This window comes from Crinia signifera, chromosome 6, assembly GCF_055691185.1.
Source record: "Crinia signifera chromosome 6, ASM5569118v1, whole genome shotgun sequence".
NCBI lineage: Eukaryota > Metazoa > Chordata > Amphibia > Anura > Myobatrachidae > Crinia > Crinia signifera.
Window position 1 is genome coordinate 212,293,395 of NC_139222.1, and position 288,358 is coordinate 212,581,752.

Genomic DNA, 288,358 nt, shown 5'->3' on the forward strand with positions numbered 1-288,358 from the left:
TGCGCTTGTTGGGATGTTGTTGGGATGGGGAGTTTTTTGTTGATCGTTGTTTACCGATGGGGTGCTCCTTGTCGTGTGCTTATTTTGAGGCCTTTAGTTCCTTTTTGGAGTGGGTGGTTAAGGATGTCTCTGGGTGCAGTTCAGTTATTCATTACCTAGATGATTTTTTATGTATTGGTCCCGGGGGGACCGGTGTATGTGATTTATTGTTGAGGAATGTTGAAAGGGTGTCGGCAGACTTTGGGGTCCCGCTTGCGCCGGGAAAGACGGAGGGCCCTGCGACTGTGATCAGTTTTTTGGGTATTGTCATTGATACTGAGAATATGGAGTGTCGCTTGCCTGAAGAAAAGTTACTGGGTTTGAAGGCCGAGGTAGGGAGGGCGTTGCTGTTGAAGAAAATCAGATTGAGGGAATTACAGTCCTTGCTGGGTAAGTTGAATTTTGCGTGTCGCATTATGCCGATGGGCCGCATTTTCAGCAGGAGGCTGGCAGCAGCGACAGCAGGGGTGGTTCTTCCTCATCATTTTGTCAGATTAGGTAGTGAGTTGAAAGGGGACTTGCGGGTGTGGGCATCTTTTCTGGAAACCTTTAATGGCAGGGCGTTGTGGATGTCAGACACGTGCGTGGCTACAGAGCTAGACCTTTTCACAGACGCCGCTGGGAGTGGCGGTTTTGGGGCTTATTGCCAGGGACATTGGTGTGTGGGCCGGTGGCCGGAGTCTTGGGTGCAGAGAGGCTTGGTTAAAAATTTAGCATTGTTGGAATTGTTTCCTATTTTGGTTGCAGTTGTTGTTTGGGGTGAGCTGTTCCGCGATAGGAAGATTTGTTTTTACTGCGATAATTTGGGGGTGGTCATGGCTATTAATCAATTGTCGGCATCTTCACCTCTGGTGGTTACTATTTTGCAGCAGTTGGTATTGGAATGTCTGGCTTTGAATTTGTGGGTTGTGGCTAGGCACGTTCCCGGTGTCGCTAACGGCATTGCGGATTCTTTATCTCGTTCACAGTGGGAACGATTCCGGGAGTTGGCGCCAGAGGCGGACAGGGAGGGGACCGGGTTCCCGAGTCGGCTCTGGGCTCTGCTGGACGGGTAGTCGATCAGCTCATCAGGGAATCCTTGGCCCCAAATACATGGTCGGCATACAACCAGGAATGGCGGAGCTGGTTAGAATGGCGTGAGGTAGTAGGTTTGAAAGAGGATGATGACGAGTTGGCTGTCTTGCTATACATAGGCCATTGTAAGGAGATTGGTTGGTCAGTGGCTAAGATCACGCGCTGTATGGCGGGCTTAGCTTTTGGGTTTCGTGCAGGTGGGAGGCCTGATGTCACAAAGAATTTCCTGATTGCGCAGGCTTTAAAAGGCTGGAGAAAAGGACATGTAGTACAGGATCAGAGAAGGCCGGTGTCCTTCCAGTTGTTGCAGAATATGGGCAGGAAGTTGGGTGAGGTCTGTAGTTCCAATTTCGAGGAAAGGTTGTTCGGGGTAGCCTTTTCGCTTGCCTTCTTCGGGGCACTGCGGATTGGTGAACTCGTGAGTCCAAGCATCTCCAGGCCGGGAGGTTTGTTAGGGGAGGATGTGGATTTATACTCGGATAGGGTGGAGCTAGTGGTGAGGAGGTCTAAGACGGATCAATTAGGGAGGGGGAAGAAGGTAGTTCTCTTCTCAGTACCGGGCTCAGATATGTGCCCGGTAGCACGGCTGAGTATATTTAAGGAAGTCAGAGTGGGCAGAGAAAGGGATCCTTTGCTGATGCATGCGAATGGGTCCTTTTTATCACGGTTCCAGTTCACAAGCATGTTTAGAGCAGTCCTGCGGACGTTGGGCCTCAAGGGGGAGGAATACGCGGGTCACTCTTTCCGCATCGGGGCCGCAACTGAGGCTGCTAGGATGGGTTTTGGAGATGAGCTGATTAAGCGCATTGGGCGATGGGAATCGTCTCGTTTTCGTTCATATGTTCGTTTAGGGGATTGTTGAGGCTGATTGTGTTCTTTCTAATTTTAGGGCATCCCCCGTGCCTGATTTGGATTTTAGGACATTCATATGTCTTTTGGGGAGCTTTGCGGGCTGATGTCAGACCGAACGGCCGCCAGCTAGGTTTGGATAGAGAGGAGGCAGTGGTTCGATGGCTGGGGAAGCGCGGTATGGTATGGAGTGGAATGTTACAGGAATTTCACCGTTTTGTTCGGCTCGATAGGGCTCCCGACATATTAGTGTTGCACGTGGGGGGGAATGACCTTGGGAGCAGACCATTTAGGGAGTTGATACGGGATATCAAGTTTGATCTCCTACGTTTATGGGCAATGTTTCCAGAGGTGATCACAGTTTGGTCGGATATTGTGCCGCGCCGTTATTGGAGGGATGCAAGGTCGGCTGACAAGATCAATAAGGCACGGATAAAAGTCAACAGGGCAATTGGGCGTTTTATGGCTAGAAACGGCGCGGTGGTGGTGAGGCACAGGGAACTTGAGTCTGGTGCCGGTGCTTTTTGGAGAGGAGACGGTGTGCATTTGAACGCTGTAGGGATCGATGTTTGGTCCTTGGGACTACAGGAAGGGATAGAAACAGCGTTCCGGATGTGGGGGGGTCGCCCGGGGTCAAGGGCTTAACCCCGTGCTTGGTGGCGGAGGGGGGTCCTCGAGGTTGGTGGCATTGAGGCTTAATTATGCGGCGGGGAGGGCCCCATGAGGGGGCTGGACTCCCCTGGGTGAGGCTAATTAATGAGCACTGGGTGTTGACAATTGGTGCCCTCGAGCCAATCGCTATCGGCTGGGGGTAACAGCTCCTGGAAGTGCTTAGAGGTGTGGATTGATTTATTGAGGGCCTCGGGGACCACCTTCCGTGGGGAATGTTTTTGATTATTGTTAATTTTGTATTGTTTCAATAAAGATGGCTGCTGTGGCCAATTTTATCCAACAAGAGAGTTATGTCATTTGTGGGGGGATAATTGGGCACAGCGATTAGACAATACCCTGTCATGTAGGAGCCGGACTGGAGGCAAAGCCTGGGGGTAGGCTCCCCTGACAGGGTTTGTAGGGAGCTGACTAGCTGGACAGTCATAGAAGGGGTGTCTAAGGAGAGGGTCATAGGGGGAGGGGCTTAACGGGGTGTAGTAAGGGTATATAAGCAGAGTGCAGGTAGGAAATAGGGGTCACTGGGAGATTTTTCTGAACAGCTCCCACCCACCCTCCCTAATTTTATAATTTTTAGGAAGAATTATTGATAGGTTGTCTTTTGTCACAGTGGCCTGTGCGGAGTGGGGTCCTCGAGGTTGGTGGCATTGAGGCTTAATTATGCGGCGGGGAGGGCCCCATGAGGGGGCTGGACTCCCCTGGGTGAGGCTAATTAATGAGCACTGGGTGTTGACAATTGGTGCCCTCGAGCCAATCGCTATCGGCTGGGGGTAACAGCTCCTGGAAGTGCTTAGAGGTGTGGATTGATTTATTGAGGGCCTCGGGGACCACCTTCCGTGGGGAATGTTTTTGATTATTGTTAATTTTGTATTGTTTCAATAAAGATGGCTGCTGTGGCCAATTTTATCCAACAAGAGAGTTATGTCATTTGTGGGGGGATAATTGGGCACAGCGATTAGACAATACCCTGTCATGTTATGTGTTTGTCCAGGGCAGGAGGTCATTGTTCCCAATGCTGAAAAGCAGCTGGGTGATAAGCCAGTAATATAATTCTACATTAGGTGCTTTGAAGTGTACCCTGACTGTGAAATCTGTGGAAAACCCTACAAATCTGTAACCTTGTTTGCTGCGCTGTTAACCTGCTAAGAAATAAAGACCCAGTCTTTATCTATATCCAGTGTATGTGATTCCTTTATCACATTTGGTGCCCAACTTGGTGCTCACAATGCTGGATATTACAAAATTGCAGAGAGCCTACAGTATGTGGAAATAGGTGCACTGGACCAGGCTATTGGACCAGGCTATTGGATGTTAGACTGCATGGTGCAGCAGAGGGCCATTCAGGCTAATCCCCAGACTTTTGAGGGGTTGGCAGTGGTGACTGAGAAGCACTTGACCCTGGGGAAATTAAGAAAAGCCAGGGCAGGATTTGTGCCAGTACTAAGGCCCAAACCCAGGCTCCAGTGGTTATGCCAAAGGCCCCGCCTCCCAATGTGTGCTTTGAATGTAGCGTACCTGGTCATGTATAGCGGGACTGCCCAAGACAGGGAGAGCCGATGGATTGCAGCACAGGGAAAGAGGCTCTGCCTGGTAATATATCCCAAGCAGTCCACCCTGTCGTGGTACAGCTGTAAAGGCAGGAAATCTTGGCACTTGTGGACTCTGCCATTGAGCTTATCATTATCTCTGACAATGTTGTTCCTCTAGGAGTTGATGAGATACTGCCTCCTGTCAGGGAGTTGTGTATCCACGGCGATGTTGAGGTGTGCCTATGTGTGTTACTTACCCTTGATGATAGCAATATGGTATAGATGGGGCCGCTCTCATCTGAGCAGCTCCCATTGCCACTACTACTGGCACACGCCACCCTGCGCTGTCCACCAGAATGGGGCACCTAAAGCAGAGACAGGCAGGGAAGATGCTCCCTGCCGCCTTGCTGATGGTAACGTGTGAGCATGTGAGACGCTGGTGCATCCCCATCAGATGGAGCTCCTGTTTGCCAGCCTGTGCCAGCTCAGGACATCTGGCGATCCTGCAGGCTGCCTGACATGGCGCTCCATCTGTACATATAGCATACAGCAACAATTGTGTTGTTTTTTTTATTTGGAATTATTTTAGTTGCCTCAGACATGTTTTGATACGCTCGTATGTAAACTTTCACTGTGGATTTGTATAGAAAGACAGAAGGACAGACACATTTTCACTTTTATATATTAGAAGATAAAAGTCCACAGTGCGAACGTCTGTACTCTTGCACATCCACTAGCATGTGACCGCATGGGCGAAAAATCATTTAATAGTCACCGACTATCGAATGATTTTTTTCTCATTCACAAATGAAAGTCAATCTAGACTGACGAACATAGGGGCGGGCGTTGAAGTCATGTGACGTCATCCTCCCAGCATGAGCAGGCATTTACCCGCATTTGCTGCCCTGCACTAGCCCACTGTCCGATCCCTTCCCTCACCTGCCCGTGCGAACACCCAGTGAGTGTGATTCTCACCGAAGGCAGGGGTCTGCACATTCGTATATTTGCACAAGCGCGTGCACAGACTCCCACCATCGGAAACAGGGCCCTGATCGAGTAAACCTGAAGCATGCCCCTAGTTTGAAGTTACTAATTATTATTTTTTTTGCATTGTTCCCGCACCAAAATCCTCCCCCATGGCTTTAACCATGCAGGGATTTGTAAAGTATAATATCTGACTTCTAACTATCTTGTCCATTTATGCTACAAGAAGGTTCTGGTCAGCTTGAACTGGAGCCTGAGTTTTGCTGGAGAACTTCAAAACTAATTAAATATTTAATAGTATGAAACAGAAATAACCAGTTCCTGTCTGTATTATTTAGTGGCCATGTAATTACAGAGTAGGTGAATACTGTAAATGATGTGTTACTTGATATTAAGCTCACACAACTAATGTGGATTTTTTACCTCAACTCTGTATTTTAGGCAAAAACATATAAAACTGCAAGTGCTTTTTTATTTTAATATCCACCAACAAATGAGAAGAAGTGGAAAGTCACCGTGTCCTGTTATAACATTTTTGGGAGAAATAGATATATCATACTTGTTTCCTAGCACGACGCCAGCGATAAAATTGTATCCATCGGGTCCTAAAAAATAGCGTTGATCGCATCGCATGCAACCAAATCGCATGCGATGCGATCGACGCGATTTTTACATTGGAACCAACGTAAAATGGTCCCTGAGACCCGATTTTACATTGGCCCCAATGTTAAATGCCCTCCAGACCCCAATTTCCATTGTATCCCCACCCTGATGGGTCAAATGCCCCCCCATTGTTAACGCGATTAATGCCAACCCGAAGCGTGGCGAGCGCAGCGAGCCCGTGAGGGGCGGCAGTACGCATCCTCCGACCTTTTCATACCCCCATTATCCACGTCGGTGTGAAGTTGATTTGAGCCCGAAGCGTGGCGAGCGGACGCGCATTACTTCACAGGTATTACGCGTCCCCTCGCGGGGCTCGCTGCGCTCGCCGCGCTTTGGGCTCGGTGGCTCGCTGCGCTCGCCACACTATATGAATTCAAGTGGATAGTGGGGGTATGAAAAGGTAGGAGGATGCACACCGCCGCCTCTCGCGGGCTCGCTGCGCTCGCCACGCTTCAGGTTGGCGTTCATCGTGGGGTGGCGTTAAGAATGGGGGGGGGGGCATTTTACATACAAATTACCCATCAGGGTGGGTATATAATAGAAAATCGGGTCCATTGGGCCATTTAACATTGTTCCCTATGTAAAATCGGGTCCATCCCATCGGTCGCATTGTATGCCATTATAATGGCATACAATGGACCCGATTTTACATAGGAATTTCACATTGAATACAATGCAATGTTAAATCGCGTTGGTCGCATCGCATACCTTAAGTTAAGGCATGCGATGGACGCAATTTACTTAAGGTATGCGATGACCCAATGACGGGTGCCGTGCTAGGAAACAAGTACCGATATATCTGCTATGGTCCCACGATAAAGAAAAATTTCAGGATCATTCAATTAACAACTGGCCTGGCATGGTCACATTGTTTGCAAACACAACAGGCATATTATCTGATCTGGACACAAACAATTCGACCAGTCAGATGCAGGGTGTCTGGCTGCCGGAAGTTAATCTACTGTCAGCCACCACTCACAGAGCGACCTCCAAGCCCCTCTGCTTGCCTGCACCCTCCCCCAATGTCTACCAACTCTGATGATCACTACTGATAGGCAGGGCCTGCAACAGAAATCTTGGGGCCCTATAGACTGATACAGATGACGCAGCTCTGAAAGGAGCTGCTTCCTCTCAAAGGAGCTGCTTCTAGCGATAGTATTGCCAATCGCCACTGCGCGCCATCTCACTGGAGTGGGCACATGCGCACGAGACGCACCTGTGACACATTCTGTCAGAGCCCCCCACTGCCCTCTGCTGGCTCCCCGCAGCTCCCTTGTAGCACCCACTCACCCTGCTCATCTCCCTGAAGCAGAGATAGGCAGGGAAGCCGCATCCCGCCGCCGTGCTGATGGCAACACACAAGCCGGTGAGATGCTCACGCATCCCTGTCAGATGAAGCTCCTGTCCGCCAGCCTGCGCCAGCTCAGGACGTCTGTCGATCCTGCAGGCTGGTTGATATGCACACATCTGTATCTCTGAAAGCCGCCCTCCCCATCAAGCACAGCGGCACAGATAAGGACGGTGGGAGTAGTGGTAACAAAACTTATTTTGCATTCTGTGGCTGAGGGCAATGTTTCCAAGTGAGGTTCGGTGGAAGGCAGGAACCTCCTCTCTGCTTGCAGGGGCAGGAGCTGACCAGGCCAAAGTCTGTGTGCACCTCTATCATTTAATGCCCAGCCTATGACAAACTCCGGTGGCTGTTGAAATGATTTAGTCTCCATTAGAATGGCCGAGGACCCCGGTCACCATGGCTGCTGACACGTGAAGTGAGGAAGAGCCAGGAAATAACCATCTGGGGAATAGGATGGAGTGGATACTACTGCTGCCAGTGGCCCGAATAACTAAAATAATATACCAGTCCAGGGGTCAGATGTCACACTGCTCAGCCCGGAAATGGATACAGTCACCTATTAGGTTAAACAGCGGTGGTCGGACATCTGAGAGGCAAGGGTGCATCTGAATGATTGCGCTATGGGTGGCTGCAAGGAAGGGAATCTGAGTGGCAGTGTTCCCGGGGATGAGTGGTGGCAGATTCGGCATCTATGTGATGGAGGGCAAGCGGCTGAGTGGTGGGGGACCAGGCGGAGTGGAGGAGGGTGGCTGACCTTAGGGTCCCTCAGATTGTAGGGTCCCGGGTCAGCTGTTCCATTTGACCTCCGCTGATGATAGGTCAGAGAGGCAGCAGGACCTCACCCAGTACAATAACAAAATATGCTGAAATTTGCACCCTAGGACTGCAGCACAGTATCCACCGTGGGTTCCCACACCCTACAATACTTCCAAAAATACAAATTGGTGAAGACTATGGCCTAGTCCCTGGTAGTGATGAAAGAGGTTGTTACGTCCTTCTCTTCGTTTGGTCTGTAGTAATTGGAACCTTATTTCTCAGTCGTGGAGCAGGGAGAGATAAGCCAGACGGATTTGTATAGTAAAATCCATACACAGTACCCAAAACACTGTGCTACTGACCTGTCTCCTCTGCCCTATTTGCACATAAGGGTATCTTTTTAGGAACCAGGCTCAATCCCTCTTTCCCAGTGGAATCAGGCTTACCTTTGGGCTGTGCCCTATATGCATATATAGGTATCTTTGGGTCCTCACTCTTAGATCTCACGGCCTCAGACAAATTAGATACTCCAGACGGTCCACAGGTACAAAAGTTTATTCACAACAGTGTACATCCAGATAAAAAAAAACATCCAAATACAAGATAAAAAGTAAAAAAAAAATCAGATACCCGGAAGTAACAACACGCTTGCAGGACAGCGTGGGGGTAACGTAGAGTGAACTCTATCTATCGCCCGGAGTGGACTTTTCAGAGAGCGGGAGACCGCACAGATGCTCATTATTTATTGTGTACATGTATATAATTATGTGTGCCGTTTTGGCCTATGTACTTTTATAATGACTGCATCATATGGTTATGAACTTTTTGGGATTTTTTGTTAAAGACTCATGGTTTTAAATATGTTATGAAATTTGTGCCGGATTTGATTCCAGGTCTTGTTTTAGCAATGTCTTCATAATAGGTTCATTTTTCAGGGTATTTAAACCCTGTTAGGTTCAGGTTCCTCCATACCTTGAAAAAGGGCCTTTTTAGGGCCCGAAACGCGTTGGTGAGGACAAAACTATTTTTTTCCAGGGTCCTTGTGCCAGTCTCCATCAGGAACGGCAAACACACCGGCAGTCTCTGTTTACCCGGGTGAGCTGAGGTGTTGTTAAGGTACCATCCCTGTTTGATAATTTTTTTTTTTACTTTTTATCTTGTATTTGGATGTTTTTTATCTGGATGTAAACCGTTGTGAATAAACTTTTGTACCTGTGGACCGTCTGAAGTATCTAATTTGTCTGAGGCCGTGAGATCTAAGAGTGAGGACCCAAAGATACCTATATATGCATATAGGGCACAGCCCAAAGGTAAGCCTGATTCCACTGGGAAAGAGGGATTGAGCCTGGTTCCTAAAAAGATACCCTTATGTGCAAATAGGGCAGAGGAGACTGGTCAGTAGCACAGTGTTTTGGGTACTGTGTATGGATTTTACTATACAAATCCGTCTGGCTTATCTCTCCCTGCTCCACGGCTGAGAAATAAGGTTCCAATTGCGACAGACCAAATGAAGAGAAGGAGGTAACAACCTCTTTCATCACTACCAGGGACTGCGCAATAGTCTTCACTAATTTGTATTTTAGGACCCCACCCAGTGTCTGCACAGAGGAGCCGCAGCCCAATAATTGTAAAGTAAAGTTTTTTCCCCCAGTGTGTACTTGGCAGCTACTAAGATGAGCATCCACTGGGGAAATTAAAGTTGTGATGGTTTCTGATGTTCCAATGGCGATGTTATGGTTTGAAAAATGTACATTTTACAATTTTTTTTATATTTTTTAAATAAAATTATTTTGGAAAGTTTAAATATGTATTCTTCAAAATAATGCACTCATAAAAAGCCACAACGATTTCTAAACGTTTTTGGAGAGACAAAATTGCTAGTTAATTGGTTAATAAAAAAAATGTTTTTTGTTTAAATATACAGTAAGTAGTGTGTGTCGGTGTATTTATTTTTAGTGATAAGATAGTTATGTAAGTTGTACAGTAGATATTGTTGGTTAGATGCCGTATTTTATTTTAATATTATTATTACTGTGCTCAGTAAATTATATTCTACCTTTACCTGTTTCTGTATAAAAATATTAAAAGATCAGCACAATAAGAACAAAAGGGGTGTACCAGCGCTGGCTGTATATAGTACAAAGTAAAAGGTGAACGGTTTCTTCTATAAAATAAAAAATGTGGGTACTTGTTTAGTTTCACGGCGGCAGCGCGAGGACACTCTAGCTAGGAATCTTGGCAGCTTGCCAGACTGACTTAAGCTACGCTTCTAGTATAGCGCCTGTTTGAATTCTGGCAGCTTTCCAGCTGCTTACTTGTTTAGTTTCAGGGCGGCAGTGCATGCCGCTCTAGCTATGAATCTTGTCAGCTCGCCAGCTGCCTTATTTCTGTAATGTAACTTTATCAGCGTCCTACGCTGACTCCTCCAAGGCAGGCCAGCACTGCTACTCCTAAGCTTCTGTGAAGCCTAGACACACATTATCTTCAGGTAAAGGGGACAGCCATGGGAACCAGGTTAGGATGGGGATTTTCACACCAAATTTGTCAATAATTTAAATCACAATGGGTATAATTTATCCTTTACTCACAATTTTGACACCAGCACCAGTGTTCCCTCTAAGCTGTGCGCGTGTGCGCGCGCACACAACTCGCCGAGCCCGCGCACAGACATTACAACTGAGCGCACAAAGGTTAAAATCTTGTTTTAGTGTGCCACGAGTTTAATAAGGTTGAAAATCACTGCTATAGTCTATATGTGTGGTGTGTGAAGTCTGTAAACATTCAAATTGCTTTATTAACTCAACAGAACTCGAAACCTAGGCCTGTATACGTTATGTGACGCACAAAAATGTACATTTCCTTCCAAAGTTGCACAGCCAATATCTTTTTCTGCACAAAGCCTTCGTAAAATTAGAGGGAACATTGACCAGCACTATTTACTTCCTGAATGTAACCCTAAAATTTTATAATGATCATATGATCTCTCAAAATGACAATAAACCAGTAAACTCCATCTGCATCAACCAACAGACATTTACTACATAAGCCATAGATCTTAAAGAATTGTTTAAAAAGAGAGGCTATCCAGAAACTCTATTAGACAAAGCATTTAGGGAAGTTAAAGATATCGATAGAGAGACTCTTTTATCCCAAATAAAAAAGCACACACTGCCATAAGAGATTCAGATATTCCAACAGATATAACTTTTATTTGTAGATACATTAATTGTGCTGACTCAATCAAAAAAAGTGCGGCAAAGGGGTTTATGTACTGTAACTCCAAATATATATTTGTTAAAATGTGGGTGCAATATTCGCTTCATGGAACATTGTCGCAATATATTAACCCCTTCCCGACATTTGACGTACATGTACGTCATGGTCGGGAAGTACTTCCCGACATTTGACGTACATGTACGTCATGACTTCTAACTGTCACTGCGTCTAGAGACGCAGTGACAGTTAGGTGATGTCTGCTGTCCCTGACAGCAGACATCCCCCCTCGCCGCCCAGGGGGGGCAGGGGTGCCCCCCCCGGTCGGCGATCGCTGTGATTGGCTGTTCAAATCTGAACAGCCATTCACAGCGTTTCCTGTGTTACCGGCGACTAAGCCGCTCGGTAACACAGGGATCGGTGGTGATCGGTGCTGTCAAGTACAGCACCGATCACCACCGATGTGCAGCCCCCCCCTCGAACCCGCCGGGCACTCACCTGGCAGCAGCAGCAGCACCCCCGGCTCCCCCGGAGCGTCTGGAGCGCACGCAGCGCTGCCCTCCTCCCCCCTCCCCCCCGCAGCAGCAGCAGCAGCATCAAGCTGCAGAAAAAGTAAAAAATTAAAAAATTAAATATATGAACTGAAAAAATATATTTATATATATATATATATATATATATATACACACACATATATATATATATATATATATATATATATATATATATGTGTGTGTGTATATATGTGTATATATATATATATATATACACACATATATATATATATATATATATGTGTGTGTGTGTGTGTGTGTGTATATACCGCACCGATTACCACCGATCGCCAGCCCCCCCCCTCCCACCCGGCAGCCCCCCTCCCTCCCACCCACCCGGCTGCCGCAGCGCCAGCACCCCTCCCACCGCCCCCGCCAGCCGCAGCGCCAGCCCCACTCCCAAAGCTGGTGACTAAAATGGGGTCACTTGTGGGGGGGTTCCACTGTATTGGTGCTTCGGGGGTCTTGCTAATGCGACATAGCACCCACCATTCATTCCACCACCAAAAATCACTCCTTCCCTTCTGAGTCCTGCCATGCACCCAACTGGTATTTTTTGGTCACACGTGAGGCATTGCCGTACTCGGGAGAAATTGGGGCACAGATTTTGGGGTGCTTTGTCTCCTTCATTCCTTGTGAAAATAAAAAATTTTGAGCCAGAACTGCATTTTTCTGTAAAAAATTACAGGAGTGATTTTTGGATTTTGCAGCACAGATTCTGGTTGAATGACCCCCGAAACACCCATACAGTGGAACCCCCCACAAGTGACCCCATTTTGCAAACTACACCCTTCAGGGAATTCATCTAGGGGTATAGTGTACATTTCAAACCCCCCGGGGTTTCACCAATTTTGATACAACTGAGCTGTGAAAATGAAAAATTAATTTTTTTCATTTTCACTGCCCAGTTGTACCACAATTGGTGAAACCCCTGGGGGTTTGAAATGTACACTATACCCCTAGATGAATTCCCTGAAGGGTGTAGTTTGCAAAATGGGGTCACTTGTGGGGGGGTACCTAACTTTTAGCATCTTATGGTGCCTAGAAACCTACATTGTGCCTAAAAAATAATCTCATAAAAAGGAGGCTCCAAAATCAATTAGGTGCTCCTTCTATTATGAAGCCTGTGGTTTGGTCACCGTGCACACTAGGGCCACATATAGGATATTTATGAAAACCAAAGAATTGGGGGAATCAATTTTTAGTCACATTTCTCTAGTAAAATCTACTGTGTTCCTTAGAAAAATGTATTAAAATTGCAAATCTGCAAAAAAAATGAAATTTTGAAATTTCACCTACACTTTCTTTTAATTCCTGTGAAACACCTAAAGGGTTAACAAACTTCCAAAATGCTGTTTTGAATACTGTGAGGGGTGCAGTTTTTGAAATGGCATCATTTATGGGGGTGTCTCACATACAAGTCACTCAAAGTCACATCATAACTGACCTGGTCCCTAAAAATTTTCTTGAAAATTTGAGAATTTGCTATTCATATTTGAAGCCTCCTAGTGTCCAAAAAAATGAAAAGGAGGTTGAAATAATGATTGCAACATAAAGTAGACATATGGTCTTTGTTAGTTATTAACTATTTTGAGTGGTATGTTTATTTATCTCACAAGCAGAAAATGTGACATTTTGCAAATTGCAAAATTTTCCATTTTTTCACGACATTTTGGTATTTTTCACAAAAAAACACAGACTGTATCGACCCAAATTTACCACTAACTTGAAGTACAATGTGTCACGAGAAAACAATCTCAAAATCACTGGGATAAGTAAAAGCAAAAAAAAGTTATCCCCACTTAAGTGAAACATGTCAGATTTGAAAAAAATGGCTCTGTCAGGAACGCAAAAACTGGCTCTGTCAGGAAGGGGTTAAACAAAAAAAACTACATACAAGAGAAGTTTATTGGATGCTAAAATTCAATTCACTACATCCAGATGGTTTAAACTCAGTCCATCTACTGTAATTCAATTAAATAAAAGTTTGTGAGTGGTGGTTCGGAACTAGAAGACTGTGGTATTGCCCAGCTTGTGCACTGTGACTATCGGGCTGTGGATGCAGAGCATCACCTCCCACTGTTCCCTGCCACCAACCACCCAAACGAGACAAATATATACATGCAAAAAAAACTATCATATACTATATTTTATATATATATATATATATATATATATATATATATATATATATATAGCGAAAAAGGTGTGCAGCACTCCAACCACGATCTTGAAGAAAATCAGCTTTATTGAACAACGTTTCAATACCACATCGATATTGTCATCAGGTTAACATACATAAAATAATACACACCTTATATACCCAGTGCAAGTGGCGTCCAAAGGGGTGTGTACCAGCCAAGCACGCCAACAACTTCAGGTAAGACAGGTCAGCACGCACAACAGACACACCTCCCCTGGAGGCGCAACAACATGACATCACCCATCCCCATAGTAACCCTGTCATGACAAAATTGAAAAGACAAGCGTATATGGTGCCGTAAGTTTTACAAATGATACAAAGTAATACAAAAAATTTACATTAAGTAATACATAAAAAACGGAAGACAGCACAATGGTGCTGATGTAAACATCACACTCAAATAAACAATCAGAAAATAAATCATTTGTATTAAGTAACTTATGGAAGTGCTACCGTGAAAATGTGTCATATGTACAATACCCATGAAATCAATACAGGAAAAATCATTGAAAAAAATAAAAAGTCAATATTGAATATAGAATACAAGAATAAATAACTATTAATCCATGCAAGATACTACTAAGCGGTACCAATCAGGTCAATTGATGAGGATGGCTATGCCTGACTGTTCATTAAGCCCATAAGGGGTCAATGTCCCCAGCCGGGCAATCCATCGGGCTTCACACTTCAGGAGCATGACTTTTCTATTGCCACCCCTAATAGGTACGGGAATATGGTCTATCATGCGATAACGGATTGATGTCAGCCCATGTCTAGCCAGCAGGAAGTGCCGAGCGACCGGCTGGTCACTCCGACCGGTAGCTAAGGCCCCCCTGATGGCCGATCTATGGGCCGCCATACGATCTTTAAAAGGCCTTTCAGTTTTGCCAATGTACGATTTGCCACAAGGGCAAATAATTTGGTAAACCGTGTAACATGTATTACAGGATAGAGTGTGACGAATCGACATAACCTTCCCTGTGCGGGGATGATTAAAAGTCGAGCCTGGCAACATGAATTTACAAGAAGTGCAAGCGCACCGAACACAGCCTAACTTTCTAGTTGGAGGAAGATTGGTAAGGGGTGCAGCATTAGATTTCACCAACAAATTTCCCAGGTTACTGGATCGTCTAAAGCTAGGCAGTAATTTCGTCTTAGAGAGACCCAAGTCAGTATCAGACTGTATGATCGGCCAAGTTTTCTGCGCAATTTTAGTGACAACAGGACTAAACTGAGTGTAGGTAGTTACCCATGGTAGTATGTCCGGTCTATTAGTGTCAGGGGAAACTTTTGTCAGCAAAGAAGATCGATCTAGGGCAATCACATTATTTTTGGTGTTCAATAATTCCACAAGTGGATAGCCCCTAGCAACAAATCTTTCAATCATACAATCAATCTGCTGGTTGGCCACAATCGGATCAGAGACAATTCTTTTAACACGCAGAAATTGTGAGTGTGGTAGGCTACGAATAGTGGACCTGGGATGACAACTGGTATATTCTAATAAATTTTTACGATCCGTGTCTTTTTTATATAGATCAGTATGAATCAACCCATCCTTTATCATAATCCTGACGTCCAAGAAATTGATGCTACTTTTGTCATGAACAAACGTAAATTTGATGGGATCGGGTCCCGCGTTATGTGTGGTTATGTAGTCACACAGAACTTCTGGGGGGCCTTTCCAAAAAATTAGGAGATCGTCTATATAGCGACTGTAATAAACGATATTATTAGCAATCGCTGGGTTGTCGAAAAAGAGATGTTGCTCATACTCAAACATAAATATGTTTGCGTATGAGGGAGCGACCGCCGCCCCCATCGCAACACCAACCCTTTGCAAAAAATACTGATTGTTGTACAGAAAAAAATTTTTTTCTAGAACAAAGCGCATCAATTCAAGGACGAAAGGGATATCAGGTCCCTTATAATGAATGTTGTTAGAAAGAAATTGTCTAAGAAAACTCAACCCCAATCCATGGGGAATAGAGGTATAGAGTGCGGAGACATCGACGGTGAACATCGTAATGTCACCATCGATGGGTCCAAACTCCATAAGCCGTCTAAGCAGAGTGTTAGTGTCAAGCAAATATCTGGCATGATTGCGGATACAAGGTTGGAATAAATAGTCAAGATATACCGACACCGGTTGCATCAACGACCCCCGTGCAGCCACAATGGGTCTGCCGGGGGGGTTGACAAGGCATTTATGCACCTTCGGTAAACAGTAAAACAATGGTACAATGGGAAAACTGGGTATCAAGGCATTAGACCATGGATCCTCAAACTGCGGCCCTCCAGATGTTGTGAAACTACAAATCCCAGCATGCCTTGCCACAGTTTTGCTATAAGGGAGTGTTAAAACTGTGTCAAGGCATGCTGGGATTTGTAGTTTCACAACATCTGGAGGGCCGCAGTTTGAGGACCCATGCATTAGACAATTCAAGGCATTAGTCAACCCCCCCGGCACACCCATTGTGGCTGCACGGGGGTCGTTGATGCAAACGGTGTCGGTATATCTTGACTATTTATTCCAACCTTGTATCCGCAATCATGCCAGATATTTGCTTGACACTAACACTCTGCTTAGACGGCTTATGGAGTTTGGACCCATCGATGGTGACATTACGATGTTCACCGTCGATGTTTCCGCACTCTATACCTCTATTCCCCATGGATTGGGGTTGAGTTTTCTTAGACAATTTCTTTCTAACAACATTCATTATAAGGGACCTGATATCCCTTTCGTCCTTGAATTGATGCGCTTTGTTCTAGAAAAAAAATTTTTTCTGTACAACAATCAGTATTTTTTGCAAAGGGTTGGTGTTGCGATGGGGGCGGCGGTCGCTCCCTCATACGCAAACATATTTATGTTTGAGTATGAGCAACATCTCTTTTTCGACAACCCAGCGATTGTTAATAATATTGTTTATTACAGTCGCTATATAGACGATCTCCTAATTTTTTGGAAAGGCCCCCCAGAAGTTCTGTGTGACTACATAACCACACATAACGCGGGACCCGATCCCATCAAATTTACGTTTGTTCATGACAAAAGTAGCATCAATTTCTTGGACGTCAGGATTATGATAAAGGATGGGTTGATTCATACTGATCTATATAAAAAAGACACGGATCGTAATAATTTATTAGAATATACCAGTTGTCATCCCAGGTCCACTATTCGTAGCCTACCACACTCACAATTTCTGCGTGTTAAAAGAATTGTCTCTGATCCGATTGTGGCCAACCAGCAGATTGATTGTATGATTGAAAGATTTGTTGCTAGGGGCTATCCACTTGTGGAATTATTGAACACCAAAAATAATGTGATTGCCCTAGATCAATCTTCTTTGCTGACAAAAGTTCCCCCTGACACTAATAGACCGGACATACTACCATGGGTAACTACCTACACTCAGTTTAGTCCTGTTGTCACTAAAATTGCGCAGAAAACTTGGCCGATCATACAGTCTGATACTGACTTGGGTCTCTCTAAGACGAAATTACTGCCTAGCTTTAGACGATCCAGTAACCTGGGAAATTTGTTGGTGAAATCTAATGCTGCACCCCTTACCAATCTTCCTCCAACTAGAAAGTTAGGCTGTGTTCGGTGCGCTTGCACTTCTTGTAAATTCATGTTGCCAGGCTCGACTTTTAATCATCCCCGCACAGGGAAGGTTATGTCGATTCGTCACACTCTATCCTGTAATACATGTTACACGGTTTACCAAATTATTTGCCCTTGTGGCAAATCGTACATTGGCAAAACTGAAAGGCCTTTTAAAGATCGTATGGCGGCCCATAGATCGGCCATCAGGGGGGCCTTAGCTACCGGTCGGAGTGACCAGCCGGTCGCTCGGCACTTCCTGCTGGCTAGACATGGGCTGACATCAATCCGTTATCGCATGATAGACCATATTCCCGTACCTATTAGGGGTGGCAATAGAAAAGTCATGCTCCTGAAGTGTGAAGCCCGATGGATTGCCCGGCTGGGGACATTGACCCCTTATGGGCTTAATGAACTGTCAGGCATAGCCATCCTCATCAATTGACCTGATTGGTACCGCTTAGTAGTATCTTGCATGGATTAATAGTTATTTATTCTTGTATTCTATATTCAATATTGACTTTTTATTTTTTTCAATGATTTTTCCTGTATTGATTTCATGGGTATTGTACATATGACACATTTTCACGGTAGCACTTCCATAAGTTACTTAATACAAATGATTTATTTTCTGATTGTTTATTTGAGTGTGATGTTTACATCAGCACCATTGTGCTGTCTTCCGTTTTTTATGTATTACTTTTTTTTAATTCAGTCTTTCTTTATTTCAAAATTTTTTAAAATTTACATACAAACATCACAGTAAGTTCATATATATCGATCATATGTCGCATAGTTCACTAGCAAAATAACAGGAGAAAGGAGAAGACGAAACCAAAAGGGGCATAATACACGAAAAAACAGATATTACAAAAATTCATCTTAAGAATTTGGTTCTTACAAAAGATAAAAATCGAATCTCATTTACCTCTTATCCTGATACTTCATAATTTGCATGTTTTACTCTTTGTTCTACTTCCCCCTCCTCGCAGTTTACACACTAATTCATCCATTCTTCCCGCCCCTGTAAATTTTTTGTATTACTTTGTATCATTTGTAAAACTTACGGCACCATATACGCTTGTCTTTTCAATTTTGTCATGACAGGGTTACTATGGGGATGGGTGATGTCATGTTGTTGCGCCTCCAGGGGAGGTGTGTCTGTTGTGCGTGCTGACCTGTCTTACCTGACGTTGTTGGCGCGCTTGGCTGGTACACACCCCTTTGGACGCCACTTGCACTGGGTATATAAGGTGTGTATTATTTTATGTATGTTAACCTGATGACAATATCGATGTGGTATTGAAACGTTGTTCAATAAAGCTGATTTTCTTCAAGATCGTGGTTGGAGTGCTGCACACCTTTTTCGCTATATATTGCTTCTGCAAAGTGAAGGCACCCACGCTATACTGCTGCACGGAGGCAGTGCCTGGCTATTTGGATTTATATATATATATATATATATATATATATATATATATATATATATATATATATACATATAGAGAGAGAGAAAGAGAGAGAGAGAGAGAGAGAGAGAGAGAGAGAGATTATATATATATATATATATATATACATACTGTATACACACATACACATTCATTTATTTATAAGTTTACTACTGTATATACGAGTCTTATATTATTAGGGATGTGCACCAGACACTTTTCGGGTTTTGGGTTCTGATTACCTTGAGGTTTTAGGTTCTAAAGGGTTTTGGCAAAACACCTCCTAAGTGTTTTGTGTTTGGATTTTTGGGGTTTTGGGTTCTGATTTTTTGTTAAAAAAGCATAAAAACTGCTAAAATCGCTGAATTTTTCCCCCCACTCATTTCCAGTCTATTCTGAACACCTTACACCTCACAATATTGTTTTTAGGGCAAAAGGTTGCACCGAGGTAGCTGGATAACTATGCTAAGCCACACAAGTGTGCGGAACAAACACGTGGCTCATGTAAGAGTGGCACTGCAGCGGCAGACAGTATGGAATTATTTTTTACAGTCACACGCAGCACAGGTATTACTTTTTAATTAAATTAAATATAGCTGCCTAGTATGTAGTTGTACTACTAGGTAGGTACACTTAGGCAGTAACACTGCCAGTGACAACAGTGGACTGAGTAAATAATACTGGCAACCTCTAATCACAGTATTCAGTGCAGGCAGCACCAGTGGACTATAGATAATTCAATTAATTAAGTATTAATAATATAGCAGCCTAGTAGGTAGAGAAAATAAACTACTAGGTAGGTAGGCAGTAGCACTGCCAGTGGTCAACACAAAAGGCAGTTACACACCACCAGTAGCTTTATGCAGTGCACCAGCAGAATTTATAAGAATTAATTTTATTATTAGGTACTGCTTGGCAGTGGCACTCAGTGGCACACATCAGTGCACCAGAAGCATGGAATTATTTTTTACAGTCCCACGCAGCACAAGTATTATTTTTTGATTAAATTATATATAGCAGCCTAGTATCTACTAGGTAGGTACACTAGGTAGGCAGTAGCACTGCCAGTGGCAACAGTGGACTGAGTAACTAAATAATAATGGCAGATTCAGTGCAGGCACCACCAGTGGACTATATATATAATATAATTAATTATTCATATAATATATAATATTACAGCACAGCACCAGAGGTAGGCCCCAGCACAGAGGAGACAGTAGTACTACAAGTACACAATTAGACTGTCCTCCTTGCTAGGGAGAGCCCACCCTAAGCAGAGAGGAGAACAGAGTACACAGCAACACTGAGGGAGACAGCCCCAACGAATAAAATAATTACAGCACAGCACACCAGAGGTAGACTGCACAGAGGAGACAGTAGTACTACAAGTACAAAGTTAGACTACACAGCAGCACTGAGAGACAGCACCAGCGAATAAAAAATATTGCGTTCAAGGTCAAGCTCAAGTTTAAGCCCCAGCAGCAGCACCAACACATCCTCTCCCAACCCACTACAAGACTGGAGTGAAGATGGCGGGCGCAGCAGCCGCTATTTAAAGCCTCGCGAAATCCGGCGCCGGGAGATGACGTTCTGACCATGCGGAGGGACCCAAGTCAGGCGTGAATCTCCGAGCGCTGCTCGGATCCGGGCTCGGAATGATGATGTCCGTGGGGGCTTGGATCTCTGGAATCCGAGTCTGCACATCTCTACATATTATGGTGTCATCTCATATTTTTTTGGCAACTAAATATTTCAACCCCTTTCCCTCTATGGAAGACCTTTGAAAAAGCCACAGAAAGTGGCGAAACGCGTCAGGTGTTTGCCTTCTCACCTACAGGATTGGACCACCAACCACCTACAAAACGCTTTCCATTGCCTCTTTGCTTTTGGGGACCTCCACAGCACCCACAATAACAGTGTGGGACCTACTACGGATATAAATACTCCAGGTGAGATTGTGTCTCCTCCAAACCAACCCTTCCAGGTCCGCAGCCAATCTCCAATTGACATCAGGAGTCCGGGGTACCAGCTGACACCCTTCTCCAGGTGAGCTAAAACCAATACTAGCCCCTGTCGAGGTCTGGGTCTCCCCTCTCCCCCCCCCCCCACAATAAGAAATACCTTTAGTTACTATAAGTGTGGAGCACATCCATCAAAGTGACATTGGACCCATGTGTCACATATAGGAGGACTTCTTCTACCTGGGCCTCAATTAGTCTTCACTTAATCCTCCAGCGGCACCAATTAGGATACCGTACCAATAGAGAGGACCAGCGAACTTTCTCATCTTCACGTCATCCCCCAATATTGAATCAAATTATTGTTTATTCATTGTAACACAGAGCTGCTTCTTTGTTGCTTTACCCTTTCCCTCTATACCTATGTATATTGCCACTCTATTGTTTATTAATTTATGACTAATTAGTTTTTGTATTTACTGCCAATGCTATTTTCAATGATAACCCCCATCAATCATCATATATACTCCCCTTTTACGTTTGTTTTATGCCACCACTCTGCTGTATATTTATACTCAGGATGTAGGAGTTGACCCAAATAACACACTCCCACAGTACACATTTTTTTTTTGTAAACAATGCCAGGTTACTATGGCTACGTGGGCTGAATTGTGCTATGCTGTGTTCAGCCTGCATCATGTGATGAATGTCTGCCACATGCTTCAATGGCGAACCGACGATTGGTCCAGAAGACCGGAGCAGACTGCCATTGACCCCGCTTCTCCTCCTGATGAAGCTGGGGGACTGACTCCAGGGAAATTTACCACTGAAAACCCCACATCTTAAAAAGACTCTTAGTTAGACCTTACCACCTTCAAAAATTTGTACCATCACCATCTGGAGGCTGTTACGAGACGATCACCGAACTGCAGGTTCATCTAGGTTCACCTTCCATTTGCCCTTGTGAAGACTTATTACTTGATTCCACCACCTCCAATGGGACTATGACGGCTACCTGGTAAATTACTATGTTACTTATTTGGCATTGGAGAAAATCCTAATATACCACCTTATCTTTCAAATATACACTGCTCAAAAAAATAAAGGGAACACCAACATAACACATCCTAGATCTGAGTGAATGAAATATTCTTATTGAATACTTTGTTCTTTACATAGTTGAATGTGCTGACAACAAAATCACACAAAAATTATCAATGAAAATCAAATTTATTAACCCATGGAGGTCTGGATTTGGAGTCACACTAAAAATTAAGTGGAAAACACACTACAGGCTGATCCAACTTTGATGTAATGTGCTTTAAACCAGTCAAAATGAGGCTCAGTAGTGTGTGTGGCCTCCACGTGCCTGTATGACCTGCCTACAACGCCTGGGCATGCTCCTAATGAGGTGGCGGATGGTCTCTTGAGGGATCTCTTCCCAGACCTGGACTAAAGCATCTGCCAACTCCTGGACAGTCTGTGGTGCAACGTGGCATTGGTGGATGGAGCAAGACTTGATGTGCTCAATTGGATTCAGGTCTGGGGAATGTGCAGGCCAGTCCATAGCATCAATGCATTTGTCTTGCAGGAACTGCTGACACACTCCAGCCACATGAGGTCTAGCAATGTCTTGCATTAGGAGGATCCCAGGGCCAACCACACCAGCAAATGGTCTATCAAGCAGTAGCGCACACAGGGCGGGTTTCTGAGTACCAGAAACCCCCCCCCAGGAATCTAAGGGCCGTAGACTAAAAGCTGAGGGTCCCCTCTTTCCAAGAGTACAATAATTTAAAAAAATCGGCCCTGGGGAACCTGAGATATTTGACTTCAAACCAGTGGACCCCATCCAAGCCTGTTAATTGCTCTTCCCAGTCAGATATTTCAGATTCTGTCTGACTTAGAGTTTTTCTGAGGGTATATTCCAAAAGCTGGGGCTCTCCCCCTTTGATTGACACTAGTAGCTTGTCTCTACTGTGTCCAGAACCAGAGATATCACCCTTCCAGCAGCTGGTTACTGCTCCAGCTCCACACACCTGGTATGTAGTTTTATATTCTCATTGGCGGATTGCTATGCATCCTGAACTCTGATTCCTTAGTCCCACCTCATCTCCCACCATCTGTGCAGTAAAGGGGTAATTAGTGGAGATTACTGACCCAGGCCCTACATGCTGAGTGGTTGATATAATACCCCCTACCACCTGCGGGACATCAAAGCTTCCGCTCATAGCACCCCCCACCCCTACCGCTGTAGGATAGGTAGGGGCCCCAATACATTGCTATGCCCAGGGGTCTACACTGCTGTTATGTATATATATATATATATATATATATACTGTATATATATATATATATATATATATGTATATGATTATTATTTATATACATTTGGTCTATCTATAATACTTTAACTGCCCGCATATACTGGGTCACCTAAGTGTCATCTCCGTGCTTTGCTCCGCCCCTCTCTGGAAACCCCCTTCTCAAAATCCTGCATTTGCCCCTGTCAAGGGATCTAAGGATCTCATCTCGGTACCTAATGGCAGTCAGGCTACCTCCAGCGAGCACATGGAGGGCTGTGTGGCCCCCCAAAGAAATGCCACCCCAAACCATTACTGACCCACTGCCATACCAGTCATGCTGGAGGATGTTGGAGGCATCAGAACGTTCTCCTTGGTGTCTCCAGACTCTGTCACGTCTGTCATGTGCTCAGTGTGAACCTGCTTTCATCTGTGAAGAGTACAGGGCACCAGTGGCGAATTTGCCAATCTTGGTGATCTCTTGCAAATGTCAAACGTCCTGCACGGTGTTGGACTGTAAGCACAACTCCCACCTATAGCCATCGTGCCCTCATACCACCCTCATGGAGTCTATTTCTGACCATTTGAACAGACACATGCACATCTGTGGCCTGCTGGAGGTCATTTTGCAGGGCTCTGGCAGTGCTTCTCCTGTTCCTCCTTGCACAAAGGCGGAGGTAGCGGTCCTGCTGCTGGGTTGTTGCCCTCCTATGGCCTATGGCCCACGTCTCCTGATGAACTGACCTGTCTCCTGGTAGCGCCTCCATGCTCTGGCCACTAAGCTGACAGACACAGCAAACCTTCTTCCCACAGTTCGCATTGATGTGCCATCCTGGATGAGTTGCACTACCTGAGCCACTTGTGTGGGTTGTAGACTCCGTCTCATGCTACCACTAGAGTGAAAGCACCACCGGCTTTCAAACCAAAAAATCAGCCAAAAAGCATAGGATAAGTGGTCTGTGGTCACCACCTGCAGAACAACTCCTTTATTGGGGCATCTTGCTAATTGCCAATAATTTCTACCTGTTGTCTATTCCATTTGCACAACAGCATGCAAAATTGATTGTCAATCAGTGTTGCTTCCTAAGTGGACAGTTTGATTTCACAGAAGTGTGATTGACTTGGAGTTACATTGTGTTGTTTAAGTGTTCCCTTTATTTTTTTGAGCAGTGTATATCCAGTGGTTATGTATTTTATATCCAATTCTAACAATTAATTTATATATATATATATATATATATATATATATATATATTTATATGATTTTATTCTATATGGAATTCCATGTTTCAAATGTATATTGTTTTATTATTGATTTTTTCTGTATAAATTTTAGATTTCAGAAGGAACGTTCACATTTTACTTTGTACTATATCCAGCTGGCACTGGGACATCACTTTGGTTTTTTTATAGCATGCACATTTGGGGTTGACAAACCCAGTTCCAACTGCCAGGTAGTAGCGCACCTCTCACAACCACTTGTTTTTTTTTTCTAGTACAATAAGAAACAAGCTTGCTTTTTCTTTATATACTGTACCATCTGTACAGAGAGTAGATGAGTTTGCCGTATTACCATTGAACCCAATGAACCTGTTCAACACATTATTCATTACTTAGCTTGAATGACTTAAGTACACACAAGATAGCACAGTGATTTCAACCTTTTTTACCTTGCGGTACACTAAATAAGATTTTAAAATTGCTAAGGCACACCAAGGTCCCCACAGGAAAAAAACAAACCTATTGGCCCCCATTTAAAAACAATCACACTGGTCTCCACAGGTACAGTAGCAAAAATAAAATACATTAGCCCTTTACATGAAAAGACCAGTAAAAAGCAGTTGAACTGGTGGTGGCTGTAAACTGGTTTGGGCATCTCTAGATATGGGGGCACACTTGAGAACAGCTCAAAGCACACTAGTGTGCCACAGCACAGTGGTTGAACAACACTGCTCTAGCATATAGCTTTGAACTTTATCAGCAGCTACTTACTGTATGGTATATGAGTCTAGAATATTTTAATTTCTCTTTTGATTTTATTGAGATAAATCTATGTTTGGAGTAGTTATGCATTAACAAGGTCAATTAGCTTACCTATGCCCTTGTTGTTCATGAATTAACCAAACTACAAATGGGCGTATGCTATCTAGTCACTGCGACCAATTACTGAATGACTACATCTGTTCTATCCTGGTTCATCACTTTGTGAGTGACCAGTTATTTGTCAATTGAGCAAAAGAATAAAGATGGCACAACCGTTCTGTTAATCAATAAAAGAACAGTCCACAAAGTACAGTACATCAATGAAAAGAAAAGGAAAATCTGAACTATAACATGTAAATGTTTGTACAAATAATTTTTTTCCCTATTTTTTATTATAATTCAATGCTATACTGTAACTCTAAAATATAAATGAAAATATTAGTGATCTGTAGATCGGGTATGGATCATTAGGTCACCAGCATTTTGGTGAACAGTCATTAGATCAACACCATTAGGTCGACATGCAAGAAGGTCGACATGAGTCTAGGTCGACATGTGTTAGGTCAACAGGGTCATTAGGTCGACATTTGTTAGGTCGTTAGGGTCATTAGGTCGACAGGGTCCTTAGGTTGACAGTCAAAAGGTCGACATGGGTTTTTTCACATTTTATTGTCCCGAATGTCAACACAGTTGACATGGACACTGAAACATAGCACCGTGTCCCCTCGCATGGCCAGCTGAGCTCGCCATGCTTTGGGCACGGTGCCTCGCTATGCTCGCCACACTAATTATTTTCCCAACACACCCTATTGGATGGTAGGGGCAAAAAATTGTGGAAAACCTTGTGTCAACCTTTTGACTGTTGACCTAACCCATGTCGATGTAATGACCCTGTTGACCTAAGCCATGTTGGCCTAGACTCAAGTTGACCTTCCTGCATGTCGACATAAATGCATGTTGACCTAATGGTGTCGACCTAATGACTGTCGACCAACATGCTGGTGACCCAATGACTGTTTCCATGTAGATCAATGCTCCTATCAGTAACAACCTACTGTGATTGCAGGTTTATATAAGTCATGTATATATCATCAGCTACAACACAGTTGTACCATAGACCGCAATACGAACAGATACAAGTACTGAACACAGGAAATGTAACAATGCATTTTAGATATACTAATATTACTGCCTTTGGCTGGGATTATTTTGTTGCTTGCAGGTAGAGTTCATTATAATCCCAATTTTATGAGTTTGAGCGGAAACCAAATATCATTTGGGCACTCAGAAACCTTAATTGCTAAATCCCCATCATCCTCTTGTTTCCTTGCCAGTTGCTATTAGTAGCTAAGAAGATAAATCTGTCATATTACTAAGACCTTTCCCAAAGAGTTTACATGTAAGATCTCAGAACCCCATTAGCTGATAACACTTCTTTCCTAATCTCTTCTTCAGTTACGGTTTGTGTTTTATTTTAAGTAATATGGAACCAGCAATTAAACTCAGGGTTTGATTATTGTTCTTACATAGTGATCGCTGGAGTCTTTAAAACAAGTGACAGCCTAGGTGTTTCTAATCTTTACGTTTCTTACAAGAGCAATTTATTTTGCAACCGCTCATCAATCACATATGACTAGATTCTATACATTCTACATTTGAAGTGTTTGGAATAATTTTCTTGGACTATAAATTGGTGATGCTTTCAAATGGAAAGCAATCATTTTACATTTTACTATTGAATTATCAAGAATAAGCACTCATTATATAAACTAAGCACTAATTGGATTGACTAAACCTTCATAAGATATCTTAAGAGCTCATTAGATGGACTAAGCACTCGTTAAATAGACCAAGTTCTCATAGATGAGCACTTATTCTATATAATGAGCGTTTAGTCTATCTAATGAGAGTTTAGTCTATATAACGAGTGCTTAGTCCATCTAATAAGCTCTTAAAATATATAACGAGTGCTTAGTCTATATAATGAGCGCTTAGTCTATCTAATGAGCACTTATTCTATATAATAAGCACTCATTATATAGACTAAGCACTCACCATATAGAATAAGTGCTCATTATATAGTCTAATTGTTTATTAGATAAGCTAAGTGCTCATTATACCCACCAAGTGGACATAAAATAGACTAAGCACTTTTTAGACAGTCTAAGCATTTTTTAGATTGAATAAGCACTTATTATATAGACTAAGCACTTATCATATAGAATAAGTGCTCATTATATAGTCTAAGTGCACATTAGATAAGTGAAGTACTCATTATACCCACTAAGCGGCATAAAATAGACTAAGCGCTCATTGGACAGTCTAAGCATTCTTTAGATAGAATAAGCACTCATTATGTACACTAAGTGCTCATTATATAGACTTTTGCGCTTATTATATAGACTAAACGCTCTTTAGATAGACTAAGGGTGAAATTTAATAGGATGAGAGACTCAGAAAGTAAGATATTTGGTTAGAAATCTCCAGGTTTTTTAAAGCGGCAATCATTTACACTGCAAAATCAAACTGATTTTGCAGTGTAAATGATTGCTGCTTTAATAAACTGGATAAATCTTACCAAATCTCTCACTTTCTGAGTCTCTCATCCTATTAAATTTCACCCAAAGTGCTCATTTGATATACTAAGCAAAACAGGGAAATCTTATTAATTAGCAATTGTAATTACACACTATATGAACTAAATTGCACCCTATATGAACTAAATTGGATTTTTAAACACAAACTTAAAGCCACAACTTTTATGTGTGACTCTCTGGTGTGTGTTTGAGTACATACTGTAGATAGGCCAATGACATTTGAATAATTTTAGTCTTCTGTTTAGCAAAACCTAATGCCCTTTCAAATATGGTCTTAAAAGTATCATGTGCTGCATTCTTGCCCAAATAATGAAGTCTATAAATGGCTTAATGCAGGCAGGGCTCCAAACTCTTGGGCAGCCCAAACCTCAGGTCATGTGGTTGAGTATATTTAGCTAGGAATTCCAAGTGTTCTGATCTATCTAAAGAACATTCTGAGGACCTTAGGATCAGATAAATGTTTATTAAACTCGGACCTTAGAAAAGCCTCTGTCACCCCCTCCTAGTAAGTTGGTATTTCATTTGACCACAGGCCAAAGGCATGGAATTACTTAGACAAGAGGAAAGAGGTGGGTGAGGGAAGATCAGTGCCAGCGTGACGGCTCTGTGGTTATAATAAAACCCATACGATTTATAAACCTTATTCCTAAAATCATGTACTGTTTTATGTATTATGTTAAGGCCACCTCAGCAATAAATATGTAATGTTTATAAATATTAGTACATGATCAATACTGACATGTAACAAATTATTTCATCTACTGCTCTTTATTTCTCTCCATCAACCTAAATGGAAGCAAATTTAATTGTAATAGCAGTTATTCTAAAAAAAAAATATGGAGTAAGAGCTGTAATTTATGGGCTGTACAATATGATATATACAGAATCTGTATCTTTACAGAGTATTAAAAAAAAAAAACTCCCAGAATAAAAAAAGGGGTTAAATAAAAGGCTTGGATAATGCTATTAAACATTTTTGAATATAACCTCAAAGTGCATGGAATACAGTTTATTTTCATTTTTTTTTTAAATATGATTTTGGCCAGATCAGTGATTCCCAACCCCGGCCCTTAAGTACCCCCAACAGTTCATGTTTTCATGATACACAGTGCATCAGCTGGGTGACTTGGAAAACCTGAACTGTTAGGGGTATTTGATGCTGGGCAGAACATTGTTTACAGGAACATTTTGAAGGATATCCTTACACAGGGCCGGACTGGGACCAGAAATCGGCCATGGCATTTTGGGGTTTATTCTAGTTCATTCTTTCTGACAAAATCCTTCTTAGATGGACAAAACCATGTGCACTGCAGGGGAGCAGCTGTAACATGTGCAGAGAGAATTAGATTTGGGTGAGTTATTTTGTTTCTGTGCAGGGAAAATACTGACTGCATGATTTTACACTTCAATATAGATCTCACTTTGAAGAAAAACCCCACCCAAATCTAATTCTCTCTGCACAAGTTACATCTGCCCCACCCGCAGTGCACATGGTTTTGTCCATCTAAGAAGGATTTTGTCAGAAAGAATGGACTAGAATAACCCCCTTTGAGCCCACAGGCCCACCCGTAGTAGGCGGGACCATTGCGCAGCGAAGCCATGCAGAGAAAAGGGGGTGTGGTCTCATGGAAAGGAGGCATGGCATCAAAAAAAGGAGGCATTACACATTATGGAAAACACCATAATGCCCATTACAGAATATGACACAATCTGGACCCCACAGGCTGCTCCTCCTGAATAACAACAGGCTGCTCCCCCTGTATTATAATAATAACTGGACCCTACAGGCTAATCCCCACACCTTGAAAAAGAACCACCTAAGGTTCGAAACGCGTCGGTGGACTTCCCTTGCACCTTTTTACCTTGTTGTGGGGACCATATTACTGGAGGAGCGGAAAGGATTCCGGACAGAACGTGGACAAGGAGAAGGGGCCCTGGTAACCTTGTTCACATTTCACCATCACTTTGATCTGTCCAGCCCTGACCGGCCACTCACAGTATAGTAGCCCCATTCCATTATTTTATTGTTGTATTTCACCAATAAAGGATACCTGTTTTTACATAAGAGGATCCAGAATTTTTTTCATCATTACTCCATTCCGGATATAGGATCCGTGCCATTGAAAGAAACCGTTCTATGCGCAGTGAAAACCATCAATACGTGAGTACATGGTTTAGGGGATACCCCCGACATATATCATCTGAATATACAGTGTGACCTGGATGTAAAGATCTTGATTCGGCGAATACACTTACTGATTGGTGTAAGTGCATTTAGAAGGGGTGACCCCCCGACAGAATTAAATTGGATCTTATTATATTATTAATCCCATTTTTTTGAATTTCATCAAACATAGTTCAAACGGGATTACACGAGGGGCATTGCCTTGTTGTTTTTTTCTTGTCATTTCATATTTCTAAACAAGAATATACGCCTTTGAAAAACACCCATCTGGAGAACTTGAGAATTACAGGGAAGTACCAGCCTCTGTACTTTATATTTTTATCCTATCCATCACTTTGCCTAGCGCCCATATTCATATTTCAAAAATATCTTTTCACACATCTGTACACTTTGGGGAAACTAGGTGATCCCCCTTTTTTGAAAAGAATACAGGCAGCTTAGAGCGCAGTACTGACCGTCCCACACAAACCCAAAACTAATCCTATGTATAATAATAATAAGAAGAATAAGAATAACAAAAATAATAATAACAAGACCCACAGGATTCTCTCCTTGTATAACAGTACCCAACATTTTAAAACAATTACAAGTGGAGCTACTTTTTTCACTTGATTATTGAGGAAACCTGCAAAACATGCACTGTGCCCTAGTTGCATGTGACCACACCCCCTCATGACACATGACCACAACCATTTTTGGTGCCCGCTATCAGTACCACCAAGAAAAAAGTTTCTCTATTCACCACTGCATTAGCATAAGTTATGTAGTAAACCAGGCTTCCATGGCATCATGCAAAATTAGCCCCATCGGGGGAAATTTACTAAGGGTAATACGCCTGAAATAGGTGATTCATAGGCAGTTGTATGGAAATACATCTGCCTACATGTATTTTGGGCATTTACCCAAAATACGCCTATCCGTATACCTATTCTGTATTCCGTATACCGTACTCCAATTCACCTTCATTGGGGGGTCCCCACTCCCTCAGGGTCCCTGCCCAGCCTGACCAGCCACGGGGTGACTGCTTCGGCCGGGGGAACTAATATAAATAGATTTCTGCAGCTATGCCATTACCCTGCTACGAACTCACAAATACGGCATATTAGTAAATCTGCCCTATTTACGAATTGAATTTTCCCAAAAAATACGGCCATTTTTCCAGGTCTTAGTAAATTTCCACCACTGTGTGCAAGTAGACTAGATTTACCATTGTGCAGTTTGGAGGCTGAAAACTCAGAGCTCGTGCAGTGTGTTTTGGGCGTAAACCTGCTGTACCACACGCAGATTATGCACACACATGATAGCGCTAGAAATATCATTTTTAACTAAATTTTAGTATCAGGCCAATTCTAGGACCAGACCTCTAGGCAGAGATATTGTTGCTGAGAATGTGTTCATCAATAAAGGAAAAGACATAGGCAAGCTACCTCTGAGGTTCTGCACAACAATATAGACATGTTATAGATAAACTATAACTTTTATTATTTAAATGTTAAAATATTTGGCCATATGTAATGAAAAGCGAGTCCGGTGGCCATGTGGGAAGCTTTTTTTTAAGGGGCAATCATTTGCAAGGTATGGTTTTGCCCTGTAACTGATATCATGCACAACCGCACTTCATTACATCCTGCCCTTTGTGTCATAATGGTACACAATGGTAAATGCCGACCTGCATATTTACATACAAATCTTGGTTTGCTTATACACACACACACACCTACATATTACTATAATTTGTGTTACTGTTGGTTGGCGATTCATCAGCATATTATTGATTCTGTTTTTGGTGGGATTACCCAGTTGAGCAAAATATGTTGAAAGACCTGTGTACATACCCATCTGTACCTGTGTTACAAGTCTTGGTGTCAGTTTTCCACATTCTTATATGTAGAGATGTGCGGCGGCCACTTTTTCGGGTTTTGGTTTTGGATCTGGATCTCCCTTCGTGTTTTGGATCTGGATTGGTTTTGGCAAAACCACCCTTGTGGGTTTTGGTTTTGGTTTTGGATCTGGATTTTTATGAAAAAATGCTAAAAATGGCTAAAATAACAGAATTTGGGCCTGTTTTTGCCCCTAAAGTATTATTGACCTCAATAACACTAGTTTCCACTCATTTCTAGTCAATTTTGATCACTTCACAGCTTACAAAATTGTTTTAATTTACTGTAGTTGGGCCAAAAGGGTATACCGAGGTAGCTGGATGACTAAGCTAAGCGGCAGCAGTGGGCATCACATACATGTGGACCTTACACTTCCAACCTGGCACATCTTATAAGCAGAGCAGCACTGCAGGGGCAGACAGGGTGGCAGTTTAATAAACTATCCCAAAAAAAGAGAAATGCTCCAAAGAGCAAAAAATACAAAGAGGTATTGGCCTTGTCATGACTGGTGGTAGCAGCTTCAGCACTTCTATCAGGTTGATGATCTCCCACTATTTCCTCCTCCATTATGATCCAAAAATGTGTTTTTATTTTATTTATTACTTTTATTTATTTTTCTTACGTTACACTGGACACAGCCTGTCACACTGGACACAGCCCCTTGGACACTGGACACTGCCCCTGGACACAGCCCCTGGACACTGCCCCTGGACACTGGACACAACCCGTCACCCTGGACACAGCCCCTGGACAATGGACACAGCCTCTGGACACAGCTCCTGTACACTGGACACAGCCGTCACACTGGACACAGCCCCTGGACAATGGACACAGACTCTGGACACAGCTCCTGTACACTGGACACAACCCCTGTACACTGGACACAGCCCCTGTACACTGTACACAGCCCCTGTACACTGGACACAAACCCTGTACACTGGATACAAACCCTGTACACTGGACACAAACCCTGTACACTGGACACAGACCCTGTCACACTGTACACAGGTCCTGTCACACTGGACACAAGCCCTGTCACACTGGACACAGTTTCTGTACACAGCCCCTGTAAACTGGACACAGCCCCTGTACACTGGACACAGACCCTGTCACACTGGACACAAGCCCTGTCACACTGAACACAGCCCCTGTACAGCCCCTTGTACACTGGCCACTGCAGCTCCTGTACACTGGACTTGTGTACAGCAGCCCCTGCAGACCCTAATCGAGTGAGCAGCAGCAAAATAATATATTATTATTATAGCACAGCACAGAGCACAACCACCCTCTTCCCTCTCCTATGCTAGAGTAAAGATGGCGGGTGCGCGTGCGTCTTATATAGAATCCAGATCCCGCGAGAATCCGACAGCGTGATGATGACGTTTTGCCTCGTTTTCAGTCCGGAATTTAGGCAGGAACTCCCGAGCCGGCTCGGATCCAGACTCGGATCGCGATATTCGGATCTGTCGGATCCCGGAGATCCGGACCCGCTCATCTCTACTTATATGCAATGTCTGACTTTTTAATTAAACTACTAAATGTAATAGACAGATTACCTCTCTCATGTGCCATTAACTTTCTGCAACTCATCAGTAATCTGTGGGGGATATTTGTAATTGTTTATCTTAATGACATTCACATATTTCCACCCTCTATCTTGAAATCTTATAGATATGGTCAATATGTGTGAGAGAATTAATTCTGTAGTTGGAGAGATGTGATTTTTTTTTTAATAAACTTTTCTTTTATTAAAGCATGTTCAGAAAATACAATGATAATGTAATTTCTCTGTACATAATACAATATGTGAGTTTTCCAATCAGCATTATATATATATTGTAGTAATTTGTTTTGTTACAAACATCCAATATAGAACAGTAAATAAAGAATAAAGTTATACACCAGGATTCACACCAAAATATAGCCTCCAACCCTAACCAAATGGTGCACATCAAAGACAACTACTGTATGTGTCCGTAATTCATGTATAGCAAGCGGTACTGGGGCGTCCTGCATATACACGCATTTGAGATGTGAATTTTAAGTTTAAGAATTTTCTTTCCTTTGATACTTATCTCCTGAAAACATATATTCTGTCCTGGTTCAGGGATCACTGTATGACGTGGACCCTTCCTTCAAATATTCAAGACATTCAAAAATAGTTATGGTTTGCTTATTTTTATATACAGTACAGTTTATTACTGTACATTATTTTCTCTGATTGTAGTTTCCGTTCCTAATTTTACCTAACAAAAGGTGGCAAATCCTGCTGTATGGTCTGTGAAATTCCTTTATAGTGTTCCTATAATTTCTCCCCCAGATAGGAGTACAGTAGCTCTGACTCATGTTGAGAGAGAGATTACAAGTATTCGGACATGCCTATAAGGACACACAGTACCTTCTTTTAGTTGCTAAATAGCTGTTTCAAGCAATCTTGTCTGAAGCTCATGGAAATAGTCTCTTGGGTCATTCTCAGGACCATCTTAGCATATAGCTACACTGTCCCACAATTCTAGAGTATTTGACCGAGTGGGTGGTGGTCACAGAATCAGAGAAACAATGCTCTATGATCATTCTCTTTTGGCCTCCTAGCACGCAAGCAGACATTGGGCCTTATTCTGGTTGGAGCGTCCGGGCCGTACGCGTACGTCCCGGGGTTTTTCACGATCTGCGCATGTGCAGATACGCTAATGCGCCGGCGCGAACACTCCACAACGCTTACGGCCGGTGTCTCAACGTGCGAAAAAACCTGTACGCGAGTGTACGGGTAATGGGGCGGCATAGGGGCGTGTTGATGGGAGCGGCCGAAATAATGAGGGAAAATGGGCGTAAATATGGGCGTACACGGGGGTGTGCACCAAAAATGAGCGGTGCTACTACCGCACGATCGACTAAGGCACCGTTCATTTCGGACACCAAACAGGCGGCCGACAACCGCCAGCTCAAACCACCCCTACAGATACCGCATGCCAGCGTGCGCCTGAGTTGGCTAATTAACGCTGATTACTACTCAAACACATACACCTGAATGTAATAAGCAATGCTGCAGTCTATTAAGTCCAAACCATGATTTCACTGCCTGCAAGCCACACATACACAGCACGCAAACACATTGCAAGCTTATGTTTCTATACTTCTCCACATTTAAAGGTTTGTTTAATTTAAGGTAAGAATCTTTTTATACGCTAAGGTAGGTATTTGCTAAACAGTTAGACACATTCACTACGTGCTTTCATAGACTTTACGCAGTAGCACACTCAATCTACACAAGTCGACATGTGTCAACGTGTTCACTCTAATACTAACATAGGTTTTGTATTTAGGATACAATAACATAAACCACATCTAACACCTACAAAGGATGTTTCAGCAATGTTTTAAGCCCATGCCCACTATTTTGCACACAATCTTCTATTGAGTTAATAGAAAACAATAATTGAATAACAAATAGATTAATTAATCAATTGTCAGATTAGTAGTTGAGAGGCAAGATTTGCAGGTCCATATATGTGAAGGGTATGCCAGCGTACACGGACGTACGCTCACTCTCACGAGCGGTGACATAAGCTGAGTTTTCCATTGAAAACAATAGGGACCCGTCCGTGCAAACTGGCGTACGCTCAGATCTCCGCAAGAAGTCGGTGGGGAGACGGAGGAAAGACGGCCGTAAACGGCGCCGTACGCTCAGTTGTACGCCTGTTGTCGGAGTGCAAGGGCTGAGCCGTCCGCGTATGTTGCCGTACGCTCATTTGTACGCCACTCCCCTTCTACGGTATTTCTGGCCGTACGTAAGCGGCTGATTTGTGGGTGGACTTAACCCTAACGGCCGCGTACGGCTAGCGTGCGGTAATGGCGAACGTACGCACGTTTGGCCGCTCCGACCAGAATAAGGCCCATTGAATGGCTATCAGCATGCTGGAGCTATCCACAAATCAGAGTTCTGACAGAAGGTCACTTTCAGAAGATCACTTTAAGGAAGGAATTAATAACCGTTTCTTATATAGCACACACATATTCTGCAGTGCTTTACAGAGAATATTTGAACATTCACATCAATCCCTGCCCCAGTGGAGCTTACAATCTATATTTCCTACCACATGTATAGGCACACACAAACATTCTAGGGTTAATTTTTTGTTGGGAGCCAATTAACCTACCAGTATATTTTTGGATTGTGGGAGGAAACCGGAGTACCCGGAGGAAACCCACGCAAGTATGGGGAGAATATACAAACTCCGCACAGTTAAGGTGCCCATACACATGCAGATTTATCTGCAGATCTGTCTGGTTGGAACAAAAACATGGTTATGGATAAGAGCAAATGACAGTTGACCATTTGCTTGGAAATGCTGGAAAACTGACAAACTGTCACTCATCCATTACCATGTTTTTGTTCCAACCAGCCAGATCTGAAGATAAATCTTACTAGCACCTTAAGGGCCATGGTGGAAATCAAACCCATGACCTCAGTGCTGTGAGGCAGTAATGCTAACCATTACACCATCCGTAGTGCCCCAAAGGAATGTAGAAAGATGGCACAATACCACAGGAGTGACATGTTCTGATTTTTTATGTATTGGTTTTTGCATTAATGGTTGTGTAGGGACCACATTGCATTGCTTTGCTGGGAGCATACAATGCTGCTAAGACAGCCCTAGTCATTCTCATATACATAAGAGTACTATACTATACTATGTTATCAGTCAGATGTGGCAAAAATAGCAATTATACAACGCTTCATCTAGACAAGGCCTGGTCAACCTGTGGCTCTCCAGCTCTTGTGAAACTATAAGCCTCAGCATGCCCTTCCACAGTTTGGCTATAAGGGAATGCCAAAACTGTGGCAAGACATGCTGGGATGTGTAATTTCACAGCAGCTGGAGAGCCACAGTTTAGTCTGATCTACTGATAACCATCTACCCTTCTTAGCAATACCAAGTAGGACATATGTATCATATGATTCTATTGTCTAATTACTTTATCTCTAAAAGTATTAGTACTATTTGGGAATAGTAGTTACGTCTAATAAGAGAAGTTAATTTTGCTCCTTAGCGGACTGCCTTTTGAAAAAAAAGTGTACATTTTGGCCAATACATAAATAGGTTGCAAGTGTTTCCATAAAATATTCTGAAAGTTAATTTCTCAGTTATCTGATGTATTGTAGGTGAACCGTATTAAGGGGAAGGCAAATGGGAGTTCTGGTGCACCAGCTTAGTACCTATATCATGTATTTACTTTAGTTACACTGTATGATTCACAATGGGGCAGATGTATTAAGCCTGGTGAAGAGATAAACTGGAGATAAAGTGGAAGGAGATAACGCACCAGCCAATCAGCTGTGTTTGAAATATGACAGTTGGAAGTTGATTGGCTGGTGTGTTATCTCCTTCCACTTTATCTCCACTTTATCTCCAGTTTATCTCTTCGCCAGGCTTAAACATCTGCCCCATTATGAGAAATGTATTCAGCTGCTGCAAAGTCACTTTTGTGCACCACAGAGAGTATTGTGAGCAATAGGAATGTTCCGGGACTTCCGCTGTACGATAGAGAGTATCCTTACCAACTGTGCTACAGTTTGGTATGGGAATTGTACAATATAGGAGCGTAAGATGCTGCAGAGAGTAGTTAAAACGGCCGAGAGGATTGTAGGGAACACACTTCCATCAGTGGAAGCTATCCAGCGAAACGCTGTATGCCCCGTGCACATGGGTGTGGTATAAATCCCCGACGGTTGGGATTCTGACAGTCATTAGTCAGACGTCGGAATCCCGAATGCACAGCGGAGGCGAGCTGCGCTCGCCACCTATTTTATTCTCCCTCTATGGGGGTCGTGGACCCCCATGAGGGAGCAGTCGGGATTCCGACGTCGGAGTAATGACTGTCGGAATCCCGACTGTCAGGGAGCCATCCGGCACCCGTGCACATAATATTGTAAGGGATCTGACACATCCAGCGCAGGGTAAATTTACACTTTTACGGCAAGCATTTTAGATGTTTAAGAAACAGGACTAGCAGATTGAGGAATATTTTTTTTCCTTCAGCTGTTTTAGCATTAAATACTGGTCAGTGATTATTGTAACAGTTTTTTTTTATGTATTGTAATAGTTTTTATGTATTGTAATGAAGTGTTTGTTGATGTATACTGGATTACGGACAGATGTTAAAACTTAATTTTGTTGTCCTGTCATGGGGCAATGACAATAAATGAATCTGAATCTGAAGTCTTGAAAAATAAGTAACAGTGAGCATGCTCTTTTTGATAGGGGTTGCTATTGGAGACAACATACAATGCTTCTGCTTAAAAGCCTTTTAAAATGATGGCTTAGTCCCTATCAGCTCCTACTTCCAGTATCTGTCTTCATAGCTCCCCCTGTCCGTACCCAAGTGTGAAACATATAATTTTGGTTTCATTTTCTGTTAAGGATTAATATGGTCCATTGAGTGGCCTCTAGTGGTCACCAGAACTTCACCTCAAAAAGTTGAGAATTAAGATATATATATATATATATATATATATATATATAGCAGTTGTGTAGCCCGGCACTCATGCCAACAGGAGAGGTGGCGATGTTAACTTGCCCGGGTGCCCGCACAGAGAAACATGGGAATCTCAGATATAACCAATGAAGTAGAACGTCACTCCGGGGCTTGCAGATAACAAAAGTTTTAATTCAGCGTTATGTCAACGCGTTTCGGGTATAACCCGTCGTCAGGACATTAACAAGTGAAATGAAAACAGTGCATTAAGTACATACCAGCATGTGGGTGTTCCCCCTCCGTCCGGCGGTCCTCCATTCCGGTCATCGCTCTAACTTCCGGATTGTAGCCCGGAAGTGACGCTACTCCGGCGGTGGAACGCATACCAGCGGCCGGGGGGACACTGTAATACAAACAAATCAAACTTTAAGCACCAATAAAGTTTGATTTGTTTGTATTACAGTGTCCCCCCGGCCGCTGGTATGCGTTCCACCGCCGGAGTAGCGTCACTTCCGGGCTACAATCCGGAAGTTAGAGCGATGACCGGAATGGAGGACCGCCGGACGGAGGGGGAACACCCACATGCTGGTATGTACTTAATGCACTGTTTTCATTTCACTTGTTAATGTCCTGACGACGGGTTATACCCGAAACGCGTTGACATAACGCTGAATTAAAACTTTTGTTATCTGCAAGCCCCGGAGTGACGTTCTACTTCATTGGTTATATATATATATATATATATATATATATATATATATATACAGACATTGGAGGGGCTCTGCACACACTAAATTAACTGATAATAAATAGTGGAGATTTGGTTCATGAATTGATCAATGCATTTAAGCCTGCAGCCCCCGTCAAGGGACCCCACTGTTCTGCAGGTCCTACCACTATCGCTGAAAATGGCTACAATTTACACTTTATTGTAGCCATTTTCAGCGATAGTGGTAGGACCTGCAGAACAGTGGGGTCCCTTGACGGGGGCTGCAGGCTTAAATGCATTGATCAATTCATGAACCAAATCTCCACTATTTATTATCAGTTAATTTAGTGTGTGCAGAGCCCCTCCAATGTCTGTTTAAACAATGTGGTCACAAGCCATAGGGCACCCCAAAACTAGGAAAGGTGAGTGCCGATGTTAAGTGTATATATTATATATATATATATATATATATATATATATATATATATATATATATATATAGTGATTTTCTGAAATCTGGCCTCTGAGTTGCTGATGCAGTATTATTATAAAAGAAACTAGACACTTCTTTAAAAATGAAAGAGCATTTTCACTTCCAATAAGATTATTTTGGTGATATAGTCGGGGCTGGATGGTAGATTGCTTCAACAGGACATTCCGCTCATTTTATGGAGAATTAAATGCTGAAGGGGTCCCCTCCATTGCAGAAAAATAAGGTCCCAGGAGAGAGATTAAGCGCATTTTTTTAGTACATTTCTTAATGTGGTAATGTTCTTTAGTATAACATAGTATGTTATAGTGTATATTTAAACTGTAATTAATACTGTATGGCATTGTAATTAATACTGTATGGCAAGCTACATTTTTCTACTGCATAAATATGTTTTTAATTCTACACTTTGTAGACTAAAAATTGAATTGTCTGATAGTGACATTTCATTAATTCTCTGGACAATTGCTTATGTTAGTCACTCAATTAGACACTAATTAACACCATCAGCAGATGGAAAGAACCACTTGGGGGCATTCAGGGTTAGAATCCTAACCTTCCACTGTGACAGGAGGTTACAGTTTGATAACAAGCAACAGCGTGACTCCTGGTCCAGCAGGCATCTAGCAGCTGGAACAGAGGTGATCAAAGGAGAGGAAACTGCTGATTAAAAGTGTGCTTTTTGCCAGACCCTTCCTATGTCAGAACAAGGGAGGGTATATACAGTATTTATGGGTCAAGGCGCAATGAAAAACGATAACAAGGCATCAGATTTAAGTGAATCCTAGAGGGTGCTTACTTGGTAAAAGGTTAAAAACATCAGTTGGTTGACATTTATTAATAGATAGATAGATAGATAGATAGATAGATAGATAGATAGATAGATAGATAGATAGATAGATAGATAGATAGATGTTAGTTATTCTGCTTGATTCGCTCAGATGTGAATTTGCATACTTGCAAGTCAACCAAACCCCGCCCTGCGAATGGTTGGCTGCCGACTTGCTCACAGGGCATGCGAATGGATGATACACAGTAACATCCATTTGCAGGCCAAGGGGGAATGCCCACATCTTTTGTGGGCATTTACGCATATGTAAGGTTGCTCAGAGCAACCTTACATATGCATGCATGTTCAGAGGGAAGTGGGCGGGCAGCTGACATCCGGTAATGTCAGCTGCCCACCCCCCGCCTGCATACCTACATTAGCATGAGAACTCACAGCATTCTCATGGGAACGCTATTGGGGCTGTCTGGCGCCCCCCGCCCCTCTCCGCCCCCCCGCCCGCTTTCCTGGGTGTGTGCATCTGGCTAACAGTATGTTCGCAATAAGTGCACGCACCCTGCGTATGCAAATGCACAGAAATGCACATGCTCACAGCACGGCCATCTGTCCCCGTGCGAACACAGGGCGGCAGTAAACAGACCTGAATTAGGTCCTAACTGTATAGTACTAATCATTAAACATTGATTTATGTCTTAATTTCATCATATGAATAAAGAGACAGAGGATGGAACTTTATCAAGTAATATAAGCAAATACATTGTGATACATACCAACCCTATTTGACTATATACTGCCATTTTTTTCAACAGTATGAAGGTATACCTGCCACTATAGCTCTTCCAATATACAGTTGTCTTGGCAACACAAAGGCTTACAGTTTTATGACTTGGTAGTCCAAATGTGTGGCCACCAACCTGCACATGTGCAAGCAGCAGGGATCAGATTCTTGTCTGTTGCACAATATCTGGAAATATACACTTTGTAATGCTTTCTCCATGTGGTCCTCCAGCTGCTTTCTCCATTGGTCCTCCAGCTGCTGTAGAAATACACATATCAGCATGGCTTGCCTCAGTTTTTCTATTTGGCCATGAAAAAAAATGATGAAAGGCATGCTGGGATTTGTAGTTATTGCCCACCCCTACTCTAAAGGTCCCCACACACAATTTGGTTCGATTTCACCTGAATCCGATGGATTGGGATGAAAAATTTTCAAAATCAGATGTGTTTGATACACGCATCTCCGTAATGTTTTCTACATTTTGACTAAAGATGACCCCGATGTTTTCTGTCTACATAACCAGTAGACTAATTGGAATGGTATGGGTCCTATTATCATATAGAGCCTACATCCATAACCATTGTTTATTGTAATGATATTACACTATTGTGTTTTTTTATTTCTTCTCTTTTGGGTATCATTCTATGTGGAAAATTGTATGAATTGAATACATAGCTCATTAGAGCCCAGAGACATACTGGTGTTCCTTTTGGGTTTGGATCTGTATTTATTTTCAAAAACTTGATAAAAAAGGCTAACATCCCATAATCCCATAAATTCATAGCTTTTATTGTTCCTACAGCGCTATTTATCACCAAAAAAAAAATTCAAGTTATTTCCTCTCAATTTGACCATCTCACAGCTAAAAATATTGTTTTGATCCAATTTAGGCTAAAAGATTGCACTGAGCTAGTTGGCTCAATAATTGAAAGTAAGGTGAGGACTAGCAGCAAAAAACATTCAAAGAAAAGGTTTGTTCCTTATTTTCTGTGAGGTAGAGCCTAATACAGGAAAGTAGGTAAATATTGACTATAGAGGTGCGCAATTAAACCTAAGTGCAGCCACACTTAAATACACCCAGTAGAAACACCAATTACTACTGAAGATACACGAATAGATAGAAAAAGGTGAATTCAAACGGTAGCGCTCATAGGTAACAATGTGATAAGGTGGATAAAACCTTACATAAGGGGATAACAAACCCCAATTTGACCAATTGTTGATAAGGTCACAATCCTGTGTATTCAAAAGCTTCTTTTTTCTCCCCTAATTAAACAAGCAGGGGACACACAATAGAATACACCATAGTGCAGGTCAATAACATTTAATACAAGCGTGCTTGTATATGGACTCGTGGACCCTGAAAGGCTGACCTGGAGAGTGTGACCCCCGGCTGTGGCTTCTTATTCCGGACTAAGGAACCCAGAAGGGAGCTCTTGGATACCACCACCTGCCTGCTGTTTGCCATATGGGACACCTGTCTAATGCTGTTTTAAAAGTCACTTTATTGTAAGTGCAATATTTGTATTAAAACCTTTTAAATGTTATTGACCTGCACTATGGTGTATTCTATTGTGTCTCCCCTGCTTGTTTAATTAGGGAGAAAAAAGAAGCTGTTGAATACACAGGATGGTGACCTTATCAACAATTGATCAATTGGGGTTTGTTATCCCCACATGTAAGGTAGAGCCTAATGGAAAAAAAATAAAAATAAAATAGTCACCAGTGCCCTGAAAAAATGCAGCCCATAATGAAAATAATGCAAGATGGAATTGCCTTGATAAAACAAGTTACCAATGAGCTTAAGGTAGGTTAGCTAACAGTTCTACACTGGCAAGTTGTCATCAGCATTATCATACTCCTACTCATTAGTTTGTACACATGGAGCCTTGTTCATTCAGCCTGACAACACACCGTGTCTGCTCACCTCAACGCGCCATTTGCAGAGACGGGGACGCATGAGCATCTCACACGCTCATGCGTCCCATTGCCGCAAATGGGGCATGAAAGTGTTTCACACGCACGCATGTCCCATTCTCTGCAGATGGCACACCGAGGCAGGCAGACACGATGGGCTGAATGAAAACGGCTCCATCTGTACATCATCCTCGCACAATTAATTTATCCCTGCTGGAATCCACCATTATAGAAGTTTCTGTACTTTCATATAATAGTCTGTAATGGTCTTCCTCTTGGAATTTCCCGTTCATTTTGATGAACATCATCTTTTCCACTTTTTGAGCAAGTAGCCTCCTATGCCAATTACTGACAAGGCTCAGCTGTGCTAAAAACTCTTTCTGAGCACTCACTGGAAGGCTGGCAACTCAAGAATTGTAAAGCGAGTTTCTACAGGGAACTTTTTCATTCCATTGCTCAAAGGGACTTTGTGACAAGCCTATTTGTACGCTGTCATTTAAATAATCCTCATCCATTATTTGGATGTTGACCGTATCAGATGGATTTAAGGTAGAGGTGTCATTAATACTGGCAAGTTCTTTTAGACCCGACCAGATATCAAAATGTTTTGCTGACTCCTTTGCATCATCACCAAGTTTTTCCTGCAGTAGTTGTCTGAGAAACTGAAGGAGGAGGTATACCACTGGAGCTAACTTGCTCACCAGGAGCTCTTTGCATTTGTAAAGATCTGGTTCTGTTGGAAAGAAAGACTTGAAGTACGACTTAAAACTACAGTAGGATAAACATTTGCCAAGATGTAGTGATTCCTATTTCAAGATGCTGACAACCCTTACTGACTAATCAAATAAAGTATATACTGTACTTATCAGAACTCCTTTGTGTTATCTCCCCCTTCAATTTCTTGAGCTGCTTTTATTAAAAGTCTAATTAGTGGAATCCTCTGACTCAAACTAGCATTGTCTGAACTCACTTCTATGCAGAACCTATTGTCCACTGTGCTGGATTAAGGTACATTCCCCCTCCTCTCCCAATGCCATATCTTATTGTGTAACTTTGGATGGCTTTTGCAATTTCTCCATCTAATGAAGCATGTAGAGGGTGGAATTCCACTATCACCTCTTGCTTCAGTTGGTGGTAGGAGAGACTGAACTGTTCTTAGAGGCACTGGAGCCTTATTTTTTAAATCTATATGCCAAAAATGTCCTGACATTTTTCATGCCACATACATTTCTCCTGCACTCCCCAGTCATTTATTTGAAGAAAAAAAATTGCCAAATTGATTGTGTGAGCAAAACATGAGATGTGTTGGAATTCACCCAGCTACTGTATATTGGTTTTACAATATTTGTGGCATTGTCAGAAATCACAATTCTTTCCAAGCAGGGTAAGCCTTTTCCTATGACATCTCTTAGTTTTCCAAGAAGTTGCCTCCTCAAACTGACTTAAAAGCCTTCACTTAACCCTGTCCTGTTTACATCTCTGAGCTCATCTTCCTTTGTAATCCCAGGCACTCACTCGACAAATGTCTGCAACTCTTCCCTACTGTACTAAATACTTCTTCCTATTACCATTAGTGGAACTCACACTTTCTACCTATCAGACTCTCGACCTCTGTACAAAACTTCAAATGGACTCTTAAGACCTACTTATTTATCAACACCTTCTAGCTTTCATCGTAACCCATTTCTCCATGCTGCTTGATTACTGCCACTCCCCCTATATCATCCCTGTCAGGGTCCTCTTCCCTCAAGTATTTTTCCTTCACTTCCTTTTCCGTCACTTATACCATCATCTTCTCCCCCTTTGTCTTTATAAACCTTGTCTATGTCCCGCAACGTTTTGTATTGAGAGTCACTTTTTACTTGTTTTGGTCACACTGTTTAACTTGATGGGGGGAATGCAATTAGCCCTGATAATTTACTGGGTGTTAAAAAATTTACTGGGTGTTGGTAGCCTTGAGATTTAATGCCCAGGGCTATTTAATTAGAGACCCTTTTTTTCTTGTCTGGTAAATTACATGTGAATGGCCATAAACCCATAGAAAATGGCCTCCAGTATGTGTTAACCTGGTCGCGGTTCCCCAAAAATATGCTATTTATTGGGGAGGGGGGGGGGGGTTGTCTGCTCAGGTTGCTTTTGTAACTCATTGAATAGCCCCCCTAAGTGCTTTGTAAGTACCTCTGGACCCATTTTGGCACCATATGAATGAAACCCACAGCAACCCTCTGCTGTATGCTCCCTGCGCTGTGCCACTCTCACTCAGCAGGTCCCGAAGCACAGGTATACCCCTGTACAGCGGGGCATCCCGGCAGGGGTGGATCAAGGAGCCTGATTCGTGGAGGAGAAAGGGGAAGTGATGAAGAAGGCCGGAGGGAGGAAGGGAAGGCAGCGTGGAGAGCGAGGAGCAGGGATGGGAGACGTTCAGCGTCCTGCCCCGGTAAAAGAGAGGAGGAGGATCAGCACGCGCTGTGTTAAGAGCCAAGAGGAGTGTGTGAGCCGCGCCAGAGACGGAGAGTGATAGCTCCGGTCCGGCCTCCAGTGGCGCCGACAGCAGCGCCTTCTTACAGCGCCGCATGACCCGGCAGAGTGGCAGCAGCAGTTCCCCAGCAGCGGCACCCGGCCTCAGTACCTGGCAGTGTCCGGGTGACCGCAGGTGTGTAAAGAGCTCCTACCCCACAGTGCCTACAGCTGCCAGAGAGAGGAGTGGCAGACACCAGCTAGAGGCAAGGAGACAGCAAGCCGAGTTCCAAGTTTCCCCCAAGGACACGTGAGTTGGCCAGTGTGGCCTGGATTTGCCATACTCATCAGAGCACTGACAGCTCCGGGGGATGGGGGGAGGGGTGAGCGCACTGACAGCTCCGGGGGGAAGGGGGAGCCCCGGACTGGAAATCAGTCCCGGGCCCAAAAATTCCTAGTGGCAGCCCTAAGCACATACATGGCATCATTGTGGAGGTACAGAATGATGTGAGGAGTCTAAAATAACAGACAAAGCAACAGATATTTCTTGAATCACTGACTGAGATTAGAAAAGTCATCAGCCTGATGGTCAGCAACATGCAGTCACGACCCCATGCTGAGAAGGTCAGGGCCCACTTTGAGGTCAGGACCCACAGTTTGAGAACCGCTGCAATATGTGATATACTTTTGCTATTGTGTTAACCATTATGCAACATAAGCATAGATGATAAAGCTGACAATATTCTCAGCTTAAATTCAACATCTTTAGATACAAGATGTGGTTTGTGTGGCTAATGAAACAGAAAAATGACTGGAATTAAAGTTGTAATGCGATGAACCCAAATGTGAGAAAATAGGCTCAGCACAGGGATAAAAAATATGCCTTAGCAGCAAAGGGGTTAATAATAAATTAATATAAGTTTATATTTTAATTGGTGTTTTCAGCTTTCTTAGTGCCCAAGCGCTTGTATAGCAAAGGGTTAACACTTACCATTGCTGACATCATAACGCTAGACATAGGGCCTAGGGATTAAATATATAAAAAAAGAAGAAATAACAAAACAAAGAAAAGTGGTACTGACGTGAGGAAATTTCTCGGTGGTTTCGGCTGTTCCAGATGCAGGAATCGGCCAAGATGAAATTTAAGATGATGTTGACTGCTCGGTTTATAAATGACATATTGCAGCAGGTCTGAAGTATTTGTTTGGTTAAGCTTACGGTAACTTGCTAAATTTTTTTTCTAAAAATTATGATGTACCTCCCTACATTTAACAACCATTCATGATGCATGATTTTTGGCAACAGTTAACCCATTCTGTGCTAGCAGAACAAGCTCTGCTATGTTATTTTAGCATCTGCAAATCACATGGTTATTAAACAACAGTGCAATCTAATAACAATGTGCCATTTTCAATTTGTGAAACGACAGTATACCCATTAACAGTATATGCTAAAATGCCTGTCAATTGCAATCATATCATAAATATATTTGTTTTCATTTTCTCTCTTTTTATTTATTATAGTGCCTGACGGTTTTTACAGCAGCTGCATCTTCTTACCCCCCTGCTGTATGAAAAAAGTAAGCATCTGGGAGGTGTCTTCAATAAATAGAAGTCTCCTACACACTTGTGTGATCCGCTGATGCTTCCAAGGACACAGCATCGAAACACTTGCATGCACATTGGCCCTCTGTGTAACCCCAAGTTTAGACAGGACGGCCAGGATTTTCATGTTCGTGTGGCCAAGAAATCGACTTCAGAAGAAGAAGACTGTGGTCTTAGCACACCTACAGGTCCTGGTTTTGTAGTAGTGTCTCCATTGCTGCCTCCTCACTGCCTTCAAATGGCTTAAGAACAGTGGCGGAACTCCCGGAGGCAATGGAGTCATCTGCAGCCGGGCGCCCGGCTTAAAGGGGGCACAGGCTCCGTTGCCTCCGATGTTCCGATGCCAGGGATGCCTTATTGGGTGCCGCTGCTGCAGTTATCTTATGAAGCGGTCAGGCGCCGGGTGCGAGTGCCCCCCCTCTGGGTGCAAGTGCCCCTCCCCCTTGTGCGCAATGGCGCATCACCGCTCATCATCCTCCCTGAGTGTCACCTTTGGACTTCCTGCTGGCTGCTTACTTCTTTGCGGAAGTCCCCTGACATCCGGTGGCGCCTGTGAGCAAGCCAGCTGCCAGTCTCAATGACTGACGAAGAGCTGGGAGCCGGACACTGAAGTGATGGGAGCTGCTGCCGGGCGATGGGAGAGTGACAGACAGTCACTGAAGATAGAAGCAGGGTGGTAGACGCTGCAACAGCCCTGAGGGTGAGAGATAATTCAGTAAGAGCCTGCCCAACACACTGCAGTAACAATATCCTGTTGGAAAAGAATATATATATATATATATATATATATACCCCTCTCTCTCTCTCTCTCTCTCTCTCTCTATATATATATATATATATATATATATATATATATAGATATCTCCTTTTATCCAGACACGTGGTGGGATCAAGGAAAAGGGCCACAAATCATATATATATATATATATATATATATATATATATATATATATATATATATATATATATATATATATATATATATATATTAGGGTTGGGGGGGGGGGGGCACAAGCATTCATCTTGCCTCCGGGCACCTGAGACGAACTTACGCCACTGCTTAAGAAGCATTGCATGCAACAATGCAGGACCCATTCTGCTGAGGCATAGAACAGGTTCTGAGCATACGCAGTTCCCCAACCATTTTGTATTTATGTGCTAGCCTGAATCAGGCACTTTGGGGTCTATCCACAGCTTTGGATGGAGATAAAATGGACAGAGATAAAGTATCAGCCAATCAGCTCCTAACTACTAACAGGCTGTGTTTGAAAAATTACAGTTAGGGGCTAGTTGGCTGGTTACCTCAATCCTAGTTATCTCCGTACATGGCCTAGTAAATAGACTCCCTAGTCTTTATTTGTCTTTGTTATTTGTCTTTGTTCCGCAGTACAGTATATTGGAAGCAGTGGCGTAACTCCCAGAGGCAATGGAGACTTTTGCCGCCGGGCGTTAGCCATCAGGGGGGGCACAGAGAGCAGGGAGTAGTAATAAACCCCAGCCGCCGCAGCAAGAATCCCCGGACACCCCACGCCGCTCTGAAAGGGACGCCTGTGCCATGCCGACGCACACTTATATGAGCCTGCTGTGGAAGGATGCTGAACGCTGCTTAGACACACTGACATGAGTTGGTGCTGCAGCGCAAGCTTTCCGAAGCAGCACCAGCTCATGTCAGTGTGTGACAGTGGCGTCACTAGGGGGGGTTCGGCGCGCATCCGGGTGTCACCCTCCACTGGGGAGACACCAATAGAGCCGCAATCGCGGCTGCCAACCAACACAGATCGGATCTCTATAATGTATCCGATCCGCGCGGCTGCCCTCCCTACCCTCCCTACCCTGCCCGCCTGCTGCAGAGACTAGCTCTCTCTGCAGCAGGCACCTGACATGAGCTGTCAGTGTGCAGACGTCCAATGATATGTGACACTGCAGCCTGCGGCACCCTGATTGGCTGGTGCACAGGCTGCACGGAGGGAGGAAGGAGGCAGTAAGGATCCCACTCTGTCACAGCTGCCAAATTTACAGTAAGACTGGCTGACTTTTATTTAAGTAGCAATATATATATATATATATATATATATATATATATATATGTGTATATATGCCATCCTCAATTAGATGGCACATATGATAGCCATAAATGCTGTGTATGGTTGGTTTGGTTGTGAGGGGGGGGGGGCTGTTTGGGGGCACCACTATCCAATCCGCCTCCGGGCGCCTCATATGAATTTACACCACTGATTGGAAGTGTCATATACTGTAGGCAAATTAAAACACAATGATCAATGGAAATACTATCTTTAAATATTAAATAACAGTATACTAATTAAACTTGTCACATGTATGAATAATAAAATTGTAATATATGTATCAGTGTCATCACCAGCCAGAACCGGGTGGTGCAGCCCACACCAGTGACACCACACTTTTGTTACCTTCAAAAGGGCTGGCATTAAAGTGCTAGCTCTTCTGCAGTGGCAGGAGCTTGGTGCTGCAGAATGATACTCTCCTGCAACATTCAGCACCTGTCACAGATAGTGAACTGGTAATACAGACAGCCCCATCTCTATGGGCAGCAAGAATCTCCAGCGATGCTTGACATACTGTCCCGCAAGCCCACGCTCCATTTTAATTAGGTCACAACCCCTTTTCTTGCAGCCACACCTCTGTCTTGCCAGGGGGTAATAATATAGAGTGACACCTCTGATACTTATTAAGTGAAAATTGTTTTATATGCCGTGACATAATGTAATGGGGGCTGTTATCTGAAATGTTCTATTTCTGCGTAAAAATTGAAAAAGTTGCCTAATGTAATAGCATCCAATTTCCCAAGTCAGATTCTTTCAGCTCCGAATAAGCGATGCTGCTAAAAAGTCGGATCCAGATATTTTTTCAATGTTAAAAATACAACCCGACACATGTAATGCTTGGAGAGGCTGTCGGACACAACAGCTTTGTATACCAAATAATGTTACTCAGCTTGGCTGGGAAACACTATAGCAGAACATTTACGAACCAGAGCCACTTGCAAATCGCAACACCTCCCAACCCACCCACCCACACACACACAAACACACACACACACACACCAAAGATAGTGCAAGGAGATTGGTGGTCAGTGACTGTCCACTGCAGCAGTGAGCAGTGCTGGAGGTGAAGCAAGCACATGGCAGCTGCCAGGGCCTCCATTATACAACTCGGTTTGTTAGCCCACCAGGGACCTGCAAGCCTAAACACCTGCCTTTGCTGCATACTGTAGCAGTACATCCGCTACTGGACATTCCTCATTGTTTCTTTTATTATTATAATAATGATAATAATAAAAAGTGCTATGATATACCAGTGTGTAAGCCACATAAATGAGAGTTGCGTTTGTGGAATAGATATATATATATATATATATATATATATATATATATATATATATGTGAAGGTATTCCTGACTTTATCTGGTGCTACGGACCCTTTAGCAATGTAAAATTGATTATATGTTTCGAATGTTATAATTTTTTTTGTACAGCCATATGGGTATCAATATCCCACACAGAATCCCAATGGTCAGAATGCTGACAGCATATACCGACATTCATAATCTGCACGTCATCTTGTGAGTAGCTTAATCCTAGTCCTACTGATAACCCACACCTCCTGCACCCTAGCCATCTCCCCGCGCAGTCTAACACAGTCTAACACTAACTCTCCCCCTAGTGTGCCGAACCCTAACTGTAGAACTAAACCTTTCCCCAGTGCTTACCATTGGAATTCTGACCGTCTGGATCCTGAGCACCAGGATATTAACTACATCCCATGTGTCCTGACTCCTTACACATCATTGCTGCAGTCACACCAAACAGCCCGACTCAGCACGCCAGGTCTCGTGAGACCCTTTCAGCATCTATAGTCTTTTTTTATGAAAATGCTTCTTGTTCGCAACACAATGTATCTAGCCCACAAAAGAAGTCTCTGAATTTGTATATGAAGCGCTACAATGCAGGGGCCGCAGTTTTTCTTTTCCTTACCAAGTTCCATTGTGCTTCATACACATACTCAGTAGTACACGGATGTGCTGCATACTAAAGTAATCAGTGCAGTCCATTATGCATCCTTCTTGCAACACGTCACTAAAATTAGTTTTTCTGCAAAAAAAAGACGCTTAATGCCAGCAGGGTAGCATGAGACCTGATAGCTCATCTCCCCAAGCATCGTGATCTCAAGCTGCATTGCATGTTATGGCTAGATGTATGAAGACGCATCCGTAAGGAACATTTTCTGGCTGCATCCAGTTTTCTAGCCTATTGACTAGGACTGTATGGATGCACTAAGCTTCAAAAGAGATAAAATGAAGAGTGATAAACAGCCAGCCAATCAGCTCCTGCCTGCTATGTCTCAGGCTGTGTTTAAAAAAATTCAAACAGGAGCTGATTGGCTGGCTGTTTATCACTCTCCATTTTATCACTTTTAAAGCTTAGTGCATCTGGCCTTAGGACTGTATGGATGCAGTTAAAGTCATGGATCCTAATGTGCTGGCAGGGTTTGTTGGAGCATTGGAGTTGGCTGATACCCTGATCGCATAATCAACTGACACTTTTTATTAATTTATATGCTATTATTTATATAGCACCAGCATATTATGTTACCCTTCACAATTGTACAATTAACTTCCTTTTAGCTATGGGCTACATTACTACTGCCAAACAGTAGCAATCACAGTGGAGGCAGGAACTTTTCCAGTTCCCAGCACCCCCCATGCCAACTTTGCTTATATCCAACCATGAGAACGTCCAGAAAATATCTTCATCAAAACTGGGAGTATACAAAGTGTGATAAGTCAATATTGCTCACTAGAACCTGAGCCTGTACACTGCTGAGACTGCACTACACCAGCAGCTAAGCTCCCTACTCCCCTGGCTGTGGGAAGGTAAGTGAAAATTGTTATTTAACTATACCATCCCAGCGTATGTCGGGAGGCTTCCACCTAACCCAATAGCTGTTGCTAGGTGGCAAGCCTCCCGACGAACAAATATTGTTCGTTACAGGCAGCTTATGGGTTCCAGCAAGTCTGCCCCATGATGCCAGCACTTGAAGAACTGCAAATGCCAGCATGCCTGGACAGTAGGGACTCGCTTTCACCTGTAGTTTGCCTTTTAATGAAATATTAAATAAAATATTAAATGAAATATTAAATAAAAATATTAAAATAAAGGCAAAACACTTAGGAGGTTATTCAGGTTCATTTGCAAAGGCAAATCCTCTCTCTGATGGACAAAACCATATGTACTGCAGGTGGGGCAGATGTAACATGTGCAGAGAGAGTTAGATTTGAGCGGGATTTGTACTTCAAACTGATATCTATATGGCAGTGTAAAAATAAAGCAGCCAGTATTTACCCTGCTCAGAAACAATTTAACACCCAAATCTAACTCTCTCTTTGCACATGTTACATCTGCCCCACCTGCATTGATATGGTTTCATCCATTAGAGTGTGAATTTGTTTTTGCAAATGGACCAGAATAATTCGCCTTAGTGATTAAATAATTTTTTAATCAGCACCTTCACCTTGGGGGGCCAGCATCGTATACGCTCTTTTGTGTAGCTCCTCCGCCATCAGACAACGGGTCTTTGTGAGGATGCAGCTTGTCACAAATGGATTGCTGTGACCATGTTGAACTTTAAAAATGGCACTGTGGCACCAATTTTATAACAGGAAACACAACCACAGTTTACTCGCTGTTAAACTCTGCACTAATGGCTGTCCAGGATCCACACCCACCACCATGTACACAAGGTTACGCAGCATTGGAGGAAGGTGACCTAATCCAGATCCAAACCTGTCCTAATCTAGAACTACCACCACTCTGAGAGTGTGCAGAACTGCTGGGACAAGAGAGCAGCAGCATACACACTGTGCAATTGGTCAATTGGTCTGCGGTCAGGTCTACTAGATTTCAAACATGTTTTAAAACAATGAGACTCGACAGATAACCAGGATTGGGTAAATGGGTTGGTCATTGGAGGGTAAACACTTGTCTAATGTACTGTAAGACAAATCAGGAGTCAGGAGTGGACAATTGTGTACCCACCTTTCGGGGATTCTAAAGGGACTGGAGTTGGGAAACACTGCTTTACTGTATGGGTGTTTTTAACATACATTTTTTTAACCACAATGGCTTGGATGATTCTCTTAAAAGAATCTGTGTTTGCAGGCACAATTCTACATTATGGGGGTGACTGATCTAGAAAAATGATCAGATTATTATTCTTTGGAGGTTCAATTGACAACTGTCACATAGGGAGTTTTGTTTTGACTTCATTTGTATCAACACCACTAGAAGCTATGAAAGGTTGATCTCGATGGCCCTGTGTATTTTTTCTACTTTACTAACTACATAACTATGTAAATGACGTTGTTTACATTGTAGTTACTGGTAATTCACCTTCGCTTAGTTTGTTTACTTTAGAGTGTTTTGCTTTCTCCATAGACGTGCAGGGAGGGTCTGGCTTGTACGGTTTCCAAAATCATTTGCTCACTGTAACAACATATTTTTACATCATTTGACACCACACCGTCAGAAAAACATGGCATTGAACAGAAGTCAGTGTAAAGTGACAGGTTGTATCTGCAGAATATATTCTGTATGTCACCTGTGCTCCGCCCATGTCAGAACACTCAGACAGGGTGTCCATGAGAAGGCCTAGCCATGTTTATTTGTGAAGATTAACAGCCTCTCCAAGCATCACTAATGTAACCTTCTTATCTAAAAATGCTAGATAGATTAATATACAAGGCTAATTCCGAGATGCCAAACTTCTTTTCTCACCTCAGCTGTCTGATGATAAGCTTGGGTGTAGTGTTAAGCAGGCATGTTATCAATGATGTTATCCTCCTGTTTCTATGTTTTTAATAAGCTTTATTTCAGTGCTCATTTTTACTCCTTATGGACAACTACCAACTAATATAGAACTTGGTTATTCCGCTTAGGCCCGATGAGAGTTTAATGCCACCATTGAGTAATTCAGGAATGGGTAACATGTCCAGGAGGCCAACTACTGCTTAGAGCATCAATGTTAGGAGTTTTATACTGCTACAGTAATGTTGTGATTGTTTGTTTGTGCATTGCTTCTGTGTTCTGTTTATATATATATATATATATATATATATATATATATATATATATATATATATATATATATAGACTTGTAGAATGAAGCGGCACTCCAATCGATATAGCAGTGAAAAAAAGCTCTTTTATTGGCAACGTTTCAATACGGGTATATTATCTTCAGGCTCAAAAATACAAGTGAAGCAAACAACATTTATAGCGTGCAGGTGTCTCATGCGTCAGTGGGTTGGTCCAATGAACCACCCACTCACGCACCAACGTGTCAGTATGGCCAGCCCATCGGACACAGATCAATCATAGTCTACTCCCAGGAGAGGCCCCCTTATCCAACATACATAGAAGAAACAAAGTAACATTTTTAGAAAAGGCATAATAGGCTATTGAATATAGCGCCAATACGTAACAAATTAAGAGGGTCATGTGGGACCCAATGTGTCAAATAAATACAAAAAAGACAATTAACAGTGTACATAATATCTATAAAAAATCTATAAAAAACCGTGCATAATGTATATGCTGAAGCTGACCATACCGCTAGTACAATGTTACAAAGCAGATTATTTCGGTGTAACAAGCCACCCATGAATTGAAACATACTCACAACAGGACACCAATACCTGAATATTCATTTAGACCCCGCGGGGAGATAGTACCCAGTTTGGCTATCCAGCGAGCTTCACATTTCAAAAGCAATAGCCCCCTGTTGCCCCCTCTGGGGGACAGGGGAATGTGGTCAATCATCCTATATTTCAAGGATGATAAACTATGGTTAGATTCCAAGAAATGCCGCGCGACCGGCTGGTCACTCTTTTTCTTAAGGAGTGCATTTCTAATGGATGACCTGTGGCCATACTGACACGTTGGTGCGTGAGTGGGTGGTTCATTGGACCAACCCACTGACGCATGAGACACCTGCACGCTATAAATGTTGTTTGCATCACTTGTATTTTTGAGCCTGAAGATAATACACCCGTATTGAAACGTTGCCAATAAAAGAGCTTTTTTTCACTGCTATATCGATTGGAGTGCCGCTTCATTCTACAAGTCTATATTTCTCCTGTTGAAGGCACACAACGCAGCACTATGTTTCTAGGAGGAGTGTCCAGCCCCGCAGAAAGTCTATATATATATATATATATATATATATATATATATATATATATAGGAACTGGAGAAGAACCGTCACTCAGGGCTAATCTTAGCTGCAGAAGTCTGTGGCTTGCTCCGTTGCCATGAGCCAGGAGGCTGCACCAGGTACAGCCAGCAATGTAGAGAAATGGAAAGACAAAGGCACTCGGAGACTTCTTAGGTGAAGCAAAATGGACCAATTTAATCCATACAGTGCAAAGCCTGTCTACGTTTCGGGGGTCAAGCCCCCGTCGTCAGGACAATAAGGCTGGTATATAACCAGCCTTATTGTCCTGACGACGGGGGCTTGACCCCCGAAACGTAGACAGGCTTTGCACTGTATGGATTAAATTGGTCCATTTTGCTTCACCTAAGAAGTCTCCGAGTGCCTTTGTCTTTCCATTTATATATATAAAATATATATATATATATATTTGTAGAGGGCGGGCTGGCACTCCAGCAATGGGGGGCAAATACCTGGGTGCCTTCTGGAAACAAATTGTAGACGAACAAGAAACAGGCAGCGGCACTCCAAGGATTTTTCAAGCAGTGTATTTCAAAAGGTCAGGAACCAAGGTTTCGGGGTATCGAATCACCCCTTTGTCAAGGTACAAGTGAAGACAATGGTACATGGCAAAGTGCTTACCTTATATAGCACACAGTGTTAGTGATTAGCCATTCACCGCGTCTGTAGCCCGTACACGGGCGCCGGGAGTCCGGAAGTGGATAAGCCGGAAGTGACCCTGTGCGTCATCAAGGCAGGTTCCCGGTGTATGGAGCACAGGACGGAACGCAAGCCGAGTTGTAACCAAGGTGACCGTGCTCAACATCCTGTCTCTGAAAAACTCTCCGGCAGCCCGTGTAACTGGCTGAGATCGCGGTGACCTGGTGACAGATACATAACAAAAAATGTATACAGATATCGGAAGAGCAAGGATAAAACATATAAATACAATAAGTGTCACATGAATATCTAAAATATTAGAATATAAACGGTGTGTACTTAGATGGGTAAAGTGCATGCAATAAGAAGCGGGCCGGCACCCAGAGAAAAAATGGGAAGCAGACGGTCGCTAATGAATGTGAATAAATAGCAGTAAAACGGAAACAAGAGAAAATTACCCATGTTAGATACAGCATAGTGTTATAAAGTTAGTGAGTGACATGCATAACAACGGGGGAGCGGGGTAGGATGAGGTGAAGACAGTGGGCATGGAGATCCCTACTAAGCACCCGCATACTGTTACCGATGCGTTGGGTGTCTATCTGGGGATACATCTGTCAAAGGTCTGTGCAGTGTCAAAACGCTGTAAGATAAAGCAACCCTGTGGGTGGTGCACAGAGAGATACTGGACATATTGGCAGGCAATAAATAGGAAAATGTGTAAAGGGATAGAAAGAGATAAAGCGGAGGGAAGAAAAAGCACACAATGGGACGTGGCTATACGTTACTGTCAGTGGCTGTCTTATGGACACTTTCAGAACATGGTCATCCAGATGATGGTTTGCTGCAATCTGGGTCAGTCTAGACTCTATAGGGTCACCAATAAGGTCACTCAGCACCATAGAAAATTTAAAGGGATAGAAAGAGATGAAGCGGAGAGAAGAAAAAGCACACAATGGGGCGTAATCGCCCTTTCGACCTTGTCAAGGACGCCTGCTGTGATTATCACTGCAGAATCATCATGGCACTCCGTCACAGTAACTATGTGAATCAAGGAGCTAGGGTGTGCCCATCTATGTGAGTAGACGTAAGGTTTGGTCTGTGATATAGGAAATGCAAAGGGATAGAAAGAGATTTAAGCGGAGGAAACAAAAAGCACACAAGATCCCTATGAGGGTATCTATATTACTGGTCAAGGTAAAGCGGTCAACGATGTCAAGAGACTTCGTTAGCTATTGTGGGGGAAGATCTGGCCCACCCATGTCAACTGGAGATGAAAGCTATTAGAATAAACCGTAGTTAGTTAGGGATGATAGAGACTATATTTTTCCCATATAGTCTCTATCATCCCTAACTAACTATGGTTTATTCTAATAGCTTCCATCTCCAGTTGACATGGGTGGGCCAGATCTTCCCCCACAATAGCTAACGAAGTCTCTTGACATCGTTGACCGCTTTACCTTGACCAGTAATATAGATACCCTCATAGGGATCTTGTGTGCTTTTTGTTTCCTCCGCTTAAATCTCTTTCTATCCCTTTGCATTTCCTATATCACAGACCAGACCTTACGTCTACTCACATAGATGGGCACACCCTAGCTCCTTGATTCACATAGTTACTGTGACGGAGTGCCATGATGATCCTGCAGTGATAATCACAGCAGGCGTCCTTGACAAGGTCGAAAGGGCGATTACGCCCCATTGTGTGCTTTTTCTTCTCTCCGCTTCATCTCTTTCTATCCCTTTAAATTTTCTATGGTGCTGAGTGACCTTATTGGTGACCCTATAGAGTCTAGACTGACCCAGATTGCAGCAAACCATCATCTGGATGACCCTGTTCTGAAAGTGTCCATAAGACAGCCACTGACAGTAACGTATAACCACGTCCCATTGTGTGCTTTTTCTTCCCTCCGCTTTATCTCTTTCTATCCCTTTACACATTTTCCTATTTATTACCTGCCAATATGTCCAGTATCTCTCTGTGCACCACCCACAGGGTTGCTTTATCTTACAGCGTTTTGACACTGCACAGACCTTTGACAGATGTATCCCCAGATAGACACCCAACGCATCGGTAACAGTATGCGGGTGCTTAGTAGGGATCTCCATGCCCACTGTCTTCACCTCGTCCTACCCCGCTCCCCCGTTGTTATGCATGTCACTCACTAACTTTATAACACTATGCTGTATCTAACATGGGTAATTTTCTCTTGTTTCCGTTTTACTGCTATTTATTCACATTCATTAGCGACCGTCTGCTTCCCATTTTTTCTCTGGGTGCCGGCCCGCTTCTTATTGCATGCACTTTACCCATCTAAGTACACACCGTTTATATTCTAATATTTTAGATATTCATGTGACACTTATTGTATTTATATGTTTTATCCTTGCTCTTCCGATATCTGTATACATTTTTTGTTATGTATCTGTCACCAGGTCACCGCGATCTCAGCCAGTTACACGGGCTGCCGGAGAGTTTTTCAGAGACAGGATGTTGAGCACGGTCACCTTGGTTACAACTCGGCTTGCGTTCCGTCCTGTGCTCCATACACCGGGAACCTGCCTTGATGACGCACAGGGTCACTTCCGGCTTATCCACTTCCGGACTCCCGGCGCCCGTGTACGGGCTACAGACGCGGTGAATGGCTAATCACTAACACTGTGTGCTATATAAGGTAAGCACTTTGCCATGTACCATTGTCTTCACTTGTACCTTGACAAAGGGGTGATTCGATACCCCGAAACGTTGGTTCCTGACCTTTTGAAATACACTGCTTGAAAAATCCTTGGAGTGCCGCTGCCTGTTTCTTGTTCGTATATATATATATATATATATATATATATATATATATATATATATATATATATATTACGTCTCCGAAACATAGCAACCTGGTGGCAGCGAGTGAAACTGCAGGTGGAACGTAATAGGATCAGAAAATCAGAAAGAGAGATTTGGTTAGAAATATACAGGTATTTTAAAGCGGCAATCATTTACACTGCAAAATCAAAATTGGTTTTATATATATATATATATATATATATATATGTTCAAAATAGAATAGAGGAGCGCTCTATAGTGTAAAACAGTTTTAATAGGTACATAAAAAGCACAGGGCAACAGTACCAGATGGAACTCGTACCAGACAAATAGCAGCAGTGGGCTGGTTACCACATGATTCAATAATAGAAATACCCAGGCATGAGCACCAACCGCCGTCCGGAGCACTGATGTACGTCCACGATCACCCGCTGGAAACAGCGTGCCGGGAAGACAAGCAGGGACAGACGCCGGAGGGACCAGCCAGGAACAGCAGCGGGTAGCGTCACCAGGTCACGCGCTAACGCTTTTCGTATAACACTTCGTCAGAGGGCGTATAGATAGATAGATAGATAGATAGATAGATAGATAGATAGATAGATAGATAGATAGATAGAGAGAGTGTTGCTTTCAGCCCGGCACTCTGTCAGCGGATACAGTGGACGTGGGTGCCTCCTGGCAGTTTTAGATATACTCAGCTATAAATCAAACAGCGGCACTCCACGATTTGTAACAAAAGTATAGTTTATGTGCCCAACATTTCGGGGAGTGGATACCCCTTTATCAAGGTGTACAGTGACTATACACCTTAATAAAGGGGTATCCACTCCCCGAATCAACTCATAAAAAGAACCACATATTAGTCCTAAGCTTAATTAGACTGGCTGACTGGGTGTTTTTAAGATAAAGGTCTATAGATTGTAAGCTTGCAGCAGGGCCCTCCTACCTCCAAGTCTGTATGTTGTTACCCAGTTTGTTTTATCACTGTCTACTATTGTAAAGCGCAACGGAATCTGCTGCGCTATATAAGAACCTGTAAATAAATAAATAAATAAATAAAGGAATATTGCTGTCATCAGGGGGAAACTTATCTATTATCACCTCTTGGCTTCTTAGCTGACATTGGTCCATCTCTAGAACTTAACTACAAATTCTTGAAGTACTAATGTCGCATCCTTCATGTCTCAACTGCATTGGAGATCTATGAATACTCTGGTTTGTGTTACACACTTTACTGACCACCACATATTTAATGATCAATTTATACACGCAGCAATCATACTGTTAAGCTTCAGACAGCCAGACAAGCCAGCACAAAATGGTTTACACTTACTGTACTTGTTCTGTTTTTATGTAAGAATTTTTTTATAATTGACTGTATGTTATATTTTATTGCATGATGTGTTATGAGATGCCTTACAAATAAACAATGATTATAAAGCTATTATAGAACATTGAAGGATTTTGCACTGTGTATTTCAAGGACGTAACGACGTAACCACACTGTACAGTACTTCAGTGAGATACAGAATGGACATCCCACAGTTCACAATGTAATTAAGTTCCACTGACCTGAGCGCCCAAAAGATGATAGGGAGTCTAATCACATATGGTGGATTGAGATATGGAAGTGGGGGAAAGGTAATGTGGTTGAATCTGCATTGCACGGAAGTCGCAGCTTCAGCGTACTGCATATGTACCAAAGATCGTCCTCTGCACATGTGCTGGGACAGGTATGTTTACATAGATGGATATTGCTATTGCATACAGATTGGTCCATTCCTTGATGGGCATTTGTGGGTGGTAACTGATTGGTGATCATACAATGAACGGGAACTCTTCCTTCTCGTGGGAATGACATAAGAGTGTCTTGGAAGCATCAGCCGTCTTCCATGCTCATTCGCAGCAAATGAACGGGTAGCACTGTGAAGTGGGACCTTTGTCCCCTCATCAGCTGATGAAATCCCTCCAAGAAGCCCAGCTCTGGGTAATCAGTACCAGGCTACACCCCACGTGGCGCTCTTGTCCAGGTAGGGTGGTATTTGTAAATCTTATTCTGGCAGCCAGTTTACTGAAATTTCACAGGCTTTATACAAATTAGCAGCAGCCTGTGTTTCATTGTTCCTTATCATTCAGGTGGAAATATGAGCAGAATAGGAATGTTATCTTACCTTTCACCTAAAGTTTGCAATTAAAGTGACTTCAGTAATTTTGGCTGAATTCAGTCCTGATCGCTCCTCTGCAAAGTTACAGATGACTGCAAGTGGTTAGTCCTGCCCCGGACAGAAAGAAAACCTGCCCTGTCTACATTTGTGAGTGAATTACAAAAATATCTCTATTCGGTATCCTGTTGCAAATTCACATGCATTTCCCGAACCATCAAATGATTTTTCCGGTCTCTACAAATGTAAGTCTGAAGGTGCCCATACACGCACCGATACCGGCGGTGCGATCTGTGCTTTGAGGTACGCGCTCCAGCGGCATCTCATCGCACAGTACAAAAAGTATGTGCTGCACATACTTTTTGTACTTGCTTTTCATCGCATCGCATTGCATGCACAAGACATGCAATGCTATTTTAGCCCAGAACGCACGCCGGGATCGGTGCTTGTATGGGCACCTTGACCCTTCCACAACTCGGCGACTGAGACAGGCTGATCAAAGCCGGCACTCATGTCACACACCCTCCCATAAAACACCTGGGCACACCTGCACCACCCCCAAATGCCAACTTCCTGTCAGTCAAATTGCAAGGGGATGGATTGCGATTAGATAAATTCACTATTTCTTTTGCTATTTTAGCTCCCACAAGCACATTATGGGGAAATTAACTAAGATGGTAGTTCTATTTCAGATGGGATGTTGCTATAGGCAACCAATCAGATTTGATCTATTATCTTCTAGAAGGTGCTTAATAAAAGAAGAACTGATTGGTTGCCCATAGCAACATCCCGTCTGAAATAGAACTCCTATCTTAGCAAATTTACCCCTATGATCCATACGCAGTTATTCAAAAATGGGTCATTCTGTAAATTCACACATCAGCGGTTAACTCAGAATAACCCCCTACGCCTACTGTATACTCTGTTTTGAACACTTCCAGCCATTTCGACATAAACTCATTGAAAAAAACTGTGTAATGTTTTTTCTGTTTTTTTTTTAAATGAAAGTACAGTAAATACTCCATCACCCTTCATTCAGCAGGGCAAGACCTGTCACATATTTCAGTTTAAAGCATGCTTTGGATATTTGAATCCATATGAATTTTCCCTCCCCAATTATTTTGATATTTAAAGTTTAATCAAACTAATTATGCATTTACAGACAGATGTGCTTCCTTTCCAACCACATGCCCTAGCTGTCCACTGTCTCTGTGGGATATACACAAAATGTGGGATATACACAAAGTTAAAGTATCAGACTTATTGCTGCAAGCACGTATTATATTGCCTATGAAGAGGAAATGAGGTGACTAAAGACTCTCTGGTGGATCTGACTATCATTATTAACATTTTAGAAAGTTCATCATTAAAATAGAAGATACTTTTATTTCAAATAATTCACCAGTTTCTATTCATCAAACATTCAGCTGCGACCTGCAGGAAATGTTCCACGGGCCAACAACAGCATCAGGTTAATCCATAGAAATATACTTCCAATGATAAATAGATAATCACAATCTCCTTAGGTGTGCTCGCAAGAGTCTGCTGTATTCTACTGTAGATATAGATAAACAAGTGATATATATATATATATATATATATATATATATATATATAGTGTATATATATATATATATACACAGATGGAGCAGCTCTCATTAGAGCTGCTCCTGGCGATAGAATCGTCATCTGCCGCCATTCACCATCTGACAGAAGGGGGCGCACCCTGTTCTGTCAGAGCCCGCCACCCTCCCCGCTGCTCCCTCGTCGCCACCCGCAGCCCCCACTAACATTGCCATCTCCCTGAAGTGGAGACAGGCAGGGAATCTGCTCCCCGCCACCGTGCTGATGGGGATGCACGGTTGTGTGAGATGCTCACGCGTCCCCGTCAGATATATATATATATATATATATACAACTCACGATTTGCTGGCACTCGCTAGTCACAGATCAATGAAACTGGGTGCACTTTAAATGATCCATGCAAACCTTCCAATAGAAAAGACACTCCAGACGTTTTTCAAGTATACATAATTTTATCAAGCGTGGATATCCACGCTTGATAAAATTATGTATACTTGAAAAACGTCTGGAGTGCCTTTTCTATTGGAAGGTTTATATATATATATATATATATATATATATATATATATATATATATATATATATATATATACAAGAAAAAAAGGACGCACTCTCCAGAATATATAAATGCAATAAAAAGCTGTGTATTTCAATGTTACTCAACGTTTCCGTCCTCTGGGGGACCTTCGTCAGGAGATGGGCATCTATAACAACAATCCAACACAGGGCACAGCTATGACCACACAGCAGGTTCCAGCGTAGGATGAGGACTTTGTTCTGAATGACACCCCGGGAGTTGTTTGATTGCTGGATGGAGTGCGATCCTATTTCTACATTATATATATATATATATATATATATATATATATATATATATATATATATATATATAGGAGTAGGCAAAGAAGCAGACAGCGGCACTCTGGGAATTTTCAAAAACGTATATTAGTGCAAAAATAGCATACCAACGTTTCGGGGCATAAGGTACCCCTTTGTCAAGGTTACTGCACTGTTCACCTTGACAAAGGGGTACCTTATGACCCGAAACATTGGTATGCTATTTTTGCACTAAAATACGTTTTTGAAAATTCCCAGAGTGCCGCTATCTGCTTCTTTGCCTACTCCTGCACAACTGTTCCGGAAGGCACCTGGGTCCCTGACCAGCTGGGGGAGTGCCAGGTCAACGCACACCTTGCTATATATATATCTATGGTACTCTTTACCTAGAACGGCGCCCGCGATCAGAATCGCGGGCGTCGGGGGTAAAAAATCGCGGGCATCGCGGGCATCGCGGGTAAATCGCGGGTACATCAAAATCGTGTACCCGCGATCACCGCGATTTTCCCATAGGGAACAATGTTAAAAAGCCTAATTGATCGCGATTTTAATGTTAAATGCCTCAATGCCCGCGATTTTCCCATAGGAATCAATGTTAAATGGGCTACAGAGCCCAAATAGACCCAATTAACCCTTAAATGTCACCCCAATTTTTTTCCGCCACCCCACGATCCACGCCAACCCGAAGCGTGGCGAGCGCAGCGAGCCCGCGAGGGGCGGCGGTACGCGTCCTCCGACCTTTTCATGCCCTACTATCCACGTCGGCGTGGAGTTGAGAATAGAATAGTGTGGCGAGCGCAGCGAGCCACCGAGCCCGAAGCGTGGCGAGCGCAGCGAGCCCCGCGAGGGGACGCGGATACCTTCACAGGTAAACGCGTCCCTTCGCGGGCTTCACAGGTGTCGGCGTCGCCACGGACACCTGTGAAGTCCGCGAGGGGACGCGTATAACTGTGAAGGTATCCGCGTCCCCTCGCGGGGCGCGCTGCGCTCGCCACGCTTCGGGCTCGGTGGCTCGCTGCGCTCGCCACACTATTCTATTCTCAACTCCACGCCGACGTGGATAGTAGGGCATGAAAAGGTCGGAGGACGCGTACCGCCGCCCCTCGCGGGCTCGCTGCGCTCGCCACGCTTCGGGTTGGCGTGGATCGTGGGGTGGCGTCAAAAAATTGGGGTGACATTTAAGGGTTAATTGAGCCTATTTGGGCTCTGTAGCCCATTTAACATTGATTCCTATGGGAAAATCGCGGGCATTGAGGCATTGAATGCAAAATCGCGGTCAATCTGGCTTTTTAACATTGTTCCCTATGGGAAAATCGCGGTGATCGCGGGCATCGCGTCGCGGCCGTTTATGTACTGCCCGCGATCCCGCGATCACCCCGATGGGCGCCGTTCTAGGTAAAGAGTACCATATCTATATTAACTATATATATATATATATATATATATAGATATAGATATATATATAGATATAGATATATATATATATATATATATATATATATATATATATATATATATATATATAATTACAATTCCCAGCATAAGCTGAAAGCCAGATTCTAGGAGAACGCTGGTAGTTTCACAGCAATGACAAGAATTATATCTTTTGGTTTGCTCTGAGCAGATGCAGGTGGCCAATGTGAAGGTGCAGAAGATGGCACCATCAGGACCCACCCTATATTGCCCATATCACTGTTAAAGGGGCAGGTTACGTGAGCATGATGCACAGACTGTCTGGCAGCATGAATGGAGACAGAACTGAGTCAGACTGAGACACAGAGCAGAATCACCATTCAGCCTCCAACACATATACCGGACAAAAGTAACGGACTCTGCTGGTATTCAGAAGCGCACAGCGTCTAGATTGCATTCAGACGGCTGCGGCGCCATGGTAACCCTGGACGCTGGACATTACGCTACATTGCCAGTAACAGGAAGCCGGCAGTCGCGGAGAGGATTATGGGACTCGTAGTTTTCTGATGTCTAGGAATCCGACCGCGCTGCCGGAACTTCAATAGGATTGGCTAGCAGCCTTTTAAAAGTCAGGTGCAGCGGGCAGAATCTACACCTTGATAAAGTCCCCAGGCGGGGAGGAAACGCGTCGGTGGTGTAAGCCCGCACTTTGAACACCCAGTTTGGGCAGCAGCAGAAAGGGAGGTTTCCAGAGACCTTTGGTGAGCAGGACGGCGCCACAGTGGAGAGAAGGAGAGCCGGTATCCTAAAACTCCAGGGAATTATTTCAACATGCCCATTTGAACTGTGCGTCTACAGTTCCCATTTATCTGGTAATTACCCCCTTTTACATGCTGGCAAACGGAGGATTCATTTTATTGTTGATTTGTTACAATTTATTCTAAATTGTTTCTATTGTCTGTATTGTCTCTTATGTATTAAATTTTTTACATGTGGTACTACACCATGAGAGATTTTGTTTATATCCCTTGTATGTGGAATATATGCTGAAGGATCTTTCGGCAGAGGAATACGCTACTAAGCGCCGGATAAGTCTGTAACCTTATTTGTGTTTTTGGTGACTTTGGTGAAGGTTTTGGGAGAGCCTTTTTTTTGAGGTTACGGATTAGTCTGGCTGCTTCTTGCGCACGTTGTCCTACCTGTACATCACACACAGTCTACGTGAGCTGACCTGCTCACCTTGGAGTACACGAGGGCTAGCAAGTATAAGCGGAACAGAATAAGGAAATACATGTTCGGACTCCCTTGGTGATCTAACACTGAGGGCCAAATGTAATAGGGTGAGAGTTTCAGAAAGTGAGAGATTTTGGGAGAGTTTTCCCATTTTTTTTAAAGCAGCAATCAATTTTATGGCAAAATCAACCTGGTTTTGCCATGTAATTGATTGCTGCTTTAAAAAACATGGGAAAACTCTCCCAAAATCTCTCACTTTCTGAAACTCTCACCCTATTACATTTGGCCCTGAGCGTTATGCCAATGTGCATACTGAATATAAATATAATATACTGTATACAGTATAGCAACATATACATATTTAGGCAGTTCCAATTTTGTAGAACTGACTAAAATAGATTGGGATTTAAATAATCCAGAATATTGAAAGCCATTAATGTTGGAAACCCAAGTAAATTGTTACCCAAACACTTCAAATGTTTTGGGTTCATACAAGGTCTAGAGACATTTACATGTATATCTGTCAATGCTAGAAATGTCTCCTATTTGTGCTGCAATTTTTTCTTTCTGCTGTTTTCTTTTAACTGGGAGATTACAGTATTTTTGGTACTATCCCAGAGCATAGTTTTATGAGGTTAACCAACTATGTGAAATCATGCACATCATCTATTGTTTAAGCTGCAAACATTTCAGTATGTCTCGTGAAGATAATCCCAGCAAGAACGTCAGGCAGATGGACCTGCAGTTACCAAATGACTGCTCACTGGGTGATGTATGTACTGGCAAACATTGATTCCTGGAGGGCTACCAAGTCCAGAACTGTACAGAACCGTAGTTTCAGAAATTATAAGCTATGGCTGCATAACAGTGGTGAATCAGTGCATGTGCAATGTGGTACAACACTACAATACCAGGGTAGCCAGAAGGAAAAGCGTAAGATAGTGACTCATTCAAATCTCTTGTGACCTTGTGGTTTTAATATCTTTGTGAATTATTGCTAGTTAGTATGAAACCGTATTCCTTAATGAAAGACATGGGAGGAGGACTCATGTTTATAAACTTTGGCATTTACTGCTACTGAGAGGCATTGTTTTAACCATTTCAGATTGAGCATAGTTTATCGCAGGGAGTAATGCACCTCATCTAAATATCAAGTGGAGAATCGTGCAAATTTTGAGACAAATACAGTATTTGATTAGTGGTAGTGTATAAGTGGTATAAGTGCAGTACTTAACAGCATAAATAGTCCTGGCATGGATTGTGATTGGATAAAATCCAGCCCAGGTATTCCGTTTGGTCATCTAAGAAACAGCAAGCATGATTGAACAGGGCTCCTGCAGGTGAACTAGTCACCCAGGTGATAGGACAGGGGGTGGCTACTGTTAGGGGTCCATGATCTCTGTGGTCTCTGGTGAGTTAACACCCTCTGTCTGCAAAGATCTGCTGTGAACTGTTTTGTGACCTGTGTCTTGCTGGTAATGATGTTCAGCTAGGACCTCCCTGTCTGTGTAAAAAGAAACCTTTTATTTGGAACATTTACCAGTTATATATGATCCTTTTCACAACGATTAGAGAAATGCAAAAGCTGATAAAAAAAATAAATAAAAAGATAAAATATTGTAATTTAGGGAAACCTTTTTTGGAAACACTACCATACTGTATGAATATAGATGTGGTCACGCTGGAAAAAATACAAGCAATATATGCAGATCTTTTTAACTACTGCATATCTTTATATTCATTATAGCAAATTATACTACAAACTAGTAAACCTGCTCGAAGCAAAAGCTTTTACATTTTACACGCTGCCAACAGATGGCAGTGTTTCGAAGACACACAGACACTAGACATATATATAGATAACTTGGAACTTCATTTGCTGGAATGCACAAGAACTCAATTCCAGTACTTATTTTGACTCAATGAGATAAATGTATTAAGCCGAGTTCCAATTCTTTGCCCATTTGATCCCAGCATTTAAAGCAGAAATAATATTAAAGGAAGTGATTTGCATTCAAAAAGTAAGATAACACTGACTGCGCATGTGGAGGATCTGGTGCGCACTCACATGGAAATAGCTGCTACGCGGTGAAATGGTCGTGTCCAGGCAGTATGTTGTCGGAGGTACAGTACATTTGAACCCATAGAACTATTCCATCACATGGCAGTGTCATGAGAGCGAGGCGGACGTGTATACCAGACTTCCTGCGCTTTTATAACATTTAGACAAAAACTTGACGTCTGTTTCAAACATACTGGAATAGCAGTGGGTGGGATAGCATCCCACATAAAGATGCACAGATCTTCAGCAAATATGGGCACATTGTCCTTTCAGCATAAGGAAGTACAGTAAGTAGCCTGCAGCGGCGCCCATGCAGAAAAGCAACCTCATGTGCACCCAACTTCAGGTCCTAAGTAAGCTGAGAGGTTAAGGTAACAAATTCTGTTCCTGGGCATGAGAACAGTTTTTGTAAAACAGTATCATTACAATGTGTGTATATCGTCGGCCCCTAATATATTGAAAACACATACCTTGCAGCCAATCACAATTTGACAAAAATTTCCTAAATAATTTAATCTTAATTTAAATACACCCACTTACAGTATATCTAATATTAATTGTGTGGTAATCGATGCCGTACAGCATATCGATTTTTAGCTGGTTAGTTTGACATCTCTATACAGATATACATTGTTAGAACGTTGCATGTCTTTATATCTACATATGTTACATTAAGTACTTATATTGCAAATAAAATAATAACTGTTATTCTTATTTTTCCATCTACTGTTCCGTACTTGGACAATTTAAACATTAAGCACTCGGTATAATCTACATTTCTTTGTGTATTGATATTAGGAAGGATTACTGGAAAAATAGAGCAGAGTCTCTAAATGCTTAAATAAAATGTAGGATAATTTGCTCTTTGTTCATGGAAGAGGCGGTGAAAGGAAGCTTGTTCTGAGTAGCCTAGGGACTAGGATTCTGGCTCCACTAGTCTAGCATTGTACGTAAACTGGTGGTTTGCAGCTTCCACAGGTAGCATTGACATTGCGAGAAGCAGAGTCAGATTAAGGGTTCTGGCCACCATAAGCTGATAATTATGTAGCAACCACCCTCCCATTCACCACCAATGTTTAGACAGAGTTTCCATTCCATGCCACCAGAGTCTGCATGATCATCATGAAAGGGGTGTGGCAATCAGTTTTACAGTGCTAGATCTCTCTCCGTGTTAGAGACTGCTAAATACTATACTGTAGAGAGCATCTTAGTAACTACCATATAATGCAATGTAGGATAAAATGGGGGAGGGTTCGAGTACTTCTCCAAACTTTAGTCTCAAGATGCGGTTTCTTTTACAAAAAAAAGAAGAAAAACTTTTACACTTACAGATCAGACACTATTAGGGGGAAATTTACTAAAGGAAATTTGTAAAAAAGTAGGTGTATTTGTATCCAGAAATACACTTATTTTTGACATTTACTATCCCGAAAATACGACAATTCGTAGTCATATTGATGTGCTATCAATACGAATACGAATTGCCTTATTTTCGGGATAGTAAATGTCAAAAATAAGTGTATTTCTGGATACAAATACACCTATTTTTTACAAATTTCCTTTAGTAAATTTCCCCCTATATCAACACACTCCCGCTTACTACTATGTCACCTACGGGCCCGATACTGAGATTTTTAACCAATTTCGTATATACTGTAGTACACGTTTTTTGTATCTAGAATTATTACATTCCTCTAATGATAAAATTTGGAAGGGGCTCATGACAGCTTGGAACTGAGATATACCCAGGATAGACCTTCAGGAGCAGATTATTAAATACTATGACAAGACAGTTATTTACAGAGCATATATTTCACAGGCACTAAATCGGGAATTTCATCCGGAAGGACAGTTTAGAAGTTGGAAGTGTTCTAGAAGTTTACCTACATTTATACATTATTTATAAGTATATGGAAAAATTAAGAAATTCTTTATTTTATAAACTTTTTCTATCCAAATGACATTTGAATTTCTTATATTTCTATTTGCAAACTTTCAGCCCTGGATGACATTAGTCTTCGAGAACAACATAATGTCAGTTCTTAGGGTAATCATCACTATAGCTAAGAAGATAATACTTAAATATTGGAGAATGAAAACATCCCCATCAATCAATGAGTTTCCAAATTTGCTTCTTAAGATACTTCTATAAAACGCAATGGGGGAAATTTACCCTTAGATGTGTATTCTACTTCACATGGGATGTTGCTATGGGCAACCAATCAGATCCTGTCTACTATCTTCTAGAGTGTGCTAAATAAATAAGAAGTAGATTCTGATTGGTTGCCCATAGCAACATCCCATGTGAAGTATAATACACATCTTAGTAAATTTCCCCCAATGTACTTTACCTAATCTAGAAAAAAGGGTCAAAAATTGGTGTTCTAGATGATCTTACTCAATCTCAAATCTTTGCGTTATTTATAAAAGAGTGGTGGGAATATAGAACATTATGAGCTTTATCTTAACCAATGAGTCCAACTGAAATACTAGGGATGAGTATAAAATTGTACCTTATTTTATTTTTGTGAAAAGACCTCTATTTGCATTAAGACTGCAATTAATCCTTACTCCCCCCTTTCCTTTCCTTTCCCTGCCCTTTTTTGTTGTTCCATTACCCTCCACTCCAAGTTATTATGTATGTTTTTGTTTATAATGTGTAGCACCCCAGAAAGAAATACTGGGACTGTTTTTTTGGAAGCAATGTACAGAAATGTGTATGATTATCAGTTGTTTTGTTATGGAAAACATCCATGTGCTTTATTTATTCTGCTGCCTCATTTCAGGGACACTCTGGGTACTGCAGACGTTAACCTAACTGTATAGCATGCACTTCCTAGTGCACTGATTGGCTCAGGAAGCTGGCTACACATGCACAGGATGAGGTAAGGAGTCTGTAGAAAGTGAAAGTAAAGAGAGGACAGAGTCAGCCAGCATATGCAGAGAGCATGTTTGCTGAGTGATAGCTGTTGGAGCATTACAAGGAGCAAGGGCACTGACCTCTCATGGAGATAGCCAGCTAAACTGCAGAGAAAGACTTTGGGAAGCCCTGGAGATTATCTGATCCCTCCATAGCCACAGTGAGTGAAGCTATAAGCAGGGGCGGATTTAGGGATGAGGGCGCCCCTAGGCACAACAATAATGTTTACCTAGTAGGACAGTTTATAGGGGCAGTATCTGCATGTCCTATCCATTTACACTCTATTTAAGATGGAATATAGTATAGTACAGTGGATATTTTGCAGTTATTGGTACATTTTGGGCTGACAGTACTATTACAGGCATCCAAGTGCCACCCCCAAACATGTGCCGCCCCTAGGCCGGTGCCTCACGTGCCTAATGGGAAATTCGGCTCTGGCTATAAGGTAGTGCTGAGAGGTGATGAGCACCCTGGCTGCTGTGAGTAATTAACCAGTGATGACCAGGCATTTGTTTGTGATACAGACCCAGCAAGTAAAGACATTCCCAGTCAAGTAGCTGAATCAGAACTTATGTGTGACTGTTCTGTATTTGTCACCCAGCCTTTGCAAGTTTCAGCTATTGCTGTTTGTGTTATAGTACTAAAAAGTTTAGTCCTGATACTGCAAAAGACATGTCCGTGCATAGACTGTTGGTTTAACATTTGGACACTGTGCCATCCGGATAATGTACTGAAAACGGCAAGATACTAAAGGTTGCATCTGCAGCATTTATTTGACTTTGATTCTGTAGTTTGAGAATGCTGGAAGAGACTTTATAAACTGTATATATACATACCTCCCAACTTCTGTGCTGATGAAATAGGGACACTCGCCGCGCGAGCGCCCGAAAAGGGGGCGTGGCGTATGCAAATGAGGGTGCAGCTTATGCTAATTAGCGGCACCCTCATTTTCATACGAGAATAGACGCTGTGCGCATGCGCACAGCGTCTATTCTGTTAGATTGGGGGGTCTCCCAACTGCCACCCCCCGCAGCGGGATCCGAAAATCATGACTGTCCCACTATAATCGTGACAGTTGGGAGGTATGTATATATACTTGAGATTGTGGCTGCAAAAGCAAGGATTCAGAGCCTTAATGACAAAGAGACTGTTTAACTGTCCAAGGGCTTCTTTAAAGAGACACACAGACTAATGCAGACCTCAGCACCTGTATTCTAAGTAAATGGTGTCAATTGCTATTATTTCTTGAAGAAGCTGAAATTGTAATAAAACCCCCTTTATTTCACTATCGCCTGTTTAATTCCTGCCTCTCTGTGAAGAATTCTGAGTTGCCACTGAAGATGTTTCCGCAAGGTAAATCTCTGTAACCTCAGACCTGAGTGTTACAAATGTAACCCCTTTTTACGCCTTAGTGTTACCTAGTTGGAGTATGATGTCTGATATACACAGTGCCTCCACCCGAACCGTTGAACCCACCCGTAACATGTGGTGCAGTGTACTGTAGGCTTGGGAATATCCCAGCTTTTCAGTTAAAAAGAAAACCGAGGGCTGTTTTAAGCAGGAGGTGTCATACACCACCGAAGGTACCTGAGCTGCTGGCACTTTAAGTACCAAGTTGTTAGGATCTGACTTTGTAGGGAATAGCCAATCAGGGTGTAGGGTGGAGCTGTCTATGCTTAAGGCAGAAGGAAGTCAGGGTGAACTTCCTCTATGATCCAGCTTTCCAAGGAGAAGAGTAGTGCTGTATCATAGCTCCCTGTCCATCCTTCATCTTGTTTTTCTCTATTCACCTCTTTCTTATCTCTCATTCGTTTCTCTCCTGATTTCATTGCTTACACAGTGCCCCTCTCTTGTAGTAGTCCTGACTGCCCACGGCCTAAGCCATGCTGCACCCCAGCCGATTTGCCCGCCCCCCTCCACGTTACCACGATGCTGCGGAGGCCTCCCCTGCTGCTGCACCGCCATCCCCTGGTCCTGCGACCCGCGGGCGGGGTGGTAGGTGGTCGGCGGCGGGGCGTACTATGGCAGCGGTCGCTGCCGCGGCAGCCGCTGATGACGCGGTACTGTGCGTTGCGGCGCCGCAGCTGGGTACAGCGCGGCCTCATCCGTCGGGTCGCGGGGGGAGAGGGGGACAGGGGATGGCCAGCGGGGTGGCCCGCAGGGGGCGTGGGGGTCGAGGGGCCCCCAGAACTAGGCCCAGGGTCCGCTCAGGGGATTTGAGGCAGGGCACTGGCAGCACGGGGCGGGGCGTCCATCTGGGATACCTGTACTGGCTAGGAGGGCGCAGCAGGTGCCTCTGGGTCCTGTAGTGGCGCCGCTGGTGGCTGACACTGTGAGTTCTCCCCCACTGCCTGCTCCTGCTGCGCTGGGCATGTCCCCTTTGCGCAGGGCAAGGGTGCAGTGGCTGAGCAGAGCCAGGCGTCTGTCCCAGCACGTGCGCAGGGCCTCTGTGCCTGTGGCATCTCCCCCGGCAACGGTAACACCTGTGGTGCCTTCCCTTACAGTGTCGACAGACCAGGGGTCTACAGCGTTTGCTGTGCAGCACTTAGTGTCCATGCTCAACCCCTTGATAGGACAGGCCCCCGGACAAGGGCCTGGAGCGAGCCCTGTGGCTACATCTCCCGAGGCCTCAGCGCTGAGCCCGTCGGTGGTATCAGCTCACGTCCTGGCAGCCTTAGGCCTGGCACCCCAGGTAGACAGGCCTGCAGTGTCGGCTGTGCAGCCCCCTCAGTCGGCCGGGGCAGTGGTTGCTCCTCCCCTCCCTGTCTCCACAGCCGCTGTTACCGTGGCTCCACGGGAAGAAGTGGCTGGTCCCTCGGGAGTTGTCGCTGTGCCGGCTGCGGCAGCAGCTTCAGGTGAGTCGGCAACTGTGCGCAAGAGGCGTAGGCGCTCTGGCCCATCTACCTCTTACGATTCAGAGATAGTCACGTCTGCCGAGGAGGGGGGACACAGATCTAGACGCAGATCTCCCGGTCCTCTAGTGGGAGCTCAGGGTCCCCCTTGTATCCTAAGGGCGATGTAGTGCACTGTGAGAATACAGCAGTGCTGAGGGGCCTTAGGCGCAGCGTGAGGGACAGGATTAATGAAGGAAAATACGTGATTTTTTTCACCATGACGGCGCAGGCAAAGAAGGACTACCGGGAGGCAAAGCATCGGGGTGGCATTGGGGAAGAGGCCTTTTGCACGTACCAGAGATGGCAGATGGGCTTATTTATGTTTGCGGCGTGCTACTTGGAGACTAGGCCTCAAGAGCACATGAACATGGTGCGCTACATACATATGATGCATGCCATGTTCGTGAACGAAGGGGGTACCTCATGGCGGACCTATGACGAGGAATTCCGACGGAAGCAGTCGGATTCTGACATCATGAAGTTCGGATGTAAGGATGTGGAGATCTGGATGGGTTTGAAGCGGTCGGCCTCTCTAGTATCTTCTACAGCCACGGCAGTGCCGGCAGCCCCGGCGGTGCCTGCGGCCCCGGCTACCCCTCACAGGGCTGCTTCGTCCTTTCGAGGGGTGCCGGGGGGGCAGCGGCGGGGAGGTGTTTTGCTTTTAACGGGGCGGGTTGCCCAGCAGGGAACCGTTGCAGATTTAAACACCTCTGCTCTAAGTGCTGGGGTCCCCACGCAGTTAAAGATTTCCCAAAACCTAAATCAGGTGGACAGGCTTCCAGGCAGGCTCCCGGGGGCCCTCCTCAGTAGGGCTCCCTCACCAGTTCAAGGGGAGCGTATGGCCAGCTGGCTTTGCAAATATCCCCTTAAGGATGCGGCGGCATTTCTCGGCAGTGGCTTTGATAGCGGCTTTTGCCTCCCTGTAGTGGGGGAGGTGACGTCCGGCTTCCCTAGGAATTTTAAGTCTGCCGTGGAAATGCCGCTCGTCGTTTTGGAGAAGGTGTTAAAAGAGGTGGCCTTGGGTAGGATGGTGGGTCCCTTTCCCCCCACTCCAATCCCGGGCTTGGTCCTCTCCCCGGTTGGTGTGGTCCCCAAGAAGGAGGCTGGAAAATTTCGCCTCATTCAACACTTGTCTCATCCCCTGGGTCAGTCCGTGAATGATGCGATTCCTGAGGAATTATGTCATGTACGGTACCAATCCTTTGAAGAAGCGCTGGCGATAGTGCGGGGGTTCGGGGCGAGGGCATTATTAGCAAAAGTCGACATAGAGTCGGCCTTCTGACTCCTCCCCCTGCATCCTGAGTCTTTCCGCTTTATGGGATTTAAGCTTCCCTCTGGGTTCTATGTCGACAGATGTCTCCCCATGGGCTGCTCAGTGTCATGCGCGTTCTTCGAATGCTTCAGCAGTTTCTTGCATTGGTGCGTCACGCAGAGCTCCGGCGAATTGGGGGTCGCCCATTATTTGGATGACTTCTTGTGCATGGGCCCTGCAGGGTCACCGAGATGCGGGGCTCTGCTTGATAGAATGCAGGAACTGTTTAACCATTTTGGGGTCCCGATAGCAGTGGACAAGACGGAGGGGCCGGTTTCGTGCCTATCCTTCTTGGGCATCGAGATTGACACGGTTGCTGGTTGCTGCCGCTTGCCCACTGATAAGCTTGCACGGCTACAGGGGGCAATCGACCAAGCACTGGCCTCTGGCAAGTTGCGCGTGCATCAACTGCAGTCCCTAATGGGTCTGTTCCATTTCGCCTGCAGGGTCATACCGATGGGGAGGGTATTCTGCAGAAAGCTTGAACGCTCTTTAGCGGGCCATTGTTCTTTGTCCGTTTAAATGCAGAATTGAAGCGTGACCTGCGGGTTTGGGAGGAATTTTTGCGGCAGTTTAATGGGGTCCTGATATGGCCTTCGCCCCCTCAGAACAGCGAGGAAATACAGCTATTCACTGACGCTGTGGGGGGAGTGGGTTTTGGGGCCTACCTACATGGATCCTGGTGCGCCTCCACCTGGCCCGTCGATTGGGTGAGGGAGGGGCTCACCAGGAACATGCTGCTGCTGGAGCTTTTCCCGATAGTGGTGGCCATGGAGCTCTGGGGCGATAGATTGAGGGATGCATGCATCACTTTCTGGTGTGACAACCTGGGAGTGGTGCAGGCCATTAATAAGCAAAGCGCGTCATCAATGCCGGTGGTGCGTTTGCTTGCTCGCTTAGTGCTCCGCTGTCTGCAGGTTAATGTACATTTTGTGGCTTGCCATGTGCCGGGTGTTGACAGATGCTTTGTCCAGAGGCGAATGGGCAAAGTTTCGATCCCTGGCACCTGGTGCGGACCTGGTGGGTGAACCTTGTCCTAATTATGTTTGGCAGGTCATCAGGCCGGCATGGAGGAACTAGCCATGCGGGCCATTGCTCCTAGGACTTTAAGATGCTATCAGGCCGGCTGGCTTGAATGGGAGCAATTCAGACTGTCCGCTCCTCAGGCAGGTAAGACTTCTCGTGAGGTCATGTTAGCCTTTGTGTGGAGTTTATACTCTGGAGGCCACTCAGTGGCAACTGTCAGATGTTTGTTAGCTGGGGTGTCATTCTTCTAATCGCTGTATGGGAGGTCGGACCCTGCAAAATCTTTTATTGTGGCTCGAGCCTTGAGGGGCTGGCGGCGAGCCGTACCTGTGGCTCCAGATAGTCGGCGGCCGATTGATATCTCCCTTTTGTCCCCTCTTTTGGGGTCTCTACGGGACATATGCCACTTGGACTTTGAAGTCAAGCTATTTCGCTTGGCTTATGCCATGGCTTTCCATGGAGCCTTCAGGGTCGGTGAGCTGGTGGCTCCCTCAAGGTCTCGACCTCCTCCACTTCTGAGGGAGGACATGGTTTTACAGGTCGATTTGGTTTTGTGCCGCTTGCGCCGCTCAAAGACTGACCAGGCTGGGAGGGGTCGCTGGCTTTTATTGCGGCCATGCTCGTGGAAGGGATCTGCCCGGTGGAAATGGCTAACGCCTTTGCACTGGTGCGGCCCGACCTCCCTGGAGCGTGGCTCATGTATTTGGACGGCTCATTGCCGACCAAGTACCAGTTCTGCCATGTCTTGGGGCGGGCTTTGGGCGCTCTTGGCCTCGATCCAAAGGAGTTTGGTATGCACTCATTTAGGATCGGGGCGGCCACATCTGCTGCTGCGGCGGGCCATTCCGACACAGAGATTCAGTCTCTGGGTCGATGGCATTCTGCAGCATTCCGCAGATACATTCGGCCTGGTCTCTCTGTCCTGCCTGACCATGGCCCACTGGACGCATAAGTACTCGTATCATCTTAGCGGGAGTCTTGAGGTGGTCCACTTTCCCCCGGGGGCACAATTCAGCTAATTTCAATTTGATATGGCGTACTTACTGCTAGTTTACTCCGGGGGTTTTCTGTGCAGTGTGCCTCAAGGTCCGGTCGACCATGGTCTCTCTCCTCTCTATTTATCTCTCTTCCTCTCTCCTTCTTCCATCTCCTCCCCTGGTGTGCCTGTGGTGCGTGATGATTGCCTTCGCATTCTGGTTAACCTGTTTACTGACATATTGCAGGTTTTCGAGATGCCAAGTCGATATGGGTGATGGGCCACTCATTCGTGCATTGGGCTTCAAGGTCTCGGGACCTCTTGGCTGCGTGAGTGTGTCCGCGGGCCCAGTGGGTCCGATGGATTGGTGTGAGAGGAATGCGTTGGAGTGATTTGCAAAGTCTGCTGTTGCAATCGTTGTGGGACTTTGGAGTCCCTGAGGTGCAATGACCTGGGGCACTGCATGGCCTTAGAGCTTAGGTCCTTCATTATTAGAGATCTGCATATCATTGCACAGGTGCTGCCCAGTTGCCAGTAGGTCTGGTCCTCCATGATCCCCAGGAGGGTGTGGAGGAACGCCAGGTCTGGTCCCCGCTTGGATGGTGCCTGTAAGAAGGTTAACGCTGCAGTCCAGCATTATTTGCTAGCAAATGGAGGGGGCGTCATCCGCCATGATGGCATTGCATTCAAGCGGGACAGCCTGTATAGACCGGACGGGGTCCATTTGAGTCAGTAAGGAATGGCCATCTTCCTTGACAATTTGTTTAGTTGGATTAATTCTAGTGCTGTGTGTTTATAGTGGTGGCGGTGCTGCGGCTTGAGGCCTAGCTGTAGCGGTAAAGAACGGTCTTTTATATTTGAAATCATCTGAGGATAGTGGGGTGCGCTCTCCCGGCATTTGATATGTCGTCAGCACATGCCCCTTGGACAGGGGATGGCTGCACCACCCTGACGGGTGGGTGTGTTTGGGAGAGTTGAACACCAGCGATGTTTGAATGGTGTGTGTGATCTTTACTCCCTCCTTTCTATGACCGTTCTTTAGGGCCGCCTACCACTTAATAGTCAGAGATATTTAAATGTCAATTAATACATCTGACAATGTATTTTAAACGCCAGCACTTGTGTCTGTCTCGTTATTTTTAGTGTTAAGTTTAGTTATAAGTTAAATAAGTTTTGTTAAAGTGTGCGGCAAAAAGGTTGCCGATGGTGAGTTTATAGACTATCAAAGAAAGTAGTGCTTCTCCCACTGACTATGTTTTGTTTTGTTCTTATGTCAGCAGGTGTTACCCTCCAGTGGTGTTGGTTTATCCCTGGGATATGATCTGGATGCTCACCATTAGGCAGTCAATGCAAGTACACTTATCACACTTATGAATTTTGATTTTATTTACTTATAGCCCATCTACTGTAGGCAGTTTCTCACTTTACAGATAAACAAATGGTAATAATAGTTTACATTTACCTAATGTTATGTTTTACTAATAACTTGTACAATAAAAACTCTCATTCCTCTATTACTGTATATAAAATATAGTATTGCCAATGGTAACCTGCTCTGATCACTTTAACCCAACCTCTTAGCCCCTATATGGGTAATCTGGCTGGGTGGTATTAACAAGTAGTGATACCGTATTACCAAGGACAGCAACTTTCTATATTATTCACTTTGATTGGGTGTTATTAATACACCACTCAGTTCAGCATACCTTAGATATGCAGTATACCGTAAACCCTTAACAATACATCTATGCTTTATTAAGCAATGAAGGTGCTTAAATTTAGTACACTTATTTATACAGCTTTTCAGTACAATAACTTAAAACAGGAGAGAACTGGGGGTCATATTCAGTTTTGACCTATAGTTGTCTCTTTAGTTCACTCTGCTCCCCAGTAGTTAGAAGCATATGGTTAAATGCATTTAACATAGATGAAAGAGTATAGAAGTTTATGCCTAGGGATAGCACTAGCAGATATAACTGTTCCTTTAAGCTGTATAGGACATGCCAGGGAGTAGGCCAGGTGTTGTATTCTCTAAGCTGAAGTCCACTCCTGACCAGTGTTCCCTCTAAGCCAGGGCTCGACAAAACCCGGGGGCCAGGTCGCCATGGCGACCAGATTCTGCTTCCTGGCGACCAGATTTGCCAGGAAGCAGAACCCCCAAGCAGAGTGGTGGCTTGACAGCAGCAGGCCCCGCTGTGGGTTATACTTTTAGATATACAGTAAGAGCCAGCGCGGCAGCAGCCGGCAGAGCAGTTGCTGCTCCCGGCTGTCGGGAGATGGAACAGGGAGAGGCAGGGAGCTGGCAGCAGCCTCTGTGTAACCAGCGGGTCCCCGTGGCTGGTAATCCTATTGGCACTTACAGCAGCCTCGGGTGCCCGTTTCAGACATGCAAACAGATGTCTGGTGGGTATGTTCAATATAACAGCTAGCACGGCGGCAGAGCGGTGCTCAACTCTCCCGGCTGCCGCTGCATCAGAGCCAGTCCGCAGCGGGTCTGGACTCTGACAGATGCAGTGAGGGGTCGGACCGGACGGTAACTACAGCGTTCTCCGGCGGCGTGTAGCCCGCAAAGTTTGACTCCTCAGCTAAGCTTGACTCGCCAGCTTGACCTAACATCTAACAGAGTGTGGGGTGAATTGGACGCTATCAGCTCCCCATCTGGTATGCTGATAGGAGCACCCTGATGTTATAACCCTTAAAAGGCTACATGATACTGTCTCTCCTACCAGGATCAAAACTAATTTTACTGTTCACAGCACTAAATACTGAGGCTTTTTTTCTTTTTAAAGAAAATAATATATATATATATATATATATATATATATATATATATATAATTCAGTATAACTTTCTCTGACACACAGGAATAAAGTGTGAGACTATTCCCTAACTGACACAAGTTGTATTGGTGACAGGTGTCTAAAAAAAACTATAGGGAATAGTGAACACTATAAATCCTGATACATTAAGACTTTAATTCTAATTTATATATATATATATATATATATATATATATATATATATATATATATATATATATATATATACACACACATATACACATATACACACATACATTTTTTCTTAACCAACATTGAAAATACATGTTTTGTGTGTTTGTTTTAACAGGGGCACCCAAGGCTGCTGTGAGTGCTTATAGTATAACCAGCCACGGGGACCCGCTGCTTACGCAGAGACACCAGAGGCTCCCCCCCCCCCCCCGTAATTTTTTTCTCAATCTGCCCCTGCCTGGCATCAACCCAGAAATGAGCATAGCAATGAGCATGTAGATAAGCAGCACTGTGGCATTATATACCATGGGCATTACGGCGTGTGGTATTATATGTAATGGGCATTACCGTGTTTGGTTTACCGTGTAATGGGCATTAAGTTGTGTCTGGTATATGTAATGGGCATTATTGTGTGTGTGCAAAAGGTTTTTTGGTGTGTGGCGTAATGTGTAATGGGCATTGTGGCATGTGGGTATGTGTAATGGGTATGTGACATGTGTAATAGGCATTATGGTGTTACTTTTTGGCGCACACGGTCACTTTTTTTTCTGGCTCCTACATTTTCATCCTGGCTCCTAGATTTTTTAAAAGTTTGTCAAGCCCTGCTCTAAGCTGTGCGCACAGACATTACAACAGAGCGCACAAAGCAGCAGTGGTCCCTTTTTGCAGTTGTGGACTCCATTAATGTGTGTTTCACCCATTAACTACATTGTGTGCTGTGTTTTGAATGATTAAATGTTTAATATCATTTTGAAGTAAAGTTAACACAAATGCTGAACGTCATTTTCCAGTTATGTTTAAGTGACACACAAATTTTTTTATTTCCTTCCAAAGTTGCACAACCAAAATATTTTGCCGCACACAGCCTTCATAAAATTAGAGGGAACATTGCTCCTGACTTATGAATAAATTGTATGTCAATAACACAGAATAGCTATACATGAGACTACAGTATCTTCCTATAAAAGATAGTGTGGTTGGTGCTGCATTTGGTGTATTCTCAATATATCTACCACTCTGGATGTATTCAGTGATTGATACACAAAACATGCAGCTTCACTTGGCACCGATGTGGGCTCCCTGTCACAGCCATTTACAGCTCCCCCACTTCTATCGCTTGCTGCGATCAGCTACATCCCTATCTGTGAAGACAGCGCCTCTTAGTGTGTTCCTGCAGGTGTCATGCTGGCAATATTTACAGTACAGCTCCCTATTTTTCCGGGCAGCTCAAGAGAGGAAAGGTGGTCTTTAGCAAATATCCAGCTTGTCTCTCTCCTCCAGCCATTGTAGTGGCAATGTCTCTGTGAGTGTCGGTTTCTGTGTGGCTCACGCTCCACCACTGGTCATGTGATCAGCCTTTTAACCCATTATAATTGGGCTAATATACCATACGCACAGAAAAAAACACCATCCCAGGAACTATATATATATATATATATTTTGCATAGAAGACATATTAAAATGAGTATACTTCATAACCTTGACATAAATATAGTTATTCCAATACAATTCTAGAGCTACACTTAATATACACTGTAATAACACTTTACAATAAGAAAAAAAGGCACAAGACAGTAATATAGATTATAAGCATGTGAGCAGGGCCCTACTACCTTTTTTACTATCTGTAAATAATCAGTTTGTTGTACCACTGTCCATACAGACAATATGATATATGCTCATTGATTCTTAAATGGTGGTTTGCACCTTGCTTGTACTGTAGGTGTTTCTCAGGATACTTTTAAAGGGCACAGAGAAAACAACATATGGGTAAATTTACTTAAGGTCAATTTTGGGTGTTTGATCATTGTTCTGTCGGTTTTTCAAACAGACCAATTAAGTCAAAACTGATAATAAAGCAACCAAAAACTTTTTTCACTTAGGCAGAAACAGGATTCAACATATTTACTAATGAATGGCCAACCAAACACCATCCACAGACTATGGCAATTCCTTCCAAGCAATAGACTTGCCAGAGGCGGTCTAGTTTGAGGGAAGCACTACAAAGACTACTATACTCTGTGCATGCTTTGTTAGGTTTAAAGAGTTAAATAACATGTGTGTCTACTCCGGACTCTCAGCCTGGGCTGATATGGAAAAATAGGAGGAAAAACAGCTTTGGTTTACCATTTTGCAAAAGGCTCAACCAGTTTGTTTGTTGATACTAAAAAAAAAAGGGGGGGGTGCGGAGTACCCCTGCCATAATGGCAACCAGCTCCAAAATGGGCAGCCCAAGGCTTGACTCCCTTGTATAGTCAGGACTCCTAACATAAAATTGAGTCCCCCATGCAGAGCCGCCAGCACTGGACTAATGGTGAAAGAATAGATAATATTGCTTGATATAGGTGGACTACAAGTCCCAGCAAGCCATCACTGGTATGATAACACTTGTGAAACATGCCCAGGAACTGAGGTTCTGCTGAGACCTGTGGTGCACCAGTAAATAAAATAATCACAGTAATTGCACACTGCATGTTATAATCTATTATCATAAAAAAAAAAAACCTACAGATTTCAGGAAATAGTGTCTACTGTTATATAGTTAATCAAATCAAATAAATCAAGCTCATACTCACCCTTTATAAATGTGTTATTCCCTCATTACAGAGCAGAAGGGCTTTAAAAGAGGAGGAGGCCCGTGTGTAGCCTTCTCTGATCAAACCCCCCTCCACTCTCCCGGGTGCTGCCGCTCTAGTGCATAGCGCATTAGAATCTGAGTACTGCCTTCATCATGGGACTCCAGAGGGTATGTATTAACCAATCGGTGCAGTGTGCGTGGTATGGGCCCCCCTGGTAATCAGGGGCCCTCCTGTTTGCACAGCACACATTGCACCCATTATAAATATGCCACTGTTAAAGAGAGATTCAAGGACATAAATAATCTTGAATGCTAGGGTATTCTTATAAAAAAAATGATTTCTAATTGAGGATGGCCCAATTAACAACCTTGTAGCTATATACAGTTCACTTTACTAAACAAACACATATACTGTGTGTTTCTCCTTAAGATTGAATGCTCTATGAAGCAGGACCTTCTATTTCCTTTTTTTTTGCCTGTTATGTTACCATAGTATTCTTAAGTCATCTCATTTATAAAATAAATTAGTATAATATAAAGACGGGATAATAAATACTACAGTCTATCTCCCAGTACTTTTCTTCTGCATTTATATGTCAGGAATCATGGTTAGCCATTACAATGAAACGGCAACAATTATGAATGTATTCCAGTACAATCATAAGTGCTTACAGGAGTGCTGGTAAGAGAGGCCTCTGTGAAAGGCCAGCAAATGACTCAGAAAAGAAATATTCCAAAGCAGCTTTTTTAAATGTTCTCTAAATATAAGAGGGATAACATAAATGGGCAACTATGGGCTAGTGGTTAGCGAGAGGTGGACAAGTTTTATGACCTTAATATCTGTAATAAAGCTAAGCTTTCCATCCATTTAGTTCACATCTATTATTAGAATGTTTATTGTAATTAAATGTTGGTCAGTGTGGTTACGAATTACGGGATTTGCTCAGATATGGTTACCGATAATAAAAAATAAATTTAGAGGACACAGAGAAAGGATTTAGTATTTTGGATCATTATACATTTTCTGAGAAGAGTTAATTTACACAAACTGGGATTTAACTCCTTAAGGAAAAAAAGAGCATTGAGTTTTATCAAACTTTTTTCAAAACATGTCCTTTAAGGGCATGTTCTATTTCCAAAAATACTTTTAAAGATGCAATTATGTAGTCTACGTGAGGGATGTAAATAAAGATTTGTTTTACCTGCAGTTGACTATTGGGGATTTAAGCTATATATTTTCTAGCTTGGCTAGACTGATGATGTCTGCTAACATGACCTAACCATACATGTCATCTTCTGTTTTTGCCAAATCTAATAAAAACAAAAGCAACCGATGAAGACTTGGCCATTTCCTAAAGACGAGCTTGTGATAGCAGTGCGAAGAGATTGGTTGGGCTACTAGATGTATGTAACTGGGGCCAAAACTAATGCAGAAGGTTTGGCAGGGGCTTTCAATATCCAAGCATTGGATTGAAGACAAATCAGGTCCCTAGTTTTAAATCACTATCATTAAACTTATATCAATATTCTATTAAATGCAAGAAAATCTTAGGTCCATAATGGCCCATTTACAGGGTAAATTCAGATATAGAGAAGGCAGGTGCTATTTTGGTAACACATGCAGGATGTATGAATATATATTATGAACCCCGCTTTTGTCATTATAGTTTTGCATGTACGCAATATAACTTCCTAAGATTACGCAGCATAAGTCTCCATTACACATGGAGGAAAGTTAGAATGGAGACTGCTCAGAACCATCACTTAGCGCTAGATAGAAGAATTCATGAAATACAGGTCACTTGTATTATATAATACTCTTCAAAATCCTAATTGTATAACATATGTGATTGATTCTGTTAAGTAAGTACACAGCCCAGTGGCAGTAGTTGATTTTGACCAACTTCTAGACTTTTAGGGAAGCACTGCAATGAGATGGAATGTCTAACATGTTCTTATTTCTAGAACAGACTGTGCAGAAAAACGTTAAGTATTCCCAATTCTCAGCCTGATTCAGGCTTACTCGGAAGGGGACGAATCCGGCCCCGTTTCAATGGTGCTCATGTGCATGCACGTATTTGCACATCTGCAGACCCCCTGTGTGAATGCCTTTGGCGAGCATCACACTCGCCAAAACGTTCACACGGATAGGGGAGGGAGGGGGGCGGACAGGGGGCAACAAAAGGGAAGGCCCAGCATTTTATGAGCATCCCCATGAAAACACTGGGCATTCCCCTGGGAACACAGACAGGTCAATGCCTGCTGGGAATGGACGGCTGACGTCACATGGCATAAGGACTTGCCCCTTTTTCGGTGAACTGTGGAGGAAATAAAAGTCAGTTCATACTGACTTATTTCACAAGGGGAGAGAAATCATTCGATGGTCGGCGACCATCGAATTAATTCTCTCCCCTTCAGCCACATGCAAGGTGATGACTTCTCAGACACATCCCCTTGCATGTTACCAAGGGGATGCCGGCAGCATGGGTGTGTGTGTGTGTTCAGAGGAGTGGCACTTACCGGCTTAGGCAGCGAGTGTACCCTGCTTAGTAAGTGGGTCTGAATTAGGCCCTCTGTTTAAATTGAGGCATTCTTGGAATCCATTATTGAAATAATAAAAAAATATCCGAAATCTCAGTCTCTGCTCTTGTCTGCTAGTTACATTTATTGATTGAATCACTGAGACCAATACTGCCCAATTTCTAGAACCAACCTCATGCACACACATGTATGGCTTGTCTCTCAGACCAAAAGGATACATGAAATTCTGGGATCCTTTTATACAAAGGAAAAGTTCAAACAATAAGAATATCACAAAGCATAAAACGTGCTTGAGGTATATATATATATATATATATATATATATATATATATATATATATATATATATATATATATATATAAAAGTAATGCAACACATGTAAAAAAAATCATTAATAACATCATGGAGTAAACTAAAATAAGCTCATTTCCAGGAGGTTAGCTATTTCTGATGATTTGATGTAGGGGTCAAGAGCCAATAAGATAGTGAGGTTATAAACATACAGTATTAAATGGTCAGATGGGCACAATAGTGGCTACACCTTGGTTAATAAGATGTAACCTAGGTAATATTATGTATCCCATGGGGAAACGGTCATCTGTCAGATCAGACTTAGGTCGACAGTCATTAGGTCGACCCCGGAAGGTCGACTGGCCCCAAGGTCGACAGGGTTAAAGGTCGACATGAGTCAAGATCGACATGACTTAAGGTCGACATGGGCCAATGTCGACATGGGTTTAGGTCGACAGTCATTAGGTCGACATGAGTTTTTCACAGTTTTTTTAGCCACCATGTGCCGACAGGTGGTATTTTATGCCCTACCATCCACTAGGGCGTGGTGGGAGAATAAAATAGTCTGCCGAGCGTAGCGAGGCACCGTGCCCGAAGCATCGCGAGCGAAGCGAGCTATGTGAGGGGCTGTGGTTCAACTCCAACTCGACTGTGTCGACATTCGGGTAAAAAAAACAGTGAAAAACTCATGTCGACCTAATGACTGTCGACCTAAACCCATGTCGACCTTGGCCCATGTCGACCTTAAGTCATGTCGACCTTGACCCATGTCGACCTTTAACCCTGTCGACCTTGGGACCAATCGACCTTCCGGGGTCGACCTACAGTGATGACTGTAGACCTAAGTCTGCTCTGACAGATGTAACGCTTCCATCCCATGTGCACTGTATGTGAAAACTAGAAAAAGTGTATCAAATGTATCACCATAAAATAAATATCAAAATGAATGTTTGCCTAGGGTGTCATTCAATGATCACAAAAGTAATATATGTGGAACAGTGACAGTAACTATGTTGTAGTCTCAAGTTGTGACTATTCAAAGTGCTATGTTAAGCATATCGGAAAGCGAAAAGGAATAGTGTCTCAGAGTAGCATAAGTAAGGAAAACAGCAGCAGATACAGATGTAAACTACAGTAAGCTCTGTTTAGTTTGACGATAAAAAAAATAAATAGAATTACTGTATATGCATTATAGGTAGAACAGTACTCACCAATAATCTAGATCTTTTGAGGTGTATTAACCATAAAATGGAGATAAGCAATACAGCATAGGTGATGCTGCTTGGGTTCTACTGTGCCTTGTCATGCTCATAGCTGCACATAGTTGGAAATGTGGAGTATATAATTTTTTATTATCTGATGATATATTGAAATAAATACACAGCATTTTTATTTGCATTTTCAATACTGGTTAGTGCCTCCTAGTTTTCTATATCTGGATGCCATCCCAGTGGATGGGTTGATCTACGGATGCAAGTGTGAAGGTACTTATGTATTATCTGGACTCCCATGTTAAATGCACCCCATCTTTTCATACCCCTACTATCCAACTACGCATGGAGTTGATTTTATATAGTGTGGCGAGCGCAGCGAGCCACCATGCCCGAAGCGTGGTGAGCGCAGCGAGCCCCGCGAGGGGACGCGGTCTCATAAGAAAAACGGGAGTCCAGATATTACATAAGTACCAGTGTGAATGAATATATATATATATATATATATATATATATATCGGGTAGTTGGCGTCACTCTGGTCTGTGAAAGATGTAAATCAAAGAAGTACACAGGGCACCATGATTTAGCAAAGTTTCAACTCCTTTATTGGAGTTTTTATCAAGCTATAGTGCACAACTGTTTAAGTAGCAAAGTGATCACACGAGACACCTCCCATTTCCGGAACACAGCCGGTGGGAATGGCGTCATCCGACAACCCAAACATAGTAACACAAAAAAATATGAATAACAATAAACAAATAAAAATACACTCATATACTGACAATACAAGAAAGCTGACAACAGCACACAAATATATACAAAAAACATCGGTAACAACAGCTAAAAATCCCGTCAATAGAAGATCTGCAGGCAAGATTAATTAAATGGCAGTATGCAACCATGGAAAATTATGCAAAGTATACACTTAAGCCGTGAATGTCAATTAGAAATTATGCACAATGTGTAACATGATAGCAAGCAGAGCTTAAAGGTAACATTGCAGGCCCAATGATTCATTAAGGCCTTTAGGAGCCAGTGAATCCAATCGGGTGATCCACCTAGACTCCAGCCTTAACAATAAATTGGACCGGTCACCGCCACGTACCAATGGGGATACATGGTCTATGATATGGTACCTGAGAGTCGCAATGCTATGTTTGGCTAGCACAAAGTGTCTAGCGACTGGCTGCTCACTCCCACCACGAAAGCTGCTCGGATGGCACAGCGATGCTGCGCCATCCTTTCCTTAAAGGTGCAGTCAGTCTTACCCACATAGATGCGGAAACAGGGACACGTTATGGTGTAAATTACGAATTTGGTAGTACAAGTCAGGTGATGTCATATCAAGAATTTATTGCCTGTAAAAGGATGAGAAAAAGAGGGCCCAGTTTGTAAAAAACTGAATGTAAATGCAGTGTGGGCACTTAAAACAGCCTAGACGTGGTTTACCAAGGAAATTGGACGGGATAGGTTTACTAAGTTTATAAATGTAGTTTTTTAATGACCAAATACTTGATGTTAGACCCCCGTTAATGCATGGGTTTTAAATCACTATCGGATGTGATTATGGGCCACAGTTGTTTGGCCGTCACAACCAATTTTGGCGTTAAATGGTTACATTTATTAACCCAAGCATGATAATTGGACTTTTTCTTAGTGCCTGTACTGGTATGCAACTGGTGGGGGGGGGGAATCTCCAAGACTTTTAGCTTGACATCATCTAACACCATTCTGTCATAAAAACGATCAAGGAACTTTAAAAGCATCAAATCAAGCTGCCTAATACCGTCATCGCGGTTAGTGGATAATCGCAATGCACGTTGGAATTGCGAACAGGGGAGAGCTTTTCTCAAAGCTATCGGATGGGCACTTGAAGCTAGAAGCAATTGTTTCTATCAGTAGGCTTGCTGTATAAAGTAAACTCCAGGTGACATTGTTAAAACAGAAATAATACATCAATAATTATTTGCTTTTATTACACTCTGTTTCCTCAAATACTGTTATTATTGCTGCCGATGGTGTTAGCTTGTTGCACAAGGTACTAGCCACGGCGTATGAGGCCTACCCTTTGCGCTAAGCAGCAGGTGTTTGTAAGAAGCAGCAACCATTTTATGAACCATGACTTGCATAATAACATTATAAAATGCCTGAAGATACAGAACAGTGCTGTAGAGGTGATTTCTTATAGAGAATTGTTTTTGGTTTTAGAAGCTTAAGAATGTGATGTTGACAGTATAATGGCGCAAGGACAGACAGCTAGACTCCACAAACGTATCAATAATATGGGAACAGGGCCACACATGCGTAGACCCCAAGGCCACTGAAACTTTGCCTAGTAACAAGGAAGTTGGGTGTTGGGTTAATTATGACATCATGATTGAAAGCAGAGCTTGCCAATAAAACTCAATGCTTATGAGTAATTAATTAATTCATGTGATTAAGGTTTAAATATCATAGTTAGAGAAGGAAGAGTAAGGCAGTTGAGGAAGAACAAGCAAGCACAGGGGGCTGGAGGTAACTATGAAGGAGGTTTAATCATGGCTGATCACTGTCCTTGAAAGGTTTCCATTTTTATTTGATTTAGAATTACTGTTTAAGTATTAGCTACTCAATTTTTATGTTTTTTTGTGTTACTCTGCATTTACAACTACCTGTAATGAAGCTATTTCAAGTAAAGCATTGTCATACATTTTATAACCAGGTTGTGTTGATGTGCAATCATTTCAGCGTTGCCGTTATATTTAAAGGTAATAAAGTAAATATATGTAAGTTTGGGTTATCAATCATATCTAGACGTTATCAATTCGTTATGAATTTGAATATTAGAAAGGTTGAGAGACATTTGGAGACGACTTTATACAGCAATTTGCTTCTAGTAGCTTCAAGTGCCCATCCGATAGCTTTGAAAAAAGCCCTCCCTCGTTCGCAATTCCTACGTGCATTGAAAGTAAATCTTGCCTGCAGATCTCCTATTGACGGGATTTTTAGCTGTTGTTACCAATGTTTTTTGTATATATTTTTGTGCTGTCAGCTTTTTTGTATTGTCAGTATATGAGTGTATTTTTATTTGTTTATTGTTATTCTTATTTTTTTGCATTACTATGTTTGGGTTGTCGGATGACACCCTTCCCACCAGTTGTGTTACGGAAATGGGAGATGTCTTCTGTGATCACTTTGCTATTTAAACAGTGTCTATCGTATTGTGCACTATGGCTTGATAAAAACTCCATTAAAGAAGTTGAAACTGCTAAATCATGATGCCCTGTGTACTTCTTTTATTTACATCTTTCACAGACCAAAGTGATGCCCACTACCTGATATATTCGACCACGCTGACCCGTGCTCAATTTGGATGGCACCTGGCAAGTAAACTACTCGTGTGTTTGAGTGTATATATATACATTTAGCAGAATTTGTGATTTTCTGGGCATTTGTCAGAGAATATGAATAATAACTCACAAACTTTTCTTTCACGCATGGTTAGTGGTTGGGTGAAGCCATTTATTGTCAAACAACTGTGTTTACTCATTTTAAATCATAATGACAACATAAATTACCCAAATGACCCTGATCAAAAGTTTACATACCCTAGTACATAAATTACCCAAATGACCCTGATCAAAAGTTTACATACCCTAGTTCTTAATACCGTGTATTGCCATCTTTAACATCAATGACAGCTTGATGTCTTTTGTGGTAGTTGTGGATGAGGCTCTTTATTTTCTCAGATGGTAAAGCTGCCCATTCTTCTTGCCAAAAAGCCTCCAGTTCCTGTAAATTCTTGGATCGTTTGAAATCTCCCCAGAGTGGCTGATATTGAGGTCAGGAGACAGAGATGGCCATTCCAGAATCTTCACTTTATTCTGCTGTAGCCAATGACAGGTTGACTTGGCCTTGTGTTTTGGATCATTGTCATGTTGGAATGTCCATGTACGTCCAATGCGCAGCTTCCGGGCTGATGAATGCAAATTTTCCTCCAGTATTTTCTGATAACATGCTGCATTCATCTTGCCATCAATTTTGACCAAGTTTCCAGTGAATTTGTAGCTCACACATCCCTAAAACATCAGCGATCCACCTCCGTATTTCACAGTAGGAATGGTGTACCTTTCATCATAGGCCTAGTTGACTCCTCTCCAAATGTAACTTTATGGTTGTGGCCAAAAAGTTCAATTTTGGTGTCATCACTCCGAATGACTTTGTTTCAGAAGTTTGGAGGCTTGTCTCTGTGCTGTTTGGATTATTGTAAGCGGGATGCTTTGTGGCATTTGTCTAGTAATAGCTTTTTCTGGTGACTCGATCATGCAGCCCATTTTTTCTTCAAATGCCTCCTTATTGTGCATCTTGAAACAACCACACCACTTTTGTTCAGAGTGCTGTATTTCAGCCGAAGTTATTTGTGGTTTTTTTTTTTTTTTGCATCCCAAACTATTTCGGTTGGTCTACCTGAACATGATTTGGTTTCCACAGAATCCCTCATTTTCCACTTCTTAACTAGAGTTTGAACACTGCTGATTGGCATTCTCAATTGTTTGGATATCTTTTTTTATCCCTTTCCTGTTTTATACAGTTCAATTACCTTTTCCCGCAGATCCTTTGACAATTGTTTTGCTTTCCCCATGACTCAGAATCCAGACACATCAGTGCAGCACTGGATGAAAGATGCAAGGGTCTTTCAGGTGACCAGAAACTCACTGACCTTTTATACACACAATTACAAGCAAACAGATCACAGGTGAGGATGGTTACCTTTAGTAGCCATTCAAACCTTTTCTGTCAACTTGTGTGCATGTTATCAGGTCAAAATCTCCAGGGTATGTAAACTTTTGGGGTCATTTGGGTAGTTTCTGTTGTTATTATGATTTAAAAAGAGTAAACACAGTTGTTTGACAATAAATGGCTTCACGCAACCACTAACTATGAGTGAAAGAAAAGTTTGTGAGTTCATATTCTCTGGCCAGAAAATTACAAATTCTGCTAGGGTAAGTAAACTTATGAGCACAACTGTATATTCAGTTACAATAGCTTTTATTAAATAACTTATTTCAATATACTGCCATACTCAGGATTTGAACCCATAACATGTTAGGAAACTGGGGCAGTCAGTAGATGCCAGGCTTCAAAGTGGAGGGAAGTTACAATCTAAGATATCTATTAACAAGTACCACCAACAGTGCCCCCTTCCTGCATGGCAATGTGTGGTGGAACATTCTGTACCACCTAGTTATGACACTGACTAACCTAGAATTTGGGGGAGAAAGCCATGTGACCAAAAGAACATCTTTAAAAGTTACAGTAAACAAATGGATTACTTCACACATTGCTTTGTATGAAAAAAAAAAGTCTTATTAACTCCAGGAAACGAGGCCCAAGTGTGAGTAAGTGTAGGTAACTATAAATAGAATCCTTCATATAAGAAGAAGTCTATCTCGCACTACCCTGACATTGCTCTTTTTAAATCTTGGCTACTTCCCTTATCCCAAGTATGTCTGAGACATATGAGAACTTTGTCTGAACATTGCAATTTCTTGGTTCCAGCCAACCTGTCAGAAACCTGCAAAATAAACCTGAGGAACATAGTTTTCTAAATTTCTTATGAGCAAAGCTGTCCCTGGTGTACACCTTGCATTGACATTGCTAAATTAAAACCGGGAAAACAGCTGTTTTGGTTTGATTTTCATCTTCCTTGCTAGTCTAAAACTTTAAGCCCTTTGGGTACTGAGAATCACAGACAAACGCCCAGGGGTGACTCCATCTACTCAAGATTCTGTCCTCTAGTAATGGATAGTTTTGCTGCCCAGCAAATGTTTAATAAATGTGGCAATGTTACTTTATCTCTTCCTCTATAGGGAGGTTTAAGGTCTACAACCATTATTCATCCAGAAGACAATAGCAGATATTAGTTTCTTGTTAAATTGTTTTTCTGTATATCAAAATGTTACACTTAATTTATCCAATTAGCTCATAGAAACCTTCAGGATATGAATAGCTGTGTTTTTGAGGCATAGTACAATGGAATGCGGCTTAAGTTACTGTTTTTGTCTAATACATTTGTTGCCTAACAATGGCAAAATGACAAAAAAAAAGGTCACTCAGATAAAAGTAAGGGAAGCAAATCTCAAGGTTTTTTTTTTTTTAATACACAATCTGAAGATATCTGGAATTAGTAATCTGTTTTGTGGAGATGTTCAGGAGCAAAAGGTGAGGCAGACATCTTGGGGTGCACTTCCCCACCCTCTCACATACTGTAGGGCCTTATTCTGGTTCACGCCCAGAGGCAAATTCCTTCTCAAATAGACAAAACCATGTGCACTGCAGGTGGGGCAGATAACATGTACAGAGAGAATTAGATTTGGATGGGGTTTTACTTCAAAATGAGATCTATATTGCAGTGTAGAAATAAAGCAGTCAGTATTTTCCCTGCACAGAAACAAAATAACTCACCCACATGTAATTCTCTATGCACGTTATATCTGCCCACCTGCAGTGCACATGGTTTTGTCAATTTGAGAAGGAATTTGCCTCTGAGAGTGAACCAGAATAAGGCACATAGTCATGCTTTGGCTGCAGCATTCACTGTAGACTTTGCATGGTTAGTTTGAGCAGAACAGAGATAAAGTACCTGCAAATCAGCTCTTACTGCCATGTTACAGATTGGAGCTGTTTCACTGGTACCTTATCACTCTCCAAGGCTTAGTAAAAAGACTCCATAATGGCTTAACCTTGGGACAAAGTAGATTCTAAGCACTGTCATAGGGCGGTATTCAATGTCCTGAATCGCTGGTTACAGTGATTCAGATTTAACATTCGCCTGCCAATCGCCGGTTTTTAGCAGTGAATCGCCATGCATGGGGATTCGTGGGGAGTCGCCAAGTCACCCTATTCAACGTGGCTGAGAATCGCCGGCCCTAACGGCGATTCTCAGCCATACCGGCGTTTCCCTACACAGCCTCATTAATGTAGTCAGTTGTTTAAAAAATCGCAGATAAATGCTAGAAACAAGCAAATTACCCTGGACAAACGCTTCCCATACAGCAGACGGCAAACGCTGGGAAATCTGGTCAAAGGGCAAACGAAGGAGTGAGGTGGGGAGGAGAATCATGGGTAAGTGAGGTGCACCATGGGTAAGAACAGTGCTTTGTGGGAGAAAAAAAAAATACCTGAAAAAATTAAATATATATTTGTATAGCACTTCTACGACCATGACATCACACAAGGGCAGCAAATAATAATACATTAGACTTGCATAGTTAAATAGAGCACTTAAAACCAATTATTTGACATGTTCCTATAAAAGTTCACCATAAAAAGATGACGAGGGGCACTCGGAGAGGAACGGCGATATGAAAGAAGAAAAAGGAATCGCCAACTTCACATTGAATACACTTTTGGCGATTCCCCTCAACTACCGTCGATTCCCCATGAAAAATCCTATACACAAAAAACGGCGATTTGTACAGGAAAACATTTGGCGATTGCAGCTTCATTCACCGGTCGTCAACGGCGATTCTAGCTCATTGAATACGGTGATTCGCATTTGGAGCTCCAAAAATCACCGTCAGCCACGAAAAAACCCCGGAATCGCCATAAAACTTGGCGATTCCGGCTCATTGAATACCGCCCATAGTTGAAGATTATTGCATCAACTGTTCATAAGGGCCTGATTCAGACCTGATCGCTGCTGTGTGAACTTGGAAGTGCTAAGAAAAACACAGGCGTGCCAGAAAAAAATGCTAGGCATGGCTAGAAAAATGCAGGTATTCCCATGCGTTTTATGGGAGGGTGTGTGATGTCAGCTTCAAGCCAGATATGCCTATTTTCATCGTATATGCTGAGTAAGTCCTTGGCTACTCCTAGCTTGCTATGAGTGGTGGCCAGTGGAAAAATCATTTGTTGGTTGCAAATTATTCACTAGTCATACACATTTATTTGCACAGCGTACACATTAATTTGCAAGGTGGGATCTACCTTTAGAAATGGAATGTTAAGGTTATTTATTGTACTTAGTTTTCTTAGAATGATAAAATTGTTCATATACAGTACCTTAGTTGTCTTCAGGAAATATTCTTTACACATTGGAAGTACATGGCTCTTTTAGGCAGCTGCAGGTTATTCACCCTTTGATACAAGTTTTCCACAGTACCATTTTATACAATATAACTGACTTAATGATCCTCCAACCTGTTAGCTTCTATATTGCTCCTTATCAATTACTGAATATGGCATTTAAAGAGCCAATAAGCATGGAATGCTTTCACTTTCATCACTTTGCATTTAGAACACTCCTGGTGTGCTGAGACAGGTTCTAAGGATTGACAGGAATGACAGGTGCATGTGCTATCACATTCCTGGAATACCGCGATCGTCCCACAAAATGGATAATTCGACACACTGCTTTCAATCAATGTTTTGTCAAAGAATGAGATTATTGCAATTCAAAGACAAGTGAGCACATTCCTAAGCCACTGATTTTTTTACCAGCTCAAAGTTGGCAGTCTTCTAGACTCATCCTATATTTTTATTGGGACGTGCAGGGACATAATTTGTGGTGTGTGAGTGGTGCCGACGCATAGGGTGCAGTATGCCTGGAATGAGACCCTTCAGTCAACAGTAAAAGTAGGGACGGAACAGGGAGCACTAGAATTGTGGACCATCCAGACAAAACTGTGCATGAAGGGGGGGGAGAGATCCATCTGCCAGTGACCAACTGCCACAGAGGCTAACCATTAGAGAAGCCATGGGCTAGGCAACTTGATAAATCTATATATTGGAATCTGATCCCTAAAGGATGAGGTAGGAAATAAACCAAGGTAGTGGGTCCCTTGCACCCTTTTGGTCCACTTAAGTAGTTTTATGTGGAGACAATGGGTGAGATTTAATAGGATGAGAGATTCAGAAAGTGAGAGATTTTGTGAGAAATCTCCAGTTTTTTTAAAGAGGCAATCATTTACACAGCAAAATCAAACTGGTTCAGCAATGTAAATGATTGCCGCTTTAAAAAAACTGGAGATTTCTTACCAAATCTCTCACTTTCTGAATCTCTCATTCTATTAAATCTCACCCAGAGAGTGACATTTAATAGGGAGGTTATTTCGACTTTTGCCATTTTTAGTAAAAAAAACCTTCTGAATTCTTTACGTTTTCCGGAAATCGCCATTGTAATAGGAAGCTAATTGCTGTAAAAATTGCACATTCTGAACTGTCGATTTTTTCTCACACTTCAATTCGCATCCAGATTCCCATTCTAAAGTATACAGCTCATAAATTTAATAGGATGCGATTTTTGGAAAACGTTACGAAAAATCTCAAAACAATTAGACCAAGTTCAACTTGCTGAGTTTGACAGAGCCATGCACAGACCAGTGAGATCTGTGCATGAATCTGTCCAAAAAAAGCCCCAGGATTTCTAAAACCAGCACCAGACTGAAGGGCCGGTCCTGGTTCCCAAAATGGATAAAATAAGTAGGGGTCCCCCATATTTTGGCAAACAGCACTGGGCCCACACAGCCAATAGGGTAATGCCACAGCCAGGGGAAACTTTTTATGCAAGTTCCCCCATTCAAAGCATTCATCCTTGTGGCTGGTCAGTCCGGCAGGGACACCCAAGGAGTGGGGACCCCCCAACAAAGGGTGCCCCCTCTCCAGATCTAACCCTGCCCCAATTCTTTGAGCCTGTGGCTGGTTATGCTCAGGAGGGGGGACCCCACGCCATTTTTTACAAGAACTGCACAGGAACATGTCTAAAAAATCCCACACGTGCATTAATTCACATATTTTCATGACTAAAATTTGCACTTTATCACACACATTTTTCATGCAACAATTCGCATTCCATTAAATTAATTCAAAAAATTTGCAATTTGAAAGCATGTTATACAGTATGGTGTGATTTCAGAACCTTACTACAAATCACATCCTATTAAATATCACCCAACAGATGAAGCTTGAACTAAGGCTGCACATGCCTAGTAACACTGCTGATATGGAGCCTAGAAGTGCACATATTGTAACTATCAGGGCTGGCTCAACCATTAGGCAGCTGCCAGGATCTGGTTGGCATCACCAAGTCTGCCTATCACAAAATTAAAGCGATCTAAGATGAAGGCATTATGTGGTACTTAATGCAGATGGCAGCTCTGGAACTTCTAAGATGCCACCTACACCCTTCAGACCAGTAAAGTGAGTACTGGTGTCAGTGTGAGGTTGGGCGGAGGGGGGTTGGGGTGGGGGTGGGGGGTGTGGTCAGGATGAAGTTTTGCCTATGGTCCCGGGAAGCCTATTATCACATCACTGTTATGCTTAACTTGTGCAGCTTCTTATTGAAAAAGCTTTCCCTGTATGGAAACAATAAATAACTGACCCAATAGTTCAGTGATGGCTAACCTTGACACTCCAGCTGTTGTTGAACTACACATCCCAACATGCCCTGCTACAGTTTTACTATTTGTCCATGCTAAAACTAAAGCATAGCATGCTGGGATGTGTAGTTCAACAACAGCTGGAGTGTCAAGGTTAGCCATCACTGCAATAGGTCATACCCTCCAACATGACCCATTCCATTAGGAACAAAATGATCTGCTCCTGGACTTACTTCTTAATGTATGATTGCCATCACCTGTGTTGAACTAGGTAATTGATGTGAAGGGCGTGTCATCACTAATGGCAGTGGTGCACTGTCCATCTTTTTTACCTTTGAAACATTTCCATGAAGCCCTTTCTAATATTCAGTATTTGGCTTACTTCAGAAGTAAAGCCCCGTACACACGGGGGATATATCACTGAGCGATATATCGCTTGTGATGAGCGATATATCGCTCAGTGTCCCATTTGCATCAGCGACCAGAGATGATCGCTGACGAAAAAGAAACTGCCGGGAGAGCCCGGCAGTGGAAATCAGCTGGTCGCAGGAGCATGTTCCTGCGACCAGCGATCACTACGGGGGAGAAAACGGGAGCGTGCACACTCCCATCGCGGGCAATATGGTCGCTCGGCGACCATATTGCTCATGATATTAGACATAATCGCCCCCGTGTGTACACAGCCTAAGACATGTTCAGGGGACATTAAGAGAATTAATTGAAATGATCTTCATTATCCCTTAAGGGAAAAAAAATAAACTTCCACAGCATCATGAAGTTAAAAATAATCGAGAGCTATTTTGTTTTACTGCTGTTCACACAGGAAATTGTTGGGCAGAACTCACTGTGTCCAGTTTCATTATACTTGCATAAATGGCTCTGCTTTTATTAACACATTTCATATATTAGTTTGAAGGTGATAGTAATATGTGTTGACTAAAGTGCGAAAGAATTTTGGAACAAGTTTATTTTTATTGTAATGAATTAGTTTAAATGATGTTGGTTTTGCATGTTCTCAGAAAGCAAACAAAAGAAGATGTATAAATTGAAAAATGATTCTACTGGCTGTCTGGTTAGCCTCTTCCACTTGCAGAAATGTGTTATACTAAACAAATGAGGTTTGTGGATGAAATATAACATGGCGAGGAAGAGGCAGATGATTTTCACTGTCATTCTAAGTCAGGAACTATAAGCTGTCCTCTGTTTACAACCATGTCCTTTCACTGAGCTGACCTGGCACCAGTCCACATTTCTGAGGTTTGTTGTATGCGCCAGCGGCAGCAGGCACACTCGTTCTTCCATCTGCAGAGCAGGATGGGAGGAAAACCACAAGCTCACACTGAGGCACCAGCATTTGCATAGACCAACAGTCTCCCATGGTGCACTGCAATTGGAGAATACTAGAAGAACAGAGTTTTCCTTCTCAAAGAGGAAACCAGCTGAAACGTCGATGGATGTTAATTTGAAACATAACAAGCTGGTGGCAGCCCAGATCCTCAAGCGGGTACACAAAGAAGGTCTTTTTTTGTATGCAAGGTGCTGACAGTGAGAGACAGGGTCCATCATGGACAGCTGATGTGAGGAATATCATAAATACAACCACACACCACAAAGGATCGAGAAAGTCACTTGTTAACCACTATGCATTCATAAGCTAATATATATTATAATATTATAATACTGTAGGAACAGGCAGGTCTACAATAAAAGTCATTGCTAATCTACCTGGGCTCACATTCTCATATATTTAGGGAATTCCTGAAAGGAGCAGCCACAGAAAAGAAATAGACGTACAACATACCCCATACCTATACACAAATATTAAGAAAATAGGTAGAAAGACATTTACCAACCACAATGTATATTTGACAATGCTGCAAGGTGATGAAAGTAATGTAACTCTGCCATCTTACAGTCACTCTATGTGGACTTTATATGAAGACCAGATATCTGGTGGCTAATTAGAAAGCCAATAGAAACTCTCTTATATTGTATCACATCAGGGAAGACAGTAAGCCCAGAGTATTTCTCTATTGCTCCAAGGCCAATAGTTGTTGGATAGTACTTTGCGTTGTGCATATTACATACTGTATAAGTAATAGCAAACTTGTGGTTATAACATCCTGTTACTGTATAAATTATTTGACTTTATAGGTGGTACTTCTCTATCTTTAAACAGGGGTGCACAGTCCTGTAAGTGGCACCCTCGCTGCCCCACGTTACCTGCATTTGGGTTACTGTGTACATAGTTCTTGTCTGGTGTATGCTTTGGACACTCCGGACATGTACCACATACCATTCATCCTGTATTGCTGCTCCTATCCCAAGGAAGCTACAGTATGGGCAGTGTTCTACTTCCTGGTGACAGCGGCTCCACTTCCTTTGGCATGACATCATGATGTGATGCAGGGGCATCACTGGAGACAGAAAAGCACCAATCCGAGGCTGTGTACACCTGAGAAGGGTGTGTGACTGAGGGAAGAAAATGTGTGGTCTTGCTACCTGACCCCTGTTTTCATCAGAATATTTTCTGTTCTCATTATCGGAGACGTGTATGGCTGAACTTCCAATTTCCATACTGTGACAAAGGCCGAGTGCTGCACATATTGTCACAGTGCAAAACCTGGCTACTGTCTCAGAGGAGGAGTCAGCATTTTGGTGTCTCCCCTCAGAAGGTGTGCACCCCTTATGATGTGTTTAGGAACAGGGGTGGCACAGGGCAGCACAAGTCTTAAGGTAGATATACACTGTACAATTTTTTGACCAATTTAGTTTAAAGACATTTCCCTGGAACCCACTGTCCTGGATGAAAGATGTTGACGACAGACGAAAGACGAAAGATCTAGCTACAGTTTATATGCTCTTTTTGAAAGATATCCAAATTAAGCTGCATGCACAGATGACAAACAACCTTGATGAAAAACTGGCGGAAATGTGCTTCATCATTTGTCAGTCGTTGCATAAACACTGAAAGATATTTTGACCAATATCGTTCAGAAGGGCCAGAACGAAGGAAATTAGTCAAAAAAATTGGTCACAAAATTGTACAGTGTGTATGTACCATTACTCTACCACTCTGTATAATTGTCATGGAACAGTTTTTGTGGGGAAAAAAATGTATGAGGTCTGAATTCATGGGTTTATGCATCAAATATTTGTATTTGATTGTATCCAGATGATACAGTAGGTCAACAGTCAATAAGTCAACACTACATGGACGACATACTATATATATTATCGACATGGTTAAAAAGGTCAACATATCAGTTTAAAAAAAATTGCACTTTTTCATATTTTACCGTCCACGTGGTCAATAATTCGGAATCGTGATCTTGCACAAAGCATAGCAGTGAAGTGATACCCCTGAAAAACATGAAAAAAAAAACAATAAATATTTCCACCATTCCGTGTTGACATTTTAATATACTGAGGCAGATGTACTAATCCTTAACAAGAGATAAATGCAAGGGTGATAAGAAGATATAAACTACCAGCCAATCAGTTCCTTACTGACTTTTTTCACAAACAGACTGTAACAAGGCAGTTAGCAGGTGATTGGCTGGACGTTTATCTCTCTTTATCACCCTTGCATTTATCTCTTGTTAAGGCTTAATACATCTGCCCCAATTGACCTCTTGCAAGGCATAGTCAACCTTTTCACTGTTCTTTCCATACTAAATAATTTTCCCTACTTTCATCATACTGTACACACCATATAGGGCCTGAGTCGTCAGAGGTGCACACAATGGGCCTTATTTTGATTCATTCGACCGATGTTTAGTGTCTGCGCATGTGCGTTTCTGCGCATGTGCAGACAAAGGGTGCGCGCACCCTACACGCCGAGCAGTGGGTAGAGGAGGGCGGGGGTGCTGAGCAGCCCCATTAGCATATGGGAACGCCCAGCATTCCATGGGCGTTCCCATAAGAACGCTGGGCGTTCCCAGGCTAATGAGGCCGTGACGGACATGCGGAGGGAGGGCAGCTGACATCCGGTGGGCGCCCTTGCACAGGGCGCCCGCAGTTTAGAGTGACTATATAGGTCACTCTGAACTGCGTGCACGGGAGAAATCATTTGATGGTCGGCAACCATCAAATGATTTCTCCCTGCCTGCGAATGGATGATTATGTAAATCCATCCCATCTGCACCCATCTAGGTGCAAGCGGGATGGCAAACGTGTAGTTCGCCATGCCCACTTGCAACCTGCAGCATGTGCAGACGCAAACTAAATCGGTCCCCCCATGCGACCGTGTGGGGGGCCAATTAAATTAGAATAACCCCCACTGTATAAATCCATACTTATCTTCTCCTAAATTGCCCTTTGTGCTTACTCACTACCTTTCCTTCCACTTATTTTCAGTTGGGAAATGGATTGGCAACGAGCGCAGATCTCGCTTCTCCTAAACAAACAGCTACAGCAATGAAATTCTGCTCAGCAAGAAAGTCAACTTGGAATATTCTCACAGCCATCCTGAGTTCGGTCCAAGCAGCTAACCAAGCTGAGCAGTTCCCTGCTTAGCCACATCTTAAAAATAGTGATCTCCTGCAGAGAGCAAAAAGTAGCACAAGAGCGTTACTGTCACTGACTCTTTCCAGGGAATCCGCAGTGACTCATTACGGGGCAGTAAATATCTGGTTTGTGGATATTAGTTTACTCAGAAATGCCACCCAGTGATTTTACCAATGCCAATAAATAATTCTAGAACAGGAGGTTCTACAGGCAAGAGAACCAGTATACCTTACAGTGCACCAAATTCATGTTTTTGGTGAAAACAGAATTATACAATGTTGTTCATTATTTATAGCAGTTCAATTGTTTGTTGTTTTTTAATGTATTTTCTTTTCAAATGCAGCCTACTAGCAAAAACCCTGCTCCATATGCTCACATACTTACATTTGCTTACTGCACATGGGGCCTAATTCATATCTGCTCGATGCCTAGCGAGTGGGTAAGCATCGCAGTTACCACCTTCTCCCCCAAAAAAATGGTGGCATTGAATTATGGGGGATTAAGGGGAATAGAAATGAAAGGAAGAACACTTAAATTCTATGATTTACATTACACTTTACATATTTGTGGGGAGTCACAATTTGGGGCACTTTCTCCCCATCCTGCCCATTTCACTAGGAAGTAGACTTTCTTACTCTTCCATAGGTGCAGGGGACAACCTTAAAAAATCAGGGGTCTCCTGCGATTTCCGGGAGAGTAGGTGTCTGTCTCATGGATTGTTGGGTAAAAGCAGAAGTTTGCCTCTAAACTATGCCCTATCTAGACCCAACGAAGCATGCATATTCACTGGGTGATGCCATCCATTGTAACATTACTGATTACAGTGGCAAACGCAGGATTTTTAGATGGGGGATTCCAAATGTAATCCAAAATCTCCCACTCTGCAGCACATTGGAGTAAGTATGGGAGTCTGGGGGAGCGGTAACAGCCCTGAAAATTAAACTTTTTATACACTGGATACTGTATGGAGAACAGTATTAATATTCAACAGTACAGAAGGTCTATAGCAGGGCTGGGCAATTGCGGCCCTCCAGATGTTGAGGAACTACACATCCCAGGATGCTTTGCATTAGTTTTGCTATGTGGCCATGCTGAAACTGATGCAAGGCATGCTGGGATGTGTAGTTCCTCAACATCTGGAGGGCCGCAATTGCCCAGCCCTGGTCTATAGTATAGGCTGTTTCAAACATTTAAATAAGATAAGTGGTCAGGAAAAGGTTAAACATGCCATAATAAGAATTAATACACAGACATAATAGAACCAGTACTGCACTGTCTAAGCTCACATTCTCCCACCTCATTTTAAGGCTCCTGTCTCTTCCTCCTGGCAGCTACTCTCTGGTATATTGCGATGTTTGAGGGCTCAGATCCACACACTGGGCATGTGCAGCAGCTCTGCTTTGTCCCTTACACTGATGTGATGGCAGCTCTATTGATCATATTAAATACCAGTGCTATTGTTGTCATAATTTAAGTCACTTGCCAAGAGGAGGGGGTTTCTGTGCAACCAGAAACCCCCCTGCGTTTGACTATGGATTACAGGATGCAGTTTACGGGTAACATTTGCTAAAATGTCAAATAAAAATGCTAATTTGTTTGGTCATTTTCTAATTTCAGTACCAGGGTTGTAAGTACTGTAGAGTATGTGACTTGCATGATGCTTGGAACGGCTACTACTGTAATAGTCCACAATACTGACACTTTTATTCCTTTTTGCATTCATTTTTGGTCCACAGTTTGGAGATCCACTTCTCTGGACATACTGGTATATTATAGAAACAATATGAGTGATTAATCCTGGTTTTGTGTTACGCACTTTGTGCATATCATGATAACTTATTTTTTTAATAAAGCAGAAACATACAATTCAGCACAATGTAGATAAACTGGTGATGATTAAACAAGATGCCCATCTAATGCTGTCACTCAGCAGTCACAGCGGGAGCCACTTGTGCTGGTGCAATTCAGCCACATATTGATATTTAGTCTGACAGTCTCTGTTTCAGCTATGAAAAATCTTGAAGACAAAATACTAATAGAATGAGTTGGTCGGCACAGCGGGGGCCAGACCCAAAACACTGAGACTGATATACACAATCCATTGATACTTCATTAAAATGACCCTTTCACAGAAGGTGGTTTTATAGTATATATTACACCTACCCCTTGGTGCATGACACAGAACCTGTACAGAATAGCAGCTACTCCAAACATGTGCAAGCTCAGAGGAACTAGTGTGTATTAAGCAAAACACGCCAGGGGAGAGACATTGCCTAGTGTAATATGCTTGTTGTTGTGAAGTCCCAGCTGACACATGTCAGCACAGTACTGTATATCTTGTTTTGCTGGCTTCTACACAGAGAACATTTTCTTTTAGAATGTTTGTATGTATGTATATGTATGTATGTATGTATGTATGTATATGTATGTATGTATATATATGTAAATATATATATATATATATATATATATATATAAATATATATATATGTATGTATATATATATATATATATATATATATATATACACACAGTATATAAACGTGGTACTTGTGTAGTTTCACAGCGCCAGCATGGCGCCGTGCGTCTGAGTCCCCTTGCGGGGCTCGCTTCGCTCGCCCACGCTGCGGGCTCGCCACGCTATTTAAAATCAACTCCATGCCAACATGGATAGTGGAGGTATGAACTATCCATGTTGGCATGGAGTTAAGTTACTTTTTTTGACATATTTCGTGGCGAGCGTACACCCGGAAGTACCATAAATGTTATTGTACATGATAAGAATAATATTACTGTATTCTGTATACAGATCGGCTGAGAGGTTCCCAAGTGACCCTCCTGGCCCCCTGGAAGTATAGGCAAATATCTTGAGATCTCTGCACAACCCGGACCCATGCGAGTAAAGTGTGTAGCGGGGCTGGCCAATGGCGTGATTTTTGCAGCATTGCATCACCCTAGCCACTCCCACGATTGTATAATGCAGTTAATCTCTCCATTATATAACTGGATGATGCGATTGGGGGGTATGGCTACAATTATGTATATCAGCAACAAGGCCCCCTTGCCTCCACCCTGCCCTCTTTGCCAGGTCCTGGAGAGAGCAGTCAGGATTTCGGCAAGTATAACATTATGTAGCCTGTAATGCTGGTTTGAGGCTGCATAGCTATGAATTTGGACCTTATTCTGGTCCACATGCAACACTGCGATGTTTGTAGCATTACGTGTGGACTAAATGCTGTCTGACACCCACACGGCCACCCAGTCCCCCCCCTCGCACGTTGCGATCCCCTGCATGGTAGAGAATGGATGATTTGCATAATCATCCATTCACAGCCTTGGGTGCAGGAGAGAAATCATTCGATGGTCGGCGACCATCGAATGATTTCTCCAGCAGTCTCAGATATGAGACACCTTTATGGTATCTCTGATCTGTGAGCACCCTGTGGGTGAAGCAGGCGGGCAGCTGACATCTACTGTCGTCAGCTGCCCGCCCCTTGTACCCGCGTCACAGAGCAATTTGCATGGGAATGTCCCGCCGCTGCCCCACACCCCCCGCCTGCACTTATAGATTCAAGCGGAATGCAAAACATTGGACCCCTATGCGAATGCGCGGGGGACCGAAACAGTCAGAATAATCGCCTATGTTTAATAGATTACTACAGTTAAGCAAACACCAGCTTATATAAATTCACTACTTGCTTCTGCACATTATGCATCACCAACAACAGCCTTTCAGCATTGCCTTACAATTTAAATAAAGTTTTATAGCGATTTAAATACAAGTTACAACTTTCTGTGGCCCATCAACTTGATATTATAACAAATCACTTGCACAAACTTTGTAATCAAATGCAAGTATTTAGAATTTATGAGTGGGCTTCATTTTTAAACACGTGGTTTAAAAATGATCTTTTAATACAGTAGGTAAAACTAAAATTTTAAAAGATACCTAGGAAACATCTTGCAGTAAGCAGGCTGTGCTGTGGCTTAGAGAAAAGCAAGTCAAAAACCAAAAAAATGGAGTAGTCTGCTCTAAGACACCAGTTGGAAAACATGTCTGTGCCATGAATAAATCCCACCCGATGCCTTAGAAATTATGCTAAGTTAACACATTGAAATGGAAGGAATCCAGGCAGAACACTGAACATACTCTTGAAGGAAAACCCATAAACAGTGCAAACAATGAGTCAAAAAGGTGAATTTTATGTCCCCCTATGGCAAACTTAGCTTATTTATACTGGGATTCAAAGCAACAAAGTGAAATCCTTTAAAAGCTTGAAAAGCAGAGGTGGAACAAGAGTCAATATACAGTGGTCAATGGAAACATCCCATTCTTACCAGGGCTTAGAGATGGAAGGCTACCAGCTCTTAGGTTTGTGTTGGCTATAGCTTGGGAAAATAACACAGGAACCCCTCTTCTGTTATATTACTGGAACGGCAAGCCAGGGCTGTTACTGTAATTCTGGAATGACTGTTGGTCAGCTTTAAAAAAAAAATGGGTAGGTACAAATGAACAACTTTTATTGCGCCACTAACAATATTAAAGGAAATGCTGCAACGAGGCACTGTAGAATTGTAATACAGATAGTTTTCACATAAACTGTTTAGCACCATACACACTTGATATCGATCATTTTGGCCCATTGTAGCGATATCTTTTAAAAAGGTGTATGCTCAAAAAAAAAATGCCATGAAACAAAGGCCATGAAACAAAGCTTTGGAATATGGCCCCTGAATACATGGGGATTGTTTTCTTCATATTTTTGTAAATCCAGTCATAAGGACACAAATACATGTGAGTTCACTTCTGTGCTGTTTTATTCCATCCAACTCCAGACACACTGCCTCAGGAACACCCACATCCCAGCATTCCCCTAGGGACCATCACCGAAGATTCGGACTTACACCTATTAATAAGGGAGTGTTTACAAATATTAAGCATTCTAATACACTAACATCACAGGGATACCAGTTTTCAGGGAAGATGCAGGAAATGTCCAATGCTAAATGATCCCCATAGTCATGTTTCCTGTAGTTGGTATTTCTGGTAGTTCTGTGTAAGGAGTATTTATAAAAAAAAAAAAAAAACAAGCAAAGAAAAAAAAACGATGTTGTCCCAGGTCAACAATTTCAAGTTTTACAATGCCAATTTCTACAGACTTGCCCATGTGTGTTGTTTCTTGCTTATTCCAGCATGCACAATGAAAAGGAGTACAGGGACAATGGGATGCAATAAGTGAGCTCTGGGATTACAGGGATGATGTGATGCAATTAATGAGCTCTGGGATTACAGGGATGATGTGATGCAATTAGTGAGCTCTGGGAGTACAGGGACGATGTGATGCAATAAGCGAGCTCTGGGAGTACAGGGATGATGTGATGCAATAAGAGAACTCTGGGAGTACAGGGATGATGTGATGCAATAAGCGAGCTCTGGGAGTACAGGGACGTTGTGATGCAATAAGCGAGCTCTGGGAGTACAGGAACGATGTGATGCAATAAGCGAGCTCTGCAAAGTAGGAAATGTATCAGGCTGGAGAGGTGTTGCTGCCTTGTCTGCCACCCACTTCTGCTCTGCCTTTCACCTGCGGTAGACCATGTTGTCTCCCCGTAGGGGCCAGGCTTCATGTAAGTATAATGCTGTGTATGTGTGGCATAATGTGTAAGGGCTATTGGTGTTTGGACATTATGTGTAAGGGGCACTACTACTATGAGCATTATGTGTGTAAGGGTTACTACTGTGGGCATTGTCTATAAGGGGCACTATATGGCTATCTATAGGGAGGCAATCTGGCTGTCTAGCTTTATTCCCCAAGTAAGTACTGTAATGCCATTTATAGATGGTGTAAGCCACTGCAGCCTATTGGCTACAATATCAGAAATAGGAGCAGAGACACTAGCATATGTACAGACTGATGCTGTGCAAGTATGTTACATCAGGTAAGTTAAAACCTAAAAGTGAAGACTTCACCAAGACTGCTGATGATAGTAATGATCATATTGTTGATGCAACCATTGTTACAGCTCGCCCTATGGCAGTGGTTCCCAAACTATGTGCCATGGCTCCCTGGGGTTCCTCGGGACACTTGAAGGGGTGCCTTGGATTGGTGGTCCAGGACCAATTCAAATTATTTAAGGACAATGTAAAAGGCTAAGACATTGCTGGTAGACTGACAATAATAAAATATGTGAACAAACAGAAGCTAATCCTGTCCCTCACCCAAAATTAAACCTATGTATGAAATACAGTATAAAACAATTTACTTAATTTTTTTTTTCTGAATAAAATACTTTTGACCTAAGGGTGCCATGAATAAAATTTCTGATGCTCTAGGGTGCCGTGACTTAAAAAAATTTGGGAACCACTGCCCTTTGGCAAAAAGTAAAAACAACATAAATAAAAATAATTATTAACCTGTACTATGCAATCACAGAGTATATTACTTGCAAGTCTTTTCAGTCAGTGTCACCCATGTTACTGTATATTGTAAATGCATACCTTGTACAGTACTGTATATGGTTTTCCTTTGTAAAAGTTTAACTCTGTGTAAAGTTCTAAAGCAAAGGAGTCAGTGAGGTTTCAGAAACTCCTTAAGTCACCCATATGTTTTATTCATTCAGAATTCTTACGCTAATGAAATAAAGACTCGGACACAAATAACTTGACTCGGAGACAATAAATAATGACTCAGACAACTGTGTAAATTGGAAAATTAAGGTCACAGCCAGAATTTATTTAAACGAATGGCTGGAAATTTAAGGATTAATCAAAAGTGGCCCAAGAAGCATGGCCCTCGGCAATCGCCTATGTATAATGCAAAAAATGGGCGTGGCCATAGCCACGCCCTGCGTAACCTAACTGAGTAGCTCAAATCTTCCCTTAACTGGCAGAGCACTGGTCCCTCCCTAAGATGGTGACCTGGTCCTCCCCTAAGGTAGTGACCGACTCGCCTCTCTCCCAGGGAAAATGCTAGCCAATTTCTGTCACGCTAATCTCTTTCAACCGAGGAGCCATGCTCTCCGCCCTCCAAAGCTCTTGCAAGGTCCTAAACCTTTGCACTTTTCCTTCGCCCTTCAATTTGCAAGGCCCTCAGCCCATGCAACTTCTCCTTTACCTCCTCCTGCAAGGTCCTAAACCTTTGCCTTACACAACAAAATTTTCTTACTTCGGGTGGGTGGGTGGGAATCCAAAAATGGCAAGAGGGATAATTTACCTCAGCCAAGACTTATATAACCTTCCAGACTCCTCCCCCCGCTCTGTCACTACTGGCTAACCCACCTGACCTGCAACCAACCAGTACCTATGACTAAACCACCAATGACAACTGCTCTACTAATTCTTACTACAAAAACAGGGTGCTTATTTCATCTCAAGCTTAGGTAAGCTTTTGATTCTATTAAGTCACCCATATGTTTTATTCATTCAGAATTCTTACGCTAATGAAATAAAGACTCGGACACAAATAACTTGACTCGGAGACAATAAATAATGACTCAGACAACTGTGTAAATTGGAAAATTAAGGTCACAGCCAGAATTTATTTAAACGAATGGCTGGAAATTTAAGGATTAATCAAAAGTGGCCCAAGAAGCATGGCCCTCGGCAATCGCCTATGTATAATGCAAAAAATGGGCGTGGCCATAGCCACGCCCTGCGTAACCTAACTGAGTAGCTCAAATCTTCCCTTAACTGGCAGAGCACTGGTCCCTCCCTAAGATGGTGACCTGGTCCTCCCCTAAGGTAGTGACCGACTCGCCTCTCTCCCAGGGAAAATGCTAGCCAATTTCTGTCACGCTAATCTCTTTCAACCGAGGAGCCATGCTCTCCGCCAAAACGATGGCCGCCCCCGCAGGCCAGAGTCCGCCACTCAACTAGAAATCCTCACCAACCCAGCGCTCCTAACAAGGCTGTGACAAACAACTTCATCCCTTCCTTATTCAGATGCACTCCGTCTGCCCTATAAAGCTCCTCCTTCTCATATCTGATCCCTGGATGCCTAATCACAAAACCTCCCATGCTCCAGATAAACTTGGACACTGCTGCATTTAGCTTCCTCCTCACCCTATCTAATGCAGCTCCTCCTTGTGTCCCTCTCCATACCCTTCTCGGAATCATCTCCGACCAATACAATCTCACTCCGGGCCATCTCTCCTTTATGCCCTGAAGATCCATCTTAATTGCTATAATTAATTCAACGCCTTTGCACGACCCTAAGTCGTTGCCACCTGCGTGAATAATCAGCACGTCTGGAGCCCCCCACTTCTTCTCCGAGATCAATAATAAGTCCCATAATCCAAACCAGGAAAGACCTCTCACCCCAATCCACTTCACTCTACCAGGCCCTTTGGTCCTATTCTCATGCCTTCCTGCCCAATATATATATGAGTGCCCTACAATCCACACCCTACCCACCACATCAGCCGAACCTAAAAATAAAATTATATAAGATAACCATTAGAAACTTAAATTACTTAACATATCTAAAGCAACTAGCCAAGGAAAGGTAAACTGAGTTGTTTAGGCTACCCAGATGGATGTGAACAACACAAAACCTCAGATTTTAAGAGGAAAAAAGTGAAACGCCATCCAATCCCCCTTTATAAAAGGCAGGCAGCTTATGGCCCTGGGTTACCTAAAAAACAAACTCGCCAGGAGCGCGCTCTCTATAACTTATCCCCCCTTATGTACGCCTTGAAAGCTGATGATCTCCATCTACCCAGCCGCTTTATCGCCTCCTCTGAACTGCCCGCAACCGCTGCGCAAGTTGCTGCCCCGATTCTAAAGGAGTGAGTACCATATTCCTCTTCTGGTATGCCCAAGGCCACTAAACACTTACCAAACACACTAGAAAATTGAAATTTAGTTAATGGCGTACCATCCTTATGCACTAACCACTGAGCCCCCCCTTTAGGCCTAACCAAATTAAATTTGCTTACCAACTCAACCGGACAGATCCCTTTATTCTCCTCTGCCTTCAAAGAAATCCAGCGCCCCCTACCCAGCTGATCCGTTTTTGATCTCTGAATCTTTATCAACACTAAATCGCTTTTAATCACCACATTCTCTTTCAAAACCCCAGACACCACACACGATTTATTTCTCGCCACCAACTCTCCGATCCTAAACGCCCCAAAAAACGCCAGCACAAATGCTAAACCAAACAAGGCTGATTCATACTCATCCACTGCCACCCCCGAAACTGCCGTGACTAAATCCTGCAGCAACCCTTGATCTATCGGCCTTCTCAAATCTCCCCCTGCCTTCTGCTCCTTGGCCCACCCCTTCAATGCCTTAGCCAAAAGGAATGACTTAGTAGGGTCTTTTTGACCCTTCAATTTAGCGAAATAGGCTATTCCCGCCAAAGCCCCAGCCATTGCAGCCCTAGATCTACCCTCCTGGTGGCAAGCCCAAACGAACTCTAACATGACTTCCTCCTGGCACTTACCCTCACCCCACCTTGCTGTAAAAACCGACCACTCGTTCCAAGCCGCCGAGTAACTTCTCAGCGTACTTGGGGCCAAAGCCTTCAGGGCTAAACTCTCGATGCCGGCTCGATGATCTGCCATAATTGAGAAGGACATGACACACCATCAATATCCGCTGTTGGCGCCAGCCTCCTGAACCTATCCCATTGGAACCTTGATAACGCATCCGCTATTTCATTCTTTACCCCCGGGACGTGCCTTGCAGAGAAAGTAATGTTCTCCTGCAAGCAACGCAGAATAAGATGCCTAAGTAAACGCATTACCCTTGGACAATCCGACCTCTGATTGTTGACTGAATGAACTACTCCCAAATTGTCACACCAAAAAACAATGCTCTTGTCCGCAATCTGCTTAGCCCATAGCTCCACTGCCACTATTATTGGGAAAAGCTCTAACAATAACATACTAGCAGTAAATCCTTTCACCCTCCAATCCTCCGGCCACTCCTCCGCGCACCAATGCCCCTTGAAATAAGCTCCGAAACCTATTGCCCCAGATGCATCCGTGAATAATTGCATCTCGTCATTTGCCACCGCCTCCTGCCAAATCCTAACTCCATTAAAATCCTTCACAAAACATAACCAAACTTTTATATCTTCTTTTAACTCCGCAGAGATCCTAACTTGATGATGAGGTTTCCTAACCCCGGCCGTAGCCCTTTCCAATCTTCTACAAAAAACTCTGCCCATTGGAATCACCCTACAGGCAAAATTTAACAAACCCAGCAATGACTGCAACTGCTTTAAAGTGACCCTCTTCACCTTTAAGAAATCCTCCAACTGCCCCTTCAACCTCGACACCTTTTCCTCTGGAAGCCTGCAAATACCCACTACTGTATCTATCTCAATGCCCAAGTAAGATAGCTTACTAACGGGCCCCTCTGTCTTATCCTTTGCAATCGGCACCCCCAGCACCCAAAACAATGCACTGATTGAAAAAAGTAACTCGCTACACACCTCACTATCCGCCGGACCTATTAACAAAAAGTCATCCAGGTAGTGGGTAACCCCTTGCTGCTTACAACCTGCCTTAATACACCACTGTAGGAAACTGCTAAAACGCTCCAAGAATGAGCATGAAACCGAACAACCCATCGGTAAACATCTGTCTATGTAAAACTCTCCCCCCAACTTAAAACCCATATATTTAAACGATTCCGGGTGCAAAGGCAAAATCCTAAAAGCTGATTCCACATCCACCTTAGCCATCAAGGCTCCCTTACCAAAACCCTGCACCAAGCTTAATGCATGCTCAAACAATTCATAGCTTACGCTGCAAAATTCCTGATCCAACGCTTCATTCACTGAGCCCCCTTCTGGATAAGATAAATGCTGAATCAATCTATATTTCCCAGGCTCCCTCTTAGGCACCACCCCCAGCGGAGAAATACATAGATCCTCTATTGGTGGTTCCCTGTAAGGACCCACCATTCTGCCTAAGTTTACTTCGCTCTGCACCTTTTTCTTAACCACCTCCGGGAAATCCCTAGCTGACTTCAGGTTCCTATTTGCCGATGCAATAACCCTATCTACAACTGGTAAACGAAAACCCTCTGAAAACCCTTGCAACAAAAAGGCTGCCTCCTCCCTAAGAGGATAGAGCCTCAACCACCTCTTTAACTCCTCAATCCTAACTGGCGACTCCGCCTTGCCTATTGCCAGGCCCAGCCTCCCCTCTTCCAGCTGCTTGCCCCCTTGGCCTTGTACACTCCCTTGCCTGGTGGGCCCCACTGCACTGCAAACACACGTGCCTGTATCTACACCCTGCTCCTTTTGAGCACTGCCCGTTGTTATACGCATAGCATTTTCCCCTCCCGGGCACACTGTACCCGGGCCTGTTAAGAAAAAACTGCCTTCGCCCCCCTCCTACTTCGCCCCCACTTGACCCCCTCATTTGTTGGGTAACTTCCAACCACACCTCCACGTCCTTAAATCCCAAACTAAAGACTTTCTCCCCATCCTGCTTTTTCCTAAAAAGCTCATCGTACTGCCTCCATGCATTAACCCTGCCTGTTGAGTACATGTTATGTATTAGATGAAAATACTTAAACATATTCATATGCTCCGATGGCCTGGTCTCAGTGTAGCATGCTGCAAACACATAAGCCCCTGCCAGCCAGTTGGTATAAGACCTCCTAGCCTCCTCTGCTGCCGGGCCTTTTGCCTTGGCCGCATCCAATTCCTTCTTTGCTTCATGTGTTATAGCAAACATGTCCACGAAACGTCCCTTCCTAATTTTGTCCCTAATTTTTGACCTCACACCCCTTAATATGGCCGTGTTAGAACAATGCACCGCGTCACCCGATGCATCCGGACCTACCCTGGCTGCGCTGCTAGCCACGCTCCTTGAACCCCCTGCTCCCTTTTTCTTTCCCCTAATCTTTTGCGCAAAGTACTTCATCAGCTTGCGCGGCCTACCATCCGAGCTGGATGAATCAGATGAACTGTCTGAATGCGACCCTTCCGCTTGCTGCTGCACTGAGCGCGAGATCTCACCTGCTCCTGATGTTGACGGCCCCGCCTGCTCCTCCGTTCCAACCGACTGTCCCACGTCGCGCAGTGCGCCCACTGCGACTTGACTCGAAGACTCCAGGACTTCAGATACGCTCCCAGGCCCTGCTACACCCGAAACCGCCTGCAAAGGAATACTAACAGGCACAGAGCTCATAACATTCTCTTCATCAGCAACCAACGTGATAACCTCCTCACCGCCACCCTGCGCCCTGACCGGCTCCCCTCCCTGCCCTACTTGCTGAAGCGCTGCAGTTACCCCGGGGGGTGTGGCCTCTGGCATGGGCGGGGGCGGGGGCGGTGGTGGGGGTGGAACTTGAAAATTACCTTGTTGCATTGAGTTGATTGCTCCCTGCTGCCCACTAACGCCATAAAAGCCACCTGCAGCCTGCCCAAATCCCTGATTTACTGGCCAAAACTGCTGGCCCAGGTTACCCGGGACCGTGTTCAACCAAGCCTGACCCTGCGGTTGATAAAATGGCTGCTGCATGCTCCCCCACTGCTGCACCACTGGCCACTGCCCTTGCATCCCCTGCTGCTGGGCTGCTGTGTTGAAGTATGGGGACCAACTCCTGAACTGAGCTGCCTGCGCCGCTGCCACATTGCTCCCTACCTCACCCACTGCCTGCAGTCCTGCCGGCTGTACTACCGTCACCGGCCCCTGTACTAACACTGGTGCAGGTGGGGGCTGGGCGAAGCCCGGCAAAGGGGAGGACCTAACCCTAACAATGGGTGAAAAAGCACCTCTCCTAGACTGAGGTGACTGCCAATCGCTCACCCTAAGGTCCCGCTGCCTGCTGGCAGGGGATAAGTTACTTGACTGCCCCCGCTGCTGGAAGTCCCCAGCTCCTGAAGCTGTGGGACTGCCCCTTGCCTGGAAATATTCTGTGGACAAAATGTCCGCCTGAGACAAGTGGGCGGGGCTAGCCGCCGTCTCTGTACCCCCACTGTCCGACCCGGATCCCCCCCCTAGGTTACTGGTAACCAGGGAAGGTGACCCCCTGCCCTGCGCCCCCCTAGCCAACCAAGCCTGCAGGCCGGAAGGCGAGGGGGACGGGCGCGGCGTGCCTACTCCCGCGGCCGCCATTACATGTCCCTGTACCCCGGCGGAGCGCGCAGCCGCCCTCCCCGCCGAACTACTTCGCCCACGCGCCCTCCCTCTCACTCCCGCCAGGTTAGCTGGGGGAGCGGGGGCCAGGCGCGAACCCCCCACCGCCGCCGCCGCTGACAAGCGCGCTCCCCTGGAGACCTGGGAGGACGCGGCGGCCTGTAACGGCCTAGCCGCTTCCACCAGCCGCCGGGGAGGAGGCGCATTGCGGCGAGGGCGAGACATGCCACTACCTACAGAAAAACTTTTCCCACACTTCACGCTGAAAGCCAGCAGGTGCAGCAAATACTACAGCCAGCAGCCAGACACTGACAGAGAGGAAAATTACAGCAAATTGAAAACACTAGAAAAACGAAAAGAAGAGAATGTATACAGAGATAGACAGAATAAAAAGCAGAAAGCTTAGCATAAACAGAATATAGAAAGATAGTAAATAAAGCGACACTTAGCCTATCCAGACTCCAGAGGGACCGCAATCTCCAGGGAATCCAAAAATGGCAAGAGGGATAATTTACCTCAGCCAAGACTTATATAACCTTCCAGACTCCTCCCCCCGCTCTGTCACTACTGGCTAACCCACCTGACCTGCAACCAACCAGTACCTATGACTAAACCACCAATGACAACTGCTCTACTAATTCTTACTACAAAAACAGGGTGCTTATTTCATCTCAAGCTTAGGTAAGCTTTTGATTCTATTTCTCTGCTTTCTTTGCGACTAGTCATTTAATTTCAATGTAGCAAGGTAGGATTAACATGTTTACTTTTCCAATGGACACATATCTCCACCCTGTGGATCATGCTGGCCAGTATATACAGATTATATTATGTTATAGTAGGAACTTCTGCTTTTTATTGTTTCTGCAACTAAACTGACATCTTAGAAAGTGTAATATGATACATGATGCCAATCTAAACATGTGTCACATCTGTTCTATAAACATTAATGTATCGTACACAGATACACAAACTGTGCGTAATATAAAATCCATTTCAGATGGACAGGAGAAGTCCATTTAGTGTATACCTATGTATCTTACCTGTCCTCTGTAATTACCTTTTATTTTATTATGTACTGTTTACAAAGAACCAAGCAATGTGTGCAACCCAGACGTAACATAACATACAAACCTATACAAAAGTATGTACTGTGGCTAGCATTAATCATGAGAGTTTACAAACCAAAGGTAAAAGAAAGAAAGATGTAATTCAGGTGCATATGGATTTGCTATCACTGCTAGAGATGGGTCGTTCGCGAACGAAGCAGATCTTTTGGACGGATCCCATGTAAGAGTGAGTGAGCCGCCGATCCCAAAAAGGTGAACCGTCGTTCTTTTACTTTCAGTTTCGTTTTTCATTACAATGCATTTGTCTGATCTCAGCACTGCCACCTGTGGCAGCTGAGATTTACTAACTCAGGAGACTGAGTACAGTGCTGCGATTGCAAGTAAAAGAAAGAATAACAAGGCTGTTACAAATAGAAGGCTGCTTCTAGGGATGGCCATCGGTGCAGATGCCATTGATGGTTGCCATCGATAGCGATTCTGCACCCAGCCATCGATCAGTGTTTGACTCGGTCATGTTCTTATTTGTTCAGCTCACTGTTTTAAAAAAACAAATTATGCTTCTTTATTATCAAATTAGCCCTTTTTTCAAAGTGAGCCGAGGACCCGTCTAAAAGATCTGAATTTTGCCTATCTCTAATCACTGCTTGGAAGCAGCAGTGATAGCTCTATATGGTAATGCAGAAGGAGGTGTCTATTACAAGGAGACACCTCCTGCTGCACTAGTGATCCAAGCTGTATTCTTGGACCCAGTAATCAGTTCTGTGTCCCATGATAGAGTGGATGACAGCACCTATGGTGCCGCGTATGCTGTCCATCGAAGAGACCATCCTATAACGAATATCCCTTACCTCTTCCCACTCCCTAAACAGCAGCAGCACGTCTCCATGTTCACAAACGGAGGCTATCGCAAATGGCAGCAGACTTTCAATCACTGACAGTCTATTGCCGTACTGCTTCCAACGTCGCGGGACCCATTCGCTCACAGGCAGAATGGGTCTTGCACATGCGCAAAGTACCAAACATTGGAACTTTGTTCATGATATTGCAGGTGCAACCAAACCTGAATGAGCCCCACAATGCAGGTGTGGAAGAGTGAGCTCATATGCGACTGATGAATATAGGGGATTATTCTGATTCACTCGGAAAGCACAATCACTCTCTAATGGACAAAACCACTGCGGGTGGGGCTGATGTAACATGTGCAGAATTACCCCCATAAAGTGGTACAAGAAGATTTTGTGATGTCCCTATCAGCAAAGAATGCAGCACCTGTCATTTAAAAACATCTACATTAAAATGGACGTTATGTTCTTCTAGTATAAAATAATATTTTTGCAGAATCAACAATTATCAAATATATTTTTAGATTACAGCAAGACGAGTGTTTATGTTACTTTGATTAAGGGATATAGGGGCAGATTTATTAAGCTTGGAGAAGAGATAAACTGGAGATAAAGCGGAGAAAAGGTAAAAGGAGATAAAGCACCAGCCAATCAGCTGTGTTTAAAAAAGACAGTTGGGAGTTGATTGGCTGTGCCAAACCAATCACCATCTATTTCAGCAGAATGGCTCAGTAACACCTGCGACCATCCCATTCTATATTCCTCTAAAATCTCTTGGAAAGTTTATTGCTATTATAGCACTTTCCTGTAATCATGCTTTTAGACTGTACCCGTTAGGCTACTGAGAGTCTGAATAAACTATATTTACAACCAGGCTTTGTTATTGTGAGCAGGCATGTCAGACTCAAACTAGCAGCCGAAGACAGATGGGACATTGCTGGGCAATTAATTATCATCTTTAGAAACCCTCAATGCCAAACAGGAAACTGAATGACTAGCAAATGTACATCAATTCCTGAGTACAAAGTAGGAACAAACAGGGCTGAGTTGGAGAGACAAGCTGAAAATAGCTGTGGTGCTCAGCTGAAGACTTGGAGATCGGTAAAATTCAAGGAGTGGTGCAGGTGTTAGTATTATGGGTCAACATGAATAAAGTATCAACACACAGTACATAAAATACTTGATAATATTATACAAACCCCTGCTGGAGAATATAAGAGGAAACACAAGTGTGGAGATTGGTGGACCCTCCAATACTGAAACAGTAGAAACAATTAAATAACATGCTTAATACAAAGTACATTAAGAAATGAGCGCACAAGAAAACAGTGACTAAAGTACAAACCAAAAAAAACAGAATGATACTGTGTAATATTAAACACTGCAGCTGTTACCTAAAGGGGGATTACCAACACCCCTTATCAATTGTACACCAAGAAAAAACAAAATGGTACAGCGCTGTGCTTAATAATATAAATTTAAAAAAAAAAAATGTGGCCAACATTATATACAAACAAGACTTACACACAACTTAGTTAAACTTCTCAGCTTTGTGGCTCCTTCTTAGGCCAGTATTCAATGCCTCAGATTCGCCGTTTTTTTCAGTGAATCTGGCAATTCGCTGGGAAAAAACAATTTGCCATATTCAATGTAGGCAATTCGCCACAAATGAACAGCGAATGTCTGCCGATTCGCCGTACATGATTCTCCACAATTCGCCTGTGATTTTCAATGGGGTTTTTAGTGGAATTCGCCGACAGTGTATTCAATGCTCAAATGGAGAACTGTTTTCTCCATTGATTTTCGCCATGATTCTCCTTTTAGCATTCGTCATCTTTTTTAGGTGAACTGTAATGTGATCTTTTAAATTAAAGCGTTTTTTTTTTTTTGTGTTAAAAAATCAGAATATTTTTTCTATGAAAGGGCATGCTATTTTTATTCATATACTTGCAGCACATGAATATATTTTTAATATATATATATATATTTTTTAAACAATATATTTTTTTTTTACACATTCGCCAGCAGGGGGCCGGGAGCCGGAGCTGCTCATTAATATTCATATATTCACTGCACACTGGTCCCGATCATTACATAGGCAAGATCGGGACCAGTGAGTGCAGCGGCTCCGACCCCAGCAGCACCCTGCAAGCCCTTCTGCTGGGGGTGAGGTGAGGGGAGGGAGGTGAGGGGACGAGGGGACGGGAGGGGGGAGAGATATGCGGGGGACATTAGCTGAGGACGGCTCCAGCAGTAGCAGACCTCTGGCTCCGGCAGCCACAGCACGGTGATGTCAGCGCTGGGACTGCTGGAGCCGGAGGTCTGCTGCTGCTGGACCTGTCCCCAGGCTGTGCGGAGGCTTCCACCTGCATCAGCGCGCTCCCCCGCCGGGACACCAGTCCCTCCCATCCCCCTGCAGACTCCAGACAGGCATGGAGCATCTGCGCAGGGGGATTCGTCACTGATGACATTTTTCGCCATCAGGGGCAGCGAGCCCCTGACGCATTGAATAGTCAGGACTGGCGGCTGGCGGCGAATTGCAGGGGAGCGAAAAATCATAGCGAGCGCACTGCGAATCAAAAACAGGTTTCGCTGCCATGCGCTCGCCATTGCATTGAATACTCCCCTTAGAGGTGTTAATATTATTGGTTAGTAGCAGCATGCAATTAAATGGACTATACTTTGTTAGAACCGGTTAGTAGGAGTTCAAAAAACCTCTATGGGGTCGTGGATTCTGACTGTCGGGCTCATGACTTTTGGGAATATGATGTCGGAGAAACGACCATCGGTATCCGAATGTCGGTGAGTTATCCATCAACTGTTATGGAGCATAAGGCGCGTACATACTGGGCCTTATTCTGATCGGAGCGGCCAAACGTGCGTACGTTCGCCATTACCGCACGCTAGCCGTACGCGGCCGTTAGGGTTGGGTCCACCCACAAGTCAGCCACTTACGTACGGGCAGAAATACCGTAGAAGGGGAGTGGCGTACAAATGAGCGTACGGCGCCGTACGCGGACGGCCCAGCCCTTGCACTCCGACAACAGGCGTACAACTGAGCGTACGGCGCCGTACGCGGACGTCTTTCGTCCGTCTTCCCACCGACTCCTTGCGGAGATCTGAGCGTACGCCAGCTTGCACGGACGGCTCCCTATTGTTTTCAATGGAAAACTCAGCTTATGTCACCGCTCATGAGAGTGAGCGTACGTCCGTGCACGCTGGCATACCCTTCACATATATGGACCTGCAAATCTTGCCTTTCAACTACAAATCTCACAATTGATTAATTAATCTATTTGTTATTCAATTATTGTTTTCTATTCACTCAATTGTCTACCTCAATAAAGACCTAATAAAACTACATTTGAACCCTCATTACATGTATATTTGTTATGTTCTAATGTGGCATTTTCATCACTATCTATGTGTCCCCATATTGCTGTTATTTTTACATCAAGTTATGTTGGTGTTTCTGTATATGTACTAAATTATGTCCATAATTACTTTGTCCACAATGTGTAACATGTATACCTACCCTGATGTTATGTGTGATGTTTTAATCTAACTACATTAAACATTCATGCATTTTCACTATGTGTTATTTTACTCCAAAACACACATATTCACACATCAATCATTACCCCTCACCTCAAATTACAAGTATAACTTACAGTACACATCTGTATGTACCTACCCTTACAAGCCCTCTAACATATTTATTATTAAAAACACAGGCAATTTCGAACTGTAATCAAACATTTATTTTATACAAACATAATAAGGGGGGGGGGGGGATAAAAATAAATTAAATGCGGGCCTCCAGTAGGCCAAAAAGAAGTTGCAAATAAAAAAGGGTTAGGAAGATCTCCTGAATAAGGGCTGCCACCTCCTCCTGCTGCTGTTCAGTGTCTGTAGTGAAGGGAAAAAAAAATTAATATATAACATACACAAATGTTTGTTGTATTTGTACATAATAAAAAGTTCAGAGTTATGTGTGAAGGCCACATACATTTTTAAACTACATTGAAGATGGGTCTGCTGTCAACACAGTACTAAAAAATAATATGTTAACACACACATACTGTACATAGTAAATAACATTAATTCAATTACTCCTTCATGGATGAATGTATGCTGTATCCCAATTGGTACTTTGATTTTGGGGGACTGTCCTCTAACCTCACAATTAGCCGGTGCTATTTAAGGGTTATGACATTGTTGTGGCTTAAGCACTCCTTACTATTTTAAATTTAGGACATTGCTGTACAAATGATAGGCCTACAGCTATGTTTGTAAAGCATGCATCCGCATGGCCTCACACACTATTACCAAAACAATCTCTACATTTAAGTTGCACCAGTGGCAGATTAAGCCTTTGGGGGGCCCGGGGTACTTTAGAGCGGGGGGGCCCCCTTGCACTTGTCATTACTGGCCGCACACTGCATGGGCGAATATTATACTGTCAAAACACAGAGTAAAGGCAGAATAAACTTGGTCAATGGTTACCTGCAGGGGATATATATATATATATATATATATATGTCCTCTGGTGCAAAGTGTCATGGGACTTAGTCAACTCCCAGAAATGCACTGCACACTTGTGCAATCAGTGTGCCTAGGCTCCCGATGCTCAGCACCATAAATCATGATCACATTGGCAGATAGGTGAAGCTGCAGCACTACCCCACCCATGCACAAAACATTTAGCTAAAAAAAAAAAACATCACTTAAACATTTTAGTTTTAAAAAATACATGACAACCACAGGGGGCCCCTAGCTAGAGGGGGGCCCAGGGGCACTGACCCCCTTGCGCCTCCATTATAATCCGGCCCTGTGTTGCACATCATGCTGGGAACTGGAGTTACCCAACAACTGGAGCCACATAACTACCACACCACTAATGTCGGATATCTCATTGGATGTACTGTTATGTCAATTATTCAAGGGGTGACGCATGGCCACACTCCAAAAAACCACCAAGGGGAGCCTTGTTCCTGGAGAAGGACAGGACACACCTCATGGTCGGCCTGCAGTGATATGTTGCAACTAATGTTGATGTTGGATACACATATGTGGTTGTTGTGATTGTTTATGTGTAGAAATGTGTAGGTCAACATTAGACACATTATTTACTTACGGCTACTTGAGCCATCCTGGTCGCCGCTGGTTGGCTGTGCAGTGGTTGGGGGGGTTAGGAGCAAGGGGGATGGGATGGGAATTTGGATCGAGGTAGTGGGTGTGAGTGGGGATTGGAGAGGTTTGGGGGTGGGTGGTGGAGAGGTGTAGGGGGGTTGGAAATGGGGTGGGGAGGGGATGGGGGTAGGGGTGTGGGTGGGGGTGGGGGTAGGGGTGTGGGTGGGGGTGGGGCAAGGGGATGTGGAAATTGTGTGGGACCAAGTTAGAGGCATTTCCTCCTCCTCTTCTTCCTCCTCCTCCTCCTCTTCCTCCTCCTCTTCCTCCTTCTCCTCTTCCTCCTCTTCTTCCTCCTCCTCCTCTTCCTCCTCTTCCTCCTTCTCCTCTTCCTCCTCTTCTTCCTCCTCCTCCTCTTCCTCCTCCTCTTCCTCCTTCTCCTCTTCCTCCTCCTCTTCTTCCTCCTCCTCCTCTTCCTCCTCCAGGGCTGCCTGGTCCCGGGCTGCCTGGTCCCGGGCTGCCTGCTCCCGGGCTTCCATCCGTGCCCTTGCCCGTGCTGAAATGTTCATGTTGATGACATTGAAATCGAAGATTGGGGTGCATAAAAAAGGGGGAAAGAAAAATTCACATTAGTCATGCTCATAACCTTCCAAATTATCATTGCTGTTATATTTCAGACATTTATCATGCAAATTAATTGATATGCTACACCCAAAAACTTAGCAACTACTTAAACCACCCCCTATACACCCCCTATACACCCCCTATACACCCCCTATACACCCCATATCCCCCCCATATACACCCCATATCCCCCCCATATACCCCCCATATACACCCATATACACCCATATACACCCCATATACACCCCATATACACCCCATATCCCCCCCATATACACCCCATATCCCCCCCATATACCCCCCATATACACCCATATACACCCATATACACCCCATATACACCCCATATACACCCCATATACACCCATATACACCCCCATATACACCCCCATACTCAGGAACATATTTATAAAAAGTACACAAAACATTGCTAAAAAACGCTGACATACTTGTAATCAAAACTTACATCGGGCAATATGGCGGCGAAGGCTGCTGAGCAGCACTGGCTGCCGCCGGCGCAGGTCCGACCAGCGCCGCTCCACTTGTCCCAGGCTCCTGTCCACGCCGGTCTTGGCGAAAATTAGCCGGCGGGCAGCATTGTATGCCCGCCGCTTTTCACTGTTAGCCACATAAGGGCCCCTGGGCCCCAGGCGGCGGTCCATGACCTCAACCAAGGCCAATAGCTCCTGGGTAGAAAACGCCCTAGCCCTGGTTGAAGTCATGGTGGCAATGGCGCAGTTATTAATTGCAGGTACATATATCACTTTTGGTGCTTGGTGATTGGTCGAAAAAATTGTTTGTTTGGTATTAACTTTATTAATCCCTCTTACATTAACAAACTGGATGCGAATAGAAACTTACGCGGACCGTTCCGATATACACACACCACAACCAACAGCATGCATTCAATGAAGAGAGAAGTACTGTATTTACAGTGTGCGGAAAAAAATACACGCAACCGTCTACTTAGAACTACGCTGCTTAAAGGGGGCACGATACACCGATATGCATGGAGAGGAGTACTGTATATACAGTAGGCGGAAAATAATACACGCAACCCTCTACTTATAGCTACGCTGCCTAAAGGGCCACAATGCAACATGTTGCTGTATGACAATTTCATACACATTACATATGTAAGGAAAGCATTATATCGTGATGTTTTGAAATGTGACTCACAAAGCATACACGAACTCCAACAGATACCAGCTGACAACACTCGTCATTGGAAAGACAGGTGCCCACATTTCACGATGTAGCACAATGCTCCACAACCTGTGTATGTGCATATACAGGTGTTTGATCAGGTGCATTGAGACCTGCGTAATTTAAGCGGCAATTATCGGCGGGAAATATCGGCGTAAATTTGCATCTACCTTGCGGGGAAATATATACGCCCCCTTGTTCGTGGCGGGAGATTAACATATAAATATTCAGTCAGATGCAGCCCACAATTGCTGCAAACATGTCTGACTCTGACGATTCAGCAGCAGAGGACGCTCTGCAGAGAGCACAAGCAGAATCCCTGCTTGAAGCATTACAGAAGAGGGAACAGGAGCGGAGAAGGAGGGCCCAAGAGAGGAGTCGCCTGCAAGATCAAGCGGGCCCCTCAGTAACAGGCCCTGGTGAACCTCCACCAGCTCCACAAGGGCCAAGCAACCAGCCAGAACAAGAGGTTGCATCTCTCCAAACAGGTGTGACCCAGCAGGTGCATGGTGAGAGAACTGGGGCCACCAGAAAACGTGCTGCAACATCTAGGGTGATGACTGAGCAGGATACCACCACCAGAAGGAGAAACCCTGCATTTGTAGAGGCCGAAATGCGAATTCTAGTGCCCAGGGCACGCGAATGGATTGAATTGGCAACCAGGAAGTCGGGTGCCAGTGCAAGGAGAAACCTTTGGGACAAGATAACAGAGGAAGTGAACCAGGTGTCACCAGTGGTCAGAACTTGGGACGCGGTGAAGAAAAGGTTAGTGTGTTTGTCAGGTCAATTTTTCAGCAGTCTCCAGCAGGAACTGAGGCCCTCTTTCTAGTTCACTCTTTCTGGCCAAATATTTCTTAGATGGACAAAACCATGTGCACTGCAGGTGAGGCAGGTGTTACTTGTGCAGAGATAATCAGATTTGGGTGGGGTTTTACACCTGCCTCACCTGCAGTGCACATGGTTTTGTCCATCAAAGAAATATTTGGCCACACATGGCACAAAAGATCACCCACACTAGGAAATGTCACGTAGCTAGGGGTACCACCTAGTCCCTTTAATTCCGGACACATATTAATTACACAGGTTCTGTGGCTGGCTGACTTCAAGACTCCACTTCACCTAATTTTAAACTGCCACAGAACCTGTGTAAGTAACATGTGTCCGGAATTAAAGGGACTAGGTGGTAACCCTACACGTAGCACAGTGGTGCACATATCTCATGGTGATATTTGTATTTTTAAACTTGTAGGTGGACTGACTTCAAAAGTGGCCTGAAGAGGAAGATGACTGACCGGTACAACCACAGCATGTCCACCGGGAGCGGTCCTATGCCTGACCATTTGGAGTATACCCCCCTGGAGCTGGACTCCTGTGACGTGATCGATGTGGGGGAGATCAGGGGGATCTCCAATATGGACAGTGAGCTCCCGGTGGAGGTCTTTGCTGCTGCTTTTGATGGTAAGTCACAGTAATGCATTGTATTTAGAAAGAAATTTTTTATTGCGTATGTGATGGTGACATTGTTTTCAATTCTTATCCTAGCAGAAGCAGAAAGTCAGGATGTACCGGCAGCATCTTCCTCTGCAGAGCCACAGGTGGAGCAGGTGGTCGAGGCTCCAGCAAGACGTCGCCCCCAGCCCCAGCCACAGGAGACATGGAGTGAGAGCCTGTTGGTGACGCTGGACAGGATCGAGCAGCAAGGGTTGGATGCTGCGATCCGTCAGCAGCAGGTGGCGGATTTTCTGGCGGAGTGGAAGGCCACAAACCAGCTGCAGGTTGAGGCGTTGAACCGCATTAATGAAACTCTGGCGGCTGGCATGCTAAGCATTGGCCAACACCTCAGCCGCCAGAATGAACTTATTGCGGAGCAGCTGTCCACCGCCAGGTCCCTAAGGGACAATCCCCCACCTGCTGCCCCACCCCAAGCTGCTCCCCAACCTTCCACCTCGGCTGACCCTCCTGTGTCGACTAGGGGAAGACGCCGAAAGCCAGCTGACCCAAAGGCCCCTGTCCCCAAGGCCCCATCTAAAAGGGGCAAAAAAGGGCCCAAATGAGACCTGGTTCACTTCCTCTGTGGTTGGAGGCCAAAGGTTTAAATTGCACTGGACATCCGCTTCCTGAGTTGGCCATCGATCCATTTGCGTGCCATGGGCATGAAAGTTCGTATTTTGACCTCTACAAATGCAGGATATTTTTTTTTGGTGGTGTGTATCTTGCTTAGTATTCACCCTGGTTGTTGCAGTACGTATTCTGGTGTCCCCATTTCTTTCACCATTGCATTTGCAGGGTAACACATGTTTGGAGATATGCAACGTCTTGTTCTGGCTGTTTTATTATTTGTGTGTCTATTTTATTTGTTTAGTTGATTTCTCACATTAAAGTGTCAAGCTGTGATGCTGAACAGCAAATAAATTTATTTTACAAATTAAAACAAAATTGTGGTATGTGTCATTTCTTGTGTGAAACAAATACTAGATTTATGTGTACTTACTGACCAGGGTATTTTTGAACATTTGTTGAAGTGTGGTGGAAGTTTCCCATGTGTAACCCTCTCCATGGCCATTCCCATGTTCCTATCCAACTTTTCCCTGCTAATTAGTTTGTGTCAGCACATGTGCAGAGCAACTTAATAGGTGAGAAAGCAGTTTGTGTGCAGGTGAGGTAGCTCCTACCGTAGTAGGTAAAAGCAGGTCCAGAACAATGCTTTCCTCATGGAGTGGGTGAGGCAGACAAACAAGGGTGAAAAGGTACATTTGTGTCGGAATGCATATGTGTCCTCCCTAAAAAAAGATGTGTGAATGGGCCAAACATGATCAATTAGCTTGTGAACAAACATGCATAACTTTTAAAATATATATGATTTGACAGTGTCATAAGCAGATGTAGGAATCCTTTGTTAGAGAGATGAGAGTGCAATAATGTGATTGGTGGCATCTTACATCCAGAGTGTAGTGAAATCCAAATGATAGCAGATGAGATAGTGGTACAGGTCATAAATTTGGGTACTATACAAAGATTGTGTGGAAAATAGTGGTCATGGGCTTCAAACATTGCTGAAACATCCTTTGTAGGTGTTAGATGTGGTTTATGTTATTGTATCCTAAATACAAAACCTATGTTAGTATTAGAGTGAAGACGTTGACACATGTCGACTTGTGTAGATTGAGTGTGCTACTGCATAAAGTCTCTGAAAGCAGGTAGTGAATGTGTCTGTTTAGCAAATACCTACCTTAGCGTATAAAAAGATTCTTACCTTAAATTAAACAAACCTTTAAATGTGGAGAAGTATAAAAACATAAGCTTCCAATGTGTTTGCGTGCTGCATGTGTGGCTTGCAGGCAGGGAAATCATGGTTTGGAGTTAATAGACTGCAGCATTGCTTATTACATTCAGGTGTATGTGTTTGAGTAGTAATCAGCGTTAATTAGCCAACTCAGGCGCACGCTGGCATGCGGTATCTGTAGGGGTGGTTTTAGCTGGCGGTTGGCGGCCGCCTGTTTGGTGTCCGAAACGAACGGTGCCTTAGTCTATCGTGCGGTAGTAGCACCGCTCATTTTGGGTGCACACCCCCGTGTACGCCCATATTTACGCCCATTTTCCCTCATTATTTCGGCCGCTCCCATCAACACGCCCCTATGCCGCCCCATTACCCGTACGCTCGCGTACAGGTCTTTTCGCACGTTGAGACACCGGCCGTAAGCGTTGTGGAGTGTTGGCGCCGGCGCATTAGCGTATCTGCACATGCGCAGATCGTGAAAAACCCCGGGACGTACGCGTACGGCCCGGACGCTCCAAGCAGAATAAGGCCCCATATGTGATATTTTTGAAAACGATATGCACGATAACAACATTTTTAACAATATTACAATTTATATTAGAGACTAGCGAGTTAAGAGACACAGCCTTGATTCCTGTTTTCAACACATTGTATGCTGCTTTCCCACTGCCTAAACGGGTAAAGACCAGGTATTTGTAAACTGGTCTTTAAATGGGTAAGAGCTATAAAGACCCTTTCCCACTGCAGCTCTTAAACAGTAATTTGCCATTTAAATGCCGTTTTTGTCACATTCACATATACCCATTTAAGCAACCCCTTTAAACCCATAGTAAACATGGGCTGTCATATAGAATGGACTTTTCACAAGCCCACACTGATGATGTTTTGAGAGAACAAAAGCAGGGGGTGGGGAGTGATCTGATCAGTGTTGCAATAATGGCAGACAGAGCACATGTCTCTGCTGATTTCATGCCTGATTTTCATCCATGTCCTCATTCTGAGTTTCAGGGATCACTTCAGGGGTCTGCGGTCGCAGCATGTCCTCATTAAACAGGGGTGTGGATGTTGTGGATTGGGCTGGTTCCACAGGTGGGGTTAATATTTGTTCTGCACATGACTGTGCAGCTTCATGCCGACTTTCGGCTGCTGCCAGGCTAGATGATAATGCTACTGGATTAGCAAGTGCAGAATGCCCAAAAACCACCATGCATTGGTCGAAGTACAACCACTCCCTACGTGCAGAGCCGCTTCGGTTCCGGTTCTGGTCTAGTACATTGTGGAATAAGCGTTTCAATGCCTTCAGCTTATTTATAATTTGTGTAGTCGTTCTTATAAATCCTGATGCTGCCATCATATTGCTGATATTATGGTATATTGCAGCATCCTTTACCGTACCGGTCATCTGACACATGATTTCTTCTTCCCCACGAATTCGAAGGAGTTCCCTGATCTCCTCCTCTGTCCAACTGGGCATGGTAGCAGAATGTAAACAGCAGTACAGCACAAAAACATTTTAGCTCTTCTCTGTCTACTGTCTGCTGTGATTACTTCCTGGACGTGGTGACTGTACAGTCATCACAAGCAGGAGGCCAATCATGTTCTTAACCTTTATTATTATTACTAAATACCATTTAAGACCCTTTCCCACTGGCAAAAAAACGGCTCTTAAACGGGTGAATCTCTGCTTTTTACCCATTTAAAAAAAATGGTATTTTTAAACAGGTACAGCAACGTGGAGCATTCCCACTGCAGCTCTACCTATTTAAAAAGGCTAAAACAATGGCAAATTACCATTTAAGAGCTGCAGTGGGAAAGGGGTAGTAGTGAGAGAAGCGGATGTTGCTGCCCCCTTAAATCCAAGTGATGTTGGTATATCTACACAAGAAGGGATTGTACAATCAATTCAAGTGATTATGGGAAATTTACTAAGATGGGAGTCCTATTTCAGATGGGATATTGCTATGGGCAACCTATCAGATACTATCTATTATCTTCTAGAAGGTGCTAAATAAATAAGAAGTAGATTCTGATTGGTTGTGAATAGCAACATCCCATGTGAAATAGAACTTCCATCTTGGTAAATTTCCCCTATTGTGTGTGATATATGTATAGTCTTGATACATTTCTTAGGTAAATGCAACAGGATGTGACTACTAATTGGATGAGCCACAGTAGGGAAAAAAAAGAACAGTAGGCCCCTAGATAGTGGATTCTAAGGGTAGGATTATTGTCATGTCAAATGATACACAACTGTCAGGCTGGTAGCTTCAGTTTACATTTATAAAGTTTATTAGCTCAGCTTATTGAAAGATTGGGGCAGATGTATGAAGCAGTGATAAGGAAGTGAGGTGAGGTGAGGTGTGTGTGTGTGTGTGTGTGTGTGTGTGTGTGTATGTAATAAAGTTTTACTTTTCTGTGTGTGTGCTTTATTTTAACATTCTTTTTACAGGTGGACTACAAGTCCCAGGAGGCCCATTAATGCCCCGCATGCTGGGAATTGTGGTTCTTCAAGTCCCAGCATGCGGGGGAGGTCTGCTGGTACTTGTAGTTCTCCTGTATTAAGCAATGTTAGGAATGTGAATTTAACACTATCAGGCCGGCGTCCAATGGCCAGGGACGCCGGTGACAGCCCCGGGCTTCAGCCCTGGACGGGTGAAGCCTGGGGGGGACCCCTTTATTGAGGGGGTCCCCACTCCTCAAGGTACCCCGTCCAAGGCTGACCAGCCACGGTGCTCATGGTACGGCCGGGGGACCTTGTGTAAAAAGTGTCCCCAGGCTGTGGCATGACACTGCGGGCTGTTGGAGCCCGGTGCTGGTTTCAAAATACGGGGGACCCCCAGATTTTTTGTCCCCCGTGTTTTTGGAACCAGGACCGGTCTAAGAGTCGGGGGCTGGTTTCAGAAATATGGGGGACCCCTACGCTTTTTGTCCCCCGTATTTTTGGAACCAGGTCCGGCTCAATGAGCCCGGGGCTGGTTATGTACAGAAGGGGGGACCCCACGTGTTTTTTTTTTTTTTAACTTTTACACATATTTTACCAAAGAACCATACACAGATCACAATGATCTGTGCATGTTTCTGACAAAATCGCCAGTCAGGTCAGGTCTATTTTTTTTTTTTGCTGTTTAGACCATTTTTTGTGGCGATTTCCAAATTTGCATCTCATTAAATATGCAAATTGTATATTTTTCAATGGGGAAAACATCTGGATGCGAATTCCGGAGTTAAAAAAAATCGCACTTTCAGAAAGTGCAATTTCGCGGCAAATCCCGCATTTTTTGCCGATTTTCGCATCTCATTAATTATGCGAATTCAGGAAAAAGTGCGAAAACGGCCGTTTTTGCGATAAAAATTCACCAAAAACCCAACATCGACCTCTAATAAATGTCACCCTCTGTCTCTGGGTGACCTGGTTTAATCTGCATTAGACATTTAAGGTAAAACTACTGTTTTTTAGACAGTTTATGTGTCTTGATTTTACAGAGCCTTTAAAATAACTTTTACCACAGGCTTTTATTAGGTGAGAGCATTACACAGGGCCGTGATGAGGCTTAGCAGTAGACAGGTATAAAATAGTTGAAACATTTTACTCAAATTTGATTATCTTTCAGCACAGCCCTTCTGCAGAGGTACACAGTTTCAACAATAAAATCCCATGTACTGTAAAAATAGAGAAATATGTTTTAAAAAGGAAAAGGTGACAACTTCAAAAAATCTTAACCAGTCAGGTCTGGTGACCAAAATGACAGTGATAACACGAGTGTGGCCAGGGACACCAGGAAAATTTCCTGCACCAGTACAGGGGACACAGTCAGGTGTGTGGGGCATGTCTATGCCCAATCATGAATACATGGCCCCTACTTACATGCTGAAAGTGTGGTCATGATTTTTGAGGATGTGGATTGTACCCCCAGAGAGACCCAAACTAAAAAGTGCTGGTGCTGTTGACTTCGTGGATGCTAAATCTGGGGTAACAAGAATAATATATCCCGTGTCAATTTAACCTCTTCAGATGTCTCAGTATAGGGGACAGCAGAAACTAAGGGGGAAATATACTTGTATGATAATTCTATTTCACATGTGATGGTGATATGGGCAACCAATCAGAATCTACTTCTTGCTTATTTTGCACCTTCTAGATGATAATAGATAGTATCTGATTGGTTGCCTGTAGTAACATCCCATGTGAAATAGAACTTCCATCTTAGTAAATTTTCCCCCAAGACCATCTATCTTGCGAATTATTTAACATCATTTTGCGAATACCACAGGTTATTATTTACATTAGATGTACATTAGATTGTTGCTATAACTGAATTAGTTCCAGTTTTCCAAGAAATGAAAAATGATAAAAGTCAATTATTTTCTCTATTTGAAGTACCGTAATTGTGTAGGCCGCTTTACTTAACAAAATCGACTTAATTTAGCTTTTTTATCAACTACCTTCTGTCAACGACAACAAGAATTTATTTGTGATAATGTAGCTGGTAGTCAAGTTCTAGACATATAACACATTCATATCTCCTAATTTAGACTGGAAGAGGTGTGACAGTGCACTACTGAGCCTGCTGGGACATCCTCAGACAACAAATGCATGCTCCCAGCATACAGAGGGGAGCAAAGGAGAGGACTGGGTGACGCAGTTAGAACACCTCCTATTCCTTTGTTCTTCTCGCTCTCTCTGTCCCACCACAACCAATTCCCTGCTGGTGGGGCTTTTTGTTAAGTACATCCTCAGCTTTTTTGTGAGATAGCACTGATAATGTGAAACGAAAAGTTTTTACCATAAAATATAGTTCTTCTTGAAGATTGTGTACTAACAACCCTGGTGTGTTTGTGTTATATTAGTGGCAAATATAGTGTTGCAGAAGAAAGAAAAACTATAATTGTATTAATTAGGGTATCAGGCTTATTTTGAACTTCACATAAGCCATCAACACAAGAATTCTGTGCCTCACAAAGTTCGTAAAACCTGCATGGAATCCTTTTGCAATTCAACTAAAGGACTTCATTTCAGCATAACTATGATGTGGCTTGAGCCAAAAGATCACTCGAGTGACTGCTATATTTGTGCTGTAAATGTGAAGGAATTGAATTCATTTAAGAAATGCAAATTCTAATACCCAAGTATGAATTCTGCAAAACAACCGATATCACATAGAAAAACTTTACCTGTACCATCATTCAGTTCTTTGTTCGAAGTTGAATGTGATGATGGGAATGTTAATTTCATCCAATGCAAGTGACAACACAGATGAAAGTAGATTTGAAGAAAGTTCCTCTACTTTAAAAAAAAATTCTAAAATGGAACTAAATGATTTAATTTGTGATTTGAATTTGTTGAAATAAGGAGCTGAGCTTTTATCTCATTATTTCATCCAGACTTTACTATAATGTTGTATCGAAATAAAGAACAAGCCATACTGCTGTTCTTTAGCCAAGATAACAATCTTGTGTATAACAACAATATTCCTTAACTTCTACAGATGATGGGCTTACCAAAACATCGAGCAGAAGACAGGTGGATCTTCTTGGAGTGTTCAAAAAGGGGCTTAAAATGCTTATTACTACACAATAGGAATACATTTGTGTTGATTCTTATTGGTCATTCAAGTAAACTTAAAGAACAATATGAAAATATCAAGTTAGTCGTAGAAATAATTGCTTATTCACCGCATCAATGGTTTGTTTGTGTTGATCTGAAAATGGTAATATACTAAGTATCCTTGTCACATATGCTTATGGGATAGTCCTGCAAAACAAAGCACTGGCAGCAAACTGTATGGACTCCAAGAGAAGTTATAACTAGGAGATGTCACCATCATTCATAAAAAGAATGCTGTCGCCTCTCCATATAAAACCTGGTTTATTGACACAATTTGTAAAAGAATTGGACAAGTCAGGCAGTTGTTTCACCTATATTTGTCAATATTTACATCTCTTAGTATGAAAGAGAATGAAAGGTAGGAATTTTTGATGGCTCACACATACGGAAACTAGCGAAGAATCCAAACTTTACCACATCCATGATTAAAACTAAATCTAAAGCACGGCTTAGTTACCTGTCTGTCATTTAAATGTTATAGGCAATCAAAATGCAGACAACTATCAGGAATTACTGTAGTTCACAACATGCTAAAATGTTTCGACAAAATAAGTGCAAATATAAGTATTACAGTACATTGTTTGCATAGCCATTTACATCACTTCCCATCCAATCTAGGAGATTTAAGCGAAGAACAGTGTGAACGGTTCCACCAGGATATTCAGGTAATGGAAAAAAGATATCAAGGAATGTGGGATCATCACATGATGGTCAATTACTGCTGGAGTCTGCAGAGGGATTGTGTGCAACAAGAGTACAAAATAAAATTCTACAAAAAGCGGTTATTCTAGCTTCCTGACACTAAGTATGTAATTATTATATGTCTTTTTATAGCATTTTAAAATTCAAATTTATTCAGAATAAAAATATATATTTTAAACCAGTGGTTTCCAAACTGTGTGCCTAGGCACCCTGGGGTGCCTCAGGACACTTGCAGGGGTGCCTTGGGTTGGTGGACCAAGATCAATTCATATTATTTATGGTCAATGTACCAGGCAAAAGCAGCAAGACATCAGCGAGAACATGATTAAAAAAAAGTGAAAATTGCCAATGTCGACCAAATGCATGTGTTGACCATGTGACCATGTCAACCTTTTGTCTGTGTCGACCTAAGGCCCGTCGACCTTAGTTTGGTCGACTCTAATGACCCATACCCATCTCATTGTGGCATGCAAATATTCCAATATATGCCAGTATTCTTGTCGTCCAAAACTTTTTAGATATGGGAGACTCAAGTTGCAGTCATCAAAAGAGTATTTAGATCATACAAGTATGCATCCTGGTTATGTGATTAAATGCCCCAGCTGGTTTCCTAAATACTGTTCATGATTGTTTCTAAAAATTAGAAGAGGTAAATAAGAAATATTAAATAAACCTGTTGATGAATGAAAGGGTTTCGGGGCTTGAAGTCACCGTATTTTCAAAGCCACTGATGGCCAAATAAAGGCATTGACCTTTACCATATTCACAGAAGGAAACACCTTATAGGACATTACATCCATTTGTTTTTACTTGTAGAAAGAACGTAAAACTTGAACGTCTGAGAGGCCCGGGCAGTATGCAAGTGGTGACAGAAAGCAATGAAGCGGGGTAGTTGTGGCTGGCTACACAGCATCTTGAATAGACCAGGTAAATCAAATGAAACAGCTCAATGATTTCATATAATCTCCAACATGTGGCTGTAATTTTCCTCTGGTAAAATTTGGGTGAAACAAATACAGAAATGAGTTATATTAAAAAAAAAGTGTGAAAAACCACAAACTGCACTATAAAAATAAGAATGATTTTTAAAGATCTTGTTGAAAAAATGTTGCCATATGGACAGCACTTGGAACAGAAAAATAATAAATAATTCTGGGTTGTGTGACCAGAAATGTAGTATAGTGTTTCCATGATGCAAACAGAAATGTTTGAGAATTAAACTGAGGTGTCCATATGAATTAAGGTTAGAAATAAATAAACACAATTGCATACAAAATAAACATTCTGACACTTTTGCTTTCTCTGATGTTTTAACCCCTTTTTTAATTTTTGAAAAGCTAAGAAAGGGAATTTAGCAGACGTTTGCTGTACAACACCTTTACCTTTAAACAATTCTGTAATACTGTAACACAATATAAAAACATATCAAATGTTTGCCCAATAAATATATCACTATATTTACCTGTCCCTCAGAATTTTTTTTGGACATGTTTGAGTTTTTGAAAATAAATTACTAATTGAAAAGAGGGGCATCTTAAAAAATATCACAGCATTATGTGCTATGGTTGTGGATTTGGATTACTATTTACATAGACTATTTGCAACTACTATAGCAGCAGAAAGCATTAGAAGTCTCTCCCTTGTGATGTCATCAATATACTGCCTGTTGTAGCGCGATTGCTGATGAATCATGCACACAGCAAACCTGCAGAGAAGAAAAATTTAGTTTGTGGTGGGAATAAAACATTCTGATACCCAGGGCAAATTTAACTAAATACTATTGCTTAGCTTCTGGATAGCTCACAAGTAACCTGTTTATTGCCAAATATGCATGTCTAGGCACAACACTCTTTGAAAGTGGAATCATATATATATATATATATATATATATATATATATATATATATATATTATTTCTAGAAGTTGATTTTTGGTGACAAACCATTTTCTCCCTTAAATCTTAATCAAAATCGATAAATGAGGCACCATTTTAAAAAGTTCTCCGCTTCTGAGGAACCGTTAATTTAAAATTCCACATTGTATTGTTTACTTAAAAAGCAAAGTTAAAAATTAACGTTTGGCCTTAGAGTTCTTTCCCTGGATGTGTCGATACGGCACGGCTAAGAAGTTTTGCTCGGCTACTCAAAATGGCTACAAATTAAGCGGTTCTTTCATCCTACTAAAAACCACCAACCTTGCTATAAAATTAAATGTTTTTTATACGCATGCATAATTTTCACACAGAAAAGTGTGATGTGCTCCCTCGGGTGCACAGACAGGTGCTACCAGGGGTGTTCTGTCAAGAGGTGCCACTTAGTGATGGGGTTGTCAGCCCCAATAAACCCAGGTAAAAAAGAAGAAAATGAAGTGGCGCTGAATTGATGAAAGATCATACAATATTTAATAACAATCTAAAAAACATGACATAAATGACACAATAATAAATAAAAGTTGGTGATTAAGAAAAATCTGGACCGGAGGCTGAAATTTGTTGGACCAATGAATGGTTCGTAATGGTAAATTTAGGGTACAGCTGGTTACATAGTTACATAGTAGATAAGGTCGAAAAAAGACTTGCGTCCATCTAGTTCAGCCTAGGTCATTGTTTTTACTGAAAACAGACTGTTTTTACTGAAAACAAACTTTTAAAGACAGATTATATTTCTTATTTGTAACCATGGATGTTATTAAGCAATAAGTGTTTGTCCAACCTTATTTTGAACGTATTCAGTGTCTCTGCCGACACCACCTCTCCAGGCAGAGCAGTCAAAGTTTGACTGCTCTGACCGTAAAGAAATGTTTTCTTCTAGATGAACAAAATCTTTTTTCTTCTAATCTATACTCATGTCCTCGCGTCCTAGATTAATTTCTTGTTGAAAAATGGGTGTTTGCCAGTTCCTTATATTGGCCCCTGATATATTAATACATGTTGAGCATGTCCCCCCTTAAACGTCTCTTTTCTAATGTAAATAGTCCCAGATTGCTTAATCTCTCCTCATAGCTTAAATTCTCCATTCCCCTAATAAGCTTTGTTGCTGGTCTCTGTATTTTTTCCAATTCAATTATGTCCTTTTTATAATGTGGGGCCCAGAATTGTACAATGGTTAGTAAAGTGCGGGTGCCCACTGGGCTGATAATTACCACTTGTAGTTAAGGATTGTCCAGTCCCGAGTGCAAACTTTTGTAAAGATGTCCTCAGATGGATGCGACAGTATGACCACTTAAGTGGGAACCCATTGATGTTATAAGGATGGATGTTGATTGAGCCACAGGTAACTTGCATCGCTAGAGGTTGCAATCTCAGGGAGGTATTTGGGCAGATGACCTCAGGGTTGGTGGGGTCTGTGAGACCAACTGTTCAATATTTTTAGAACAAAGTGTCCAACCTTGATTCCTGCTTGTGGTATGGGCCAACAGGGTGGCAAAGATGGTAGCCAGCAGTGATGGGGGTGATTGCTGAAATGTCCTCTATATGAGAAGAGTGGGCGACCGGGGTCACTCAAGGGTCCAGTTGATGGAAATCAAGTGGGGATCAGCAGGTCTGGTCCAAGATAAACTCCTGACGCATTTCGCTGCTTGGAAAGGTGCAGCTTCATCAAAGATAATTTTCAGACAGGCCACCTTGTCTAAACTATTCTAATTATTTGACTAAATTATAAAATGATAATGATAAAATTAAAATGAAATTAAAATGATAAAGACATGTGCAATGCTGAATTCTTTAGACCTGATTGCAGGACAAATTCATTATCAAAACAGGCAAAACCATGCAAGAAACTTTTTTTTACCAAGGTAAAATTGATTGGGTGCTTTATTATGAGGAGTTTCTGGCTAGGTAGCTGCTGCTTGGGAATGAGGATATAGTCAGATCCTCAAATATCTATAGGCATATATACAACAAATAATAAAGCAGTGCTATATACAATGTGGGATTATTTGTGAAGATATAAAAAGCATATATACATACAATAACAGCAATAAAAATAATCACAATGCTTTGAGTAAAAAACACAATTTATGATGTATATTTCATTAAAACTCAATTAATAGGAGTAGAGCACCATTCAAGGTTAATTATCCTCCTCAATGTTTAAATATCCTCAGATATTAATGAATATTTTATATATAGGCAAATGTCAATATAAAGTCTCACCACTGTGAATTTTTTTGAAAGCGACTTAAGGCTTGTGTCCAGGTGTCCTCACAGGTATTCTGTATCCATGCTTAATGGAACTGCCACTAGAGGAATTTCTCCTTAGGACTCAAAATATCTTGCCTTTAAATGGTCATTTTGTAAGGGTCCAGTTGTTTGCCCATCTGAAGACTTGAATTTATAGAGGATTTTAGCAGAGTCCTTAGTTGCTCACTCAGGTACCCACCAAAGTGTTTCGCTGATTGGTTTCAGCTTTTTGAAAAAGTTGCTGTCATTGTTGATTTATTTAATAAATGCTTTTTATAACTTCACAAGCAAGCCCACATTGTATATAGTGCTGCTTTATTATTTGTTGTATAAAACCATGTAATATGTAAATGTAAATATGTAATTGTAACATGTGCAGAGAGAGTTAGATTTGGGTGAGTTAATTTGTTTCTGTGCAGGGTAAAAATTGGCTGCTTTATTTTTACAATTTAGATTTATTTTTGAACCCACCCCACATCTAACTCTCTCTGCACGTTACATCTGCCCCAACTGCGATGCATATCCTGTGATTAGGTCTGAAGTAGGCCCTGTGAGAAAAATCAGGTATTATACAACCATTAACACTAGTACCTTTTTAGTATGTACCCCTTAAATTTACTTTCATTATGATACTGTTTTTTGGGATACAGTTAACATTTCCACTGTAGCGATGCTGGGTATCACAGTACCAATGCTGAAATCCAAGCTCCCAACATCAATGGAGAAAGAATGTGGTATCCCGACTGCTGGCATCCCAACTGTCGTACGAATGCAGGATGGGTTAGCATTAGGCTGGGGGCGTGTGTGTTTAGGTTTAAACACTAGCGAGGAATTAGAGATAAGCTGTGTACACACGGTGCAATATATTGCTCAGTGCCTTGTTTTCATCAGTGACCAGAGATGGTGGGGAATGCTGGGAAGTGGGTGTAGTTCAGTGTACTGTGTGTGGAGAGCTAGCAACTTAATAATGTAGTTCAACAATGATTCTTTCTGTCCTAATGATTGCATACCTCCCAACATGACCTTCTCCAGGAGGGACACAATTATCTATTCATGGACTTCTATCTTTATTTATGATTACCATCACCTGTGTGGAAGCACCTTTCTTATCCAGTAACCTGTTTAAAACAGGTGATGGCATTCATACATTCAGAGGAAAATCCAGGAGCAGAGCATTGGGTCCCTCCTGGAATGGGTCATGTTGGGAGGAATGTCATTGGAATTACAAACATATGAACATAACACACTCCAGTACACATTTTATTAGTAAGACATTGAGCAATGTGATGACAGACCCTTAGTTAACATATCTGCAAGGTTTCCCTCACTAGCTACATAAATCACTCTGACAAAAGTTCTATCTAATGACTTTCCTATGAAATGATCTCTTATGGCAATGTGCTTAACCAGCCATAGTGTATGGTGTTGTAAAATAAATCAAATGCACCTTTATTGCAGCATGACTGTGTCATTTGACCCCATTTACACAAGGTATCCTTCAGCCACAGTGTCTCATGCTGTTTTGTGAGTGCAATATACTCAGCTTCAGAAGTAGACAAGGCAACAGTAGGCTGTTTTTTGCTAGTCCAGGCTGCAACCACTGGTGCAAACAGGTATCCAGTCTAGGAATGCCTATGGTTCCGATTAGATCACCAGTCAGCAACACACACTGGCGTAAGTTTGTCACAGTTGCCCGGAGGCAAGATATATATTGGTGCCCCCCTCCCCCCCCCCAAGATGTATATAATATAATAGTGTATGTGTCTGTTCTGAAATATATTTGTTTTATACACACACACACACACACACACACACATATTGAGAGAGAGAGAGTGAGAGAAAGAAAGAACATATAAATATTTCAGAAATCAGTTACAGAAGGGATATTAATGGCTTTCAATTAACTGATTTATTCGTTTTTGAAACTAGCAGGGGAGGAGAAGTGCCCCCTTGGGAGCAGGAGCCCGGGTGCAGATGACTCCATTGCCTCCCAGAGTACTGCCCCAGGCACCACAGGAGGCTTGTAACTCCAGGTTTTTTTTTTACTTTAGCAATTGGTTAAAATACAGTAACTGCATGTGGGATGCTTGGATGTGTGTAAAAATGTGCATGCATTAAAGTTCAAAAGCATTTTGATAAGAAAATCTCATCTCCTCTATATCTGCCTCTGATAGACACATATCTCTTGCTATTTTTGTATTATTTGTAACATAGTAACATAGTAATTAAGTTTGAAAAAAAGAAGTTAGTCCATCAAGTTTAACCTTTGACGTGTAATTACTGACTTGAGTAAGTCCTATCTATAGGATTCCCTTAGTGGCCAAAAATGTATCCTGTTTTGATTTAAATTCATTAACAGAAGTTGCTGTAACCACCCCCACCGGCAATGAGTTCCAGAATTTTACTGCTCTTATGGTGAAGAATCCTCTTCTTAATTCAGCACGGAGTTTCTTTACCTCGAGCCTCAGTACATGCCCGCATGTCCTAAGTATAGGCCTGTTAGTGAACAAATCACCTCCCCGTTCCTTATGATTCCCAATCCTGTATTTGAACATACAGTACTAATCATAACCCCTCTCAAACTCCATTTCTCCAGTGAAAACATATTCAACCTGGTTAACCTACAGATGTAGTGCCCCAAAAAACCTTGTCGGGTTCCCTTTGAGTCGTCTCTAGACTCCTTTTTTTCAGTTCAGCATTTGAACTCCATTTTGGGAGCACCACCAACCATCGACCTTTGCCGCTAAACTGTATAACAGAGCAACGGTGCGCATGTTGGTAACTACCTAATTCTATCTATTGTCAATACCAGTGCCAATCTAACTCAACCCCAAAGAAGATGTAGTGCCTGTCAGCTTTGCTACGCCGGTGGTAAGGGACTACATTGAACTGGGACGCGTGTGCTTCTCATTCGTTGGGTGGCAGGGCAGCAGCATCCTGCCTGTCTCTGCTTCAGGGAGACAGGCAAGGTTAGGGGGGGTTCAGGGCGGCGAGGGCAACAGGCGGTGGGGGAGGCGGTTGGGAACCAGGGGGAGCTCTGTTTCATGCGTGCACGCCCCCTGGCGGGAACTGGCGGCTGGCTGGGCTGGCGATAATTTCACCAGCCTATGCCAGGATGACAGGGGCTCCATCTGTATCTTTGTATTCTAGTGATTTGAGACCATTTACTAGCTTAGTCGCCCTTCTGTGCACTATTACCCTATTTTTCATCTATGATGACCCTCAAGTCCTTCTCTACAGCAGAATTCCCTATAATAACTCCATTTAGCCTATAAGTAGCTTGTTCATTTTTGTTCCCATAATTAATTACTTTACATTTATCAAAGTTACTCAATTTCATGTCATCTGCAAATATTGCAGTTTTACTCACTATGTCACTTCCTATATCATGAGTGAATATATTAAACAAGGTGGGTCCCAATTTTGAACCTTGGGGACTCCACTTTGGACCTTACCACAGCTGGAATGTATGCCATTTATCACCACTCTCTGTCCCCGATTGCGCAACCAGTTTTTAATCCCAACCACAAATTTTATCTCCTAACCCTAAACTACCTACTTTTATCAATAACCTTTTATGAGGCACCGTATCAAAAGCTTTAGTGAAATCAAGAAGTACAGTATTACATCAACAGATTTCCATAAGTTCAACCTCCTACTGACTTCCTCATAGAAGCTAATTAAATTAGTCTGACATGATCTATTTTTGATGAACCCATGCTGAGCCTTACTTATCACCTTCTCCTGTTCTAAGAAATTTAGGATACTATCTCTTACTGGGGCAAATGTATTAAGCCTGGGGAAGAGATAAAGTGGAGAAAAAGGTGCAGATAAAATGAAAGGAGATAACGCACCAGCCAATCAACTGCCAACTGTCAAATTTAAAATTTGGTTTCAAATACATCTGCCCCATTATTCCTTATAATATTTTCCCCACAACGGATGTAAGGTAAATTTGTTGAGCATGGCCTCAATATATTCTTATTGGTCAACAGTAAAGTCCTAGCATTCAAAGTTTGTACAACCCTCAGACCCAGTAATTGGTGTGTAGTGTCTATCACAGGCTACTGAGCGCATCTATAACCACCTACAGGGCATAAATGCAAGCTAAATAGAATGTGACTTATTATGTATATGGGCTTCAGAATTAATAAATAAATAAATCATTCCCCCATACACACAAACTTTAGAAATGGGGACAGTGCATGGCAAAGACTCGTGTTCAAATTTTACACTATAATGCCCATTACATATAATGTCACACACCACAATGCCCATTACACATATTTCCTCAAACCGTTATGCCAATTATGCATGATGCCACACACCGTAATGCCCATTACACACATAATGCCACACACCGTAATTCCTCTTACACATAATATCATACAGCATAATGCCCTCTAAACATAATATTTATACAACATACACATTATATGACACACTGTAATGCCTATTACATATTATGCCGCATAAGTGCCACTTACCAACATGTTAGTTGCCAGAAGTATATTGCTCAATTCCAGGGGATACATGCATCTTTGCTTGCGGTTTCATTCCCATTGCCATGAGGGATTACATACTCGTTGCCCAGGGAGATTTACATTCTCTTTGCCAGGGGGTATGTCACATGCTGATTGCTAGGGTAAATTACATGCTCGTTGCTATAGGGGTTACATGCTTGTTGTCAAGGGGTCTTACATGTTTGTTACCAGGGTGGGGGTAAATGCTCATTGCAGAGGGGGTTCCTTTCAAACAGCATGCCAGTGCTACCGGAATCCACACTTCCGGGTAGCACTGGGCACACTGAACTCCTCAGAGAGAGACTAGAGGTATGGAAGTACCTCTAGTGTCTGTCTCCTCCAAGGCAGCGGCCATTTTGGGAGGGGCCGTCACCTTACAGACACCACTGGTGTCTGAGAAGCTGTGAGTTCCTGGCTGAAGGCGGCAGCGTGGGGTGTATGTACACCTATGGTTTTCCATAAAAATTTGTCTTCTTCGCAAAACAGCAGCTTCGGGGTATTAAAATTATATGCGGCATGCCTGTAGCCTGTGTCTGACTGTGACAGTATCTCAATAATGGATACATTAGTGTTTTGCAGGAAAACTGTAACATGCAGATACTGCAGCAGTTTTTAACCCATTCCAGGCAACTATGCTCCGGTCCATAATATGGCAGCATCTCCTCTTATGTAAACCCACACCTTATAAATATACCCCGTTATGTCCCATCTTGTGACACTTGATACACTTGTAATTGACTTTTTGGGGATTTGTGTCTGTTGATCAGTGCCTGATTAGAAAGTTCCAGGTTCCCAAGGCTATTACACATGTAGCTCCCCTTGTAATGCTGCTAAACAAACGTGTATGGGCACTCAGGGCCGCGCCACTCATACTGCCCATGTGCATGTAATAAAGGTTATACAACTGGCATTCTGGCCAGATTCTGGCGCTGGCGAAGCAATAGTGAGAGGCGCTCCATCTGTATGATCTAATCAGTAGCAGCTCTTCCCTCTCCGGAGGAGGGGGGCTGCCGCGATGTTCCCCCCTCTGCTGCCATTGCATTCCTAGTTCCCATCGCGCGGCCGGTGCATGTGCAGTAGCTTCTTCAGTTCTGAGCATGCGTGGGCCTCAGCCTCTATGGGCGGCTGCAGCCCTGAAGCCCATAGGTAAAAACCGCCACTGGATCTAATGCCTGTGGTGAGGGAAGGCGACTTTGGGTTTAGGCAGCCCAGCTGGCACTGTAGCACTAAGTACATAAAGCAATTCATTGGCAACTTTCATTGTCACAGACATCAACTTAACATCTTTACCCCCACAGTACATCAGGACGGGTGATAACTAACAAGCATGTAATAAATTACGCCTTTGTTTTATTCATTGGCTGTAACCTGCAAGCCCCCCCCCCCCCCCCCCAGTCCTGGCACCCTAAGCTGCAGCCTAATCAACCAATTGGTCAAGCAGGCACTACTGTTGAATTAGAATAATATTGGTAGCAATGGTCTCAATTGGTATGAACTCTTGAAACTGCAGTAGCTTGACTCTTACAATTTCAGTTACGGTAATAGTGTATGACTCCAATGCTACTAGCAGAAAATCATACTCCTGTAAGGTTTTGTAGCATCACCATTGCAACCTTTGTATCATGTACTAGAATGCCTACGGGCATTAATTGGTGAGCTATAGATAGTGTCTTATCTACTGTATACATTTATTCATATTCTTGCATGCATTTAGGTTAGTGCCGTACAGATTGCAGCTCATTAAACATTTGGGCTAAATGCAAGCTGAAACAGGTGCAAGACTTTGTGTGAGTCCATTTTTTTTTAAAGCAGCAGTAATTGCTGCTTAAAAAAAAATATGGACAGTCTCACACAAGGGCCCTGATTCAGGTTGGATTGGTAAGCTGCGAACAACGCAGTTTACTGAGCGCCTGAGATGCCGCCCTGCTGAATACCCGCCCCTGCCTTCAAATTCCCTCGGTACCATGCAAGGGGATGTGTACGAGAACACATCCCCTCACATTCCTACGCTAGCATGCAAAATAATTCGATGTTTGCTGACCATAAAATGATTACTCCGGCCATCGCAAATAAAAGTCAGTGAAAACTGACTTTTATTTATGAGCACTAAGATATGTTACAGTTTTCCTGCAAAACACTAATGTATCAATTATTGAGATACTGTCACAGTCAGAGGCAGACTACGGGGATGCCCATAAAACACGGGGCGTTTTCATTTTATAGCGCCATCATCGTCCCCATGCACCCCCTGCCCTCCCTCCCGTCCCAGCGAGTGTGTAATTCACCATAGTTGTTTGTTGCTGGGTTCTGCACATGGGCAAATACATGCTTGCACATGCACAGACCCACAAACATTAGAACGGGGCCAAATTTGCCCCATTCCAAGTGATACTGAATAAGGCCCAAAGTCCCGCCCCATCCGCCAGCTCACAGGCTATTACATTTAGCCCTTTTTCTTCATAATATGTTTGTAATGCTACCCACATTTCAGTCTTTAAGTCTTTGGTTCCCATGGCCTTTTATATATATTCAGGATTGGGGTTATCATTAGGATCAATTGTACCTTGTATAATGTATAAAGGGCTCTACCTGGCATGATGTATATAATGTGCTCCACCTGGCATAATGTATATAGAGGTTCACCTGGCATAATGTATATAAAAGAGGGAAAAGGGGAGAGAGCAGGGGAGAATAAAGGGTAGAATAAAGGGGGAGAGAAAAGGGAATAGGGAGAGAGCAAAAAAGAGGAAAGAGACAGGGTGGGGGAGAAAAAGGAGAGAGAGTGGGGGAGAGTTAGATGGAGTTAGGGGTGAGGTGTACCATGTCTCTTCTCTTGTGTGCAGTGTGCAGGCCAGGTGCTCCTGCAAGCAGCTCCTGAAGTGTGCGCCGGGTGTTCTGGGGGGGGTCTCACCATTCAGTGGCTCCAGCAGTGGCTGCATCCGTAGCCCGGGCCGGCCCCTGCTCTCCCCCCTGCAAGATGCACAGGCAGCTGCCGCTCTACTGTGCCCCAACTCCTGCAAGGGTCTCCTGTGCCGGGGTGTCTGTGCCGCCGATCTCCTGAGTCCTAGATGTGCAATCTCATGTGCGCCGGAATCGGATGTCCTGTGGGCACGGACTCCTGCAAGATGCGCATCATCGCGCTGCCGATCATCTGTGCGGGGTCCCACCTCTGAATGAAGATGCTGGACAGCGGTGCAGCCTTTTCCCGCGCTGCAGCATATACTGTATGGGGAAAACATCAAAAGGGTGCAGGAGATAGCCTGCTGGGCCTTCGGGCCCCCCAAAGGGCCCCGGCCCCATAGCAGCTGCATCCCCTGCACCCTCTAGTTACGCCACTGATGGTAGGCCTTCTTGTGCTGACATGTCCAAGAACCATTCATACAGTACTGTAGCTTATAATTTTAGCTTACAGTTGAAACTGTCATGGAATATTAGTTTATTCAGCTAAAATCGGACAGTCGAGTGATTTATAGTATGAAATTAATCCATTTTATTAATAACATTTACATTTTATTTAACTTCCAGTGGTCTTTATAATTAATTCATAATGTTAATTATATTTAACCATTTATTTATTTATTTACAGTTTCTTATAGCAGGAACTTGATAAGGCATTATATTGGGCAGCACGGATAGTGTAATGGTTAGCATTGCTGCCTCACAGTCACAGCACTGAGGTCATGGATTAGATTCCCTAACTGTGTGGAGTTTGTATATTTTTCCTGTGCTTGCCTAGGTTTCCTTCAGGTACTCCAGTGTCCTCCCACATTCCAAAATTACAGTGGTAGGTTAATTGCAGAAATGTGCCATTTAGTATTCAGCATGGATAAATCATCAGCTAGGAAAGTCTCTGGTAATGTAGTGGACTGCACCACTGAAACCTTGAATTTAACATCTTCCTCCTCCCACGGCTCCTCTGCTAGGTGGTACCCAGGATGACTCTGATCAGCCCTTTGCTTATAATGACTCCATCACATACACTGTACTGTATTGCACTTACCTTCAGCAGCTAGGGGGTTATTATTTTATTCAGGCAGGTAAATGACAGTCTGTCTGCAAAAATGTTTCCCATCTGTCATAGCAATTACATTGCAAGACTTTATTTCCACACTGTATACTGTATATTAACCTATTTTCCTCCAACTCAGTCTCTTGTTTTGTTTCTTACCCCCAGGCAATGCTTATATAGTCAGTTGGTTATATTACTTAAACACTGTTGGTCCAAGCACCTCCAGTAGAGTGGTCTGGTTTCTGTAACTTTTACCTACTCTGCGAGGTGAGTAAAAACCACCCCATGCACTGTATTCCTTCACACTCCTCCAACAAGTAGAGGAAATACACGTCTCGGCTGTTGGCTGAAGTTTGATGATGTGATAGAATGGGATTTTCCTCAAAAACCTGCCAGCTTGTAACAGGTAAGCAGAGTGTGAATACCTTGCCACACACACACACATGCTTGACTCGCTGACTTGCTTGTTCACTGTGTGTCAGAGAAAAGAAAAATCTGCAGGAAGATTACAATCTTGCTATTTTGTAAGTCACTGCAAATGTGAATGTGACTGCTCATCTGTCTGTCTGTGTGATACATAAGACTGGAGGTTGTGCATGTCTCCAGCTGGTGCAGTACTACTGTTACAATGATGTGACTAGTTCAGCAGTAGAGGTCTGATGCAACAGTTGGCATACATAACATAACACCTCATTAATGCTTAAGTAACTCTTTGTTTATTTACATTTTTAGAAATATCATTGACTTAATGATATTAACCTTTTGTTATTTTTTTTCTTCACATAACTCCCAACTATTGTCAATCAGAGACCAATCCCTTTGTGCATAGGAGGGAATGGGATAAGCCATGCTCCCCATTTTCCGTATTCCGGTTGCATAGACCTGCTGTATCATTTTGGATGTCAACTCGCCACTTCAAACTGAATATTTTAAAAACAGAATTAATTATATTTCCACCAATAAATAGTAGTTATCGCTATTGAGAATATAACAATCACTTCTACCATTCAAGCTTGCTGCCTAGGTGTCATTCTTTACTATGAACTTTCCCACATTCAATCTGTCTAGAAATCATGCCACATGCACGTAAAAAAAACATATTAAAAATTCACCCTTACCTTACACAAGACTGCTAAAAGTCTAATCCATGCTCTCATCATCTCATGCATTGATTATTGCAATAGTCTCCTTATTAGACTTCCCCAATACAGACGATCACCACTACAATATATCATGAATGCAGCTGCAAGGCTAATCTTCCTAGCCAGACGTTCATCTTCTGCAAAGCTACTCTGTCAGTCACTTCATTGGTTACCTATATTCTACTATATTCAATACAAAATACGTTTACTTATACACAAGGCCATAAACCAAAGTACACCAATATACATCTCGGTACTCTTTACCTAGAACGGCGCCCGCGATTAGCATCGCGGGCGTCGGGGGTAAAAAATCGCGGGCATCGCGGGTACATAAAAAACGGGTGCGACGCGATGCCCGCGATGCCCGCGATTTTCCCATAGGGATCAATGTTAAAAGTCAGATTGGACGCGATTTTAGTGTTAAATGCCTCAATGCCCGCGATTTTTACATAGGAAACAATGTGAAATGGGCCACAGAGCCCTAATAGTCCCACTGAAGTCTTAAATGGCCCCCACAATTTTTAACGCCACCCCACGATCAACGTGAACCCGAAGCGTGGCGAGCGCAGCGAGCCCGCGTGGGGCGGCGGTACGCGTCCTCCGACCTTTTCATACCCCCACTATCCACGTCGGCGTGGAGTTGAGAATAGAATAGTGTGGCGAGCGCAGCGAGCCACCGAGCCCCAAGCGTACCGCCGCCCCTCGCGGGCTCGCTGCGCTCGCCACGCTTCGGGTTGACGTTGATCGTGGGGTGCCGTTAAAAATTGTGGGGGCCATTTCAGACTTCAGGGGGACAATTAGGGCTCTGTGGCCCATTTAACATTGTTTCCTATGGAAAAATCGCGGGCATTGAACACTAAAATCACGTCCAATCTCACTTTTAACATTGGTCCCTATGGGAAATCGCGGCCATCGCGGGCATCGCATCGCACCCGTTTTTTAGTGCATTCGATGGTCGCGATGGTCGCGATGGGCGCCGTTCTAGGTAAAGAGTACCTACATCTCTTCTCTTATCTCTAAATATCTTCCAACCTGACCTCTTTGCTCCTCACAAGATTTAAGTTTCTCATCCATTACTCGCTCCCATTCCCGATTTCAGGACTTTCTTTGGGCTTCACCCACTCTGTGGAATGCTCTCCTACGCACAATAAGACTCTCCTCCAGTCTCCAAATCTACAAGTCTTCCCTGAAAACTCACCTCTTCCGGCAAACTTATCAAATTCCAGAACCAGCCACTTAACCTTCATATACTGTTCCTATCCAATCACACCTCCACTGTACAGGCCACACATATCCTCTCTATTTCTTTTTCAGATTTTCCATCCTCCTGACCCATGGCTAAACTGCTGGGTCACCGTTTCATACAGCACACCAGGAACCTTTGCATTCTGGAAATGAAGAATATCTATCCTTGTGTATCAATGCCTATTTCCCTATAGATGATAAGCTTGCGAGCATGGCCCTCATATCTTTGATTGAGGTCAGGTCAGAAGTCATTTCACACTCTCTGTTACCCAGAGGAAGATGCACTGCTTACAATGTGGCATTCTGCATTGTGGCATACAGAGGTGGAACTACCATTGGTGCAGCAGGTGAGGTGCACTGGGGCCCCTAAGGACTAAGGGGCCCACTGCTACCCCTGTCTCTCTCTTCCTGTCACCCACTGTGTTACCCTGTCACTCTCTGTCTCTGCCTGGTTGGGGTGGAGGAGGGGCCCAAAATATATTTATGCACCTGGGTCCCCAACTCACAAGTTCCACCACTGGCTGCCTACCCAGCATTTGATGGAGCCAAGTAAGATAGGAAGTTGCTGGAGGGGGTGCAGCACCTCAGGGACTGGTACTAACAAATACAGTTTAAACGTATTTGAATTTTAAAGTCATATTGAAAATGTATGTTAAACTGGAACACATGTAATAATCAGTAGCATCCCACTTAACAGAAAAGCAAAATGTACCAAGAATACTATTGTAGACCATTGATTACATAAGATATGCAAACTTCGAGCAGATTAATAAAATAAAGAGGTTGATCTCTACGACCTGAAAGTATGTAGGAGTAGGTAAGTAGTAAAGGGACCTAGTAAAGTGAGTATGTTCTTCATCTTTTTGCAGATTCAAGTTGAGGTTCCGGAGGGCTGGAACATTCGCTGCCAGCCCTCCCTCTCCCCCATTCAATGCCTCAGGTGCTTTCTGCCCCTGACGGCAATTTTTAACCCCCCTGGCGAATGCCGCAGGAAGCCGGGGGACGGCGGAAGGCAGGGAGTTGAAAGCCTTCCTGCCTGCACAGGAATGTGTGGAGGAGAAGGAGGGCTCCCAGGGATACAGGCAGCAGAAACTGCTTCCCTGGGAGAGCTGGCACATGACGCGGTGTAGGGAGTGCTGCGCTCGTCCCGCTCCATGCATATCTAATGAGCGTCCCCCCCCCCCCCCCGTGACGTCATATGTAAAAAAAAAAAATAATTGAATATATATTTATGTGCTGCAAGCACATGAATCCAAATAGCATGCCCCTTCACAAAATAAATACTGTTTTTTTTTGCACCACAAAAAAAAAAAAAACTTTATTTTAAAAGTTCACCTTAAAAAAATGTTGAATGCAAAATGGTGAATCTTGGCGAAAATTATGGTGAAAGCAGTTCTCATCCTAGCATTGAATACACTCATGGCAAATCACAGTGAAAACCCCATTGAAATACACCAGCGAATTGCAGCGAGCATGAAACGGAGAACTGGCCGACATTCACTGTTCGCATTCGGTGAACAGTGAACATTAAATAGGGTGAAACAGATTTTCAGTGAAAAAGATTCACTGCAAAGAGTGAAAACAGCCAGATTCGCCATAAAAAACTGTGAATCCTGAGCATTGAATACTGCCCCAAGCTGAAAAGTGACATGAGTTAGGTTCTGTAAAACCTTTTCCATCCCTAGGAGTGAGAGTAAACATTTTAGTAAATACGTTGGAGCCTTGTTCTATAGCATATCCTGTTCATCAGTAGGCAAATCTTTTTAAATTGCTGAAAGAGTTTGCTTCAAAGTACAATTACACAGGGGTTTGGCTATGGTCAAGGTTTTGTAAAAGAAAAATTACTGCTCTAACTTCTAATATAAGCTTATGAGGTAGCATTGCTCCAAGAGAAAGACATTTCCACTGTCCACCGGTACACTTTAGTACTGTCTCTTATACAGAAAGTTATTTTGATTTAGTTTCTCACTGTCTTTTACTTCTCTCTTCTAGGGGTAAATTTACTAACCCTTAGTTCAGGTTTTAAAATAAAACTGTATACAAAGAGTGGTGGTAACCTGCGCTCAGGACTAGTAGTGGCTGGTGTATAGTAATTCTGATGTGCACGTTGCTATAAATAGTGGTATTGGTACAAATATGACAGAATTGCAGTGTGGTGATGTGCACGAGGGAAATATGTATAACCAGAAAACATGAGATGTACAAACCATGAGATGCACAATATATGCTACACAGATGGTAATGAAGAAAATAGACTGTATAGGCAAGCAGTAGATGGATTTATTGTGATAATGCACAACAATACTGCCAAAGGTATGCAAGTGGGGATGGGGTATGGTCGGCTGCTGAGCAGCGGGGTGGTTATGGTGGGCTGCTGGGCAGCGGGATGGGGGTGAGTTCACGTGAGGGGAGAGAGAAATGTCACAGTCACAATGGGGGTGGGTGAGTGCACAGGGGTGGTGGTGTAGAGGGGCTGGCGTCCTGTCCCCTCCGCAGTGCACCTCTCACCTGTGTTCACCGCTGCAAAGTTCCTCTGAGTCCCGGCTCTTCTGTCCGCTTGTGAAGTCCTTCTTGCCGGAGCTCGTTCAGCGCTGCGGCTGTGTGGCTAGCCCGGCTCCACAGTGCCTGAGCGGGATTGTCACTTCCGGGTTGCGGCGCGGGGTTTCACCATCACCCGGTGTCACTGTCCTGCCGGCTCCTGTGCGCTCAACTCCTGGCCAGGAGGAGACTTAGGTGGAAGGGGTAGAAGCTTGATAGAATGGTGTTGGAGGGGTAATTCTCCTACGCGTGTCAGCTTCCTAGCCTTCTTCAGGGAGACTCCGGGGACTTGGTTTAAATGCAAAAAGTATATTGAACAACAGTGCAAAAAACGGCCTTTAAATGACCAAAGGCCATTTTTTGCACTGTTGTTCAATATACAGTACTTTTTGCATTTAAACCAAGTCCCCGCAGTGCCTGCTTTCTTTGTCTACATATATATATATATATATATATATATATATATATATATACACTGTATATATATATATATATATATATATATATATATATATATATATATATATATATATATATATATATATAGAACAAAAGATACCCAGCGCTAAGTCCTAGTGTTTTTCAGGTATAAGTCCACATCAGAGTCCCAAATGTGTGCAGTCTCTCTCTGGGATCGTGCCAATGATCCAGCGGGGAAAACTTGCAAAAGGAATAGAGAAGACACACCAATGAGCAGAATGTAACAACACTTTACTTATGCAACAAAGCTCACGTACATTGGGGTTAAAAATCTTATGCTTGCCAGCCAGATAGTTTTATCACCGTCACAGCCCGGACATCAATGTCCATATATATATATATATATATATATATATATGTATATATATATATATATATATATATATATATATATATATATATATAAATGCTTTGACTGTTGATTGCCATGGGCCACTTCTCCTCTGGATCACTTCTCCTCCCTTATCATTGCTTCATACAGCTACCCCTGAGCTACTGTTGTATAATATCACAAGGATGGGAACAAGCTATACAGGTGTATACCTGTAAGGTTCACCAAAGCCTACTCTAGAGGATAATTAAATAATGGTAGCTAAGATGGAAGCACTGATGACAATATTAGTGTGACTCTCTAAAGAGATGGGTCACAATGGTAATTATAGATACAATAAAATATTTTTTATTGTATCTATGACATATATATTAAAAGACAATAAAAAAATGACTTGCTGTTTGCCAGCCATCCTCCGTGAATGGTGACATATACAGTACCAAAGGTTCCTAGATTTGGCTGTAAATAGTTTTCCAGGTGTTTGTACATGTATCCAATATTGGTTTATTAACAACAGTTACTATAGAAAGAGTTTTGGTCATATGTACAGGATTCCTTAATGCTGCCATTAATATGTACCTACAAGAGTTACAACAGTCCTATGTAGTTTTGCCATTCTAGCACCTAATCCTAAACTGGAGAGCCTACAACACAGAAGCTTTATTTCCTAAGGTCATCCCCTATAGTTTCCACTGTTCCTCCATCGCCATGCCAAGGGGCACATGAATGTTGGCTTTGGCTTAACACACCTTGTGAAATAAATTATTCTGCAGTGAATAGGCTGGAGCTGGGCAGCGGGCATTGAGAGCTGGAATGCTTCCAGTGGCTCTTTGCCTAAAATTTGTTCTGAATGCAAAAGACTGTGTGAGATTTCTAAAAGACAGACGTGTGTAGCGTACACTCAGTTCCCATTTCAGTTTACCTCTTGCTTTAGGTTGCAAAGAAAATATACCATCTTGCCTTTTCAGGAATCCCCCAAGAGACAGAAAGCAACACTAACACGTTTTGGGCATAGAGACGCCAACATGGACTAGTGCCATTGGTTTGCATGACAAGTCTAGAATGCACTACACTCCGATGATGCCAGCAAATTAGTATTGTTGACAATTTAAAGTTAACAACAGTTAACAAGAAAATATCTGAACCCTGTATGAGACAACACTTACATATGGTCATAAAGATGTGCCACATTCTTTAGACCGGGAATAAAAGCTCTGTATGGTAACGCAGCAGGTGGTGCTTATTACAGGTAGATGCCTCCTGCTGCAGTAGTGACTGACCTGTGTACTATGCTCGAGCTGGGTCCTATGCTAAACAAGCAGGGTTCTCCACCTGTATTTAGGCAAGTATTTGTTTTTAATTTTTCCATTGCTCTCAATTATAAGGAATTGGATTAAGTCATGGAGAATATATGAATTTTCAGTGGGTCCAGGTCATTTAGTAAGACAATTTTATCATTATGTATTCCTATATTATTTTACATTGCACAGCTGTGTGTACTATGCGAGAATCAACAAAAATGTTCTTGGGTTTACTCAGAATAGCACTTGGGTAACACTTTTATTAACCTAACCCATGCTGTACGATTAGCTGCATAATGTTCTGTGCAATCCATTGAGCTACCTTCTCCCAGCTCCCTAATTTACTAATTGTTATATCACTTCCCCATTTATATCATAAGAAAACTTTTAGGAACATATTGATAAATTGGTTTGCGTACAATACTTGAAATCAAATGGTTATGGGGAACAGGCATCTTATATTGCATCTGTGGGTCACCAGACTCCCAAACCAACACGTACACAAAAAATGGAAACACACTTCAGCGCTACCCTTATAAACATAAAACGGAATCAGACAATACATGATCCCAATGGAGCATAGGTGGGATCAGGGATCTTCTATCACTCAGTATTCTCCTCTGTTTCTGTAGGTGCCCTCAAAAGGACCAACTGACCTTATAAAAGGGCCCTATTATTACATAAAGGTAAATTTCTTGTTTAGGATAGTTCCCTCTTGCACCTTCCTTCCTTGTTAAAAAAAACTCCACAGGCAATGTCTATTATGAGGAATAATGTACACTGACCTCCTAAAGAAGACCTATATTCATATAATGGTTTCTTTAAAGCAGATGAAATCCTCCTTTATCACCGTGCCTCAATCATCAACAAACCACTATGGAACCAGGATTCTTATGGACAGACACTCACATCACTGAGAGGCCCCATGTTCACTGAAAGGTATCTTTGGGTACTCCAAATGCTCCAGCCACTCAAAGAATATCCCAGATCGAAGGATTTGGAGAAGAGATAAACTGGAGATAAAGTGGAGATAAAGTGAAAGGAGATAAAGCACCAGCCAATTAACTCCCAACTGTCATTTTCAAACACAGCCGATAGGCTGGTGCTTTACCGCCTTTCACTTTTTCTCCTCACTATTCCTTAAAGATGATCCACAGACCGGGACACATGCAGCTGTATTAAATAATAATTCTAACATCATATGCCCCGTTTAATGGAGGCCAATATCCACATTTTATCGCGGACACCCACGAATTGGGATCTAATCGAACGGCGTCGTATACACATTTGATTTAAACTGTAGTACACGTTCAAATTTGACTATATACTGTAGTACTATATTGTCTTGCTTGCACAGTCTATTTTCTTTTTGATTTTGATGCTGTGAGGCCACGCATCGAGATTGAATCGAAATCGAATGCGGTTGATTTTCGATCTCAATTCGATTTTTGCTTATATAAGCAAAATCGAATAGAAAGATAGATAAAATCTAACCGTGTATAAACCCTTTTATTCATCCCCTGTTCCTTGATTTTTTAGCTAAGTTCCTGCCTTATATTAGTTTTTGATAATCATTTAATACGGTTTTGGTTGTGTAGCTGTCTGTTTGCTTCTGAACTAATTTGCAATCCATAATTTCAGTTGTCAATAATTAAAAAAACAAAAGAAACCTTACAGATATTTTTTACAATAGATTTGTTATTACAAAGGAAGACCCCAAGAAAGGCAAAATTCTATGACCCAACAGAAATCAAACAACAGGGAGATACTGTATATGGCTTATGCCCATGATTTAAGTATGCAGTGCCTGATTAGGCGGCAGATGGGGAATAAAATGAAGACTTAATTTATTCAATGCTTGTTGGCTATCACCAGTCCTGATGTAAAGTTCTTAAGGTGATTGCCAGATTGCTGTGCCAGTGTAACTTACATGATGGAACCACTACTTTATGTACATTATGCTACCACGCCTAAGGCAAAGTCTTCTTTACATGCCACAAGCATTAGATCGTACATGTCAGTTGTATTACATTTATTACATGCACATGGGCAGTATGACTGGCAAGTCCCTGAGCGCCCATGCACGTGTGGTTAGCAGCATTACAAGGGAAGCTACAGTACATGTGTATTAGCCTAGGGCACCTGGAACCTTTTATCATGCCCTGCAAATACAGATGGGTCAGGTCCCATCCTGGCTGGCGGGTCGCCAGAACGTCCGCGCTGGCGACCCGCCAGCAGCCGCGCCAGCGAATACACTGAGACGCGCGTGCGTCTCACGCGCACGCACGTCTCAGTCTCCGTCGCCAGCGCGACGGAAACCATGTCCGTCTCCGCCTCAGGGAGACGGACAGGGTTAGGGGGGGTTAGGGGGGGATGCGGGCAGGTGGCGGGGACCCCGGGTTACCGCCGGCAAGCCGGCGGGGACCCGGGGGAACGGATGGAAGCGCCGTCGGAAGGGGACGCGCGCGCCTCTCGTGCGCGCGCGTCCCCTTCTCACCATCGCCATGGCGCTGGCGGGGGATGGCGGCTGGCGACGCCAGCGCCATCCCCTGCCAAGATGGGACCTGACCCATCTGTATGCAATATCACCATGAACAGATTATTCAAACCTTCCACTGCTTTGGGGGTAGAGCACCATGTGGCAGATGAGTGGATAAAACAGTGGCGTAACTTCAAAAATTGCACCCCCCCGCCAAAGGTGATGATGCGCCTGCCACCCGCCACATATACATACATACTACATGTATACTTACTCAGGAGTCCGGCTGCGATGCGGGTCGGAGTCCGGTTGTCATCGGCGCGGGTGGGAGCTGGTATGCCTGTCAGCGCTGCAGTGGTCCCGGCTCCCGTCCTGGCTTCATTCTGATATGAAGAACGGACCATCACAAAATGTCTGCCCCCATACAGCAGACAGTTTCAGAGAACTGTCTGCTATATGGGGGCGGAGATTTTATGATGGTCCATGCTTCATATAATCAGAATGAAGCCAGGACGGGAGCCGGGACCACTGCAGCGCTGACAGGTATCCCAGCTCCCACCCGCACCGCACCGCTATTACAATAGCACCGCAGCCCCCCGGCGCCCGCACTTACACTGCGCCTCCCCGCGACCACGGGGGCTGCGGTGCTATTGTTACGCCACTGGGATAAAACATAAGAAGCAGGCTGAGCTTTGTATGTGTGCTGCATGAAGTAATGATGCAGAAAAAGAAACAAGAGAACACAGGATGTGTAATAGGCTGATAAACCTAGCGAGTAGCTCACTGTAGCTAAGTTGCACTGATGGCCCAGTGAATGCTCCCATTACACATGTGTTTGCTAGACAGCATCTTCTCCTGGGACCCAACACAGATATAATCTTGCTTTGTTTTTTCCTTTCTAGGGTTTTTTTTGCACGTCATCAAAATGGATCACAAACAAGGTCTTGATTCTGGAAGTTCCCCTAGAGGCATTAACTTCATGCTATGTGAGAACTGAAAAGACTCCTTTGAATTCCTATTTGACTGTGTAGCATAAATATAGGAGTAAATGTAAGTGGCACTTTCTAAATTCATGAAGGGCTAATGTTTTATCCTCTGCTGCAGCCATTAGTGTAAAGCCCCATACACACTGAGCATCTGTGCTTAGCAACGCAGTTAAGCACCATGCGATGTGTGCTGAGCTATCTGTTACGGGGGAGAGAACATGGGCAATGACTAGAGTACTGCATGTAGCATAAATCTAGTCCGGCGATAGCAAATGTGCGGGACCATGCATCGCCAACGCCGGGAGCCATAGACACGGAGCGCACCATGCTTCATTTCTAAGTGATCTTTTCAGATCGCTTAGAAATGGGGCTTTAATCGCCCCTAGTGTATGCCCCATAAGAATGACTTCTATCAGGACCACTTGGGAGAAATAAATCAAACCTTTAATCATTTGCATAGTCATCATTTTGACTTGCACAACTATTTACGGTACTGTATATAAGCCTACTGTACTATACTTGTCCTGCTTACATCATTTTGTGTACACTGCAAGGTGGTTAAAAAAGAACAGTACCAAAAACATTACTGAACATATCCACAGCAGATATTGAAGCAGACATTTTTTTTGTGTGTGTGTCAATATCACACCTACATAAAAATTACTCACAGCAATATTTAAAAAAAATCAATCAATCAATATATACATTTTTTTTTATGGTGGGTTTCTGAAAACATCTAGCGCAGGGATTTAACATTGTTTAAATCAGGCATGTCCAAACTGTGGCCCTCCAGCTGTTTTGAAACTACACATGCAGAATCGGCATCCCAGCATGCCTTGCCATAGATTTAGCATTCCTTAATAGCAAATCTGTGGCAAGGCATGATGGAACCTGTAGTTTCACAACAGCTGGAGGGCCATAGTTTGGACACGCCTGGTTTAAATGGTGGTTGTGGGCTTTTAAAAATATCTTGCAACTGGATTTCATTTTGCTTGTTTTTAATTGCTGGTATGAACTTTGCCTATATGTTCTTAGGATTTTACGTTTCCTAAAGAACATACATTAAATTAGCTTAGCAGAGGTAGCATTCAAGGTTGTTGTGGCATGTTAGTCTGGCATGGCGGTGGTGTTCTGCATGCTTGTCTCTGGCATGGAGGTCTGTGTCCACTCCACATCAGCAGTGCTCATTATCTCGATGGACGACACATAGTCACTTGGGTCATCGGACATTAGCAGGGCGCATAAGTGCCGATTTATGTTTTTGCTGGTGGGTGCTCAAGCCAAAAATTTAGGGTAGTGGGGAAGGGGCATGACCACAAAATAATTTCAATTTATATTATGCAGCACAGTTGCCTCCAATATTCAGATTCAATGATTACTGTTAATGCCCAATGCTTGATTTGTGTCACACTGTAAAACGCACCTTGCCTCAGGCAGTCAGCAGCACTGTAGCTAGGTAGTGTATATAACGTGGCTCTCTCTTTCTCCTCAACCCCGCCTCCTCCAAGCATGTGACAGCACGTTATATGCTGACACTGCTGAGGGATGAGGTTGGAGTACAGTGGAAGTGTGGAGTACAGGGGGAGTGCCCAGCCATGCTTATCACAGCTGAGCAGAAGTCAGGACGAAGCACGGACCCGGAGGACATGAGGAAGACCTGCAGGTGGCTGCGGCCACCTGCCGGTGGGCAGGCATTGGGCAGCACACTGGCAGCCACAGTGCAGCGAGTTCCGGGGAATAATTTGCGGTGCGCGCCGCCTCCCTGCACCCATTCGGTGCCCGGAGCTCGTGCTCCACCGGCTCCGCCCTCCCTACACCCCTGGGCAGGGTGTTAAGGCTTCAGAATAGGCACCTATGGAAGGAGTGATTCAGGACAGGCTAGATTGCTGGTCATTTTTTGGCTCACTGCATTTTGCCTCAGATCTTTGAGCACTTAAAGATGACAGACTCACTGGATTTATTATGGCTGTTGGAGCATTCCGCGTAAAGCTTCCACTCTTTTGCACCGCTCTTATTTCAGTTATGGTCATGGACTTTTGTAAATATCTTGTGCATGAACTTTAACTTGTTAATTATTTGTTGCTGGGATCTTTTAATTCTGCGACTGACAAGTATCTTCATGATATTATAAAACACAGTGCCAGTCATTTGACGCAAAATTTCCTCCTCACCTCGGATGTTGAATAGCTCCTGGGCCCAGGGGCAAATTTAGGGGTCAAGCCGCCCCTAGGCACAACAGTTTTGGCCGCCCCGTGTGAGGCATCTGTGTGAAGTGACACACATATATACTAGCAAGTAGCATACTTAATCATTGTACTACATTAAAAAAGCCATAAGTACTGAGAATAAGGCACACAACTATAATGCTAACCTTGAATAATGAGGAGCAGTAGCTTGATTCTGCTTTATAAGGCCCACCGTGTGGAGGTGTGCGGTGCAAGCAGAGAGCAGCGTCAGGACTCAGGAGATGGAGGAGGAGCAAGCACAATGCCGGTGGCAAGAAGCTGGGGAGTCGCTGGCTGCCATGCACTGTACATCAACCAGCGGCATCGTCAAGGGGAGAGTCACTAGTGCACTGTGTCCCACCCCGCTGCCTGTTACACACATGGCCCATCAACCTGGTCTACTACATGACCCGGGCAGCGGCAACAGCCCCAGAACACACTGCCATTATTTCCACCCCCGTAAGTCAAGACACTGCAGTGCTACACACACTCAATAAGTCCCCGGGGATCTCGTAACAGCACAGGGTAGAGGGACAGGATGAATAATGTTGGTGGTGTTCATCTATTGCCACTGCCCGGTCATCTATGCTGCTGGTCAGGTCATTCAGTCCAGCGAGGAGAAATGAGCCAGAGGAGAAGAGGCCCATGGCAACCAATAAGCTGCTCTGTATAATTTTATATTATGAAAATGATAGATGTTACTTCAGTGCTGATTGGCTGTCATGGGCCTCTTCTCCGCTGGCTCACTACTCCTCCCTTATCACTGCTTCATACATCTACCCCTAAGTGCTCTGTCACCTGTGCCCACTGGCCTGTTTGTGCCCAGCACAGCAAACAGTTGTGACACCCTCTCAAGCATGTTTCCTAGATAAAAATCCCATGTTACTTTACCCAGGATTTTTGATTTGTAGCGGTTTCCACTGACAGAATCACGTGTAGGTGCACATTCATGTGCACAAACCTAGGCTTTTTATGTCAGTGGAAAAGCGGTATTACTACAACACCACAATGCTTCTGCTAATCAGGGATATAGAGTCCATGTCCTGCAACCTGAGGAAGCACTTACCAATTTCAAATATGCAGATAAAAAGCTGTGTTTTAATCAAAATTTAAGTCATCATCATAGCAAATGGATACTCAACGTTTCCGTCCCAACAGGGACCGTCCTCAGGAGTCTCAACCATCACATCAAAGAGAGGTACAGGGGCACAGCATAACCATGCACCAAAGCCCTACAGCCCTTGCTGCGTGGCTATGATGATGACTTAAATTTTGATTAAAACAGAGCTTTTTATCTGCATATTTGAAATTGGTGAGTGCTTCCTATTTTTTCTATATTTATGGAAATTTGTTTGTTCTGGAGGACACCCCAACAGCTGCACGCTTGTGGATGCGAGTGCGATCTTTTTTCCATATATATATATATATATATATATATATATATATATATATATATATATATATATATGGTGGGGGGTGATGGATCATGTGCAGGGGTGGGGGGTGATGATGTGCAGGGTGGGGGTGATCATGTGCAGGGGGAGTGATGATGTGCAGTGGGGGGTGATAATGTGCATTCATCTTCAGTAGTGGGGGGGGCAGGGCCGGATTAACATTGGGCCTGATGGAGCTACAGCTCCAGGCCCACTCTCCAAATAGGCCCATTTTTTTAGCTGAGGGCTGGGGCTTTCCAACAAGCCTGACCCCGTGTCGCTAGCCCCACAGGAACCAGAGATACCACTAGGCAAAGTTGGAAAGTTTCCCCCATTGGATAACATGTGACCCGCTAATTCTGACCCCCACCCGGTTCCAATGGCTGCCAGTTCCCCTCCGGCATCACAGAAGCATGAGGTTTATCTCAGTCGAACCCAAGACGCTGGGCCTTCAATCTGATACCAGGCTGGTCCATATGGGTTAATTGGTTCCAGAGATATAAACAGATTTTTTCATTTTTCAAATGTAATTTCATGGCTGTTGAGGGCTTGTTTTGAGGGCAGATTTCTCTGGAACCAAATGGCCCAGTTTCATGGGTCCAAAATCATTCAAAGCCCACTCAAAAGTTCTTCAATATGATACTGGTCTCATGTAAATGGGTCAGTTGGTTCCAAATATGTAGCTGGTTGGTTAAAGGGGGTAGGGGTAGTTTTCTCTCCCCCTCACACCAGAAAATGCAGGGACTAGGCTGGTGTAAAAGGGGCCAAACCGGGATGTCCCTAAATGATCCTGGGTCCATATTCCCGGGTAAGTCCCTGCATTTTCTGGTGTGAAAGGGGTATTATTTCAAATAGCCGGGACCTGCAGTGCTCTGAATACAGCCAGGCCTCCCTCTCTCTGTCCGGCTGTCAATGGCTGTCATTTCTACCTGGAGGCTGTCCCCCAGTTACCACGAGCATGTATTCCCCCTTGGCAATGAGCATGTAATCCCACATGGCAACGAGCATGGAACCCCTGGCAATGAGCATGGAACACCTGGCAATGAACATGTAGGTCAGCAGCACTTATGTAGCATAATTTTTAATAGCCATTATGGTGTTTGGCATAATACATAATGGACATTATGGTGTGTGCCTTAAGATGTAATGGGCATTGGGTGTAAATTTTTTATGCATGCCCTAGGCACGCAATGTCCCTGTTTGTGAAGCATATTGTGCATTATTGCTCAATTCATTTGGTATAGTGTGTATTTTGGCTCAATCCATGTGGCAAAATGTGAATTTTGCCTTAATCTGTGTGGCATAACATGAATTTTGACTCAATCCGTGTGCCATGGTGTGAATTTTGGCTCATTCCATGTGGCATAATGTGTAAGAGGCAAGTACATTATAAGGGGGTTACTATTGTGTTGCATGATTTGTATAAGGGGTATATGGTATGGAAAATTTAGGTGACCGCATAAAAGGTGCTGAAATGTTGTCTACCAAGTTTTGGCTTTCAGCATTTTTTTTATAACTGGAGAGCCGCCTCACCGCGCAAGTATTTTAGGACATCGGCGTCCTGCGGATGCACCTTTGGAGGGCACTCGCCAATGTATCTCCCTACATTTTTCCTATGCCAGCATGAGCAGACCACTCAAACAGAACACTGGTCATGCCCCCCACATTATTAGGTGCTTGCCACAACCCCTATTATTACGCATAATAGGCCCTTGATCATTTTCAGCTCCAGGCCCATGTATACCTTAATCTGGCACTGGTGGGGGTGATGATGTGCAGGGGAGGGGGTGATCATGTGCAGTGGGGGGGGGAGGAAATGTGTGGGGGGATTATATCCAATGGGGGGGATCATGTACGGTGGGGGGGGGGGGTGATGATGATACATGGAGAGTAGCCTGTCGTTTCCAGTTGTTATGCAGGGTGACTAGCCTGTTGTGTCATGTTAATACTATTATACAGGTGTAGCATATTGCGGTGTCATGTTTTTATTAATGTAATGGTGGTGCAGATTGCTGTGTCATGTTATTGTACTGGTGGAGTAGCATGTGGTGCAATGTAATTAATATTGTACTAGATTATTATCAATATTGTACTAGCATATAATATTGCTTTTTTTTTAATCTTTCTTTTCTAGTCGGTGTTAGCAGTGAGCAAATTGGCAAGGACCACCCCCTTAACTATTTTATCAATTCTTCATCATTCTGATAAAGGTATATTTTTTTTTGGTTATATTGGACATCGATCGTCATATTTACCTTTCCAGTGCATCATATTTTCCATGGAGTATAGCCTTCCAGTTTTTAAAAATGTTTTTTTTTTCATTATATATTTTATATAGACATGCCAGGAGCAATGGGCCACACATTTTGGTCTCGATTTATCAAAATATACAAGGAAAACGTCTGCCTCTGGAGGACCAATCACAGGGACTATCATAATAAGGCCAAAAGGAATCAGGCATACGAGAAATTGGTTAATTACAGTAGAGCCCGTGACAGTGCTGCAGACTCTAAGTGGGTTCAAAGGAAGATCGCAAATATGCGAACAGTGGTGGTGAAGGAGAACAATCAAGTCCGGGAATCTCAACGTTCAGGAGCCGGGACTGATGACCTTTACAAGCTAAAATTGTGGTACTATGAGCGAATTAAATTTATAGTTGAACAAGCACCGAGGAGAAGATCAGAGGGTACTTTTATGGATGAAGACTCTCCGGAAAGTGATTCACTAGATCTGGAGAGTTTGGACATAGTAAGTTTTTGACATGACATGACATGTTTTGTATGTAAGAAACTGTAAAATTAAATAATATTATTGACTTTTTTATTTTTTCCTAGGAAGTTTCCCCTGAGCCGGAAGCAGAGACTGGTCCTGTCACGGAGATAGAGGCGCCTCCGAAGGAGAAGGTTTCCCAAACTCCACCAAGGAAGCAAAGGAGGAAGCAACCCTCCAAGACGACCAGCTCTGTTTTTGTAAGCATTATGAGGAAGCTCTAAAAAATCCCCCGGATTCTTTTAAAAATGTTGCTAATCACATTGCCTGTGAGATGTGTGCGATGGATCCAGAACAGTTCCGCATCTTTAAGCATTTAGTGCATTGCGGTATGTCATGCGCAGCAGACAAGAATTTGACTGATGAGTGTGACATAACGCTAGGTCCTGTACGCCACAGGCCATTGCCCCCAACTACCCATATCACCACCCTATGCACATTGCTCCGGGTAATCCTCCGCCTCCCCATTCTTCTTTTTATGCGCCGGGGCCCCCTATACCATCCACCACTGCCACTGAAACCACTAAATTGTCTGGTGGTGTGTACTCAGCTTTGCCAGAGGATGATGTTTTTTTTATTATTATTTTTTTTTCAATTTGAATTCATTTTTTAATTGAATTGCTTAAAAAATGCTCTTGATCTACTCCTTGATTTGTCTGTTTAACGATAAATTTCTTTGCTCATTTTACCACAATTTCGGTTTGTAAAGCTAACAGTATGGTACTTCTGAACATTGTGATGTCCGTACTTGCTGTTCGCCTTCACAAACCACTGTGCAACTTTTTTGCATCTTCTTCCGAACCCATGGAAAGATTGCAGCGCTGTTTCCGAAGCTCTACTGTATTAATCAATTGCTGTATACCTGATTCCAATTTGACTTGTTGTGATAGTCCCTTCCCCAGAGGCACTTGTTTTCCTTGTATATTTTGATAAAACGAGACATTAAAAAAAATTCAGTAAAAATTTGAAATTTTAAAATGAGTCATTTCTTTTATTTTGATGTTGACTGTTGTTGTAATTTCAAATGTATATACAGATGGGGCCGGGCTCTTCTTTGCTGGCCATGCTGGCGCCGTGAAAGTAAAGAAGTACCATAAATATATATAGGTATATATATATATATATATATATATAGAATCCTGGGGGGGCGGCGGCACTCAGAATGAAAGTAAGACGCGTAGGCAGAGTTACCAACAGTTTCGGAGCCTGAGCTCCTTTATCAAGGTGTCATAGAGAACCTATAAAGGAGCTCAGGCTCCGAAACTGTTGGTAACTCTGCCTACGCGTCTTACTTTCATTCTCAGTGCTGCCGCCCCCCCAGGATTCCATATCAGACCGTTGCGACTGTCTTTACGGAGGGCACCAACTTATTGAAATTTACTTCAATCCACTTTCAACCTTGGAGTGCCGCCACAGGACTATATATATATATATATATATATATATATATATATATACCTTTAGGCTTGCATAATCCAATAAAGACAGTGCTGCTAAGCCTTTGTAGATTCTGAAGATTTTAATAGTCAAAAGTACCCAGGAATAGGCCACCTGCCTGGGAGACCACACTCCATACCTAAGAGCGCACATGCCAAGGAGTGCGCAAATTAACCTATTGCCGCTAACTATGCTCCTTCCCCTGTCACGGTGCACACCCTGTCATTTTTCCTGCATCTATCCCATATGTATGTTTGTACCCCACATTATTTTCTTTTTGGGGGGATATCCTGCAAATTATAAATGACATATAACTTGCTAAGCATAAATGTAATAGTTATTGCAATGCTGTTATCCCAAGAAGAGATCATTCTTGGCTTTGTGCTTAGCAAACCTTAACACTTAATTCATCTAGCAGAAGTCCTGCAGAGTACACATGGAGGGGGCATGGTTTCCAGAAGCACAAGCTGCTGATACATTATGGAGTGCTAGCAGCCTGTGTTAATGTGAAAACATAGTCACGAGATGCTGAGGTAATGACAGGTAACTCCTCACAGACATAAAACAACTGACACAATGAGGTGTCATCTAAATCATGTCCTTGAACATTTGCTTCTACGTTGTCTTTCCAGAGTTTTCTACTTACTGTATAAGGGACAGTAATACTACATTGTTCTTCTAACACAATTGGAAGTCACTGCCAGTCACAGTAAAGCCAGTGCAGGCTCAGATTTTACCTGGGGGGGGGCTGCAACCTCCACTGATCATGACTGTTGGGCAGTTTAATAGTTGGGAATTTGGCATCGGTATAACTACCATCAGGATCCCGAATGACAGCGAGTCATCAAGCACCCACTTATTTGTCCCTATACATGTTTGACTCTGCATGACAGTGTAACATACTTGCCGACTCTACAACCAGAGTGCTCAGGTGTCATTCCTCCGAGCAGGAGAGCAGAGGACACAAAAGATTGGGGAGACAGTGCTGGATCTTGCCGGAGAATACTGTAAGTAATTCTGAATACCAGCTGCATTTTCATTTGTTTCACAGTGATCTAACATCATTAAAGGTCCATACACACTGGGCGATTTTACCCAGCGTGTATGGACAGTGATGATCATTGTCATCGCTGGGGGGGAAAGCCGCTCAGTGAGCAGCTTTCCCAGTGGCGTAACTATAAATTTTGTTCCCCCCAGCCAAAAAATTTGTTGCGCCCCCCCTGCAGGCGATGCGATGCTCCATCTGAGTGTCCCAGTTTCCTTGTGGCGGGGGGACGCAAACCCTGCCAGTCTCTGCTTCAGGGAGATGGGCAGGGTTAGGGGGGGGGGGGAGCAGGGAGGTGGTATCAAGCAGCAGGGAGCACCGTAGTAGGGGACACGCGCATGTCACCCTCTGGCAGCTGGCAAATCTACCACCAGCCTCTGCAAGAATGACGGGCGCTCTGTGTTTTTTATATATATATATATACAAGACAGGAACAGAGTGCGCTCAAAGGTGCAAGTACACAACTTTTTCCACAATATAAAAATTTAATAAAAGCCAACAACACGGCTCATAAAAAAATACAGTGATACTACAGTCATATATTGGAATCAATTTTGACAGAATGTGTGGTAATTCAGTACAACAGCAGGCCCAACGCGTTTCGTCACCCACGTGACTTCCTCAGGGGCAATAGATGACTTGATTATCAAGGCTGTAATTGCTCTAAAAATGACAATATAGTATATCAGAAACAACATACACAGAGAAAGATATATATATCACATTCAAGCTGGAGAAAAGTTCGAAAGGAGGAGGAGGACAAATGGAGAAGAGAAAAATTGAAAACCAATAAACAATACTGCTTACAAAAAATATATATATCATCACTGCCATATTACATTAACATCATAGGGAATGTATCCCCCTTTTTTTAAAAAAATTCTGCATAATTAATTTATAAACCTTAAGGTCAATTCAAATTTATAATAATATTATTCAATTTGAACCCAATTAAAAAGAGAATACTACATCAAAACATAAAATTGACATCCGGACAGATAAAAAAATTGATGCACATACATACTAAGAAAATACAAAAAAAAAAAAAAAAAAAAAAACAATACCTTATTGCCGTGTCTCAAATTGATTGTACACAGATAATTAAAGTGGATAATGATCTGAATAGAGAGATGCATACAGTCGAAAAATTAGATTAAATTCTCTTTCTCGATTACTGTAGCCATCACCAGCACCAAATATATGTGGGTCAAGTGTCGAATGAAAGAGATTAACACTTACAATACACCAAAATGACAGAGCTCTTGTCAATGTTTGTGGTACACTTTTCGAATATCTCACTCAATTATAGATGCCAGCAGCACAATTCATTCAAAAATCCACTTAAAAGGCAAATATAAACGTCCAATCAGATGTAAATACATACACAAAAACAATATAAGACAATGACTATGAGCAGGAGCTTTCCAAAAAATCATTCAAAAAATACTCACATATGACAGGGTAACTGGAAACATGCTACACTGTATCCAAACTGCCGAATGACAGCTAGTACTAACAGGCAGCTTTATATAGGACTGGGCTAACTGCGTCACTTCCTGTCTATAAAAAAGTGGTAAATGCCTAAAACGGGGACACTGCCTCCTCCTAAGTGAAAACCCATCATAGCTTCCAGGGTGCAAACTCTATCCTCACCCCCGTAGTGACAAATAAACCCAGACTAGTACTTCTTTACATTGAAACGGGCGGTACGACCGCCGTGCGTTCCAAACCGGCGCCATTTTCCTCAAGGTGAAACGCATATGCGTCGCCTTGGCGCTTGTATAAAACGTCATGGTGCATTTTCTTAAAGTCGGACGGACGGCGCAAGCAATTTGACTTATGTCGGGAAGACCATAAGACAGGTCAAGTTGAGGATACAAGAACATATGCGTAATATCAGGAACAAAGTCAAAGTACACAGCTTACCCAGGCATTACCTGGAGAAACACAATTCTTTGGTTTCAAAAGAGAATTTTAAATTTACTGTTCTGGAACACGTCCCATTAAACCCTAGAGGTGGAGACAGGGGCCGAGAATTAATCAGAAAAGAGAGTTTCTGGATTTACTCTTTAAATTCTTTAACTCCCAAGGGACTTAATGAGGGCGTGGACATAGTGGCCTTCTTGTAGTCCTTTATTCTTTCCTTTTTGTGTCTCTGTCTAACCTCTTTCCCCCCTTTTTTGATATATACATGAATATTTTGTTATAACTATGTTTTATTAAAGTAGGTTGTAACAATTTCGATGGAAATAGGACGATGACATACGGGCAGGAGCAATTTATATATATATATGTATGTATTTTATAGATTTCATTATCATTTTTCATTTTGTAAGGTCCCTCCCTCTTCCCCTTCCCCATTTTTTCCACTTCTTTTAGCCAATTATTAGCTCATTTATTAGGAACACGTTTAGATTCACTAGGAAAAATTGTTAAGGTACGGTATATAACCGAGAGCACCGGTATTAGGTTACTATTTTTTATATAGTATTTACACTTAATAGTAAAGTAAGAAAATTAATTGTCATACACTTATTAAAAAGTATTAAGTAAATGAATCTGTGGGTGTTAGAATATACCATAGGTCATTTCTATTTTGATTATATCACTTCAATGGACTCATAGAGGTCCATTTAGAGTTAAATTACACTATTGATAATAAGCACAGTCCTCATTCTTAGTAGTACAATGCTTGATGTATATGTAATATGTAACATTTCAAAGCACATTAATATAAATAATAGACCACATCCCATTTCTGGTATTTGCGCTCCAAGATCTCCCAGTAAGGGAGTGATATGGAACGCATTAGATTTTCATTTAATATTTTTTGTAAGTGAAGGGTTTTAATATATTAATGTTTTCCCCTTTAATTTTATATTATTTTTTATAAATTTCTATTGGTATTTTTATTTAGTGATAGCGTAGGTGAATTTAAAATATCAGCAGATTTACCTCAAGGTTAATATATTAGACGCCAGGGGTAGCTCATATGCGTGTCACCTAAAACCTAAAAAATTCAGTGAGAGCGTAGGTGAATAATTTAAAATATCAGCTGATTATACCACAGGGTTAATATATTAGACGCCAGGGGTAGCTCATATGCGTGTCACCTAAAACCAAAATGGCGCTGACGTGGAACGCACGGCGCTCGCGCCGTCCGTCCGACTCTAAGAAAATGCACCATGACGTTTTATACTAGCTCCAAGGCGACGCATAGGCGTTCCACCTTGAGGAAAATGGCGCTGACGTGGAACGCACGGCGCTTGCGCCGTCCGTCCGACTTTAAGAAAATGCACCATGACGTTTTATACAAGCGCCAAGGCGACGCATATGCGTTTCACCTTGAGGAAAATGGCGCCGGTTTGGAACGCACGGCGGTCGTACCGCCCGTTTCAATGTAAAGAAGTACTAGTCTGGGTTTATTTGTCACTACGGGGGTGAGGATAGAGTTTGCACCCTGGAAGCTATGATGGGTTTTCACTTAGGAGGAGGCAGTGTCCCCGTTTTAGGCATTTACCACTTTTTTATAGACAGGAAGTGACGCAGTTAGCCCAGTCCTATATAAAGCTGCCTGTTAGTACTAGCTGTCATTCGGCAGTTTGGATACAGTGTAGCATGTTTCCGGTTACCCTGTCATATGTGAGTATTTTTTTAATGATTTTTTGGAAAGCTCCTGCTCATAGTCATTGTCTTATATTGTTTTTGTGTATGTATTTACATCTGATTGGACGTTTATATTTGCCTTTTAAGTGGATTTTTGAATGAATTGTGCTGCTGGCATCTATAATTGAGTGAGATATTCGAAAAGTGTACCACAAACATTGACAAGAGCTCTGTCATTTTGGTGTATTGTAAGTGTTAATCTCTTTCATTCGACACTTGACCCACATATATTTGGTGCTGGTGATGGCTACAGTAATCGAGAAAGAGAATTTAATCTAATTTTTCGACTGTATGCATCTCTCTATTCAGATCATTATCCACTTTAATTATCTGTGTACAATCAATTTGAGACACGGCAATAAGGTATTGTTTTTTTTTTTTTATGTTAATGTAATATGGCAGTGATGATATATATATTTTTTGTAAGCAGTATTGTTTATTGGTTTTCAATTTTTCTCTTCTCCATTTGTCCTCCTCCTCCTTTCGAACTTTTCTCCAGCTTGAATGTGATATATATATCTTTCTCTGTGTATGTTGTTTCTGATATACTATATTGTCATTTTTAGAGCAATTACAGCCTTGATAATCAAGTCATCTATTGCCCCTGAGGAAGTCACGTGGGTGACGAAACGCGTTGGGCCTGCTGTTGTACTGAATTACCACACATTCTGTCAAAATTGATTCCAATATATGACTGTAGTATCACTGTATTTTTTTATGAGCCGTGTTGTTGGCTTTTATTAAATTTTTATATTGTGGAAAAAGTTGTGTACTTGCACCTTTGAGCGCACTCTGTTCCTGTCTTGTATTTCTATCTGTTTTGGGTCTCAGCTAACGGGGGACTCTCAGAGTTGCTGCTACTCTTTATTGGGCGCGGATCTTTGGGTACCTCTGTTTTGTGTATATATATATATATATATATATATATATATACATACACACACACATACATACATACATACATACACACACACTACACATTATGGGTCACACCGTAGTGCCCACTACACATTATGGGACACACCGTAGTGCCCACTACACATTATGGGACACACCGTAGTGCCCACTACACATTATGGGACACACCATAGTGCCCACTACACATTATGGGACACACCGTAGTGCCCACTACACATTATGGGACACACCGTAGTGCCCACTACACGTTATGGGACACGCCGTAGTGCCCACTATACATTATGGGACACTATGTATTACACATTATATGATATGTGTTGCACAGGGAGCCAGCCACCAGCGTGGTGTCTAGGGTTGTCACCTCATGAATCATCGATTCCTGGAGATGCGAAACCAGGTGGAGCCTAATTCATTGGGCGGGGCTACTATCGCAACCCACGCTCAGACAAAAAATGCCCATTACATATAATTCCCTCATACCATAATGGTGCCTGCAGCCCGCTGTGGGTTGGAGACCTGTGATGCAGTGATAAGACTGTGGGGACATGACAAGAAATAGGTGACAGGTAGAGGACAAAGATGGAAGGACAGAAGTGACAGGATAAGGATAGATGCGAGAGGGTTAGGAAAAGGTGACAGAGAAGAACATAAGTGACAGCCGCTTACCCACACAATGCTGCCACCTCCCCATGTACGAGATCCACGCATCACGCTGCCTGTTTGGGCTGGCTGCTGCTGCTCCTCTAGTGTGGAGATGGGACCTCCTCCTCCACTTCAGCCTGCCAGGCGGCGGGCAGCAAAGACAGTGCAGGGACACGCTGAACGTGTCATATTGTATGCATGGGCGGGCGGCGTCGGCGGCATGACGTCACTCACACAGCGTCACTGAATGGGACTAGGGAGGGAGGCTGAGAAGCCCGGCGGCAACATATTGGACCTTCCGACACATCAAAAAGCCCATGCCTCCCTCCCATTGGACAGCCCGCCCACCCTTCAAGTAAGGTTTTTTTTTTGACTGACAGTGTCCGCGGCCACATTCAATGTGCACGTTCCCCCAAGCAGCAGCGGGGGCTGCCTTACGCTATCTACGCCACTGAGCTTTCCCCCTGCCCGGCACTGTCAGCGGACGTCGGACAGCTTTCCATAGCGCAGAGCTATGGAAAGCCATTCACAAAGCCGCTCATCTGCTGGTAATACCAGCAGATGAGCAGCAGCCGGCAATGATGATGTGGGAGCGCGCAGCAGCGCACACCGCTCATCGCTGCCCTGTATACAGTGGGCAACACAGACGAGAAAACTGAGCGGTTCACACATGAAAGACGCCCAGTGTGTATGGGCCTTTAGAGTTTAAAAATTTACTGTAAAATCCAATAATAGTCCTTATACATATAGTACATACATACATAAATACATACAGTACATCCAAAATACGCTGCCGGTGCTATTTCTCATTGCTAATTGAGGCTCTTAGGTTGATTGGTACTTTATCCCTGTGTACTTTATATTCCTCCAAGGTTTAGTACATAGACAGCTATATGGCAGATTTTAATTTTATTAGCAGTGCATGGGGTTATTCAATAGCAGCCTGCGGTACGTTTTCAGTCTGCACTTACCATAGATTTCTATTTGCACCCTCCTGATGTGCAAGCATAACTCCAAGGCAAGTAAGGTTTTATGGCCATACCGCAACCACCACAAGTGCACGGACCCAAGTGCACTAACCCATAGTTCAAGGCACTTAAGCTGGAATCTATGGGTTTTGCCATGGTTTACCACACAAGGAAATGGGCATATAATTGAATAGCTCCAGATTAAGGCTCTAAACCAACTTTAAGCACCATGTCTAATTGAATCAAACCATATATCAATCTAGTGAAATATGACTAGGTTGTTAAATTAGACCATAGGTGCTTAGCTGATTCTAGTGCCCCAGTTGAAAAACAAACCCTTAATCCAGCTCTGGGAGTACTAACATTTGTCTATACCACATGAATTGTATGGAAAGGAGGAACTGTCAGCCCAATTTATAATGTTATGGGACTCTGCCCTGTTTTCCTGTCTTCAGTATCCAATATAAGAAAAGTTAACATGCCATTTTTTTAGGTTTTAAGCATACCTCCCAACATAACCCTCTCCAGGAGGGACACAATGCTCTGTTACTGGCAATCATACATTTCCAGGGAAGTTCAGAAACAGAGCATTATGTCCCTCCTGGAGAGGGTCGTGTTGGGAGGTACAGTATGTTTTATGTAGTGGTGGAACTTGTGGGTGGTGAGTTCAGGTGCAAAAATATAATTTTGTCCCACCTTCTTCTGCAACACGGCAGTGGGTGACAGTGAGAGGTAGAGGGTGACCGAGTCAGGGGCCCTGGTTACACTGAACCTGCTGCACCAATGGAAGTTTCACCTCTGCTCATGTATGTTCTGATTAAAGTGGGAGACCTACCTGTATATAAAAGAGTTCATTAGTGCAGCCTCTATCAGAGTCACCAAGACCAACACATACCTCCCAACTTTTCCATGGCAAGAACAGGGACATGCTGCGCGAGCGTCTGAAAAGGGGGCGTGACTTATTCAAATTGGGGTGTGGTGTAAGCAAATGAGGGCCGAGCCCCGTTTTCGGACACTGCGTCTCTGAATAGACGCTGTGTGCACAGTGTCTATTCTGTCAGAATGGTGGGGGGACTCCCAACTGCCCCCCGCAGCAGGACACTGCTGGCTGCGGGAGGGACGTGGGAATGTCCCCAAAAACAGGGCCGGTGCAAGGCACCGGAGCGCCCCAGGCGAGTCGGGCTGGGGGCGCCCCGGTGCCGGGGGGGGGGGGGTGGGTGGTGTGTGTGAGGTGTGGGGTGGTACCTGTCCTACCGGCGCTGTCTATTTCAATCTGGCGGCGGAGGCAGCGGGGGTCCCTGCAGTCTATTAAAAATCACGAGCGCTATCCGCCGGGCTATGCGGAAGCGCTTCTAGTGTGAAAACTCTGGCAGCACGCTGATTGGCTGAGATCAGCGTGCGCCGTGCTGCCAGAGTTTTCACACTAGAAGCGCTTCCGCATAGCCCGGCGGATAGCGCTCCTGATTTTTAATAGACTGCAGGGACCCCCGCTGCCTCCGCCGCCAGATTGAAATAGACAGCGCAGGTAGGACAGGTACCCGGGCGGCATTTTCCGCCCTCCAGTGGCCGGCGCCCTAGGCAAATGCCTAGGTTTGCCTAGTGGTGGCGCCGGCCCTGCCCAAAAACCAGGACGTTCCCGCGTTTAGCGGGACAGTTGGGAGGTATGCCATCATGTGCACTTCATTAAGGACTGCAGGCTAAAGTTTTCTGACCAAAACTTGAAAAAAATCCCCTTAATTTTATTTGTTAGATGTACACAAAATATGTAGTGCTCACACTCACTCTACAGGTAATACGGACTTCCTCTAGCAATCCTACATTTGCCACTGATACAGATAAATAGAGATACAGTACACAGAAAGCCGGATATATTCATAGGAAACATAACATGAGGTACTGTAAGCTCAGACACAAAATACAGGAGAAAACAAAGAAGGAGAACCTCCATTATAATCAATCATGTCTTACAGACTCCTTCAGAACCTGGCAACAATGGTCGTTTTGTTTTTTACAATAAATCTTAATGGCCCATACTGTTTATACAGGGGAATTTTGTGGTCTCTCTCTGCTGATCCTTACATCATTAAGAGTTTAAAATTTGTCTGGAAAATCCAATAATAGTCCTTATACATTTTTCTAAAATGCTTACTGAATTCTACATCCTCGTCTTACAAGTGACTCTCTATCCATGCCAGGTCTATATGAAATTGCATTATATGTCAGAACGTATAATTACTGGAGCTGATTGCCTAAGACTTATTTTCATAGAGGATTCCTCAAAGTCTGTCCCCTGCAGTGCACAGGATCCCTCATTACATGCTATACATTTATGGAAATCTAGGTTGGTTCACCTATATTATAAGTAAACATAGCGTATTTCATGGACTAACCCATCCAGTGCCTTCTTCGAATACACACAAGACCAATCTTCAGCTATTTCTCTATAATTTAAAACTGCTGAAAGATCTTATTTCAAGTATAGGACAAGAGTTTCATAGGAAAATTAAAATACCATGTGACTAACAGCAAGTAGAAAGTATATTCCGGTACAAAGCGTCAGAGTACTCCAATTACCAAAAACCTAAAAGGCTTATTTAATGGACAAAAGTACAGTAAGAAAAGATGCTAATTTAGCATCACTGCAAAGGCAAAGCTTTTTAACAAAAATCAAACTGCATTAATAAGGTCATTATCAGTCTATTAAATGACTAAGTTCTCTTGGGTCAATGCCATTGATAAGGCTGTTAAAATAGTAGAAGATTGTTTATGTTTAATGCACAGGCTGAGTTGATATACTCTAGGACAGTGATCCAGATGTACTAAACTTCAAAGTGATCAAATAGAATTAAATATTCTACCACCAACCAATTGGCCCCTGTCATTTTTAACTCAACCTGTAACATGGCAGCTATGAGCTGATTGGCTGGTGTGTCATCAGTCTCTAGTTTGCTATACCATAATTTCCCTCACTGTTTAAAGGGTCCTACACACAGGGAGATGTGCTGAGCATTCTGAGTGATACTAGATAGTTCAGAAAGATTGCTCAGCACACAGCAATGTGTCAGCGCTGTGTACTGAGCAATCTGTCCGGGCCAGTGTTCTCCGGTGAGAACAACGGCCCTGCTCGAGAATCGATATCAGGTATTGCTGGCAACATAAGGAGCAGCCATCCAATCAGGGCAAATGGCTTAAAGGTCCAGCTCCAGGACTAGGATGTTGCCTTTAGCAACATTAATACCTGACACCAGTTCCAGAGGGTGGTCGTTATTACACTCTGTTATCTGGCACCCTGTTCTGTAACTCTGTTGCTTCTACACTCTGTGAGCTGGCTTCTGTTTCCAGATGCTACCCAGTTTCCTGTTATTCCCTGTTACCAAGGCTACCAACTACAGTGTGGCTACAGGCTAATCAACTGCTACCAGCTACGGCCTAACCAGCCACTACCAACTACAGTGTCACTATGGGCTAACCAGCCGCTAATACACCTTTCACACCGGCCACCCAGCAATTATTTTGCCGAGTGCAGCTGGACCCCATTCACACCACCCGCAAATTACCAGGTTAAAGCTTTTCAACCAGGTAATTTGCTGAAAAGCCTAGGTTTTCCGGTGGTGTGAAAGGGTCAACACGGGTCTTAAATCCCGGCACTCACCCAAATCTAATTTTCTCTGCACAAGTTACAGTACAGCTGCCGCACCTGCAGTGCACAGGGTTTTGTTAATTTGAGTGAACCAGAATAAGGGCCATTGACTGAAAAATGGGCCTCTATGTCTGAGACCACTAATGGGAGATTGGGCTGATCGGAGCTGACTGGGGTGTTTGAGGGTGCTATGGTTGACAACTAGCGTCAAAATAGTGATGTGACTAATTCACAGTACAGTGGGGCGGTGTATGTGAGATACACACATACTGTACACACACGTAACCAGATCATGTATGTACCTTCCCTGTCTTCCCTGTGATGATAGTATATAATGGTACAGATTATTTGAGGAAAAGGGGGCCCAAATTGGTGTGTTGTTTAGGGCCCTGTGAAGTCAATCTGCCTCTGCTTCTCAGGACGGCCTAAAAAAATCTCAATATGTATAGTTTGGAGCAGAGAAGGCAAAGGGGGGACATTATAGAGACTTTCAAATATATCAAGGCTAAGGAGGGAAACAGTCTTCAAATGAATAAAAGTCTTAGAACGCAAGGACATGCACATAAAACACAATATAGAACAACCCTGACACGTATCAGTGTCTTTTCTTCAACAAGTACAGTAGAACTTTTTGAAAAGTAGGTAAGTATGGTTAAATTGCATTTGGAAGTTATTGCATAGGCCTCAAATTTATTATCACATATGCTGAGTTAGAATACAATAAATATTACTGCAGCCAAAGGGCCCCCTAAAACAGGAGACACTGACACCCTGGTCCCCCACGTAACCTGACTCTGGTCCATATATGGAAATAGACGCGCTTTTTGGGTGGCGCATGACACGCCACCCTCAACGGGGCATTGCGCAAAATTATAATACCAACTATAATCTCCCTGAAGCTAGTTTTCAAGAGTAGACAAGTATGATTTAGGATAGGACAGAGATAAGCAAACTTGCTACCCATCTGTGAATATGCTGCACACACTAACTTGCTGTTTGTGTCTGTGTGCCTCAGAATCAGGCTCACTGTGGGCCTTATTCTAGTTTACTCTTTCTGACAAAATCCTTCTTAGATGGACTAAACCATGTGCACTGCAGGGGGGCAGATGTTACTTGTGCAGAGAGAATTAGATTTGGGTGAGTTATTTTGTTTCTGTGCAGGGTAAATACCGGCTGCTTTATTTTTACACTGCAATATAGATCTCACTTTGCAGTAAAACCCCACCCAAATCTAATTCTCTCTGCACAAGTAACATCTGCCCCACCTGCAGTGCACATGATTTTGTCTATCTAAGAAGGATTTTGTCCGAAAGAGTGAACTAGAATAAGACCCTGAGGGGTAGATTTATTAACAGGTGAAGTGGGGTATATGCGCTATCCCCGTGCGCTAAAGCAGGGGATAGCGCATCCCCTGATCTATCAAACCCATTGTACGGGTACTTTAACGGCAGCGGTTCGGGGGCGGGGACTTAGCGCATGTACTAGTTTTAGTACAGCGCGCATTAGCCATACCTAATTTATGATTCTTCTTTATGTGCCCTTCGTGAGTCTTTGGGGTGCTGTCCTTATCGCCAGAATTTTCTGGCGCTGCGGGTCTCCTCTATGAAGTTACGCGACGCTTGCTGGTCTCCAGCGTCTTCAAATTCAAACTGCGCATGCGCCGGGTACTACAGCATCCCCGGCGAACATTACCCGGCGCATGCGCAGTTTGAATTTGAAGACGCAGGAGACCAGCAAGCGGAAAACTGCGCATGCGCCGGATACACAACGCGAGACCAAGGTATCCGGCGCATGCGCAGAAGACGCCGCCGGACGCCTACAGCATTCGTTATGGGAGGAAACGTATCCCCGGCAGGAGGGGATAACGCACTCCCATAACGTGCGCACACACATTAATAGATTCGGGCGAAAGTCAGGTTCTCTTCACCACGATAAAGTGGTGAAGCGAACCTGTGCCCATAAGGTTCCTTAAAGCAGGATTAATAAATCTACCCCTGTATCACTAAACCTATTCTCTGCAGCATGAATGAGCCTGCTGACAACAGAGGAAACACGAGCCTGTATACTGTATACGGCTCTATCCATGTATGAGGGGGTGACAGAAGGCTGGCAGCATTAGCTAGCTTTACTTGTCTTTGTGGGTTTGAACAACCCATTTTGGTTATTTTAACACATGCAGTTTCTTGTATTTAATTTCCTTTGTTTTTTTAGGCTGATGTACAAGTGTTCACAGCGCAATGCTATTATCACATACCATACTGTAATAACCATACTGTTCTTACTGTGCAGTGTCACGCTTAGTATCATGTGCACAGCTCCTACTGAACGCTAAATCCCGGCACACATTCCCACAGCTCAACCCACATGGCATGCTGCCAGCCTCACAGCGCCAATTTGCTTTATGGAGACCCACAGGAGTCTACTGAATGTGTGTGTCTGCCTTTTTGTTACTGCTATCTTTTCTGACTAACAACGCTGCCTTGACAATTAGAAGAGAGGGTTGGTAAACATGTCTTTTGTGTAAGTCATCCAGCAGCAACACAATAATTTAGAAGTACAAACCAAACCCAAGAGTGTACAGTGACCACTTTCCCTCTCACTTCTCAGAACTTGGCTGGAGCTGGGAGCACTTTTACTAGCAATGTTTCCTAAGCTCTCCATATTGTGCAACTGCTGAGAGATCAGCGTGACGCAGGGTCCTCCCAACTGCTGTGGAGCAAATGAGAGTTCTGCTAGTATTAGCTGGCTCTACATCTTGGCAGAACATCTGCATGAGTTTTTCTTTACTGAAAATACTGGTCCCTGGTTTCCAGATTCCGGCTAGAGCAGTGAGTGTGGACAAGCATGTTATCCAAATGTCTGTGGGTCCATTTGAAAATACATACTTTATTAAAGATCTCTTTGAATTGGTTTTCATACAGTCTCCCAGTTCTAATAAATATAATGCTTTATCTCAATTTTTTTGCCATTTTTGTCATTAGATAATTGGCTTGTTATTACACAACTCTGCTGTGATCTATTGTGGCTATAACTGCATAATATACAGTACATGACTATGCATTACAAATTATATATATATATATATATATATATATATATATATATATATATATATATATATATATATATATATATATATATATATATCATACTGCTTATATACCATAAGATTTTTCTGCCTGGCTCCCTCACTTCCTTTCCACTGACAGCTCAACCATCATCATGGGTGGCTTCAACATTGCTATTGATAGCCCAAAATCTGTTGCTCATGCCTCCAAACTACTCTCTCTAACCTCCTCTCTCGGCCTCTCCCAATGGACTGACTCCTCTACTCGGGATGGCCACTGTCTTGATCTGATATTCACTAAGCTGTGCTCAGTGTCTGAATTCACCAATTCTCCTTTCCCTCTCTCAGATCACAACCTTATCTCCTGCATGCTGTCCTCTAGTACTTCTAACTCAAAAACACAGAAATCCTTTAATCCACCTCAAGCCCGCAGAAATATTAATGATATTAATTTTCAAGTACTCTCCTCCTCACTGCAACAACAGCTTGCTCCTATTTCTGCATTCACTACTCCTGAGATGGCGGTATCACACCTAAACCTAACCCTCAAAACAGCCCTGGATGAAGTGGCTCCAGTTACCCACCACACTCCACGTAGGCCTAGACGCCAACCGTGGCACTCTAAATTAACGAGACACCTACAAAATATCTCACGCAAAGCTGAGCGTAAATGGCGTTAATCTCACAGTCCAATGGATTTCTTTACATATAAGAATATCTACCAGTACTACAGTTATGCCCTGGAAACTGCCAAACAATCATATTTCCAAACTCTCATTTCTGCTCAAGCTTCTAACCCAAAATGTATTTTTAATACATTTAAATCCCTTCTCAACCCTCCCTCACCCAAGCCACCAACCACTATCCATGCACAAGATCTTGCTTCCTACTTCAGGGATAAGATTGACAAGATCAGAGATGAATTGGTATGCTCCAACTCAGTTGGTGATGTGCTAAATTACATACCTGAGCCCTCTGAAGCATTTGCTTCATTTGATCCCACAAATGAAGATGAAGTATATGCACTTTTCTCTGCCTCCCACTCTACTACCTCTCCTCTTGACCCTATACCCTCGCAAATAAGTAAATCTCTGTCTCCTGTGCTCTTCCCAATCTTAACTAAAATCTGCAACCTCTCTTTCTCTACTGGTGTCTTTCCTTCATTGTTCAAACAAGCAGTTATTACTCCGATTCTGAAAAAAACAGAATTCTGATCCAAGCTCTCTCTCAAACTACCATCCCATTTCTCAACTTCCATGCACCTCCAAACTACTTGAAAGACTTGCCTATACTCGCCTCACACACTTTCTTAACTCGCACAACTTAATGGACCTGCATCAGTCAGGCTTTCATGCCCAACACTCCACAGAGACAGCACTGACTAAAGTTGTGAATGATCTGGTCACTGCTAAGTCTAAAGGCCACTACTCACTACTAATTCTTCTAGATCTCTCTGCTGCTTTTGACACTGTTGACCACACACTTCTCATACAAACACTACAATCCATAGGTCTTAAAGACACAGCCCTCTCTTGGTTCTCATCCTACCTATCTAACTGCTCCATTAGTGTTCGTTTCTCTGATTCTACCTCCTCTTCGCTACCTCTTTCAGTTGGAGTACCTCAGGGTTCAGTTTTAGGTCCCCTGCTTTTCTCAATCTACTGTATACCTTATCTCTTGGCAAACTAATCAGCTCCTTTGGATTTCAGTATCATCTGTATGCGGATGATACTCAGCTCTACCTATCCTCCCCGGCCCTGTCTCCATCTGTATTGATCCGTGTCTCTGAATGCCTTTCTGCTGTTTCATCCTGGATGTCATCTCGCCACCTCAAACTTAATATCTCAAAAACAGAATTAATTATATTTCCACCAATAAATAGTAGTTACCAACCTAATATCTCTATCGCTGTTGAGAAGATGACAATCACTCCTACCTCTCAAGCTCGCTGCCTAGGTGTTATCCTTGACTCAGAAAGTTCCTTTGTACCCCACATTCAATCTGTCTCAAAATCATGCCACATGCACCTAAAAAACATATTTAAAATTTGCCTTACCTTACACAAGACACTGCAAAAACTCTAATCCATGCTCTCATCATCTCACACATTGATTATTGCAATAGTCTCCTTATTGGCCTTCCCCAATACAGACTCTCACCACTACAGTCCATTATGAATGCAGCTGCAAGGCTAATCTTCCTAGCCATACGTTCATCGTCTGCAAAGCTACTCTGTCAGTCACTTCATTGGTTACCTGTATTCTACCGTATTCAATACACAATTCTTTTACTTACACACAAAGCCATAAACCAAACTACACCAACATACATATCTTCTCTTATCTCAAAATATCATCCAACACAACCTCTACGCTCCCCCCAAGATCTGCATCTCTCATCCACACTCATTACTCGCTCCCATTCCCGACTGCAGGACTTTCTATGGGCTGCACCCACTCTGTGGAATGCCCTACAAAGCACTATAAGACTCCCCTCCAGTCTCCAAACCTATAAGCGTTCCCTAAAAACTCATCTCTTCAGGCAAGCTTATCAAATTCCAGAACCAGTCATAGAACCTTGCATTCTGGTGGAATCGATGCAATAAAGAATACAGTATCTATCCTTATGCATCAATGCCTATTTCCCTATAGATTGTAAGCTTGCGAGCAGGGCCCTCCTACATTTTGACTGTCTGTAAATACCCTGTTTTGTTGTATCACTGTCCCCTTTGTAAAGCGCAACGGAATATGCTGCGCTATATAAGAAACTGTTAATAAATAATAAATAAAATAAATACGGCGCATATACAAGCAGCGGCACTCCTAGGTCTTTTCAAACAAACTTTATGTGATCCCGACGTTTCGGGGTGCTAAGACCCCGTTTTCAAGGTATATACCTTGGAATCGGGGTCTTAGCACCCCGAAACGTCGGGATCACATAAAGTTTGTTTGAAAAGACCTAGGAGTGCCGCTGCTTGTATATGGGCCGTATGGTATCCATTCATCTCCAGAGGGCACCCGGGCTGAAGAAATCCCTTACAGTGAGTGCCGGGCTGAGTGGAGTGCCGGTTTCACCTCCCATTATATATATATATCTATATATATATATAGATATATATAGATATATATATATCTATATATAGATATATATCTATATATATATCTATATATATATATAGATATATATCTAGTGTCCGTGAGTCCGTATATCTTGTGTCCGTGAGTCTCTGAAACACTACCATCTGCTGGTAGAGAGTGAAACTACATCTCTTTCTCACACATGCACAACACAGAAGGTAGCAGACTAGCTTTCCAAGCTTTTGCTTCGAGCGGGCTTACTAGTATGATATAATGCACTATTATATTATCATAAATGATCTCTTGTAAGTGTCCGGACAACAGCGACTAGCTGGACACCATATGGTCGACATGCAAATGGTCAAAAGATTGACATGTCAACATTGCAACTGTTTTTTTTTTCATACTTTACCATCTACAGTACTTGGACTTGAACTGGGAACAGTAAAGTGGTCCGAGTGCGGTGGCAGCGGAGCATGGTACCTTGCCCAAAGCATGGAGAGCAAAGGGAGCATGCTAATTTGGGGTCTATGTGTTGAAATGTACAAATTGACACAAAAAAACTATTGCCAAGAACAATATTTTGCTTGTGTTGACCTTTTGCTGTTAAAGATTTGAGATCGACATAAATGTCAAATTTTATACCATAATTGTAACTCTCTCTCTTTGACCAGTCGCATGTAGTTCATTCCACATATTTGTGGGATGAACTACATGCTACTGGTCAGTGCCACTTGATTGGACTACAGAACAAGGACAGGTGTAAGTATAATGATAATTTATGAGGCACAGGCACAGACTGTCAGTGCCACTGGACTGGACTACAGAACAGAAGGAAGGAGCTGTAGTAGTTAACATTACTACAGGTGAGCAGCTATCTATAAGGAACAGGCACACAGGCAGCGCAAAGTGGGCGGGAGAGTGAGCATGCGGGCGTGTGGGCAGATGGCCAGGATGTGCTCCCTCTTCAGTCTCCAAGGCTGGAGTGAAGATGGGCGGGAAAATTCGAACAGGCTCAGAAGTGGGTTTAGATTGGCGGTGTTCCGGGGTGCTCGGCTTCCCCCAATCAAAACGCGCTCATCTCTAATAATTAGTAAATACTGATGACAAAATAAATGAGAAAACGTTATTTAATTGCTGCATGGGGCTGTTGTATGTCAACAGCCTGTTGTACAGTGAATGATGTACTGTTCGTTAATACTAGTCAATACAATGCTCTCTGTGGCTTCAGACTACTCTCTACATCAGGAGAGTCAGTTATAAATTTGTTCTGAGAAACACTGTGGAATGTGGATAGCACTCAGTCCTATAGAGTAAACCCCAAACTACGTCACTTCTAGTATTTAAAAGGAACTGAGCCGCAGTGTGGTCAGTCCAATTTGTTTACTGCTTAACACAGTTCGTGCTGTTCAACATCTACTTTAAGATCCAACTGTCTATCAATTGTTTTCAAACATTTAAAATACGGCAAGAAGCACATACAGTAAGTGACTAAGGGGGAAATTTACTAAGATTGAATGGGTACGAAAACACAATTATACCCATTCAATGTCAAACACGGCCAGTAAATTGGCTTCAGCTAATTTACTATCAGCCAAATTCAACTGATTTGTCATATTTATGTACGCGCAAGCTCAACTGGATTTTGTTTTATGAATGAATGCACCACATGAATACATACATGGCCATGATTTCTATGGTGGTGTGCTTATTTACTATCAAACATACTCATCAAACATATCAATATCAAACCACTGAATTCAGCTGGAAATTCAACTGAAAATTAGGGGTGAGCGGGTTCGGATTTCGGGAATCTGAATACACCCGGACACCCCCAATCCGAGCAAGGACCCAAACACTGTTTGGCGATTCCCACCCAGACACGGAACTCAAAATGCAGCAAAACGGCATCATACTGCATCGGATCTCGAGAGATCCGGACTCTATATACTGTACAGTATATCCCACGTTGGTGCCGCCATCTTCACTCCGGCATTGGAGAGGGTAGTGGGATGTGCTCTGGTGCTGTGGTGGTCTGTGGTGATCTGTGGCGATCTGTGCTTCTCTGTGGTGGTCTATGGGGGTGGCGGCCTGGTGTAAAATTCCAGTCCTGTGCTGCCTAGTGCTTCTGGAGTCCTTTGCTGCTGGTGTCCTGTGCTGCCTAGTGCTGCTGGTGTCCTGTGCTGTTGGTGTCCTGTGCTGTTGGTGTCCTGTGCTGCCTAGTGCTGCTGGTGTCCGCTGCTGCCTAGTGCTGTTGGTGTCCTTTGTTGCACTTGCCATAAATCCATTGGTGCTTCTAGGTCCAGTCCAGTGATACAGCTGTAATTCCAGTCCAGTGATACTGCTTCATAATTCCAGTCCAGTGATACTATACTACTGTACTGGTGTGTAATTCCAGTCCACTGATACTACTGGTGCATAATTCCAGTCCAGTGATACTACTAGTGCATAATGCCAGTCCAGTGATAATACTGGTGTGTCATTCCAGTCCAGTTATACTACTGGTGCGTAATTCCAGTCCAGTGATACTATACTACTGGTGCATAATTCCAGTCCAGTGATACTACTGGTGTATAATTCCAGTCCAGTTATACTACTGGTGCGTAATTCCAGTCCAGTTATACTACTGGTGTATCATTCCAGTCCAGTTATACTACTGGTGCGTAATTCCAGTCCAGTGATACTATACTACTGGTGCATAATTCCAGTCCAGTGATACTACTGGTGCATAATTCCAGTCCAGTTATACTATTGGTGTGTAATTCCAGTCCAGTTATATAACTGCGTAATTCCAGTCCAGTGATACTATACAACTGGTGCATAATTCCAGTCCAGTGATACTATACAACTGGTGCATAATTCCAGTCCAGTGATACTACTGGTGCATAAATTCCAGTCCAGTATTGGTGTGTAATTCCAGTCCAGTGATACAGCAGCGCAATTCCAGTCCAGCGATACTATAATGGTGCATAATTCCAGACCAGTTATACAAGATAGTAATTTCGACATTCGCATAATTGATATAATGTTGATATATTAAAAGAAAACATACAGATAATGTTGACATTCTTCCCAATGGTTGCAGTACAAGAATTACCTGCACTGAATCCTGATGGTGATGTAAAAGCATACAGTAAGTATTTTATTACAGACCATTGTGCTGATACAATATGTCTTTAAGAGTGTTGTCATCACAAGTTCATTTCTCCCTAACAGAAAACCCGGGATAGTCAGAGCACTTCTCCTGTCAGCATCTCTGCCGATCTCATTCAGGTCTTACAATATAAAATCAATAAACCTGTGCCGTCAAATCTTTCATGACTAACAAATATTCATGCACTTTGTACGATTTCTATCTAAGCCTGCGGTCTCATTTCAATTTGCCATTAACCTTTTCCTACACAGTTATATCTGTGTACAGTAGTTTCCTATAAAATGATTTAATTCTTGGCAGCTTTCACAAAAAAGGAGAACTTTAGCAACTTAAGCTTTTTCTTCCTGGAGGCACAATAGCCAGACAGTTGGAAATTAAGTCAAGAAGACAAAATAAACACATTTTTTCATTGACTCTGTGGACCAATCAGAGATTGCATCAGAGTTTTAGCCCCTGTAAGCTTTCGTGTGCCTGTAACATCATAAAGATACTTATTACTGAACCAATATACTGTACCCCAGACTCCGAACTAATAAACATTCTAGCATTAAAACAGACCTCACTTAGAGTACAGTATATAGAAAACATTAAAGCAGATTTTCCCCCATAAAATAATAAGCCAGAAAACCTACTGTTTAACCACACTAGTACTGTATATTAGTACCTTCTCACATTGGGCCTGATTATTATTTGTAAGGAAATGCACAGGTCCAGCAAATCAATACAAATAAAATGTACATCCATCAGTAGGCACTAGTAGGAGTAAGGGCCCCCATACACTAGGACAAGTCGCCCCTGACTTCCCCCTGAGCTTCCCCGGCTGCTCCCCGGGGGAGCTTGATTAGATTGGCACTTGATGTGCCATTTTTTACATGTGATAAATCGTCTCGATTTATCACATGTAAAAAACCCGGGGAGCAGGGGGGGGGGGGGGGGCTTCAGAGCAGGGCTGCTGGTGGGAGCAGGGGGGGCTGGGGACGCTGCGGGGGACACAGGCGGCACATAGAGACACAGGCGGCACATAGAGCCGGGCAGAGGGAGCCGGGAGCTGTCAGTGCTAGAAAAAAAGCCTATACAATGAATGGGCAGCCTGTGATTGGCTGAGCGCACTCTCAGCCAATTGCTGACTGGCTGAGAGAGCGCTCAGCCAATCACAGGCCGCCCATTCATTGTATGGGCTTTTTTTTTTTATTCAGTGCTGACAGCTCCCGGCTCCCCCTGCACGGCTCTATGCCGCCTGTGTCACCCACAGCTCTATGCCGCCTGTGTCACCCCAGCGTCCCCAGCGTCCCGCTGTGTCACCGCAGTGTCCCGCTGTGTCACCCCAGCGTCCCGGCTCTATGCCGCCTGTGTCACCCACGGCTCTATGCCGCCTGTGTCACCCCAGCGTCCCGCAGCGTCCCCAGCCGCTGCGTACCCAGCGTCCCGCAGCGTCCCCCGCTCCCTCCACCGCCGCCCCACTAGGTCCCAAGTCGAGTGGTTGGACGTGCAGCAGGTCCGACCACCCGACGCAGATCCGATGCGCACGGGACCGCGCATCGGATCTGAGGGGACATCAAAACTAGCCGATTTTGGTCCGATTTCGCCCAGATCCGACTGATCTGGACGAAATCTGACCAAAATCGGCTAGTGTATGGGGGCCTTAAGACACCTCATGCATATCGAGTCGCCATTGAGACTATCAGCTGCTACTCACCAGGACTTGGTCAGTCTATGTAACCCAAAGCTTACGAAGGCTGGCCTTCACACAAACATAGAATTAGATGGCAGATCAGATCCAGCCTAGCTCATCTAGTTTGCACCCTTTTTAAGCATATGGTTACCTCAAACCCTATTTAATCCTTAATTCTTTGTAAGGAAATCTTTACATCTATCCAAAGCATGTTTACAGTAAATTGCTCTACTGCATTGGTCTCTGTCACTGCTGATAAAAGGCTATTCCACCTATCCACTACCATGTCTCTGGTGTATTTTTTCAAATGTACAAACCTATCTTATTCCAGTTTCAATGTACGTTCGCATATTCTAATACTTATCTTCCTTTGAAGAATTGTTGCCTCCTGGACCTTCTCAAAGCCATTGATAAATGTGAAATGTTCTATCTTGTCACCCCCCCCCCCCCTTTATCTTTTCTACTCCAAACCATAGGGTTTTCAGTAATGGGTGCAATGTGTGCCATGCATACAGGTCCCTGGGGTCAGAAGAGCTCACACTGTGCAGCCTACTTTTGTCAGTTTAAAAAAGTAAATTAGATTTGCTTAGCATAATATTACTCTAGTACATTGATGCTGTATGGGATTCTGTACGTTTCTGGATTTTACATATGTTGCTTACTAGTCTGTAGTTACTTGCTTCTTTCTTGCTTCCCCTTTTGTGCAGTGGTGCTTTATTTGCTCTCTCCCACTCCTATGGACTTGCACCAGTAGCTAGTGACTGGTTGAATATACACTATTTTGAAAAAAATAATTATTAAAATGACATGCTATACATTGTCTCCTTTAAAAAGACTCCTACTCTCTGTCTATAGTCTTTTTTCCTTTTGTTTATCTAAAAAAAATTCTCACTATACCCACTGAATTGCCAATTTTCCCCCTTATCTTTTGCCTTTGCAGGTCTGATTACCTTCTTACCCTCCTTCTGTCAAACAAGATAAATCTTTTTGTCTTTATTATACTGTATCTGATTATATATCCTAAGGGCCATCTTCTTTGCTTTCACAATACTTAAGATGTCCATACAGATTTGGGACTATTCGCCAGATCCACACGGATCCGAACGAGAAATCAGCCCAAATCGGATGTGTTTGACACCTCATCCGACCCGATGCATAATCCGGGGTGCATCGGATTGGACCCTACAGATTGAACCTGCTTCAGGTTTAATCTGTCGCATCGGACCCATCAGTGGCACATCACGGGTGCTTTTTAGCACCCACGATGTGTTGGTCAAATCCATAGGTGTGTGACAGCATTGAAGTATCGCTGTCACACACCTATGTGCAGCAGCAGCGACTGGGAAGTGCCATCTGGTCAGTGGGTTCCGTGCAGTGTAGGGGGGCAGCGGGCAGCACTGGGTAGTAAGTCAGCGGCGTCCGCTGCCAGCTCCCCGGGGATACATATTCAATAAATTGCATGCAATTTATTGCATGTTTATTTTGGCACATCAAGTGCCAAATCGTAAGCATCCTCTCAAAGGCAAACTGGTCCAACTTGTCCAACTTGTCCTTAGTACAATTCGGACTAGTGTATGGGGGCCTTTACAGTGTTTTGAGAAAGAGATCTGGACAGGTAAACCCTTGATGTCTGCATTCAATGGAATAGACCCTGATTCAGGCATGTCTACAAAAACTGGGTGACACAAACTTGTTTTTGGGAAAGTGGCAACTGCAAGCCCACTTTGCTGCAGCAAGTCAATTATACTGAAGCTGGGGGGGCTGCAAGCAATGTTGCATGATCAATTCTGTACATACACAGAGCAGGTCTTGCGCATGTACAGACTGCAAAACATCGGATATGTGCGTAAACAATGATGTTTACACACAAATCCGAATCAGACCCTATCTTAACTAAAAAAAATTAAAAAGGTGGAGATAACAACATTACTAGCTTTTTTTGCAGATCAAGCAATGGGTAGTTATTAAATAATTTTAGTCCAAAATGAAGAACAGGCAAAGTACTCTATAAAGGGACATTCTTAAGACAACTGGAATAACATCTTTTGCTCCTCCTATCCTGCCTACCCTTCCTCTCCATCCGTTCCCATCCGTTCCTACTTATCCTATTGTTTTTCGTTTGTCCACCTACCTCCTTTTAGTCTGTTAACTCTTATGAGTAGGGTCCTCCTTCCTCACGTACTCACCCTACCTCTTTACCTCACCAGTGCTCCTGCCCTGTTCTTCCCTTCCTCTACTTCATCTTCAGTCTCCTCGACAATTTTGACACCTACTTCAGAACTGATGCTGATTTTAGTTCTACCAGCTATACCCCTATTTATCAACACACCCTGTACGTTACCTTGTAATTTGTTTTTTTGTTTGCTATGTATGGCGCTGTGGACACTTTGTGGCGCTTAACAATAAACAAACTACTACTACTACTAAAAAATAATTTAAGAAGTTAAACTCTTAAAAAGTTTGTCCTTTAGGTAAGGTCAGTGGAAATATATTCACATACAATAGTAAAATGTGGCAAAATACAATAAAATCAAAATGATGAAAAGGATACATGTAGGAGCTGTTCTAAGTAGGACACAGTATGAGTTTTAGCAGGGCTAATTTGAGGATCTACGTGGTTGCCGATCTATCCACTGTTTTTCCATGCAGAGCTGCAACTGTCATAAATAGTGTGGGCACCTTGTACCAGCCCCATGCTATACTATAGTTGAACCATGAAATATGGGCATTGGGTAAAAACCGCAACAGACTGTACAGCAAACTGCCGGACTGGACCGGCGCCTTGCATTAAACTTTTACATTTCTGAGCTTGTAGTGCTCATTCTTGTCCTTCCCAGAACGAGGGGTGGCCTGTCCTGGGGGGTGTCTATGAAAGCTGTCACAGGGGAGGTGGAGAGGGAGATAATATAGCCTCCCTGTATTATACGTTGATAGGGTAATAACAAGAACGGTTCAGACTGTTATATCTCCCTCCCTGCTGATAGCTCTATAACATGCACTCCCAGGTATGGGTGAAACCCGGAACCGGACAGCACCCCGGAACAGACAGTAGTGTTCGGTCCAGGGGGTGTCTTTCCAGGGATGTTCTGTCTGGGGAGGCTGCCTGTGACACTGGGGAGACTAGGAGGGAGAGAATAAAGCCTCCCGGCATGGTCTGGACATGTAGCAAAAACCAGAATGGTCCGGACCACACGGGGAGGCAGTAATCTCCCCTTCCCCATGTCCCTGGTGAAAGCTATTATAGGTATCCCCTCCCCGGACAAGACCCTACAAGCTCCGGAATGCAGACTTTGATTTCCGTTCCAGCGTTCCGGGGTCTTTTCCGGGTCTGGTTTTTACTTAGTCCCTGCACTCCCTTCCTCTCCAGAAAGGACAACCCCGGAAGGGGAAGGATGGAAGCAAGTACAGTACTACAAGAACCAAAATTGCAAAGTTTGTTGCAGGGAGCTGGTCCAGTCTGGCTTCCCAGGGTCCAGATTATTCCATTTTTTAGCTAATCCCCAAAATATGTTGGAGCCTGAGTTTGTTTGTTTCCTCATAGTAAACCTCTTCTGCACCTTAGCTACATTGGTATCACATGAGTACTAATATGCAACTGCTACTGACAGTATTCAAATAATGACTTATAACATTTACTGTACTTGGGTGTGAGGTTGTTACAATGAGCTAAGGTATCAAATGTATGTCATATCGCAAAAGTAATTTTGTAGTGTCAGATGTTTATTTTAGCTTTATGTTTATTAGTAGTAGCCTATAAGAGCACGTTTAATTTCTGCACTCATAGATATTTCATATAAGTCAGTGCTCTTATTTTGCTAGTCAAGGAGCGCCTGTAAAATGCGGTAGGCTGGAGTCTTTCAATAAGGGATCACTGCTCCTGGTCTATACAAGCTCTGGAAAAGAAATTTGAGTAGGTCAAGATGAACATATATATTATTTTTTCAAATTTGGTTACATTCAACAACATGGCATTGGAAGGCACAGTCATGTCTAAAGGAGGAGGCGAGTCATGGGAATTATATGAGAGGGGAGGGCTCCCCATTCCAGTCCATTAGCCGGCCACTCACATTCCACAGAGACAGATGCCTCTCTTTTGATTGACACTTTATTGAGAAGGTATTTAGAGAAACATTTGCAGACACATGATACAGACAGACATTTAATTTCAGAGGTCAGTGTTCATCAGGTGAAGTACTCGTCTTTCTAAAACCATAATGCTTCAAACCCATTAGTTTCCACGTCTGGCTCAAAGCAGACATCTCCGTTTGCTCAATGCCAACTAAAATCAGCGTAGTAAAAAATATGATTGAAATACAGAAGTAAAGGATTGTTCACCAGTTCGTGTAGCAATGTAAGTCATTTATATATACTGTATATAAATATCATATTTAAATAAAATGAAAGAAAAGGAGACAGGATGAACTTCTTTTCCACTCTATACACATGGTCACACTACATCATTTTTTCCAATGCGTATAGAAGTGACGTAAGGCTTGTATTCTGCGACTGCTGCTCATCTATGGGCTGATGCCTGCATAAAAAGGCAAGAAAACAATGTAACATATGGCAGTGTTACAATATGTCACTCACTATACTAAATGGCCAGTATATTAGTTACACCTGCCCTCACTCATTTAATTGATCAGAACAATGGGTGCAAAAGATTCTAAACAAATACTCCCATTTCCATCCACGCACTACAATCAAGCACGGCAGTCAGCTCACATGCCCAAAACACTCCCATGATACTCCCATGGGACTGAAAAGTTGGTCACCCAGTTTCTGACCCAGAAACACAATCTCATAGAAATTCAGCAGTGGATGGATCTGTACACATTATTGATCTTAGCACAAAGGCCCTTATTTTAGTTGAATAGGACGGATGCGTATTTTTGGACAGGAACCGAGTGTTCTTAGCTCTGCCTTCCGTACGGATCGCTCACACCGTCCGAATGCGGTAAGACGCCGACCGAACAGACCGCAAGTGGATTTTTCACGTGAACACCTCCTCCATCTGTGGGAACCTCCCCCATCATTCGATGGTCGCCAACCATCGAATGATGGACCGAGTGGTCAGGCAGCACCGAGTGCTCCAGACCACTCTGGCATTTCTCCGTGCAAAAGCAGGGATATGTGCGGGCAGCTGGCATCCGGCTATGTCAGCTGTCCACTCCCCACATGTGCGTCACGGCCAGATTACCATACATACGCCCATGAAACGCGGGGCATATACGCATATGGTAATGAGCAAAATCAGCCCTTCACGCCCCTCTCCACCCCCTGCTCGGATTGTTCCGTACGATCATTTTCTGCACGGATCTCACGCCGTGTTCGGACGTGTGAGGCGTTCGCACATGCGCAGATACGCCTCTGCACATGCGCAAAACCAACCATCGGCCGTCCGTCCGCATTCGGAGCCATCCGCCTCAATCAGAATAAGGGCCAAAGTACTTACCAATTACAGCAAATGTGCAGCAGACATTTTTTTCTTTTGTTTGTCTGCAAATGTCTAGCCTATGCTTGATATATATGAATGTTAACTTCCTTCCATATCTCTTACAGTTTCTTATGGAGTTCCTTTGACTGTGGGTATGACTGTGAGTAATAATTGTAATACATAAGGAATGAACTAAAATACTGGTTCCACCAGAACTGATAATTAACTGGAGAATGATAAGAATAGTACAAAAGAGATATTTATAACTTATAAATGTCATCTTTGTATTATTCAAATGTCAGAACCAAATCATATATACTTTATGTGTGCCTAAATCTAGCCAGTGCCTCCCCAGCATCTGACCTCACCATACAGGATGTCACTGTTCAGAACTCATTTTAAGAGATTTTAACCTTTTCAGTCCAATTTTTTTGGGGGGCAATTCAAACAGTCTGGTTTAAATATTTAAATTAATTGTCATTTATTTTTTAAAACATTTTTATTCAAAATGTTGAACGATGTTAATGTTCTTATTTTAAAGTGGCTCACCATTGAATCTGCTACTAGCGCTAGGGCTGTTGAACCTGACTAGACGTTGGACTTGAAAGGGTTAATCAATAGTTTTTGTTATTCTGTTTTCTTTGACCAGTGAGTTGCTTCAGAAATACATTATCCGAAGAACAGAGGGGTGTGAACGTTTTAATATTTTGCCTCTGCTATAATGTGTAAAATCATTTGAGATTGATATAACCCTTTTCCCCAAAATATTGACACATCTTCTTGTGTATATAGCTACAAAATTAAAGAGCATAAATAGCATGGCCTGTTACGCTTGTCTGGAATTTAACTTTTGCCCAAATTAAATATATTCTAGATTACAGTGGTTGTTATAGGATATAACACCACCCTCCAACAAATATCTCCAGAGCTCAACGGCCATCACTTTTGCACATAGCTCACAGTCACCATGACATCTGCAAAGTGAATATCTATATATTAGAGAACCAAACACGCGGATGTAAACTTTGAGTCCTTCACAACTAGTCAACTCCTATTGCTGATTATGAAGCATCTACCTCTAATATCAATGGTAGCTTTGGATCAGAATGAAAACTCTGGGGCAGGTTGAAAGGCTTCCTTAAATGGAATAAAGATAACGTAAGAGATGCATCTTTGCAGAGAATGTGGTTCCTGGTTGGACTATTTTAGAAAATCCTTTGCTCTGAAGCGTGTATGGTAATTAGAGACTCACAGGAAGTGTTAGATCACTTTGACTCAGAAGGTCCTGGCCAGTCTTGGGTTGCTCTTGTCTTTTTTATCCATTACTTTTCCTGTAGCAGACATTACATGGCCAAGAAGTTTGATATAGTTACAACTTCAAATATACATTTTGTTTTGTCTAAACATATAGTCTATGTGCCTTGGGATGCTCCACTATTATATTGACATGGATCTAATTTTGATTTACATTTTGTGGATAAAAAAAAAAATAGTCCAAGTATTTGTAAAATGAAGATTGCAGATACTTTTCCCTCAGGGAACAGGACTGAGATGCAGCAGAGTATATATACCAGCAGCTGCTTTAACACTATGAACAATTCAACTTCTTAACCAGTAGTGGTTTATTGATGTTAAGCAGTGTCCAGCTGTACTCACTGTTATATACCGGAAAATGCCTAGAAATTGATAGTTGCGTAGCAGATAGGAGCAAGGAGGTTAGTTCACATGGCGACTCTAAACCAGAATAGGTCTTATTGAAGAGAACAGATTACAGGTGATAGAAAATGAATAGCAGTCAATATGATAAGGTACCAATCTCTCCTGGGCTAAACACTATACAGCCGTATAGCACTGTGCGACTCCAATAACACAATAGTCTTTGCATGCAGTCTAATCTGCCAGACCTTTAAGTCTGGTGACATGTCATTTTGTGGTTGCAGTATGTGGGGCACAATTACTGTAAAGCATTGTGCTTTCATTATATCGCAGGTCTCCCCGGAGCTAAGTGGAAGACTACTGTATGCACAGTGACAAAATATCACCACACAAGCACACTACTTAAGTCAGTGGCCATTAGGGAATGAAGCTTACTTGGAGTAACAACATAAAGGCCCTTATTCAGATCTGATCGCAGAACAAATTTGTTCTCAAAATAATGTGTGCAGAGAGAGTTAAACTGGAATCTAATTTGCAGTGTAAAAATAATGCAGCCAGTATTTATCCTCACAGAAACAAAATATCTTACACAAATCTAACTCTCTCTTTACATGTTACATCTGCCCCACCTGCAATGCATGTGGTATTGCCCATTTTGAGAACAAATTTGTACTGGGATCAGATCTGAATAAGGGACAAAGTGTGCACAGTTGCATACTCCACTTTCAACATCAAGTACAAATGATTTTGAAATAATGGCAATATTCTCTAATACTTACATTCAATAGATGTTGGAAATACCCATCAAGGTATCTTTACAAGTGAGATTCACCTCATTTGATGGGTTTAGTCACTGATAGTTTACATGAATGCTTACATGCATCAGCTGTGCATCCTCATGTAAAGGTTTCTTTTTGATGTGCTGTAATGTCCTCTAGGGATAGTATACAAACCATGTACCGAGTGACAAGAATTATAAAAAAAAAAAAGTATTTATTTCGAACTGATACTTTTTAAAAAGCTACCAACAGTAGCTCTTAGGGTGCGTACACACGGGGAGATATATCACCCGGCGATATATTGCCGGGCGATATATCAGCGAGCGATATATCACTCAATTCCCCCTTTTTATCGGTGACCAGAGATGGTTGCTGATGAAAAGAAACCTCTGCCGGCGGTGCCGCAGAGGTAATCAGCTGGTCAGCCCCTGCGACCAGCGATTAGAACGGGGCTGAAAACAGGAGCGCGCACCCGACGATTTATCGCTGGGGCACACTCCCATCACTGGCAATATGGTCACCAGAGACCATATTCCAAGCGATATCAGCCCCTATCGCAGCCGTGTGTACACGTCTTTAGGTGGATAATGTGGAATGCTCAGCTATGTAGCAGCCTCAAGACTAGCAATGTTGGAAATGTATGTGTACATGCAGTGGTATGGAAATATAACATGCCTTTTTTTCTTCACTTTTCCAGACAGAAGTGGATCCCACTGATCTGTGCCTGCATCCGTCAAACTAACCAGCCAGAAGCTGGTCTATTTTTCTGGTAATTTTTGGTACGGTTAGGAGTGCAATTTGAGAAATTGCACCCTATTACATTTGTGATTTCTATAGTTTACAAAAAGAAGCAGCATTGCGATCAAGTCTAAAATAGGCCCATGGTTCGAATATGATATTATGGAGCACAAGTTGCCTACTATACACACCCAACCAGCCAGGAGGGAATCCAAATGGTGTCTCTGCGTCCTGCCTCTCAGTATTTCCTGATTGGTTAAGCATGATGCTGTTTCTTCTTCTAAAAAGGCAAGAAAAAATGTTGCTAACGAGCCAACCTGTCAGCTCCTGTCATTTTTCAAACACACTCTAAAATATGAAGCAGAAACTTATTGGCTGGTACTTTACCTCTCACAGTTGTATCTCTCTCTCTCTCTCTCTCTCTCTCTCTCTCTCTCTCTCTCTCTCTCTCTCTCTCTGTCTCTTAAGCTTTGATAAATACCTCCCTTATGATTCAATACTTGTAGAAACCCAGTAGTCACCTGTTGTGTGATGACTGAAATTAAATGTGATTGTGTATTTTAGTGTGCGTAGGTGAATGTGTATAGTGTAATTTTATGCAGGTTCCATATGCACTTAATCAAATTAAATGGATTTTGTTTTCAAATAACACCTCAGCAGAACTGTACAGGACAGTTGTTACGTATTATATAGGAGAATACATACAGTAAAACCTTTTTCTAAATGAGACTTACAATATGCTTATGTTTGTAATGGAAATCAGTTTAATCCTTACACGAGCAAATGAGCTCCAGTTATTACCTACTGTATGTCTCCTATGAAGGCCAAGATTTGTCCTCTGAAACACTGCACTCTTCAGATGTCGCCACTCAAATTATGCATGGTCTTCAACTATGCACCAAATTCATTACCAAGGTATTGGCCCAGTGGATGCAAAAATGTGACTCTTTTCCATGAAATCAATCAGAACAAAATACTTTCTTTCTTCAGTCAGTCCCCCTCCCTTTTTTTTTTTATTAGGTCAGTGCATGCAGCCAGACGGTAGCTGTGTCTTTTGGCAAGCAGCATAATTTAATAAAGCATCACCTTTCAAAGTAGAAAAAAAATACAATTTGGACAAGGGTAACATCACCTCAGCACGAAATCTATTCCACTCTTGGTTTGTGTTTTTTGGACAAGCCCAGCTTAGGGTGGTTGTTATCCCAAGACTGTGCCACCAGTATCGGAATTAATAATGTAAACCTGGGGTCCATTGCTTGATTGACAATACAGATTCTCCTAATATGCTGTAGTGGCTCCTCTATCACGGTCACAAGTTAAGATTTATTTTGACAAGTTCTGTTGGGTAAAGAGCCTGCACTCTTTAGAGAGGGGTATCTTATGAATACGTATCTGGAATAGATTAGAAAGAGCTGTAAAAAAAAAAAAAAAGCTACCAGACCTCCTTAAAAAAAAAATAACATGGGGCTAGAACTTGGTTTTAATTAAGCGATTATGTTCCTTAATAGGAAGTAGCTGTGCTTTTGTTCTTGCAGACAGTAACAAAGTATGGAATGTAAACATGTGAATTAGGGTACGGACGATCTCCCACTTCATTCAGTCGATGTGACGGCTTCAGTTTCACTGGTTCATGAGTATAAGATTAGCTGGAATTCCTGAATCAGGTGCGTCCCAACGCTGCAGCCTGCCACCGGGTTTGATCGTGGATTTCCTGATACATTGTAGCCTCTCTCTGTGATGGTTTAGGAGAGATCAGGAATTTATTGCTTGGAGATGAAGCGTGACCAGCACCATAGAGGGATTCCAGATGAGCTTGGGCTACTACTTGAAGCAATGCTAGAGGTGGTGAATAACTAAGACAGAAATATAAGGTGACTGTTGATGCTTCTTAATATGAACGGGAAATCTTTTAAATGGGTTTGGGAATAAATATAAATTAGACTGTATCCGAATTCTAAAGAGAGGCATAACCCATTTCACTGCAGAGTAGCAATTATACGTCTGGAAACGACAGAACACAGCCCATATAATTGATCACTTAATCATAGCCATAATAAGGGGATTTTATTGACACTGTTTTGGATGATGGTCCACTTGATGGCTAGAATTGGGCCCTCGTCTTCTAATCTCCCTGTAATAACCTCTATATATACAGGATTGTCAGTGTAATTGAGGGCAAGGAGAGTATCATTTGCAAAGGAAAAATGCCCTAGTGTTTTAGAATCTTCATGTTTATGTCAGTTAATGAAATATATATTTAGGAAAGGGTATTTCAACATAAATCTTGTCCACCTGAAAAGTGGAAATATAAAATTGTGCCGGATTTGTGATTAATGTAAAGATGATTATTTTGCAAGCCTTAGTGAAACAAATGAGTGTTTCACTCCAGATACTTATTTTAGAATAGTGATATTTATAAGAAGAAGAAAACTACTCAGGCATAATAAACACGGGACAGCAATCATTGGCACAGGTACACTCTAGGGCTAATTTTGGAAACCGCAAATGATCCCGCCAGTCTGACCTAAGAGGGAGGAAACAAGAGCACCTCAATGAAACTCACCTAAACACAGGAATAAGGTGCAGATTCTATGCAGATAGGACCCTAGTAGGTAACAAAGCCTATGACTCCTGCACTGGGTAGGAGAAATGCTAAATTTACCTTATGCTGCCCTATCTTGGGGTGGAAAGTCATATGGCTGTTAAAAAGTTTCCTTGCTCCAGATCCAGTGACAACATATATGTACTGTACTGTAAATTAGATTGAAATAGTCACCAAGTTCATCATCATTGTCACCAACTTCATCATATTCCATTTAGTTATTAAAATGATCTATATATTTTTGTTCCATGATGCTCCTATTAAGGAGACAGATGGCCATGTTTGAGCCAGAGGGAAAAGAATAGGCTGATAAAACCAACTAGGTCTCTGTGGTGAAGGAGCTATAAAATGGTCTGGGAGAAAATTACTCCAGATCTCTGGAGAGCTACAGAAGTATGTCTTTACGGCCTGCAAGTGCTACTGAACAATGACTGTAATAGCATTTCCTGTATAAGTCTTCCTGTGTAAAAAACACTTCCTGTATGACCAATGATGCAATCATACATCATACATCTACATGCAGGGCCGGCGCCACCACTAGGCCACTGGAGGCGGTAGTGAGCTGCAGGCCAGCTACCACAGAGGAGAGCCGGAGGAAGGAGAAGCTGCAGCAGCATCGATCTGCAAAGCAGGTGAGTGAAATCCCTCCTCCCATCCGCTGGAACCCCCGTGTAAAACTTGCTGCCTCTGCCTGGTCGTCAGCAGCCAGGCCAGAGGCAGTGTTCGGCGGCGGGCGAGGGCCGCCCCAGCCTCCGCCACATAGTCAGCACTGGCTGCAACCCCCCCTTCCCCCCCAGCTGGACGGTGCCCGCAGTCCCCCCTTCCCCCCGGCTGGACAGCGCTCGCAGTCCCCCCTCCCCCCGGCTGGACAGCGCTCGCAGTCCCCCCTCCCCCCGGCTGGACAGCGCTCGCAGTCCCCCCCCCTCCCCCCTGGCTGGACAGCACCCGCAGTCTCCCCTCCCCTGTAGCGGCCTCACACCACCTACCCCCCCCCCCCCCCCGGAGCTAGTCTAGCGGCAATCCACTGCCCCCCCCAGTGCCCATTGGGGAGAGGGTGCGGTCGGGGTCGCCTTGGGCGCTAACAGGGATTGCACCGGCCCTGTCTACATGGCTATTAGAAATTCAGCATTCTCTCTTTTCAGGGGTGTAAGTTTATGCCAGGAGCCCAACAAGATAGTTACGGAGTGTGCATCGTTAATGCTATAGGGGCAGATGCACTAAGCTTCAAAATTGATTAAATGGAGAGAGATAAACAGCCAGCCAATCAGCTCCTGCCTGCCATGTCACAGGCTGTGTTTGCAAAATATCAGGCAGGAGCTGATTGGTTGGTTGTTTATCACTCTCCATTTTATCACTTTTGAAACTTAGTGCATCTGGCCCATAGTGTGTATACATTAGACGATATGCACAATATATTGTTAACAATATCGTCATGCACATTGCTAACAATTTGTTGTATAGCATGTACGCACCTTAAAACAATCACAAATCTACATGTGATTGCTGCTTGTAACATTCTAGCCTTTTTTCAGGATACCACCTTGGTTCACATTAAGAGCCTTGCATGGTGCAAACGTTTGACAGCCTTTAATAAGGATGGAAAACAAGCTTTTCCACGTGCCTGTTTTATGCATTATTAAAACACTAAGGCTTATGCTCTGTCATTCTGACACCTTCAATGTGCCCAGAAAGGTCACAGTTAAAATAAACAACAAATATTTAGACATCCATCAGCCACTGTAAAGAACCATTTTTAAAGGAGAAATGGAAGTCCAATCCAAACATGTTGCCAGACAGCCATTCCCAATAAAGAGAAAAATAGGATTCTATTTCACTGTTTGTTTTAGGTACAGGGAAAGCAAGGAAATACTTCTTAAAGTACACAATCCATCTGTTTTGAGCTTGAGAACAGAGAAAACACAATTTTGAAACTCAAAAAAGAAAATTAAGATGCAGATATGAGGCCAAAATAGCATCATTATTGCACTCTAGTACAGGAAATTCAAGGCAAAAAGGATCCCAATGGCACAAACATAAAATATAGAATAAAGATATTGGACACCCGCTCAGGGAGAGAGGATATGCTGCTGCTGCAGCTGCCTCTGTCCCCCGCTCAGCACACAGCACTGAGCAGTTTGAGCTTGGCTGGGAACAGAGGCAGCCTGTCCTTTTTACTCCCATTACCCGGCTCTCTGCAGTGGAGGAGAGGGGAATGGGACCTGGGTCCCTCCATCAGACCCGGGCTTGGATATAAACAGCCCACTCCCTCCCCTCTTGGTGCCACTGGCCTCCATCGCCAGTACTGCTGGGGCAGTAAGTAGCAATATAAAAGGAGCTTAGGCCCGAGCCTGTTAAAGATTTTTAGCTGAATATGAGTGAAGCAATTGGTGGTAGGGAGTGGGGGTGGGTGGAACCCTTAATCAGGCCCTGTTCAAGTGAATGGGGTTCTTGATTTGTTCAGATCCCATTGCACTTCAGAAGCTCCTTCTGTCACTCATACTTTACCCCTATTGCCAAGGGAGTATGTTACAAAATAGTACAGTAGTGTCTAACTATAGCCGGAGAGAGTGGTGAAGTTGGGCAATTAAGTACAGTAGGTGCTGGAACATTTATATAGTTCAGACTACACAGATCCAGCTGTCCCAATGTCCCTGACATTCTCAGTGCACCTGCTGTCTCGCTAGAAACATACAGTACCTACCATCAATGAGTCCATTGCATTCAAAAGTTATGTCACTGATGAAGAACTAAGCTCTACAAGCAGATAACTATACAGTATATGCTCATCTTATACAGTCTTTCCATCACATTAACATGTCTATTAGCTTATAAAATCTTCACATTAAACATGTAAACCAAAATTCTATTGCTGTCTCAAGTAGAACAAACGAGGGACAAATAGGCACAAGAGGAGTTAAGGTAAGGTGATAAGCTTGTCACTGGGCAGTAACAGTTAATTTTTGTGCTATCAATTAATATATGATTAGTTAATCCCAGCTAGGGGAGTTTCCCTCTCGGAAAGTGCTTAAATATGAGTTTTTTGAGAAGCTGCTAAGTATTTTTTTGTTACCAATTTGTTTGCTATAATGCCTAGGCCCCGTCTGCTGCACTGCCCCTCCCCCTGCTGGATTTTGCTTCTCCTTTACTTACCGGCTCTTCATCTGCTGCCATGCATTCACCGCTCCCCAGCCCCCCTGCTCCTCTCCTCCTCCTACCCATGTTTCCCCCGCCTGAGGCTGTTTCCCCAGTGTGGTTACTCCTCCTCTTGTGGAGGCTCCTCAGGTTGCCCCGATAGGCCTTGTCCCTTCGGCCGTGCCTGCCTATCACCCGCCAATTCCCCTCACCTCCCTCATGCCATGCCTTCCTGCTCCAGCAGGCGTGGTGCCACTTGCACTGAGGAAACCCTTGGCGGTAGCTGCTGCCAGGACCATGCCTCCTCTGCCCCTTGTTGTGCCTTTCGGTTGCATGGTTAACCTGGTATTGGTATTGAGGTGGACAGCCTTGCGAGTTGTTGCCACTTGCTTATATATAAGGTTGTTAATCTCCTTGACCAGATTTCAGAGTGTCTATTGGCTAGTAAGCTTTGGCTGCCCACTGTGCAGTTGTTGTTGGGGTCCTTTAATTTTGCATGTAAGATTGTTCCATTGGGGCGCTTTTTTTGAAATTTGGAAAGGGCCGCGGTTGGGCGACCCAGCCGCATCATCATATTCCATTGTGTGCCAAAATTAGAGAGGACCTTCAGGTCTGGGATCGGTTCTTGTCCAATTTCGGCAAATAAGCGTTCCGCAAATAAGAATGGTGAGGGGTCCTGTTTGTTTTTCATCTCGGATGCCATGATTTGACCACTTTGGTACACGAGAGGTTGTTTTGTTTTGCTATGTACATTTTTGTTGTTTAAATTCTGTGGGTTTTTGTGCCGTGATTTATTTAGGCTTTGATATTTTTTGCAGCTGAAGAGAATCCCCCTGGGCAGTTTTGGTTAGTAGGGCACTCCTATGTTTGGTACTTATGTATTATCTGGGCTCCCATGTTAAATGCACACCATTTTTTCATACCCCTACTATCCAACTACGCATGGAGTTGATTTTATATAGTGTGGCGAGCGCAGCGAGTCACTGTGCCCGAAGCGTGGCGAGCGGACGCGGTCTCATAAGAAAAACGGGAGCCCAGATATTACATAAGTACCCTATGTTTACTGGGCGGAGCACCATGGGCTGGCTCGAAGGGCCTCTGAGTTGTAAGGTGGCTGCCAGGTTCACTGGTTGGCAGTTAGGAGTCTCCGCTGTGCAGACACCCTTGAGCTGCCGGAGTCTGCAGCGGGACACTGGGATGACCCTGCGTGTTTGGTACTCCATGTCGGGGGAAATTACAACTGTCATTTGAAGGGTGTTGAGATTATTGTCAGGCTGAGAAATTTTGTTACGGCCATTAGGTCTTGTTGGCCTCAGGTGCTAGTGGTTTGGTCCAAGATACTTTATAGGATGGTTTGGAGGGGTGCTAGGCATCAAGTAGCAATGGAAAGGGTCAGGAGGAAAGTGAACATGGCCACCTCCTAGTTTGTGTTTTTGATCTTTTTAAACCCTCTTGTTTCTTTAGGCCCTTGGTCTTTTCTTGTTTATTAGGAACCTGTTGTCCTTTTTAGGCTAGTTCCTCGGATGGGGTGGCGGGCCAGGTCCTTTTCTGTCTTTGGCTGTGGCGTTAGAACACTGCATTTTTACAGCTTTTAGGACATATATGATCATTGCAGGGTGCCTACTCTCGAATCATTGGCAAGTTTATCCTGCTCAGTGTGAGGGGACCCAGGTGTTTCTTGTGCAAATTCATCCAGTCTGGTTCAGGGGGTGTTAGGTGAGTCTCCACAATGATAGATGCGTCAATAGGTGGTATGTTTCAGTCATTCGGGGGGTTGTACTGCACTCCCTCTTGCCTAGGTATTTAGGGTAAGACTTATTGCACTGTTGATTTGTACACCTTGAAAAAGGAGCTTTGGCTCCGAAACGTTGGTACTGTATTTTCAAAGCATTTTTACGAAGACCGTTGGAGTGCCATCGTCTGTTCCATTGTCTGCAAACTACACATCGCCAAACAGCTGCTGTCTGTTTCAGCAAGTTCCGGATTGATGCACAGAAATATATATGTATATATGTGTGCATGTGTGTGAAAGTAAATGTGCATTTGTATACTGTAGGTGTGTGTGATTTTAACCCACTCCTCCAACAGCCTAACCCAAACCTCCCCACCCGCAGCATAACCCACCCCTCATGCAGCTTAACCCTAACCTCCCCTCACAAAGCCTCACCCTAACCTCCTGTAACCCTTACCTGCCCTCCGGCAGCATATCTGACCCCACCCCCAGACTAACTTTAACTTCTCCTCCTGCAGCCTAATCCTAACCTCTCCTCCCAGAGCATAATCCACCCCTTCTGCAGCCTAACCCTAACCTCCCCTCCTGCAGCATAACCCACCCCTCATGTAGCCTAACCCTAACCTCCTCTCATGCAGCCTAACCCTCCCCTCTCACAGCCTAACTCAAACCTCCCCTTCCACAGCCTAACCCTAACCTCCCTTTATGCAGTCTTAACCCACCCATCCCACAGTCTTTAAAGATATCATGTGTGTGGGGGGGGGGGGGGCACTAATCTGAGATATTGGGGGTTATTCTGGTTGATTCACAAGGCCGCAAATTCGCAGTCTTGTGTGTCCACCAAACCTCGCCTTGCACCACCCATTCGTAAGGGTGACTCGCTCGCAGGGGTTTGTGAGTGGATGTTACACAGGGCAGGGGGAATCGACCATCGAAAGATGTGGAAGGTGCATGCATATAAAAGAGACTTTCAAGTCACTTACAGTACATATGAGTGCACGCTGGGAAGGAAATGGGGCGGGCAGGTGACATCCGGTGATCTATCAGTCCCTGTGCGAATGCATTCTAGCTGCGAAGAAACCAGCATAAGGCCCATTATCTTGACCTTCCCTGAGCCCAAAAATGTTCTTACGCCCCTTTCTAGAGGGCATCTTCTGGCACCTCCTACCATCCCAACATAAACCTATGATCAGGACGTCCAGACAACCACTATACTGTATCTCCTATATGTACACCCTGACATTCTGTATTCATTTACTAAAAGGAATAACTTACAAATGTATAAGAACCACAAAACAGTGGCTAAATACACAATGCATCAATAAATAATGACTACACTTTTATAGTGTTTATCTTTCAGAATGAATAAGCTTTGCAGCCTATTGCACATTTGCACATTCAAACCCCCATGACTAAACTACTGAATATTATGTTGCCATAGAACAGGTAAAACCCAGACCACCAGGGCAATGTGGAAGCTGATCTCTCTCTTGTTGCCTCTCTATGGTGATATGGAAGACTGGATGCAAATGGAGCAGAAACACATTGATACACGAGTAGTAGCTAGATTAATGCTGCTGAGGCCCTGAATCTGTCTATAACAGCATTGTGAATCCATGTAATACTTATGATATTACCATATAAAGAATGCCACACATTAAATCAAGGTAAAGAAAACACTTCAGCTACTGTAGTACTCTTATATTTATTTTTATAAGCAGATGTTGAATTTAATTTCTTTTTAATAAAGTCCACAGGGGACATCTATAATGGGCATGTTCAGAATATTTATGGGTCTATTTTTTTAAAGGTAGAAAATTTGCCCTATTAAAAACTGGAATTTTCCCGGATGTAATGGTTCAATATATTAGTTGTAGATTCCACTGGAGAAGCCTTTCTCCAACAGATCCACCACTGCTAGCTAGCATAGTTATAAGACCTCTCTCAAGTCACTGGTAATGCTGATTGTGGAACCAGACGAGACTGGAGTTCGGGGTCCAGACTACAGGCGACGATGACAAACGTAGCAGGTTTACAGGTTTATTCATGAAACAAATCAGTAATAAACATAGGTAGAACAGTAAATCAGATCATTTGAATAATGCATTAACAATATTCTTTAGTCTTTTACGCTGTGGGAATGCTGGGAGAATGCAGGCCTGACAGCAAGCACTCTTTAACACTGGTGGTGGAATGAGAGTATGTAGCTCAGCCACTTATTACACTGTAACAATGATGGTTGACTGAGAGGATGCATGTCAGCCACTTAATACACTGTAACCATGATGGTGGACTGAGAGGATGCAGTTCAGCCACTTAGGCCAGTATTCAATGCCCCTGATTCTCCATATGTTCTGGGGAATCAGTCAATTCCCCGGGTTTACAGGGAATTTTCTCACTGGAAAAACAATTCGCCCTATTCAATGGACACAATTCTCTGCAAATGAAGAGCGAATGTCTGGCGATTCTCTGTTTGTGATTCTCCGCGATTCGCCAGTGGTTTTCAATGGGGTTTTTAGTGGAATTCGCCGACAGTGTATTTAATGCTGAAGTGGAGAACTGCTTTCTCCAGTGATTTTCCCCGGATTCTCCATTTTACATTTGTCATCTTTTTCTGGAGAACTGGAATGTGATCTTTGAAAATAAAGCATTTTTTATTTTTATTTTGGTGTCAAAAAATCAGATTTTTTTTCTGTGAAGGGGCATGCTATTTTTATTCATGTGCTTGCAGCACATGAATATATTTTCATTTTTATTTTTCTTTTAAACAATATTTTTTTTTTTACACATTCACCAGCAGGGGGCCGAGCAGGGAGCCGCTCATTAATATTCATATATTCACTGCACACTCGTCCCGATCATTACACATGCACGATCGGGACCAGTGTGTAGCGGCTCCCTAACACAGCCCCCTGCCAGCTCTGGGGGGCTCTCAATCTGTCCCCCACAGCCCTCCTTCACCCCCGCAGTGTCCAGCGCAGGCAGGGAGGCTTCCATCTCCCTGCCTGCAGCCGTCCCCCAGCTCCCCGGCGGCATTCGCCGGGGGGGGGTTAAAATTCGCCGCCAGGGGCAGAGAGCCCCTGAGGCGTTGAATAGGAAGTACGGGCGGCTGCCCGGCGAATCTCCCTATAGGGAGAATTGAGGAGAAAGTGCAGCGAATCCTACACAGGATTCGCTGCAGCTCCCCATAGAAAGCATTGAATACCTGCCTTAATATTAGGACACATATTTAATTGAGTGTGAGACCATATAGCAACCTAGTTTTTTTAAGGACATTGGGCGGGATTCTCTAAGCTAAAAATGCGGTAAAAAAAACATTATCTGGGTTTTTACCGCATTGTGGGATGCTCTAAAGATGCCCCGCTGGGTTACTGCGACAGGGGGCATCACCAACAAAAGCTGGCGATGCCGCATAGAAGCCTATGGGCTTCTAACACGACCCGCCGCTGCTCCGCACAGACCCCCGTTGACCACCTGTCAGCTATCTGGGAACACCAGAATGGACCGATGATTAGCAACAGGACAGCTACTCAGGATAGCCAGGGAAGCCAGGCAGTGTTACAGCTGGAATTAGCACTGGAGTCTTTGGTAACCAGAAGCAGGATTGGCAGACTTCTACCAGGGTAGGTACAGCAAAGCACTGGTGATTCCATAGTGCTTGGAGAATGAACTTAAACCCCTAGCTGTTAGATGATTGGTCATTGTGATTGGCGGATGGTGGAGTGTGTTTGGATTAGATCCAAAGCAGTCAGCTGATCCAAACAAACATGGCTGAGCCCAGTGCTGGGAAATGAATAGAGGGAATCACCAGAGTTTGCAAAACATGAGGATGTTGTAATGACCGTCAGACTGGCAGGACACTGAAAACATGCATCAAGACACACCTGCTGCCAGCAAGGAGACACAGGAAAAGATGACATGCACGCCTTGCCCGGCGCAGACAGGTGAGAGCAGGGCAACACTGCCAATCCCCATTTCGTGACATCTCACCCCCGACATGCAGAATCACTAGATAGTATTTTGATGATAAACTGTGGCAACAACAACTCATTTTCTATTGCTGCTGTAAGTTGTAGTAGAATATCATTGTAAAGAATGTGGTTGGATAATAGGAACCACGAGTGTGATTATTTTAGGCATGTGCACGGCCACTTTTATTGTTTTGTGAAACGTGTTTTGGGTCTGTATCGCTGGCTGTGTTTTGGACCTGGATCTGTTCCAAAACACCACCCTTCAGTGTTTCGCATTTCGTGTTTTGGAACTGTATTTTTTTTATTAACCTCAATAACATTAATTTCAACTCAATTCCAGTCTATCCTGAACACCGCACACCTCACAATGTTGATTTTAAGCCAAAATGTTAAAGTAGCTGGATGACTATGCTAAGTGACACAAGTGGGCAGCACAAACACGTGGCCCCAAATAGCACATAATGCCAAAAAAAGAGGTGCAAGATGGAATTGTCCATGGGCCCTCCCACCCACCCTTATGTTGTGTAAATAGGACATGCACACTGTCTTTAACAAACCAATCATTCCAGCAACAGGGTTTGCCACATGACTGTGGCTGAAATGATTGGTTTGTTTAAGCCCCCTCAAAAAAAAAAAGAAGCAAATCATCTCCTCCTGTACAAACTGGCTCTACAGAGGCATGCATCCTCATCCTCACAGATTACCAATTCGCCCCTGCTGGACTCCATCATTACAGGTCCCTCTTTAGTCTCTGGAGGCAATTGCTGGTCTTCGTTGAAGAATTGATCATTCATTTTGATGAACATCATCTCCACATTTTGGATGAACATCATCTGCACTAAAAAGTAAAAACCCTTTCGGAGTACACACTGGAGGGGGGACAAATCAAGTAAAATAGAACCAGTTTGTACAGGGGCCTCCAAACTGCCTTTTTTTCCTGCCAGTACAGACATGGACTGTATGACATGTCTACTTGGATGCTGTCACCAAAGTAATCCTCCACCATTTTTTTCAATGGTGACAGCATCATATGCAGTGAGAGTAGACATGTCAGCAGTCATTTGCAAGTCCTTCAGTCCGGCCCACATGTTCGAACGAGCCCTGCATTACTGCCAGCAGGCCAGGTAGGAAATTTGAGCTGTTTCCTCACAGCCACAGGTGTGGGAGAAAATGAAGGAGAAGCCGTTGTCATGTCACGGTCCGATTCAGATGACAATCTCCTGGCCAGCAGGTCTTTGCCCCACTGTAGACTTGTGTCCATCGGAAACAGAAACACAACATATGCTTTAAACCGAGGATCGAGCGCAGTTGCCAGAATGTATTCCTCTGACTTTAATGGATTGACCACCCTTTTATAATGGCAAAGCATATGCATATGGGCTTCATTCACAAGAGCTACATGCTTTGCGGAATCACAACACTTTAGCTCCTCCTTCACTTTCTCCAGCTGCTTCTCCAACAGCCTGATCTGGGAAATGACCTGACTAGAGCTGGTATTTACCAGATTAGAATTGGTTTTTAAAGAAAGCAGGTCTCGATGTGATGCACTTTAAAGAAGATAATGTTTAAAAATTAACCTTTAATTCATTAGTTTAAGATGCGAAAATATTTAAAACCATACAGACAACATGTAACAGTTAGAGACAATTTAAAAAGGATATAATTATCCTGACGTGGCAGAGGAAGGAATGTTTAATATTTACCAGATTAGATTTCCCTGACTTCACGTGTGGCAAGTTCAAATGGCTGGAGAACCTTGCAAAACACAGGAATCAGTCTCCACTGTGATTGAGTCTGGTGCATCCCCACTCCTTTGCTTATGTCGTAGGTGGCTGTGTAGGCTTGAATGGCCTTTTGATGCTCCTCCATCCTCTGCAGCATATAGATGGTGGAGTTCCAGTGCATCACAACCTCTTGTTTGAGGTTATGGCAGGGCCGGTTCAGGAGTTTTGATATTCGCTTAAGTCTTCAGCAGGCAGTGGCAGAATGCCAATTTTGCGAGCCACCACAAGCATCTCCTGCATGCTCCTGTCACTTTTAAGCTAATGCTGCACCACCAAATTCCAATATTAGAAATTGCATATATGTAATTCCCTCACAATGTTACTGATGTTGTCCAATACCACAAATCCCCAGGAGATTCTAAGTGGGGTAAGCCATTGCACAATGATTTCCTTCAGTTTCTCTAAGAGGTTGTCGGCATACACAGCGTAGCCTGCCTTTGAAGGAGCTGCCTTTTCGGAGATGCTGTTGCTGAGGAAGGCGATGCATCTACCCAGTGGGCTGTCATATAGTCCTTAGTTTTCCCTGTACCACTTGTCTACATGTCTGTGTTTAAGTTAACAGTGGGTACAACCGCATTATTCAGGGCACTGAGGACACTTTTTGGGACGTCTGTGTACGTTCTGGGTATCGCCTGCCTAGTGAAGTGGAGACTAGATGAGATTTGGTACCAGGGACACAATATCTCCATCAATCCTCTAAATCCCACTCCAGGTGTCAAGGCCACAGTTATCCGCTTTGCCATAGGATGACAGCTGTCATACTTCGTCTTCATCGCAAAGGACTGTTGGATGGTCAATTGCTTAGTGAAAGACGTAGCTGTGTTCCGACTTCCCCTCTGGAATTATGAATGACTCCCAGCAGCAACAGCAGCAGTGGCAGCAGTAGGCGTAGCACTGCAGGATCCTCCGGAGAAATCCCGTATAGAAGAGTCAGTCATGCTGGTGACATGGCCTGCAGGACTACCTCTGATCCAGATCGAGGATCGAATCTGATGAGGAGTGACTTGCTGGTGTGGTTTTCAGGCACTTGGATACAAGCCACAGAACGATTTTCAGGTGATGCAGAAGCGAGGATGTCCCTAGGTGGCCAACAGCCTGACACCTGCTTATTGGAACATTACATAAGCTACATATGGCAAAACAACTGTTGTCCAGATATGGATAAAAATAATTCCAGACCAAAGAGGTGCATTTTTTGGTCTTCTGCCCAGGCATGGCAACGTCCTTTTGCATCCCACGGACAACAACTGTCTTTCCCGGGGCCTCATTTAAGCAAACAACATCACCATCAGCAGTATCCTCCTCATCAACTTTTTTCTCATTGCCAGCCACTGCACATCAGTATCCTCCTCCTGGTGTACAACATTGGCACCTTCAATCTCAAATTCAGGAACTGGACTGTGGGTGATCCTTCCAGCATATGCAGAGACAAAGATACAGTACATTATTGCATTATCTACTACTGTAGATATAGAATAATCTGCTGTAAAGTCTTTATATCAATACAGCCAATATACTGTAGTTTAAAAACACAGAATATAGTGTAACACATACATTATTTTTAGTTATCAACAAAACTGATTGTCAAATATTTAAATATTTTGTAATAAAAAGCCTACTCTGCTCCTTACCTCTACTGTATGTGGGAATGTAAGTGTTCTATGCGCTGACCACCACTAGATGGAGTTTAACAATGCAATTCAATTGTTGCTCCTTTCTGCTGCGCATAGCCGGTGCCACTAACATATTCATTATTTTGTTGGGCTGTTAACTAATAGGATACTATTTAATATTGATATAATAAACACAATATAAAAATATACAATATTCCTAAATATGCCTACAACGTTTATATCACATGTGAAATGTCATTATATTTAGATTGTTTGGTGTTTGGAATAGTGGGCTTGCATATAAAAAGAATATACTGTAGGTTTTTGCAATCTATGTTGTTTTCTGCAAAAACATCAATGAGAAAAGCATGTGTTTTAGACCAGCAATCTGTGAAATACAGTACTGCTATCCTGTATGGCTCTACCGACATTTACAGTGGAATTCTAAATATTTATTGTCATATGGGCTGTTTACTTGGTATACAAGTTAAACTTGCGATGTGGGACCCCCCACGTGGCAAAGCCGTGCTTGCCCGAAAGGGAGTGTCATCTACAAATTCACGGGATAATGCGCCCATGAGCCACATCTCTCTTCATTTGTCATCACTGTTGGTGCAAGCCCAGTGCCCTGAAAGCTGCTGGCATGCACCCAGTTCCTATGTCTCAACAACCAATTATTTTTGTATTGAAATCTAGAGAGGAGTTATGGTCATTTGCACTTTTAGGGACTTTGGGCCTGACATGTAAGGCTGCCTCAATAAATACACCTCTCTGCTGTGAATGTAGTCATCAGAACGCAATGACAGCAGCCCTATAATTGGTGGAATAAATCTGTCTGAAATTGGATGAATATCTGCCTACAAACAGCTCTGGATTCCGTATTCCCACCTACATGTCCACAGCACAATTACCCCCCTTGCAAATGGCCACTTACAGTACATCAAGTCAACCACAAATAGACATTACTCTATGCCTGTAAGTGCTCCTGTAAGTGCTCCAAGCTGTGTATGCAGACTCTGCCACATACACAGCCAATAACAATTGTGAGATCTGACCACAGATGCACTTGTCTGCCTGTCCGTATTGGACCCTTAGGCCCAGATGTATCAAGCTTCAAAAAGCGATAAAATGGAGAGTGATAAACAGCCAGCCAATCAGCTAATACCTGTCATGTTGCAGGATGGGCTTGAAAAAAAAAGGTAGGAGCTGATTGGCTGGTTGTTTTATCACTTTTGAAGCTTGATACATCAGGCTCTTAGTCTCTACATTGCTGATCAGAGTATTTTCCTAGGTCTTTACTTGTGTGGTAAAACTTCTGAAGTACTCTTGACAACTGCGTTAGTAGTTGTAGCAACAACTTGTTAAGTGCACACCTGTTCTTTACACTTAATTCACAAAAGAAAAAAAGTCCCATGTGATATTTATAGTCATGCAGACCTTCACAGTGCCAATTGGCTAATCCACAGACTATCCTCCGAGTAAAAGTATTAGGCTCGGGGGAACCATTTACTATTTTAAAGCTATTGTTGCTTGGAACTTCGTAGAAAAATACGTAGATGTATACGTTTTAACTTCATTGATATTTCACAGAGGAACTCTTGCCAAACTGGAATCTGTGCATACCACATTATAGCTTGTAATGAGAACAGAATCAGCCAACTACATCTAATCCCAACAAGTGTCTTTGGCCCAACAAGGCTTAAGCTACTCTCCATGTGTTAGGAGCAAGGCCACTTTCACTTCAACTAAATATGTTTTCAATAATTCTTTAGTAGGTGTGATTCCTTTTAGCTGGCGCCAAAGCATACAGAATTGGACAGCTGGGATAGAGAGCATGTGTATGTATGTGTCTGCCTCACCACTGCTTTGGCTACTGTCACCTGACACACGTGAGAACAACACGCAGCATGCACACTCACCTTAGAAGGGTGTTGTAATCCCCCATCCCACCCGTATTACATAGAATTCTCACGTAGAAACTATAAGACATATTCATATTTTCATACATTTCCGTTTTATCCTCTCTTTTATTGGAAACCATTCTGCTCATCAGCAGGACAACTGAATCAGTGTGAGCAGGAAACAAAAATGTTCAAGAATGAAGGGGTTAAAATAGGCTTACCAAAAAATTGGAGGTGTGCACCTTTAAAAAGACTACAATCTCAGGGTCCAATGTGGTGCTGTTTTATTTGGTACTTGAGTATTATTACGGCGCCCACGATGTGCATCGTAGGGCATCTCATCGCATCGCATGCCATATAGCGGCATACGATGCATGCAAAGCGTTTTTTAATTGTACAAGCACCCTAATGGGTGCCCTACAATGTGAAATGCCCCCACATTGTCAACGTCACCCCCAGTATTAACGTCAACCCGAAGCGTGGCGAGCGCAGCAAGCCTGCAAGGGGTACGTGTTTCCTCCGACCTTTCCATACCCCCCACTATCTACGTTGGTGTGGAGTTGACTTTAGATAGTGTGGCGAGCCACCGAGCCCGAAGCGCGATGAGCACAGTGAGCCCCGCGAGGGGAAGCGTATTACTTTACATGTATTCCGCATCCCCTCGTGGGGCACGCTGCGCTGCGCTCGCCACGCTTCGGGCTCGGTGGCGAGCTGCGCTCGCCACACTATCTAAAATCAACTCCACGCCGACGTGGGCACAGTATTGTGGTGGCAGGTGGAGCTGCTATCTGGGAGCGGGGAGAAGAATGCAGGCATGTCTGGGCTGTGGCAGCTGTGTGATATCACATGGAGCTGCTGCTACCATTAACATGGCCAAACTGCGTCTGGCTTTGTGGGTAGACTGCAGAGCAAAGGGGCTGCCAGGCAAGTGCAAGCACTTCGCTGTGTAGCGAAGCACTCATACTTTACTCTCTGTTACGATACACTGTTACGATACACTGTTACGAAGATGCAGCACCAATCCTTTTTCTGTCTACGTTTGCGTCAATTGCAATATCACCGGCCACTGTATCACTCCCCTAGGTTTAATAAATCTGCTCCACCAGTGGTGGAGTTTGTGGGTTGTGAGCTCAGGTGCAAAAATATATGTTGGGCCTCCACCTCAACCCAAGTTCAAAACATGCAACACGGCATAGGGTGACAGGGAGATGCAGAGGTGACAGGGGGCTAGATGCACTAAACCTTGAAAAGTGATAAAATGGAGAGTGATAAACAACCAGCCAATCAGCTCCTACCTGTCTTTTTTCAAACCCAGCCTGTAACAGGGCAGGTAGGAGCTGATTGGCTCCATTTTATCACTTATCAAGCTTCTGGCCCAGGGAGAGGCAGAGTGTGATAGGGAAAACAGTGGGTGACAGAAAGAGGATGACAGAGGCAGCAGTGGTCGCCTTAGTCCTCAGTGGCCCGATGCACTGCATCTGCTGCACCAATGGTAGTCATGCCTCTGTGCTCCACTATTACTAGTCACATAGATTCTGTTAAATAGTACATTTCACCAACCAGTATAATAGGGTTTGTTATGTTTGAATATTTAAACCCTCAAAAAAAAAATCCACAAATTTGGACTTTTTAAAAAAAGTTATTATGTGCAAGCATATTTTCTGTGTGTTCTTTGTACGTTTTTGGTAAGAAAAAGGATGCATACAGATGGAGCCGGCTTTAACTTTGCAGGGGCTGGCGATTCTATTGCGGGGGCGCGCGCGCACGAGACGCTTGCGCGCCCCTTGGCAAATGGAGCCTGCCGCCAGTCCCCGCCGCCTCCCCTCTGGTCCCCCTCGCCGCTCTGACCCCTCCCCCGAACTGGGCAGAGTCTCCCTGAAGTGGAGACGGGCAGGGAGACGCTGCGCAGCCGCCGTGATACTGGAACGCATGTGCGTGTGAGATGCACGCGTGTCCCAGTCTCTATCGCCGGCGCAAGGGATCTGGCGAGCGCCGGCCAAGGATGGCTGACGCTCCACATTCTTTTTTCCAATACAAATTGTCCTGTGAACCTTGCCACTATCATGTATATGTTGGTGTAATAGACAAGAGAGTGCATGTTGTGGCATTTCTCGTGTAATCCAGGATCTCTCTACTGACCTTTTTTCTTTCTCTTTTTTTTTTATTTCATAAGTGGCTTTTCTAAAACATTTTTTTAATAACTGCAGCCGGAGGCATCCAAGGAACTAACTCACACTGAGCTGCTTGATAACGGCATATTAAACATTCCACAGTAGTCTGTCAAGGACCGCGCCGTGAAATCAAATCTCTGAAAAAATATCTGCTTTATTACCACTGGCAACCTCTTCCCAATACCAGTTCTGAATCAGGAGTCAGAATTAGAGACTGGAACCAAGACAGGAGTTAAATATTCTTTTTTTTTTCTTCCAATTTTAGCTTTTACAGACATGTCTGTCTCCATTCGGCCCTGTGTTCAGCACTACAGGGAGTTTTTATTTTAGACATATATATATTTTTATAATCGGGATAAAGCGGATTTGTGTGTTACACTGTAAATGGTACTGCTTTGGCTGGGGAACTCGCTCCATTCTAGAGCAGCCAGCAAAACATTAAGGAAAGAATAAATTACCTGTGTGCTAACCAGTATCCAAAATATACAGAATAATATTATTTTTATACTTTATCAACCGTTTTGTCTCTGCACCACTTAATCATGAGATCCCTAGGTGCAAATGGTAAAACAATCATACAACAGACAGTATTTGCAGCAGAATGGCACGTTGACACAAAAATAATTGACATTTGCCAATGGGCAAAAATAAAAGACCTGAAACGTCGAACACCCAGTTCTCTGGCAGTACTTAGTGTTCGCAACAAAATGTAGCTAGTTAAAATTAAACAATATAGGAATTTAAAGTGTACTTGACAACATTACTATAGGTACAATTAATATTCATCATCTTCAAGACTGATGTCGCAGTTTCCTAGAAAAATGAGAAGTTCAGCGATGGGCAACATCATGAATATTGGCCCCACTCCAAAAATGAATGCTATGCCAATTATTAGTCGTATGAACAGATTATTTTATATTGTCAGTCCAGCAAATGACTGCCCTCGCTGTGGGACAAAATGGCCTGATTCAGAGCTGCTCGTTGGCTGCGTATATTCACTGCCTAGTGAGCAGGCAAAGGCCACCCAGGGCCGGCGCCACCACTAGGCAGCTTCAGGTATTTGCGTGTGGCCATCGGCTACTGGAGGGTGGTACTGAGCTGCAGCAATCAGCCGTGCATCACAGGAGGAAAGATCCTGCCAAAGGAGCAGGAAGAAGGCATTATTCATCCCAGTGGTAGGGAGCAGGTGAGCCGTCGCCCCCCCCCCCCCCACTGGAGCTTGACAGTGACACCCCGCCCCCTGGAGCTGTTCAACGTCATCCGCACCAATTACCGCACCCCCTCCCCCCCTGGTGCTATCGGCAGGTGGTGCAGCACCCCCACCCCCCAGGACTTTAACCATTAGTTGCAAAAAGCGGAAGGCTCCTGCACCCACCTCTGGAGCCCGCCGATTGACAACCCCCACCCCACACCCGTGATGGGGGTCAGCTGTAATCAGCGGGTGGCAAAGGGTGACCCCCCTCCCGGATGGTAATCCACGGCTGGCGTCTGCACCCTCCTCCCCCCGGTGCAAGACATCTCATCACCTCTCAAGCGGATGTGCCACGGGGTGCCACCCCCCGCCTTGTCTGGGGTGCTGATGACTTGCACCCGCCCTGAGGCCACCATATCAACCCCCCCCCCCCCCCCCCAAGCGATTCCCTGCACAAACATGCAAGCCGAAGTGTACACTTACACATCCGCTTGTATACTGCCGTACGAAGGAAAAATCATTTGATGGTCATATATCATCTAATTATTTTTTCATGTCAGCCGCTCGCCACAAGTAGGCAGGGACACGCTTGCATTCTCAAGTGTCCGCCCAGCGTTTACTTGGGCATGCCTACCAGTATTGTACTATTGGTTCCAATGATCAGTCCCCCGGAGAAAAAGTGTCAGTGCTGCTGTGCATGTCTGTGCCCCCTTCAGTCTTTTCCCCAGAGGCTGTGCTGTGTGTTTTGTGCGGAAGCCTCCATCCCACCAGTGCTTGCTGCGGGAGCATTTGGTGGTGCGTGTGCTGCGGGAGCGTGTGGTGGTGCGAGTTCCTGTCGACCCAGAGTGTTGTGGGTGTTGGTGGGAGGAGGAAACATGTCCTTGAGCCTGTATAACTGCACATTATATGCCTCAGAAAGGCTTAGACCTTATAGCAAGGCATGGGACAGGATCTCAATAAAGGGTGGGGACAGAAAAAGTGTATGAAGTGATACCTTGCATTGTAATGCTAGGTGTGAAGTCTAAGTTACACAGAGGGCGGGATGTACTAAGATCCGTCTGCCCCGACTTCGCAAGGCAGGGTATCGACACCTTGGGGTTGGGGTGGTGATATCCTATAGAAGCCTATGGGCTTCTATCACCACCCAGCACAAGCCGCAGATGCAGACCCCCTCCCTGTCCTCTGTGCTGCTGCTCCTCCTCTCCCAGCAGCATGTCACAGCCGGGGATGTCTTTCCGGCTGCAGGGGGAGGAGGAGACGCTGGGGACCACCGCAGAGCCCAGGAGGTGACAGAGACCCCTACACACCACAGGTATCGTGAAGGCCTTCGTCATTGCACCGCAATGATATCCACGTATGTTAGTACATATGCACTAGCATCATGGCAGGGGCATGGTGAGGTGCTGCGATGTATGTTAATACATCCTGCCCAGAGTGTGGGGCCAAGTAGCCTGGTCTATTTTGTGGGCTTATATGTTAAAAGCTTTATTTTCCTGGCATCTCATCCAAATACATAAGTTGTGAATATTGCTAAGTCTTCGGGGGAACTTCAGCACATAATAGGGCAAAGTAGAAATCATTACGTCCAGTGGTTTGCAAAAGGAACGCGTTCGGACAGAGACATGCTTCCCAGACCTGCTTTTTATATTATGTAAGGATATTTGGATTTCATAAAATAATTATGACTACAAGAAATTACAGTACCTGTTCCAATTACAGCGGGACAGTCCCACTAATTGCAGATTGTCCCACTGTCCCTCCCGTGAGTCACAGTGTCCTGTGGCCCGATTGGGCAGTTAGGGGAGTTGGAAATCACCACTGGTCAGAGCATGAGAGCATGGCAACATGGTGCTGGGCGCCATGATGCATAAAACTTATCCAACATGATTTTTTTTTTAAAGATATATTTATTGGATACATTAGCATATACAGGAGTCCATACAATTAAGGTAGATTAGTATATCAAGTCAATGACATCATGGAACATGAATCCAAAAACGATGGAACACTAAGAAATACTGTATCCGATTTTAGAATATGTAATAAGACATTAGGTATTAATATAGCAAAACTATAAAACTGAGAGTCTGCTTCGTTATCAAATAAGTTGAATAATAAAAAAATAGAGGCAGAAATGATCAAGAGGAAAAGCAAAATTGGAGAAGAGTAAGGAAAGAGAATAAGAGAAGAAGAAAAAAGGAAAGAGAGGGGTGGATCCTCGGCAGAAGGAGTGAAAAGTGGAAATGTAAAATAAAAAATTCTGAAGAAAATATTATATAGAAGGGCCTTAATCATTTTATTAGCCATTACAAATGGAAGGGAGAAGAGATTTGTTGGGTAGTCAACCACGGGTCTCAGATTTTATGAAAGGATTTAGAGGACTTGTTAATAATGCTAGTCATAAATTCCATGCGATAAGCATGCCACATATGGGATATGATAGATTGCAGTGATCGTGGGTCATTTTGATTCCATTCCACCGCTATTTGGCAAGTGGTGGCCCGAAATCACATTTCGCAGTAATTTATTTTGATGCCTGGATAGTGCAGGAAGGTCTAAAGGAAGCAAGATATACTTGGTGTCATACGGAATAGCGGGGTAGTTAGCAAATTTGATGTGAATTCTATAACCTCTTTCCAAAGCCCAATTAGCTTGGGGCAGTACCACCAAATATGGAGGAAAGAACCTTCAGCACCACAACCTCTCCAACATCTATTAGAGGCACCAATGTACATCTTGTTTAATCTAGTGGGGACGTAATACCACCTATAAAGTAATTTAGGTACTTGTTTCCTAGAACGGCCACACCGATGTTGATCGGGTCGGTCGCATCGCATCGATCGCATCACATGCGACCAAATCGCATGCGATGCGACCGAAGCGATGGTCCCGATTTTTACATTGATTGAAATGTGAATAGGGTCCCTGGGACCCTATTTTACATTGGATTCAATGTAAAAGTCTCCCCAGACCCCAATTTTAACCCCCTCAACGGTACCCCACGATTGACGCCAACCCGAAGCGTGGCGAGTGTAGCGAGGCCGCGAGGGGCGGCAGTACGCGTCCTCCGACCTTTTCATACCCCTACTATCCACGTCGGCGTGGATAGTAGGGGTATGAAAAGGTCGGAGGTCGCGTACCGCCGCCCCTCGCGGCCTCGCTACTCTTACCACGCTTCGGGTTGGCGTCAATCGTGGGGTGACGTTCACAATGGGGGGGGGGGGGCATATACAATGAGAAATGGGTCATATTTACTATTTTTTTCCCGATTACAATGTTAAAAATATTTTAACATTGAACCCTATGGCAAAATCGGGTGCATCGCGTCGGTCGCGTCGCGTGCCATGTTAATGCACCCGCCTGACGCGATGCACCCGATTTTGCCTTTGCCAGCAAAATGGACCTGATTTCAAAGGAAATCGGGTCCATCGGGGGTAAGCGTGTACCTTAAGTTAAGGTACACGCTTACCCCCGATTGTGGCCGTTCTAGGAAACAAGTACCGTAATTTATACATATTCTCTTTTATTTTAACACAGATAGAGCTAGAGGCGGCATTGTCCCATATCTCTATCCATTCCTCGTCGGATAGGGGGGAGTTCGAGTCTGTTTCCTAATGCCATTTCACCTGAGGTGCCTTGAGGAGTGAAGTCCTCTCCCATTAGGGTGCTTATACAATTTTTCATCGAATAGGGGGTTAAAATCGCATTGCATTGCAGTGCATCGGGTGTATGGCATGCGATGCGATAAAAACATTGCGCGATCAATATCGGGGGCGCCGTGATAATACACAAGTACCGAGTATTGTGCATGAGCAAGCAGTTTCCAGTTCCTCCATTTATTTTACCATTAGTATCATTAGTATTAGCTAGGGTGATTCTTTACAATTGCTTTCCCACTTTGCCAAAATGTCCTATTTCATAAAAAGGATGATTTGACCAAGTTGCATCCAACTGGCATATGCAATAATAGGACAAGCATATGCAAGAAATGTGTAAAGTCACTTCTGCTCGTCCTTGAAGAGAGAACACTGCAATTCAGAATCAGTGCCACTAATGTTTTTCTATACAAAAGGTAGGATGTGCTAAAGGAAGACTGTGGTAAAACCCGTGTTTCACCGGTTTTCTTGCATTTCAGTATGAACTAAGACCAGCAATGCCCATCTTCAATGCGATACTAATAGTATATGTTAGCACATATGTGATTAGTATAAATGCGGTAACAGGTGGGATGTACCACCATTGGTTAACCCCTACACTGGTACTCCTGAGAATTTTCCGGGCTTTGCTTCAGTGCGCAGACTAGCAAACCCAGAAAATTCTCGGGAGTTCCACTACCTGCGCTCCCACCTGCCGGGCAGCGCCACTGAGCTGAGCGCTGAGATCAGCACTGCACTCAGCTTCAGCCGCTGCCCGGTCTAGCCTCCTTAACCCAGGCAGTGTGCTGCGTGACCTTGCTAACGTCATGCCGCACACAGCCGGGTTGCTGGGGGCAGGGTCGGGCAGTGGCTGATGGAGTGCTCAGAGGCGCTGCCCGGCCCCTGGAAATGCAGTGTTGGTGGTGGTGTTGGGGGGCGGGGTTTAGGGAGAGCTCCCCAAAACAATTTGCCCAGTGGGGGGCACTCCCTAAAAAAAAAACGGTACTTATGTAGTAACTGGGCTGCCGATTTCTAAATCGGGTCGGATCGGGAGATCGCATCGCATCGCATGCGACCATGCGATTCGATGCGATGCGATGCGATGACCCGATTTTTCCATAGGAATCAATGTTAAAATGGACTGAGTCCATTTTAACATGGAATTCAATGGGAAAAATGGGTCCTTTTCATACCCCTACTATCCAAGTGGGCATGGAGTTGGATATAAACCTGTGGCGAGCGTAGCGAGCCACCGAGCCCGAAGCGTGGCGAGCGAAGCGAGCCCCGCGAGGGGACGAATACCGTCCCCTCGCGGGGCTCGCTTCGCTCGCCACGCTTCGGGCTCGGTGGCTCGCTACGCTCGCCACAGGTTTATATCCAACTCCATGCCCACTTGGATAGTAGGGGTATGAAAAGGACCCATTTTTCCATAGGAATCATTTTAACATTGATTCCTATGGAAAAATCGGGTCATCGCATCCGATATCGGATGCGATGCGATGCGATGCGATGCGATATCGCATCGCATCGCATCTGATTGTATGCCTTAACTTAAGGCATACAATCAAAAAATCGGCAGCCCAGTTACTACATAAGTACCAAAAAAACACCACTGAAGGGGTTAATATATCCTGCCCATATACAGGACAGTATATGAAAGTTGGTAAATATAGATATAGAATGGCTAGTATACTACAGTATGTTACGCCATATAACCACTTCTCCTATTGCTGCTACCCTGATTCTAACACTATCTTACTTCATTCACATTTTTCACTCCATTCTATATCGTTATGTGTGAATATGCATATTACATCTCCTACATTTCCTCTTTAACCACTATATATTTGTGCCTCTCTGTGATTCTTTCTATTCTACAGTTTGTTTCTAGGCTGGATTTTTGGCTTCTTGCCCTATTTCTGCCTCATGAATTTCAATTTGGCCATTGGTACAGCATTCGGCGTCTGAGCCTAAACAGTCAATGTTGACATGAAGACCTCAGATGCATCGTAAGCAGAGAGTTACCACACATAGCGATGAGTGAGATAGTTCTACAGGGACAAGTAAAAAAATTCAACTTGAACCACGATTTGGAGCACAAAGCCAGAGCGATGACAGCTTAATGAATAACCCAACTGTTATGATAGGAAGACAACATAGTTTTAAGAGAAAATATTTAAAATGATATGAGAAGCAGGATATGCACATTTGCGTTGCAGCTTTGGAGCAGGGAAAGACCAGATTCCCTTAATAGTATCAAAATGTGAACTGTAAACAGAATACTGGTGCAGCCACAGGAAAAAGAGACACCAGATAGGCTGTTATCACTCATTAACAGGTCCCTGTGTGTCCATAACATCTACAGCTACTGCATAATCATATACGATGTCCTGTTGCTCTTGGCCAAAGCAACAGTTTTATTGTTAAGGCTTGAAAATCGAATTCCAGTTTCAAATTCTTAATAGCAGTAATTGTCTTACAGTCTTATTAAAAAGTAACATTTATATGGTGCAACATCCACTTTAGTTCAGACTTTTTTTTTATGTTGTCTATAGAAGTATTCTTCTAACCTTCTCCTTAGTGCCACTACCTGAGCCTTCTGTTGAGCTTGTGGGCTGTGGATGTTTTATTTATTTTTGTTCAGACTATTAATGCAAATTCTATTATTTATGTTCTAATTAGCGACATTTTTTCTAAAAATATTTTTCAGTTTCTTCTTGTGTGTAGTGGTGAAAAACCTAGGCATTGGTGCAGTAAGGTTTTTTTTTTTGACCCTGGGCAAAAATATCAGCTCCAAAACAACCCCCCACCCCATCTTTGGGTCCATAAATGGGACATTATGAAAAAGGTTCTTGTTGCCACAAGTAAACACTGCTAGAGCACAAAAAATTATTAACGACCAATATCGGTAAAGTAGAGAGTTATATCGATCCAGTAAAGTGAGCATCTGACCAATCAGAGGGCTGGCGAGAAGCCAGAGGCACGTGACTTTGTATGAGAATGCCTGTATTTATAAAATGGCAAACATTTACAAGGCAAAACCAACCAGGTTCAAAAAGTGATAAAATGGAGTGATAAACCACCAGTCAATCAGCTCCAAAATGCCATGTTACAAACTGGATTTGAAAAATGGCAGTTAAGAAGTAAGCACACAATCCACCATTGCTGGCAGGAAGAAGGTCCAATTTTTTTAGCGCTTCCAATAAAATTGGTGGCCCAGGGAAGCAATTGCAAACCATACTAATATAATTTGATCTACAGTGTGGGTAGTCTTACCCACCTCACTGTAATGGGTTAGGTCCTCCAGTCATGACGTCAGTAGGCTCCTGCCCTGTCTGCATAGCAAAGCTTGTTACTAGACCTATACCCTGCCAATCAGCATGGCAGAAGTCTTCACGGTTCATCAACCGTTGGGCCATCATATTGCCAATAGCATTGCCTCATACACCGAAAAGGTGTCACACACCGACATACTGTAGTTGTCTCCACTCAGGGACGTGCAGTGAGGTAAATGGCTGAGAAATCCCTGGCAAGTACCAGAGCCATATTTGCACCCAATTTATGAGCCATGTGGTACATGCCGGCATTATACACATGTGCAGCAGTATACACTGCTGGAGATTCCCTGAGTTTTCTTACGAGATGTGCAGAAAAGATAGCCAGGTGAGGCAATGCCTCACCTGCCATAGACGTTTCACTCCAGAGTTTTGACTATAAAATGTATTAGAATAATAATAATAATAATAATAAGATTTTTTATATATATTCTTTGTATTTTTGACACACTTTATAAACTCAAAACTCCAGCATATACGTTAGCATGACAGGAAAGGCTGTGCCTCACCGGCCTAAACCCACCGCACGCCACTGTCTCCACTGCACGTTATTATATTAGGCAGACCCATTCAGTAACTTTTTCCTTGTACCAAATGGCAAATTTTTACTTTAGTTCCGTTTTAGTTTGCAGTTGCGTACCCCACACCACCCATCATCAAAAATAAAATTCTACTTACCCCCTCCATACAGTAGCTCTGCCTGCACCTTCATTATGTCTATTTACCCTGACATCTCTCACTGCTCATTCACAGCTCCCTTCACAGCTTTCTCTGAATAACCACCCTGGAGTCTCTGTAGACACTTCACACCCACCCAGAACTGGGGCACAAGCCGCCCTGCTCCTCTAATTACAATTAAGATTCGGGTGCATAGAAGTGTGTGTGTGCATTCTAACACTTTGCATACCAGCAGCCGTAACCCTAGAAGAGGAATGCCACTCCTCTTAACAAAATCACACATCAGAAAAACTAGGTGGTGCTTGTTCACATGGACAGTTATATTGTAAAAACTATTTAATACAATCAATAGATAAACTTAGAAAAATAATACTATGTAGATAATCCATGGAATAAATTAAAAAATTAGAAACATACAGGGGCGGATCCAGGATAAAATGACAGGGGGGGCACCATGATAAAAGAGGGTTTAGGTGGAGGAGGGGCGGTGTTAGTGGTGCCAGTGTACATGCTAAGAGAGTGGCAGAGAGAGGGTGGGAATGGGATTAAAAATAGGCCCTGGAATTTAAAGTATGCAGGCCCACCATGGTGACAAAAGTGAAGGATGTAGTTGTGCGCGCGCCGAAGGCGCGCTCCGGAAAATGGGGTGTGGCCACTCAACAGGGGGTGTGTCCTTGAGTGTAGTGTACAACACCATATACAACTTCTACACATTATGCAACAAAATACTAGACCCCATTATACTTGCCCCTTACACATGATGCCAAATAAAATGAGCCAAAATTCACATAATGCCACATGGATTGAGCCAAAATTCAAATAATGCCACATGGATTGTGTCAAAATTCACATCAAGCCACACGGATTGAGTCAAAATTCACATAATGCCACATGGATTGAGCCAAAATTCAAATAGTGCCAAATGGATTGTGTCAAAATTCACATAATGCCACACGGATTGAGCCAAAGTTTACATAATAACACACGGATTGAGCCAAAATTCACATAATGCCAAATGGATTGAGCCAAAATAAACATAATGCCATATGTATTGTGTCAAAATTCACATAATGCCACATGGATTGAGACAAAATTCACATAATGCCACACGGATTGAGCCAAAATTCACATAATGCCACACATATTGAGCCAAAATTCACATAATGCCACACGGATTGTGACAAAATTCAAATAATGCCACACGGATTGAGCCAAAATTCACATAATGCCACACGGATTGAGCCAGAATTCACATAATGCCACAGAGATTAAGCCAAAATTCACAATACGTTTCATAAACAGGAACATTGTCCACCAAAGGCGCGCATTAAACATTTACACCATAATGTCCATTACACGTTAAGTTACACGCCATTATGTCCATTATGTATTATGTCAAACACCATAATGGCTATTAAAAATTATGCTACATAAGTGTGCTGCTTATCTACATGCTCATTGCCAAGGGTTCCATGCTCATTGCCAGAGGTTCCATGCTCATTGCCATGTGGGATTACATGCTCATTGCCAAGGGGAATACATGCTCGCGGTAAATGGGGGACAGCCGCCAGGCAGAAGTGAAAGCCACTGACAGTGGCAGAGCCTGGCTGTATTCAGAGCACTGCAGGTCCTGGCTATTTGAAATAATACCCCTTTCACACCAGAAAATGCATTCCCAGGTTAGCCCCTTTTACACCAGCCTAGTCCCTGCATTTTCTGGTGTGAGGGGGAGAGAAAACCACCCCTCCCCCCCTTTAACCAGTTATCTTATTTAACCGGCTATATCTTCGGAACCAACTGATCCATTTACATGAGACAAGTATCATATTGAAGAACTTTTGAGTGGGCTTTGAATGATTTTGGTCCAGTGAAACTGGATCATTTGGTTCCAGAGTAATCTGCCCTCAAAGAACAAGAACAGCCATGAAATTATTTCAAAAATAAAAAAATTAGTTTACACGTAATATCTCTGGAACCGATTGACCGATATGGACCAGCCTGGTATCATATTGAAGGCCCAGCGATTTGGAATTGAATGAAATCAACCACAAGCTTCTGTGATGCCAGGGGGGGAACTGGCAGCCGTCGAAACCGGGTGGGGGTCGGAATTGACGGGTCCCATATTATCCTATGGGGAAAAAACGTTACAGCTTTGCCAGGCGATATCTCTGGTTCCCGGGGGGCTAGAGACACGGGGCTGGGCTCGTTGGAAAGCCCTGGTCCTCAGCTACAAAAAATGAAATGACAGGGGGGGGGGCACGTGCCGGGGTGCCCCCCCCCCCCCCCTGAATCCGCCACTGGAAACATACTGTAGATATAAAGTACCAAGTACAGTGGATATAAGCACTTCCAAAAGACAATGAATTGATGCATTGTAAAGCATTAAATAAATAAATAAATAAATAAAATAAAATAAATGCAATATATTTCAGTCTCCAAAATGCTATGGGCCTAATTCAATAGTAGTTATAGTGTTGCGAGAAATTGACCCTTTGAGTGCCAAGTGAATTTGTCAAAATAGGTGTGAAAATGGCCTAACAAACATTTTTATTCATCATAATGACCAGCAATTTTTACCTGTATGTAGGAAATATAATCTTTTTTTACACAACTATTTTTATATGACTTTATATAACAAATGTGAGTGGAAGATATAGCAGATATATGGAACATTTCTCACAGAGATGTTGGTACTCAAAGGGTTAACATGGGGTAACGGGCATTACCACACAGAAACAGTTCAGTTGTATGAAAAAGAAAATCCCTGAAAAGTGCTGCGAGCAAGGGTTAATTGAATAGCCCCAGGGGAACCATTAACCTGCAGTAAATACTGTATATATATATATACAGTATTTGCCTTATTGATCATTTTTACAGCAATCAAGATGGGTAAAAGATGAGTGAGCCATTTCATCCCAATCACTGGGTCAATGGGCCATTCTTTAGAGCCTGAATCATACTGAATCATGAAGATTTATTTAAAAACACTGCAGGCAGCAACAAACTGCATACAGTAGTTAGGTATCAATTAATAACATTTAACATTTTCTGTGATAAAACTGTTCCTTTTAAAACTAATTAAGTATAATAATAATAATAATAATAATAATAATAATAATAATACTTAACATTGCACATGAGACTGTTTAAATGTAATACAAAGCTACCCCCAAAGTTATGAGCCACTGTATTAAGCTTTGAAGCCCATGAAAACTCGTACATCAGCTATGGCTGTATATCTGTAAACATGCTGAGGAACAGCTAGCAAACTCACGGGCTACTTTCTACAACCTCTTGTATCATGTGTTTCTGATAAACCACAATTGTAGCACTGCTGTTTTTTAAATTCATTTGAATTGTTTATTCGCATTACAATAAGGCAATAAGTAGTGTTTTCCTCTATAAATTAAATTACATCTGTAATACATTCCAATCTTTGCTCTACATATGTATCTATTTCCCGGTCTTAAACCATAAAGTCTGGACATAATATAGGCAGCTGAAATTAACAGCAATAGCAGTGATGTCTTCCATCGCAACTAGACTCCAAGGGGGGCCTGGATTTATCTTTGTACGCATAATTAAATAAGACCTCTCCCCCCACCCTATACCAGCATGTGGGCGATTCCTCTGATCAATTCCAGATGTAGTGAGCAGACAGATTCCACTTTCGCTCTGCTACATAAACAGGCGCAAACCACCACAAAGACATAAATGCTGATATGTATCATTTAGGTTTTGTGCCAGTAGTGATCATGGGTCGCCCCAGCAAATAGTAGGGTCAGGGGCTAATGGTTTAGATCATTTCGGGCATAGTAATCACCATTAGTCTATACCATGGGTCTTCAATCTATGGCCCTCCAGAGGTTGTGAAACTACAAATCCCAGCATGCCTTGCCACAGTTTTGCTATAAGGGAGTGTTAAAACTGTGGCAAGGCATGCTGGGATTTGTAGTTTCACAACATCTGGAGGACCACAGTTTGAAGACCCATGAACTATATCATCTTACCAGGCAATGTACTAACCTATTGCAATGAATATCTTATCTAAAGGGTTTACCTCCACAATAAATATTTTTTGGGGGCGGAAGTGCAGTTACCATGAAGAAGCAAGCATGCACAAAACATGTTTATCTTGTGATGTACCTCAGCACTTGGGTTCACCTGATACCTGTATACTTTATATGTTTATGGGATGATTCCAGTTTTGGTAGGTAACAGGGGCACAAAGGGCCTGATTCAGTTGTACGCTAATTGCGAATTTCTAGGCTAAGGAACTGCAGATGATAGCAAGGTAAGCCGCCATCCAGAAATGAAACGACGCCCACTGGAGCCAGCGCAAACTCATTCACAGTTGTGTACACATCTGCAACATATACGCAATAAAAAAGAGCATTGACTGTACAACTAGATCCATGGCTACACAGACTGGATGCAGCAGTAGCGATGCAGGCACAATGTTTCTCTGCATATGTAATCGCAAGACATCAGATGACATCAGATACATGCCCCAAAAATGGCCAAGACACACCTACATTTCTGCTACCACTCATTGACCTCCATAAACAATTTCCCATCAATCACACAATTACTGTATATCCTTATGCGAGCAGGGATGCACATGCAGTCTGCTGATAATCTCTCCATTGTGAAAACATCGGCATAACACAATTCTGCATTAGGCCCTATAATATTATGTATTTATATCAATATATGTTACTGTAGCCTGGGAGTGAGCTGCTGGACCCTCAGTCAGACATCGTTCCTCTTCCTGGTCCATGGCCCGTGCAGATGCTCAGCTGCTGCTTATAGTAAATTTGTAGTTATGCCACTGAGCATAGAGAATATAGGGCCTGATTCAGACCTGATCACTGCTGTGCAAAATTGCAGCATCCTGCAATCAGACAGGTGCGCCACCGCTAGCAATGGCATAAATATAAAGCCCGACCCCCCCTCCCTTAAAATAAAGCCTGGCCCCCTCTCCTAAAATAAAGCCACCCCCCCCCTAAAATAAAGCCCGCCGCCTATCTCCAACCCCTCAACCCTGCTGCTCACCCCTCTGCTCGCCACCGCCGCCGGGACCGACCGTTCTACTTGTCTCTTGTCTGCGGTCCCGGCTCTCCTCCTGGCAGGCTTGTTAATGAAAATGACCCTCACAAAATGTCCACCCCCTAACAGCAGACTGCTTTTGAGGATGCTAGAGAAGGCCGCCGCCTCTTCTAGCATCCTCAAAAAGTGTCTGCTGTAAGGGGATGGCCATTTTGTGAAGGTCATATTCGGGTACTTGTTTCCTAGCACGGCGCCCATCGCATCACATACCATAAGGCATAGGATGGGATGCGATGCGATGTTACGCCATGGCAGCCGATGTTATACAATTTTAAATTGTATACCATCGCATTGTATGCCAAATACAATGGTATATGATTTTAAATTGTATAAGCACCCTAATGGGTGTTTTCAATGTTAAATGTGCCCCCTATAAGATAAATAATTGTATAAGCACCGTAATGGGTGCTTACAATGTTAAAAGCACCCCCACACCACCCCTTAGGCACCCATTAGGGTGCTTATACAATTAAAAATCGTATAGGGGCTTATACAATTTAAAATCGCATTGCATCGCATTGGGCATATAGCATGCGATGCAATGCGATGCCATACAACTTAATATCGTGGGCGCCGTGCTAGGAAATAAGTACCCATATTCATTATCAAGCCTGCCAGGAGGAGAGCCAGGACCGCAGACAAAAGACAAGTAGATCTGCGGCTCCCGGCGGCGGCGGTGAACAGAGGGGCAAGGTTGGTTGCGGGCCCCATCAGCAGTGCAGTGAAAACCCACCATGTGCAAGGCTGCGAATGGCTTGCAAAATTATTGCAGCTCGTCACACAGCTGCAAATTAATACACAACTCTCTCATCAACAAATTATGTATCCAGCAGTGGCGTAACAATGGAGGGTGCAGGGGATGCAGTTGCTATGGGGCCCGGCGGCTGGTGGGCCCGAGCCCAAGCTAGCAATCCCCTGCACCCTTTACATTTTTTCAATAATTCCACAGGCAAATGGCAATGGCAAGCTGGCAGCCTCACAGCACCAGTACAGCCTCAGTCTCTCCTCCCCCTCCCTGCCTCCTGGGGCTTAACGTCACACTCTAGTGATGGACAGTCTGTCACCAGCCCTGGCGCGAAATGTAAAAGCGCCTGAATGACCTGTGCAACTGCGGTGAGGAGACCCGGCGCGGAGGTTAGGAGACCCGACGCAGGTTCTCGTGTGCTGTGGGGACCCAGCGTGGAGGTGAGGAGTCCCGGCGCAGGTTCTCATGTGTGCTGCGGGGACCCAGCGTTGAGGTGAGGAGTCCCGGCGCAGGTTCTCATGTGTGCTGCGGGGACCCAGCGTGGAGGTGAGGAGTCCCGGTGCAGGTTCTCATGTGGGCTGCGGGGACCCAGCATTGAGGTTAGGAGACCCAGCGCAGGTTCTCATGTGTGCTTCGGCGACCCAGCGTTGAGGTGAGGAGTCCCGGCGCAGGTTCTCATGTGTGCTGCGGGGACCCAGCGTGGAGGTGAGGAGTCCCGGCGCGCAGCTTCATGGCACTTATGTGCGGTGTCTAGACCCGGTAGTGCAGAGGGAAGAAGTAGCGTCATGAGGGGGGGAGGCACCTGTATTAAATTTAAAAGGTCACCTGGTCAGGTCCGATGCGCACGGGACCGCGCATCGGACCCGACGGCATGTCAGGGAGGGCGATTTGATCAGATTTAATGGGCCGATTGATCGCAATCGGCTGAAATAGGACCAAATTGCCTCGATGTATGGGGCCTTCAGTCACTGATGTCTTGTTTTTCTTACTTTTTTATGATCTCTTTAACTAGACGCTGTGGAACCTTGTGACAATATAAATAAAGGATAATAATAATAATAATAATAATAATAATAATAATAATAATAATAATAATAATAATAATATGGAGGCAGGCCCAACAGCAGAAGTTCATAGTGGCACAAAACGGCATGCTTTCTTTTGCAAACTTGCTCTTCATTGAATTGACCTCCGTGGAGATGGCTACATCCAATCAGGTGGGGACCTCCCCTGGAGGTCAGCCCTTATTGGGTGAGAGGATATTGACATCACTGCCATTCTATCCCCTTAGCAGGGTTCATGTTTTGCAGTTTTATTTTAACCCCCTGTAGCCCAACAGGAGCAGGGGGAGGCGAGTATGTATGTTTGTGCACATGAATGGGTGTATGAATGTTAATAAACCTCTACTGTTCTGGGTATATGTGTGTAATTATTGTAATATTGGTCATGCCGTGGAACTACAAGTCCCAGTGGGCCCTTTAATGCACCCCATAGGGTACCCATTGGGTGTGCAAGCAAATATGCATAATGGTGGGCAAATCCTATGTTTTGTAAAACCAAGACTCTCAAACCAACATTGCTATTACTGTACAAACACATACTGTATATTTGTTATTGCATCATAAAAAGTTTTGTCATCCATGTTTTAAAAGTTTACATAAAAAAGGAGTTTTCAGGGTATGATCTGGAATTTCCAAAAGTTAAATGTATGACTAACTGAGAGTTTTTAATGGTATTTCACCTTTTTTATTGGTCGACACAAATGCGTACATGCAATTAAATGCAGGGTATGTTGAGGGTTTATTTTGATAGAATAATAAGTCAAACAAGTTCTCTAGCTCAGATACAGTAAATGGTTGAATGATGCAAAGGTCTTGTGAACAGATGGGTTGTAAAACACATTGCAGTGTTTTATAATGTAACCTGTGTGAGGTTTATGAGGAACAAGACACTAACATTTACATGAGAAATGATGATGTACTCTGTTTGAGGTGCATGCTTAGCAACTGATTTGATACAATAGTTACCCAGAACTCACCTTTCATACTTAGCAGCTGAACTGACACAAAAGTTTCTTGAACTTGCCTTTCAACAAATCCCACATACATAGTAACAGATAAACTACAGGGGGAGTCACATACAGTTTCCAAATGATGAAAGAATGACTGGTGTCAGACATACAGTATGTTGTGTTTTTTTAATGTTGTTGATAACTGTTGCTAGGCCGTGTAGGGGGTACAGTGTATACATATGTCTGCTTTACAGTGGTATCTGTCTAACTGGAAACACATTGCTGATTAGTGATGTACGCTAGCCTCACTTCTGGCTGATGCAGCACAATGTACACTGACAAGAGATATGCTTAGCATATGAACTCATGTAAATAGATCCACAAACAATTACATACAAATAATAATGTATACTGGACATGATGTTTGAGAATATACACTTTGTTATATACTGTAGGTGGCTGATTGTAAAGTATTTATTTGTTACATGGAATGTTTATTGTGTTTCTTTTGTATGATTATAGGCTTTTTGGTGAAATTTTTTTAATATTTTATATATTAATTTGATAAAGTTTTGATAAAGATATGTTATAAATATATAACATATCTTCTGGTTCTGGGTTTCATGGACCAAGAGCACAATTTAAAGATGAACTTGGAGTCACTGGTGTGTGTCTGGGTAAAGACTTAATTAAAATCAAGTTGGGAAAAATATCTTCTACATATTTGTCTATATGCTTGTTCTTTTGATGCATAATGTGTCCATCATGTGTTACATCAGTCCCTTATTTTGGAAAGCCCCATTGTTCCAAATTTTACTGGCGATGGAAGCAGTACTATTGTCCTCGCAGAATGTATTTTACTTCTATTTTACCCAAATGTAAATTTAGGGTAACTGACTCACCACCGTGGTTGATGTAAAATAATTCAAGCAGCAGCCATTTGTCATTCAATTGGTGTAGTGAAATGAGAACAACTCACCACACTGATGTTAGGCAGTCGTCAATGTTGACACCTAGCGGTAATCCACAGGGTGGAACGATTCCTAGCAGGAGCAGCGAAATGACAATATACAACTGGAAAAAAACAAGGCGCAGTCATTTCTCACCTCAAATGTTCCAGCAACATTTAAACAAAAACAGTAGAGCGAGGGCACAAATATGTTCGCAGGTTGACGGAGTATTTCCATCAGACTCTGCCCAGCGTCTCACTGCACTATATCTTTCAAATATGATAAATATTCAGCATCAGGCACCAGCCTTTCCAAAAAACACACTGCATACTCCACTTTGCCAAGGGAAAAAGAGCTTTGCAAGATGTCTTATTGTGATTGGATTGCTTATACCTTAGAACCTATAATTTGCTGAATATTGGGAAACTGCGCATGCCCTGCATTGTTTTGATTGCAGTGCAGTTTAGTGAATGGCTCTGCCTGATTGAAAGGTACAGTAGAGGCATTTGGAGTAGAGGCAGGGGTGGCCAGCATTCAGGAGTGGTAAGGCCAAGGATTATTGAGATTATTCTGGTTTATTCGCTCGGATGCGAATTCGCATCCTTGCGAGTCCACCGGATCCCACCTTGCAAATGGTGCTACGCCGGCCCACCATTCCACATGGCGTGTACGTTTGTATACATGTTTTATATTCACAGCCTGCGGGGGAACACCCAAATCATCGTCATTGAATGATGTGGAACGTGCACGATTATCTAACGCATATCCATGAAACACTGGGCGTTCCCAAATGGTGAGGGGGATTCTAAATGTATCCACAGGTCGGATTTTGCCCGTTTTTATCTGATCCGACGGATCAGGCCGGCGGATCAGATGGAAACTGTTCAAATTGGATGTGTTTTGACATCCAAAGCGCAGCCCTGTGCACATCAGATCAGATCCAGAGATTATATGTATTGACCCCTTTCGGCATGTAAAAAGACTGTAAGCAATGTAACGATGCGATCTTGCCGCCTGGGATGCCCGGGCAATTGAAAGGAATTGGATGCCAATACACCGCCTGAGAAGTCAGAGAAGTATTTGGGCACCTTGATTCCCAGAGTCCAGACCTGGTGGAGGGCCTCCTCGGGTCCACCTACATCCCCCTCCCCTGTCCATTCAGCAGCAGCATTGTTCTCCAGCCAGCACAGGCTACTGTCTGCTGGCTGAGCTGTGGTGGAACAGGTGGTAATGTGGCACAATATGAAAGGGAAACAATGTAGTGTGGCCTAATTTAAACTGATACTGTAACATGGTATAATTTGAACTGGAGTGCACTCTAATGAGGCAGAGTATGAACTGAGGACACTGCATGCCAGAATGTGAATTGGGGGTAATGGGTACATAATGTATACTGGCAGCTGTACAATGTGGCATCATGACAATTATGATGGTGCTTAAAATAAACTGAGGCACTGCAATGGGGAATAATAATAACTAGGGCATTAATATGGTTACAAAAAATTAACTAGGGCACTATAATGGGGCATAAAAATAATAACTGCTGTGTGGCGGTGTCTCTCAAGAATCATTCACACAGGGCCCCTTCAATATGTTGATATGGGGCCAGAAAGCTCTGGTGATGCCCCTGACAGAAGGCTTGCCTCTCTTATAGCTACTGACCACAAAACCTATAGACATAATGGTTCTGCCAGCTGTAAAATTCTTGAGGATAATGATGGATGCTATTAAGTCTCTGAGAGAGCTGTAGTGAAATCTGTAATATGAAAGTTCATACGGGTCAGTGATATCCACTTAGCGGCCACACAAGTTCTATATACAGTGTCCATGCACTGCTGAGTTAACTATGTAGCATTGACAGAAGCCCCATCAAATGCTTAATGCCTCATCTGTGAAAACAAAATAATTCTGGGGAGTAATTGCCTCCCAGTCTACCCTGGCAGACCTCTCAGGCCATTTAAGAGCCATAAATATCTCAATGTATTTATATTGGAGAGAAATAGCACCTTTTGCATTACCGTTGATGTTGTGGGCTATTGTACAGTTTGGTTTGTTTACAATTTACATGTATTTAAAAGCAAAACATGTGAAAGCTGAAAACCATTGATGGTAATTTGTATGCTAGCTGCTTTAGATACTGGGCTGGAATGCAGTCTAATTTTTGCACAACGGGCCTGATCTCTGGGCTGCTAATCTTTGCAACCCAGTGATCAGTAGCTGCCACCCCGCCAGAGTGCAAGTCTGTCACTGTGCATGGCTGCGAATGTATCCCTCACCCCTGGGAGCTGCGATGCAGGAGGCAAGTACGGGGATGGAGCTAAAGTCAGAGGTACTCCTTGAATGCGAACGGGACCTGCCTGCATTTTCTTTGACACTCCCATTAAATGGCCGGGTGCCGTCCCCAAACGCTGGACGGACATTAAAAATGCTGCGAATGGAAGTCGTTGCTGGCTTTTATCGCAGGATGGCCTTGCACATGCGTACTGCGAAGCAGTAGAAAATTGGTATGGATGCAAATTCACAGCCCTGCAAATGGGTCTGAATTAGGCCAAAAGTCTCTACTTGTCTTCTGTGTGCATAACAAGGAGCATGGCGACTTTCTTAATTATTACATGCCTCCATATAAGGTCGCCAGGCTGGCACAGCCGAGAAAGTGGTGCAGCATGAAGAGCTGTGGTGGGGGAACCTAATGTTGAATAGCGGGCAGTACTGAAACTTTTATAAAGTATCACTGTTGAATATGTTAAATTAATCAAGAGAATAGAAGGAGATTATGGGACCTGTTTTTGTTACATTTTTCACATCTAAAAATGTAAGAATTATATTGGTATTTTTGCTTACCAATCACTGTAACCACCCACCAATACAGAAATTCCTTCCCATACATTCTAGCTCCAGGCCCTAAGATCAAGAATTATCATATTTCTCAATAAAACAAATGTCATTTTTACATGGAAACTCCAATCAGCCCAATTAAATATGATGTTTCCAAATGGGCATAATAAAAAAACATAGTCACAATGGTTACAATTTTGTAGCCTTTGTACAGTAAATAGTGTCTTGGCAATACAATTGGATTATAGTAAATCCACCTTCACACCATTTGCTGCGGCGCAAATACAGGAATGGTGTGTTTGCATAATTGCGACTGATGCAGACCTGCACGGAAATACAGCTTTCTCTAGCTGTATCGTTTGCTTTTGCCTGAGTTCTGGTGTAACTACACATTGATGATGATGATTGTAGCCAGGACTAGTTGCTTATAATTGCCGATTACAGATTCATGGTGTAAATATGCTATTTTTAGGAAATTAGATTAGACCTTTAAATCAGCTTCAGCTACAAACCATTTTAAAGCTAACATCCATATTCCTATGACAATAGAATTTTTTCACCAATCTATGCACTAAATGATGCAACTTTTTCTCTGTTAGCTGTCGTTGATGGCTGCAAGTGTGAACAGCAGTTATCAGGATCGTGTGTCTTCAAAGATGCCCACGCTTACTCCAGAGGATGCAAAGACAGGTCCAGACTTACTGTGTCTAGGCAAGTATCATCTGCACTATCATGCCACCCACTCCTCTTCCTTTTACAAAGGACTTTCTGCACTGGGAGCTTTCATTTAGCCATTTGGGAGCTGATAAAAGATAATATTTGGCTGGTTTGTACGACTAGACTAGGAGACTAATTCATGTATTATCTCAAATCCAAGGAAGGAAAAGCTAGAACCTATGACTCCCTGTGATGTTCTACGATTGTAACATGTGGCTCATCAGTTCTTTCTGACAGACAGCAGATGAGAGAAACTCAAGACAAGTAAACTGAGACTGGAGTTAAACACAGCAGTCAGTCTGTTTTTAATCCTGAAAATTGGATAAATGTAGTAAAGTCCACACACCCTGAAGGATATATGCCTACCAAATTTACACCAGTTGGGTGTTCTTTTATGTACCAGTAATAAAAACTGCTAAAGTTCATTATCACTCCTGGTACAGTGATATGGTGACCTAATCAGCTGATGGTCAAACAACAGCAAGTTTCTACCATGCCGTGCAGTGCAATGAGCAGCATTACTAAATATTAAACCTTCTATCAGGTGAGTGTTATAGGTGCAGATCACTTAACCTTAAACTGTAAAATAAATAAAGACATGTAGATTGTGGCAGAGAAACTTTGACCTATTTATTCAATTAGCGAAAAAGAAAATGATGAACTGGATCTCAGCGCTGTAGGTCAGCTGGTGGGTAAAAGAACACACGTGGTGACCCCGCACCACAAAAATATACAAATTGGTCAAAAGGTAATGTGTACAGGACACATAGATTGTGTTCAAAAACCCTCCTGCGAGCTAAAGTAGGGGTGAAAAACAACGTTCCTATCTCATGGGGAACGTTCCTCTTCTCCGCCTTTAGATGATCATACACAATATTTCCACTGCGTACTCGTGTCTGGATCTCTCAAAACGATCAGAAAAATGACCCTTCACCAAACTTTAAGGTAGAAAAGGTACCATACACCCCTTAAATGGGATTGGCGTCTCCTCTTCTCCGAATGGATGCGTTTTCAGACACACTGATTGTTCCAGATGCTCTCACATTCCACAATACACTCCATGTGTCGATAGACCATATGGAAACATAATAGAACCATATATAGTGTAACACTGTATTTATTTCTCACAACAGTTAAAAAGGACAAACTGGATATATATGTAAAAACACACTTTTTCTAAAAAAAACAGATCAGGGCGCCGCACAGGGGAATTCAACAATTACCGCAATGGGTGGAGAACTTGCTTGAAAAAGTTCTCAATTTGCGTTAATAATGAAGGTCCCGGGAACTTTCATACTAGGCAAAACACCACAGGTCCCGGCAGGAGGTTCCCCAGGTAGGCCTCCACAAACAAGGTCCAACGTGTTTCAACCGTTTACTACGGTCTTTTTCAAGGTCCAGTATACTGCACATACTTGATTGTTGTGATGTTGGGGGCACAGCACATGTGAAAGTGAATGTTACAGCCATTATCCTAGATGTTGGGATTATGGGAAAAATTTAGGAACATGCTGAAGTTGTAATGCAGGGGTTACCAGCAGTGGTATCAAACACAGGGTAGTAGCAGGTATATGTTTGTCTCACCTCAGGAGCTAAATACTGTGGTACTCTTACAAAGTGAAAATGGCTGGGGTCTGCACATTCGTTTGGAGGTCGGGGTATAGATCTTTGGACAGACAGCAACACAGTCTACAAGCATTAGGTTGACACCACTAGGTCGACATGCATGAAGGTCAACATGACTGAAGGTCGACATGGGTTAAGTTGACAGGGTCATTACGTTGACGTGCATTAGGTCGACATAGGGAAGGTCGACATGGGGTTTTTCACTTTTTTTTGTCCCGAATGGCGACACAGCCAACATGGACACTGAAACGTAGCACTGCGTTCCCTCACATGACTCGCTGCACTCGCCATGCTTTGGGCACACTATTTTATTCTCCCACCACGCCCTAGTGCAGGGCTGGGCAACACCGGCCCTCCAGATGTTAATGAACTACACATCCCAGGATGCTTTGCATTAGTTTCAGCATGGCCACATAGCAAAACTAATGCAAAGCATCCTGGGATGTGTAATTCACTAACATCTGGAGGGCCGGTGTTGCCCAGCCCTGCCCTAGTGGATGGTAGGCCATGAAATACAGCCTGTCTGCGCGGCTCAAATAAAAATGAAAAACCCCATGTTGACATTTGACTGTCGACCTTTTCCGTGTCAACCTAATGACCCTGTTGACCTAACCCATGTCGACCTTTCTGCATGTCGACCTTCAGTCATGTTGACTTTAATGCATGTTGACCTAATGCTTGTAGACCTAGTGACCATATCCTGGAGGTCGCATACCGCTGCAGACTCCGGGTCCTAGTGTCCTGAATATATGAGGGCATACTGTAGGACATGGTTTCTCAACATACATTCAAGTCACAAACAAGTGCTTCACTGGGGATGCAGTTAAAATCCCGGCGGTCGGGATACCGGCGTTCAGAATCCCGATGCCGGAATCCCGACCGCCGAAATCCCGACACTTTCTCCCTCCTGGGGTGTCCACGACACCCCTGGAGGGAGAATAAATTAGTGTGCCGAGCGTAGCCAGGCACCGGGCCCACTGCGTGGAGAGCGCAGCGAGCCCGCAAGGAGGGGGGCGATCCACGTCCCCCCCTTGTCGGGATTTCGGCGGTCGGGATTCCGGCGTCGGGATTTTGAACGCCGGGATCCCGACCGCCGGGATTTCATACTGCTTCCCTTCACTGCCACCCCTCTTTCTGACAGACCTCAAATTGAGGCTCAGCTTTACCTCTTTGAGCGCCAATGTTGCTGTGAGACATCCTCAATATATCCACTAAAAATGCCAGTGTCACTTACAGCAACTGTTCTTTTTTTGGGCGCAATATTTAACTAGATTTAAATTAATTGAATGTGCTGCATTTGTATTTATTTATACTAAAAGAACAGTTGTTGTGAGCGACGCTGGCATTTTTAGTAGATATTTTATGGATCGCTCACAGCAACGTTGGCACTCACCAGGCGGAACTATCAGCCGACAATATTCAATCCCGGATGGGACTCGTAAGCAACAGGTACGCCTCCCTTCATCATTAATGTCAACCCCACTGTTGACATTAATGATGAAGCTTATGGATGATGTACGTAAACCATTAGGTTTACGTACATCTCTGCATCACGCCCTTTTACAACATTTCAGTTGGTTTACATTTGTTCAACAAATAATAAGTAAATAAAGTGTTATAAATTAGTCCCATGAGATTAAATTAATACAATTTTTTTATTTTGTGAGCTTTAGGTGATTTTTAATTATGTATTTTTTATTTTAGTTTTTTTATACTCAAATTCTCTAAATCATTATAAAGACTACTGTGTCTTCTACACCTCTAAAAATGCATATTATTGGTGAACAATAAAATAGAATAAAAGGTTAATGTCTTAATCCTGGAGTACCAGCTTTGTCTCTGGTTTGTTTCTCGTTACCTAAACCTGTTTCCCTTCAACTGTTTACTATTTCAAATTAAAATAAACAATATGTAAAAACAAGAAATAACATCCTTCCGAAACACAGAGAAAAATATATATTCTTAGCGTGTTTCCTCTGGCATTTAAATTAGAATATTCCTAAGGGCAACTAGTTACTTTTAAACTTTAACCCTCTGACCTTTGAAATTTTCTAGCGTAAACAACAGGACCAGATCTGTAATAAAGGTAGCAGCAGAAAATGCAGATGATGTGGCAGTGTTTTTATTTTTAATGCCCCCCTTGGATTTTGTTTATAGGATATCCAATATAAATTGCAGGGTCATATTGGAAGCAAATGCTCACTGATCCTTTGGGGAAATGCACAGCATGGAATGAAGGGGGATTGAGAACAAGGTAGCAGGGGTCAGTCTTACAGAGGGCAAGTGTTAACAAGGTAAGGCACAACATCAAGGAGTTAGGAGGCAGAGACATCTGCCATGACACTATATTTGTTTCAAGCAGGCCTGCGAGGTTTTGCAGATGGGAAGGAAAATTGAAAAAAAGTTGCCACATAACTTAGGCCCTTATTCTGATCGGTGCGGCCGGATCCGATTATGCGGCCAGGACCGTGCGTGCGAAACCCCGCCTTCCATAGGGATCGCCAACTCCGTCCGTACGCGGTAAGAAGCTGGCCGAACGGACCGCACGTGTATTTTTAATGGAATACGCCTCCTCCATCTAAGGGAACCTCCCCCATCATTCCATGGTCGCAGACCATCAAATGCAGGACCGAGTGGTCCACCAGCTCCCGCAACCTCACACGGACATTTTTCCATGCAAAAGGCGGGATCTGGGCGGGCATCTGACATCTGGCGATGTCATATGTCCGCCCCCTACACGTGCGTCACGGCCGCATTACCATACGTACGCCCAGCGTTTGCATGGGAACGCCCATGAAACGCGGGGTGTATGCATATGGTAATGAGCCCAAATAGCCCTTCACGCCCCTCTCCACCCCCTGTTCGGAGTGTTCACATATCATGCGGGATTTGGCCGTACGCCCCGCTCGCACATGCGCAGAGACGCCTCTGCACATGCGCAGACACAAAACATCGGCGGGCCGAACGCACGCGGATATATCCGCACCGACCAGAATAAGGGCCTTACAGACTGCTATAAGGATTTGAGATTTTTAATATTAAGAAAGAAGGAATCTCTTTTAGCATCATACATGTGATGTGCAATAAGTTGTGCAGTGATTATATAGTGCAGCATATTTCCTTCCTTCACAAACTTGTTATGTAGTTCACCAGAATCTATTGCCGAGCCCTCCTCCTGAATGTAATGCAGCGTGAGTCCGGCGGCTGCGCCGGATTATACATTATACATTGCGCTTTACAAAAGGAGACAGTGATACACAAACAGGGTATTTACAAACAGTCAAAAGGTAGGAGGACCCTGCTCCCAAGCTTACAATCTATAGGGAAATAGGCATTGATACATAAGGATAGATACTGTATTCTTTATTGCATCGATTCCACCAGAATGTAAGGTTCTGTGACTGGTTCCGGAATTTGATAAGCTTGCCTGAAGAGATGAGATTTCAGGGAATGCTTATAGGTTTGGAGACTGGAGGAGAGTCTTTATGAGCTTGGGAGGGCATTCCACAGAGTGGGTGCAGCCCGAAGAAAGTCCTGCAATCGGGAATGGGAGCGAGTAATGAGTGTGGATGAGAGACGCAGATCTTGGGAGGAGCGTAGAGGTTGTGATGGATGATATTTTGAGATAAGAGATGTATGTTGGTGTAGCTTGGTTTATAGCTTTGTGTGTCAGTAAAATAATTTTGTATTGAATACGGTAGACTACAGGTAACCAATAAAGTGACTGACAGAGTAAATTTGCAGACGATGAATGTCTGACTAGGAAGATTAGCCTCGCAGCTGCATTCATAATGGACTGTAGTGGTGAGCGCCTGTATTGGGGAAGGCCAATAAGGAGACTACTGCAATAATAAATGCGTGAGATGATGAGAGCATAGATTAGAGTTTTTGCAGTGTCTTGTGTAAGGTAAGGGTGAATTTTGGTTATGTTTTTTAGGTGCATGTGGCATGATTTTAAGACAGATTGAATGTGGGGTACAAAGGAAAGTTCAGAGTCAAGTATAACACCTAGGCAGCGAGCTTGAGAGGTAGGAGAGGTTGACTTATTCTCAATAGCAATAGCGATATCAGGTTGGTAACTACTATTTATTGGTGGAAATATAATCTATTCTGTTTTTGAATTATTATGTTTGAGGTGGCGAGATGACGTCCAGGATGAAACAGCAGAAAAGCATTTTAGAGACACAGCTCAATAAAGATGGGGACAGGTCCAGGGAGAATAAGTAGAGCTTAGTATCATCCGCATACAGATGATACTGAAATCCAAAAGAGCTGATTAGTTTGCCAAGAGATGAGGTATAGATTGAGAAAAGCAGAGGACCTAAAACTGAACCCTGAGGTACTCCAACTGATAGAGGTAATGAAGAGGAGGTAGAATCAGAGAAACGAACACTAAAGGAGCGTTTAGATAGGTAGGATGAGAACCAAGAGAGGGCTGTGTCTTTAAGACCTAGGGATTGTAGTGTTGGTATAAGCAGTGTGTGGCCAACAGTGTCAAAAGCAGCAGAGAGATCTAAAAGAATTAGTAGTGAATAGTGGCCTTTAGACTTAGCAGCGACCAGGTCATTCACAACTTTAGTCAGTGCTGTCTCTGTGGAGTGTTTGGCACGAAAGCCTGACTGAAGCGGGTCCAGTATGTTGTGTGAGTTAAGAAAGTGTGTGAGGCGAGTCTAAGGCAAGTCTTTCAAGTAGTTTGGAGGTGTGTGGAAGTTGAGAGATGGGCCGGTAGTTTGAGAGAGAGCTGGTGGATGACGGCTGAACAAGGTTTTTCAAGGGGAAGTCATTTGCAAGTCAAAACTGCCCCATTAAAAAAAAAAAAAAAAAACATCTGACTTCAAGCCGACATTCTGCACAGCTGTCAGACTTATACTGCATACATCTGGCCCCTGATCTTCTACGGTATCCATATGACTGACAAACAATGTCTAGGTCAACAATCAACAAGTAAACACCTAAAAATTGACACTAGCAATACTGTAGGTCGGCATGGCAATGTTTGAGACATAAAAAGGTCCACATTAGCTTTTCATAATATTTTTGTTCATTTTTTGACTTTTGATTGGGGGGGGAGGGGGGTGAAGTGACCTGAATGCTAGGGTATGTGGTACATGAATTGGTGATTTACATAATCAGGTATCGACATTGGCACCAAATACAGGTTGAGGTTTTTTTTTTTTGCTAAAAACCTACTGGGTATATCTGTATCTGGCACTACTGGGAAATGATATGTAACTGGCACTGCTGGTAAATTGTATGTAACTGGCACTACTGGGGAAATGATATATCATTGGCACTACTGGGGATATGATATGTAACTGGCACTAAATATGTGCAAGAAAATTATTGCTTGGCATTCAAATTCAGTATCTGAGATTGTACTTAAACTTTGTTTCATGTTTTAAAACCTTGTTTTATGCACAAATAAAATATATTTGTGTGTATTTCATGTGTTTGATGTGCTTTTATATCATAAATGCAAGATACCTCAAGATAACTAATTTAAATATAAAAATATTCCAAAACATGGAATAATCCATTATCCAAAATGCTTCTGGAACCCGAGTTTTTTGATAAGGTATACTCAACCTGTAAATGTAAAAAAAATTCAAACTTTGGTTTTGTCATTTTTTTCCCCATTGTCTACCTTGTGCTTGTCAACTGTCATGGGTCAACCTATTGACTGTCAACTTATACCTTGTCTGTGAGCTCTACCACAACTACAATAGTGGTCTATGAGAGCAGGAGAGTTTTGACTGACTGCAAGCTGCTTTAGTCGAGGAAGCACTGTCCCAAACCACTGTTTGTTTTGTTTGTAGAATTTCCACTGGAGGAGAAGACAGCTTGAACCTTGGCATGGTGAGAAACCTACTGCGAAACATATTTGATGTTTTGTTGCAAACACTTATTTGTGTTGCTGAAGTAAAACACTAAACCAGACAGTGAGAGAATCCTTGTTGGACACTGTGGTAGTACCAAAGATGACACAATTATAGATTTAAGGACAGATATATGCAACATAATTTACTTGAAGACCTAAATAATGATACCATAACCACACACGACAGGTATTGAAGACATATTCAACACTAAACAGACCAACAGTACGTCTGGTGAATAAAAGATTACGTTCTTTTTTAGGTTTGGTAACATGGATGAGTGTATGCAGAGAACAAAGTAAAATATTCAGCAAGGGAAAACAAGGATAAGCCACCTGTACACCACTCACACAATACAATTGCAATTAGTGTACTGTACATATCCCATCTTTTAGATATTGGAAACGACTAATGGACAAAACCATTTGTAATGGCGGTGGAGGGTATGCACAAAAACAAATCTGGATGCCAGCTGGAAGTTTGCTGATCTGCCGGCAGGGCATGATGCCACAAACTGCAAATGGATGCTTGGAGACAACTGTAATAAAGGTGGCAAAGTTTAACGGTGCATAGTTTCTGTCTCTAGACAAACCTTACAAGTTGATAATGGGTCTAACAGCCTCATTCCGAGTTGGATGAAATGTTGACGCTGCACGCAGTTTGCTAATGTCTGTACAGTCACACAGCACATGTGCACCAATTGTCTGCCTTAGAAAGGAAGTACAGAATCAGATGCAGGATCTGTAGAGTATAGTCTGTATATTGCTGGCCCTGTGTTTCAGGTTTTCATGAACGAAGAGAGGTAGAACAAGAATGATAAAGTCTATATACTACTGGCCATGTAAGAGCAAAGAAAAAAAGATTGCCAGAGTGCCAAATGTCAAGTAGGGAAGAAAGACTGCTGAGAGATAAACACATGCATTTTGGCACAGACTACAATGCACCACATGTTGCTTACACAGTAAAATAGGGTTACATGTGCAAGGGAGGAACCGCAGTGGATGCATCCACTATGGAAGATTTATGGGGCCTACACATGTAGCGATGTAGGGGCATTTTCTAAGCGATCTCACTAGATCGCTTAGAGCAGGCATTTCCAAACTGTGGACCTCCAGCTGTTGTGAAACTACACATCCCAGCATGCCTTGACATAGTTTTAGCCTTCCCTAATAACAAAATTGTGGCAAGGTATGATGGGACTTGTAGTTTCACAACAGCTGGAGGGCCATAGTTTGGACATGCCTGGCTTAGAAAATGCCCCTACAATGCTCCATGTGTAAGGGCCGTAGTGAAAGTGATGCACGGCTCTGTGTGTTGCTATTGCCCAGATTAATATCCAGCATGCTGGATATTATTCAGTCAGGGCCAATGTTCTCACCAGGGAACACTGACCCTGACAGACCACTTAGCACATATCGCTCACACTTCGCTGTGTGCCGAGCGATCTTGTGTTCTTCTGACATTCTGAGTCATCTAACATTACTCAGAATGCTCATTAAATCTCTACGTGCATTTGGTCCTCTAAAGGTTCCTGCTCTAGGGCAGGATGTTTTAAAGCAGAAATGCAGTAAACCCCCCCCCCATTTTCAAGGTTTTTATCACATTTCTGTATGCTCTATTGCAACGCCGCAGTGTCAGCACTAAAGCTGGTGATTACCTGACGAAGCCAATAGGTTTTTACCACAGAGCTGTGTGGGGTATCCATCACGGATCCCCCTCAGACCCGGAAGTCCAGCGCCGGAGCTGCATCGCAAGGGACAGCAGTTATCACAAGAGCTGTGCCTTGAGTTAATAATCGACATGTTAGAGCATATGCGATTGTTAAGAAAGCGATACCCGGCGAAGGGGGGCGATATAGGGCAGCGGATGTTAGAACATCCCGCCCCTAGTCTCAAAAGAGCAGTGCAAAGGATTCTTCTGCACTATGACATACATCAATCTATCCTAGCTCAGAAGAGCAAAAAAGAGAGGCATCACCAGGTCACCATGTAAATTTTGTTCCAAATAATAATAATGATGATATTTATATAGCACTTTTCTCCCAATAGGTTTTTGTTACTGAGCGACCCCAAGATGGCTGCCTCACCTCTTACATGCTCCTGAACATATCCACAAAACAGCTTCAGTTCTACACAACTGACATCAGAAACATCAAAATATCCAAGGACCTACCTTTAATTTGTACAGCCCTATGTGGACATCTCCTCAAAATCAGTGAATTGCATTCCAACACTGAGATAAATCCAGCAAATCACAAATTTCTCCCCTGCTTATTTGCACATCAGAATAAACTCCCCTTGAACTCCTAATGTATTGTTTGCTTAAATGCATATTTTTATTAAGATGCTCCCTGAATTTTTGAATATTTATTTGAATGCCTATTTCACCTCCCAGGATGGTCATTGGATATCCATGCTGGTACTGTATGAGCATACATCAACCACAATTGCGGGTGTGGTACAGGAGTCCGACAGTAGGGATCCCGACAGTCATTAGCCCGACGTCGGGATCCCGACTGGCTGGACCCAGACAGCATGGCAAGCGCAAAAAAGCCCCTTGCGGGCTCGCTGCGCACACCACGCTGCGGGCACGGTGGCTCGCTACGTGAGCCACCTACAGTATTCTATTCTCCCTCTACGGGATCCCGACGTCGGGTAAATGCTTGTCGGGATCAGTGTTGCAAGTAAGGGGGTACGGCGTGGTACGGAGTACCTGTAAGAAATATGTTGTAGGTACGCAGTACCACTTACCCTCTGACCCACTGTCAATTCTATTTTTATTTTAAGTCTAAATATAATGCATCCGCAGCCCGCCCAACCAGCGTTATGATTGGTGCTTGATGCAGCTACCGGCTACTGCTGATTTAGCCTGTCACACTGACAGGCATCAGCGGCGCTGACAGCATGAAGAGCAGGGTCCACAATTGTAAGCACAAGCTGCCCGACTCTACCACACGCAAGAGCCAACCCACCCCCAGTCATTCCCTGTTTCTCATTCACTGTCTCCTGATGCCACGCTACTATTGTCGTTTAGTCACTTCTCTAGCTTTGTGTGACCACGCCCCCTCACGACACATAGCCACGGCCATTTTTGGTGGAGGCTATCAGTACCACCAAGAAAAAAATTCTACTTGCACCACTGGTCGGGATCCCGACTGTCGGGACCCCGTCCAGCAGCCCACAATTGCACCAGTTTTAAAAATAATGACATAGTACTGTAGCTTCTAGTCAGAAAACTCTAACGTGGTTAATACAACAAAATAAACATTACTTTTCAGGGCAAGATAAGGTCTGTTCTCTTAGTTTAATTTATACCAGATCTTAAAATGTTTTTTTTTTTTTTCCTGTACTAGAAATAACTACCTGCTCCACTAATACATTATTATGACCGATAGGTGTGATACAAATCAAATTTCTTTTTAATTTAATGTTGAAAATCTAGAAATGAAAAAAAAAAGACTTTTACTGCTCAGCTGTCATCACATCTGGGCTACTTGTCAAAACAATATAATTTGCCTGTGTAACTCTTGGACACTAGTATTTACTGCACCTGTCTGAAGCTGTGATTTATGACTTGTCTGGTGAATATTACTCTGCAGTTTCTAGTTTACAATGGAAGATAAGTGAAGCATTTGAAGCCTTAGCAAGGGATAGACGTATTCTTGTGTATATTTTTACTGCGGTTGACAACACGCAGTATCACCTTCTCTGTGCTCACAATGGCACACTCTTTTTTATCGGAAATCTCCTGTGGTAGAGGGCTACAGCCCTAGAAAAATAATTAGAGACAGCAAAATGTAGACAAACGAGCAGGATGGAATGTTGTGCTATTCTGGAGGAGAAAAAATGGTGTCAATCAATGTCAGATCTTTGATTTTTACTGATTTCTCTGGAATAAGTAGTGAACTGAAACCAGTGCTTGTTTTGACTTGTCTGATTCTGGATCTGAACAGTAATATAAATGCAGGACGTGTTCTCCATTCAGGTTCTTTCATAGATTCTTCATATATTAAGCTATTTAATGAATTAATACATAAAAGTAAATATGGAATTTCCTCAGGATATAGAATATATTCCACATATTTGATAGCGAAACACTTGTATAGGCAAATATTAACATTTTTATTATCTTTCATTTCTCAAAATCCAGCATTGTCGGTAATGCAGTACAATCTTGCAAGCTGAACACGTGGGTTGTTGGCTATACCTGACCGGGGGGGGGGGGTTAATGATGCGTGGGAACACCTCAGAGATAATAGTGGGGAAACTATTCAGTGAGGGGTCTGCACCATGATTCCACCCGCTCTGTGCCAGTTGGTACTTTTCTTGGGTACAACCAGCCATAGTGTCAATAGCATTAGGGCTAATCTTTGCAGCCAAGGCCTAAGGGTGTGGAGTTAATAAATGGAGTTAATAAATGGTTAATACTGTTATTTTCTGATGCACTACAGATCCCAGTATGTCATGTGATACCCAAAATGTAGGACTGCCAAGGCATGATGGAGAACAACAAATGCTAGCATGCCCTTGGAGACAGAGCTTGCTTATACCACGCAGTGCACCTGTAAAGAGAAGACACACACACACACCAAATTATAAAACATCCTTGTTGAAATAAATATCTCCCAGACTCCCCATTTACAAATGTATTACTTACAAAATCCTAAGGGATTCATCCCATTTTTACAGGAAAGAGATATAGCTTCCCTTCTGGACTTGCAACTTAGTGGGAATGCTATGCTATTACTGGTGCCTGTCCTTGTGTTTCCCTCCTATGTCCCTATAGTTTGTAAGCTTTCAACAGGGCCCTCCTACCTCCAAGTCTGTCTGGTGTTACCCATTTTGTTTAATCACTGTCTACAATTGTAAAGCACAACAGAATCTGATGCGCTATAGAAGAAACTGTAACTAAATAATCAGGGTGTGGTATGGGGTTCCGACAGTCGGGATCCCGACAGTCATTAGCCCGACGTTGGGATCCTGGCTGCCCGGATTCAGACAGCATGGCAAGCGCAAAAAAAGACCCTTGCGGCTCGCTGCGCTCGCCATGTTGCGGGCACGGTGGCTCGCTACGTGAGCCACCTATTCTATTCTCCCTCTTTGGGGGTCGTGGACCCCACGAGGGAAAATAGTGGGTGGCCATCAGGCACCCGGCTGTCTGTGTTTGGCAGTCGGGATCCCGACGTCGGGTAAATGACTGTCGGGATCCCGACTGTCGGAAAAGCATCCGGCACCCAAATAATTATGCACTGGGTCCACATCTACCTGGAGGGGGAATATAAACTTGTGGCAAGAGAAGCGAGCAACCAAAGCAAACCATTGGTTAGACAACATCTGGAATATGGAGTACAATTCTCGGCCCTGCACTATAAAAATGACATCATAGAATTGGAAAAAGTCCAAAGAAGAGCAACAAAGCTAATAAAGGGAATGGAGAATTTAAGCTATGAAGATAGATTGAACCATTTAGAATTGTTTACGCTAGAAAAGAGATATTTAAGGGGGGACATGCTAAACATGTACAAATACTGTATATCACGGGACAATATAAGGAACTGTCAGACGCCCTTTTTACTGTAAAGAAGGACTCAATGCCATGGGGTCATGAGTTTAGATTAGAGAAAAGAAGATTCCGTTCCATTAGATGAAAAAAAAATTTGACAGTCAGGGCAGCCAAACTATGGAACTCTCTTCCTGGGGATGTGGTGTTGGCTGACACAATAAACACATTTAAAATAAGGTTGGACAAACATCTATTGGTTAAAAACATACAGGGGTACAAACAATAATCATAATCTGTCCCTAAACATATCATTATACACTACGTATGACAAGGGAGGAAGCTAATACACCAAGGTTGAACTGGATGGACGTGAGTCTTTATTCAGCCTTAACTACTATGTAAATATGTAACAATGCCTTAAGTGTGGTGAGCGAAGCAAGCCCGTGAGAGTCCACTACAGCTGAAATAAAATAAAATAACCTACACAAACCTAAATTACACACAAAATAAAAAACTCTGTCAGGGCATCTAACATATTCCACCTTCACCTCACGTCACATCCGGGTCCTTTCCACAACCATGGTGATATGTGTGCCAGTAATGATTTGTGTGCTTATTATGATACAGTATGTGTGCAAGTAATGATTTGTGTGCTTATGATGATATGTGTGCCAGTAGTGATATGTCCCCAGTGGTGAAATGTGTGCCTGCAGTGAAAAGAGTTTAGAAAAATCAGAAACCTTGATATAATAAAGCATTATATAAAGCACTTCTTTTTTAAAGGATGCCATTGAAGACTATGGAGTCAATCCTGTTAGTGCGAGTGCAAATCATCACGGCTTAAGGCACAATTTTATGGTGTACGGCATTCACCTAAAAATGCTCGCACCTCTTTGGGGTTGCAAGCAATTTTAAGCACATTTAACCCAGCGAAGGGTGCAAGATAGGGTTAAATTGGGTGCCACGGCCTGCGTTTAAATTTGTCAGAACGGCACCCGAACTGCCCCTTGCACCCTTTGCGCCTAATAGGATCGACCTCTATGTAACTTGGAGCACTGTGAGTTGTTACAACTGCTCTTGTACTGCATTATTATGCCTCTGTCAGCTTCAAATATATCAATTATACTGGTTCCTAGACCTACATTTGCAGGGACACCTGCTCTTCAATATACCCACCATGCCAGGTTTGGAGGGGGGGGGCATGCTAAACCTGGATAGTACTGTATGAGCATCTCCATGGGTTAGTAGTGTCTGTATATGCTTATGTTCTAAACCTCATAGCTAAAGCCAATAGGTTCAATGAATGAATATGATAAGCATACACCCATAATGTGTGTACTTCAAATGGGTCACATGGTAAAGATATAAGTATAGCTATAGATATAATTATACTTCTACCTCCAGTGTATGGTGTCAGCCAGTGGCCATTGCGCATGTGCAGTAGAGAATTTCCAGGACACATAGCAAAGGCACCATGTTCCCAGAGACCTGTGCATGTGCATCCATAGAGGAGGGCCCTGCACAGTGTCTGCACGCAGGCCCTCTCTTTATTCTATTTCTTTAAATAATATTTTAGCTATAGTTTCAAAGAAACGCAGTAGCAACAACACAAAAAAAAGAAAAAACAGTACAGCCTGCTCCTTTCTTAAGCCTCACCAGCACAGACCTTTCTCACAGCATACAGTAGGTAATAAAATGCAATTCAAGCGGATTGTGGTCATGGAAGTTAGCCCTTGCTTATGTAGCAAGGAGAAAGACAAAGCAAGTACACTAGGTAGGTTTTATGGAACACAAAGCTTGATTCAGAGATGGATGCAAGAGGGATTGGTCAATACGGTTCTGAAAACATGATAATGCCCCAGGAGCTGACTTCTCGGATCCACTGAGTATGAAGATGTATTGGATTAACATAGGGAACATCATGCGGACCATCAAACACATCTGTACAACCCAAAGATTTCTCAAACTGTCCATCACAAGCTGCTAAGACCAATAAATCTGTGTCAAGAAAAATGAATTGCTGTCTTCAGCATGCTCGAAAAACAGAGGAGACAAATCTCTATTATTCTTTCAGAATTCTGAGATTCATAGGAAACAACTGAGCAAATCAGAGCATTGTAAACTTAGAGCAAAGTCCGAAGGGAATTCTAATCACCAACTAGCCAAACTTTCACACTCCTAATACCTTTGATCGGTTGCCAGATATAATACCGGACAGGCGTGTTTAGTTCATACGGACACAGTGAAGGCCATGCTACCAGACATTTAGATCAATGGTACTTAACAATGGTCCCCATTCATTGAAACAATGTAAATGATTTCATTCAGGACATTGTGAAAATATAAAAGTTGCTAATGTGATATTCTTGTTTCTCTTCTGATCAGGACTTGAGTGCGCTGTGTTCTATTTTGCAAACCAATCCAATATAGCAGGTGTGGGGAACCTCCGGCCCGCGGGCCGGATATGGCCCCCGCACCCTGTTTGTCCGGCCCGCCCGCCCAGCCGCCTATATCACTGAAGGGGTCTAGTATCTAAAGAGCCTGCAACTGGTGACTGGACTGGAGCCGAGGGGAGGGGAGCGCATCGCGCATATCTCCTTCCCCTCCCTGTGTCAGCCAATCATAGCTCGCGGGCCGGCAGCCAATCAGGAGCCAGCCTGCAAGGTATGAATGGCTGGCGGGCCGGACACAGTGAAGCCTGGGAAGGAGAGAGTCGATGCGCTCCCCGCTCCCCGGAAGAAGAAGAAGCACTGCAGCAGGAGAGGAGAGGGTGAGTTTCTTGTGCTGCTGCTGCATGCTTCTGGCACTGTGGGCTGTGGGGGCATGTGTGGCATTGTGTGAGCATAACTAGCACTGTGGGGGGCATATATGTGGCACTGTGGGGGTATATGTGTGGCATTATGGGGCATATCTGGAACTGGGGGCATAACTAGCACTGTGGGGGGCATATGCGTGGCTCTGTGGGGGCATATGTGTGGCTCTGTGGGGGCATATCTGGCACTGTGGGGCATAACTAGCACTGTGGGGGGCATATATGTGGCATTATGGGGCATATCTGGCACTGGGGGCATAACTAGCACTGTGGGGGCATATGTGTGGCTCTGTGGGGCATATGGGTGGCTCTGTGGAGGCATATCTGGCACTGTGGGGCATAACTGGCACTGTGGGGGCATATCTGGCACTGTGGGTTCATATCTGGCACTGTGGGGCATATATGTGGGGCACTGGGGGCATACCTAGCACTGTGGGGGGCATATCTGACAAAGTTTTGTCATGTAGCCACTCCCCCTTGTGTCATGACCACGCAGCACAGTACCCCCTATCACGTTTTTTCTACTTGCACCCCTGTGAATGAATAAGCAGTAATATAGGCGGGCAAGTGGCTGATGCATTAATTAGCCAGCCCTGGTGTCTCTGCCCACATGTATATGCCGCTTCCCATGTGTATAATGCCCACATGTATATGCCGCTGCCCATGTGTATAATGCCCACATGTATATGCCGCTGCCCGTGTGTAATTTTTGAGTTGATAATTTTTATATGGCCCCCATAGGGTTTTAAAATTTTCCAAATGGCCCTTGGTAGGAAAAAGGTTCCCCACCCCTGCAATATAGGATGAAAACAAAAGGTGTGTCTGTAGCTCAGAATTGCTCCACGTAAATTTCTGTTTATTAGGACAGTAACTCCAATAAGAGCCATAATGACAAAGAAGTAAATAGTAAAATAATATATTCCACTATTAATGCCAAAAAATGTAGCCTATGGGCTATAATAACTAACACTTACTAGAGATGGATTAGCTACATGATCAAGATTCAGAATAGCTAAGATTCTCATAGCTTGGTAAATTTAGCATTTTCTATAAATGGTGGCTGCTCTGTATAGATGAGTAACCTAAAAAGATACTCTATATGGATAAAATTATCTGGCCACACCTGTTAAGTAATAGATAAAGGTGTTTTAACCAGACTGTTGCCACAGGTGTATAAAATAATGCAAAGTGGAAGAGTTTAAGAACAACATCAACTAATGTAGGCACAAAAACTGTGCTGCAGGATCTTGACGGAATGGGTTTTCATGGCTGAGCAGCTGCATGCGGGCTCACATCACCAAGTCTAATGCCAAACATCAGGTAGAGCGGCATAGACGCACAGCTGCATGCAAGCCTCACGTCACCAAGTACAATGCCAAGCATCAGATACAGTGGCATAAAGCACACTGGGAAAGATGTATTAAGCCTTAACAAGAGATAAATGCAAGGGTGATAAAGAGAGATAAACGTCCAGCCAATCACATCGTAACTGCCATGTTACATGCTGTGTTTGAAAAAAGTCAGTAAGGAGCTGATTGGCTGTACGTTTATCCAGGGGCGGATTTGCCCACCAGGAAACCAGGGCATTTCCTGGTGGGCCAGCCCAAAACTCCTGAAAAACAGGCCGGCCACGCTCCCCCCTGGACTGGCAGGGCCGCGGCACTTTGCCCACATCCAAAATGGCCACTGGAGGGCTGCTGCGCATGTGTGACAGCGCACAGCACCTCCCATGGACCATTATGTGCGGCGGCGGCAGCGGGTTCCCAGCTCCCGTTCCCCCATCTGGAGGCTGCAGAACGAAGCAGGTGAGCCCCCCGCCCCGGATTACAAACACTGTCGCCATCCCGCCCCTCCCACATTACTTCAGCGGCCGCCACCCCCCGCATCCCCGCATTACATTTTTTTTTATTAATTTATTTTTCTATTTTCTTTACACGCTGTAGCCTGCACGGATCTGATTGATCCGTGCAGAAATTCGTATTAGCGGCCGTATATATGGCCGCTTATACGAATTAATACGACATCGGAGGTTTACAAAGCAGTCGTATTTGACTGCTTTGTAAATAACCCTCCGGTACACGAATTTGCATATGGATGAAACAGCCGTATGCAGTCATATTCATTCGTATTAAGAATACGAATACAATATATCGTATTCGTATTCTTAGTAAATTTCCCCCATAGTCTGATGAGTTCAGTGTGGAAGAACTTAACTTCCCTGCACAGAGCCTTAACCTTGTTAATGGCGATTAAATATGACCAGAGAGACAATAAGTGAAAAGCGCAGGTTACGTAATAAGTCCGCAACCTGAGTACCCTTTATACCTAACTACGTGCGAACAAAACGTAGCGCAGCGTAGCTTACCTTTATTGTATATTATACACCAAGAACCGATACCTTAATAAGAGATCCCTTCGCAGTACTTTGTCTCTAATCTGCGAATATACCTTTAAGGATAGTGTCCGTAATATACCTTTATCGCTAAATGCGAATAACAGACACAAACCACAGTATAGAAGTAAGGAGATAAGAACTCCGCAAAAAGGTTGTATTTAAGTCCCTAATGGACAAAAGGGGGTTACAGGAATAGAAAATACAGGTTTAACAGGTAATACAATAGACTAACAATAAAATACTATAATCAGGCTCTGCTAGGGGGAAGGAAACAGATACAAGACACAATCAGCCAACAATATAATAAGAATAAATACCGTTAATGCAACCGTTACAGTCTCATCAAATATGCGAAGCGCAGTCCGGTCAGAGCTCACTATCGTTCAGGGATGAACTATAGTCCGGTGGAAAATCAGGGAAAGGTAGATGTGCCGAAGTGACTGTGACTGCTCTGGGTTGCCTATCTTATAGGGTCAGAAGGGGGAGGTCAAAGGCCATTTCCATTGGTCAGAGATCGTATGTCAGGTCCACTGTGATTGGGGGTAAGATGATACAACTGGTTTGACTAGGTGCAGGGGAGTGAACTTTAAGAGTCCTTTGTTTGATGGTTTCGGCGTCAGCAGTAATAAGAACCAGTTTCATCCAGATTCCTTTGTTACATACTTTCAACAGAAACTGTCTCTGGAATATGGATTATGTCCATAACTATCGGGCCGTGTCTATTGCGAAATATTCGCAATGACCGGAATACTACGCATAAGAAACGGAACGGAACGGTACTAAACATGATACAGACAGATGTATGCAGGGCTAACTAAGCTATGTGTGGCGTTCTAAACCTTTAACTATATTTTATTTAGTGTAAGTATGTTATTATGAATTTATGTGTGATAGTATGGCTACTCTTCTGGTCCACTTTGTCACACATACTCGGGTATGGAAACTTTTTTTGCGCAACTCTGCGAACCAAAATGGCGGCCATACTATCCTAAAATGGCGTGTGTGCAACTAGACTTCCACAACCTCAACCCAATCGAGCACCTTAGTGATGAACTGGAATGGAGATTGCGAGCCATACCTTCTTGTCCAACATCAGTGCCTGACCTCATGAATCCTCTACAGAATGAATGGGCACACATTCCCACAAATCACTCCAAAATCTTGTGGAAAAGAAGAGTGGAAGCTGGATAGCCAATAAGATCCTGTTTTGAGATCCAGGTAAATCCGGACCTGCACATCTCTACAGAAAACTGGGTTTTTACAGACAGTCCAAGGTATAATATGCCCACTTTCCTTAAAATGTATCTTAAAAATACTTAAAAATATTTTCTGTATCATAATATATGCTGAAAATGAAAAGTTTAAAAAATAAAGTTTTAATTTTGGTTATTTAAGTCAGGCATGTCCCAACTATGGCCCTCCAACTGTTGTGAAACTACAAGTACCATCGTGCCTTGCCACAGTTTTGCAATTAGGGAATGCTTAAACTATGGCAATGAATGCTGGGATGTTTAGATTCACAACAGCTGGAGGGTCATAGTTTGGACATGCCTGGTTTATTTTCTGGCTAAATAATAAATCCATAAAAATGTATATAAAATATTTAAAAAGTTTAAAAAAACAAACAAATACTTTTTGATAAAGATAGAACTTTCTCTTGCATCCACTCCGCACTGAATATTTCAGTGCCAAGTCTGTGACATCATCATTGGAAGAAGTCTTTAGATTAGACAAGAGTCCAGTGACATCACCCAGAATAGTTCAATCCTGCAGTTGCATTTCAAATAAAAACCATTATTCTGACAATGGCAACATGCAAACAGAGGCTCTTTATCCTCTCTTCAAGATACCCGATGCATTGATGTTTTTTTTTTTAGTCTTTTCTATATCTATGGATTTTTGTCCAAAATAATGTTAAATATTTTTAACAATCTATTTTCACTGAATCATTTTAATTTTATCTAGAATATAAAAGTAAAGATATGTTAATCCAGTGATGGTAAAATTATTTGTTTCTTTTTTAATAAATGTATAATATTGTTTTGGGTTTGCATGGTTTCAACTTTCTGTTGACGCAGTCTTGTAGAGAAACACAGCACATGTACAAAGTGCTGCAATCTTCTCATCAGTGTGTTCACAATGTGCAACATTTTACAGGGTCAAGATTATGTAAACTGTTTATTTAGAAGACCCTGGCCAAGCTGAGCAGTAGATGCACTAATGCCAAATTCTGGAAGCTGTCCTGATAGTGATCCGACCAAACACACTTTCACCTTGGCACCTCCCTGTCCCTCCTTATCATATCTTGTTCTGCAGGCTTTTAGATATTCCTCTGACACATTAGGCAGCTTGCTGTGCTTCATCAAGCATAGGAGAGGCTAAAAAAAAAGCTTAAATCAAGAAGACCACCCAAAATAATCTTGCTAAAAAACATAAAGCGTTGCAAGTAATTCTCAATAATATTGCATTTTCAATAGACATTGAGGAATAGGAATTTTGGACAATATTGCGGTAAATATGGTGACAAAATGAATGCAGTGCCCTATTCACTAATAATAATAATAATAATAATAATAATAATAATAATAAAAAACAATAAAACAGATTATATGGTGGTCCCAATGCTATTTGTTTAGTTAGCATATACGCCATTCTTGTTACTCACATTATAATCGTCCTGATAGTGGCCAGTTTAAGAAGATTTTTAAAGGTTTAAAAGCTCACTGTACGGTATGTTCTGTGACTGATGTAAACACCACAAATGCATTCTAAAGACAAAATAGCACCATACAGTATATGACATACATGTCTGATGACAGATTAATGATCTATAATTAGAAAAGAGCTGAGTGTGAAAAGTTGGAGACTGGACAGATTATGCGTCCTCTTGTGTCACCACCGCTCGTCATATTTTTTTTTGACTGACAAATTAAACTCATATTGTTTCTGTAATTTGTCTGAGTATACATATAATAGCTTTACAAGTTTTATTCTTCAGTGACTTATAGAAGAAATGCTGACATTGCCCTCAAGTCATAGGAATGCAGAGTTCAAATGGGGCAAGCTTGGTAGGGCTGCTGTTAAAAAAATATATATAGCTATTATAGATTGGAAATACTGTACCCATATATTAACAACTCTTAAATACAGCATAGCATGTTACCTGCTTGTGCTCAGGTATGACTATCAGTCAAATAAATAGAGCCTGATGTGTTCCCTGGATGGGCACCACAAAAAAATCTGTTGCTCACTAATGATGTAGCAAAAAGGTTAGTGATCAGGATGCATATGTAATAGTGTCAAGGTTCCCCATTTTGGTAAAACGGAATTAATTTTCTAATCAAGGCTCTGCCTTGTAAAGGTTTTAAAAATACCACCTTAATTCAGCTGGTATCCACCACTTCCGGTGAACTCGGATCCTATTACATATGACCCAAGTTTTGTGGTGACAGGTACTCAATCTGTATCTCATCATACCAGGGGCAAAACTCCCAGAAGCAATGTTGACACACAAGGGGGCACCAAACTCCAACTTGCCTGCGGGCGACTGAGATATACATTTTACGCCTCTGGATCATACTTCACTTTATTCTGTTATGAGGTTTAATTTCAGAAAGTGGAGGTGTGTTTACTAAATTGCAGGAATGGTTTGGGAACAAAATAATTTTCCAGATTTGTTTCATACTGTATATTGTGGACTTTGAGCATGTATTCTAAATTAGTCAACATATCCTTTAAATGCTTATACACCACTTTACATCACTAAACTGATACAGCAAGATAAAATGAAACAAGTGATTTTTCTTAGAAGTCTAGGCCATAAGCCCCACCCACTCACAATTTACCTCAAGCATAGGTCTAGAACCATATAGAAATAATACACATGTAATGTGTGTATGGTTACAATAACAGGCCACTTGTGTAACCCAGGGGCTGGAAACAATTAGCAAATTCAAAACCACAGCTTAAAATGACAGTAAATGAGCTTACCAAGTTAAACATATTTGGCTCTAACCTTGACCGTGACCACTTTGAATAGCTCTACAAGACTGATGTCAGTAGGACAGCCTTTTCTCTTTATCCGCTTGTTCCTTTGACCTCCCAGTGTCCACAAATTACAATAATCCTCTCTCTAATTTCCCATAGTCTAGTAAACACATTCTTATCACTAGTCAGGGGATTAGCAGAGGGTTTACGTTAGATTTAGCACACAGTATAGGAGACAGGCTGGGCTTGTAGGAGGGATGTCTATAGATAAGAATTGCTCCTCATGACTATTTTTGATAAGAGTCTATTGATGGGTGCTTTCTAATCTTACATTTGGTCCAATTCACACTAAAAGACAATGTTTTAAAAGACTACTATATATAAGACATTAAGCAGATATCATAACTCCAGTTTAACAGCTCAGTGAAAACTGGTTTAGAAATATTTATTGAGATCTGCGGTATCAAAGATTTTATTATACATTTGATACTTTTGTCAATAATTAACAACATATCAATAACTTATTATGTCATGTAAATATGGAGCTTGGCACACATGAGTCCTGGTTTGTCCCATTTGGTGAATGACAGGTTCAGTTTTGCTACACACGTGAACGAGTAACTGTAAATGAAGACTGGCAGCCCAGGCATTGGCCATATCATTTTCATAGGCTCGTTATTGTGCATTATATTGGTTTGCTGACAATGGGGCAGATGTATTAAGCCTTAACAAGAGATAAATGCAAGGGTGATAAAGAGAGATAAACATCCAGCCAATCACCTGCTAACTGCCATGTTACAGGCTGTGTTTGAAAAAAGTCAGTAAGGAGCTGATTGGCTGGGCGTTTATCTCTCTTTATCACCCTTGAATTTATCTCTTGTTAAGGCTTAATATATCTGCCCCAATGGGCCATAATCAATGCGGCCGGCGAGTGGGTTAAACGTGCTGGCCGCTAACCATATTCAATGTCCCGGGGAACCCTCGCTGTCAGAGGACAGAAAGGATTCCCCCAAACAGCAAGGCTCATGGCTAAAGCAGGGAGCCCGCTGCATTTAGCCGCGAGCCTCGCTGTTTTAGCGGTCGCACATGCCGTTTCGCTACAAAAACCTAGCGAGGTGGAAACGGCATGTGCAGGGGGTCAGTTGAACACTGACCCTGCGAGCTGTGACAGCAAACAGTCAGCACTGCTTGCTACCACAGCTCACAAAAGTCATTGAATACACCCCAATGTCTGGGTAATTTGCACATGTTGCAGGATTTGTGTTCGGTTCAAAGGAATGAAATTAGATAAAAAATAATATAAATGAGAAATTATTGCCTTTGATTTCATTAGCCTCAATAATTAGTGACATTATAAACATAAGTATACAGATATATACATTATGTTAACAGAAAGAATTCCAAATGATCAAATGAAACATTTTTATGGTGCACATAGCAATAGTATTATAATAAAAGTAGATATAGTTTTAATTGACAACTTTATTATAAAGAAAAACCTTTTATGTCACATCTCAACTGTTTGTAGGCAGATAACATATACAGTACAGTACACTGTATACTTGTCCACACAAATACTCATAATGTTGCATTTTGCTTAGAAGCCCATGTTATTGGCAAATTAGATTTTCACATTTCTGTCTCTTGTTTGCCTATCTATAATGCCAGCAACATTCTACATAGTGAAAAGACCATGAAGTTTCGACAGGTATTAACAGGAAATATACAGTACAGCACCAGGCTGCTTAAAAAAAACAAAAAAAAAAACATTAAGTGTAGTTCAATGCTCTTGATTCATCGTTTTTTTTCAGTGAACAGGGCTGTCGTTTGGAAAAATGGCGAATTTTTTCTCTGAAAATGAAATTTGCCGTATTCAATAATCATTGTTCGTCGAAAGCGAACGGTGAATGCCGACCAATTCGCCGTTTCATAGTCGCTGCTATTTGCTGTTGTATTTCTATGGGGTTTTTTGCATAGTTCGCCAAAAGTGTATTCAATGCCAAAAGGAAGAACTGTGTTCACTGTTTTTTTTTGTTGAAGTTCTCTGTTCTGCGATCAACATCTTTTTATATATATATATATATATATATATATATATATATATATATATATATAATCAATCCAATAGGAAAGGCACTCCAATCATTATTTTCAAAAAGCAAAACTTTTACCCGCAGTGGACATCACCATATATATATATATATATATATATATATATATATATATATATATATATAATCCAGTCCGTATGGACAGCACTCTCCACAATATGGGACATCAACCAGGGTGCCAGCCCAAAAAGAGTCCCTGCAGTCCAGGTATCTTCAGTATACAACGTAGACAAAATGATGGGACACTCACCGTGTTTTGCTTGCAGAAGCGATTTTTAATCACATACCGATCATAACACCATTGTGTGACAGTGGGTACAGGTCAACGTTTTGGTCCTTCTTTGGACCTTCTTCAAGACCCCCTTTGCTGTCTCCTCTGCATGCGGAGGAGGCAGCAAAGGGGGTCTTGAAGAAGGTCCAAAGAAGGACCGAAACGTTGACCTGTACCCACTGTCACACAATGGTGTTATGATCGGTATGTGATTAAAAATCGCTTCTGCAAGCAAAACCCGGTGAGTGCCCCATCATTTTGTCTACGTTATATATATATATTTTTTTTTCATTACTTATGCAGGTGGCGGGGGCCGCTAATTAAATATGCAATGCACTGGGTTCCGCTCATTAGATATGCACGGAGCAGGACCAGCTCAGTGCACACTACTGCCTGGGTCACCCGGCCCTCCCTTCTGTGGATAAATGTGAGCTGCAGCCCTCCGTCCTGCTCCATAGTGGCCCCGCTGTCCCCCGCCTGCCTGTGCAGCGCTGGTAGTCCGCCATCCTCCCTGCTGCCACTGTGCGCACTGTATTGTGCTATTTTCGCCATCAGGGGCAGCGAGCCCCTGAGGCGTTAAATACGGTGACCAGGCTGCCGGTAAATCCACCTGACGGGTGAAGCACGGCGAGCGAAGGTGAAACCATGACAGTGTACGCTGCCCCTGCACTCGCCGCAGCATTGAATACATGCCTAAGCGTAGCAGACCTTTGTTGCAGCAGCAGCAGGTCATGATATAGCAGCAAATTTGAAAAAAATATAAACAACAAAAAAGACACCTCCAATCTCACACATTCATTGTGAGATCACTGAATGAAAAATACAGGAGTGAATAGCATGCCCCAATGGGATGTTGAATTCAATGATGCTGCTGCTGATTTTACATGCAGAGCAGTTTTTCTGCAGCTTTTAGCACAAGGGAGCAATTACACAACTGATGCTCTAGGTTGGTAATCTAGAACATGATCCAGTTAAGGGTTTTGGTGGGGAAAATATCTGAAAAGGCTAAAGAAAAGTTAGGAGATAAAGGCCCTTATTCAGATCTGATCGCAGTACAAATTTGTTCTCAAAATGGGCAAAACCATGTGCACTGCAGGTGGGGCAGATGTATCATGTGCAGAGAGAGTTAGATTTGTGTGAGTTATTTTGTTTCTGTGCAGGGTAAATACTGGCTGCATTATTCTTGCACTGGAATTTGGATTTCAGTTTAAACACACCCCACCCAAATGTAACTCTTTCTGCCCAAGTTACATCTGCCCCACCTGCAGTGAACATGGTTTTGCCCATTTTGAGAACAAATTTCTACTCCAATCAGTTCTGAATAAGGGCTAAAATGTATTAAAATATATACTTACCCTGTCATATTAATAGATGGAAAAATAAAAAACATTGGCTATTAGTTCCTTAAAGGAGACTATACATAGAAGAAAAAACATTTCACCTTTAAACAATTTGCCGCATATTGGGTCTCTTCCTAATAGAATTTTCCTGGACCTTGAGTCCTATAACTTAGCAGAAATAACACAGAATAATTGCATGTAATTTACCAGTAGTCAGTATAACGAGACTCCTATTTTTTCAGGGCAGTACAAATGGACGAATAATTACACGGATTTCTATAAGTTTTGCACAGAGGGAGAACTGTGTCACATGCAAGTGGTCTAGTGTATTCCACTAGAGAGATTCATTTAGGTATGAGAAGGTGAACAAAGTGAATACATCATTGGGAAGTGGAATCTATAGATTGCATTAAAAACACACACATGTTCACAATAGCGATTCATTACATATACAGTATGTATAAAGTACCGCGATACCTGTAATGTGGTGTGTGGGGGGTCTCCGTCACCTCCCTGCCGCCTCCTGCTCCCCTCATGCCAAGTGTGGCTGTCCCCGGTGCCTCCACCTCAGTCATGCGGCGGCCGGACATGAATACATTATGAAATGCGGTAAAACCACCGAAAACGGGGTTTTAACGCATTTTTAGCTGAATACAACCCGCTGCAAGACACTGTCCATGAGAAGAAATTGAGATCTGCTGATTGGTGAGATGGTGGGAATGGTTTAAAACCAACATTAATCTATATACTCTCTTATATACTTATCATAAGTTATTTATTAAAAATACATATTTTTCCGATAGGTGCTGCGTAAGCTGAAATGGAAATATTAATCATTTTAAATGAATTACTTTAAAGATTTATAAGAATTATCAATAAAGTAAATCACATCAGGGAATGTGTGAAATGCCAGTCGGTGCTGGTGTGTGGGATTGAAGAATAAATCTTCTAGTTGTTATAGGAATCTATAAAAACAAATATGTTCTTTGGTCATAATTCCCAGACTCCCCTCACTGATAACTCTGAGAGATAGTGACAGAACCTGCTTCTTCTCTTAGATCATTATAATTATATGTACTGTATAATGGGTATACGGTCATTAGGTCAACAAGCATTGGGTTGACATACATTGAGTCAATACCATTAGGTCGACATGGGTCTAGATCGACATGGGCAAGGTCGACAGTCAAAAGGTCGACATGGGGTTTTTCACTGTTTTTTGAGCCGACATGTGCCGACAGGCGGTATTTCATGCCCTACCATCCACTAGGGCGTGGTGGGAGAATAAATTAGTGTGCTGAGCATGGCGAGCACAGTGAGTGATGCGAGGAGACACAGTGCTACGTTTCAGTGTCCATGTCGACTGTGTCAACAGTTTGGTAAAAAACACCCATGTCGACCTTTTGACAGTTGTCCTTGCCTATGTCAATGCTTGTGTTGACCAAATGTCATGTCGACCTAGACCCATGTCAACCTTTCTGCATGTCGACCCAATGATATCGACCCAATACATGTTGACCTATGTGGTCGAAACCTAAGGATCCATACCCGTATAATGCTATATACACAGGAAGTGCCAAAGTGGCATTCATTAGTTACCTGTTTTGCAGAGAGTAGCGAAAAGGATATTGACTATAGGAAATTATTGGTGGTTATAAGCCCTTATTCAGAACTGATTGGAGTAGAAATGTGTTCTCAAAATGGGCAAAACCATGTTCACTGCAGGTGAGGCAGATGTAACTTGGGCAGAAAGAGTTAAATTTGGGAGGGGTGTGTTTAAACTGAAATCCAAATTCCAGTGCAAGAATAATGCAGCCAGTATTTACCCTGCACAGAAACAAAATAACTCACACAAATCTAACTCTCTCTGCACATGTTACATCTGCCCCACCTCCAATGCACATGGTTTTGCCCATTTTGAGTACAAATTTGTACTGCGATCTGAATAAGGGCCATAGTGTCATCAAAGGACAATTAGAAGGGGTATGGGTCATGGGCAGTGTTCCCTCTAAGCTGTGCGCGCGTGCGCGCGCACACAACTCGACAAACATGCGCACAGACATTACAACAGAGCGCACAAAGCAGCAGTGGTCCCTTTTTGCAGTTGTGGACTCAATTAATGTGTGTTTCACCCATTAACTACATTGTGTGCTGTGTTTTGAATGTTTAAATGTTTAATATCATTTTGAAGTAAAGTTAACACAAATGCTGAACATCATTTTCCAGTTATATATAAAAGTGACGCACAAAAATTAAAATTTCCTTCAAAAGTTGCACAGTCAAAATCTTTTGCCGCACACAGCCTTCGTAAAATTAGAGGGAACATTGGTCATGGGTCGACCCAATTTAGGTTGACATGCATTGGGTTGACCACTGAAGGTCGACAGGCCTTGTGTCGACGCCAGAAATAGGTCAACATGGCTAAGGTTGACATGGTTGAAAGGCTAACACAAGCATTAGGTCAACAATGGTAAGGTCGACAGTCAAAAGGTCAACATGACTTTTTCACGTCTTTACTACTACTCTCATGGGGATTTTTATAGCTCAGCAAATCTTCACCGCAGTAAATAAAATAAAATATAGTACAGAAGACCTCATTTCAATTAGAGTACCCATTATGTGACCTGGGATGGTGCTGTTAACACCCAGAGCTGGCCCAAGGCAGAGGCAAATTCAGCAAATGTTGAGGGCATTTGGAATGCTTAGGGGCATTCATTCTAAACCTAGGTCAGTGATGGCTAACCTTGACACTCCAGCTGTTGTTGAACTACACATCCCAGCATGCCCTGCATCAGTTTTACTAAGGCCAAATAGTAAAACTGTAGCAGGACATGCTGGGATGTATAGTTCAACAACAGCTGGAGTATCAAGGTTAGCCATCACTGACCTAGAGGCTGCTCAGAGTTATTTATATATATATATTTATATATATATATCTATAAGAAAAATGATGAGAGCGAGCGCTCATAGTGCATGAATCTGTTTTAAAAGTTTTATTATAGACAGGGTAAAAGGCCGATGATACAGAGAGCAGAGATCACGTACCAGATCTGGCGGTACAAACACTGCTGTAAATGCACATAGGATAGCTGACACCACAGCACAAACGTTGTAGAGGTTACACTCAGTCAGATTACCAACGGGCGGCGCACACTATTCGGCAGACAGCGGCCAGTTCCAGCAGCGGTGATCAATTCTCCAGAAGTTCAACTCCGGTCAGATATTTCTGTATCCACAAACCCCCCTTGGTTGTAGAAGGATAGGAACCGGCACACGGGTGGATGGTGAAGAAAAGTTGATTTATTGTACAAACATGATTGCACAAAACGACAGCTGTACACCTGACAGCTGTTTCAACCAAAATAAACGGTTTTCATCAGAACCTGCTCTCCCTCTCCACTCTCTGATGAAAACTGTTTATTTCGGTTGAAACAGCTGTCAGGTGTACAGCTGTCGTTTTGTGCAATATATATATATATATATACTGCTCAGATGGCAGGAGCACCGGGAAAGGAGAACCAACATGGGGAGGCAGGCAGTAGCGAAAAGCTATTGAAACATCGGGCTCTTTCCCAGGAAGACCACACCCTTTTTGGGGTGCACAACTGAGAAATTTGTGTCCTTGTTTAAAATATAGGGGGGGGGGGGGGGGGCAATTCTTTTGCTGGATCATGTCACCAAAATGTCTAGTTACAGCATTGTGGATAAGGATTTAAATGGGGGAGGGGTGATGGGTGTTGCTGGCTGCTGCTGTGATCTGTGCTGCTAGGTGATGAGAGCATAAAACCTGCTCTCCCTCTCCACTCCACCATATTTCAAGCACATTATAAGTCATCGCTCTCATTGGAGAGTAATTGCAGGGGGAAGCTCTGGGTACATTGTTCTTCTTGCTTTTAATTTTGACCTATCACATGTCTAGAACCACCAGGGAGAAGAATCCACCTGGGCCACGAGGAAAGTTTAAATTCCTGACCTAGGATGTTGTCTTCTGTGACCAGTTTCTAACATTGAACCAACAGAAGCACACTCTCGGCACAAGACTGTTAGTAGGGGGTGTTGTGTGACTGAAGGGTCTAAATTGGCACTTCTGTGTATAAAGGACAGATGTCTCCAACCTTTATGTGACACTTCTTCTCAGTCACCTTGCAACTTTTTTTTTTTAAACACCTCTGTTAAATTTGAAATGTTATTATAAATAAGGAGAAATTAATTAATAAATCCAAGTGTGACAAATACTTTCAGCGGCTAAGTGGCCATAGAAACCTGCTTAAATACATGCTGATCATTGCTATGCAATTCCTCCAATAATTCAGATAGTTTTCAAATTTGATCAACTTAGTCTGATTTGGGGTCCTCAAAATAATTCACAATGGCATTGTGAAGTTTCCGTGTGCATTCAAAGTTCAAAGGTCACAGTTTTTAAAAATGTTATATTAGTAAACTAAAAAGGTAACCTATCTGAGCTTAAACAGCTCTATTAAATTTAGCAGCATATGAATTGGAACAGAACATATTCCTGTGTTTGAATTCACATTTTAAAATTCAGAGTTGGAGATTTGCCATTTGTGTTAGTAAACTGTTAAGCATACTTAGACACATGATCTACAGTTGATCATTATCGCAATCAGATCTGGACGGGAACTCACTATTAATACAGACCCCAATAGGTAAGAAAGTTATGATTTGATTTACATGTGATTACAAGTGGGCAAAATGTAGGGTAAAATAGTTCTTACAACATATACAGTGTGATAGTTTTTCATAAATGGATTTTTAAAACAAAAAACAGAAAGGCTACTGCACAGTATATCACAATCCATTTTACCCATGTGAACAGGGCTAAAGTGAATAAACAATAAAGACAGACAGCGTCAGGTTTGACAACTATATCCTGATTCATAAAAAAAAAAAAGAAAAAATGGATTTGTCTCTACAGGTTTGTATGACTTTCCTAATAGAAGGTCTAATTTCAGATCTGAGAATTCATACTGTATTGGGGCCATGACTGCATTGCAACAAACTGCTCTGTGCCCTGCGGGACATATTCCAATCAGACTGAAGCTGTGAAATTGAGTATATGTGCATATGTTATGAATAAAGTTAGAAATGTGATAATGTTGACATTAAGTCCTAAGGACATTTTTTTAAACCCGAGATAAGTGTCAGTCAGATATACATATTAGTGTGGATGAGAGTACAGATATATAAAGGGATATTCAATCCTCCCGCAGCCATTCCCGATGGGGGAGATGGCTTCGGGGCCCTATTCAATGCTGTCTTTCCCGACAGCATTGAACAGGGGATCCCGGCAGAACGAGCACTACTTCACAAGCAGTCAGGCTTGTTCTGCCGAGAACGGCCGGGAATTGACGAGCTACCGGCCGCAGCTCGCCTGTTGCTGTCCATTTTTCGTGGCCACACCCCCTTCTCGACCCATGGCAGGCGGGATTCATTGAAATTCTCGGTCGAGCAGACCGAGAACGGGACAGGATCAAGGCTGTCGGGCCAGCCTGACAGTCATGGCCCAACATTGAATACCCCCCATACACTGCAAATATATACATATATATTGAAGTATATAGAACAAGGACAGCAACACAATATTTGGAAGATTACCATCCATAGATCCAAACACCAAGCGCCTGAAAGACCATTACAGTATTCCACTACTAAGGTTTTTCTGTGATACAATTACCCTCAGTTATACTGCAATACATATGTTGAATTTGTTTATGGTTGTGCTTCGCTAACCTTGCACACATCGGGACTAAAACCACAGCAATAAGTTAGATACAGATGTAGCGCCTCTCAGCCAGCCCAGGGATTTGCTAGATTCACTGATCTGGCAATTGCTGGTGGAGAGGCGCTGCACCTGACGGGGACACGGACGCGTGTCCACTTCACTCAGCGGCGGATGTTGGAAACCCTGCCCGTCTCAACTTCAGGGAGATGGGCAGGTTTAGAGGGGGGGTGCTGGCAGCGGCGGGGGAACAGTGGGGAGGTGGCGGCGGGCTCCGTCAAAATGGGGTGCACGAGCATCTCGTGCCCGCGTGCCCCCTTCTGCTGGCTGGCGAATGACGGCGGATGGTGATAGAATCACCAGGAGCAGCTCTAATGAGAATGATGACACATTCTGTTTAAGATGATCCGTAGACAGCTCACCCCTGCTGGAAGGCCTTAGACTCAGGAGGCCCTTTGCAGCTGCCCACTGTGCCTATACAATGAGAGGGCACTGTCTCAGTACCTTATCAAGGTCATAAAGAGGAGAAAATATCACTAATGTGCATGCACCCAGAAGAACCATTTGAGCACAAGACCATTGGCTTATTGCTCATTCCTCCCTTCAGACTATTAAGGAAAGCAAAAAGTGGAGCAAAATGAACAAGTGGATGAGCCACTGATATGTGTACCAGCATTGGCAACTACTAATGTGCTACTGTACTTCTTACTTGCACTTGATTGTCTTGAAAGTGAGGATTGGTAGCACTGTGTGGTTGAAGGGGGTAGAAGATTAAAGTATTGCCTAGGGTGCCAAGAAGCCTTACACGGTCAGTGTAAGGCTTCTTGGCACCCTAGGCAGGCTTGCCTACCCTCCTGGAATGGCCGGGAGCCTCCCGGAAATCGGGTCCGCCTCCCGGCCCCCCAGAAGGTGGGCAAGTTTCCCGCATTCTGGTAATTGCCAGCGCTCCCCCCTTGCCCGCTGGTTTAATTACCTGAAATCGCGGGTCTGCGGAGCGGGGGCAGAGCTAAAATTTCGCGATGGCGCCATTTCGTGTCATTTAACCTCCGCCCCCTCTCCACGGCCCACGAATCACAGAGTTTTCTGGCATGGGGGGTGGGGTCAAGTTATTTCGGCCTTGCTACCGCCCCCCTGACGTGTTGCCTCTCCGGGCTTCTCCCGGAGAGGTGAAATTGAAAGTAGGCAAGTGTGACCCTAGGCAATTCTTTAATCTTCTACCCCTGAATATATTGGGTTTTTATAAAAACAAGAATATCAACAAGCACCACAAGACAAATAAAACTAGTGTCTGGTTAGCTGCTATGTTTTCGAAGATGAGAATAAATAGGGAATCTTTCAGTTACAAGTTATGTTGAAAGCAAAACTTATCATGTGGAAGAGAGAATAACTGGTGTATAAGTCAGGTTTTATTGGCCTTGTGCAGATGCAAATAATCAATTGCAGTTCTCTCTCCTATAATAACAGCTCATCAACATGTGAAAGGTGCAAGAAAGCTCCTCTACATTCTGAGACGGCCAATTTCCGTCATCAACTTTTAGGAAAAGCTGTGACCAATTCACTTTTGTCAAATATACATATGGGCTGTGTTAATTAACCTACACAAGACACACAGCCTGCAGACAGCAGAGGTCACTTTGCTCCCCGTGCACCTAGCAGGGGTCTGTGCATATATGACAAGGTGGGGAAACGGCCTTTCACACATTCTGTCCTTAATATAAAGAAAGGCAGACCTTCCAGTGCATGTTAAATTAACAAAATAAATCTCTCACTTGGTTAAAAAAAAGCTTAACCACTGTTTTCCAAGTGCTATTTATTTTTGTTTTTAATTGAGCAAAATGGTTCCCAGCTGTTCAGAGGTATCATTATGTTCATTATTTTTAATTCACTTTAAAATTAGATGATTAATTCCTTGGAAAGTTTTCTGATTAGGCTCCTTAATCTGGCAGAGTTTGTTTTCACTACGACAGGACAATGGTCTGTGGAATTTTATGTGAATTACAGATTATAATTGGGTGCTGTTAGAGTAAAGCACATTCAATAAACACCATGGTAAATCTGACTGAAATAAATATCTAGAACGGCAGGTAGGTACAGGATGGGCTGGATGCTGCATTTTCATGACCATTTTTCTATCAGATGCTTGATGCTTACAGTTAACACCCTATAACATCAGTTTTCATTGTACCTGACTGGGGTGTGGTATAGGGTTCCGACAGTCATGATCCCGACAGTCATTAGCCCGACGTCGGGATCCCGACTGCCCGGACTCAGACAGCATGCGGGCACGGTGGCTCGCTAAGCTCGCCACCTATTCTATTCTCCCTCTATGGGGGTCGTGGACCACCACAAGGGAAAATAGCGGGTGGCCGTCGGGCACCTGTCTGTCAGCGTTTTGACAGTCGGGATCCGACGTCAGGTAAATGACTGTTGGGATCCCGACTGTCGGGACCGCGTCTGGCACCTCCTGACTGCAGAGGAGGAAGAAAACAAATATGAGACACATACTTTCCTAAAAATGCCATTTGTTGCCATACAGAGGTGTTTTTAAGATAGGAACACAAATGTTCATCCCCCCTTAAATATGGCAGCAAAATCATAGCCACTTTTTCCACATGTACAATGCGTTTTCAGAAATATATTGCCAATCCTCAATTCAGGGGTCCTCAAACTATTTTGCTCTGGGAAACCATCAGACAATAAAAATAATTGCAGGGCTCCAGCAAGTTACTGCAGAAGGTCATCACATCACATGTGTAGTCAGCAGACAGCACATACATGGCAGCATTGTGGAGGCACAGAGTGATGGGAGGAGTCTGATATACCATAACATCACATGTGTAGTCAGCAGACAGCACATACATGGCAGCATTGTGGAGGCAAAAAATAATGGGAGGAGTCTAACATAACAGACAATGCAACAATCGCTGATTGAGATTAGAAAAGTCATCAGGCTGATGGTCAGCAACATGGAGTCACGAACCCATGCTGAGAAGGTCGGGCCCACTTTGGGGTCAGGACCCACAGTTTGAGAACCGCTGCTCTATTTACAAAGATTTCACTGGAAACTTGGTGTGAGCCACCCCCTCCCCGATTCATTATAGTTACACCACTGCACTACACATCCATTATAGATATGCCACTAATTAAATATAAAAAAAGGAACAGTGAAAGGGACAGGATAACATTAGCAGTATTGGTTACAGAAAGCAGCTTACCAAATGATAGAGGCTGCCCCGCTGCTCCACCATTTCCCCTCGCAACCATGCAAAGGGATGTGTAACAAAGACCATTGAATGATTTCTCCTGCCTTTGCAAATAAAAGTCAGTCTAAACAGACTTTTATTTGCTGGTGCCGGGACAAAGACAGGGTAGGCGGCTGACGTCATGCGGACACCTATAAAACACTGAGTGTTCTCTGATGACTGTCAAATGAATACTTCACTCTCTAACATGAGTACTTCACACTTAGGGCGAGATGTACTAAGCCTTGAAAAGTGATCAAATGGAAAGTGATAAACCACCAATTAATCACCTCCTACCTGTCATTTTTCAAATCCAGCCTGTGACATGGCAGTTACGAGCTGATTGGCTGGTGGTTTATCACTGTACATTTTATCACTTTTCAAGATTAGTACATCTCACCCTTATAGTGTGTACACATGAGGCCAGATGTACTAAGCTAGAAAAGTGATAAAATGGAAAGTGATAAACCACCAGCCAATCAGCTCCTACCTGCCATGTAACAGGCTGTGGGCGAGATTCTCTATCACAGAAATGCGGTAAAAACCCCGTTATCGGGGTTTTTACTGCATTTCTGTATTCTCTAACCTCCCTCTGCAGTGTCACCGCTGCGGAGGGAATCGCCAGCAAAAGCTGGCGGTTCCCTGCAGAAGCCTATGGGCTTCTTACCGCAGCGGTGTGTGAGGGATCCGTAACGGATCCCTCCCAGCATGCCCTGCGACCGGCGCGTCAGTCTGCGCATGCGCAGACGGACTCCCGGGTCATAGACCCGGAAGTCCAGCAACGGCGCCGCATCGCAAGGGACAGCTCTTACCGCAAGAGCTGTCCCTTGCGTTAATGACCGCATATTTTAGAGAATATGCGGTCATTAGAAATGCGATGCCGGGCGAAGAGGGCTGCGCATTTTAGAGAATCCCGCCCTGTGTTTGAAATATGACAGGTAGGAGTTGACTGGCTGGTTGTTTATCACTCTCCATTTTATAATTTTTCAAAGCTTAGTACATCTCGCCCCGGTGAGATCTTGTTCACGGTTCGATTTGGCCTATTCGATCTGTACTATTCGATTTCTAAATCTAAATCTAAATATAGATTTATCTTATGTAGTCTTGCCTGACAAGTCTACATTTCTATTCGATTTACACTACACGTGAGCACACATCGATATAGACTCTGCACCAAATGTTGCAAAAAAAACTTTAGATGTCGAATCAATTTGAACTATATAGTCAAAATCGAAGGATAATTCTCACCATGTGTACACACTATAAGGGTGTGTACACATGTTGCGATTTTAGCTCATGCCTGACTATCCAATTTTGACTATCTGCACTTTAGATGTCCTTTATATTTAGACTATCTTGTTATGGCCAGATATATTCTATAAGCGATATAGTCAAGATAGACTTGCCTGCACAGCTTATTTTTCTATTCAATTCTGACTAAATGGCGCGTATCGGCATCGCATCACATCGGCATCAAATCCGGCTGAATACTGTGTGATTATGACTAACTTTCTAATTTATTTTAACTATATAGTCAAAATTGATAGCCAGAATCGCACAGTGTATGCACAGCATAAGACATACACAGTTATATCAGGGTTGCCTACCCTCCCAGAATGGCCAGGAGGGTCCTGGAAATCGGGTCCCTCACTGGCCCCCAGAATACTGGCCGTAGCCTACAAACCCCCCCCCCCATTGGCGTATGGTGTCATTGTAGCCCCACCCCTAACTATTCAATGCCTGTAATACTGGCATTACACGGAAGGGGGCGTGACCACAAGGAAGTAACAGTGCTAGCCAAGCCCCCAAAACTCTATAAGCAGCTGAGATGTTATGTACAGTATATTCAATTTAAGGCTGCATAAGCGAATTTCCAAGTGTACAAAACCTACAAATATACTTTATAAAAATGTATTACTAATAACGGGATAGAAACGGTCATTCACATCTTATCCACATATGGAACAATACAAATAATTCTTAAAGATCCTTAAAGCCAGATAAAACAGTATGAATAAGTAATGTTCTCTCTTTCAACTGCAGTAATTATTATTTGCCTTTACAGTAGTTATTTTGCTTTTACCCATAAATGCCCCTTAATGTCAAGTGAACACTTCTATGCATCATAAGTCAGGTAATTAAGGTCAGTTACTAAGGGGGAAAAAACTGGATTTTCCCATCATGCCATTGACTAGCACTAAGCCAACAAGAACACCCAGAAACTGTGTCTACTGTACATACATGACATCCTTTGAAGAATTCAGCAAAGCCTTTATAAAAGTCCAGTAAAAAACAAACAGAAGCTCAGAAAAGACCCTTCATCAGAAAGGGCTTGATATTGGAAACAAAGTTGTTTAGTCCTTGGCTTGGCTTTAACCTGCAGGCAGCACATGGATGGAACATTTTCACATTTCTAGGCACATCCATTATTCATGGCATAGGTGCCAATGTTCCTAGAGATGAGGGCCAGTAACTGCTTCGTGTTGACTGTTTAGTCTATAAAAGTATAATTCTGTTGAAAGTGACTCTGTTCTTCTACAGTATTTCTCTGGCAAATAACTCATCTTGTAATCTTATTCCACTAGCTTTTCAGTAGCTTGCACTCTGTACACACACTCCCATCCTTTAATTGGCAGATTACAAGACCCACTAATCCGCAGCTAATTAAATAAACAAAAACTTTTCTCCGATGACAGTGCCTCCAGCATGTTCCATGATCTGCCATAGCTCATGTAAAATTAGTCAGACTGGTGGTTCTAAATAAATGCGCATTACATATCTCTAGGGAAGAGGCAACATTTATATGGCAACTTCCAAAGTTACAAAAAGTGACTAGGACACAGAACCCCCTCTGCTGAGAAGTGAATCCTCATCCCTGCCACCTCTTACTTGGAGCTTTGAATCTAATATTGATATTAAAAATACACTTGTATTGTATAACGGGATTCCCTATGTTGTGTCTTCAGCTTTTATTACGTGCTATGCATCTCCTCCTTTATAACTGTAGCCCCACCAGATTAGTGTGTCTCTTTATTCATATCATTGCAGCTTTTAAAAGACATACAGTGACTGTATTTTGTATAGTAAAATACTATATAGCACACATTGTATTTTGTGGCATTACTTTAGCATTTGGAACAACACAACATTTCAAACAAAACTGTGCGGCAGAATGCATGGGATTGCTTTTTTCCTGTGCAGGGTAAATACTAGCACATAACTGGCAGCAAACATATTTAAGGATAGATTAGTATATGGATACATCTGTAGCTTAGTGTAAGGAGACAACATGCACCAGGAGGCATGAGGAAAGTGCAGTAGAGCATAACATGGCACGAGGAAATTAGAAGATGGTACCGCTGACTGAGATGAAACAACTGGAGTAACAAAAGAAAAGTATTCAAGTGTTCAAGAGTGGAACAAGAAAGACCAAAACATCCAAAAAGGGCCTGGTTCATGTTTGTAGAGCAACAAAATCACATAAATTTGTGTCTGGAACAAACCCTGTTGCCATGCAAGAGGATTTATTTATTTATTTACAGTTTCTTATATAGCGCAGCAGATTCCGTTGCGCTTTACAATAGTAGACAGTGATAGAACAAACTGAGTCACTAGAGACAGACTTGGAGGTAGGAGGGCCCTGCTGCAAGCTTACAATCTATAGGGATATAGGGGGAAACACAAGGACTGGCACCAGTAATAGCATAGCAGTTACAAGTCCAGAAGGGAAGCTATATAATACATACTGTAAGTGCCTCGGAGGGTTATGCATGTAGAACTTAAATATGATAGGCTTGCCTGAAGAGGTGAGTTTTCAGAGAACGCTTGAAGGTTTGGAGACTGATGGAGAGTCTTAATGTGCGTGGAAGGGCATTTCATAGGGTGGGAGCAGCCCGGTGAAAGTCCTGTAATAGTGACTGGGAGCTAGTGATCCGTGCAGAAGAGAGACGCAGATCTTGTGCAGAGCGGAGTGGTCGAGATGGGAGATATTTTGTGATAAGTAGAGAGATATATGCTGGTGCAGTATGGTTATTAGCTTTATATGCAAGTAGAAGTGTTTTATATTGAATACGGTAATATACAGGCAACCAATGGAGGGACTGGCAGAGCGGATCACCAGACGATGAGCGTCTTGCAAGGAAGATCAGCCTAGCAGCAGCATTTAAAATTGATTGCAGTGGTGAAAATAGATCCACATTATTCTTTACAGGGTAAATACTGGCCTCGTTTGCATGTAGCCCACAAATGTTAGCTGACTTTATTTTTACACAGCAATTAAACACACCTTACCCAAATCGAAATCGGTACTTGTTTTCTAGCAGTAAAGACCAAAGAGTAAGTCTTAGGCGCTAGGGGCTAAGTGTTGTAGCTTGTTTACCCTGCAGCCACCACATAAGAGGGTTGTCAACCTCTAAAAACTATAGGAAAAAAGAATGTGTGTGGGGCGCTCAAAGGTAACAAGAAAAATAACAATTTATTAAAACAAGCATACAATACATATACAAACAATGCAATTCTTAAAAGCACATTATTGGTGTACCAATATTAATAACACTGGGATATGAACATGACCATATGGATTGATCCTTTTCTCATCAGGAATAGTTACCGATTGAGTCCCGATAAATTTCTTATTAGGGACTAGAATTGTCCAAAGATATAGACCATAAGGTTTTCAGTAAAGGCTGTTATGCGCATTAGATTTTGGCAATAATGAATAAATTACATACAAAAATGCGATTTTACTACGGTAGCGTATGTAACAAAACTGGGTGTCCTGCTAGTACCTCGAAATCTCTCTAAATGTGTTACATCTGCAGTGCAACATGGTTTTGCCCAGTTGATTGCATTTTGCTTTACTTAAAAACATGAATCAGGTCCAAAGTTATGGCAATGCAGAAAGACCAAACCCATATAGGTGATGATTTACAATGGCAGTCAATGGTGATTTTAAATTTGGCTTGTACTTCAGTTTGGTGCCACAAGTGGGAGCCCATCTGGAGGAAGAATCGGCAAATCCCTGCCTCAGGGACAGTGCAGCTGACCCCTTAATCAGTAAGCAACAAATATACAGACAAAGAGGAGAAAGACATGTTTAAAGAAAATAAAAATAAAGATGTGACACAAACAAACATACATCAGCAAGTTCACAGGAAGTAGGCTGCCCAGGAATACTGGTGGTCAGCCTATTACAGTTTGTCACTGTAACATGTAACCACTAACCTTGTATTGAAATTACTTTTAGGAGTTAGCAAACAAAATGCAGTAAAACAGAGGCGGGCAACCCACCTTTCTGCGGTGCAGTAGACTCTTAATATACTTAAAATATGTGCATCGTGAAAATATGTAAAAACACGTAAAAATAAAATACATAAAACAAATTTTGGCTTTACATATTTTAAGGATGCACATGTTTTGTGAATATTTACAGTAGTATGCTTTAATTATTTATTTAAATACACACTACCAACACTACCCTTATGGATAAAGTACTAATCAATCAGCATCTAACTGACATAAAGATGGAGCACCGGCCATCTAGCAGGGGTCTGGTGGTCAACCACCAGCCCCCACCAGCCATTGTGCACGTCCCCTTCCAACAGAGCTCCCCGCCAACCCCACCTACCTCCCCATACCCCCCTAACCCTGCCCATCCGTCACTGCCTGGAAATTGGGCAGCGCATGAGTGTGTGACATTCGCGGGTCCCAGTCAGATGGAGCGCCATCTTGCCTGCGGGGGCATTCTGGCGAGCCCCGGCGCTCCATCTGTATGACAGGTTGTGTTTGAAAAATTACAGGAGCTAGTTGGTTGATTACAGATGTAGCGCTGCTCATCCAGTGCTGGGGCTCGCCAGACAACCCCCACTGGCGAGCGGACACTACATCTGACTAGGACATGCAAGCGTCCTACATGTACACGCATCCCAGTTTCCCGTCGGTGGAGGACGGGAACCCTGCCCATCTCCACTTCAGGGAGACGGGCAGGGTTAGGGGGATAGTGGGGAGGTGGGGGGGGCGGCGATGGGGGACAGCAATAAGGCGGCGGGGAGCTCCGGTTAAAGGGGATGCACGTGCGTCTCGTGCGCGCGCATCCCTTCAAGCGGCTGACGGCGGCTGGTGAATCTACCACCAGCCCCTGCCTGAATGAGAGGGGCTCCATCTGTATGTATCTCTCCACTTTCTCTCTCTCTGCATGCTTTGTTAAATCTCCCTCAGTACATATAGATTGACAGCAGAAACTCACCACCTCAACTGTCAATAAAATAGATACCTTCAAATAATACCAACCAGTAGTTGCAGACAGGGCTGCCGAGAGTAAGAAAATAGGGGGGGAGGGTGGCCTAATCATGGGAGGCGTGGTCACATCCGCGATTAGGCCATGCCCACAAATTTTTAGGGGGTGATAAAACACTCTAAAGTTGAGGGGAGGGGGTGTGTTATTACTGTCAGTGAGATGCTCATGCTGATCCTGCTGTCAGCACAGCACATGCTGTAGGTGTATGCTCCTGCTGCCCAGGAGAGACAGTGTTTTTTCCATTAAAGAAGGAGTTTGCTTTTGTGAACCAACCTGAATCACCCCCCATGTTTCTTAATAAAATATATTGAAGACAGAATTAGAATAGATTATTTTGAAGCGCTTTTGGAGTTCCAGCCACCATGATGGGACTGAAAGGGCAACCCAGCATTATGAAAGATGAGAGATTGCTGTGTAGGTCAGGAAGCAGTTAGACAAAGAGCACTCAGCAGCGAGGTAGGGGGAGCCTCAAATAACAGGCTACTTCCTATTTTAATTCCTAAAAATGCCATTGTCCTTCTCTGCATTTGTTTTACTTAGGAAATTATTTGAAGTCCAATTACACACTGTGAAAAAAATGGTGTTGACTTTGAAATCTCTATCCTCATCACATCTTTCATTGTAAAAACCTTCAGCAGCATTGACCTGCGAATTCCAGCCCTTTCGCCATCTGATGTAACACATTCTACAGTGGCTGGATAAATAAATGCACACGTTGTATGAAATGTGTGCTGTAGAAGCTGATTGCATTGAATATGATGTATTCACCACCACGCTGAATGATTTGCAAAAACCCAGATGTGCTATCAGATCTAGGTTTTCTTAGGTGTTTCTTCAGATACATACTGTAAGAACAATTATATTTATATAGGACTTTTCTCCAAACGGACATAAAAAACTACAAAATACATTTTAAAAAAGGAACACATTTTACAGCAAGTATAAAACACACAGAAAAAGAACACAATAAGCATAATGTAAGGTTGGTGTAGGCATATTTGGTAATAAATTTCACTGGTTAAGTACCAGGGGTAGCACCCATGTTGAGTGCACTATGTAGGATTATCCTGGGTGGAAAAGGGTATGCTTAGAGTAGACACAAAATGTGGTGGTTGCAGGGCCCTAACACGTGTAGTACAGATGGAGCACAGCCAGCTCTGGGAATCACCGGATTCCCTTAGCTGGTGATCGCTGGCAGAGAGGCGCTCCATCTGATGGGGACATGTGAGCGTCTCACGTGTGCACGCCCCGGTCAACATGGGGGCACCCGTGTGTGAGGGGGGCATCGGTGGAGCTGCAGAGGGCTCTGTCGGAATGAGGCATGCAAGCATCTCATGCACATGCACCCCCTTCCGGCGGCTGGTGGTTGGCAATTCAATTGCCAGGAGCAGCTCATCTGTAGGTCCTAACATGAAAGGCAGCCATTTTGTATGCACTACAAAGATTACAATGTGGGAGATAAGCCATACAAGGAAGGGGATATGGGAAAACTGACATACAGTATGTGTAATATCATACACTATTTGAATAGTTCAATGTGTAGTACATCCTGCCCCTGGGGAAACCATCAGCCTGATTCAGGATTGTTCAGAAGGGGCCAAATTCAGCTCTGTTTACAATGGTGGGGGTCTGCGCATGATCATGTGCAGACCCCCCGTCACACTCACTGAAGCATTTGCACGTGCAGGGGGCTGACAGGGGGCGTTAGCAGGGGAACGCCCAGTGTTTTATCGGCATTCCCATAAAAATAATGGGCAGTCCCCTGGGAGCGCAGGCATGGTGTTGTATGCTCGGGGCGGGCGGCTGACATCACATGACATCAGCGCTCGCCCCGTATTTGGCGATCTGCGGTGGAAATAAAAGTCATTTTAGACTGTCTCCTTCGGCTGCATACGAGAGGATGTGTTCTTGTACCTCTTGATGCTAGCGAGGGGTTGTGGGTGGCATGGGGGATGTGCGTTCGGCAGAGCTGACCTGTTCGCTAGGCTGTGAGAATATACAGCCTAGCGAACACGTCTGAATTAGGCCCATATGAGCTACCTAGGTTGCACCTGGCACAGTGTGCAGAGGTGTAGCATACAGTGGGGATTAAAGGAAGAACATAAAAGAGAAAAGCAAAACACAGTGGCATAAAAGGCAGCATTAAAACAGTGGTGAGGCCAAGATAAAAATAATGGAATTCACTTGTCTCAGGGAGCAAAAGACGATATTTGCAGCAATAAAAGCAAGGCGGTCCAGTAGATTGATGGAAGCAGCACTGGAATCTAACTCTCTCTGCACATATTACATCTGCCCCAACTGTACTGCACATGGGCCCTTATTCTGGTTGGTGCGGTCAGAGCCGCACACGGGGCTCCGACCGCACAAACCAAGGGCCGCCCACCCGACGGATCGCCACGGCCGTCCGTACACGGACGGCTGGCGATCCGCACAAAAATGGTGGAGGCTACGCCTCCACCATGGTGGGAGCTGCCCCCTGCCTTCGATGGTCGACGACCATCGAAGGCAGGCCCGCACGCCGCGGCAGCTCCCGCAAGCTCAGACCACACGGACAATCGTCCGTGTGGGAGCTTGAAAGGGGGCTGAAAGCTGACATCCGGCGACGTCAGCTTTCCGCCCCCATGTCATGGTAATGAGGGCGTCATGCCCTCATTACCATGCATACGCCCCGCGTTTGCATGGGAACGCCCATGAAACGCGGGGCGTACACATAGGGTAATGAGGGGCTGAAGCCCCTCACGCCCCTATACGCCCCCTTTGCGGCGGACGAAATCCGTCTGCGGCGAAGGGGGCTGCACATGCGCAGAATGACCTCTGCGCATGTGCAGAACAAAAACATCGGCGGTACGGCCGCACGCGGGCCGTACCGAGCCGAGTAGAATAAGGGCCATGGTTTTGCCCATTTTGAGAACAAATGTGTCCTGCGATCAGGTCTGAATTAGGCCCTTTGCGGTCTGTTTGCACAATTGAAGGCTGATGTCACCTCTATGTCACCCAGTTCTCACCCTAAACTTGGGGAAGCACAATCATAAATCATTTCCAAAGAAAATGTATCCTTTATGGTCATTTCACTTTAAATTCAATGAGAAATGTTGGAGAAGCATACACATATTGGTAAGAGAATGCCAAACTCGACCTCAAAGAGTTCAGTTTAAACAGTAAAACATAATAATACTAATACATTGCTTGTATTTTTACATTTCCCCAGAAGAGGAAATGATTTTAATTCCTTTCCCCGCACAAAGACAAAACATTAGGTCAGACACAGCGAGGATTAGCTTACAGCCCAGCGGAGGAGAGATATTAGGGAGCGGGGCACACACATATTCAGAGGTTACAACCAACTCTGTCAAAACATATATAGATTGCTCTTGATCTATAGCCACTGTGTGAAATAATAGTTTTCAACAGCAAATTCACCTCTGCCTGCTCCCAAAACTTCAGCATTTAGATTTCCAATCACCCCGAAGCTTTCTTGCACGGCATCAAGTCTTATTTCTCATTGTGGGACAACTGTGTTAAATGTCATTGACTTCAGTAGTTTTCATTGATGCCTGTTAACCCAGGTGTACAACTTGAACGAGATATTAAGTTTTGGAAGACCTAAGTGTAACAGATCTTTATTATCCATGGCTAAATGTAGAAATGCACACTAAATTGTCGGCTTTGCCCTAGCGTTTCTAATAGACTTTGGTATTTTAAAACGACAATTAAATATTTGGAGCACCTACTGTATCAAATATATAAAATTATACATTTGTAACTCCAGTAGTTGAAAAGTGTAATACTATCTCACAGATGTTTTTGAAAATGTGTTCCAAAAAGAAATACACAAAAATTAAATTGTGGAGAGACACATCTAAAATGGCTTCAGTTAGGATACAATCAGTGGTGTAGCGGCAATTTTTACGCCCCCCCCCCCGGAAAATATCGGCGCTCCCATCTCCCCCTAAATTTAACCCTGCGTCCCCCTGTCTTACAATACCTGTCCCAGCTGTCACTCTGTGTCCGCCGGCCGGGAGCCGCAGATCTACTAGCAAACCAGCGCACCTCCTGGCTCCCTATGACAAAATGTCCATTACAAAATGTCCGCCTCCTACAGCAGACCATTTTTAAGGATGCTAGAGGAGGCCGCCGCTGCCTCCTCTAGCATCTTAAAAAACTGTCTGCTCTAAGGGTGTGGCCATTTTGTGATGGACATTTTGTCATAAGGAGCCAGGAGGAGCGCTGGACTAGTAGAGAGTGACGGCCGGGACAGGTACCCTGCAGGTAGGGGCAGCATAACAATAGCCCCGCAGACCCCGGCGCCCACATTTACTTGGCGCCTCCCCGCCACAGCGGGGTCTGCGGCGCTATTGTTATGCCACTGGATACAACGGAACAATCCAATAGCATTCATCATCAAATGTAACCGAATGATAAGGGTGAGAGTCTCTTCATTTAACTGATACATAGTCAATTAATATCAGAGGAAAATCTCTCATATTAAAGCTGTGGTATAATTAGATCATATCCAGGCCCAGATCAACATTTTTATATAGCTGGCAAGGATTTTTGTGTTACCACAACATACAATGGGGTGTATTCAATGCTTTCTGTGAGCTGTGACAGCGAGCAGGGTCAGTATTCAACTGACCCCCCTGCACACACCATTTCCCCCCTCACTAGGTTTTTGGAGGGAAGGGGAAATGGCATGTGCAGCCGCTAAAACAGTGAGGCTCGCGGCTAAATGCAGCGGGCTCCCTGTGTTAGCCGCAAGCCTCGCTGTTTGGGGGAATCCTCGCTGTCCTCTGACAGCGAGAATTTCTCTGCCATGTTGAATCGGGTGAGCAGCTGGCGCGCTTGATTTCAGTGATCCCCGCCGTTTAACCTCCTTGCCAGCCACATTAAATACACCCCAATATGTAAGCAAATAAAATAGTTTTGTGTTCCAATATATGCCCATATAACCAATATGCTGGAGTAATAATGTCACATTATACCAAAACACTGGTAGATAGATAGATAGATAGATAGATAGATAGATAGATAGATAGATAGATAGATAGACCAACAACTAAACAAGCAATATGTCTGAATGCTGTTACCTCTATATACAGTGAATACACACACTCTGTTTCAATAGTAAAGTGCCGAAACAATTAATATCAATTATTTCTAAACGATCATACTATGAGTTGTGGCTTTAGAAAGTAGATAATAATTTGACCAAATTGACCTCTAACTTTTTCAGTTTCAAATGTGAACAAGGCATCTGTTAATTTTTACATACGTTCCTAATTTAGCAATATGCACTTGGATGTTTGTACACATGCTGCTGATTAATGCCATATAATTTTAGTCTACAAGGAAACAGTCATTATGAAATTATTAATACTTTTATTATCAAACACATATGTCACACACCTTTAAATGTGTACAACGCATTTCTGCTCTGACTCAAACTGTACCGACAAATATTATACCAAAAGTTTATTCAAGGAGCAGGACAATTCTAACATTACAATTTTGTTTAAAACAATTAGACATATTTTTTTCAATGCTCATTTCAGCTGCCTGTAGCACAATGTTGAACTATCTATATTTTTTCCTCTGCGAAAACAACATAAATAAAAAAAAAAGTCTAATCTCCCACGCCGGGTGCAAGGGGGGACGAGACATATACAAGTTTATTTTCAATGCTCGTAAACTGTAGGAACATATATAGGTCCCAGTTGGAAAATATAGGCTGTCAAAATTGTAACCTGGTCTGGACAAAAAGGAGATATATGACTGAAGTGCTTGGTGTGGCAAAAACAATTGTTCAAAACTTGGTCTCTGAGACTAATTAATTTCCTGGAAATCCCCTTCACTCCTTCTCAGGCCATTAAAAAACATATACCTAGATGGAGTTAAGAGCACAGTGGCCCAGCAGAAATGTGTTAATGGCAATAGGCTGGTCTGTTGTGAGTTAGAAATGTTAATTTTCCAGAGTTGCACCCCGCAGGCCGGTAATCCTGTAAGCGTGATTGATAGGATGAGGTCTTCAACAAGCTTGGTTTATGGATTAGAACCGTTGTGTGGTTTATGTACGAACACAGAAACATGTCTCGCGTTTCAGTGCTACAATGGAATTGCTCTTATCCTAAATGGTTCTGACACCCATTTCTAGAGACCATCTTAGCTTTTGTAAATATGTCCATGGAAAGTTTTGACCCTGACCTTATTGTATTCAGTCGTTGCTAAGTTTAGTGACAGACCAATTAAAAGATGATTATTTAAAATTGAATAGAAGTCTATTACAATCATGTCGGATAGTCTGGTCATATTGGGCATGTAGATGATAATGCAATAAAATTGTGTTATGATTACGAAATGGTCAAATGTTTTTAAGAGGTCCAGTGCCCTATATCTCTATTTAGTGTAACACAAATGCATTATGATCGTGTCCAGTGGTCTGTTTATGTTGTAGGATGTAGTGTCTTATGTCTATATAGAGACTAATAAAACTATTTGATAAGGGATATCAGCTAAATGTAAGCACTCCTGGATTTCTGCAGCAGATATAGGATTGAAGATTGGTTCCCCTATTTCTGATTGCAATTGTAGCCCTCTATCAGTGATTCCATTACTTTACACATTGCAGCCACTGTCACTGGATGTCTTTATATAACCAGGAGCAACATCATTTATGTTCTAATTATCGGATTTAAGTCCTGATAATAAAACTATTATGATAATGATCTTTGGGTATCTCATGTGTGTGTGGAATATAGTGTCAAATCTCAATGTAATCAAATTGTATTATGATCCTTTTGGGAGATATAATGTCCCATAATGTTTAGTTGTTATATATTAGTGATCAGGTTATACTAGATGTATAGTTTTCTTCATGTATAGGAAGCCACACTTATTTTTTTTTTTCATTGTGCTTTTTATTACCCAAAGATACAGATGGAGAACCCCTTGTCGGCAGACAGGGACTCCATTAAACTGGGACGCGCATGTGTCGGGGATGGGGAACAGCGGGGTAGTCGGCGGACGTTGATGGGGAGCTCCGTTGCCACGGGGCATGCGAGAGTCTCGTGCGTGCACGCCCCCTGGTGGGAGATGGTTTCTGGCGGGGGCTGGGGATAGTTTTACCATCCCCTGGAAGGAAGAGGCTGGCTACATAGGTTGAACTAGATGGACGCAAGTCTTTATTCAGCCTCACCTTCTATGTAACTATGTAACTACATATGTTGCTTTTAAGGCCCCCATACACTAGGGCGACTTGTCCTTAGGACAAGTCGCTCCCGACTTCCCCCTGAGCTTCCCCGGCTGCTCCCCGGGGGAGCTTGATTAGATTGGCACTTGATGTGCCATTTTTTACATGTGATAAATCGTCTCGATTTATCACATGCAAAAAACCCGGGGAGCAGGGGGGGGGGGGCCTACAGAGCAGGGCTGCTGGTGGGAGCAGGGGGGCTGGGGACGCTGCTGGGGACACAGGCGGCATAGAGCCGGGAGCTGTCAGTGCTAGAAAAAAAAAGCCTATACAATGAATGGGCAGCCTGTGATTGGCTGAGCGCTCTCTCAGCCAATTGCTGACTGGCTGAGAGAGCGCTCATTGTATGGGCTTTTTTTTTTATTCCGTACTGACAGCTCCCGCCGGCTCCCCCTGCCCGGCTCAATGCCGCCTGTATCCCCCGCAGCGTCCCCAGCCCCCCCTGCTCCCTCTACCGCCGCGCCGCCCCACTAGGTCCCAAGTCGGGTGGTCGGACGTGCAGCAGGTCCGACCACCCGACGCAGATCCGATGCGCACGGGACCGCGCATCGGATCTGAGGGGACATCAAAACTAGCCGATTTTGGTCCGATTTCGGCCAGATCCGACTGATCTGGCTGAAATCTGACCAAAATCGGCTAGTGTATGGGGGCCTTTAGGATTGCACTTTTTCTTTTTCAAGTGCTGTCTCTGGCAGAACTCATCTACCAAAGAGACTTGTGTACAGCCCAGTATTTCCATGTCTCTATAGAAGTATATGCCTTTAGGCATAGATTTCCATATTTCTGTCATTACTATATCTGGATGTTTTACTGAGAACTATTTCAACTAGCAGAGGGGGTCAGTGAAATATAGGATAATAGGAAGAAAGAAATCTGGTACCCCAAACAAAAGGTTTTGTTTCTGCAGGAACAATTACACAGCAACAGAAGACAATGCAGAGCAAACCCATACAAATATAGACAGAAAGGAGAACATAGCTAGGAATAGGAGAGGCACAATCAAAACTCTTAAGCAGTGTACACACAGGACTCAGCCCTGGCGATGATAAAAATGAATGGTCAATTCTTCAACAAAGACCAGCAATTGCCTCCAGAGACTACAGAGGGAGTTGCGGAGTCCAGCGGGGACAAATTGATAATCTGTGAGGACGAGGATGAGGACAACATCTTGCCTCTTTAGAGCCAGTTTGTACAGGGAGAGATTAATTGCTTCTTTTTTTGTGGGGGGCCCAAACAAACTAATCATTTCAGTCAGTGGCGGAACTCCCTGAGGCAATGGAGTCATCTGCTGCCGGGCACCAGCCTTACTGACACTATATACTTGGGGTCCTTGTGACCATGTGATAGTCATCCAGCTACCCCAGTGCATTCTATTGGCCTAAAAACAATATTGTAAAGTGTGAGATGTTCAGAATAGACTGGAAATGAGTGGAAATGAATGTTATTGAGGATAATAATAGCATAGGAAACAAAAAAAAAAAACACCCAAATTTTGTGATGTTAGCTGTTTTATGTTTTTTTTTTTTTTGGTACTCTTTACCTATCACGGCGCCCATCGCGGGTACATTTATGTCTGGCCGCGACGCGACCGACGCGATGCCCGCGATTTCCCATTGAAACCCCTGTTAAACATGGAAATCGCGTCGGTCGCGGCCGGCCATAAATGTACCCGCGATGCCCGCGACGCGATGCACCCGATTTCCCATAGCAATCAATGTTAAATGGCCCGACCGACGCGATTTTACTGTTAAATGCCTCAATGGACCCGATGTGGCCATAGGAAACAATGTTAAATGGGCCACAGAGGCCAAATAGGCAACCTTGACTGGAAAATGGCCCCCCCAATTGTTACCGCCACCCCACGATCAACGTCAACCCGAAGCGTGGCGAGCGCAGCGAGCCCGCGAGGGGCGGCGGTACGCGTCCTCCGACCTTTTCATACCCCCATTATCCACGTCGGCGTGGAGTTGAGAATAGAATAGTGTGGCGAGCGCAGCGACCCACCGAGCCCGAAGCGTGGCGAGCGCAGCGAGCCCCGCGAGGGGACGCGGATACCTTCACAGCTATACGCGTCCCCTCGCGGGCTTCACAGGTATCCGCGTCCCCTCGCCACGCTTCGGGCACGGTGGCTCGCTGCGCTCGCCACACTATTCTATTTTCAACTCCACGCCGACGTGGATAGTGGGGGTATGAAAAGGTCGGAGGACGCGTACCGCCGCCCCTCGCGGGCTCGCTGCGCTCGCCACGCTTCGGGTTGACCTTGATTGTGGGGTGGCGTAAACAATTGGGGGGGCCATTTCAGAGTTCAGGGTAAGTATTTGGGCTCTAAGGCAAATTTAACATTGTTTCCTATGGTAAAATCGGGTCCATTCAGCCATTTAACATGAAAATCGTGTCCATCGGGCCTTTTAACATTGATTCCTATGGCAAATCGTGGGCATCGCGTCGCGGCTATCGTGTGCACATTTATGGCCGGCCGCGACCGACGCGATGTCCATGTTTAACATGGTTTTCAATGGGAAATCGTGGACATCGCGTCGGTCGCGTCGCGTCCGGGCATCTTTAGCCCGCATACGACGCGACCGACGCGATTTTTTACCTCACGATGCCCACGATCAAGATCGTGGGCGCCGTGCTAGGTAAAGAGTACCTTTTTTTTTAATATAGATCCAAAACCAAAACTCGAAAGGGTGGTTTTGCTGAAAACAATCCAGATTCAAAACACGACGGGAGATCCAAATCAAAATTTTATAATTAGTGTCAGTGTGTGTTTTGAGAAAAGCAAGGGACAGGTTGAGTAGTTATATGGAACTATGGATGATCCTGACCTGAGAACTGTTCAGCCAGTTTTACTTAGAAGACTGAAGATAACACAAGTACAGTACACATTACTCCACTATTCTATCACTAGTTTTGAAAGGATACTGAAACCTACAGTACCTGTGGATTACTCTTACAAAATACAGGTTAGATACATTCACTGCACAGAAAGTTCTCTCCGTAAATAAATGGCATTCTGATAATGAGCTGTTATTTGCAGAGGTTGGCCGCACATTTATTCCCTCCAGAATTGTGTTCTTATAATCCAGGATTATGCAGCATCCATACAAAAAAGAATAATGGACGAAGAAAAATGTTTGACTGAATAATAGCATATTTTTTGTATAAAATTTGCATAGGTACACCCTTACATGAACTTTGCTTACCAGAGAACTATGCTTCATAACCCAGTTCTTACTTTCTTAATGTAATTGTAGACCCAGGCACTTGTGTGCATCATACCTAATATGGTTATGACATTGTTACCACCTATTAAAGTTTGCTGCTTTAATGAGCCTGTTTAAAAGTATGTGAGTGGATTGACCAATTAGAAGCTCTATCTTTTCTTATGCAGTTTATGATTGGTTCACGGTTTTCCTGTTTGCCTTAGTTTTCATTTCAGGCTGCAAGACAACAAATGGTTTTATAAAACACAAAAAAAAATCCTAGATTTTTTAAACATAATACCGTGTAACACTTCTTCCTCAATTTTGGGCTACAAGCAAGAAAACATTTGTACTTTAATTTTACCCATGATTCATGAGTCATATTCTGTATTTTATCTTACAGAGATTACAGACACCTGTAATCACACTCCCCCCCCCCCCCCCCCCCTACATCATGTTTTCATACGTGTTTATTAAGATGTTCAATTCAAGTTATGCTATCCCACTTATTTATGTTGCATACAATAAAGCAATATTGTACCAGTATGGACCAAATACCTAAAGACACTGTATTGATGTTAACACTTACAGCTCTGGCATAGCAGGGGTAAACTTTTAGCTGCTGACTGCTCTTCCCCAAGGACCAAAACCTTACTGGAAATGAGAGGGCCAGGCCGAATAACTGGAAATATTTTCCAGTTGCAGGGATAATGCTGACTCTGTTGTTTCATATGTGTATTACTGTGTGCTTATTTACAAGCATGCGGGTGCCTAGATCTACAGTAGTCGTAGATGTACTCTATGATATATATGGTCAGAGGGGTGCTTACTACTGATCTGATACATATCCATCCCAATTAAATGACATATAGAGATATAGGGGGAAATTTACTAATAATACGAATGCAAAAAGTTGCATTCATATTCTTAATACGAATTAATACGACAGCATACCTTGTATGCTTTTTCGTGTTCCGGAGGGGGATTTACAAAGCAGTCGAATACGACTGATTGTAACCCTCCTAGCGGCCAATCAGGAGCCGAGAAAGTCGCCTCCTGATTGGCCGCTAGGCGGCCAATAGAATCATTTGAATGAGAGGCACGGAGAAGATGGAGAAGATGTCGGGATGTTTGCCAGAGGACCTGGGGGAGTAGGATTTCCTTCCACAGGTCCCCCATGGATTTCTTCGGACCCAGATGGACGCCGACAGACGCCGCCGACACAGACGCCGTCGAAATGGAGCCCACCGCCGACATGGAGCAGGACAAGGCACCGGATCAAGACCCTGGGACCTACCTACGGGATCAAGATAGGTAAGTATCAGTATGTGTGTAATGTATGTATTAAAGTTTTATTTTTCTTATGTGTCAGTGTGTGTTTATTTAATTATTTGGTACTTATTTCCTAACATGGCGCCCACGATCTAGATTGTATGTGTCGGGCTGATATCTCAAGCATTGCATGCATCTTATGTGTTTGTGCGGCATAAGATGCATGAGATGATGCCATCGACGAGATTTTTACATTGGAATCAATGTGAAATGGTCCCTGAGACCCAATTTTACATTTATTCCAATGTAAAAAACCCTAAAACCCCAATTTTAATTGCTACCCCCCCCCCTCATGGGTGAAATGGCTCCCCCATTGTTAACGCCACACCACTATTGACGCCAACCCGAAGCGTGGCGAGCGCAGCGGTACGCGTCCTCCGACCTTTTCATGCCCCCACTATCCACGTCGGCGTGGAGTTGATTTTATATAGTGTGGCGAGCCCCACGAGGGGACGCGG